General features: G+C 46.9%; 3 protein-coding genes across 5 annotated transcripts in view; 1 reads left to right on the top strand and 2 right to left on the bottom strand.

Moving 5' to 3' along the window:
* The window catches only part of c1qtnf13 (C1q and TNF related 13), a 10,944-nt gene extending 919 nt beyond the window's left edge, over positions 1–10,025 (bottom strand). The window contains exons 1-2 of the mRNA XM_041216420.1: positions 9,774–10,025; positions 1–164 (exon numbers count right to left, since the gene is read on the bottom strand). The exon at positions 1–164 is cut by the window's left edge and continues 336 nt beyond it. Of these exons, the coding sequence (XP_041072354.1) occupies positions 1–164; positions 9,774–10,025 (416 nt within the window). The remainder of the gene's footprint in view (positions 165–9,773) is intronic.
* The window catches only part of pwp1 (PWP1 homolog, endonuclein), a 44,136-nt gene extending 12,441 nt beyond the window's left edge, over positions 1–31,695 (top strand). For both annotated transcript variants that reach the window (XM_041216531.1, XM_041216532.1), the window contains 6 exons: positions 22,562–22,623; positions 23,696–23,807; positions 25,953–26,043; positions 28,294–28,415; positions 29,506–29,611; positions 31,381–31,695. In XM_041216531.1, the coding sequence (XP_041072465.1) occupies positions 22,562–22,623; positions 23,696–23,807; positions 25,953–26,043; positions 28,294–28,415; positions 29,506–29,611; positions 31,381–31,490 (603 nt within the window). In that variant the 3' untranslated portion in view covers positions 31,491–31,695. The remainder of the gene's footprint in view (positions 1–22,561; positions 22,624–23,695; positions 23,808–25,952; positions 26,044–28,293; positions 28,416–29,505; positions 29,612–31,380) is intronic.
* A 28,666-nt stretch (positions 31,696–60,361) lies between these two features.
* On the bottom strand, positions 60,362–286,131 carry tspan9a (tetraspanin 9a). Of its 2 annotated transcripts, XM_041215914.1 has the most exons (10): positions 286,005–286,131; positions 285,529–285,613; positions 259,010–259,065; positions 166,314–166,393; positions 92,548–92,739; positions 88,212–88,286; positions 76,550–76,651; positions 65,185–65,316; positions 65,006–65,089; positions 60,362–60,679 (listed from the first exon to the last, which is right to left on the bottom strand). In XM_041215914.1, the coding sequence occupies exons 4-10, from the start codon at positions 166,374–166,376 to the stop codon at positions 60,608–60,610; spliced, it is 720 nt and encodes a 239-aa protein (XP_041071848.1). In that variant the 5' UTR covers positions 166,377–166,393; positions 259,010–259,065; positions 285,529–285,613; positions 286,005–286,131; the 3' UTR covers positions 60,362–60,607. The 2 variants fall into 2 exon arrangements, with proteins under 2 accessions (XP_041071848.1, XP_041071847.1); XM_041215913.1 differs by lacking the exons at positions 259,010–259,065; positions 285,529–285,613; positions 286,005–286,131 and having other exon boundaries at positions 166,314–166,649.
* Between the last annotated feature and the right edge of the window lie 2,227 nt (positions 286,132–288,358).

Here is a 288,358-nt window from a genome sequence, read left to right as displayed (position 1 = left end):
TTGTCAAACGTAACTGCTTTCCGGGGACCTCCCAACATGCTGCTGGTCCTGGCAGCGGAGAATGCTGACTGATCATGGGGACCAGACGTTGCTGTAACTGACTGACGGGAGAGAGAGTCCACAACCCCTGTCAACAGCACGAGTCCCAGAAAGACCATTTTGCCCTGAAAAGAGAAACGGATTTGAGTTGACGAGGGTTGGGAGTAAGTGTTGGGCATATTGATTGTGTTTTCTCTAATCACTTTCATTTCACAAGTCTCTACTCTGCCCATCATTTAATTCATTCTAGTCAACGAACCAGAGCCACTGCATGTTTTGAAGGTACATTGCAAACTGTGCCTATTTCTAATTCTTAAATATCTTGAGAGATTTGTAATTGCGTAATGTTTTTTATATGGGGTAATAAGCACAGAAACAGGCCAGATAGCCCAAATGGTCAATGCTAGATTTATGCTCCACTCAAGCCTCCTCCTAATCTTTCTCATCTAAATCTATCAGCATAACCTTCTATTCCCTTCATGCTCATCTAGCCTCCCCTTAAATCCGTCTGTAGTATTCACCTCAATTACTCCCTGTGGTAGTGAGTTTCACATTCTTACTGGGCAAAGGAGCTTCTCCTGAATTCCTAATTATTTTCTGGGTGACTATTTTATATTCGTGGCAAACTCTGTGTCCACTAAAACCATTCATAATTTCAGAGACCTCTATTAAATCTACCACTCTCAAACTTCTCTTTTCAGGAGGAAAAGAGACCGAGCCTGTTCCTCCTTTCCTGATGGGTATAATTGGGGATGGTAGCAGAGTGGTAATGTTATTGGAATAGTAATCCAGAGGCCTGGACTAATGCATTAGGAATAAAAAGCAGCTCTTGGTAACAGTGCCGGATTGATGTCATTCAGTGAAGGAAATCTGCCATAATTATCCGGTTTGACTCACACCCATAACAATGTTGTTGATTCTTAACTGCTCTCTGAAGTGGTCCAGCAAATTGCTACAGTAAAGAGAATAAAACTGGACAGACACCTGACATTAAACTAGGTGCACCCAATTGCCTGAAAGAGTGCAACCTTCAACAACTCTCAAAGCTTGACACCATCCAGGACAAAACAGTCCACTTGATAGAGGGTAGTGATAAATGGTTGTTTTTCAGATTGGAGGAAGGTTTGTAGTGGAGTTCCTCACGGGTCAGTGTTGGGACGATTGCTCTTCTTGATATATATTAATGACCTAGACCGTGGTGTGCAGGGCATGATTTCAAAATTTGCAGATGATATGAAAATTGTAAATGTTGTCAACTGTGATGGGGATAGCCTTGAACTTCAAAAGAACATAAACATGTTGGTGGATTGGGCAGACAAGTGGCAGATGAAGTTCAACGCAGAGAAGTGTGAGGTGATTCATTTTGGCAGGAAAGATATGGTGAGACAGTATAAAATAAAGGGAGAGCCTCTAAAGGAGGTGCAGGAACAGAGGAACCTCAGTGTATTTGTACATAGGTCATTGAAGATGGCCGGGCATGGGGCATGTTGAGAGAGCAGTTAATAACGCATATAGTATCTTAGGCTTTATTAATAGGGCATTGAGTACAAGAGTAAAGAGGTCATGTTAAACTTGTATAAGACACTAGTTAGTCCTCAGCTGGAGTACTGTGTGCACTTCTGGGCGCCATACTTGAGGAAGGATGTGAAGGCATTGGAGAGAACACAGAGGAGATTCACAAGAATGATTCCAGGGATGAAGAACTGTAGCATTGAGGATAGATTGGAGAGGTTGGGACTTTTCCTTGGAGAAAAGAAGGCTGAGAGGAGACTTGATAGAGGTATTCAAGATCCCGAGGGGTATGGACAGAAATTGCTCCCACTCGAGAGAATCAAGAACGAGAGGGCATAGATTCAAAATAATTGGCAAAAGGAGTAAATGTGATGAGGAAAAAATTTTGTCACCCAGAGGGTGGTTGGGGCCTGGAGCAAACTTCCTGAAAGGTTGGTGGAGGCAGGCTCGATCGAGGCATTCAAAAGAGAATTGGATTGCTACCTGAAAAGAGTGTGTGTGTGCAAGGTTACGGGGATAAGACAGGGGAGTGGGACTAGGTGGAGTGCTCTTTCAGAGTCAGTGCAGACTCGATGGGCCAAATGAGTTCCTTCTGCACTGTAATGATACTGTGATCGGCATCCCATCAATCGCCTTAAACATTCATTCCCTCCACCACTGGCACAGGTGCAAGATGCAGTGCAGCAACTTGCCAAGGCTCCTCTAACAATTTCCAAATCTGTAACATCTACCACCTGGAAGAACAGGGGCAACACATGCATGGGAACTCCAAGTCACACAAAATCCTGACTTTGAACTGTATTGCTGTTTCTTCACTGTCACTTTGTAAAATTGTGGAACTCTCTCCCTAACAGCATTGTGGGTGTACCTATACTGCAGAGGTTCAAGAAGGCAGCTTACCACCACATTCTTGTGGGCAATTAGGGATAGGTAATAAATGCTGGCCTTGTCAGCAATGCTCACATTGCATGGATGGAAAAAAAGCCTTGCATTCCTGATGATATGCTTGTAAAACGTTTTTAAACCATCTCCAGTGTATCTATCCTTTTTGTAATACGGTGACCAGAACTGTACACGAGACTAACCAAGGTTCGGTACAAGTTTAACATAGCTTCTCTACTTTTCAATTCTATCCCTTTTAAAACTTGTTTTGCTTTTTGATGGCTTATTAACATGTCATTACGATTAGTGATTTGTGCTCCCAAATCCCTTCACTCCTTTACACAATTTGCAATCCTGTTTCCCAAGAAATCTGTGACCTCCTTATTTTTCTTGACAAAATGTAATACCCCACCTATTTTGAAATTTCATTGCCAATTATTTGCTCATTCTTCAGGTTTATTGTCTTCTGTAATTTGTTGCATTCTCCTTCTATTGACTGTTCCTCCCAATTTGGTGTCATCTACAAATTTAGAAATTGTTTTTGATTCCAAGTTCTAAGTACGAATTGTGAACAGCAATGGTCCCAGCACTGTTCCTTGTGGGATTCCACTTCCCACCTTCTGCCACTCTTTGTAGCTACCATTTGCCCCTATTCTCCACTCTCAGTTTTGCAGCCAGCTAACAGTACATTCTGCCACTTGTTGCTTAACAGATTAATGAATAAGGTCAGAGTGTGAAGTTATGTGGCACCTTATCAAATTTCTTTTGGAAATGTTAGATAAATTTCATTTCTTGCATTATTCCTATCTACGATGTTTAACAGAACAGAGTCCTATAGTTAACCCAGAATTTGTTTTTTGAAGTAATCTTGTTACTAATTTGGCACAGTATGTGTTTTATTCAAAGAGTAGGATTTTAAGTTGTGAAAATTACACCCAAAGTATGTTAGCATACCACCCATGGAGGGCACATTTGCACAGACCTTTGGTGTGAAATAAAGAGGGTGATTTTAACCCTGCCCACTCAGCAAGGACTGGATGTGTGGGCAGTTATACCACTAGCCACCACCCCCCCCACAAACACACACACACACACACACACACACACACACACACACACACTCTGCCCGAGTTACCCACCAGAAGTCTGTCAGATCTTGGAATTTTAATCTGCTCCACTGGACAGGCAACGTGGACTGAAACCAGCGGGGCCCTTCACAGATTCATGTCCATGTCCCGTGGTGCTGGCATGACCAGAACCCAACTGTGGGTTTAACTGGGGCCTCAGTGGATCACAAATCCTCCAGGCCTCACAAAGAGAGCTTGGGATTCCCGGGTCACATACCTATCCATCCGGAGCACAAATCTCTTGTGTGAGAATTGAATTGAGGTCCCAGGATTAGAGCAGCAAGTGAAGTTGCAGCTTGCCTCGCAACCCACGCAGAGTTAAAATTGGGGCCAGGCTTTAGAAACACCTCTGTTTTTCATAAAGCACCAAAGTATACGATGCTGTAAATGAAAGGGTCGGTCCATGCTGACACAGTCATCCCAAAGATAAAGGTTGAAGTCGGTCACTAGACTGTACCTGGGACAGGGCAACTGCTGCCTTCAGTAGCTCCTGTCACCCGATGCTGGCTTTGGCAGCAGATGGCACGAATCCGCTGGAAACACAGAAGGTTGTCCAGAATTACAGGTGGGCACACACAACAACTGTTTTGGGGCAGTGTGTTAAAGATGCTCAAACACAATCCTAGAAATAAATTTATGAACAGCGCTCGCTCTATTCACGAGGGGAATGTGAATCTTGTGGCAGTGTTAGAATGTGGTACCGCACTCCGTGGGAGTTACTGTACTTATGTCTTTAAGGACATTGAAGTTCTTTCTAATTTCTGGGGATGAAGAAGGGGGAGGAAGTAGTCCCTGTCTGTGGAATTGTTCCTCTGGACAAATTTGGGTACTAGGCTCTGGGAATACAAACCTTGAAAGTGAACTGAGAGCTTGCAGGCCTTATAGCTGGTCTAGTGATAATATTGGAGCATTTACAATGAGCAGTGTTTCTCACTCTCATTTTATGCATTACCTCCCTGCTCACTGATAAGAGCGTTTACACAGAACATTGATTCTCTGAAGATGAGTCATGGGCTCAAAACATTAACTCTGTTTCTCTCCACAGATGCTGCCAGACCTGCTGCTGAGTTTTTCCAGAATTTTCTGTTTTTAATATATATTGATTCTGAGAGACTCTGTATCTGTCACTGGGAAAATCTGTCAGCTATCTTTCTAAAGTGTATTTTGTGAAGGAAGATAAAGCAATTGAAAAGTTAATAAAGCTTCATTCCCGTAGCATCCTTCACCATCAGAATTGAATTCCCATCTGCCCGTCATTTTTGAAAATACTAAAGAGCATCAGCATAAGCTCCATGTGTGGTGCTGGTTGTGCTATTAAATCTGATTCCATTTACAGTTTACAAAGGAGAGAATGGAATTGTAGCAGACTCCACAGCCCCAATTGACTGATTCCAAAAAAATAAACCCCTCAGTCCCTCGCATATTTCTCTCATTCTCCCTTTAATGTGTCTCCACTGCTCCCTGGACAGTCCTTTCCACAAATTTTTTGAAGTAGGTACGCTTTAGCTTGTTTTAAACTCCAGCCCATGTTCTGCAGAGTCTGTGGCACCTACAGCATACTATTGGAGTTCTATTTGTCAGTTCTGTCAAGAATCTTGAATAATCTCCCCTGAGCCTTCTCTTCAGAAGCATCAACAGTCTCAGCCACTTCATGCTCTGGGTTTGCAATGTTAGGTGTGAATAATAGATGCCTTGTACCAGTTAGTGAAAAAAGAAAAACATCTTTTCTGGAATTCTTTGACCTACTTCAGTAAATGGGAAAATCATACAGGCAATTTTAACCTTGCAGTGATGTTCAACTGACAAAGAGAATACATCAATTGGTACTGTGGTTCTTTACACAAGTTCTGTGACCAAAACAGATTTAATCTATCTAGCCCCTACAAAACTCCTTCGGGAGTGTGTTCCATACAGTTTGATCACTTCACTGGAGTATTGTTTCCCTAGATTAGTTTTGAACACCACCTCCTCACCACCCTCAGCTTGAAGCACAGGCTGTGTCCTCTCCTACTTTTCTGGACAAGGTGGAACAGCTTGTCATGGTCAATATTATCCTCCCTTTAGAATCCTATACACAGCAATCTTATCATTTCTTGCCTCCCTGAATCAGTTCCCAGGTTTAGCTGTTCCTGGACTGAAATCCATTCAAGCCGTAATGTTGCAGATTTATTAGCTACTGAGTGCACTTGTGTGCCCTGTTTAAGTCTAGGACATTTGCCATGCTATAAACTGAGCTGTGACTCCACTCTGCAAATTTAAACAGTCCAGTATCTAATTATAAATATGGAGTAAATATTCATTCAGCAAATTAAACATAAATCCTGCAGTATTTAGAAAAAGTGTACTTACGAGACAAGGCAGTAGGATCTTGATGCTGTGGGGTAAAAATATTGAATAATTAAAATGCAGACCAGTCTGATTTAAGCTTTGTTGCTGCAGGGTCTGAGCATAAGTTCAGTGCAGTTCTGTAAATTTCTCATTGCTCTGCATTAGGTGCAGTTCTGTACATTCTAGTTAACATATTAACATTTAGTGCCAAGTGAATAAAAGGTGCCATGTACCATTAAGAATGGGGATCAGCAAACTAAATTCCCGGAAGCATTCGCTTTGTCCATCAGCATTCCAAAGGTTTGTCATCATTGCACCAGTACTGGAAGCTATTTCCAATATAAAATGAGAGTGTGGTCCTTACTCTGTGCTTAATATGACTCCAGTCCCACGCAAATGATTGACTCTTCGGAGGAGGTTCACTAGATTGATTCCAGAGATGCGGGGCTTGTCTTATGAGGAGAGATTGAGCAGTTTAGGCCAATACTCGCTAGAGTTTAGAAGGGTGAGAGGAGATCTAATTGAGGTATATAAGATACTAAAGGGGATAGACAAAATACACGTGGAGCGGATGTTTCCCCTTGTGGGACATTCTAGAACAAGAGGCCGTGGTTTTAGGCTAAGGGGCGGGAGATTTAAATCAGAGATGAGGAATTACTTTTCTCAAAGGGTGGTGAATCTGTGGAATTCACTACCTCAGAGTGCAGTGGTTGCCAGGATGCTGAATAAATTTAAGGAGGAGATAGACAGATTTTTAATTAGTAACGGGTTGAAAGGTTATGGGGAGAGGGCAGGAAATTGGAATTGAGGCCGAAATGAGATCAGCCATGATCGTATTGAATGGCGGGTCAGGCTCGAGGGGCTGAATTGCCTACTCCTGCTCCTAGTTCTTATGTTCTTAACTGCCCTCTGCAGTGGACTGGCAAGCCACTCAGTTTGTATCAAACCTACCACCAGTGCTTCAAGAAGACAGCTCACCGCTACCCACCTCAAGGCAACTCATGATGGGCAATAATTGCCAAAGGCACCCACATTCCAAGAATAATATTTTTAAAATTATTTACTGCCTTTATGTTTAGGCTGTGTGCTTTGATCTTGTGTGGCTCACCTGCTGTTGTCATTGGCTAGAAACAGTGGCTTGGATTGGTGAGAGATTTCATACAAGTCTGAAGAAACTCTGAGTGGTGGTAAAGGGTTACACCCAGTAAATAAACTCCTCTCTGGTAGTGAGCAGATCTGTTTGGGATTTCAGCTAATGGACCCAGGGCTGCAATGTAAACATCTTTAAAGTGTTTTTTCTGGTTGCGTGCACATGAGGAATCTGTTGTGCGTTTCAGTGAACTAATCGATTGTTAATACAAGATGTGAGGGAATTGCGATTTGATGTCGGAACAAATGAATCTGATCGACGGCTGTCATGCAGAGTTAACCATCTTCTATCTAACTTGATTACCTTGTTTTTCTCAGTACTGGGAAAATACAGAAAGATTAACTTATTCATTGTTTTTTTGACCAAAAACCTCAGCTGACTTTGTGGGTTTCGCAGCAGTCCCTTTCATTCGTGGTTGTCCGGTCTGATTCCCAGAAAGGGTAATTACTGGCTCTTGTGTGCCAACGTACAATTTGCCCATTAACCATCTGTGCCAATCTCCAGCTGGATCACCTATTAACTCCACATGTTACTTAGGTTTTGATATATCAAAAATGTTCAGACCTGCTCGATGAGGCTTTGTCGGTTGTCACTACCATTTGTTTCTCAGTCGAGCTAGCGAGCTGTGTTTTATCAGCGACATTTCAGCTCAGGAACAGTAAATGAGCAGCAGTAAGCCATTTTGTGTTAAGTGGACTGAACGGATTGTAGTTGGTGCCTTAAGATGTACAGCCTGTGGTGTACTAGGTCGTATATGAAGTGGGATGGAAAATTGTTTGAGCTCCTGTGTTGACACAGTCTGGAGACAGGGAATGATTCCAATGCACAAAAACAAAAATACCTGGAAAAGGTCAGCAGGTCTGACGGCATCTGCGGAGAGGAACACAGTCGACATTTCGTGTCCATATGACTCTTCATCAGAATTCGTGTGTATCCGTGGCGCCAATATTTGACCTCTGCCCTCGTTCTAAGCAGTGAACTGTGGCGATCTAGTGTGTATCTAGGCAGCTCGCCCACGATTTCCGGGACTATATGATTCTGCCACTGGCTTTCGGGTAGGTCCAAGGTGGGTGGCAATGGAGATTGGTGGGGGGGGGGGGTGGTGCAGATGAGCACTGCCTGATGGAATCCCACTGCATTTCTGCAAAGGCAATAAGAAGGGGAACCATGGGGTTTTTTTGGGGTGGAAAAAAGCTTACAAGTTTGAAAATTACCTGGTCTTTGCCAGCCTCCCTCTGAGGGCTGCTGGTTGGGCCCTTGTAGAACCTACATTAATCGGAGTGTGTGCGGCACAAGTTCCACCTGGAGTTTCACCATTCTGGTACAAATACTGTTATAGACATTAGTTCCCTTGGAAATACTGACTTCAGGGGTACAATTATAATGCATAAAGCCACAGTGTTAGATTTGTCTGCCACACACCACGGGAGGCTGGCCCCTAGCTGTCCCTTTGTGCCCTCTGAGTTTAGATTACTGCCCATGGATTGATGGGCACGTACTTTGGAACTAGTTAGTAGTAGGCACACAAAAGCCTAGGCACCCTCCCCAACCAAGAGTTGCTTTGAGATTAGGGACCTGGAGTTGTGATGTAGCCCAGTCCAGACTGGGATTATGTTCGACTGTGGCTTTGAAGATTAAGTATTAGCTTGTTTGATCTGGTTTCAGGTTGGTACTGTACCACATTGCACTTGTTCCCATCTAACAGCTGTTACAAGCTTGTAGTTAGTGAAAGATTCTGATGGAAGAAAATTTTTTTGCTTTGTTGCATTGGAAATGCTGTTTGAATCTATAGGATGCTCTTAGAAAATTTACAGTACAGAAGGTGGCAATTTGGCCCATTGGATACAAAAGATCCCGCGGTACTATTTGAAAAAGGACACAGGAGTTCTTCTGGTCAATATTTATCTCAACCAACATTCACTAAAACAGATTATTTGATCGTTCTCACATTTTCTGTTTATGAGAGTTTGCTGTGCTCAAATTGGCTGCCCTGGTTCATCCATTATAACAGTGACTACAATTCAGAAGCATTTAATTGTATTGAGATATCTGGGAACATGTTGAGACACCGTAAATACAAGATTTTTACTAGATTGGAGGGGCCTTGTGTGAATTCCCTGATTGTTTAAACAGGTAGAATAGTGTTTGTTTTATTTGTACCTAATGTTAATTTAAATGTGGCTTACCAACTATTCTCAAATCAGTTAGAACCTGGCCTTTAAAGGGGTACATCACTCCAGCAGAAGAACTTCCAACATAAAGTAATCCTTTAAAATAACTGGAGAGTAAGAGGGAAAATATTTTAACCAGTTGTTCAGAATAAGCGGACATGGCATTTCAGCTTGGTATTGAGGGCTGGTATTCTTTCCATTCTGAATGCTGCTCCCCAGTGCTTGCATCTAAATCGGAAAGATTCTGGTCTACTCAGGACTCCAAACACATGTTGCTGAAAGGGAACAGTTAGCCTTTTGTGTGGTGAAGGGAGGATAGGCTGTGTAAAAAAGCAAATTCCCAAAGTAAGGACATGTTCACGGACAGGTGTTTATGGCACTTGGATAGCTATTTAACAATAGACCATGCTAGTGCTAGTTAGAGCATGTGATGCCATCTTGGAACAGCACCAAGGTAGTCCAGGCAGCATTGTCATTTATTGATGTTCACGTATCTGCTTTTCAGCTCTCTTTTAAAGAATAATCATTGTCCGTGTGCGGCTTTGGAGGAAAGGTTCTTCTTGCCTGCACAGTTAGAAATGGGTATGGTAATGAGTGTGTGGTGAATCGTGGCGAGCCAGCAACGGTGCGGTGGTGAGGTAGCGGCAGTGTGGTGAATCGTGGCGAGGTAGCGGCAGTGTGGTGAATTGTGGCGAGGTAGCGGTGGGCCAGCAGCGGCACGGTGAATCGCGTCTCGTAATGCACAACTCTTCTGATCTTCCTCACTCCCAGAAAAGTGAACGTTCCTCTTGAATTTATGGCCCGTACAGTCCTCATTATTTGACAGTTAGTGTTTGCTGTAATTCAGCCTCTCTAAACGCTAATTATCCTTATTACTATGTTAAGTGCTGGTTTGAGCCTTCAATTAGCTGGACCCTTCCTGTGCTTCCCTTATTTGCAGCAGGCAGTGATTGTAACATTTTTTCCTGACAGCCCCTGCAGAGATATTGCACAGCAGGAGTGCAGATATTGCTATGTGCATCATAAGGGACTTCTGTATCATAACTGTTTCAATCAGCAGAAAAATAACTGGATTCTGGGTAGGTAATTAAGGATTCTGCAGTTGCTAGAGATTTAAAAACCCTGAGGGATCTTTGTTTAATGAGCATTTTTCTTTCTGTAAAATAAGGATCCTGCAGAATGAGTGTAGTAGGACTAGACCTCTGGCCCCAGCACCCATTAGTTAGAGAGGAGGAGGAATATCCAGGATCCTCGCTACTGATTGCTATCCAGTGATTCCACCCCCACTGTCCCAGAATGTGCATGCATCAGTAGAGAATGAGTATAGGTCCAGCTCTGTTCCTTTGCAGCCAAATAATCTGCAGATGCTCACCATCAACCCTTGCATGTGAATGATGGACGCTTGGGTAAAGTTCTGAAGAATGAACATTGACCATGGGATCATACTCCAACAGACAACAGTCTCAGGAAAGGGGACAAAATTGGCACTGAAAATTAACAGAAAAAGAACTCACTCAGCTAGCTCTGACACAACCTTCTAGCTCTTCCTGTACTGTCTCCAGGGCAGAGCTGGGCCCAGTGCTTTAAATAGAGGAGAGTGAGAGCAGCAGCAGAGTAGAACCAGTGTGGTTACTCCCATGCCATTTATATTCATCAGGCCGGATCAGTTTTCACAGTACAGATCAGTACTGTAGTGGTAACTTAGGGAAGGGAGACTGAGTATGAGAAAACAGGACCACAACATCTCTCCCATGTGCCCATGCTTTACTTTCCTGTATGAAAATAAAATTCAGCATAGTTTATAAAGAACATTGGCACCAAGCTAACACTTGGAAGTACTATCAAGTCTTCACTCTTTTGCATAACAATCATTACTCTTTTGTACAGGAAGACGCATATCAGGTAGTAATTAATAACCTACGTTTTTTCTTCTTGTTCAGAATTGGTTTTCAGCATTTGTTTCTCAGCCTCCTTTTAAGCTTTTGCCCCGTAATTTTTCCGTAATCAACATTCTGAGAAGAGTAATCCTGTTAATAGAGCTACGAGATTAAAGCCTTTGCGTGATAAAGCCGGTTCTCTGCTGTAAGTGGCAGTTTAGGACAAATGACTGGCCTTTGATCCACTTCCCACTGTGGAATGTTTCTCTCCTTCCTAAATACTACAGTGTCAAATGTTTAAAGCATTTCTTAGGTGAGAGGCAGGAATTCGGCGGCACTTCAATGCCCAGTAAAGAACCCAATCAAGCTGGGATCAGGGAAAATGGATAGCTGAATTCTAGAGGCAACATCTGTGTTTGTGTACTTTTGCACTATGGAAATCCAGTATCAAGAAACCTTGCTATCTGTATTGTCTCAACAGTTAACGTTACATGAAGTTTTAGTCAGATTGTTCTATAAATACGACGCAATGTACCTAGATGACTGAACCAATTCAGGGTGTGATTTTATACTCTCGAGACCAGTGTTGGCATCTGGCTTTTTAACCAGCCTCGTACTCCCAAACTTCTTCACAAAAGTTTTCAACTTGTGGCATTTATGCTATCAAGCTTTATGTTCTGCCTGCACTCCACTTTCGTGACCTCAGAAACTCCTCACTTTCTAGCACTCTACTTCTGACCATCCTTCATATGGACGTAGGCACTGAGTGTCAGCAGGAGCAGGCTCTAGGATTTCAGCACTAGCAGCGGTATTAGGCTTCACACTGCAGGGAGAGGAAATAATAACACTATATAAAACTGAAGAAAGGTCCTTGGCCTGAAATATCACTCCGTTTCTGTCTCCACAAATGCTGCCAAATCTGCTGAGTGTTTCCAACATTTTCTGTTATTTTAGATGTGTTCAGACCCAGCAGTTTGTAAAGCTGAGTTTTGCTTTTGTTTCTGTGCTTAATGAGACCACAGTCGGAGGACTGTGAGCAACGTCAGGCTCAACACTCTAGGGAGGATATAGAAGCTTTAGAGAGGGTACAGAGCAGGTTCACTGGAATGTAGCCTAGCATGAGGAAATACAAAGGAAGACTTGAAAATTGTCATTTTTCATCAGAACTGAGGGATTACAGTGGCTCAGGGGCCCCAGAACAAGGATCACAGATACCTTGGGTGGGCGAATATTAATGACGTCCATCCCATGTTGGAACTATTGGCCGACAACTGACTACACTCCACTGTATACCTGTCTGAAGTCTACACTGAGGGAAATTGGTCCCAGTGTCTTGTAACAACGCCCTCACACTGGGCCTAGCTTATGGGTTTAGGCATAATAATAATACCCAAATATGCTTACCATGCCTGGCAGTGTTTGACTGGTTCAGGTATTTATTGTGGAGCCAGATCCTGCTAACATTAGTAATGTTATTTTTGAATGTTGATGGGATTCTGAAATAAAGACTTGCATTTATATAGCCATTTTTATGATTGTGGGGCCTCACTAAGTGTTTTACAGCCATTGAAGTACTTTTTGAAGTAGCATTGTAAATGGCAGCTAATTTGTGTGCAGCAAGCTCCCACAAACAGCAAGGTGGTAATGATCAGGTCTGCTTTTTAGTGTTGTTGGCTCTGGGATGATCAGTGGCCAGGACACCAGGGAGAACTCCCCGGTTCTTCTTCGAAATAGTGCCATGGGATCTTTTACATTCACCCAAGAAGGCAGATGGGGCCTCACCTTAATCCCTCATCCAAAGGATGGCATCTCCGACAGTGCTACACTGCTTCGGTACAGCACTGTAATGTTAACTTTGATTTTTGTGCTCCAGTCCCAGAGTGGGAGTTGAACCCACAATCGTGTGATCAGAGGTAAAAGTGTTACCAACTGAGCCACAGCTGGCACAAATGCCTATGAGCCAAAGTATCTGGTGCTGACACTGTCTTCTCACTAACTAGCTCATTCTGTTAGAATGCAACTCCTGTCGATGAAGTTCCTGACAACAGAGAAAGTAGACTGTGAGCATTTAATTGATTCTCTCTTGAGCTTCTCTTACCCTTTTCAGTAAGAATGATGCTAGACTTTGGGTCAGATGCTGCTTTTGCACTAGGTTTCACCATGTGGCTGTGCTCTGGTCTGCAGCCAATTTCGGTCTTTACTTTCATCAGTCACGGTGAAGCCCATACTATTAATGTCACTGGTGAGACTGTTCAAAGAGCTAGTGAAGCAGCACCTGACTGACCCCAGTACATCGCTACAGTACCTGCATCTCAACACTCGACTGATCCCTGTTCATCACTGCAGAACCTGCATCTCAACACCCCACTGACCACCGTACATCACTACAGTACCTGCATCTCAACACTCAACTGATCCCTGTACATCGCTGCAGAACCTGCATTTCAACACTCGACTGACCCCCATACATCACTGCAGTACCTGCATCTCAACACTCGACTGACCCCGGTACATCGCTGCAGTACCTGCATCTCAACACTCGATTGATCCCTGTACATCACTGCAGTACCTGCATCTCAACGCTCGACTGACCCCGGTACATCACTGCAGTACCTGCATCTCAACACTCGACTGACCCCGATACATCACTGCAGTACCTGCATCTCAACACTCGACTGACCCCGGTACATCACTGCAGTACCTGCATCTCAACACTCGACTGACCCCGGTACATCACTGCAGTACCTGCATCTCAACACCCGACTGACCCCCATACATCACTACAGTACCTGCATCTCAACACCTGACTGACCCCAGTACATCACTGCAGTACCTGCACCTCAACACCCGACTGACCCCTGTACATCACTACAGTACCTGCATCTCAACACTCGACTGATCCCTGTACATCACTACAGTATCTGCATCTCAACACCTGACTGACCCCGGTACATCACTGCAGTACCTGCATCTCAACACCCGACTGACCCCGGTACATCACTGCAGTACCTGCATCTCAACACTCGACTGATCCCTGTACATCACTGCAGTACCTGCATCTCAACACTCGACTGACCCCGGTACATCACTGCATTACCTGCATCTCAACACTCGACTGATCCCTGTACATCGCTGCAGTACCTGCATCTCAACACCTGACTGACCCAGGTACATCGCTGCAGTACCTGCATCTCAACACTCGACTGACCCCGGTACATCACTACAGTACCTGCATCTCAACACTCGACTGATCCCTGTACATCACTACAGTACCTGCATCTCAACACCCGACTGACCCCGGTACATCACTACAGTACCTGCATCTCAACACTCGACTGATCCCTGTACATCACTACAGTACCTGCATCTCAACACCCGACTGACCCCGGTACATCACTACAGTACCTGCATCTCAACACTCGACTGACCTCGGTACATCACTACAGTACCTGCATCTCAACACCTGACTGATGCCGGTACATCACTGCAGTACCTGCATCTCAACACTCGACTGATCCCTGTACATCACTGCAGTACCTGCATCTCAACACCTGACTGACCCCGGTACATCACTACAGTACCTGCATCTCAACACTTGACTGACCTCGGTACATCACTACAGTACCTGCATCTCAACACCTGACTGATGCCGGTACATCACTGCAGTACCTGCATCTCAACACTCGACTGATCCCTGTACATCACTGCAGTACCTGCATCTCAACACCTGACTGACCCCGGTACATCACTACAGTACCTGCATCTCAACGCTCGACTGACCCCGGTACATCACTGCAGTACCTGCATCTCAACACTCGACTGACCCCGATACATCACTGCAGTACCTGCATCTCAACACTCGACTGACCCCGGTACATCACTGCAGTACCTGCATCTCAACACCCGACTGACCCCCATACATCACTACAGTACCTGCATCTCAACACCTGACTGACCCCAGTACCTCACTGCAGTACCTGCATCTCAACACCCGACTGACCCCTGTACATCACTACAGTACCTGCATCTCAACACTCGACTGATCCCTGTACATCACTACAGTATCTGCATCTCAACACCTGACTGACCCCGGTACATCACTGCAGTACCTGCATCTCAACACCCGACTGACCCCGGTACATCACTGCAGTACCTGCATCTCAACACTCGACTGATCCCTGTACATCACTGCAGTACCTGCATCTCAACACTCGACTGACCCCGGTACATCACTGCATAACCTGCATCTCAACACTCGACTGATCCCTGTACATCGCTGCAGTACCTGCATCTCAACACCTGACTGACCCAGGTACATCGCTGCAGAACCTGCATCTCAACACTCGACTGATCCCTGTACATCACTACAGTACCTGCATCTCAACACCCGACTGACCCCGGTACATCACTACAGTACCTGCATCTCAACACTCGACTGATCCCTGTACATCACTACAGTACCTGCATCTCAACACTCGACTGACCCCGGTACATCACTGCAGTACCTGCATCTCAACACTCGACTGATCCCTGTACATCACTACAGTACCTGCATCTCAACACCCGACTGACCCCGGTACATCACTACAGTACCTGCATCTCAACACTCGACTGACCTCGGTACATCACTACAGTACCTGCATCTCAACACCTGACTGATGCCGGTACATCACTGCAGTACCTGCATCTCAACACTCGACTGATCCCTGTACATCACTGCAGTACCTGCATCTCAACACCTGACTGACCCCGGTACATCACTACAGTACCTGCATCTCAACACTTGACTGACCTCGGTACATCACTACAGTACCTGCATCTCAACACCTGACTGATGCCGGTACATCACTGCAGTACCTGCATCTCAACACTCGACTGATCCCTGTACATCACTGCAGTACCTGCATCTCAACACCTGACTGACCCCGGTACATCACTACAGTACCTGCATCTCAGCACTCGACTGATCCCTGTACATCGCTGCAGTACCTGCATCTCAACACCGGACTGACCCCGGTACATCGCTGCAGTACCGGCATCTCAACACCTGACTGACCCCGTACATCGCTGCAGTACCTGCATCTCAACACCTGACTGACCCCGTACATCGCTGCAGTACCTGCATCTCAACACCTGACTGACCCCGGTACATCGCTGCAGTACCTGCATCTCAACACCTGACTGACCCAGGTACATCGCTGCAGTACCTGCATCTCAACACCTGACTGACCCCGTACATCGCTGCAGTACCTGCATCTCAGTCATACCTCTGATATCGTCTGCAAATTCTGAGATTTGTTACTGTGCTGCAGTGGCTCTGTCAGTTTTGTCCTGGTGCTTGAGAGATGATCATTCAAAATTGGCCTCTGCACAAAATAATAAACTCACTTCTGAATATGAAGACCAGCTGCAGATTCCACTCTGAGCCTTCAAAGTACTTGATCTTCAACTAGAACAAATGGCTGAACGATGCGCAAACTTTAAACTCTCAGATCGACCATAGCTAAAAAATAACAACTTAATACTATTTAGTCCCTTAAACATAGACCGAGGCAAGAGCTTTTCAAACAAATTGACACCGCGCCACATAGAAGTTATTAAGGCAAATGACCAAAAACTTGGTCAAAAAGATAGGTTTTAAGGAATGTCTTGTAGGAGGTAGAGAGGCTTAGGGAGGAAAGTCCAGAGTCTAGGTCCTTGTCTGCTGAGACCAATGTGATTTTAATTCTTTCACGGGATGTGAGCGTTGCTGGCTAGGCCAGCATTTATTGCCTATCCCTAATTGCCCTTGAGAAGTTGGTGGTGAGCTGCCTTCTTGAACGTTGCAGTCCATGTGGTGTAGGTACACCCACACAGTGCTGTTAGGGAGGGAGTTCCAGGATTTTAACTCAGCGACAGTGAAAGAATGACGTTATATTTCCAGGATGGTGTGTGTTTTGGAGGGGAACTTGCAGGTAGTGGTGTTCTCCTGTCTCCTATGTCTGCTGCCCTTGTCCTTCTGGGTGATGGAGGTTGCGAGTTTGGAAAGTGCTGTCAAAGGAACATTATCGAGTTTACTGCTATGCATGTTGTAGATGGTGCATACTGCTGCCACAGTACGCCAGTGGTGGATCAGGCGCCGATCAAGCAGAAGGCTTGACCTAAATTATTTTGAGCTTCTTGAATGTTGTTTGTGCTTCAGAAAGTGAGTATTCCATCGTATTCCTGACTTGTGCCTTGCAGATGATGGACAGGCTATGGGAACTCCCTGTTTAACAGCACTGTGGGTGTACCTGCAGTACATAGGCTGCAGCAGTTCAAAAGGCAGCTTACAACCACCACCTCAAGAGCAATTAGAGATGGGCAACGAATGCTGGCTCTCATCCCTCTGACCTGCTCCTGTAGCCCCAGTATTTACATGATTCACCCAGTTAAGTTTATTGTCAATGGTAACCCCCCACAGTGTTGATGAAGGATGTTCAGCGATGGTGATGCCATTGATTAGATCAGCATTTCCCAAACTTTTTCCTATTCTGACCCCATTTTGATTATCAAAATTGGCATGACCCTAGATTGAGAGTGGAAGAGCGAGGAGTTTAGTTACAAGAACATGTTTGTGATGGGGGTGGGGGGCATAGTATCCCTGTGCCACCATCCGTCCCTTTCTGTGTCACTGTGACACTGGAATCTCACCCATCTCTTGCTTTCACGTGTTCTTTTTCTTTCTTTCTCTCTCTCGCTACCTTTCTTTCTCTCTCGGTCTCGCTACCTTTCTTTCTCTCTCGGTCTCGCTACCTCTCTTTCTCTCTCGGTCTCGCTACCTCTCTTTCTCTCTCGGTCTCGCTACCTCTCTTTCTCTCTCGTTCTCGCTACCTCTCTTTCTCTCTCGGTCTCGCTACCTCTCTTTCTCTCTCGGTCTCGCTACCTCTCTTTCTCTCTCGGTCTCGCTACCTCTCTTTCTCTCTCGGTCTCGCTACCTCTCTTTCTCTCTCGGTCTCGCTACCTCTCTTTCTCTCTCGGTCTCGCTACCTCTCTTTCTCTCTCGGTCTCGCTACCTCTCTTTCTCTCTCGGTCTCGCTACCTCTCTTTCTCTCTCGGTTTCGCTACCTCTCTTTCCCTCTCGGTCTCGCTACCTCTCTTTCCCTCTCGGTCTCGCTACTTCCCTTTCTCTCTCGGTCTCGCTACCTCCCTTTCTCTCGGTCTCGCTACCTCTCTTTCTCTCTCGGTCTCGCTACCTCTCTTTCTCTCTCGGTCTCGCTACCTCTCTTTCTCTCTCGGTCTCGCTACCTCTCTTTCTCTCTCGGTCTCGCTACCTCTCTTTCTCTCTCGGTCTCGCTACCTCTCTTTCTCTCTCGGTCTCGCTACCTCTCTTTCTCTCTCGGTCTCGCTACCTCTCTTTCTCTCTCGGTCTCGCTACCTCTCTTTCTCTCTCGGTCTCGCTACCTCTCTTTCTCTCTCGGTCTCGCTACCTCTCTTTCTCTCTCGGTCTCGCTACCTCTCTTTCTCTCTCGGTCTCGCTACCTCTCTTTCTCTCTCGGTCTCGCTACCTCTCTTTCTCTCTCGGTCTCGCTACCTCTCTTTCTCTCTCGGTCTCGCTACCTCTCTTTCTCTCTCGGTCTCGCTACCTCTCTTTCTCTCTCGGTCTCGCTACCTCTCTTTCTCTCTCGGTCTCGCTACCTCTCTTTCTCTCTCGGTCTCGCTACCTCTCTTTCTCTCTCGGTCTCGCTACCTCTCTTTCTCTCTCGGTCTCGCTACCTCTCTTTCTCTCTCGGTCTCGCTACCTCTCTTTCTCTCTCGGTCTCGCTACCTCTCTTTCTCTCTCGGTCTCGCTACCTCTCTTTCTCTCTCGGTCTCGCTACCTCTCTTTCTCTCTCGGTCTCGCTACCTCTCTTTCTCTCTCGGTCTCGCTACCTCTCTTTCTCTCTCGGTCTCGCTACCTCTCTTTCTCTCTCGGTCTCGCTACCTCTCTTTCTCTCTCGGTCTCGCTACCTCTCTTTCTCTCTCGGTCTCGCTACCTCTCTTTCTCTCTCGGTCTCGCTACCTCTCTTTCTCTCTCGGTCTCGCTACCTCTCTTTCTCTCTCAGTCTCGCTACCTCTCTTTCTCTCTCGGTCGCGCTACCTCTCTTTCTCGCTACCTCTCTCTCGCGCTACCTCTTTCTCTCTCTCGCGCTACCTCTTTCTCTCTCTCTCTTGCGCTACCTCTTTCTCTCTCTCTCGCGCTACCTCTCTTTCTCTCTCGCGCTACCTCTCTTTCTCTCTCTCTCGCGCTACCTCTCTCTCTCTCGCGCTACCTCTCTTTCTCTCTCTCTCGCGCTACCTCTCTTTCTCTCTCTCTCGCGCTACCTCTCTTTCTCTCTCTCTCGCGCTACCTCTCTTTCTCTCTCTCGCGCTACCTCTCTTTCTCTCTCTCTCGCGCTACCTCTCTCTCTCTCTCGCGCTACCTCTCTTTCTCTCTCTCTCGCGCTACCTCTCTTTCTCTCTCTCTCGCGCTACCTCTCTTTCTCTCTCTCTCGCGCTACCTCTCTTTCTCTCTCTCTCGCGCTACCTCTCTTTCTCTCTCTCTCGCGCTACCTCTCTTTCTCTCTCTCGCGCTACCTCTCTTTCTCTCTCTCTCGCGCTACCTCTCTTTCTCGCTACCTCTCTCTCGCGCTACCTCTCTTTCTCTCTCTCTCGCGCTACCTCTCTTTCTCTCTCTCTCGCGCTACCTCTCTTTCTCGCTACCTCTCGCGCTACCTCTCTTTCTCTCTCTCTCGCGCTACCTCTCTTTCTCTCTCTCTCTTGCGCTACCTCTTTCTCTCTCTCTCTTGCGCTACCTCTCTTTCTCTCTCTCTCGCGCTACCTCTCTTTCTCTCTCTCTCGCGCTACCTCTCTCTCTCTCTCGCGCTACCTCTCTTTCTCTCTCTCTCGCGCTACCTCTCTCTCTCTCTCTCTCGCGCTACCTCTGTTTCTCTCTCTCTCGCGCTACCTCTCTTTCTCTCTCTCTCGCGCTACCTCTCTTTCTCTCTCTCTCACGCTACCTCTCTTTCTCTCTCTCTTGCGCTACCTCTCTTTCTCTCTCGCGCTACCTCTCTCTCTCTCGCGCTACCTCTCTTTCTCTCTCTCTCGCGCTACCTCTCTTTCTCTCTCGCGCTACCTCTCTTTCTCTCTCGCGCTACCTCTCTTTCTCTCTCGCGCTACCTCTCTTTCTCTCTCGCGCTACCTCTCTTTCTCTCTCGCGCTACCTCTCTTTCTCTCTCGCGCTACCTCTCTTTCTCTCTCGCGCTACCTCTCTTTCTCTCTCGCGCTACCTCTCTTTCTCTCTCGCGCTACCTCTCTTTCTCTCTCGCGCTATCTCTCTCTCTCTCTCGCGCAACCTCTCTTTCTCTCTCTCTCTCGCGCTACCTCTCTTTCTCTCTCTCTCTCGCGCTACCTCTCTCTCTCGCGCTACCTCTCTCTCTCTCTCGCGCAACCTCTCTTTCTCTCTCTCTCTCGCGCTACCTCTCTCTCTCGCGCTACCTCTCTTTCTCTCTCTCTCTCGCGCTACCTCTCTCTCTCGCGCTACCTCTCTTTCTCTCTCTCTCTCGCGCTACCTCTCTCTCTCGCGCTACCTCTCTTTCTCTCTCTCGCGCTACCTCTCTTTTTCTCTCTCTCTCGCGCTACCTCTCTTTCTCTCTCTCGCGCTACCTCTCTTTCTCTCTCTCGCGCTACCTCTCTTTCTCTCTCTCGCGCTACCTCTCTTTCTCTCTCTCTCGCGCTACCTCTCTCTCTCTCTCGCGCTACCTCTCTTTCTCTCTCTCTCTCGCGCTACCTCTCTTTCTCTCTCTCGCGCTACCTCTCTTTTTCTCTCTCTCGCGCTACCTCTCTTTTTCTCTCTCTCGCGCTACCTCTCTTTCTCTCTCTCGCGCTACCTCTCTTTTTCTCTCTCTCTCGCGCTACCTTTCTCTCTTGTGCTATCTCTCTCTCTCGCGCTACCTCTCTTTCTCTCTCTCGCGCTACCTCTCTTTCTCTCTCTCTCGCGCTACCTTTCTCTCTTGTGCTATCTCTCTCTCTCGCGCTACTTCTCTTTCTCTCTCTCGCGCTACCTCTCTTTCTCTCTCTCGCGCTACCTCTCTTTCTCTCTCTCTCTCGCGCTACCTCTCTTTCTCTCTCTCGCGCTACCTCTCTTTTTCTCTCTCTCGCGCTACCTCTCTTTCTCTCTCTCGCGCTACCTCTCTTTTTCTCTCTCTCTCGCGCTACCTTTCTCTCTTGTGCTATCTCTCTCTCTCGCGCTACCTCTCTCTCTCTCGCGCTACCTCTCTTTCTCTCTCTCTCGCGCTACCTCTCTCTCTCTCTCTCGCGCTACCTCTCTTTCTCTCTCTCTCTCGCGCTACCTCTCTTTCTCTCTCTCGCGCTACCTCTCTTTTTCTCTCTCTCGCGCTACCTCTCTTTCTCTCTCGCGCTACCTCTCTCTCTCTCTCGCTACCTCTCTCTCTCTCTCTCGCGCTACCTCTCTTTCTCTCTCTCGCGCTACCTCTCTTTCTCTCTCTCTCGCGCTACCTCTTTCTCTCTCTCTCGCGCTACCTCTCTCTCTCTCTCTCGCGCTACCTCTCTCTCTCTCTCTCGCGCTACCTCTCTTTCTCTCTCTCGCGCTACCTCTCTTTTTCTCTCTCTCTCGCGCTACCTCTCTTTCTCTCTCGCGCTACCTCTCTTTCTCTCTCGCGCTACCTCTCTCTCTCTCGCGCTACCTCTCTTTCTCTCTCTCTCTCGCGCTACCTCTCTTTTTCTCTCTCTCGTGCTACCTCTCTTTCTCTCTCTCTCGCGCTACCTCTTTTTCTCTCTCTCTCGCGCTACCTCTCTTTTTCTCTCTCTCGCGCTACCTCTCTCTATCTGTATCTGTGCCCTATACATTGCCCCTGTTAAGATGGCATCCATTAACCTGGGCCTATCATAGAGAGAAGGCCTGCGACTGCCACCCTGCTTAGTGATTTAATGACATGCCATTCAAATTGCACACACAGAAGAAGTGTGCATGCTAATCAAGGGGCCTCAGAGCCAGTCCCAGAACTGAGCTGGCAGAGCCTGCACTCCACGGTTACCATTGCTGCCTCGGAGCTCACAACCCCAATGGGGATCACAGCCCATGATTTGGGATCCGCTGCCTTTACAGGGTCTGTGCACACTATTCATCTTCAGGCTTACTGGGTCTTTGCACACTGTAATCATCTTCAGGTCTGTGCACACTGTAATCATTTGCAGGTTTATAGGGTCTGTGCACACTAATCTGGTGTAGGTTTACTGGGTCTGCATACTAACCATCTGCAGGTGTACAGGGTTAGTGCACACTGTATCTGGCATAGGTTTACAGGGTTAGTGCACAGTAATCATCTTCAGGTCTGTACACACTGTAATCATTTTCAGGTTTAGAGGGTCTGTGCACATTGTAATCATCAGGCTTACAGCGCCTGTGCACAGTGTAATCAGTTCAAGCTTGACTACGTTATTATGAATCTTTTGTTCACTCATTTTTTTCCCTTTCAGGTACAGACTCTCTGCTGGCATCCATTTGAAGCACAGACACTTCTCTCTGGATCATTTGATAAGTAAGATACAATTCTAGGCATTTGCTTCCATTTCCTAAATGTTTTCCTCCCCTCTTTGGGTGGATTAAGTTTTCCTACCAGACCACTAACAACTCACATTTACAAATCACATCCTCGTGTTCAACTCTTTTCATGGCTTCACCCTCTCTATAACTGTAACCTCCAGATCCTCTGAGACCTCTGCAGTCCTCCAACTCTGGGCTCCTCCATTTGTCTTGCCATTGGCGGCTGTGCATTCTACTGCCTTGGCCCTAAGCTCTGTTAATCCTCCCCTAAACCTCTCCGCCTCTTTCTTTTTCTTTATAGCAAGCTTGTTAGGCCAAGCTTTTAAAACACCTTGCTCTCCCCTGTGTCTCAGCCTGTATTTCTCTGATTATGCCCCTGTGAATTACCTCCGGACATTTTCCTACATTCAAGGTGCTATCTAAATACAAGATGCTGCTGTTGAACAGTTTCCAAGATGCTGTGTAACATGGCAATGTGTGACAGTAGATGGCATACTCCATTAACAAATGAAACAATTTCACAGGATGCATTGATCCAGGATTAGGGTTTTTATTTTAGTTTCTGGCTCTTTGTTTTTAACTTTTTTATTTCCTGCAGAAAACCTGAGCTCTTATTAGTGTTGCCCTGCAGTAAGACTTTAACTCGGTCTAAACCCTCACTGTGCAATGACTGCTGAGTGTCTGCCAGACTGCATGATTGCTGTACAGAATAAAAGAGACCACATGCTGTCTGTAAATCTCCAAAGTGAAGGCAAGAGACCATCTTGCTGTCTTATGCTGATTTTGCGCTTTGATCAGCTGCTACATGACTCAGTAGAGAAGCCTGCTCGATTACTCATTCCCCACATAGAGAAGCCTATGGTGAATGAGACCTGGATTTTGGTGTGTAAGGAATTACAAGTGTGCTTTCACACTGATGCCCTGAATGGTCTTGCATATAATCTGTACAAGCTTTAGGCTTATTGTTAGAATGTAAAACCAAGATCAAAGCCTGTCTTCGCGCTTTCCTACCACCATTTATTATGATTTTGACTGCAGCAGTTTGTGTGCACCCTGGTTATCTACAGGTCAGTTATACTTTACGACTGCCGGAGTCCAAAGGAAAACAGCCGCAGCTGGAGGTTCAGTGGGGAAGTCGAGCGAGTGACGTGGAATCATTTTTCACCATGTAACTTCCTGGTGAGCTTTATTCTGGTTGCAGGGTGGGATTTTAGCGGTAGGGCGTGAGGAACTACAGAAACTGATTCTATCCCGACAGGTATGATGTACTTGTCGCCTGTTAGGCTAAGGATATAAAGGCTGTCAGAAGCACAACCAAAATGCAGAGCATGGAGAAGGAGACTGTCTGAAGGGGCAGGAGGAGGAGGGGGGAAATGTAACCTGGTGGTTGTGGGGGACTCAATAATTAGGGGGACAGGCAGCATCCTGTGTAAGCAGGATCGAGAGTCCCATATGGTTCGTTGCTTCCCTGGTGCCAGGGTGAAGAATAGGAGAGGGAGGATCCAGTCATTGTGACTCACGTTGGGAACAACAGCATAGGGAAGAGCAGGCAAGCGATCCTGTTTACAGAGTATCAATAGCTGAATTAAAAAACAGGACAAAAGCATGACGAATCTGTTGGAATTTTTTGAATGAGTGACTAAAGTAATGGATGGGGGGGGGAATGCTTATGTATGTTATTTATACAGACTCCCAGAAGGCTTTTGATAAAGTGCCTCATAAGAGACTGTGAGCTAAAGCTGAAGATCATGGAATTGAAAACAAATTTTTGTGCTGGCTAGGCATTTGGCTGAGGAAAAGGAGAAGTTGGGTTAATGGGCAGTTACTCCAATTTCCAGGATGTAGCTAGTGGTATCCTGCAAGATTCTGATTTGAGGCCTCAACCATTCACTATATATTTACTGATGGTTTAGATGGAATAGAAAGCCGCATATCCAAATTTGCCAACTCCATAAAGATTGGCGTTATTGTGAGCAATCTAATTGGAAGCATAAAACTGAGATGTTGAAAGATCAAGTGAATGGGAAAATTTGTTGCAAATGTATTTCAATGTAGCCAAATTCCCTTCTAAAGGGGCAAGGGCAGCAAATAGATGGGAACACCACCACCTAGAAGTTCCCCTTCAAGCCACACACCATCTTGACTTGGAAATATATCGCCGTTCCTTCACTATCACTGGGCCAAAATCCTGGAACTCCCTCCCTAACAGCACTGTGGGTGTACCTACACCACATGGACTGCAGTGGTTCAAGAAGGCAGCTCACCACCACCTTCTCAAGGGCAACTAGGGATGGGCAATAAATGCCAGCCCAGACATTGAAGTCCACACCCCATGAACAAATATTTTAAAATTTGTGTGGTCATCCACTTTGGATTTCAAAAGGATAGAACAGGGAAAAGCTAGAAACAGTGGAGGCCCAAAGGGCCACAGGAGTCCAGGTTGATAGATCATTAAAATGTCATGAACAGGTACAGAAAATATCAAAAAGAATAAAGGAATGCTGGAATTAAAAACAGAACACGCTGAAAAAACTCAGCAGGCCTGGCAATATCTGTGGAGAGAGGAACAGTAAATGTTTCGAGCCAATTATGACCCTTCTTCAGAACTGAAGGGAGGTAGAAATGTGATGGGTTTCACACTGTGGAAAGTGGGGTTGGGGGAGAAGATGGGTTAGGAGGACAGATAAAGAAACAAAGCATTTGTCCAGAGCAGGTGTAACTATCAGAATAATGAACAGCTCTGTCTGAAAGCAAAAACATAAAAACAAGATATTCATTAATTTCAGAGCATGAATTCTTCATGGTGATTTGATTTGGTTTGTTTTGCCTGGGGCAGTCTGTATCTTGTTTTCAGGAATGAAATAAGCAAACACTTCTACACGTGAAGGGTGGTAGAAGTTTGGAACTCTCTTCCACAAATAGTAATTGATGCTAGATCGATTTGTTACTTTTAAACTTGAGATTGAGCGATTTTTTTGATATCCAAAGGTATTAAGGTTATATGGGGCAAAGACAGGTATATGGAGTTAGGCCACAGATCAGCCATGATTTCATTGAATGGTGGAACAGACTCGAGGGGCTAAATGGCCTCCCATTCCTATGTTCCAGCAACATGGCCCAATTTCTGAAGGAACGCAGCTATTGAAAGTAAAAGAATTATTGAGACTTTGCGGCTAAGAATTTGATAGTTTTATATATATATATATATATATATATATATGGTTACTGAGTTTGGTAGTGAATGCTAGACAGAGTATTTAAGGACCATCAATCTCCAGTTTTTATGGCTTAGTTGGAAGTTGATGCTTTGCCTTGCCCTTCCAGGCCAGCACGGAGGATGGTTTTGTGTATTGTTTGGATGCTCGATCGGAGAAACCACTTTTCACACTCAAAGCTCATGATGGAGAGATAACAGGTAAGCAACAGTTTATCGACAAATCCCAGTTCCGAAACCACGCAGTCTGTTTCTCATGCCCACTGGCTCCGACTTCCAAGCAGTGCGACAAAACTTGTTCTCGGCCAGTTTTTTTTTGTTGTTTTGGCCAGATCATTTTTTAATGAACTTCAGGAAACAGAAAGCTTTAGCTTTTTGATTGATGATGGTCAGTATAATTGGGTTTGTGAGGCAGGATTCCAGAGATCAATGTGAGCAGTGTTCAGCAAAACCACCTACACTTAACAGATGTATTATCTCATTGAAGTGATTATGGGAAATCCAGTCCAATCATTAATCAAGTGCGTCTCTATCTAGATTTTAAGAAATTATTTATATAAATCTGTCTCCTTTCATCACTGACCGTATATTCAATGGAAACAGTTTCTCTTTCTTTGCTATATAAAAACCCTTCATGAACACCTCAATGAAATCTCCCCTAAACCTTCTCTGTTCTAATATGAGCAACTTTGAAGTCAAATAGAGTTGCTGAATCTGGTTGCGAATTTTGAGCCCAGTGATCCAAAGAACAAGCAATGACTGGTGTTGGTCAAGGGAAGCTAGTTAAGACACTAAGAGAACTCTTTCTTTCTGCTTCTGTGCAACTTGACACCTTCACCTCAGTCATGGACAGGTACACAGGGTGTTTAGTGTCGCAACTGAAGGTTGACACTTGTAATCGCGCGGCAGTCTATCAGTACTGCCCTTTGACAGTGCAGCACTCCTGCAGACCTACCCCTCCCATCAGTGCAGTGCTCCCTCAGTACTGCCCCTCCCACAGTGCAGCGCTTCCTAGTGCTGCCCACCCAACAGCGCAGCACTCCCTCAGTACTGCCTCTCCCGACAGCGCAGCACTCCCTCAGTACTGCCCCTCCCGACAGCGCAGCACTCCCTCAGTACTGCCCCTCCCGACAGCGCAGCACTCCCTCAGTACTGCCCCTCCCGACAGCGCAGCACTCCCTCAGTACTGCCCCTCCCGACAGCGCAGCACTCCCTCAGTACTGCCCCTCCCGATAGCGCAGCACTCCCTCAGTACTGCCCCTCCCGACAGCGCAGCACTCCCTCAGTACTGCCCCACCCGACAGCGCAGCACTCCCTCAGTACTGCCCCACCCGACAGCGCAGCACTCCCTCAGTACTGCCCCACCCGACAGCGCAGCACTCCCTCAGTACTGCCCCACCCGACAGCACAGCACTCCCTCAGTACTGCCCCACCCAACAGCGCAGCAGTTCATCAGTGCTGCCCTCCCAACAGCGCAGCACTCCCTCAGTACTGCCTCTCCCAACAGCGCAGCGGTTCATCAGCGCTGCCCCTCCCGACAGCGCAGCATTGCCTAATGAAGAGGCAGCCCAATCCCTGATTCTGTCACACTGATGTAAATGGTTGAGAGTTGGTGCTAGTCTCCCCAGCATGTGACTCAGCTCATCACCATCGTTAATGCTGGCTCCAGGCACGGATTTAGATGAGCGATGGTAGTAGATGAAATTTAAAGGGATGAGTACAAGTAGAGGAAAGTGTAACCATTCACATGTTGTAATGGTTGTTCTTGGTTTGGTGGCCTGCCTCTCCCTTTGGCCCTCCTTCGGAGTGGGGACTTTTGGTGCCAATCACGGTGTTATGCCAATTGGCACAGCAGCTCAGGAGCTATGTAAACAGCACCAAAGAAAAGCAGTGATGAAATGGCTTCAACTTCTTGAATAAATCTTCTTGCAAAGTACTTGAGCCATAACCTGGCAGCCACTTCAATGCTGATGGATCCTATATGGACCCTACAGGACTGACACCGGACACTGACTCACCATGGAATGCTCCTGTGCCCAGCTCTCCAGGAATGAAGTGGTATTCTGTGACTCTAGGCTTTGCCCTTATTACCATGCAGAGGTCCCTTGGGATCTGATGAGGAGTTGGGAGAGCTAGCATTGAGGATAAAGCCTCCCACCAATTCTATTTGGTAAGGCATGTGTTTGAAATTTTCCTTAATCAGGAATTCTCCTTCACTCTTGTTTCTGTCACTGTTATTGTCGCTTTGCAAATTGTATTCCGTCCTCTGGAGCAAAGGTGGGGCAGTGAGTTTAAGATGCAGATCAGCCACGATCTAACTGAATGGCGCAAGGCCTGTTCCTGTGCATTCCATTTCCCTCGGTGTATGCTGTATAGTTTCTCCATTACCTGATTCTTGGAAGGAGCATTTGATAAGCCACCATGTGCTTAAAGTACAATTTGTTTCTTCAGGTTTAGAACTCAGTAGCCAAGTCCAAGGCTGCCTGGTAACATCATCATCTGATAAACATGTGAAGATTTGGGATATTTTGGGAAATAAACCCAGCTTGGTGCATTCCAGAGATATGAAAATGGTAAGTGACTGAAAAGCTGAGAGAAATAGACTGAAGGTAAGAATCAGAAGAATGTCTCAATGCCTTAGGAGGAGACGGTGGGGCAATTTTAATTTCACTGCATTAGTAATCCAGAGGCCTGAGCTAATGATCTGGAGACCAAAACAAAAATACCTGGAAAAACTCAGCAGGTCTGACAGCATCTGCAGAGAGTTGACTTTTCGAGTTCGTATGACCCTTCATCAGAACTGATGAACTCACAATGATCTGGAGACCCAGGTTCAAATCCCACCACCACAACTGGTGAAGTTTAAATTCAATTAATTAAAGAAACTCTGGAATGGAAAGCTAGTTTCAGTAATTGTGACCACCGATTGTCGGAAATACGCAGCTCAGTTCACTAATGTCCTTTAAGGAAGGAAATCTGCCAACCTTCTTCAACTCTGAAGAAGAGTTATACAGACTCGAAACGTTACCTCTGTTTCTCTCTCCACAAATACTGTCAGACCTACTGAATTTTTCCAGCATATTCTGTTTTTATTTCAGATTTCCAGCATGCGCAGTATTTTGCTTTAATCTGCCAACCTTACCCAGTCTGGTCTACATGTGACTCCAGACCCCAGCAATGTGGTTGACTCTTAACTGCCCTCTGGCTTGCTAAGCTATTCCATTCAGTTCAAGGGCAATTAGGGATGGGCAACAAATGCTGGCCTTGCCAGTGGCACCCACGTCCCAGGAAAGAATAAGTAAGTGCTGGCAGTGTCACTATTGTTTCAGCACATTAGCCCCTTGCACTTTGAGTGTGGCACAGTGACCACAGGTTAAAAGCTGTTAACCGGCTAGTGAATTGTACATGTATTTTGCAGTATCTTTACAGTTTGATATTAGTGTAACTGTCATTCCCTATACAATAAGCTTGCAATCTCTGTTCTTGGTGTGGCTTGTGATGAAGATGAAACACTAAATATTGCTTTTGCACTGGTTCGGGAATTAGTGCTGGGCTGGGCAGAAGTGCAGAGTGACTGGGGGAACTGGCTCTGTGTTTTAAGTCACTGAACTAACTTGAGCTATTGTTTCAGCTCTATGACCTTGCCTCTGTATCTGTTTGCAGGGCATTGTGTTCTGTGCAGCTTGTTGTCCAGACTCGCCATTTATCTACTCTTTTGGGGGACAGAAGGGAGGCCTACGCATGTGGGACATCAGCGCAGTCTCTGCAGGTAATTACAGGCACTGAGAACCTCTGGTTTCTAAATACTGGTAGCTCACTTAGTTAAAGTGAGAACATCAAATAACTGAAAAAGAATATTCTGTACAATAAATATGAAGATCATTTCTGCAGTTGGAAATCACTAACGATGAAGCATTATTTTAAAATTGTCACTTGAGTGAGTGAAGAGCGAGGTCAGGAGTAATTTAGTTATGTGGAGGGTTATTGGGACTCTAAATGCTTAGCCACAGGTTGTGATTGAGGCAAGAGATCATTGCATTTTTGAAGAGAAAATTGTATAAATATTTGAATCAGAGGAAGACCAGGAGTATGGAAGCGTGGTGAGGGTAGTTTTCAATTGTTCCAGCAGAGAGGCAGCACAGACATGATAGACCGAATGGTACTTTAAACTTTGGTTCTGTAGACCAAATTTTTAAGGAAACTGAATCAATAAATTAACAGATCTTAAGAGCCTAATAATGTTTTTGATGGTAATGGGTGAGGTAAGCCGCTGTAGGTAGGGCTGGGTGTTAGTGTTAAATAAGACAAAGCTATTCCCTGGGGAAGGATCAGTAACCAGAGGATTTAAGATTATTGGCAAAAGAACCAGAGACAATAAGTGGAAATATTTTGTTTTGCACAGTGTGTTGTGATCTGGAACACACTGTCTGGAAGTTTAGTGAAAGCAGATTTGATAGTAACTGTCAAAAAGGAATTTAATAAATACTTGTAGGGAAATATTGCAGGTTTGTGGAGAAAAGATAGGGAGTGGAATTAATTGGATCAGGCACAATGGGCTGAATGGCCTCCTCTACATATCATTCGATTATTCTGAGGCATTGAAGGAAGTGGCTGTTCAGTTGCCAGGTGATTGGAAAGCTGTGTTATGACTCTTCTGGAGAAAGTTTGCACTGTGAAGCTTTTCCTTCACAGTTTGATATCTTTGAAAACTTGTGTTTCAATTGCCACATGTAAGAGTTGGGATTTTATTCATATAGAATTCCTGCTCCCTCAGATTCTAGATTTCATGCATTGAACATGAAACTCTTGAGAGCACCTGACGCCGCTGACAAGCTCGGTGCTGAAGACTTCATTGTAACTTGTGTTGGAAGATGGTTTTGTTGAATTTGGCACAAAGGCCTTGTCCTGTCCTAGCGTTTGTTCCTGAGGAAGTAATATTTGAAAACATCCAGCCGAGTGTTATCCGTGGTTTAGTTGGTAGCATTCAGGCCTCTGAGTCACAAAGTTGAGTTCAAGTCCCTCTGCAGGATGAGAGTTTGAATGAGGCATTAAACCAAGGCCCAGTCTGCCCTCTGGAGTGGCTGTGAAAGGATCCCATGAAACTATTTCAAAGTAGAGCAGGGTAGTTCTCCCTGCTGTCCTGGCTAATATTTATCCTTCAATCAATATCACAAAAAACAGGTTATCTGGCCCTTGCTGAATGTGGGAGCTTGCTGCGTGCAAACTGGCTGCTGTATTTCCTACATTACAGCAGTGACTGCACTTCAAAAGTATTTCATTAGCTGTAAAGGTATTCTTGAAAGACATGATATAAACACAAGTCTTTTTTTAACATTAGCTGATGTTTAGAACTGCAAACGCTCTGGGACAGAAATTCTGTGATCTTACCACCTGCTGGCATGTTCTCTCCACTCGTTTCTTCTGTGCACAAAATCTGAATAAGGTTTACAAGCAAAGTGTTTGTTTATTCCAGAGTCTTCAGATGCTCTGAAGTTTAACTCCTCTTTTCCTTGTTTGTGCTACTGTGATGGTTTTTAGTGAACACGGCATTTGGATCTCGTGAAAAATTGCAGGTAACTGCGCCCTGGAATTCATCAGTTACTGACTCTGTGACAAGCAGCACAACAGAGGATACAATGGAATCCTAGTCTGAACGACACAGACACTTCCAGCATCAGCAGATAGCTACTCGCAACTTTTCAATTCCTCTTGTTAAGTTGTAGATGGCTGCAGAGGAAAGACAATACTGACTGATATTTTTTTTAAATCTTGTTACATTATATAAAATTACTGAGCAGGTATCCTGCCTCATATAATGCTCTATTATTTGTGAAATAAAGTTAGATGTGCTTATTCCTGTGCAAGTGATTTTTGACAAAGTTTAAGGGTAAGATTCTTGTGGAAACATTTGTAAGGAATCTCTCTGATCAGTGCCATCAGTAAGAACAAAGACAATTGACAGAGACAGGATGCTGAGATGTCCTAGCCCTACATATTGAGAGGAAGTACAATCGCAATTTGGATACAAACTTGGACAGTGTTTTGTTACTTCACACGTCACACCCACACTTTTAAGATCAAGTATTTTTATTAATTTTTCTTCTTGCTGAAAAAAGACATTTTGTTGAAGCTTCTCACTTGCACTCAGAACAATCGCAAGAATGCCAATGTCAGGAGAAGCAATAGCTTTATACTGTATGAGAAGAGAGTGCTGATTGGTGGGCGAGTGGACGCTGACAGGTAAGGGAGTTACCACAGAGAATGCATCAGTTAATGGTGAATGACATTTAACTACCAAGCATTGTTTGAAATTTAAACCGGGTAGCTCGACTCTGATTGATCAAGGCGTTACCAAGGCTGTCCCAAATTCCTTCATTTGCTGAGGAATGAGCCAGCGAATAGCTATCACTTATTTTGTTTGGGTGAAACTGGTGCAATGTGTGTACATGTTCTTTCTGTCTGTCGTGTTTTCATACATGTAGCTTCCTGTATACTCACTGTGAGCCCTGACTGACAATCTTAAATTGGTTGTCAGCATAATTCTTAGCACACTGAGCATTATTTGGCAAATTTATCCAATGGCAGAATCACATCTAATGTTGGAGACTGTGTTTTGAGTTTGCAAGCACGGGCTGGTTGGGTACAGCCTGTACCTTGCCCGTTGTGAACAGTGGCTGGGACATGCTGTTTGATACGATCCACCAGCCTTTGGGACACAGCCTGCATACCTACCATCACACTAATACTGAAATTGATATACCACATTACTCATTGTGTGATAGGTAGAATGTCTTTTTGGCTTGCTGGCAGCATCCTGTTAGCGATGAACACCACGCGTGTTGCTACTGCATAATGGCAGCGTGAAACAGCTAGCTTCACCCTTTGCTCAAAGTTTTGAGATACCTTGCCCTTCCAAAGTAATCCAAGGTAGACCGGGCACTTTTCGGAGCCAAAAGTGATGGCCTTAGGCCCGTCCATGAGTTTGCGTGATATACAGCACAAAATGATCTGATCAGGGTAGCCATTATCCCGCAGGATAGCTTTGATGCACCTTGTTCCAGCATCAAGCTTGCATGGTGGGCAAATGATTCAGGCCCTGTTTACGAGGTTGCCAATAAGACTAATCTTATAGTGTGTGGGACTAAGCGCGTATATTGACCATTGGAGATAGACCGCGATAGAGAACCCCCTGGCAGATTTCTCAACCAGTATATCAAGGAATGGGAGTTCATTTGCTCCATTTCAAAGGTGAATTTGAGAGCAGGATGAAGCCATTAAGATAAGCAAGAAAATTATTCATGCTGCTGCAGATTTAAATATAGCAAATGTATCATCCACGTAGCAGAAATATGAGGGGGTTAGGAGGTTGGGGGTTATTCCATCAAAAACACTTCTCATGGGACCCAACAAAGATGTTTGAGAGAGCTGGGCCTAGAGGGGGTCCCATAGCAACACCATATATTTGGGCATGCGTGGTGTTATTAAAACTGAACTCAATTGCACGTGTTGCCGAGTTCATAAGCTCAGTGAATATTGATTCATGCAATGGTGGCGGATCTAGATCACCATGATTTGGTGCTGCAGTGCAGATATTATGGCTTCTTTAAATGGAACATTGATGGATAGGCTAGCAATGTCAAATGAGCACATGGACACAGCATTGCTATCGATATGTAAGCCCTGTATGGCCTTCGCAAATATGATGGAATCCTTCGCTGTGTATCTTGAAAACTTCTTCAAATCTGGGTGTAACAATTCACCCAACCATTTGGCCAATTCATGTTGTGCAGAACCGGTCATAGGTAAGATTGTGCATAAAGGGACATCACATGCAGACACAGTGAGCCATGAGGACAAGCCCTGTCATGCATATCATGCGGTAGCTTGTGGCTCTTACGCAAGTCCAGCAAGCATTTTTTCGCTTACCTTTGAGCAAGGCTGTCCAGCCATGTTGAGCGGCAGGTCCAATGGATACGAATTTGGACCTGTCATTAAGAAGGGCATGCATTTTGTTGATATTGTCACGCTTGTTAAGGATGACAATTCCTGTCCCTTTGTCAGGTTTACTGACGTGTATGTCCAGGCTGGCCTGAAGGCCTGGCAACGCTGTGATTTGCGTTGGATCACATCAGACAGCATGTCCTGTTCGCAGTGGGCAAGGTACAGGCTGTACCCAACCAGTCCATGCTTGCAAAACTCCAAAACACTTCCAACATTAGATGTGATTCTGTGATTGGACAACATTTGCTAAATAATCCTCAATATGCTAACAGTTACGCTGACAACCAATTTAAGATTGTCAGTCGGCTCGCAGTGTGGCACATTTGCATGTACTGGAAGCCACATATATTAATACATAGGGCCCTGTTCTTTGCAGACAAAAGAACATGTACACACATTGTGCCTGTTTCAGCTAAACAAAGTAAGTGACAGCCATTTGCTGGTTCATTCCTCAATTCCTTGACCAATCAGAGTTAAGCTGCCTGGTTTAAATTTCAAACAATGCTTGACAGGTAACTGTCAGTCACCATTAACTGGTGCATTCTCCATGGCAATGCTTCTCCCCACCAATTGGCATTCTCTTCTCATACAGCATAAAGTTGTTGCTTCCCTTGACATTGGTAATCTTGCGATTGTCCTGATGAGTGCAAGACAAAAAACTTCAACAAAATGTCTATTTTCAGCAACGCTCAAGTTCTGTGCTGCCAAACAAGAGTTTTTCAAGAAAATAGACAACTCACCTGAGTAACTTAGGACAGCCTTTAGTAAACTGAAGATGTTGGAGACAATGGAGCCACGTGGATTGGAAGTTGATTGAAGAGCAGGAGGAATTATGCCTTAAAGGACAGAGTGGGGACGTTTTTGTGTGTGTGTGTATATAAGCACTCACTGATACACTTTCAATTCTCCAGTGTTGGGTGCCACACTTAAGGATGTCAAAGCCTTTGATCAAATTCAGAGGAGATTCATTAGATTGATACCAGGGATGAGGGACTTCAGTTTATTTGGAGAAGCGGGGGTTTTTCTTAGAATATGGAAGGTAATGAGGAAATTTAATAGAGGTGTTCAAAATTGAGAGGATTTGATAGAATGGATGAGGAGAAAGGAGGGCTGGTGACCAACCAGAGGTCACATTAAGGTAATTGGCAAAATATTCAGAGGGGAGATGAGTTTTCATTTAAGAGTGAGATGTGATCAGCAATGCACTGGTTGAAAGGGTGACAGAAGCAGATTCGATAGTAACTTCCAGAACGAAATGGTAAAACCCGTGTCTTTGACCAAGCCTGTTTGATAATGCTCCTGCAAAGAGCCTTAGGATGTTTTTAAATTAAAGCATTGTATAAACACTTATTGTTGACGAGAAATTTGCAGGGCTAAGTGCAAGAGGGTTGGGACTAATTGGAGAACTCTTTCAAAGAGCCAGCATAGGTGTGATGGACCGAATGGCCTCCTGTGCTGTATCATTCTATCCAAAAATACCCCAGATGTATAACAAAACAATGGAGCAGAGATTGCAGGAGGAGTAATGGGGAATAACCAAAAGCTTGGTCAAGAGGTGGGTTTTACTGAGAGTCTTAAAGGGAGGGAAGGAGGGATTTCAGAGTGAAGGGTATTGTGTACCTGAAGGCATTGGTGGTACATGTGGATAGCAGGTGTGGTAGATGTGCAATGGCAACTTGTATTTATATGGCACTTTTAACATCATAAAATGTCCCAAGGTGCCTCTCAGGAGCAATTATCAAACTAAAAGTTTGACACCGAGCCAAATGAGATATTGAGACAGCTGGCCAAAAGCTTGGTCAAAGAGTTGAGTTTTAAGGAGTATTTTCAAGGAAGAAAGAGAAGCGAGAGGACTACAGAGCTTAGGACCCAAACAGCTGAAAGCCTGACCATCAACGGTAGAGCAATTCGGAAACTGAAGAGACCAGAATAAAAGGAGCACGGTTAAGTGGCGGACCGGAGGAGATTGCAGACAGGGAGGGGCAGGGCTATTTGCAAAGTAGAAAACGTAGATGAGAATTCTAAATTTGAGGCATTGCTGAACCAAGAACCAATATAGATTAGCTAGCATAGGGGTGCTGGATGAACAGAACTTTGTGCGAGTTAGGACGTGAGCAGCTGAGTTTGGATGACCTCAAGTTTATGGTGGGTATAATAGGGAAGGCCGACCAGCAGTGTGTTGGAATTGTCGAGTGTGCTGTGAACAAAGGCATGAATGAAAGTTTTGGCATCAGATGAGCTGAAGTGTGGCATAATCAGGCAGCATCACTAAGGTGGAAATAGATGATTGCCCTACCTTGAGTGCCCTACCATCCATTCTTAATTAGCACATTCGTTTAGATAATATCACCAACTTTAACACTATGTGTTCTGTTGTTGGTGACATCTTTTGATGATCTGCTTCTATCACTGCTTGTTTGTCCCTACAACCACACCAACCCCCTCCATTTCTCTCTCTCTCTCTCTCTCTCTGGGCCCCCCCCACCCAACCACCCGCACACACACCTTAAACCAGCTTATATTTCAACTCTATCTTGGACTCGAACTCAAGTTATGTCGAAGGGTCATGAGGACTCGAAACGTCAACTCTTTTCTTCTCCGCCGATGCTGCCAGACCTGCTGAGTTTTTCCAGGTAATTCTGTTTTTGTTTTGGATTTCCAGCATCCGCAGTTTTTTTGTTTATATATATATATATATATATATATATATATATAAATGGAAATAGATGATCTTGGTGATGGTGCAGATGTGGTTGGAAGGTTATCTCAGGGTCAAATATGACTCCAAGGTTACAAATAGTCTGTTTCAACCTCAGGCATGTGCTAGGGAAAGAACAGAGTTGGAAATAGAGTTTGCGGCATGCCTTCAGTCTTCCCAATGTTTAGTATGTGGTAATCAGCAGGCTCCCTTGCTTATGGCATCAGGTCAAACATGGGTAAGGAAACCTCCTGCTGATAACCATGTACCGCCATCCCTCAGCTGATGAATCAGTACTCCTCCATATTGAACACGGCTTGGAGGAAGCACTGAGGGTGGCAAGGCCGCAGAAGGTACTCTGGGTGGGGGACTTCACTGTCCACCACTGAGTGGTTCGTTAGCACCACTACTGACCGAGTAGACCAAGTCCTAAATGACATAGCTGCTAGACTGGGTCTGCGATGGTTAGTGAGGGAACCAACAAGAGGGGAAAACATACTTGACCTCATCGTCCTCAACCTTGACCACCATACAGATGTTGCGGAGACAAAGCCCTGCCTTCACATTCATGCCTCCATCATGATGTGTGGCACTACCACTGTGCTAAATGGGATAAATTTTGAACAGGTCTAGCAACTCAAGACTGGGCATCCATGAGGCGCTGTGGGCCATCAGAAGCAGCAGTATTTACTCAAACACAATCTGTAACCTCATGGCCCAGCATATCCCCACTCTACCATTACCATCAAGGCAGGGGATCAACCCTGGTTCAATGAAGTGTGCAGGAGGGCATGCCAGGAGCAGCACCAGGCGTACCTAAAAATGAGATGAAGCTATAACATAGCACTTCTTGCATGCCAAACAGCATAAGCAGCAAGTGATAGACAGGGCTAAGCGATCCCACAACCAATGGATAAGATCTAAGCTCTGCAGTCCTGCCACATCCAGTTGTGAATGGTGGTGGACAATTGAACAACTCACTGGAGGAGGAGGCTCCACAAACATCCTCATCCTCAATGATGGAGGAGCCCAGCACATCAGTGCAAAAGATAAGGATGAAGCATTTGCTACAATCTTCAACCAGAAGTGCTGAGTGGATTATCCATCTCGGCCTCCTCCGGAGGTCCCCAGCATCATAGTTGCCAGTCTTCAGCCAATTCGTTTCACTCCACGTGATATCAAGAAACAGCTGAAGGCACTGGATACTGCAAAGGATACGGACCCTGAAAATATTCAGGCAATAGTACTGAAGACTTGTACTCCAGAACTTGCCATGCCCCTAGCCAAGCTGTTCCAGTACAGCTAAAACACTGGCATCCACCCGGCTATGTGGAAAATTGCCCAGGTATGTCTTGTACACAAAGGAGGACAAATGCAACCCGGCTGTTAGGGGGAGTACAGTAAGAATTTATTGAAAGGGAATTACTTAGAATCTCCAGGCAGCCCGTGCCATCAAGTACATTTAACAGTTCAGGGTTACCAGATGAGCTTTGCACACGCTGAGGGCCTGCAATCACCAGAAAGATCCTGGGAACTAGGCTGGAGACAGAGGATGAAAACAATATAGATTAAGTGTGCTCTTCAACAGATAAGGAAAAATCAGATGGTCCCAGCTTAGATGGGGGTAGAAGGCTCTGCCTGGGTGAAGTGGGGTGTATGTACCTAGAATGTAAACCTATATGCTGACAAGACTGGAATCTGGACAATGTTCTTGTACATGATCAGTGATATGTAAATAAACTGTATACTTGTAATTTGGCAGAGTGCTACCTCAAACTGCTTTGAGGTGGTTCTCTCCTTGCAATTGCTCGAATAAACGATTTACCTTGTACCTGAGCCTCCTGTGATTCATTTGTCAAAGATACCACAACCCAGCCAATTATCGCCCCATCAGCCTACTCTCCATCATCAGAAAAGTAATGGAAAGGGTCATCACTAGTGCTATCAAGCGGCACTTGGATTCCACCAGGACCACTCAGCTCCTGACCTCATTACAGCCTTGGTTCAAACATGGACAAAAGAGCTGTACACCCGAGATGAAGTGAGAGTGACTGCCCTTGACATCAATACAGCAATTGACAGTGTGTGACATCAAGGAGCTCGAGCAAAACTGGCATCAATGGGAATCAGCGGGAAAACTCTCCGCTGGCTGGAGTCATACCTAGTACAAAGGAAGATGGTTGTGGTTGTTGAAGGTCAGTCATCTCAGCTCCAGGACATCACTGCAGGAGTTCCTCAGGATAGTGTCCTCACCCCAGCCATTTCCAGCTGCTTCATCAATGACCTTCCTTCCAACATAAGGTCAAAAGTGGGGATGTTCTCCCTGATGATTGCACAATGTTCAGCACCATTTGTGACTCCTCAGATACTGAAGCAGTCTTATGTCCAAATACAACAAAATCTGAACAATATCCAGGCTTGGGCTGAAAAATGGCAAGCAACATCTGCACCACACAAGTGTCAGGCAATGTCCATCTCGAACAAGAGATAATCCAACCATTGCCCATTGATGTTCAATGGCATTACCATCACTGAATCACCCACAATTAACATTCTGGGGGTTACCATTGACCAGAAACTGAATAGCCATATAAATACTGTGGCTACAAGAGCAGGCCAGAGGCTAGAAATCGTGTGACAAGTAACCCACCTCCTGACTCCCCAAAGCCTGTCCACCATCTACAAGGCACAAGTCAGGAGTGTGATGGAATACTCCCCACTTGCCTGGATGAGTGCAGCTCCCACAACACTCAAGAAGCTTGACACCATACAGGACAAAGCAGTCTGCTTGATTGGTACCACATCCACAAACATTCACTCCCTCCACCACCGACGCACAATAGCAGCAGTGTGTGTACCATCTACAAGATGCACTGCAGGAATTCACCAAGGCTCCTTTGACAGCATCTTCCAAACCCACGACTACTACCATCTACAAGGTCAAGGGCAGCAGATAGCTGGGAACACCACCACCTACAAGTTCCCCTCCAAGTCACTCACCATCCTGACTTGGAAATATATTGCCATTCCTTCACTGGATCAAAATCCTGGAACCCCCTTCCTAACAGGACTGTGAGTGTACCCACACCACATGGACTCCAACAATTCAAGAAGGCAGCTCACCACCATCTTCTCAAGGGGAATTAGGGCTGGACAATAAATGCTGGCCCAGCCAAGAAAGCCCACATCCCATGAATAAATTTTTTTAAAAAGTTGGAGGAAATTTCTGCCCATCCTGTACTGGATGTCGAACAAGAAGTCTGTAAATTTAGAGACAATGGAGAGGTCAGGAGAGCTGGAGATGAGGTAGAGCTATGTGTCCTAAGTCCATATAAAAACTGATGCTGTGTTTTTGGATGGTGTCCGAGAGATGGGTTGTAGATGAGAAATAGGAGGGGGTCAAGGCTAGATCTTTGGGGACACCAGTTAACAGTGTGGAAGTGGGAAGAGAAGCTATGTGACTCTCTGGCTCGATTAGATAAGTGATAAAAGTGAGACTAGGTGAGTACATCCCACCCAGCTCAACGTTAGTGACAAGTCCATGTGTTTTTGCACCCTGTTGGGAGGTGAGGGTGGACGAGAGGGGGCAGAAGGGTTTAAGAATATGGTTTGCAGTAAAGAAACTGGTGGTTGTCTTTGAATCCTGGGATGATCCACGACTAGCAGATGTGGTACACGGAGAGGAACACAACTTGGATGTGGGTACAAGGTGTGGACAAATAGTGACCATGATTCATTGTGATGAGGACCGTAAGTGACTTCAGGAAAGCATCTGGGGTCTAGAGGGAGAACGAAGAGGTTCAAGATAATGCTCTGCATTGGTCCTTCCTGTAACACAGACACTGGTCTCTCCTGGAATAACTACATTCATTGATCCTTTCTGTAATAATTGCATTGGTACTTCCTGTAACGCTGCGCTCGTCCTTTGACACACTGATGAGACAGATGCACACATTATTTGTAAACAATGAATAAGTTACGTCTTAACTAATTCAAAATTTACCATCAAAGGTGGCCGATCATAAATAAGTCATGATTTGCTAACATTGCAGATTTATCATTGTGACTCTGGGAACTGTTCTTGGAGCAGTGAACTCAGATAAACCTACATTTCAAAGCCAAGAGTTGGGACCTGCAAACGCATGGAAATTTATAAGGTAAATGTGAGCTCCAGAGATTGGGAGCTGGTTACAATCATTGACTTCCACAATCAGATCATTGGCGCTCCGTGTCCAGGGACAGGGGTTTATTCCCAGCCGGAACAGGGGGATTTTGCCCAACAGGAAAAGGGGGTTTATTCCCAGCAGGGATTGAGCGTTTATTCCCAGCAGGACCCGGCGTTTATTCCCAGCAGGAATTGAGTGTTTATTCCCAGCAGGAACAGAGGGTTTATTCCCAGTAGAAATTGAGGGTTTATTCCGAGCAGGAATTGCGTGTTTATTCCCAGCAGGAACAGGGGTTTACTCCCAGCAGCAATAGTGTTAATTCCCAGCAGGGATGGTGTTTATTCCCAGCAGGAATAGTGTTTATTCAGTGGGTTTATTCTTAGCGGGAATCAAGGATTTATTCCCAGTAGGAACTGTGGTTTATTCCAGCAGAAATAGTGTTTATTCCCAGCAGGAACTGTTGGGGGAGGGGGGGTTACTCCAAGCAGGGACAGGGTTTATTCCCTGGAGGGACAAGGAATTTATTCCCAGCAGGAATACTTCCAGCATAAATCTGTGGGTTTATTCCTGGCAGGAATAATGCTTATTCCCTGCAGGAGCAAGGGATTATTCTGAGCAGGGATAGTGCTTATTCCCAACAGGAATGAAGTGTTTATCCCCAGAGCGAACAGGGGGGTTAAATTCCCAGAAATGTGTGGGTTTATTTCTAGCAGGAGCAGGGGGTTTATTCCCAGAAGGAAAAGTGAGCATATTCTCTTCAGCAACTATATTGTTAACTGATACAAGGCAAGGATTTGAGAAAATGCTCAGTAGTGTGTGTTGGGGTGGGATGGGGTGGGGTGGGGGGTGGAGTGGAGGCGGGGGTTGGTGGGAGGGGTGGGCATGGAGGGGTTTGTGGTGGTGTTCAGGGTGTTTTGGCTCAGGGTCTGTGATCTTACCACCCAGGAAACACTCAGTTAAAGTTTTAACCCAGTAATGCCTGTCTGCTAACATAAAGATCCCGCTGACAGCCCCAACTCAGTGTGCCGAAACTCTCAGGTGTCCCCAGGCTCTCCACTGTTTATACTCGAGTTTGTTTCCCAATTTACTGACCTCAGTTTGACCCTGAACCTCTTACCACTGAGTTCTGGAGAGACAATTCTCTCCCATCCCTTTCCCTGCTATTCCCCCGTTCTGTCCCCATAGCCCTCAACTTTAATTCCCTGAAGTGGCCATAAAATTTCCTTTTGAAATCATTGATTGTCTCTTTTTTCAGTATTGCTGAAAGACATTTTGTCAAAGTTTTTTGCCTTGCACTCAACAGGACAATCGCAAGAATACCAAATGTCAATCTAGAGATTGTCCTGATGAGTGTAAGACAAAAAGCTTTGACAAAATGTCTTTTTCCAGCAATATCCAAGTTCTGCACTCCAAAACAACTATTTTTTTCCCCTTTGGGACCAAGTCTGTGGGAATTTATGGGTTCCCCAGAAAATCCAATTCTCAACATCTGAACCCGGTGTCCTGGGATCTGATTCCTAAATTTACCATGTAGGATCTCACCTCCGCTCCTTGCTTTGTGGAACAGTCTATGGGAGACATTAAACAAATGATAGGGGTCATGGGTATAAAAACCAGCAATTTAAGCTCTACAGAGCTTAAAATAGGGGTCGAAAAGAACCCAGAAGTTGATCCATTTCATGGGCTCTATTTACCTACGAAACATGGATCAGTGTGTAAGGAGAGTCCTTGTCATAATGGGTTTGAAGTCTAGTCGCTCATATTTGGGGACAATCATTTGGGCACAGGGAGATCCCATAAACAGCAGAGATAAATGACTTACCTGTTGATTGAGTCATGGCACCCACCAGTCCCTGCCAGGTTTCTACAGCATTCCAGTGAGTCCGATTCCCCCGTTCTGTCCCTGTAACCCTGCAACTTTAATTCCCTGAAGTGGCCATCCAATTTCCTTTTGAAATCACTGATTGTCCCTGTTTCCACCACCCTCATAGGCAGTGAGTGCCAGGTCATTACCGCTCGCTGGGTCATGAAAAGTCTTCCTCACATCCCCCTGCATCTCTTGCCCACACCCTTGAATCTGTGTCCCCTAGTCCTTCAGCGAATAGGAACAGCTTTTCTTTTCTGCCTCATCCAAACCTATCATAATCTTGTACTCCTCTATCAGATTTTTCCCCTCAATCTCCTCTTACAGATGGTGGCCAGGGAAACATTGGACCTTTAGCATTCACCTAGCAGACAGTGAAACATCTCTGACAATGCAGAACTCCTTCTGGTACCGCACTGAATTGGCAGTTCAGGTTCTAGCATAAGCAGAAGCCACAACCTTCAAGTGTCTCCCCAGGGCCCAGTTACATGCTTCGGTAAGCCCCAGTATGACTAAATTACTCCTCGCCCCTCTACTCGTACTGTTGGCATTTGTAGCTCCTCCAATTCTGGCCCCTTGAACATCCCTGATTTTAATCACCCCACCATTGGTGGCCTTCAGCTGCCTAGGTCCTAAGCTCTGGAATTTCCTCCCTAAACTACTCTGCCTCACTCTCCTCCTCTAAGATGCCCCTTAAAACCCACCCCTTTGACTTTTGCCCACCAATTCTACTGTCCCCCGGGCTTCAGGATTTGATAATGCTCCTGTCCTACCACATTAGAAACATGGTTTAAATACAAGCTGTGGTTGATGATAATGCCTGGTCACTGACTCCCCACTCCCCAGCTACAGGAAATCATCTCCCATTCACCCTGTCAAACCCTTAATAATATAAAATCTTTATTAAATCTCCCCTCAGCCTCCCTGCTCTAGTACAAACAGTCCCCGTATCTTCAGTTTATCCTGATAACTTTAAATCCCCATTTCTGAATGACTCTACGCTGTCCTCTCTCCTGAACTTTAATGTCCTTTCTGTACTGAGTAATTAAAATTGCCTACGAGAGTGACTGAGAGACTGGAGGTGCACACCCAGAGCACAGAGTCGCTGAGAGCTCTGATGTCACTTAGTTGTGTTGTGGTATGCTGAGTTGTGGACTGAATGGTCTCCTGTCTGACTGCAGTTGCTGCTGCCCTTTGCCCTGGCCCTCATTTTGAGATACGAGTTCGGATTGCCAGAAAGACCCCCGAATCCGACGAAGGTGCTCTTAAAGATTTTGCCGATCATCGTCCTTATCGCCGTGATTCAGCAGAACCAGCGTAGGAACGAATACTCTGTCAGACTGACGACAGGATTGGGCTTCTCTGCTGCAGGTGAGGCACTGACACAGTCAAAAATGAACATTTCAGCCTGACTCCAACTCAAGAAGAACTTTGGCCAGTGGCCTGGAGAATTATTTCCAACATTCAAAGTGTGAGGGTACAGATTCATTATCCCCTCCTGCAATTTATGCTCCATTTCTCCTGTTCTACATCCCAATATCCCATTTGCTTTCCTCATCATCCATGTCCTGTGCCACTGGTTGAAGAAAGTCAGGTTCCACCCCTGTAGCCTTGATCAATGGGGGCAGAATTTTCACAAGGGTCAAAGAATCATGCAGCCCAAAAGGAGGCCATTTGGCCAATTGTACCCATGCCAGCTCTTTGAAAGAGATTAGTCCACCCCCACCCACTTCTTTACCACATCTTTGCCAGAGGATGAATTTAAAAGAACAGGTCACTGTGCCTGGTTTTTTTTTCCTTTATTCTCTCATGGGATGTGTGCATCGGTGACAAGGCCAGCATTTGTTGCCCATCCCTAATTGCCCTTGAACTGAGTGCCTTGCTTGGCCATTTCCCAGGGCAGTTAAGAATCAACCACATTGCTGTGGGTCTGGAGTCACATGTAGGCCAGACCAGGTAAGGACAGCAGATTTCCTTCCCTAAGGGGCATTAGTGAACCAGATGGGTCTTTACAGCAAATGACAATGGTTTCACGGTCACCATTACTGAAACCAGCCAAAGTTAGAGATATCAGGAGCTTCACCCCCCTTTCTATTCAAACTGTTTATTTCTCCAACACATTAAGTTTCATCAGCCCCATTCAATTTATCCAGAGTCTTTAGTGTTTGATTTGTCCTACATAATAATAAATCCCGTGATTAATTTTAATGAAAATATCCTTGAAGAGTCTGAGTTAAAATATGAATTCATACACATTCACTCAGAATAGCTCCGATCAGAGGGTCGTGGATTCAAGCACCATTTCAGAGACTTGAGTGTATAAACCAGGCTGGCATTGCCAGTGCCCATATTAAGGGAAAGCTGTTCTGTTGAAACAGTCACGCTGAGGGAACGCTGTACCTACAGGGGGTCAGTACTGAGGAGCCCTGCACTGTCAGAGGGTCAGTACTGAGGGAGTGCTGCACTGTCAAAGGGTCAGTACTGAGGGAGTGTTGCACTGTCAAAGGGTCAGTAAGACCATAAGACATAGGAGCAGAAATTAGGCTATTTGGCCCATCGAGTCTGCTCCACTATTCAATCATGGCTGATAAGTTTCTCAACCCCATTCTCCCACCTTCTCCCCATAACCTTTGATCCCCTTACCAATCAAGAACTGAGGGAGTGATGCATTGTCGAGTCAGTACTGAGGGAGCGCTGCACTGTCAAAGGGTCAGTACTGAGGGAGTGCTGCATTGTTGGAGGGTCAGTACTGAGGGAATGCTGCACTGTCGGAGGGTCAGTACTGAGGGAGTGCTGCATTGTTGGAGGGTCAGTACTGAGGGAATGCTGCACTGTCGGAGGGTCAGTACTGAGGGAATGCTGCACTGTCGGAGGGTCAGTACTGAGGGAGTGCTGCACTGTCGGATGGTCAGTACTGAAGCAGTGCTGCACTGTCAGAGGTGCTGTCTTTCAGATGAGATGTTAAACTGAGGCCGTGTGTGTCTGCTCTGCTTTGTGTAAACAATCCCATGGCACTATTTTGAAGAAGAGCAGGGGAGTTTTCCCTGGTGTACTGGTCCATATTTATTCCTCAATTAACATTACGGTAAATGGATTCTCTGTTAATTATCACATTGCCCTTGTGGGAGCCTGCTGGGTGCAAATTGGTTGCTGTGTTGCTTACATTGTAGCAGTGACTACACTTTAAAAGTACTTCATTTGCTGTAAAAGCACTTTGAGACGTCAGGTGGTTGTGAAAAGCACTATAAAACAGGACAGAGCAGCCCCACTTGATTGTCACCCCATCCACAAACATTCACTCCCTCCACCACCGACGCACAGTAGCAACAGTGTGTACAAGATGCACTGCAAGAGTTCACCAAGGCTCCTTCAAGAACACCTTCCAAACCCATGACCACTACCATCTAGAAGGAAAAGGGCAGCAGATAGATGGGAACACCATCACCTCCAAGTACCCTCCAGGCCCCTCACCAGATGACGTTCCTTCACTGTGGCTGAGTCAAAGTCCTGGAACTCCCTCCCTAACAGCACTGTGGGTGTAACTACACCACATGAACTGCAGCAGCTCAAGAAGGCAGCTCACCACCACCTTCTCAAGGGCAACTAGGGATGGGCAATAAATGCTGGTCCAGCCAGTGAAGCCCACATCCTGTATGAGAATTTTTTAAAAAGCTATAACTCAGTGTCCTTTTTTTTTTGTACCTTGCAGGTGACGTTTGCCAGCTCTACAAACAGGAATACTTCGTCCTGGATGTGATCTGTTTCGGGATTGCCTACTGTCTGTACGCTGCAGCCTTTGGGCTGAAGGACGATCACTTGCTCCTGGCGGGTTTAGTGTGCTTTGCGGCGCTGGCCCTCCACCACTTTGGGTCTCCCAAACTGCGTGGGCTGGGCGCTCCTGCTGCCATTGCCTACACCCTGACAATCCTCCTCATGCTCTGGCGAGCATTGGCTTGGTGGAGGACTTCCCAGAACAAAGCTCAGCTGGGGGCTGCCACACTTGTCGCCTCTAACACCGTCTTTTCAGCTCACATATTCCAGTTCCAAGCCCCTCACACGGAGTTACCCGTGAGTTCCTCCTATTACATGGGACAGTTACTCATCGCTATGTCTGCTATTTAGGCCCCTTCATATAACGGAGAGGGAGAAAGAGAGAGAGAGAGAGAGGAAAAAAAACACACATTTGCTCATTTTAAATGTTTTCTTAACGTAATCTTTCCCTCGTGTTCTTTTGCCCAGCACTCAGCCGTGACCACCCCACCCTCCCCACCCCTTTGCTCGCTCAAGGAACCTCGCCAAAGGTTAATCAGGCTGTTGACAGGTCTGTTGCTGAATGTTGTTCCCCCCCTAGCCAGTCACAAGTCAGTCTCAACTCGGAGGCTGCAACAGTTTGCGTGGGCTTTCCATCATTCACACACTCCCTGGCGATGTTGGCTGCTTTCGGTGCTGCATTGTTCCCCAAGCAACGATTTGAACCGGTAGCTGGAATCCACAAATGCGAGTGGACGGTAACCCTCCCAGTGACATAAAAATCCCAACCCTGTCCGTGCCCTGAAGCTAAAGATTTTATACTCTGCCTGCCCAAAGCTAGCGAAATGTTGAATTATATTTGGGAATAAATGCTGAGATGGAATAAAGTTTGGGAAGAATTTGTTAATTTATGCACGCCGCCGTTTAATTCATGATAATAATTTAAAGAAAAGTCCTTTGAGAATACTGTTTGTAGCCACATCCACACCCAAGTAATCCTGGACCCTCTGTCAGACCCTCACAACCTGCACCCTTAAGGCAATAGCCCCTTTCCCAACACTCTCTCCCTATAAACCTACGCAGGGTATTGAGAATAAAACCATCCCCGTGCTAACGAGAAACACACAATAACTTCGCTTGGTACTACAAAACTTGAATGCAGCTGCAAAGAGAGACGCGTTGCCCAAGTTTTTCGTCTTGCACTCATCAGGAAAAACACAAGAATGCCAAATTTCAGAGGATCTCTACAATTTACGCTGCAGGCGGAAAGAATTTTGATTGGTTGGCAAAGCTACTCTGAGTGGTTGAGGCCAAAAGCTTCAGCCAGCAATATGCCTTTCTGCTCAGCAATATTGATAATGTTCCAAAAGACAACAACTTTCTATAAAATAATCAGTGGAGGCAATGCATATTTCCCAGGGAGCTCTTAGGAAGGATCAGACTCTCTGAAGCTTTGAGAGTGCATTTCGCTGAGAATGGGGCTGGTAAGAAATGGGATGTTTACCCGTGCCCTAAATAGGGAAAGATTGAGAAAATTCTGGAGCAGGCAACACTTTCTGGAGTCTTCAGCACGTTACGGCTGTCCAGTGAATCAGCGAATAATTAGCCAAACACTCCAAATATCTAGAAAAATGCAGGGTTGCAAGTTATTCGAACATGGTCATTAGAACACGAGAAATAGGATCAGGAGTAGGCCATTCAGTAAAGGTCATGGCTGATCTGATATGGCCTCAGCTCCATTTTCCTGCCTGGTCTCTAGTAACCCTCAACCCCCTCATCAATCAAAAATCTATCTAACTCAGCCTTGAAGATATTCAATCAGCCAGCCTCCACTGCTCTCTGGGGAAGAGAATTCCACAAACTAACTGCCCTCCAAGCAAAGAAATTCCTCCTCATCTCAATCTTAAATGCGAGATCTCTTATTTTGAAACTAAAGGATAATTTTGTAAAGACAGATTTTTGGGGCATGTTTCAATTATCTGTCTGCAGGTGTGTGAGGCATTTCCCATTCTGCGGCTTTATAATGTTGGAAGACACTTACACCTGACACATTACAGCACCTTAACCTCCAATGTGCACAGTATCTGTGTATTTGGTATTGTCAAGTCGCATGGTGTATTTTCTGGTATGTCTGTGGACCATTTCAGATTGTGGTATACCATGTCCCACTCAGCTGTGCCTGCATACAGCATCTTCAGCACATCCCAAAACTGCATCCATCAAACTACCCTGCAGGCAGTCAGCCATAAACTAACTCGAATATACACTGAAACCACACAGGGACCTTTCCTGGAGATTGCTTTACATCAATTTGTGGTCGCACTGGCTGCAGTATAGCGTTAACCTAATTCAAAGATACGGTCACCCTGGCTCAATGGGTAGCACTGTCCCCTCAGAGTCAGAAGATTCATGCCCCACTACAGAGACTTGAGCCCATAATCCAGGTTAACACCGACAGTTCAGGACTAAGGAAGCAAAGAGAGAGTAGGAGAAGAAACTGGCAGCTAACTTAAAAGTGAGTCTCAAATTCTTCTACAGGCATATAAATAATAAAAGGGTGTTAAAAGGAGTTGGGCCGATCAGGGACCATAAAGGGGATTTACACATAGAGGCAGGGGGCATGCCTGAGATTACTTTGTATCTGTCTTTACCAAGGAAGAAGATGCTGCCTAGGCCATTGTAAAGAGGAGGTAATTGAGATACATGAAGGGTTTAAAATTGATAAGGAGTCATTGGATAGGCTGGCGTACTTGAAGTTGATAAGGCCAAGGCCAGATGTGATGCATCCAAAGACACTGAGGGAAGTGAGAGTGGAAATTGTGGAGGTACTGGCCATAATTTTTCAGTCTTCCTTAAGATTTGAGTGGTCCCAGAGGACTGGAGAATTGCAAATGTTACAACCTTGTTCAAAGAAAGGGTGTAAAGATAAGCCCAGCAACTATAGGCCAGTCAGTTTTACTTCGGTGGTGGGGAAGCTTCTAGAAATAATGGGCTGCAATTTATGTGCCAAAATTGGTGGTCCACCTACCATATTCGAATAGATAATCAAAGGTTTATTGGGCTTGTGACCAAGCCAATCAAATCCAATAATACATAAAACATTTGGTGTGGGCCATTGGGCAGGAATTGGGCCCCGTTTTTTAAAAAATATTCCTCAAAGGGTGGGAAGGTTGTATCGTTGTGGATCAGGGGCGGCCCCCACTAAAGTAGAAACCCTCCCCCACTTCTTCCTACCCACCTGCTTCCCACCCTGCACCCCACCCCCCACCCCCCCCACCCCCCCCCCCCCCAACCCGCCCAAACCCTCCCTTCCCAAGACCTTGCATTTAACTCTCTCTGGGATCTACTGGGCTGCCTTCCTCCTCCTCTTGTAGTTCAAGCTGTGCCCACCACTGTGCCCACGGTACTGCCAATTGGATTAGCCAACAGCTTCCAAAGGCAGACTTCCTCCCCAACGAGGGGCGGAATTTAGACCCCCCCTCCCAACAGCACGATAAGGCTGCAGGGCAGGGCTCGTGTGGTGTGGGTCTGCTCTGTGCCAACCTTACTTCCAGATGGGGGGGGGGGAGACAATGCGAGCCATCTGCTGTCCCTCCTCCCCATCCACCCCCCGATAGTATTCATCCCAATAATTCGGGACAAAGTTAATAGTCGCTTGGACAAATGTGGGTTAACTAAGGAGAGCCAGCATGGATTTCTTAAAGAAAATCAAGTTTGACTAACTTGGAGGTTTCTTTCATGCAGTAACAGGCTTGATTAGGGCAATGCTGTTGATGTGGTGTACATGGACTTCCAAAAGACATTTGGTACAGTGCCACACAACAAACTTGTGCACAAAGTTATAGCTCATGGAATAAAAGGGACGGTGACAACACAGATACAAAATTGGCTGAGTGACATGAAACAGTGGTGATTAATGGATGTGTTTCAGGCTGGAGGAAGGTTTGTAGTGGAGAGCCCCAGGGTTCAGTAGTGAGACCCTTGTTTTTTATGATATATATTAATCACCTAGACCTTGGCGTATATGGACCAATTTCAAAACTTGCAGATGATACCAAACTTGGGAGTATTGTGAACTTTGAGAAGGATAAAAAAAAACTGAAAAGAAAGGAGAGCCCAGGAGAGGCTATTAAAGTCTCCAGAACACAAAATAGGACAGAGTGTTCGGAAAGGGCTAGGAATCTGACTTCAAGCACATCAGATAAAGGGACAACAATGAGAAAGGGGATGGGAAATACAGGACTGAAGGTGTTGTATCTGAATGCACGCAGTATATGAAATAAGGTAAATGAGCTTGTGGCGCAGATTGAAATTGGCAGGTATGATGTGGTGGGCACTACACAGACATGGCTGCAAGGGGATCAGGACTGGGAGCTAAATATCCAAGGATATACATCCTATCGAAAAGATAGGCAGGTTGGCAAAGGGGGTGGGGTTGCTTTGTTAGTAAGAAATGAAACTAAATTGATAGCAAGAAATGATGTAGGGTCAGATGATGTAGAATCTGTGTGGGTAGAGTTGAGGAGCCGCAAAGGTAAAAAAACCATAATGGGAGTTATGTACAGGCCTCTGAACAGTAGGCAGGATGTGGGGCACAAGATACACCAGGAGATAGAAAAGGCATGCAAGAAAGGCAAGGTTACAGTGGTCATGGGGGATTTCAATATGCAGGTAGACTGGGAAATCGGGTTGGTAGTGGATCCCAAGAAAAGGAATTTGTGGAATGTCTACGAGATGGCTTTTTGGAGCAGCTTGTGGTGGAGCCACTAGGGAACAGGCAATTCTAGATTCAGTGATGTGTAATGAGGCAGATTTGATAAGGGAGCTTAAGGTGAAGGAACCCTTAGGAAGAAGTGACCATAATATGATAGAATTTAGTCTGCAATTTGAGACGAAAAAGCTGGAATCAGATGTAATGGTATTACAGTTGAATAAAGTCAACTACAGAGGCATGAGGGAGGAGCTGGCCAGAATTGACTGGGAGATGAGCCTAGCAGGAAAGACAGTGGAACAGCAATGGCAGGAGTTTCTGGGAATAATTTGGGAGACACAGCAAAAATTCATCCCTAGGAAGAAGAAGCATAGTAAAGGGAGGACGAGGCAACCATGGCTGACAAGGGAAGTCAGGGACAGCATAAAAGCTAAAGAGAAAGCATACAATGTGGCGAAGAGCAGTGGGAAACCTGGGGATTGGGAAGCCTACAAAGACCACCAGAGGACAACTAAAAAAGAAATAAGGAGGGAGAAGATTAAATATGAGGGTAAACTAGCCAGTAATATAAAAGAAGATTGCAAGAGTTTTTTTTTTAGATATATAAAGGGTAAGAGAGGGGAAAGAGTGGACATTGGGCCACTGGAAAATGACACTGGAGAAGTAGTAGTGGGGAACAAAGAAATGGCAGAGGAACTGAATAGGTACTTTGCATCAGTCTTCATGGTGGAAGACACAAGTGACATCCCCAAAGTTCAAGAGAGTCGGGGGGCAGAGGTGAGTATGGTGGCCATTACCAAGGAAAAGGTGCTAGGAAAACTGAAAGGTCTGAAGGTGGATAAATCACCAGGACCAGATGGATTACACCCCAGAGCTCTGAAGGAGATAGTGGAGGCATTAGTGGTGATCTTTCAGGAATCACTGGTGTCAGGGAGGGTCCCGGAGGACTGGAAAATCGCTAATGTAACCCCCCCCCCCCCCCCCCCCCCCCCGCTTAAGGAGGGAGTGAGGCAAATTACAGGCCAATTAGCCTGACCTCGGTCGTTGGTAAGATTTTAGAATCCATTATTAAGGATGAGATTTCAGAATACTTGGAAGTGCATGGTAAAATCGGGCGAAGTCAGCATGGTTTCATCAAGGGGAGGTCATGCCTGACAAATCTGTCAGAATTCTTTGAGGAGGTAATGAGTAGGTTAGACAAAGGAGAGCCAATGGATGTTATCTACTTGACAAGGTGCTGCACAGGAGGCTGCTCAGTAAGATAAGAACCCATGGTGTTAGAGGCAAGGTACTAGCATGAATAGAAGATTGGCTGTCTGGCAGGAGGCAGAGAGTGGGGATAAGGGGGTCCTTCTCAGGATGGCAGCTGGTGACAAGTGGAATTCTGCAAGGGTCAGTGTTGGGACCACAACTTTTCACTTTATACATTAATGATCTAGATGAAGGAACTGAGGGCATCCTGGCTAAGTTTGCAGATGATACAAAGATAGGTGGAGGGACAGGTAATATTGAGGAGGTGGGGAGGCTGCAGAAGGATTTGGACAGGTTAGGAGAATGGGCAAAGAAGTGGCAGATGGAATACAACGTGGGGAAGTGTGAGGTTGTGCACTTTGGTAGGAAGAATAGAGGCATAGACTGTTTTCTAAATGGGAAGAGAATTCAGAAATCTGGAGTGCAAAGGGACTTGGGAGTCCTAGTCCAGGATTCTCTTAAGGTTATCTTGCAGGTTGAGTCGATAGTTAAGAAGGCAAATGCAATGTTGGCATTTATTTCGAGGACTAGAATATAAAAGCAGGGATGTGCTGCTGAGGCTTTATAAGGCTCTGGTCAGACCACATTTAGAATATTGTGAGCAATTTTGGGCCCTGTATCTCAGGAAGGATGTGCTGGCCCTGGACAGGGTCCAGAGGAGGTTCACGAGAATGATCCCAGAAATGAAAGGCTTAACATATGAGAAACGTTTGAGGACTCTGGGTCTATACTCGATGGAGTTTAGAAGGATGAGGGGGGATCTGACTGAAACTTACAGAATACTGAAAGGCCGGGATAGAGTGGACGTGGGGAAGATGTTTCCATTAGTAGGAGTGACTAGGACCCGAGGGCACAGCCTCAGAATAAAGGGAAGACCTTTTAGAACAGAGATGAGGAGAAACTTCTTTAGCCAGAGAGTGGTGAATCTATGGAATTCATTGCCACAGAAGGCTGTGGAGGCCAGGTCTATGAGTGTATTTAAACCTGAGATAGATAGGTTCTTGATTGGTCAGGGGATCAAAGGTTATGGGGAGAAGGCAGGAGAATGGGGTTAAGAAACTTATCAGTCATGATTGAATGGTGGAGCAGTCTCGATGGGCCGAATGGCCTAATTTCTGCTCCTATGTCTTATGGTCTTACGATAGGAGAACTTCAAAAGGTCATAAACAAGTTGGTGAAATGAATGGACAAGTGGCAAATAAGTTCAAAGCAGAGAAATGTGAGGTGATTCATTTTGGTTGGAAGAACATGGAGACACAATATGAAGGGTACAACTCTATACGGAATGCGGGACCATTGGGGTCTTATATGCATAAATCATTGAAGGTGGCAGAACAGGTTGAGAGAGCAGTTAGTAAAGCATACAGTATCCTGGGCTTCATCAACAGGAGCATATTGTACAAGAGCAGAGAATATGGACACTGATTCAGCCTCAGCTAGAGTGTTTAGAAGATTTACCAGGCTAATGCCTGGAATGGATGGGTTGTCTTATGAGGAAAGGTTGGACAGACTAGGCTTGTATCTGCTGGAATTGAGAAGAGTAAGGGTAAGACTTGATTGAAACCTTTAAGATCCTGAGGGGTCTTGACAGGGTGGACGTGGAGTGGATGTTTCCTCTTGTGGGAGAACCTAGAACTAGGGTCACTGTTTAAAAATAAGGGGTCGCTTATTTAAGACAGAGATGAGGAGGAATATTTTCAATCAGAGTGTTGAGAGTCTTTGGAACTCTTCCTGCAAAGGCGTTGGAAGCAGAGCCTTTGAATATTTTTAAGGCAGAGGTGGATAGATTCTCAGTTAGCAAGGGGGTGATAGGTTACCAGGGGTAGGTGGGATGCAGATTTGTGGTTACTATCAGAACAGCCATGTTCTTATTGAATGGCAGAGCTGGCTCAAGGGGCTGAATGGCCTACTCCTGCTCTTCGTTCATATGTTCCTATTGCGTCCACTTCTGGGCGGTGCCCATCAGCAAAGATATGAAGACATTGGGTACAGTGCAGAAAAGATTCACTAGAATGGTTCCAGGGATGAGGAACTTCAGTTATGAAAATAGATTGGAAAAGTTTGGACTGTTTTCATTGGAGAACAGGAGGTTGACAGGAGGTTTGATAGAGATATTCAAAATCATGAAGGATCGAGAACGAGATGGCACAGATTGAATGGCCCCCTTCTGCACTAACAATTCTGTGTTTCTGTCAGAGGGGCAGTACTGAGGGGGCAGTAGACTATTGGAGAGGCAGTACTGAGGGAGCAGTAGACTATTGGAGAGGCAGTACTGAGGGAGCAGTACACTATTGGAAGGCTAGTACTGAGGGAGCAGTAGACTATTGAGAGGCAGTATTGAGGGAGCAGACTATTGGAAGGCTAGTACTGAGGGAGCAGTAGACTATTGGAAGGCTAGTACTGAGGGAGCAGTAAACTACTGGAGGGGCACTGAGGAGGCAGTAGGCTATTGGACGGTCAGTACTGAGGGAACAGTGGACTACTGGAGGGGCAGAGGGGACAGTAGGCTATTGAAAGGCAGTACTGAGGGGGCAATAGACTATTGAGAGGCAGTCCTCAGGGAGCAGTAGACTATGGGAGTAGTACTGAGGTAGCAGTAGACTATTGGAGGGGCAGTACTGAGGGAGCAATAGACTAGTGGAGGCACAGTAATGAAGGAGCAGTAGACGATTGGAGGGGCAGTACTGAGGGAGCAGTAGACTATTAAGAGGCAGTAGACTATTGAGAGGCAGTACTGAAGGAGCAGAAGACTCCTGGAGTGGCAGTACTGAGGGAGCAGTAGACTACGGGAGGGGCAGTACTAATAGCAGTAGACTATTGGAGGGACAGTACTGAGGGAACAGTAGACTATTGGAGGGGAATACAGAGGGAGCAGTAGACTATAGGAGGGGCAGTATTAAGGGAGCAGTAGACTATTGCAGGGGCAGTTCTGAGGGAGCAGTAGTCTAAAGGAGGGGCAGTACTGAGGGAGCAGTAGACTATTGAGTGGCAGTACTGAGGGAGCAGTAGTCTAAAGGAGGGGCAGTACTGAGGGAGCAGTAGACTACTGGAGTGGCAGTACTGAGGGAGCAGTAGACTATTGAGTGGCAGTACTAAGGGAGCAGTAGTCTAAAGGAGGGGCAGTACTGAGGGAGCAGTAGACTACTGGAGTGGCAGTACTGAGGGAGCAGTAGACTATTGAGTGGCAGTACTAAGGGAGCAGTAGACTATTGGCGGGTCAGTACTGAGGGAGTAGTGGACTACTGGAGGGGCAGTACTAAGAGCAGTAGACTATTGGAGGGGCAGTACTGAGGGAGCAGTAGACTTTTGGAGGGGCAGTAATGAAGGAGCAGTAGACTATTGGAGGGGCAGAAATGAAGGAGCAGTAGACTATTGGAGGGGCAGAAATGAAGGAGCAGTAGACTATTGGAGGGGCAGTAATGAAGGAGCAATAGACTATTGGAGGGGCAGTAATGAAGGAGCAATAGACTATTGGAGGGGCAGTACTGAGGGAGCGCTGCAGTGCCAGAGGTGCAGGTTGACTATGTGACTCCCGAACTTTAAAGGAATCTGGACTTTCCTGAATCAGTCAGTACATTTGTGTTAGACATACAGATTAAACAGCCAAAGACAACTAGGAGGAATTAATCTGAAGTCTGAGTGATTTTCTAATTTGAAAACTGTCAATGGAATGCTCTCTGCCGCGATATCAACAAGGTTTTACACAGATGGCTTGACAGAATCCACTGTTAGTGAGTACCACTGGCCACAAGAGCTTAAAAATCAATAGAATTATTAACGTAAAGCTGTAGGATTACAATCCAAGCTTGTTTGGAGAAATCATTTACAGATTGGTTCAAACATACACAGTCTAAATGCTTTTAATTAACTTTCAATCCTGACAATGATCACTTGTCTTTTACACACACGCACACACGCTTAATGATCACTGAGGGCTTTTGCATGGCCTTTGCTCAGAACGTGGATGATTTGATATTCTTTACTGTCAGTGAGTTGAAAGTTCTCAGCAGTTTTAAACCTGTAAATATTGAACAAACTTTTTTTTCCCCAAGCTCCAAGTTATAAAACAGGAAGTGTAAAATGCATTTAATAGCTTCAATATCTCGTATTTTAATACAATTGAAAAGATCGTTAATCTGTATCTAAATGCTATACATAAATAAATTTAGCATTTTCATCATTTCTTACAATGCTCATTAATGTTTCTAGATTATGAATAGATTCAAAGCAATGGCTGTAAAATAAATTCATTGATGTCAAAACCACATCATGTACAGGAAATGAAAGGAGACTTTTTTGTAAAGCGTGGGGTGAAAAGTGATTTTAAAAATCAGCTAATTTCACAATGGAAATGCTGCAGGGGGAAAGCACTGTGTGATCTTTGAAACTCAAAACTCCCCATTGGCGCCCGCCATCACACCAAACTCAGTAAACGTGTTTCGCACAGTCCAGTAAATTGTCAGAGAGTAAACAAACGGGCAGTTTATTAGAAACTGTTTGGTGTCTGTGAAACATTTACACTCTCGCTACCTTCCATGTGTGTTAAAACAACTCACGTAGCAGCAAACAGGGTTGGTGTTGGAATCCATCACCGACCCAATCAACTTCTCTCATCTAGAGCATTGTTTTGAACTCAGTTGCTGAAACACTTTATGGTCCCTTTCACCACAGCAAACACTGACCTCCATCCCTCTCTTTCTGGTTTAACTTGCATGATATATGAGCCCGAAGATAGCCAGGTAAAGTCCTATAAATGATTAAAAATTTCTGCGCTCCCTCTAAATTTTACATTGAAGGGATTCCAATTGAAGGCCTCACTCAGAAGGCTGCATTTGAGACAAGCAGCGTTAGCCCTGAACCTGTAACCAATGTGTAAAAGTACTACCAACTGTTACTGATCTGTAACCAACAGAGTGAGACACTGCCAACAGCCACTGACCTGTAACCAAATCACTATCAACTGCGACTGACCTGTAAACAACATGTAAAATCAGTGCCAACTGATACTGACCTGTAACCAACACATTGAGACACCATCAACTGCCACTGACCTGTAACCAACATGTAAAATCAGTGCCAACAGCTACTGACCTGTAACCAACATGTAAAATCAGTCCCAATTGCTACTGACCTGTAACCAACACATTGAGACACCATCAACTAATGACAACCTGTAACCTAAACACTAAAAACTGCTAAAAGCAAAATACTGCAGATGTTGGAAATCTGAAACAAAAGTAGCTGGAAAAACTCAGCAGGTCTGACAGCATCTGTGGAGAGGAAGACAGAGTTAACGTTTCGAGTCTGAATGACTCTTCATCAGTTTTGTCAGACCTGCTGGTTTTTTCCAGCTATTTTTGTTTTTGTTTCACACTACCAACTGTTACTGATCGGTAACATATGCACTGAGACAATGCCAACTGCTACTGACCTGTAACATATGCACTGAGACAATGCCAACTGCTACTGACCTGTAACTAATGCAGTGGGCCACTGCCAACTGCCACTAGTCTGTAACCAATGCATTGAAATACTGCTACTGACCTGTAACCAACACATAAAAGCACTACCAACTGCTTCTGATCTGTAACCAAGCAAGTTACTAAATTCAGAAGAGAACAATAAAGGGAGAGTGGGTAAGGGGTAAGAGAATAGGAGCGGATGAGAGGGGAAAATCTAACTCTGTATATAAAATTCCCATTTCCCTTAAACATCCTTTTCATTAAAATTCCCGTGTGTCTTTATCTTTGAGAAATTTCTTCTAACAGGAAATGTTCCAGCTCAGACACTTCTACAGTGTTACACTAATCTCATCCCAGCAAGCCCACATCCAAGGTCTGAAATCTTGCTCACCAGGGACACTTTTACTACTGGAGCGCACCTGGAATCATTTCAACTTAGGCAGCTGCCTCTCATTCCCTTTGGTTAAATATCTCCTGAGTTAAAGGTGTTGCTATATACATTCTGCTCCCGGCCTGTATTTTTACTTAATAAAGACAGGGATGGTTAAGGTCTGGAGTGTACTGAGTTACTTCCATACAGATTCCCCATGTGCTTAGGACAGCTCTCCCTCCAGCTACAACCCAACGTGTAGCGTTCAGCTCAACAGAGATGGATGGCAGTGTAATCAATTCTTCAATCACAACTTCAAAAGCTGATCCTTTAACGCATAGGTTTACTGTTACCCAGCCACGTTTAAAATTTGATTAAGAACATAGTAAGTCCACCTGAATCGTTGGATTCTGGAAATTATTTTCAGACCTTGAGCCTCTCCACACTCACTGCAGACAATTTTGTCCAATTTGGGAGCCTTACACACGCAACCATTAGCAACTCAACTTCTGATTGAGCGTAACCGTGGCAGCATCAGCACATTGCTGACGCCGAGTGGACAAAGCAAGAGGTTAGAAACAGAGAGCTTTATGCAAGTCAAGGCCACAGAATGTCATCATCTTCTGTAGCTTGTAGCACAAATAAGGGGGTTAACAAACTCTGCTGTCTAATTTTACTGCCACTTCAACGAGTTACAAATTGAGTGACCAATTGCTGAAATAGTCTGTTTTACTGCTTTCTAGAGGTTAGGCATTCAGATGTGAAACGGCTAAACTAGTCGACAACATGGCAGCTTTGTACCAATCCAGCCATTATCCTCAATCGCAATCTCCATTAAGTTGCCAAACAAGACCGACAGACAAGTTGGCCGTGATCTTCCATCAGAACCTGGAAAAAGGTAGAAATGTAATAGGTTTAAGGAAAAGGGGAGAAGGGGTGGGCACAGGAACAAAAGGGAAGGTTGGTGATAGGGTGGAAGACAGGAGGGATTGAAAGACAAAGGGATACCAAAGCCAAAAGGGAGTGGTAATGAGTCAAGTGATGAGAAACAAGACTGCCCCATTTACTTGCCCCAATCTACCCCCTTTCATTTGCTCAAAAATGATTAAATCTCTAACTTTTCCCCGTTCTGATGAAAGGTCACAGACTCGAAACGTGAACTCTGTTTCTCTCTCCACATACGCTGCCAGACCTGCTGCGTGTTCTCAGCATTTTGAATACTGCTCTTGTGTTGACTGTGATCTTGACCTGTTTGTCACTTCTGAATGACGTCAGAACAAACAAGTACCATCACCGAGCTGACAAGTACGGTACCCGAGTTTACCTGAACAGTTTGGCTTTTCAAGATCACACAGCAGTTTGTGCAGTGAAGTTAAAGCAGAAAAAGCCCATATAAAAAGTTCAAACAGTACAAAAAATGCTCCATTATTTAATTAAAAGATACAATTCCTAATCTACCTTTAAAAAAAAGTTCCATTTGTATTTGCAAAGAGTAAATGAATACATGCTGATGGTCAGACCCCATCTCTGGCTCTTCAAATAAAGCAGCATTGCCCTCAGAGCAGCTCCCTCTCTACAGCTCGTGTTGGATGAACAGTTCAGAGTGAATTGCAGCAACACAGGAAAAGGCCATTGTTTCTCTGTCGTACATCGGACAGGATGGTGAGGAATATTAGTCACTCAGATGGAACCAGTTGGTTACTAGTAAGCTGCACTAGGCAATTACTGATCTGGATCCCCTGACCTATAGGGTTCCCTTTTGTAATGTATCTGCATGAAAGCTTAAAACATTACATCTTTCTCGGACTAGTGATCTCCCACTGGGGAATGCCGTTTGCTGAGAGTACAGTTTGGAAAGTCAGGCAAAGTCCTGAGAAATCCTCCCTCCCTCGCAGAGTGGTTTAGACAAATGACCTTTGAATGCAACTCAAGGCAGACATCTGTAACACCTTCTACTGTGCAAAAAAAAAACTTAAAAAAAAACACGTTCCTGGTGTGGAGCCAGAGTTCAGGACACAGGCGCATTCTGCTCTGCGCTCCAAAGACACAGGAATAACTTCAGAATCCATTTCAAAAGGGAATATAAGTGGGATTCCCATGCCAACAAGGTTATGGACCTGTTTAACACTGCAAGCTTTACACGCATTTGTTAGGGCAGTCGTTTCTGGGTCAGTGCTGCAGTGAGTTCTACGTTTAGTGTAGGTGAGTCGGGGGTGGTGGGGGGGGTGGTGGGGGTGGGGGGGGGTGGTGTGTGTGGGCGGTGGGGGGGGTTGTGTGATTGGGTGAATGCAGAGTCGCCAGAGAGAAGCTGATGGTGGTTAGTGCTTTACATTTCTTTGGCAAAAGGTAAGGAATCATCACTCCTGAACTGTGCAAGGAGCAGGTTTCCAAGTGCAGAGGATGACTAGAATTGTGCCTGGCAGGCAAAGCTTTGAGCTTCTGAAGAACACTTTGCAATATTGGGAGGGCATCGACTCATCATCCAACCAAGATTATGCTTTGTACTTTTTGCCACTTCTGGAGATTTGATGAAACAAAATCATCGAGAAAGCCATACCGAGAATCTGGGAGAGAACGAAACAGAGCAAAATCAACCGGGAGAAGCCACACAAAGTCAAGATTATACAATTAGAACTTACGTTTCTGTTATCAACGCCCATTTCTAACCCTCTCCCAACATCCCGGCACCACTGGAAACAGCACAGAGCAAGGAGAAATCCCAATGCCAGGAATACTCGTCAAGAGACAGAAAATGGTGTCTGAGAAGCAGGGAACAATAGACGTTTGCGAAATAATGATCAGGGTCACTCAGTGTGCTGTCTGCAGGTTAACCAGAACATTTGGAATTTTCTACAATAGCATAGGCTTCAGGAGATTTAATGTTTATAAAGATGAAATGAATAGACTATGTCTGTGTGGACAGATCATTTGAGCCCAACAGGTTTGGGAACAGGCGGGGACATGTATCCAAGCAGACGACTAGGTTAGATGTCAGGAGGTTTCACCTTTACACGAAGAGCTGTCAAATCTTGGAATAAGTGTCATAGAATGATACATCATAGAAGGTGACTATTTGGCCCATTGTGCCCATCTTTGAGAGACTATCCCATTCCCTCAAACCCGATAGTTCTGCAAACTTTTGCTTTTCAGACAAGTACCCGATTCCCTTTTCAAAGTTACCATTGAATCCGCCATCTAAAAATGTTCACCTCCCACCTGGTTATTTTGCTGATCATTTTAAATTGGTGTCCCTTTGGTTATCAACCCTAACAAGGCTGGAAACACTTTTCTCCTGATTTACCTTATCAGAGCCCTTCATGATTTTGAACATGCCAATCAAATCTCCTCTTCAACCTCTCTGCTTCGAGAAGAACGCCAGCTTCTCCAGTCTCTGCACATTGTGGAAGCTTCACATCCTGCTTTTCTTTGATCTCCCCTCAACCCTCTTCCATGAGACCCACCACCTGCTCCCTTTACCCTATCCCTACGAAACTGCTGACATCCCAACTTCCCCTCCCAGCTCTTGTGTTAGCTGATATTGTTAACGATTCTCTCTCCTCAGGTACTCACCCTCTCCCTCTCCCCTTCAAAGCATCAACAACTCTCTCACCCAAAAAAACAAATCCTTGGCCCCCTTCATCCTTGCAAACTATGGCCCCATCGCCAGCCTCCCGTTCCTGATGTTGCTCCCTAAAATACACGGTCACACAGCGAGTGGTTGGGGTCTGGAATGCACTGCCTGGGAGTGTGGTGAAGGCAGGTTCAATCGAGGCATTCAAGAGGGCATTGGATGATTATTTAAATAGAAACAATGTGCAAAGGTACAGGGAAAATGCAGGAGAATGGCACCAAGGCAGAATGCTCAATTGGAGAGCAAGTGCAGACACGATGGGCTGAATGGCCTCCTCCGGCATTGTGACAATTCTGTGATCTTTCCCAAAAGTCCATTTTTAAAGCAGCTCCCCTCCCCCGCAAGCCCCCCCGATCTTGTCCTCACCCCTGCCAGAGCCTTTTCCAACCTCTCAAATGACCTCCTACATGTTTTACTTTAGTTTCTGTTGCTCTATTTAGATGTTGGAGGCCCTTCAATCCTAGACTCTCAGCCCCCTTTCCCTGCTCCTGCCCCCAGCCCCACCCAAAATCTCCACTTCTGTCTGTCTACATTACTCCGCCACTCATGTCAGAACTGCCCCCCTGTAGCACAGGCACCAGCTCAGGTAAACTTCCCCAGTCGATGTACTGATGTCAACTGTGGAGGCTACAAGTCAGGTGGAGATTACGGATGCCTCATGGAGGTGCACCTAGGGGGATCTAACAGCTAAACCTACACGGCCCTGAGCCAACGAGAGAGGGTCATTCTGGCTGTCTCTGGTCAGAGAGCAGGGCTGTGAGCTGCTGGTATTTACGGTTGTTATAAAAGTGGAAATTAAACCTCCCAATGGGCGCTTTGAAGCTTTGAAAAACCGGGGCCCGGATCAGTTTAAGCGATGTAAGAATCAGCAAAGCTGCTGCCTTGCAGATTCAATCAAAGTAACCAAGAAAATGCTTCGCAAAGAAGGAGGGGAGAGGCAAGGAGGGGAGGGGAAGGGAGGGGAGGGGAGGGGACAGGAGGGGAGAGGAAGGGAAGGGAGAAGAAGGGAGGGGGAAGAGGAGGGGAGGGGGAAGAGGAGGGGAGGGGGAAGAGGAGGGGAGGGGCAAGAGGGGAGAGGAGGGGAGAGGAGGGGAGAGGAGGGGAGAGGAGGGGAGAGGAGGGGAGAGGAGGGGAGGGGAGGGGAGAGGAGGGGAGGGGAGAGGAGAGGAGGGGAGAGGAGAGGAGGGGAGGGGAGGGAAGAGGAGGGGAAAGTAGAGGAGAGGAGAGGAGGGGAGGGGAGGGGAGGGGAGGGGAGAGGAGGGGAGAGGAGGGGAGAGGAGTGGGGAGGGGGAAGAGGAGTGGGGAGGGGGAAGAGGAGGGGGGAGGGGGAAGAGGAGGGGAGGAGAGAGGAGGGGAGAGGAGGGGAGAGAAGGGGGGAGGGGGAAGAGGAGGGGAGAGGAGGGGAGAGGAGTGGGGAGGGGGAAGAGGAGGGGAGAGGAGGGGAGAGGAGTGGGGAGGGGGAAGAGGAGGGGAGGGGAGGGGAGGGGAGGGGAGGGGAGGGGAGGGGAGGGGAGGGGGCGGGCGAGTGTCCGGGTTGATCAAAGAAGCTGTTCTCACACTGAGGAGGATGATGTGTGTGAAGGAGTCAAAGGCAGAAACTTCTCTGGTTAGAATTAAGGAAAAGTGGAAGAGTTATTGCTCTGGGTCTGTGATCCTGCTGCTGGACCCTCAGCTTCCTGATTGGCTTGTTGGCCGGCAGGCTTTCCCCAGGGGATGCAACGCTCCAGCGGCAGCCAAGACCCCCATCACCTCCACAAGATCCCACCCAAAATTCCTGGACAGAATTAATTGGCGCTTGGAAAGATAAATAAACGACGGGCGACATGAATTCATTGAAGGCAAATCATGTTTGTTACCTTGATTGAGCTATCTGATGGGCTAATGGGGAAAGTTGATGAAGTACCACATAATCGGTGCTTTGAAGGCATTGGGATTGAAAGGACATTATAAACGTGGATACAAAAATTGGCAAAGGGGTAGAAAGCAGGGAGTGGTGTTGGATAGCTGCATATCAGAATGGGAGAGAAGTCTGCAGATCATCATTCTCCTTGGTCCATGTTAACGGCCTGGACTGGGATCATTTCAAACTTTACAGATGACACAAAGCTTGGACCTGTCGTCAACAATATAAAACCTGAGAATCTGGACCCCTCTCCACACACAGGCCCCACCCCCACACAGGCCCCTCCCACACACTGCCCCACCCCCACACAGGCCCCACCCCCACAGCCCTCCCCACACACAGGCCCCTCTCCACACACAGGCCCCACCCCCACACAGGCCCCTCCCACACACTGCCCCACCCCCACAGCCCTCCCCACACACACGCCCCTCCCCACACACACGCCCCTCCCCACACACACGCCCCTCCCCACACACACGCCCCTCCCCACACACACGCCCCTCCCCACACACAGGCCCCACCCCCACACAGGCCCCTCCCACACACACGCCCCTCCCACACACACGCCCCTCCCCACACACAGGCCCCTCCCCACACACAGGCCCCTCCCCACACACACGCCCCTCCCCACACACAGGCCCCTCCCACACACTGCCCCACCCCCACAGCCCTCCCCACACACACGCCCCTCCCCACACACAGGCCCCTCCCCACACACAGGCCCCTCCCCACACACAGGCCCCTCCCCACACACAGGCCCCTCCCCACACACAGGCCCCTCCCCACACACAGGCCCCTCCCCACACACACGCCCCTCCCCCACACAGGCCGTTTCCCCCACAGCCCTCCCCACACACTGGCCCCTCCCCACACACACGCCCCTCCCCACACACAGGCCCCTCCCCCCCACACAGTCCGTTCCCCCACAGCCCTCCCCACACACAGGCCCCACCCCCACACAGGCCCCTCCCACACACTGCCCCACCCCCCTCCACACACACAGGCCCCTCCCCACACACAGGCCCCTCCCCACACACAGGCCCCTCCCCACACACAGGCCCCTCCCCACACACAGGCCCCTCCCCACACACAGGCCGTTCCCCCACAGCCCTCCCCACACACAGGCCGTTCCCCCACACCGGCCCCTCTCCGCACACAGGCCCCTCCCTGCAGCTGCCCCTCCCCCACACAGCCTACCCTACACAGACCCCTCCACCACACTGCCCCTTCCCCACACAACCCTCCCCACACCTGCCCCTCCCCAACACTGCACCCCACTCCCCCCCCGCCCCCACAGCCCTCGGGGTGGGTGGTGAGGGGTGTGTGGTTTGCAGCTGCCGGTTGCTGTAGCTTTACCTGTATCACTACGATGGATATCACAATGGAGCCAATGACGGCTGTCTGCTTCTCAAGCAACGTCTCAATCTTATTGTAGCAACCCTAAAACAGGGAGAGGTACTGTTAGCATCCCTGCCTCACAGAATAATGACTAAACTTCACTCAGGGTACAGCATACCGCAATAGCGAACACTTACCGGCGCAAACCACTTGCTGGGACTATGTTTTCCACATTCTTTGCTGTATTCCTGACAGCAGGAGTCAGGGACAATATTACTGCCCAGGACTGCATCCCAATCAGTGGAGTTATCAACGCCACAGCACTCATACTGCGGGAAGGAGAGAGAGAGAGAGACATCATTGTAACGGTACTGAACTCTGAGTGGGCAGAGAGAGAGAGAGAGAGACTGAGTGAGACAGAAAGAAAGAGAGAGAGAGAGAGAGGGGAGGTGCAGAGAGGGAAAGAGGGGGAGAGATGGGGGAGGCAGAGAGAAAAAGAGGGTGAGATAGAGAGAGAGAGAGAGAGAGAGAGAGAGAGAGATAAAAAGAGAAAGAGAGAAAGGAGGACAGAGCAAGAAGGAGAGAGGGGCAGAAAGGGAGACAGAGAGAGAGAGACAGGGGCAAACAGGGAGAGAGGTGGGGCAGACAGGGAGAAAGGACTGCATGGGCCCCAGCTATGCCTGTCTCTTTATGGGGTATGTGGAACATTCCTTGTTCCAGTCCTACTCTGGCCCCCTCGCACAACACTTTCTCCGGTACATCGATGATTACTTCGGTGCTGCTTCATGCTCTTGTCTGGACCTGGAAAAATTTATTAATTTTGCTTCCAATTTCCACCCCTCCATCATTTTCACATGGTCCATCACTGACACTTCCCTTCCCTTCCTTGACCTCTCTATCTCAATCTCTGGTGATAGACTGTCCACCAATATTCATTCCAAGTCTACCGACTCCCACACCTACCTCGACTACAGCTCCTCACACCCCGCTTCCTGAAAGGACTCCATCCCATTTTCTCAGTTCCTTTGCCTCCATCGCATCTGTTCTGATGATGCCACTTTCAAAAACAGTTCCTCTGACATGTCCTCCTTCTTCCTTAAGCGAGGTTTTCCACCCACGGTCGTTGACAGGGCCCTCAACCGTGTCCGGCCCATCTCCCGCGCATCCGCCCTCACACCTTCTCCTCCCTCCCAGAACCATGATAGGGTCCCCCTTGTCCTCACTTATCACCCCACCAGCATCCGCATTCAAAGGATCATCCTCCGCCATTTCCGCCAAATCCAGCATGATGCCACCACCAAACACATCTTCCCTTCACCCCCCCGGCAGCATTCCACAGGGATCGTTCCCTCCGAGACACCCTGGTCTACTTCTTCATCACCCCTTACACCTCAATCCCCTCCCACGGCACCTTCCCATGCAACTGCAGAAGATGCAACACCTGCCCCTTTACTTCCTCTCTCCTCACCGTCTAAGGGCCCAAACACTCCTTTCAAGTGAAGCAGCAGTTCACTTGCACTTCCCTCAATTTAGGCTACTGCATTCGTTGTTCCCAATGCGGTTTCCTCTACATTGGAGAGACCAAACGCAGACTGGGTGACCACTTTGCAGAACACCTTCAGTCTGTCCGCAAGCATGACCCAGACCTCCCTGTCACTTGCCATTTCAACACTCCACCCTGCTCTCTTGCCCACATGTCTGTCCTTGGCCTGCTGCATTGTTCCAGTGAAGCTCAACGCAAAGTGGAGGAACAACACCTCATCTTCCGACTAGGCACTTTACAGCCTTCCGGACTGAATATTGAGTTCAACAATTTTAGATCATGAACTCTCTCCTCCATCCCCAACTCTTTTCCGATCCCCCTTTTTTCCAATAATTTATATAGATTTTTCTTTTCCCACCTATTTCCATTATTTTATCTCTACCTTTTAGCCTATTTCAATCCCTTTCCCCCACCCCACCCCCACTAGGGCTATCTGTACCTTGCTCATCCTGCTTTCTAACCTTAATGTCCCCATTAGCACATTCCTTAGATAATATCACCACCGTCAGCACCTCTTTGTCCTTTTGTCTGTGACATCTTTTGGCAATCTTCACTTATCACTGGCCCTCTCTCCAGCTCTAGTTGTCCCACCGCACCCCCCCCTTAAACCAGCTTATATTTCACCCCTCTTCTATTTTTCCTTAGTTCTGTTGAAGAGTCATACGGACTCGAAACATTAACTGTATTCCTCTCCGCAGATGCTGCCAGTCCTGCTGAGTTTTTCCAGGTATTTTTATTTTTGTATTTGTTTAGGGAGAAAGGGACTGACAGAGAGAGAGAGAGAGACTGACAGAGTGACTGACAGAGAGAGAGAGAGACAAGCACAGAGAGACAGAGAGAGAGAGAGAGGTGGAAGACGGTGCGAGGGAAAGACAAAGAGAGAGAGCGGCAGACAGAGAGAGGGAGTGAGAGACAGTCAGGGAGAGAGAGAGGGGCAGGGAGAGAGAGCGGCAGACAGAGAGAGGGAGAGGCAGAACGAGAGAGGGAGAGGCAGAACGAGAGAGGGAGAGGCAGAACGAGAGAGGGAGAGGCAGAACGAGAGAGGGAGAGGCAGAACGAGAGAGGGAGAGGCAGAACGAGAGAGGGAGAGGCAGAACGAGAGAGGGAGAGGCAGAACGAGAGAGGGAGAGGCAGAACGAGAGAGGGAGAGGCAGAACGAGAGAGGGAGAGGCAGAACGAGAGAGGGAGAGGCAGAACGAGAGAGGGAGAGGCAGAACGAGAGAGGGAGAGGCAGAACGAGAGAGGGAGAGGCAGAACGAGAGAGGGAGAGGCAGAACGAGAGAGGGAGAGGCAGAACGAGAGAGGGAGAGGCAGAACGAGAGAGGGAGAGGCAGAACGAGAGAGGGAGAGGCAGAACGAGAGAGGGAGAGGCAGAACGAGAGAGGGAGAGGCAGAACGAGAGAGGGAGAGGCAGAACGAGAGAGGGAGAGGCAGAACGAGAGAGGGAGAGGCAGAACGAGAGAGGGAGAGGCAGAACGAGAGAGGGAGAGGCAGAACGAGAGAGGGAGAGGCAGAACGAGAGAGGGAGAGGCAGAACGAGAGAGGGAGAGGCAGAACGAGAGAGGGAGAGGCAGAACGAGAGAGGGAGAGGCAGAACGAGAGAGGGAGAGGCAGAACGAGAGAGGGAGAGGCAGAACGAGAGAGGGAGAGGCAGAACGAGAGAGGGAGAGGCAGAACGAGAGAGGGAGAGGCAGAACGAGAGAGGGAGAGGCAGAACGAGAGGGGGAGAGGCAGAACGAGAGAGGGAGAGGCAGAACGAGAGAGGGAGAGGCAGAACGAGAGAGGGAGAGGCAGAACGAGAGAGGGAGAGGCAGAACGAGAGAGGGAGAGGCAGAACGAGAGAGGGAGAGGCAGAACGAGAGAGGGAGAGGCAGAACGAGAGAGGGAGAGGCAGAACGAGAGAGGGAGAGGCAGAACGAGAGAGGGAGAGGCAGAACGAGAGAGGGAGAGGCAGAACGAGAGAGGGAGAGGCAGAACGAGAGAGGGAGAGGCAGAACGAGAGAGGGGAGAGGCAGAACGAGAGGGGAGAGGCAGAACGAGAGGGGGAGAGGCAGAACGAGAGGGGGAGAGGCAGAACGAGAGGGGGAGAGGCAGAACGAGAGGGGGAGAGGCAGAACGAGAGGGGGAGAGGCAGAACGAGAGGGGGAGAGGCAGAACGAGAGGGGGAGAGGCAGAACGAGAGGGGGAGAGGCAGAACGAGAGGGGGAGAGGCAGAACGAGAGGGGGAGAGGCAGAACGAGAGGGGGAGAGGCAGAACGAGAGGGGGAGAGGCAGAACGAGAGGGGGAGAGGCAGAACGAGAGGGGGAGAGGCAGAACGAGAGGGGGAGAGGCAGAACGAGAGGGGGAGAGGCAGAACGAGAGGGGGAGAGGCAGAACGAGAGGGGGAGAGGCAGAACGAGAGGGGGAGAGGCAGAACGAGAGGGGGGAGAGGCAGAACGAGAGGGGGGAGAGGCAGAACGAGAGGGGGAGAGGCAGAACGAGAGGGGGAGAGGCAGAACGAGAGGGGGAGAGGCAGAACGAGAGGGGGAGAGGCAGAACGAGAGGGGGAGAGGCAGAACGAGAGGGGGAGAGGCAGAACGAGAGGGGGAGAGGCAGAAACGAGAGGGGGAGAGGCAGAACGAGAGGGGGGAGAGGCAGAACGAGAGGGGGAGAGGCAGAACGAGAGGGGGAGAGCAGAACGAGAGGGGGAGAGGCAGAACGAGAGGGGGAGAGGCAGAACGAGAGGGGGAGAGGCAGAACGAGAGGGGGAGAGGCAGAACGAGAGGGGGAGAGGCAGAAACGAGAGGGGGAGAGGCAGAACGAGAGGGGGAGAGGCAGAACGAGAAGGGGGAGAGGCAGAACGAGAGGGGGGGAGGCAGAACGAGAGGGGGAGAGGCAGAACGAGAGGGGGAGAGGCAGAACGAGAGGGGGAGAGGCAGAACGAGAGGGGGAGAGGCAGAACGAGAGGGGGGAGAGGCAGAACGAGAGGGGGAGAGGCAGAACGAGAGGGGGAGAGGCAGAACGAGAGGGGGAGAGGCAGAACGAGAGGGGGAGAGGCAGAACGAGAGGGGGAGAGGCAGAACGAGAGGGGGAGAGGCAGAACGAGAGGGGGAGAGGCAGAACGAGAGGGGGAGAGGCAGAACGAGAGGGGGAGAGGCAGAACGAGAGGGGGAGAGGCAGAACGAGAGGGGGAGAGGCAGAACGAGAGGGGGAGAGGCAGAACGAGAGGGGGAGAGGCAGAACGAGAGGGGGAGAGGCAGAACGAGAGGGGGAGAGGCAGCAGAACGAGAGGGGGAGAGGCAGAACGAGAGGGGGAGAGGCAGAACGAGAGGGGGAGAGGCAGAACGAGAGGGGGAGAGGCAGAACCGAGAGGGGGAGAGGCAGAACGAGAGGGGGAGAGGCAGAACGAGAGGGGGAGAGGCAAGAACGAGAGGGGGAGAGGCAGAACGAGAGGGGGAGAGGCAGAACGAGAGGGGGAGAGGCAGAACGAGAGGGGAGAGGCAGAACGAGAGGGGGAGAGGCAGAACGAGAGGGGGAGAGGCAGAACGAGAGGGGGAGAGGCAGACGAGAGGGGAGAGGCAGAACGAGAGGGGGAGAGGCAGAACGAGAGGGGAGAGGCAGAACGAGAGGGGGAGAGGCAGAACGAGAGGGGGAGAGGCAGAACGAGAGGGGGAGAGGCAGAACGAGAGGGGGAGAGGCAGAACGAGAGGGGGAGAGGCCAGAACGAGAGGGGGAGAGGCAGAACGAGAGGGGGAGAGGCAGAACGAGAGGGGGAGAGGCAGAACGAGAGGGGAGAGGCAGAACGAGAGGGGGAGAGGCAGAACGAGAGGGGAGAGGCAGAACGAGAGGGGGAGAGGCAGAACGACGAGGGGGAGAGGCAGAACGAGAGGGGGAGAGGCAGAACGAGAGGGGGAGAGGCAGAACGAGAGGGGGAGAGGCAGAACGAGAGGGGGAGAGGCAGAACGAGAGGGGGAGAGGCAGAACGAGAGGGGGAGAGGCAGAACGAGAGGGGGAGAGGCAGAACGAGAGGGGGAGAGGCAGAACGAGAGGGGGAGAGGCAGAACGAGAGGGGGAGAGGCAGAACGAGAGGGGGAGAGGCAGAACGAGAGGGGGAGAGGCAGAACGAGAGGGGGAGAGGCAGAACGAGAGGGGGAGAGGCAGAACGAGAGGGGGAGAGGCAGAACGAGAGGGGGAGAGGCCAGAACGAGAGGGGGAGAGGCAGAACGAGAGGGGGAGAGGCAGAACGAGAGGGGAGAGGCAGAACGAGAGGGGGAGAGGCAGAACGAGAGGGGGAGAGGCAGAACGAGAGGGGGAGAGGCAGAACGAGAGGGGGAGAGGCAGAACGAGAGGGGGAGAGGCAGAACGAGAGGGGGAGAGGCAGAACGAGAGGGGGAGAGGCAGAACGAGAGGGGGAGAGGCCAGAACGAGAGGGGGAGAGGCAGAACGAGAGGGGGAGAGGCAGAACGAGAGGGGGAGAGGCAGAACGAGAGGGGAGAGGCAGAACGAGAGGGGGAGAGGAGAACGAGAGGGGAGAGGCAGAACGAGAGGGGGAGAGGCAGAACGAGAGGGGGAGAGGCAGACGAACGAGAGGGGGAGAGGCAGAACGAGAGGGGAGAGGCAGAACGAGAGGGGGAGAGGCAGAACGAGAGGGGAGAGGCAGAACGAGTGGGGGAGAGGCAGACAACGAGAGGGGGAGAGGCAGACGAGAGGGGGAGAGGCAGACGAGAGGGGCGGAGAGGCAGAACGAGAGGGGGAGAGGCAGAACGAGAGGGGGAGAGGCAGACGAGAGGGGGAGAGGCAGAACGAGAGGGGGAGAGGCAGAACGAGAGGGGGAGAGGCAGAACGAGAGGGGAGAGGCAGACGAGAGGGGGAGAGGCAGAACGAGAGGGGAGAGGCAGAACGAGAGGGGGAGAGGCAGAACGAGAGGGGGGAGAGGCAGAACGAGAGGGGGAGAGGCAGAACGAGAGGGGGAGAGGCAGAACGAGAGGGGGAGAGGCAGAACGAGAGGGGGAGAGAGGCAGAACGAGAGGGGGAGAGGCAGAACGAGAGGGGGAGAGGCAGAACGAGAGGGGGAGAGGCAGAACGAGAGGGGGAGAGGCAGAACGAGAGGGGGAGAGGCAGAACGAGAGGGGAGAGGCAGAACGAGAGGGGGAGAGGCAGAACGAGAGGGGGAGAGGCAGAACGAGAGGGGGAGAGGCAGAACGAGAGGGGGAGAGGCAGAACGAGAGGGGGAGAGGCAGAACGAGAGGGGGAGAGGCAGAACGAGAGGGGGAGAGGCAGAACGAGAGGGGGAGAGGCAGAACGAGAGGGGGAGAGGCAGAACGAGAGGGGAGAGGCAGAACGAGAGGGGGAGAGGCAGAACGAGAGGGGGAGAGGCAGAACGAGAGGGGGAGAGGCAGAACGGAGGAGGGAGAGGCAGCACGATGAGAGGGGAGAGGCAGAACGAGGAGAGGGGAGAGGCAGAACGCAGAGAGGGAGAGGCAGAACGAGAGAGGGAGAGGCAGAACGACGAGGGGGAGAGGCAGAACGAGAGGGGGAGAGGCAGAACGAGAGGGGGAGAGGCAGAACGACGAGGGGGAGAGGCAGAACGAGAGGGGGAGAGGCAGAACGAGAGGGGGAGAGGCAGAACGAGAGGGTGGAGACGGCAGAACGAGAGGGGGAGAGGCAGAACGAGAGGGGGAGAGGCAGAACGAAGAGGGGGAGAGGCAGAACGAGAGGGGGAGAGGCAGAACGAGAGGGGGCAGAGGCCAGAACGAGAGGGGGAGAGGCAGAACGAGAGGGGGAGAGGCAGAACGAGAGGGGGAGAGGCAGAACGAGAGGGGGAGAGGCAGAACGAGAGGGGGAGAGGCAGAACGAGAGGGGGAGAGGCAGAACGAGAGGGGGAGAGGCAGAACGAGAGGGGGAGAGGCAGAACGAGAGGGGGAGAGGCAGAACGAGAGGGGGAGAGGCAGAACGAGAGGGGGAGAGGCAGAACGAGAGGGGGAGAGGCAGAACGAGAGGGGGAGAGGCAGAACGAGAGGGGGAGAGGCAGAACGAGAGGGGGAGAGGCAGAACGAGAGGGGGAGAGGCAGAACGAGAGGGGGAGAGGCAGAACGAGAGGGGGAGAGGCAGAACGAGAGAGGGAGAGAGACAAGAGAGGGGGAGACAGAGGGAGAGAGAGAGGGAGACAGACAGAGAAAGAGAGGCAGAAAGAGTGAGGGAGCAGGCTGGGAGAGAGAAGGGGACAGAGGGAAAGAGAGAGGGGACAGAGAGAGAGGGGGCAGACAGAGAGAAAGGGAGCAGAAAGAGAGAGAGAGGCAGGTAGAGAGAGAGAGAGAGAGGCAGGCAGAAAGAGAGAGGCAGGCAAAGAGAGAGAGAGAGAGAGGCAGGTAGAGAGAGAGAGAGAGAGAGAGAGGCAGGCAAAGAGAGAGAGAGGGAGAGGCTGAGCCAGTCTCTCTGTCTCTGCCACTCTCCCTCTCTTTCTGTCAGTCTCTCTCTGGGCCTGTGTCTCTCTCCCTGTCAGAGAGAGACAGAGAGAGAGACTGACAGAGAGAGAGTGACTGGCAGACAGAGAGAGAGAGGCAGACAGGGGCAGAGACAGGCAGAGAGAGAGAGAGAGAGAGACGGGAAGACGGTGCGAGGGGAAGACAAAGAGAGAGAGAGAGCGGCAGACAGAGAGAGGCAGACAGCGGCAGAGAAAGAGAGGCAGATAGAGACAGAGAGAGCGTAAGACAGAGAGGGAGAGAGAGAGGTGGACAGAGATGGAGAGAGAGGCAGAGAGAGAGGGAGAGGCAGAGAGAGAGAGAAAGAGAGAGGCAGACTAGAAGAGATGGGCAGACCGAGAGGGAGGGAGATAGACAGTCAGAGAGAGAGATAGAGGTAGACGGAGAGAGGGGGACAGAGGGAGAAAGGGGGGCGGACAGAGAGACAAAGACCCAGCGGAAATATGTTGCCATTCCTTCACTGTCGTTGTGTCAAAATCCTGGAACTCCCTCCCTAACAGCACTGTGGGTGTACCTACACCACATGGACTGCAGCGGTTCAAGGAGGCAGCTCACCATCACCTTCTCAAGGGGCAATTAGGGATGGGCAATAAATGCTGGCCCAGCCAGCAAAGCCCCCATCCCATTAATGAAAAAAAGACAGGGAGAGGCAGACAAAGACCCAGCGGAAATATATCGCACAGAGAGACTGACAGAGAGGGAGACTGACAGAGAGAGAGAGACTGACACAGAGGGAGAGAGAGACTGACAGAGAGAGACAAGAGAGAGAGAGACTGACAGAGAGCGAGAGAGAGACTGACAGAGAGCGAGAGAGAGACTGACAGAGAGAGAGAGAGAGAGAGAGAAAGACTGGCCCAGAGAGAGACTGACAAAGAGAGAGAGACTGGCAGAGAGAGAGAGAGAGACTAGCAGAGAGAGAGAGAGAGACTGGGCCAGTCTCTCTCTCTCTCTCTCTGTCAGTCTCTCTCTCTCTCTTTTTGCCCGTTTTTCTCTCTCTCTGTCAGAGAGAGACTGCTCAGGAGAGACTGGCAGAGGGAGCGAGAGGCTGGCAGAGGGAGCGAGAGGCTGGCAGAGGGAGCGAGAGGCTGGCAGAGGGAGCGAGAGGCTGGCAGAGGGAGCGAGAGGCTGGCAGAGAGACAGAGAGAAAGAGATACAGAGTGAGAGACACAGAGACTTTACTGCAATGGTACTGAATAGTGGGAGGACAGAGGGGAGGGGGAGAGATGCTGAGAGAGAGTGGCCAAAATAGAGCAAGAGAGGTAAAGAGGTGAATGGGAGAGTATATGTATGTGGTTGTCTGTGTGCAGCATTTGTCATGAAACTGACATATTTTTCAATATGTTGTTTTTTATTGTAAAGTAGGTTTATGAATGTAGTGTAGATGGTTCTGTCTGTTTGATTTAATGGAATTAAAGTCAGATAGATGGCAAACTTGAAATTATCAAAAGAATTTTGGGGCAAAGGCATTTGAAATGCTAATGAGTAAACATGGATGATGGCAGCATGTAGGGTGTGAAGGGAATTTGCATTTTTAGATAAGTGAAGAGTTGTTTGGGTTTCAAAGGGATAATAGGATGTTTATAGCTAACAAGGTAAGCAAGGACAAGCAATGTGTTTATTTTTCCCAAAGGTACTGACCATATTGGCAACACAAAAGATTTTTATATTATGGGAAAAGTAAGTTTCCAAAGACATATAGAACATTGGAATTTATAGATTAAAGAAATAAACACATATAAAGCGAATGGAAAGCTATGTTGGGGGCCATGTAAGATCTAAGAGTTCCATGTAAAACAGCCTTGGGAAGCCTCCAGCCACGTTTGTGGAAGTCTGCTATGTCTAGTAACCAAGGGTGGAGGAAAGCCTTTGGAATTCCACTGTCGAGTAGGTGCTGTGGTAAACTTGCTGGCTTGATTGTTTAAATTTAAAATCTATTTTGGACTGTTGCCTTAAAAAAGGTAGGTAGTTGGGAGTCAGGTTAATTAGAAATTTTTGGACTTGTTATAGTATTAAATAACTGTAATCTTATGTATGTGCTTGAAATATTTTCTTTTATTAATAAGTGTCTTAATTTAGTTTTTGAAAATCTCTAAAGGTGTTAGTGGACTCATTACTTCTGAATTCAGTGCACAAATCTTCTCATAATAAATACAAATTGCAAAACCATTGTGATAGCGTGGCCAAGCTCCCCTTGTGGATTTGGTCTTCCTGCACTCATAACCTGCCACATCATAACACTGTGTGTGGGTCCGTGTGTGAGAGAGAGTGAAGGTGTATGTGTCTGTATGTGTGAGGGTATGTGTGTGTGTGTCAGAGGCTGGGTGAGGGTGTGTGTGTGTGGGTCCGTGTGTGAGAGAGAGTGAAGGTGTATGTGTCTGTATGTGTGAGGGTATGTGTGTGTGTGTCAGAGGCTGGGTGAGGGTGTGTGTGTGTGGGTCCGTGTGTGAGAGAGAGTGAAGGTGTATGTGTCTGTATGTGTGAGGGTATGTATGTGTGTGTCAGAGGCTGGGTGAGGGTGTGTGTGTGTGGGTCCGTGTGTGAGAGAGAGTGAAGGTGTATGTGTCTGTATGTGTGAGGGTATGTGTGTGTGTGTCAGAGGCTGGGTGAGGGTGTGTGTGTGCGTGGGTCCGTGTGTGAGAGAGAGTGAAGGCGTATGTGTCTGTATGTGTGAGGGTATGTGTGTGTGTGTCAGAGGCTGGGTGAGGGTGTGTGTGTGTGGGTCCGTGTGTGAGAGAGAGTGAAGGTGTATGTGTCTGTATGTGTGAGGGTATGTATGTGTGTGTCAGAGGCTGGGTGAGGGTGTGTGTGTGTGTGGGTCCGTGTGTGAGAGAGAGTGAAGGTATGTTGTCTATATGTGTGAGGGTATGTGTGTGTGTGTGTGTATGTGTGTCAGAGGCTGGGTGAGGGTATGTGTGTGTGTGTGTCAGAGGCTGGGTGAGGGTGTGTGTGTGTGTGTGAGAGAGAGTGTGAAGGTGTATGTGTCTGTATGTGTGAGGGTATGTGTGTGTGTGTGTGTATGTGTGTCAGAGGCTGGGTGAGGGGGTGTGTGTATGTGTGTGTGAGAGAGAGTGAAGGTGTATGTGTCTGTATGTGTGAGGGTATGTGTGTGTGTGTGTCAGAGGCTGGGTGAGGGTATGTGTGTGTGTGTCAGAGGCTGGGTGAGGGTGTGTGTGTGTGTGTGTGTGTGTGAGAGAGAGTGAGTGTGTGAGTGAGAGGGACAGAGGGAGGGAGGGGAGTGGATTTGGGCAGGCTTTGTAAAGTCACAGACTCAGCGGGGGGGACTGACTGCAGGAAGATGATAGTCTGGTTGTTCTGTTAAAATCTAAATGTCACTTTTTCTTTGACTAGATACAAAATCTATTAAATGTGAAATGTAAAACTGTTTAAAATGGATCAGAAACTGCACTTTAATGTAAAAATCTGACATTTTCTTGGGCATTATGCACCAGGTTAAGGAGTCAAGGTCAGGTATGGGCAAGGGTGTGTGAAGAGTCAGCAGGATGAAGATATTAGAGAGCCAGATCCAAGAAACTCTTTCACTGCAAACTGATACATACTTCTGTCTGAATGATGTTCCATGCATTAGTCAGGCCAACGTTCCCCTCTGATCCATATAATCTCAGTCCCATCTTTAGATCCTCCCGTGCATACTCTCCAACCTGTTAGAAAACAAGAGTCTGTATTTCAGACAGAAGCAAGGCAGAATTCATTCCTCCAGAATTAATACATTCACTTCCATGCACACACAGCCTTCCTCACTAACCAGGTTATCATTAGCATCTCATTATGGGAATCACTGCATTGAGTGCAATTCTCCAGAAACACGGAATTTGAAACAAAATCAAAATGAAATCTATGTAAATTAAATCTGCACCATTGTCATATCCAGACCCTTTGGGACTTTATTACGATTGGATTTACTGGGGTGGATGCCTCAGTGGAGATGGGATCTAGAACACTCTAGGCCCATTCTATATCCATACAGCTACTTAAAGATCTTCCTAATCTCAGGGTAGGAGCAAAGCTAAATGAATTTGTTCCAAATTGCGAGTGTTTCAAATTGCTATCAACATGAAATCTCATCACTGGTCTAGTCAACCTTTGCTTTTATTGCCAGCTGAATCCCTGATATCTCCACAAGAAATTTTGATACCACATAGCTGCATTATACAACAGACTGAATCAACTGGCCTACAATTAACTGATGGGACTGCAACAAAGGGGAGGGTGCCGTAATGAGGGGAGAGTGCTGTAATGAAAGGAAAGTACCGTAACAAAGAGAGAGTGCTGTAGCGAAGGGAGATTGTCATTAGGAGGTGGCTGTGTGGTAACGAGGGTAGATTTCCATAATGAAGGAAGAGTGCCATAATGTGGGGAGGGTGCAGTAATGAGGAGGGTGCAGTAATGAAGAGGGGGTGCCTTAATGTGGGGAGGATGCCATAATGAGGGGAAGGTGCCGTAATGAGGGGAGGGTGCCGTAATGAGGGGAGGGTGCCGTAATGAGGGGAGGGTGCCGTAATGAGGGGAGGGAGCCGTAATGAAGGGAGCATGCCGTAACGAAGGGAGGGTGCTGTAAAAGGGGAAGGTTCCGTAATAAGGGGAGAGTGCCATGTTGAGGGGAGGTTGTAATGAGATTAACTTTTTTAAATCTAGCACATTTGAGAGGTATTTCCTGGTATCGAATGCAATACACTTAAAGAATAATTTAAAATACAGCTATCGGTTTGTTGCCCAGTGTCTTAAGAAACAAGTGTGGGGCCAGGATCAAATGTTAATTGAACTTTCCTTTTCCCTTATGGCCAGACTTGCCATCAATTAGACTTGTCCCAAGAGTCTTTAGACAGCAACAAGCTTCAGGTCTGGTTTCCTTAGTGATCAATTATTGATCAGCAGTGTCAAAGTGTCACCGCTAAATGAGCTTTCCTTCGAATAACCTCTTTAATTTAGCCATACCTCTGATTCTTTGGTTTTAATTCAGGATGGAGAGATGTGTCCAGTCATGTGGTGAGAATCTGCCTGAGGCTGATTAATGATATGTGAGAGAAGATTGGAGCAGCACAGGCATGGGGAATTCAAAACAAAAACAAAAGCAAAAGTTGCTGGAAAAACTCAGCAGGTCTGACAGCATCTGTGGAGAGAAAGTCAGAGTTAACATTTTGAGTCCTTATGACATTTCTTCAGTGCACTCAACTGAAGAAGAGTCACAAGGACTCGAAATGTTAGCTCTGTCCTTCTCTCCACAGATGCTGTCAGAGCTGCTGAGATTTTCCAGCAATTTTTGTTCTTGTTTCAAATTTCCAGCATCTGCAGTATTTTGCTTTTACCGGGGAATTCAAGCCTGTTCAGTCAGGAAGATGTCTATGAGTCCATGTCACTATCTAGGTGGTAATGGTCGTGGGTTTGGAAGGTGCTGTCTAAGGAGCCTTGATGAATTCCTGCAGTGCATCTTGTAGATGGTACACACTGCTGCCACCGTGCATTGGTGGTGGAGGAAGTGAATGTTTGTGGATGTGGTGCCAATCAAGCGGGCTACTTTGTCCTCGATGGTATGAAGCTTTCTGAGTGTTGTGGGAGCTGCAATCAGCCAGGCAAGTAGGGAGTATTCCATCACACTCCTGACTTGTGCCTTGTAATTGGTGATCAGGCTTTGGGGAGTCAGGAGGTGAGTGACTCGCCGCAGGACTCCTAGCCTCTGACCTGCTCTTGTAGCCACAATATTTATATGGCCAGTCCAGTTCAGTTTCTGATCAATGGTAACGCCCAGGATGTTGATAGTGGGGATGCAGTGATGTCATTGAAAGTCAAGTGGTGGAGGTTGGATTCTCTCTTGCTGGAGGTGGTCATTGCTTGGCACTTGTGTGGTGTGAATGTTACTTGCCACTGTCCTGGTGCTGAGATGACTGACCTCCAACAACCACAACCATCTTCTTTTGTGCTAGGTGTTACTCCAACCAGTGCAAAGTTTCCCCTGATTCCCACTGACTCCAGTTTGGCTAGGGCTCCTTGATGCCACACTTGGTCAAGTGTGGCCTTGATAGACTCATATATGTCTACAGCACCGAAGGAGGCCATTCTGCCCATCATGTCTACACCGGTCAACAAAGATCTGACTGCACTAATCCCATTTTCCACTGCTTAGCCCATAGCCCTGGAGGTTATGGCAACGCAAGTGAATATCTAAATACTTCTTAAATGTTATGAGAATTTCTGACTCAACCACCCTTTCAGGCAGTGAGTTCTAGGCTCCCAACACCCTCTGGATGAAAAAAATTTCTCCTCAACTCCCCTCTTAGCCTTCTACCTCTTACCTTAAATCTATGCCCCCTGGTTATTAACCCCTCTACTAATAGAAAAAGTGCCTTCCTATCCACCCTATCAATGCACCTGTATCAGGCCCCCTCTCAACCTTCGTTGCTCCAAGGAAAACAACCCCAGCCTATCCAATCTTTTCTCGTAGCTCAGACCCTCCAGCCCAGGCAGCATCCTGGTAAATCTCCTCTGCACCCTCTCCAGTGCAATCACATCCTTCCTATAATGTGCTGACCAGAACTGCACACACTACTCCAGTTGTGGCCTAACTCGCACTTCATACAGTTCCAGCCTAACCTCCCTGCTCTTGTATTCTATGCCTCAGCTAATAAAGGCAAGTATCCCATATGCCTTCTTAACCACTTTATCTACCTGTCCTGGTACCTTCAGGGGTCTATGGATATGCACACCAAGGTCCCTCTGATCTTCAGTACTTTCCAGGGTCCTACCATCCATAGTGTAATCCCTTGCTTTGTTAGCCATCCCCAAGTGCACTTTTCCGGCTTGCATTTCATTTGCCACTGCTCTGCCCACCTGACCAGTCCATTGATATCCTCCTGCAGTTTACGGCTATCCTCCTCACTATTTACCACCCTACCAATTTTCGTATCATCCGTGAACTTCTTGATCATACCCCCTACATTTAAGTCCAAATCATTCATGTACACCACAAACAGCAAGGGCCCCAGCATTGAGCCCTGTGGAACCCCAATGAAAGCAGACTTCCAGTTACAAGAACATCCCTCTACCATCATCCTCTGCTTCCCGCCCCTCAGCCAATTTTGGATCCAACGTGCCACTTTGCCTTGGATCCCATGGGCTCTTACTTTCTTGACCAGTCTGCCATAAGGGACCTTATCAAAAGCCTTGCTAAAGTCCATGCAGATCACATCAAATGCATTACCCTCATCCTGGCTACCTCCTAAAAGAATTCGATCATATTTGTCAAACACGACCTTCCCTTAACAAATCCATGCTAACTATCTCTGATTAATCCGTGTCTCTCTAAGTGCAGATATATTCTGTCCCTCAGAATTCTTTCTAGCAACTTCTCCATCACCGAGGTTACACTGACTGGCCTATAATTTCCTGGTCTATCCCTTCCTCCCTTTTTTAATAATGGGACAATGTTAGCAGTCCTCCAGTCCTCTGGCACCTCACCTGTGGCCAGAGGGGATTTGAAAATTACTGCCAGGGCCCCTGATATCTCTTCCCTTGCCTCCCTCAACAGCCTGGGATATATCTCATCCATTTATCCACTTTTAAGGGCACTAAACCCCGTACCTCCTCTCTCTATGTTAGTTTCCTCTAATATCAGTCCTCCACCCTGATGTCTATAATTGCGTTGTCCTTTTCTATTGTGAAGACCAACACAAATTATTCATTGAGGGTTGCATCGATGTCTTCTGGGTCCACACACACATAACCTCTACAGTCCCTAGTTGACTCTACTCTTTCCCTGGTTATTCTCTTGCTCTCTATATATTTTAAAAACCCCTTTGGGTTTTCCTTTATTCTACCCACCAATGCTTTCTCATGCACTCTCTTAACTTTCCTAGTTTTCTTTTTAAGTCCCCCTCTGCACTTTATATACTCCTCTAAGGACTCTGCCGTGTTGAGCCCTTGGTATCTGCCATAAGCTTCCCTTTTTTTCTTAATCCCAACCTTTATGTCCCTTGACATCCAGGGTTCTCTGGACTTGGTCCCCCGTTTTGTCTTTATGGGAACGTATTTGCCCTGTACTCTTACTATTTCCTCCTTGAATGCCTGACACAGTTTTATCTGCAAGTAGCTGCTCCCAGTCCACTTCTGCCAAATCACATCTCATCTGAGTAAAATTAGCCTTTCCCCAGTTTAGAACTTTTATTCCTGGTGCAACCTTATCCTTTTCCATAACTATCCTAATTCTAACTGAGTTATGGTCACTATCTCCAAAATGCTCCCCTACTGATACGCCTTCCACCTGCCTGGGCTCATTTCCGAATATTAGGTCCAGAACTGCTCCCTCTCTTGTTGGGCTTCCTACATACTAGCTAAAATAGTTCTCCTGGATGCAATTTGGGGACCTATAGTACACACCCAACAGTGTGCTTGCCTCTGTTGAGTTTTTTACTTCTACCCAAATGGCTTCAGTTGATGATCCTTCCAAGATATCACCCTCCTCACTGCTATAATTGATTCCTTGATCAATATTGCAACTCCCCCTCCTCTATCTTGTCTGAATACCCTATAACCAGGAATGCTGAGCTGCCAATCCTGCCCTTCTTTTAACCAAGTTCGGCCATAGCTATGATATCATTCTCCCACAAAGCTATCTATGCCCGCAGCTCATCTGTTTTCTTCCTCAGGCTCCTTGCATTAAAATATATTCCATTTAGCCTTGCTAGACTCACTTCTTTCTTATCTGGCCTATGTTTTCTCTGCCTTCCAGACTCACTTACTAGCATTTTAACTTCTAATTCCATCTCAGCTTCTCTCCCCTCTGAACTACTTTTCAGGATCCCACCCCCCTTCCAATTTAGTTTAACTCCGCCCCAACAGCATTAGTAAACTTGAGGATGTTGGTCCCGTTCCAGGTCAGATGTAACCTGTCCAACTTGTACAGGTCCCACCTCCCCCAGAAACCGTCCCATTGCCCAGGAATCTAAAGCCCTCTCCCCTGCACCAGCTCTCCAGCCACGCATTAATCTGCTCTATCCTTCTGTTCCTATACTCACTACTGCGTGGCACTGGGAGTAATCTGGAGATTACTATCTTTGAAGTCCTGCTTTTCAATTTCCTACCTAACTCCCTAAAGTCTGCTTGCAGGACCTCATTTCTCTTTTCCCTATGTCATTGGTCCCAACATGGACCACAACCTCTGGCTGTTCACCCTCCCCCTTCAGGATGTCCTGCAGCCGTTCTGTAACATCCTTGACCCTGACACCCAGGAGACAACATATCATCCTGTAGTCACGTCTATGGCTGTAGAAGCACCTGTCTACTCCCTCACTAACGAGTCCCCTACCACTATTGCCCTTTCACACTTCTTCACCCCACTGAGTGGCCGGACCACCCACAGTGACAGGGCCTTGGCTCTGGCTGGCCTCCACAGAGAAACCATCACTCTCACCGTTTACCAAGGGCGAGAAACAAGTTTGCGAGCAAGCTCACTTGGGGGATTCCCTCACTACCTGCCTGGTCCCCTTCTTCTGTCTGGCAGTCACTCATTCCCTCTCTGCTTGCACTTGCTTAACCTGCAAGGGGTGACCACGTCCTGAAATGTGCTATCCACGAACCTGTCAGCCTCAAGCTCCCAAGTCCGGAGCTCGAGTTTCTCCAATCGGAGGTACTTCCTGCACACATGGTCATCCAGATGCCAGGAGCGTTTAGAGTTTCCCACATAACGCAGGATGTGCAAATTGCTGGACTGAGCTCCCCAGATATATCTTAACTAAATAAAATATGGACTTTTTATTTTATTTTATCCTTACTCTGACTTGAGTATAGACTAGATGCTAGATCCTCTAGGTGCTGCGGACTGCCTGCCTCAGGGCCCTCCTCTCACTCTCTCCTTCAGGTGCTGCTGACTGCCTGCCTCAGGGTCCTCCTCTCACTCTCTCCTTCAGGTGCTGCGGACTGCCTGTCCCAGGGGCCTGCTCTGATGTCAAAGGACAGTCACTCTCACCTCACCTCTGGAGTTCAGCTCTTTTGTCCATGTTTGAACCAAGGCTGTAATAAGGTCAGGAGCTGAGTGGCCCTGGCGGAACCCAAACTGGGCGTCAGTGAGCAGGTTATTGCTAAGCAAGTGCTGCTAAACAGCACTGTTGATGACCCCTTCCGTGACTTTACTGATGATCAAGAGTAGACTGATGGGGTGGTAACTGGCTGGGTTGGATTTGTCCTGCTTTTTGTGGATAGGACACACCTGGGCAATTTTCCACAGAGCCGTTTAGATGCCAGTGTTGTAGCTGTCCTGGAACAGCTTGGCTAGGGGTGCGGCAAGTTCTGGAGCACAAGGCTTCAGTACTACTGCCAGAACATTGTCAGGACCCATAGCCTTTGCAGTATCCAGTGCCTTCAGCCATTTCACATGGAGTGGATAGAGTTGGCTGAAGACTGGCATCTGTGCTGCTGGGGACCTCCGGAAGAGGCCAAGATGGATCATCCACTTGGCACTTCTGGCTGAAGATTGTGGCAAATGCTTCAGCCTTATTTTTTGCATTGATGTGCAGGGTAGGGGTATTTGTGGAGCCTCCTCCTCCAGTGAGTTGTTTAATTGTCCACCACCATTCACAACTGGATGTGGCAGGACTGCAGAGCTTAGATCTGATCCATTGGTTGTGGGATCACTTAGTTCTGTCTATCACTTGCTGCTTATACTGTTTGGCATGCAAGTGGTCCTGTGTTATAGCTTCACCAGGTTGACACCTCATTTTTAGGTATGCCTGGTGCTGCTCCTGGCATGCCCTCCTGCACTCTTCATTGAACAAGGGTTGATCCCTTGGCTTGATGTTAATGGTAAAGTGGGGGATATGCTGGGCCATGAGGTTACAGATTGTGTTTGAGTACAATTCTGCTGCTGCTGATGGCCCACAGCGCCTCATGGATACCCAGTCTTGAGTTGCTAGATCTGTTCAAAATCTATCCCATTTAGCAAGGAGCTAGTACCACACAATGTGATGGAGGGCATCCTCAATGTGAAGGCAGGACTTCGTCTCTACAATGACCGTGCGGTGATCATTCCTACCAATACTGTCATGGACAGATACATCTACAGCAGGCAGGTTGGTGAGGGTGAGGTTAAGTATGCTTTTCCCTCTTGTTCATTCCCTCACTACCTGCCGCTGACCCAGTCTAGCAGCTTTGTCCTTTAGGACTCGGCCAGCTCGATCAGTAGTGGTGCTACCGAGCCACTCTTGGCGATGGCCATTGAAGCCCCCCACCCAGAGCACATTCTGCACCCTTGCCACCCTCAGTGCTCCCTCTGTGTGGTGTTCAACAGAGCAGCACTGATTCATCAGCTGAGGGAGGGCGGTACGTGGTAATCAGCAGGAGGTTTCCCTGTCCATGTTTGACCTGATGCCATGAGACTTCGTGGGGTCCGGAGTTGATGTTGAGGACTCCCAGAGCAACTCCCACCCAACTGTATACCACCGTGCTACCACCTCTGCTGGGCCTGTCCTGCCGGTGGAACAGGACATACCCAGGGATGGTGTCTGGGACATTATCTGTAAGGTATGAATCTGCGAGGATGACTATATCAGGCTGTGGCTTGACTAGTCTGTGAGACAGCTCTCCAAATTTTGGCACTAGCCCCCAGATGTTGGTAACTCTTTCAGAGTCAAACAATTAAACTAAATTAACAAAATGAGGGATAAAGTAAACACAGCCCCTAAGTTAGGTTAGCTGTAAAACCAAAGACAAAGTTTAAAGGAAGCTTACAAACATCAAATCAAGATGTGATTAAGAGGGTCAAGAAAACACCCCAACCCCCGCACTGCCCACCGGGCATGGAAGGCCTCGACAGTGCTGGCAGACATCGCGTGCTCCCTCTCCAGGGATACCCAGCCGCGAACGTAGCCGTGGAAGAGGAGCAGACAGTCGGGTGGGACGACCTGCTCGATCGCCCGCTGCCTGGACCTGTTAATGGCTAACTTGGCCAAGCCCAGGAGCAGGTTCACGAGGAGGTCCTCCTCCTTCCCAGCACCCCCTCCGCACTGGGTGCCAGGTGTTGGTCAGGAGGACTTTGCAGGGTTGACAGGGCAGAGTTTTCTGTTATCGCTTCCGGTGCCTATGTCGATGCCAGGTGGTCCATCCGGTTTCATTCCTCTTTTTGAGATTTTGTAGTGGTTTTTTACAACTGAGTGGCTAATTAGGCCATTTCAGGGGACAGTTAAGAGTCCACCACTTTGCCGGAGTCACATGTAGGCCAGACCAGGTAAGGACGGCAGGTTTCCTTCCCTAAAGGACACTGGTGAACCAGATAGGTTTTTACAGCAGCCGAGGATGGTTTCATGGTCACCATTAGATTTTTAATTGCAGATTTCTATCAAATTCAAATTCCACCAATGCAGGATTCCAACCTGGGTCCCCAGAGCATTTCCCTGGGTCTCTGGATTACTAATACAGTGACAATACCACTTGCTTGGGTGAGTGCAGCTCCAATAACACTCAAGAAGCTCAACACCATCAGAGACAAATCAGCCCACTTAATTATCACCTCATCGACAAACATTCACTCCCTCCACCACCAACGCACAGTAGCAGCAGGGTGTTCCATCTACAAGATGCACTGCAGCAACTCACCAAGGCTCCTCAAGCAGCACTTTCCAAACCCATGACTCCTACCATCTAGAAGGACAAGGGCAGCAAATAGATGGGAACACCACCACCTGGAAATTCCCCTCCAAGTCACTCACCATCCTGACTTGGAAATATATCGCCGTTCCTTCACTGTCACTGGGTCAAAATCCTGGAACTCCCTCCCTAACAGCACTGTGGGTGTACCTACCCCACACGGACTGCAGCGGTTCAAAGCAGCAGTTCACCACCACCTTCTCAAGGGGAATTAGGGTTGGGCAATAAATGCTGGCCTAGCCAGTGACTCCCACATCCCGTGAATGAATAAAAAAAATTAAATTCCACCAACTGCCATCTCAGAGCATTAACCGGGGCCCCTGGATTACTCATCTAGGGATGTTACCACTACGTCACCATCTCCCCATATTTGCTCAAAGTTGCCTCTCCATTTTCAAACAAAGGAATCTTTGGGAATTAGACACGGAGGTTTATTCTAACAGTTAGGGCTGATCCCAGTGAAATCCTTGAACTAAAGTTCCAGCCAAATTTGTGTTTTGAAAGGCGCTGCAGGAAAGATCTTTCTCAACAGTTAAACAGTTGGTCAGCTTGTTCCAGCTGGTTTGTATGATTAGTAATAGCAGTGAGGAGAAGGTCAGAGGCTTTTAACAGGAGCGAGTGATCCTTCTTTAGAACCTGATTAGGCTCCACCATCTGCTGTATCAGATGGAATCAGTTCGAGCAAATCCAGATTACAGGGACAGATTGAAATAGCTTCAGTATGAACCCAACAACTGGCTCCTGCACAAACACATACTTTAAGGAAATGTTATAGCTATTTACATTTTGACAGGTATTTAAGTCGATGTGCTTTTCCGCCAGTTTTGACCGAACTGTTACAATCCAAGCTCGCAGGTAGGAGAGTCATATCGGACTCTGAACGTTAACTGTTTCTCTGCTGGGTTTTTCCCAGCACTCTTTTTTTTTGCAAATTATATGAATGGTTTGAATTTTTGTCCCAGCCAAAGTAAGACACTTGTTCGCCAATTCCACAGCCCCCTTACTCAAATGTTTACGTGGCTTGTAAATACTATGGGGTTCTTGCAGAAACCACGGTAACATCGTAGGCACAAATGCCTATCTGACTGGCTCACAGGTCACTCTGCATTGATTTCACACAAAACATTAGCCAATGGTAAGATACGTGATGACAGAAGCACAGACAAAACAACAGAGTTCCAGGGGTTGGTTACAGAAACATCTCCACTTGTCGACTATTGGCTGTCTGCAAAGGGAAGGGGGCACGGAGTTGGGACTATCTGCCAAATGGAATGACATTGCGAATTAAGCGAGAGTGGGAATTTAGAGTAGGGAGGAGAGGGAGGGTGGAGGTTCTTTAAACCAAGAGGGAAGCAGTAAATATGTAAATGACCAGAGTAATGAATTAGATATATCCACAACCCTTCTGGCTCAGAGATGAGAGTGCCACCTCCTGAGCCCCAGCTGACACTTCAACAGGTGATAGTAGAATGCTGGAAATATAAAGCACCTGAAGAGCCACTGGGTAACGTTTCCAGTGTTGGATCTTCACCAACACCATAAATTCAAAGGCACACACACAGCTGCCTCAATGAGGCAGGACACTTAGGAAAGTGATGGAGAGGGGAGAGCAGGCAGGTGCAGTAATGTCTTGGTACCCGTTGACTAGTGGCTAAAACTGTATATTTCACTCTTCAGTTAGTGCAACTAAGCCTGTTGGTTTACAAGATATGAGAAGTGGGTTTAGCCAACTGCTTCAGTTCATATAAACCTTGCAGTGTTTTTAAACTGGAACGGGTTTTATTTACACAACATTTCCATTGTAAACTGTTTACTTCAGAGGGATGAGGAGACAGTGGCACCTCTGCCAGGCCTGCTGTGTTTGACAGGCTTGTAGGTGACGGAGAAGTCTCCAAGATAATGGCCAGCCATTTCAGGCTTGATTTCAACCTGGCTAAAGGTTTTACCACACACCAACCATCTCAGGGAGCATAACCAAATCCCAAAGGTAAGTCTTGACAACCTCTGCTTTCTCCATTGTGGAGCTTCCTTTTTTGGCCTCTTCAGGAGGGACTGCTCTTTGTGGAACAGGCCTCTAGTGACACCTCTGTGCTGGCAACACAACTGCATCAGAAACTCTTTCAGTTAGCATGTCCAACATTTGTAGTTATAGACAATATACCAACACCTCTAGTTAGTGTATCTAGTGGGGAGTTCAGTTAATTCATTCCATTTTTGTAGTTAATACATTTTATGTAAGTATTTTTGAAAAAAGAGACATGTTAAAGCTTTTCGTCTTGCACTCATCAAGACATTGCAAGAATACCAATATAAGGGGAAAACAACAAATTTATACTGCACGTGAAGAGAGTGCGGTTAGCATAGTGTTCCACATATATTGGTATTACAGTTAGTACACCTGAGGTTCAGTTTTTACTTGCTGTATCCTAAATAGCAGCTCTTCTAATGAAGAGTCCACCGTAGAGTTAAGTTCCCTTTTCCTGTTAAACCTATGGCATATTTCCGTTTTGTGAACAGGATTCAAATTACTCCATGATCAGAAGGCAACAAGTCACAAGGCCAAACACTTACCTCTGTCCTGTACACAAAGAACAGGATGATGAGTATCAGCTCCATGAAGAAAATGACCAGCAGGACAATGAAAAACTGGAACAGAAAGGAGAGGGCCCTTTACTCAACCAGCCAGGAATTGGGAATTCTGTAAATCAAACACTTCCCAAAACACAAATCACCTTGCTGATATTTAGACAGATTAAGAACAAACAGCATCTGCATTCACACAGCATCTCATAGGCCGTCTCACAACACCCCACATCAATGGCATACTCATGAGGTGCAGTCAATGTCATTTCAGGGGCAAACTTCTGTGCACAGCAAGATCCCAGAAACAGCAATGAGATGCACGACTACTTATTTCCTTTTTGGCGGTACTGGAGCAGAATGCACTGCAGCAACTCACACCGGCACCTCCCACTGTGAAAGGCAAAAATGCTGAGGTCATCATCTCCCAAGTTTCCCTCCAAGTCACCATCCTGACCTGGAATGATATCTCCATTCCTTCATTGTTGCTGGGTTAAAAACACTGGAACCCCGCTCCGTACAGAAATGTGGGTGTAGCTACACCACATGGACCGCAGCGGTTCAAAATGGCAGCTCCACACCACCTTCAAAAGGGCAATTCGAGACGGACAATAAATGCTGGTCTTGCCAAGGGATGCCTACATTCCAAGAAGATAACCGTAGGGAGAGAGAAGCGTATTGTCCGTCCTCAGAAAGGGATAGTTTTACTGCGCATAGTGCTTCTGACTCTGGGTAGAGTCAGAAATAGAATAAGGGATGCGTTACCATATTGGGATCATGTTACAGATCGCTGAGTCATGGGGAAGAAACAGAGCAGGTTTAAAGGCAATGTAAGGGTTTCCAGTAGAGAAAAAAATAGCAAATAGACTCTAGGTTTTATAAATAGGGGCAGAGAGCACACAAGCAGAGAGATAACGCTAAGCATTAGTTAGGACACACTTAGGTTACTGTGTCCAGTTTTGGGGCCCCGCTACAGATTGTCAAGGCTTTGGTGAGGGTGCACAGAATCATTGAGATAATCCTGTTCTCTTGTAGTTGTGAGGACAGGCTAGTGGGACTGGGTTTCTTTTCAATATAACAGAGAAGGTCAATTATCACAGAAGCCTTCACTGAACATCGGTTAACCACTTTCTGTTTAAAAATTAACAGAATGTGGAAGGGAGTTGCAAAGTGTACAAAGTTGGAAGTTTCATTGAAGTCACAAATTACGTAACAGAAATAGAGGGTAAACGAGGTGTTGATAAATGTGAGGAAAGTAATTAATGCCTGCAGAGAAAAGGTATTGAAGAAACCTAAGGATCGAGAACGAGAGGGCACAGATTTAAACTAATTTGCGAAAGAAGCAAAAGCGATGTGAGGAAAAACACTTCTACGCAGCAAGTGGTTAGGGTTTGGAATGCATTGCCTGAGGGTGTGGCAGAGGCAGGTTCAATCAAAGAATTCAAAAAGGGAATTAGACTGTTACCTGAAAAGGAAGAATGTGGAGGGTTACAGGGAGAAGGAGGGAGAATGGCACTAAGTAAATTGCTCATTCGGAGAGCCAATGTAGACATGATGGGCTGAATGGCCTCCTTCTGCATTGTAACAATTCTGTGATTCTGTGACGGAAAGTTGACAAATCCCACAGGACTTGATGGCCTACAGCCTAGGGTTCTAACAGAGATAGTGGATGTGCTAGCTATGATTTTTCAAAATTTCTGGATTGTAGAGCAGTCCCAGTGGATTGAAAGTTAGCAAATGCTGTTTAAGAAAGGGGGAGCGGGAAAATAGGGACTACAGGTCAGTTAGCCTGGCAGTGAGAAAATGCTATAATCTGTTATTAAGGAATTCTTAAAACAATGAACTTAGAAAATCATAGCATGATCAAATTCAGCATGGTTTTACAAATTTTAACTAGTAGGGTAAGATGAAGGGGAAGCAGTATACCTGGATTTTCAAAAGGCATTTGATAAGGTGTCACACAAAAGGTTAATACGCAAGATGAGGGCTTATGGAATTGGGGATAATATATTAGCATGGATAGAGGATTGGTTAACTGACAGGGAGCAGAGAGTAGGGTTAAATGGGGCATTTTCAAGCTGGCAGACTGTAACTGGTGGAGCGCTGCAAGAATCAGTGCTGGGGCCTCAGCTATTTACAATCTATATTAATGACAAATGAAGAGACTGAGGGTAATGTATCTATGTTTGCTGATGATACAAGGTGGGTGGGAATGTAAGCTGTGAGGAGGACAGAGAGGACAAAGAGACATAGACAGGTTAAGTGAGTGGACAACAGGATGGCAGATGGAAGGAAGTCTGAGGTTATTCACTTTTCTCATAAGAATAGAAAAGCAGCATTTTTCTTAAAATGGTAAAAAAACTTGTAAATGTAGATCTTCAGGGGACCTTGGGTGTGTTTGTACAAGGAGCACAAAAAATTAGCATGCAGGTACAGCAAGTAATTCAGAAGTCACATGGCATGTCGGCCTTTATTGCAAAGGGATTGGAGTACAAGGATACTTATATTCTTGTTACAGTTTTACAGAGCTTTGCTGAGACCACATCTGGAATACTGTGTACAGTTTTGGTCTCCATATTTCAGAAAGGACACACTTGCATTGGAGGTGGTACAGAAAAGGTTCACTAAATTGGTCCCTGGGATGAGGGGATTGTCCTATGGCTAGATGCTGAGTAAATTGGGTCTATCTTCACTGGAGTTTAGAAGAATGAAAGGTGATCTCATTGAAACAGACAAGATTAAAAGGGGCTTGATAGGGTACCAGGATTCCCCTGGTCGGGGAATCTAGAACATAGGGGCAAAGTTTCAGGCTAAAGGGGCTGAACATTTAGGACTGAGATGAGGAGAAATTTCTTCACTCAAAGGATTGTGAATCTTTGGAATTCTCTACCCCAGAGGGTTGTGGATGCTCCATCACTGAATATATTTAAAGATGAGATAGACAGATTTCTGGTCTCTCAAGGGATAATGGGGAGCAGGTGGGAAAGTGGTGTTGAGGTAGATGATCAGCCATGATCATATTGATTGGCAGAGCAGGCATGAGGGGCAGTGTGATCTACTCCTGCTCCTGTTTCTTATGCTCTTAAAGTGAGACTACAGTTTTGTTCTAACCAACACTCTCTTTGGACCCTGCACACCAACATCAACATCCACTCCCTCCACTACCAACGCATAGTGGCAGCAGTATGTACCATCTACAAGATGCACTGCAGCAACTCATAGAAACATAGAAAATAGAAGCAACAGTAGGCCATTCAGCCCCTCAAGCCTGCTCTGCCATTCAATATGATCATTGCTGATCCTCTACCTCAACAACATACTCTCCTCATACCCCTTCACGCCTTTAGAGTCCAGAAATCTATTTCCTTCTTAAATATATTCAGTGACTTGGCCTCCACAGCGTCTGTAGTAGAGAATTCCACAGGTTCACCACCCCTTGAGTGAAGAAGTTTCTCCTCATCTCAGTCCTAAATGGCCAACCCCAGCCAGAGGAAACATCATCCCTACATTCAGTCTGTCCATGTCTGGTAGAATTTTATCTGTTTCAATGAGATCTCCTCTTATTCTTCTAAACTCCAGTGAATACAGGCCTAGTCGGCCCAATCTCTCCTCATACGACAATCCTGCCATCCCAGGGATCAGTTTGTGAACCTTCGCTGCACTCCCTCTATGGCAAGTATATCCTTTCTTAGGTAAGGAGACCAAAACTGCACACAATACTCCAGGTGTGGTCTCACCAAAGCCCTGTACAGCTGCAGTAAGACATCCTTGTTCCTGTACTCAAGTCCTCTCGCAATGAAAGTCAACATACCATTTGCCTTCCTAACTGCTTGCTGTACCTGCATGCTGGCTTTCAGTAATTGGTGTACAAGGACACCCAGGTCCCTTTGTACATCAACATTTCCCAATCTATCACCATTTAAATAATGCTCTGCCATTCTGTTTTTCCTACCAAAGTGGATAACTTCACACTTGCCCACATTTTTTGCCAAGGCTCCTTGGACAACACCTCCCAAACCCGCGACTTCTATCACCCGCTGTTCTTTCCAGGTTTATTGATGACAATTGTGATCACAGGTTTTCACAGATTAATATAATTCATAAAAGGTTTGCTCCACTTGTGTCGAGGAGGCATCACCTCTGTGAAAGGTCAGGTCCTTGGGAAAGGTGTGCAGGAGTGCGATGTCAAACAGCAAGAATGCTGTGCACAATCCTGCACTTGTACTTCCGCTACGAGTCAGCCACAATTCTATACACAATACACACATTACCAGTGGGTATGAAATATTGTCTCAGTCCCACGCACAGGATATTAATAGTCACTCACACTTAAAAGGAGGCACTTGCTTTCCTTGATGGCACCAAGGCATCCCAGAAATCCAACCACCATCACAATGGTCCCAATGGCAATGAGCAGGTTGGCAGCTGAGAGCGAAGGCAGGCTTGGCGCTAAGGTGGCGAAGCTGCCCTGTGTTGCTGACAGCCATATTCCCACTCCCAGGAGTCCACAGCCACAGAGCTAGAAGAAGAGAAGTCAGAATAAATCACATGCAGAAGGAATAATGTTGGATTGTTCAGCAAATACAAGAAAATAAAAAAAAATGTATGCAGCTTTTCATGACCACCCGAGCACCCAAACCATGTCCGGGGTCACTGTTACAATGTAGAAAACACAGCAGCCAAATGTGCACAGCAAGCTCCCACAAACGGTAATGTGATAATGACGAGATAACCTGTTTTTTTGTGATGTTGATTGAGGGATCAATATTGGCGTTGTCAGCAGGGGAAAGCTCCCTGCTATAGCCGTCGGGGACCTCTTTTATGTCTGCCTGAGGGGGCAGACGGAGCCTCGGTTTCACTCTAATAGTGCCGTGCTCCCTCAGCACTGGAGCATCAGCCGAGTTTGCTGTGCTCAGGTCCAGGTGTGGGACTCGAACCCCCTGACTCAGAGCCGCGGCTGGCGATAGTCGTCATAGCGGATCAGTTAATAATGGGAGAGCAAGTGTCGCAGAACGCTTAGCTAGCCTCAGAGGCAGCATCGCTCACAACACCTCCTGATGCTGGTGATCCAGTGGATGAATGTCAGGCAAACGACAACACACTATCATAAGCGAGGTAAAGAGATGAAACAGATTGATAGAGCAGGAATTTTTTAACTTCTTTCACGGGATATGGATGTCACTGGCTGGGTCTGCATTTGTTGCTTATCCCTAATTGCCCTCACAAAGGTGGTGGTGAGCCGCCTCCTTGAACCGCTGCAGTCCATGTGGTGTAGGTACACCCACAGTGCAGTTAGGGAGGGAGTTTCAGGATTTTGACCCAGTGACAGTGAAGGAATGGCGATATATTTCCAAGTCAGGCTGATGAGTGACTTGGAGGGGAACTTCCAGGTGGTGGTGTCCCCATGCATCTGATGCTCTTGTCCTTCTAGATGGTAGTGGTCTTGGATTTGCAAGGTGTTGTCGAAGGAGCCTTGCAAGTTGCTGCATCTCGTGGAGAGAGTGAATGTTCGTGGATGGGGTGCCAATCAAGTGGACTGCTTTGACCTGGATGGTGTCGAACTTATTCAGTATTGTTGGAGCTGTACTCATCCAGGCAAGTGGAGAGTATTCCATCACACTCCTTACTTATGCATTGTAAATAGTGGACTGGCTTTGGGGAGTCAGGAGGTGAGTTACTCATCGCAGAATTCCCAGCCTCTGATCTGCTCTTGTAGCCACAGTATTTATATGGCTAGTCCAGTTCTGTTTCTGGTCAATTGTAAACCCCAGGATGTTGATAGAGGGGGGATTGAGTGATGGTAATACCATTGAATGTCAAGGGGAGATGGTTGGATTCTCTCCTGTTGGAGGTGGTCATTCGCGGGCACCTGTGTGGCACGAATATTACTTGCCACTTATCAGCCCAAGCCTGGACATTGTCCAGGACCTGCTGCCTATGGACATGAACTGCTTAAGTATCTGAGGAGTTGCGAATGATGCTAAACATTGTGCAATCATCAGTGAACATTCCCGCTTCTGACCTTATGATGGAGGGAAGGTCATTGGTGAAGCAGCTAAAAATGATTGGGCCGAGGACACTATCCTGAGGAGCTCCTGCAGTGATGTCCTGGAGCTGAGATGACTGATCTCCAACAACCAGGACCATCTTTCTTTGTGCTAGGTATGACTCCAACCAGCAGAGAGTTTTCTCCCTGCTTCCCACTGACTCCAGTTTTGCTAGGGCTCCTTGATGCCACACTCGGTCAAATGCTGCCTTGATGTCAAGGGCAGTCACTCTCTCCCCAACTCTGCACTTCAACTCTTTTGACCGTGTTTGGACCAACACAGTAATGAAGTCAGGAATCTCTCCCCACAACAACATTCCAGCAAACCTCTGCAGAGTGAAACCTGTGTGCTATTTTCATTGAAACTTGGGTAAATGAAGATTTTAACACAAATTACATGACAGAATGGATTTTAGGCATGAATCGCTTTTCAAAAACTGAATTTGGGAAGATGGTGGCGTAGTGGTAATGTCAGTGGACTAGTAATCCAGAGGCTCAGGCCAATGCTCTGGGGATACTAGTTCAAATCCCATCACAGCAGCTGGTGGAATTTAAACTCACAAAATAAATCCGAAATTGAAATCTGGTAATGGTAACCAGGAACGCTCATTGATTGCTGTAAAAATCCACCTGGATCACTGATGTCCATTAAATGTTTTTAAAATGTTTGACCATTTTAACTAAAACTCATTAAATTAGCATTTACCTTTTCATCCTCCGCTCATTTCAGGTTATTAGTCCCAGTTAAATATTCACTATCTCGTTTATATATTTAGTGGCTGTAGGGCAATTGGAACAGTTGGAGCCCATTCAGACCCTCCAGCTATTCCACCGTTCAGTTAGCTCAGGATTGATCTGTATCCAACTCCGCTTATCCTTAACACGAAGCGACATCCTTACCCGGTCTGGCTACACGTGACTCCAGTGCCCACAGCAATGTGGTTGATTCTTGACTGTCCTCTGGAATGGCCTGTCAAGCCAGCTCAAGAGTAATTAGGGATGGGCCTTGCCAGCGATGCCCACGTCCCATGGAAGGATAAAGTAAAATTTGTTTGAACCATTTTGCCTTCAGTGACTATTTTCCACTGCTACGGAATATTTAAATTGTAATCATTTTTACCATTCCGACGAAGAGTTTGACAGCATCATTGCGATTTGCACATTCACTTCATTTTAACTTTTCCCAATATTAAATAAGTTTAATTTCAGGGTTATGTATCATCAAAGCACCCTAAAGGTTAAAGAACATTAGATTAGGCAGAGAATTCTAAGCATTTCTCTCAGGTTGGAAAACATAGAACTGGAACTGTCTCCCCCGACCAGAAATAAATGGTGCAGACTGTGGGTCGATTCCAAACTTCTGCACGGAGACACAGATTTCTGTTGGCTAAGCGTGTTAAGGATAAACGGAGTTGGAGACAGATCAAACCAGATCTAACTGAACGGTGGAATAGCTGAAGGGGCTGAATGGGCTCCAATTCTTCCAATGACCCTACAGCCACTGAATATATAAATGAGACAGTGAATATTTAACTGGGACCAATAACCTGAAGCGAGCAGAAAATGAAAAGATAAATGCTAATTTAATTAGTTTTAGTTAAAATGGTTGAACATTTTAAGCAATTTTGGAAACATTTAACATGTACCGCATGTTACATCATTACATTTAGTTACAGCACAGACACAAGCAGTTCTGCCCAACATTCATTCATGGAATATTAGCATCACTGGCCAGTGTTTATTGCCCATAGGAAACCCTGCCAGTCACTGTAAAACCAGCAAACAGGGTTAAATAAAAAGTGGTCTGCCTCATGGAAATATTTAAATTGCCAACCTGCCTCCTGTAGCGGGCGAGCTGCTGTCCCTCCGTCTTACCGAATCATAGGATGGTTACAGCACAGAAGGAGGCCATTCAGCCCATTGTGTACATTCCAGCTCCCTGCAAGAGCCACCAAGTTAATCTCACTCCCCTGCCTTTTCCCTGTAGCTCTCCAATTTTTTCTCCTTTAGCAAGCGATGGCTGTATCTGTCTCCGCTGCATGCTAAGGCAGTGCCTAATGCATCCTAGCAACTCGCTGCTTAAAAAAAAGTTTTACCTCATCGCTTTTGCTTCTCTTGCCAGTCACCTTAAACCTGTGACCTCTGGTTCTTGACCTCGCTACCAATGGGAGCAGTTTCTCCCTATCTACGCCGTCCAGCCCTCTCATGATTTTGAACACCTCTGTCAAATCTCCTCTCGGCCTTCTCTTCTCCAAAGAGGACAGCCTCAGCTTCTCCAATCTACCCGCCTCACTGACATCCCTCACCCGATACCATTCGTGGGAATCTTGTCTGCGCTCTTGCCTCCACTAAACCTGGAGAATGGACGGGTTGGGGTTGGAGTTGGGCCAAATGGGTTTTTTTTCTTAAATTTCAACAGCTCAACTGACCCCAAGGTCCCTGCCCTTTGTGGTCAAGATTCCCCCGTGTCTCTGGAGGTTTTTGAAAGGACAATCAGATTAGCTTTGAGAAATGGAAAATTCTGAGGGTACCCAGGTTGGCCAGAGTCAGGTCTCTAACCGGGGAATGCCCACATTCGTCAGCTACTTAAAATGTGGTGAAACCCTTCACCATTATTACAGATGGCAAGATTAATGATACAGTAACACATTAATTCACTTCCGGTAGAACTGGAGGGGTAAGTTACAAAGAAAGATCCCAGCAACAGGAAATGATGTCATCAGTGCTGGACTTGGGTCAGCAGCATTACCCACGCCCACTGAGTATATTATACAGCCACTGGATTGGTCATTGCATACACAGGTCCTCTCAACTGCTGTTTTGATTGGTTGGTATCAGAAGCGAATGGCAGGCTCTTGCTCCTTCCCCTGGCCTTTCAGACAAGGGTCGGCGTCTCGGGACTAATTCTATCCGCATGACGATTAAAAGAACATTCACTTGCATTCGTACAGCAACTTTTATGTAGTAAAGCATGCCAAGGTCCCTCACAGGAACATTACCAGACAAACATAGATACCGAACCGTGTACAGAGATATTAGGACAAGACGGAGGTAGATTTTAAGGTGAACATCTTAAAGGAGAAGAAAGAGAGAGGTAACGAGGCAAAGAGGATTCTACAGCTTAGGGCCCAGGCAGCTGGAGGCATGGCCAGGGGAAGGGGCAAGAGCCTGCCATTCGCTTCTGATGCCAACCAATCAAAACAGCAGTTGAGAGGACCTGTGTATGCAGTGACCAATCCAGTGGCTGTATAATATACTCAGTGCGATGGAAGTGAGGAGCGTGGGCAGTCCCAGAACTGGAGGAATGTAGGGTTCTCAGAGGGATCTAGGGCTGGAATATGAAGGACAATACTTCCCAATGCCTGGGACTGCCTCCTCACCGACAATCTGCTGACATAGTGAACTCTACAGCCACACCACGAGCAGAATCCAAATAAACATAGTTCAGACACTTAATCCCTATTACAGTTAGAATACAAAATCCAATGAGAATCTATGGAGACAGAGACATAGTCTCTGTTCTTGTGAATGGGAGTCTCCCACTGGCTTCCCCCCCCCCACCCCGGGTGGCAGCCTTCCACTGGCTCTCCCCTGGGTGGGAGTCTCCCACTGGCTCCCCCCCCCACCCCCCCCCCGGGGTGGCAGCCTTCCACTGGCTCTCCCCTGGGTGGGAGTCTCCCACTGGCTCCCCCCTGGGTGGGAGTCTCCCACTGGCTCCCCCTGGGTGGCAGCCTTCCACTGGCTCTCCCCTGGGTGGCAGCCTTCCACTGGCTCTCCCCTGGGTGGCAGCCTTCCACTGGCTCTCCCCTGGGTGGCAGCCTTCCACTGGCCCCCCCCCTGGATGGAAGTCTCCCACTGGCTCCCCCTTGGACAGGAGTCTCCCACTGGCTCCCCACCACCCCCCCCCCCACATGGCAGCCTTCCACTGGCTCTCCCCTGGGTGGCAGCCTTCCACTGGCTCTCCCCTGGGTGGGAGCCTCCCACTGGCTCTCCCCTGGATGGGAGTCTCCCACTGGCTCCCCCCTGGACAGGAATCTCCCACTGCCCCCCCCCCACCCCCTCCCCCCCGGGTGGCAGCCTTCCACTGGCTCCCCCCGGAAGGGAGTCTCCCACTGGCTCCCCCCTCCCCCCCGGGTGGCAGCCTTCCACTGGCTCTCCCCCCGCCCGGGTGGCAGCCTTCCACTGGCTCCCCCCTGGGTGGGAGTCTCCCACTGGCTTTCTCCCCCGGGTGACAGCCTTCCACTGGCTCCCCCCTGGATGGGAGTCTCCCATTGATTACTTACCAGGATAACAAACTCTCAGTGCAATGTTTATATTAAAATGAAATTCCCTCAAAATGTCACCTTTTCTTCTGTTCATGTTTGTTTATAATTCTTAAATTGGTACAGTGTTGAATTGATCTAAAAGGTAAATTTAGCATTGGGAACAGCTTGACTCAGTTGGGAGTACCGTCAGCTGTGAGCTACACTGCCCGGCCTGCGTCTCCGAGCTGTAGAGATCAGCCCAGGAGTTTTAAACTTCCAATGAGAGATTACTGACATTGCTTCTCCCTTCATCATTTTGAAAGATAACAAGGTTTTAGTAAAAGTTCGATTAAATGCTTGGTTAAATGAGTGAAAGATTTAACTGAACTCTGATTACAAGCCAAGCAATAACACACAAACTCCTGTGGGTGAAACAATGGCTAAGCACAGAGATAAATTTACTTCATTAAATTACATGTGGGAGGCCTTTCACCCCTTCATATTCCAGCTTCACCACAATCAACATCGAAGAAAGACTCGCATTGGCACAGCGCCGTTCAGAACCTCAGGGTGTTCCAAAACTCCTTTTAGCCAATGAAGTTTTGTTTTGAAATGTAGTCACTGCTGAAATGTAGGAGATAACATATCTCTAGTCAGCGAGCTCCTTGAGTGCTCCTGCAGTTTGCACTTTCACCCCTTCCTTAACGAGGATTCAGGGATCCGACCACATCCCTGTGCTAACTGATTAGAAAGGAGCACAGTATTTAAGGATTGGTCAAACCAGATTCTCCTGCAGCATTGAGACAGCCGTGGACACACACTCAATTGGCGAATGGCTCTGCTCAGTGCAGAGTCCATCACCAACACCTCCCTACCCCTCACCCCTCAGAAGGTCAACTGCCAGGGTTACGGGGATAGGGCGGGGAAGTATAGGGTGGAGGTGGAAGAACGAGAGTCATGATTTTATTGACTGGCGGAACAGGCGTGAGGGGTCGTATGGCCTAATCCTGCTCCAATGATCATAATATTCCCTGGGTCAGTGTAGAGTTTACCATCATTCCCATTATGATCAGTAAAGCATATATTAACACTCGGAGAGAACATGGACAGACTTACAGTTTCCATCAGCTGCACCTTTTTGTTTAATGCCTCTCTCCTTACTTTTGAGTGTGTTTCCCTGATTTTTTTCAGTGCTCAAGATCTCATTTTTCTAGTTAGAGTTGAATTTCTTTGGTCCTATCCAGTTGTGAGTTCTTTTTTATGCATTCATGGGATGTGGGCTTCGCTGGCTGGGCCAGCATTTATTGCCCATCCCTAATTGCCCTTGAGAAGGTGGTGGTGAGCTGCCTTCTTGAACCGCTGCAGTCCATGTGGTGTAGGTACACCCACAGTGCTGTTAGGGAGGGAGTTCCAAGATTTTGACCCAGCGACAGTGAAGGAACGGCGATATATTTCCAAGTCAGGATGGTGAATGGCTTGGAGGGAACTTCCAGGTGGTGGTGTTCCCATCTATCTGCTGCCCTTGTCCTTCTAGATGGTAGTGGTTGTGCATTTGGAAGGTGCTGTCTAAGGAGCCTTGGTGAATTCCTGCAGTTGGTACACACTGCTGCTACTGCACGTCAGTGGTGGAGGGAGTGAATGTTTGTAGATATGGTGCCAATCGAGCGGACTGCTTTGTCCTGGATGGTGTCCAGCTTGAGTGTTGTGGGAGTTGCACTCATCCAGGCAAGTGGAGAGTATCCCATCACACCCCTGACTTGTGCCTTGTAGATGGTGGACAGGTTTTGGGGAGTCAGGAGTTGGGTTACTCATTGTACGATTCCTAGCCTCTGACCTGCGTTAGGAGGTGGGTTACTCATTCTATGATTCCTAGCCTCTGACCTGCTCTTGTCGCCACAGTATTTATATGGCTAGTCTAGTTCAGTTTCTGGTCAATGGTAACCCCCAGGATGTTGATGGTGGGGGATTCAGTGATGGTAATGTCACTGAGCATCAAGGGCCGACTTTCCACTTGTCAGCCCAAGCCTGGATATTGTCACAGCAAAGGTAATGGACAAATATTAAAATGTATCAGTCGGACAGGCTGACTGCTCGAGGCTGAAAATTGGTGAATCTTTTGGTGACTGGAGATGTCAGGCATTAAATCCCTACCAACTGAGAACTGCTGTTTACCTGGCCGGTGCAGAGATTTCCAGCTCTTCATCAGCTTCCAGAAACAAAAGGTAGACCAGGCTGTGGAACCCTGTGGAATCACTCACTGACGTCAGCCACAGGTCCCCTGCTGAACCTTCGAGCAGACGAGCTCTTTGTCCCAGATTTGGACATGGGCTGCTTCAGTATCTGAGGAGTCATCAATGGTGCTGAACATTGTGCAATCATCAGCGAACATCCTCACTCCTGGCCTTATAATGGAAGAAAGGTCATTGATGAAGCAGCTGAAGATGGTTGGGCCGAGGACACTACCCTGAGGAACTCCTGCAGTGATGTCCTGGAGCTGAGATGATTGACCTCCAACAACCACAACCATCTTCCTTTGTGCTAGGTATGATTCCAACCAACGGAGAGTTTTCCCCTGATTCCCATTGACTCCAGTTTTGCTAGGGCTCCTTGATGTCACACTCGGTCAAATGCAGCCTTGATGTCAAGGGCAGTCACTCTCACCTCACCTCAGGAGTTCAGCTCTTTTGTCCATGTTTGAACCAAGGCTGTAATGAGGTCAGAAGCTGAGTGGCCCTGGCGGAACCCAAACTGAGCATCAGTAAGCAGGTTATTGCTAAGCACTTGATAGCACTGTTGATGACCCCTTCCATTACTTTACTGATGATGGAGAGTAGGCTGATGGGGCGGTAATTGGCCTGGTTGGATTTGTCCTGCTTTTTGTGTACAGGACATACCTGGGCAATTTTCCACACGGCTGAGTAGATGCCAGTGTTGTAGCTGTACTGGAACAGCTTGGTTAGGGGCGCGGCAAGTTCTGGAGCACAAGTCTCCAGTACTATTGCCGGAACATTGTCAGGGCCCATAGCGTTTGCAGTATCCAGTGACTTCAGCCGTTTCTTGAAATCACGTGGAGTGAATCGAATTGGATGAAGACTGGCATCTCTGATGCTGGGGACCTCCGGAGCAGGCCAAGATGGATCATCCACTCGGCACTTCTGGCTGAAGATTGTAGCAAATGCTACTAGGGTGACTATAGTTCTGTTACTGCTTCATCAGATTCAAGCTCTCGCTCTGTCCCAAGATTTAGCCATTAGCTGGTAGTACAAATCACAGAGCATTCCCACCAGTTCCACAACAGATTGCCGAGGTCGACTAGTCAGGAATTGTCCCTCTGAATCCAAGTCTGTATGTGTTCAGGGTTTGCACAGATGTGCCCACATTGCCAGTTACATTAAGATGAAAGATGATATCACTTGTAAAGCACAGCAGGATTTTTCAACATTGCTTAAAAAACAAAGACACCAGATGTGGTGACATGAGTGGAACACTCGCACCTTAAACCTGACTGGATTGTTCTATCTGGGACTAGAACATGGAGATCATCTATTGCAAGTTTCGGAACTTTCAACAGTCCGCATGTTGAACTCTGTGACTATCAGTAGAACCAGAAACAGAACACAGGTTTCACCTGGCAAAACCACAATACTTATCAATACTGTAATACATGCATAGGCTTCCAGTCAGTTCTCTCTGCTATAACTTGTTCTGTTGAATGTTATAACAGGAAGCACCTTCATAAAACAGGTCACTGTTGAGGTGTAAACTGCCACGGGACACATTAACACAGGCACTTTAATTATAAACACCTACAATGGAATATAAAAATAAAAACAGGGTATCTAACTTTAAAATGAGGCATCAATTACCTTTGCATGCTCAGGTCTAGTTACCCCTGCCCACACTTAACCTGAGGACTACACTTAGATTTAACTTCTTGTGCATGGCCACAGGAGGTCAACTATTGTTCTCATTAAGGTTATAAAACCCTATGATTTTGGGTTGGGGTGGGTGGCATTCACAGTCAAATATCTGTTCTTATTTTTATGTTTCACTATAGCTGTTTATAATTAAAGTGCTTGTATCAATTGTCCCACTGCAGTTTACACCCTCTCAACAGTGAGGTGCTTCCGATTATAACTTTGAACAACGCAGGGTGGGGGTGGGGGGTCGCGGTTAGGGGTGGGTGTGCCATGAGCTGCAGTCGATGTGAAGGCTTCACGATTGGGTATCATAACAGATCGTCTCTCTCTCTCTCTCTCTCCTCTCCACGACCCCTTCAATCCATTAATCCAGAAAAACAATGGTTCCCTCCAGTATAATAGAAAGACTGAGAGGAAAATGAACACACACATACTCGCCTCCTGCTCTGTCCAAGCAGCCGGATTGGGAGGGGGGTGGGGTGGGGAAAGAGTATAGCGTTCAGGAAGAAAAAAGAGAAACACAACATAAATATTTTAGACTAGCCGAGTGGCTTACATAGACACTGCACCAATCCCAAATTACCTCTCTGTTAATGGTGGTTGATCCTCTTTCATTATGTTTATAGAAATAGAGAAAGCAGAATGATATCCAATTTAGAACATGAAACTGGTAATATTCCTTTAACTGCTACTGTTACTCCAGAAAGGACAATTACACTGGCATCCCAATACCCATCAGGAGCAGGATCAGCATTCAGTGCCCAACACTTTCTGTTTTCTAAGGGTAATTTAACTCCACAGCAGCACATTGCTGAGGCTCGTTCAACAAGGCATAAAAAACCCCAGCACCTTTCGCTCAGTTGCGAGCTCCCACCGCTGGGTCACAAGGTTCCAGGTTCAAGACCCACTCCAGGGCTTGAACACAAAAATCCAGGCGGACACTCCACTGCAGTACCGGGGGAGTGCTGCAGTGGCGGAGGTGCAGGGGGTTGAGATGTTAACCTGAGGCCCCCATGTGCCTGCTCAGGCGGATGTAAAAGATCCCAAGGCACTATTTCTAAGAAGAGCAGGGGAGTTCTCCCTGGTGTCCTGGCAAATATTGATCCTTCAATCAACATTCACAAAAAGATTATCTGGTCATTATGATGCTGCTGTTTGTGGGAGCTTTCTGTGCACAAATCAACTGCAATGTTTCCTACATTACAGCAGTGACCGCACTTCCACTTTCATTGGCTGTAAAGTGTTTTGAAGCATCCAGTGGACGTGAAAGATGCTATATAAATGCAGGTTTTACTTTTTATATGGAGTCATCCCCTGATTTGCAATGAAATAACCAACAGAAGCTGGGCTGTACCATCGGCAGACTGATCGATAGATGAACAAAGGTCAAAAGCCAGTGAGAACAGGACAGTGGGAGTAACAAGTGTGACTCCCGGAGGTAAATTCTCATTAATACAGTATGGAAAACTGAGGAAGCTCCTGGGAACCTGCCCAGAAACAAAGAATGAACCCCAAGATTTGGAGATGAGGGTAATTTGCTCCTTTGTCAAAGGTCTTCACTTTCAGATCCAATAGTGGAGATGGAATGTGGAGAGTGAGAGTGTACTGTGTCTCTACACAGCAAGAACCCAATCACAACCGTGCAGGTTTGGAGAGGGGCATCTTTAGAGGGTGGATATTGACACATGACGGGACTGGCATTAGTCAATCTAGCAGTGCTCTTATCAACAACTTATATTGATAAAGCACTTTTAATGTAATGGAGAGTCCCCAAGTGCCTCACAGGAGCATTATAAAACAAAGCATGAAGCTGAATCCCAGAAGGAGACATTAGATCAGATGACCAAAAGCAAAGGGGTAAGTTTCAAGGAGGAAAGGGAGGTAGAGAGGCGGAGAGGTGTAGGGAGGGAATTCCAGAGCCCAGGGCCCTGGTAACTGAAGGTCATAGAGTCACAAAGTCATAGAGTCTACAGCACAGACAAAGGCCCTTCGGTCCATCGAGTCTGCGCCGATCAAACAAGTGCCTAAATATTCTAATCCCATTTTCCTGCACTAGGCCCATGGCCTTGTATGCCATGGCATCGCAAGTGCACATCCAAATACTTCTTAAATGTTATGAGGGTTTCTGCCTCTATCACACTTTCAGGCAGTGAGCTCCAGATTCCCACCACCCTCTGGGTGAAAAAATTGATATAGCAAATTTTGATATAGGTGTGGCCGTCAATGGTGAAGTGATTCAAATCAGGAAATCACAAGAGGCCCAGAATTAGAGGAATGAAGATATCTTGGAGGGTTGTGGGGCTAGAGGAGATTACAGAGATAGGGACAAAACTGAGAGGAAATTCAGAGGGAGATTGGGAAGATTACTATCAGGAGAAGGCAGATGTGTATACGGAATCATGTGATGAAAGTATAATTTTGATGAATTGCCATCCATCTAGTTAAACTTTTATGTCAAAAAGTTAATTTATAGTTTCAGGTGGACATGCAAGGCTGAAATAGATCTCTCCAGAGGACAAAGAGCTTGTCTGCTCGAAGGTTCAGCAGGGGACCTGTGGCTGACGTCAGTGAGTGATTCCACAGGGTTCCACAGCCTGGTCTACCTTCTGTTTCTGGAAGCTGATGAAGAGCTGGAAATCTCTGCACCGGCCAGGTAGACAGCAGTTCTCAGTTGGTAGGGATTTAATGCCTGACATCTCCAGTCACCAAAAGATTCACCAACTTTCAGCCTCGAGCAGTCAGCCTGTCCGACTGATACATTTTAATATTTGTCCATTACCTTTGCTGTGACAAAATCCTAAGAAATTATGACTAAAATGATATTTAAAATGATATTATAATTAAAATTGCCAAGGTGAAGACACATGCAACCCAACCGGTGCGAGTTGTTGCTGTCCCCAGGTGCTATATGCTGTTCCACTTCAACGAGCTTTCCTACTGATGTTGGCAACACGCCTGATCAAGGGGTTTGTAACGTATGGGACATTCCATCTGCTTGATCCGTGTGCAAAGTGCATCAGGACTGGGGTAGCCAATTTCCACCCCCCCACCCCCCCCCCAATCCCTCTGCCAGTGTCACGCACGTGACTAAATGGTTCTTGGCATCATAGCGAGTGCAGGCCTTGTGTGGCCAGACACAGCAGAGCTGGATGGCACAGGAGTCACTTTATCAACTTCAGGCTATTTTTATTGCCACCTCCTCAATGTGGGCGCCACAATCTCAAACGACAGCTAGAAAACAGGATACTTGGAAACGCTTTCTTTGATGCAGTGATTTGATAAACAAAGCATTGCCTGTGTGCCTACAATAAAAGATTGAAGGGCTTGGCAATTCCATTCTTTGAGGGCTATGGGGTCATGAACAATTAGCAAGCTCTAACCACAGACCAAAACACATTTTCCAGATTCCCACACTCGACCCCCTCCTCATATTGTTCTCTCTCTATTCTGTTCTTGCTATTTAACACATTGAAGAGAAAACGTCTTGAAATGAACGCTGACTCTCCCACCCCCCAGTCTCTGTGAGAATGATCCTCGAGTTGTGAACGGTGATGAGATTTGATTGACCTTTTAATGGAAGGGCTTAGAAGGCTGCAGAATATTCATCCAGATGTCAGCCCAATGAATGACCTTCCCCCTCCCAGGGATCAGCCCACTTGATTGTACTTGGACAGCTGGTCACTGATACTCTAACACAGACAACGTGTCGACACCAGTTACAAATAATCAGAGATCTATACTTGGAAACCAAGTGTCAGGACATCTGTGTTGAGTTCCATGTTGATAAGCTGCAGATACAATTTGGGGGCAGCTTCATCAACTTGTCCAGTCACCTTCAATGATTCATGTATGTGAACCCCTCGCTCCCTCTGTCCACATTACTCCTTCAAAATCACACCACTTAACATGCTGATTGAACAGAACTCAAGGGAATGCAAGCATAGTCCATGAAACCTGCCCTCATAATATAACCCTTGCTACTCAACTTGTCTGACCACCTTCCTTGGTCATCAAGTCCTGGAGTGGGACTTGAACCTGGGGCTTCTGACTCAGAGAGACAGGGACAATACCCACTGCGCCTCCTTACTATGCCTCCTAACCTAGTGCAAATGTGGCTATGCAGGTAATGGGCCAGAACAGGTACTGGACCAAGACGAAACCGCATAGAGCTTGGTCCGATTTTAAAGCCAAATGGTACAGCCACATGGTGCAAAAGTGGAACACACGTGCACCCACACACACGTACACACACACACACACGTACACACACACACACACGTACACACACACACGTACACACACACACACACACGTACACACACACACATCAGAACGCAGAACCTGCCAATTTCTCAACCCGTTTCATGATTCAGAAGCGAAAAGGCTTTTAGTTTGTTTATCCCATGGCACCTGGCAGGTTGGCAGGGGCACACCAGTTTCACAGAATGCGATCGGTGCCAATTGCTCCAACCCATTACTGGTGGCCAGGGAGTGCACTCGAGTGGAGGTGCAAGTGATGTTGACAGCATGAATCTGCCGATTGGCAGCTTGTTCTGCGCGCAGCAGCTGAAACCCTGTTGTGGGGGACACACATTGTCACCTTTTCTTCTCAGAGCAATAGGACTGTACCTGTGTCACAGAATGCCCCAGTATACAAAGAACACAGAGAGCGGACCAGGATGGGGAACTGTGGCTACAAAGGCACTGGAGGTGTTTCCACTGGAGAAAGGAAAGTTAAGAGGTGATTTAACAGAGGGGTTTTAAAATTATAAAGAATTATGGTAAAGTGAATTTGGAAAGACTGTTTCCTCTGATTGAGGAAGTCATTGATTTAAAATAGTCACTGGGACTGTGAGGAGGAGGGTGAGGAATTTCTTTACACAGAGGGTTATTGGAGTACAGAGTGTTTCACCACAGGGAGTGGTCGAGGCAGAGACAATTATATCACTTAAGGGAAATTTAGGCAAAAATTTATAGTGGGGAAGATACAAGAGCTATGGGGAGAGACCATGGGGTAATCGATTATTTTTGAGTTGCTCTATCAAAGAGCTTGGCACAGACACCATAGGTAAAAGGACTCCTTTGGTCCTGTACTCACTATTGATTTAAAGCCATCATAGCCATAGAGAGCTTTGACAAAGGCACAACAGGACCAAGGGGAGAATGGTATTGTTCCCAATGGCACTGTTCCCAATGTCACACCCATCCTGAGCAGGGCGGATTTCTGCAGTCGCTGATTTAGGTTTCTAGCGTTGTGAAAAACCTCACCAATTCCAGCAACAACGGTCAAAAGGCTCTCTTCAGTGACTTTGCGGGTAAGTGTGCTGCTGAACTGTACACAAATTAAATCAAAGGTGCTATAAAAATGTAATAAACCAGCTCAAGGGGATTCACAGGAGTGTTGTAAAACAAAACATGACAAGGAGATGGTTAGATCAGGTGACCAAAAGCTTGGTCAAAGCTCTGTCTCCTTTGAGACAGAGAGGAGAGGTTTAGGAAGGGTATTTCAGAGCTTAGGGCCAATGCCTACACATACCAACCTCTGAAACACTGCTCTCAACGTGCCACCTTTCACCATCTGCGCTGCTGACCGCTGACTCCAACAGCCAATCTGGCCAAGCACCCAGAAACCAGACCCCAACGCCAGACCCTGCCAGACCCCAACGCTAGGCCGCCCCAGACCCCAACGTTGGACCCTCCCAGACCCCAATGCTGGACCCTCCCAGGCCCCAGCGCCAGACCCTGCCAGACCCCAATGCCAGACCCTGCCAGACCCCAACGCCAGGCCGCCCCAGACCCCACGCCTGACCCTCCCAGGCCCCAGCACCAGACCCCCCAGGCCCCAGCACCGGGCCCTCCCAGGCCCCAACGCCAAACCCTCCCAGGCCCCAACGCTGAGCCCTCCCAGGCCCCAACGCCGAGCCCTCCCAGGCCCCAATACCGGGCTTGCCCAGGCCCCAACACTGGGCTTTCCCAGGCCCAACACTGGACCCTCTCAGACTCCAACGTTGGACCCTCCCGGACTCCAACACCAGACCCATATTGTGGTCAAACAGCAGCACGATTGGAGAATCCTACCCTGCTGACCCCTCCACTCAGCACAGGAGCTGGTTCAGTGGTTGGGGCTGCTCAGGAACTGTCCCCAGCGATGAGGCAAACGCTTGAGGGATGAAATTATCAGCAGCTCCAGAGAAAGGGGAAGATTCTGCTCCTCCATGTACCCACTCTATCCAGGTCAGTAAGCCAAAGCATACGCAGCGAGCAGTATATTTACAGGAATATGTATGCACAAAAAGATACCACAATCAATAAACTGATATTGGTCAGGAGGAACGCCCTTCTGTTGCTCCTTCTCCCAGGTCCCCGACCCCTGTGGGACAGAATCTCTGCAATAAACTGTGATGTGTGTCCAGCCAACACTCTCAGCCATTCACACCTAAGCTGGGCAGGGGAGGGGGTAAAGCGAGGTGATCAGAGCGAGTGGGACAGAAATCCTGGAAGTGTCAACAAGGGGGTAAAAGTCCACAACCAGCAGGAACCCACCATGGAATGCACTGCATACCCACCACTGGAATGCACTGCATCAGACAGATGTTTCAATTCTGCAATTTTCATGATGAGCAAGTCTTCAGACTGCACAATAGAAAGAAACGATCTGCTTCCAGTTAAAGGTGGCTGCACTCAAAATGTGTTACACAGAACCACAGCTGACCTGAATTACTGTCCCGGCCAGCACACATCATCCAGGCAGCTCATAAAGAGAGATTTTACACAGTCTTCCCTGGATCAGGGGCCAGACAGCTGGTGGCAAACTGCTGAATGGACCATCCCACTGATCCTGCCAACAAGGCTGAGCATCGATTGCTGTCATTTACTCCAAATGAATGCTTAAACTGATTCCATTCGATTAGTACCCAAAATCTCAAGTAATTACAGTATTTATGGAAAAATTATCCTGTTCTTAACTCAATACAGATGTTCCAAATCTTTCCCTTTGGCAGTTTAGAAAAGAGTGCAATTTCATCTTCATTCTACGGCTTGATTTATAAACACAATGAATACAATCTTCAACGTTAATATTCATAAAACCAGCTGATAATGTCTACCACTTACACGCATGACATTGGTCAAGGTGAGAGAATCAGCATGAGCCGAAAAATCAGGGTAACAGTAAACGGAAGAAGCATTTTAATGAATGGGGTCCATCAAAATGCTGCATTACATCATGGGCAGAATTTGCTGCCGGCCGGACTTGACTCAATCCCCGGTGGGCGGGGAGCTGATCCCCGCCGGAGAAGTGGGCCCCGCCACCATTTTATGTGGGCGGGCCAATTAAGGCCCACCCAGCGTGACGTCCAGTGGGAAGCGCTATGAGCTCCCTGTGTGGGGGGCGGATTCCCCTAAAGCGAGAGTGCGGTCTTTCACGCATGCACACAAAAGAGCGCACATCTCCCTGAGGCTAAGTGCTGCCTCAGGGAGATCACTTACACTCTTAAAACTATGAAAGATAGAAGAAAAAAAATTCCCTAACATGCCCCCTCCTCATGTGACAATGAGACGGGACATGTTCATAATTTACAGAATAACTTAATTAAACTTTTTAAATCCCTACATGAAACCTCACCCCGCCTCTGGATGAGGTTTCCTGTTTCCTCTATTTGCCACTGGGGTTCCTGGCCAACCCGCCAGCTTTAAGGTTGGACGGGCAGGTCCTTTAATTGTATAATTGATCCTGTCAATAGCCTCAATTGGCCACTGACAGGTCGGCGGGCCCACAGCTGATTTTGCTGCACCCCCGCCTTCCTGAACATTTAAATGGGGCAGGATGAGGTCGGGGGTCATTTTATGCGTCGGCGAGCAGGCCCCGCCCCCACTCGCTAACGGCAAAATTCTGCCCCATGGGTTATAACGGATAACGGCTGTTCTTTCTCACCACATGGAGGGGACAACTTAGCTGTTTCTTTTTCGCTCAAGGTGGTGGTGAGCAGTCTTCTTGAGCCGCTGCAGTCCCTGTGGTGTAGGTACACCCACCGTGCTGTTAGGGAGGGAGTTCCAGGGTTTTGACCCAGCGACAGTGAAGGAACGGTGATATATTTCCAAGTCAGGATGGTGAGTGGCTTGGAGGGGAACTTCCAGTTGGTGGTGTTCCCATCTATCTGCTGCCCTTGTCCTTCTGGATGGTAGTGGTCGTGGGTTTAGAAGGTGTTGTCTAAGGAGCCTTGGTGAATTCCTGCGGTGCATCTTGTCGATGGTACACACACTGCTGCTACTGTGTGCTGGTAATGGAAGGAGTGGGTGTTTAGGGTGGTGGAGGGAGTGGGTGGTGGAGGGAGTGGGTGGTGGAGGGAGTGGGTGGTGGAGGGAGTGGGTGGTGGAGGGAGTGGGTGGTGGAGGGAGTGGGTGGTGGAGGGAGTGGGTGGTGGAGGGAGTGGGTGTTTAGGGTGGTGGAGGGAGTGGGTGGTGGAGGGAGTGGGTGTTTAGGGTGGTGGAGGGAGTGGGTGGTGGAGGGAGTGGGTGGTGGAGGGAGTGGGTGGTGGAGGGAGTGGGTGGTGGAGGGAGTGGGTGGTGGAGGGAGTGGGTGGTGGAGGGAGTGGGTGGTGGAGGGAGTGGGTGGTGGAGGGAGTGGGTGGTGGAGGGAGTGGGTGGTGGAGGGAGTGGGTGGTGGAGGGAGTGGGTGGTGGAGGGAGTGGGTGGTGGAGGGAGTGGGTGGTGGAGGGAGTGGGTGGTGGAGGGAGTGGGTGGTGGAGGGAGTGGGTGGTGGAGGGAGTGGGTGGTGGAGGGAGTGGGTGTTTAGGGTGGTGGAGGGAGTGGGTGTTTAGGGTGGTGGAGGGAGTGGGTGTTTAGGGTGGTGGAAGGAGTGGGTGTTTAGGGTGGTGGAGGGAGTGGGTGTTTAGAGTGGTGGAGGGAGTGGGTGGTGGAGGGAGTGGGTGTTTAGGGTGGTGGAGGGAGTGGGTGGTGGAGGGAGTGGGTGTTTAGGGTGGTGGAGGGAGTGGGTGTTTAGGGTGGTGGAGGGAGTGGGTGTTTAGGGTGGTGGAGGGAGTGGGTGTTTAGGGTGGTGGAAGGAGTGGGTGTTTAGGGTGGTGGAGGGAGTGGGTGTTTAGAGTGGTGGAGGGAGTGGGTGTTTAGAGTGGTGGAGGGAGTGGGTGTTTAGAGTGGTGGAGGGAGTGGGTGTTTAGAATGGTGGAGGGAGTGGGTGTTTACAGCGGGATTTTACGGAGGGGCTTACCCCACTCTCGGCGGGTAGAAAGGTCGATCAGCTCAAAGGCTGCCCGGCCATGGTATTACCCTGCGGGTGGTCTTAGGGAGCAGAGAGCAGGACCTCTGCCTCTCAGGGGAAGGACGCCCTACCCTGGAGAGCTTCCGGCCAATCAGGTTGACTGGACCCTCTTGCAGTCTCGGCAGCACCAGAACTCAGCTCTGGGCGCGGCTGGGACTGCAAACAGTCTCGTGGAGATCGAAGTTGGACACCGGACCCAGGTACCTCCTGGGTTTTTTGGGTGGGGAGGGATCAGACACCCTAGGGAGGGAGGTGAGTGGGGGAATGGTGGGGAGGGGGCAGGTCTTGGAGGCCAGGCCCAGGGAGGAACAAAAGAGAGGGTACGATCTTGGTGGGGGTGGGGGGGGGGGGAATGCCCCAATGCACACAGGGCAACCCCCAAAGGATGTACACCCCACCCTTCCTTCCTGCCTTTTCACCAACTTTGCTGAAAAAACAGCCTTCCCACTCTGACCCACCTTCCGCCGCCCAGGGTATTATGGCAATGGAGGAGGACTGAGGTCCTTAATTGCCCCTTAATTGGGCAGTTAAGGGCCTCAATAGGCCTAAGGGTGGGTGGTCTGGTGGGCACCTTACCCACCCCCATATCACAGATACAATTGGGGATGGGAGGGAAGGTGATGGGCTACCCCCCCCCCCGCCCCCGTCATATTTAGTGAGGGGCCGCAAAATCCAGCCCTTAGGGGTGGTGGAGGGACTGGGTGCTTAGGGTGTCTGGGTGTTTGAGTGGTGGATGGGCTGTCGATCAAGCGAACATAATGAAAGTTTCCATCTGGATTCAATATGAAGAGAAAGATGTAACTCAGCTCACTTCCTTAAAAGAGTGAGATCTCAAACTGTGCTTCATCTCTGGTGTCTGGTTTTAATCTGCTCTCCACCGGCTATAATGGGGATGTGAAATGAGTTGGGCAGTCTTAACTCAGGCCCAAGTGGGCGCTATGCGAAGTTCCAAAATCCCCCTCATTAAACATACGTTGACAAACTCTCTGGTCATAGAATTGAGAGTGAACAGGTGATTGTTACACTTTAACTGGAGAAACATCAAACAGGATAACTTAGCTGTGAAGGAGGGACCGAAGGCACCCGGGCCCACAATTCCCTACGACTGGTGAGTGGACTGGCATCCCACCACGCTCCCAACTTCGGGCAATTTTCATGGAAGCAGGTTTGGCGGAGATGGCGATGGTTATTTGGCACCTGCTATGACTACTCTGCAGATGGCCATCCTTCTGAGGCTGAGTAGGAACTGAGGGTTGGAAGAGGCCCTCCAGTGGTGGACCGGAGTGGGTGGGGTAGGGCAGCCTCCATCCACCACCATCCATCATGGCTGTAGGGCCATAGCTGTGGCTGGCTGACCAGTTGAGGGGTACCCCCCCTTCAGAATGATGGCCTGGCAGCTGGGGCCTTCTTGATTTTAAACCTTTGTCTAACCCCCATCTTGAGGCATTCCCTCTCTGTACTCTCTGACCTACATCGGCAGCTCCTACCTCAGGAGCCATCCCTAGTTGGACAATGCTAACAAGGCCGGTTAATTGGCTGCCTCCTCAAAAATCGCCCTTTGGGTCCTGGTGCTGGTCTGTCCCAAAGCACATCTCCCCTTCTCCAATGGCTGGATTGGGAACCTTGTACAAAAATCCAGCCCCAGCTCTCACATTCTCACTAATTATGATGATGCTCGTTCCACTTCCTGTTATCCTATTTATTACAAATTGTTTGAAGTGATTCTGAGAAAACCTGTTTAGAAATGTATTTGGGTCATATTTGCATTTAATATTTATTGAGCTCGAGACCATCTAAAAATGACAAACAGCAGATCTCAATGCATCCGATGACTCTGGTCCACAAGAAATTTTCTACAAATTAAACATGCGATTAATGCTTAAACCATGATTTTCTGGGAGATCAGCCAGCCAACTCTGGAAAACTGCACTTTCAAAACTAAAACCGATCTGAGGGATCTTGGCCAACTTTAATTTAGTAATTTTATTTGACCCTTTTCTGAAACTGACCAGGCATCAATGCTTAAGATCATTATCAGTCCCTGAGTGATGATTGAACCAATAACTGTGAGGAGCGGTTAATCCTCTCCCCAGCTAACAATGCCCTTCATTGACATTTTAGGAACGTATACATTGTTCCTACTTCAATTGTTCATTTAGATCAAACCCAAGATCAGCATGACGGTGGATTAAAATTTTAATTGTAGCCAAAAAAAGGGTAAAATAGAGCTTGTCTGAAACTTTCATTGTAAAAGAGAGAGCAAAACAGAGACAAAGGAAAAACAGAATAACAGCAGAGTATAAAACAGTGAGGAAAGCTAACAGAAAGCACAACAGGTGGTGAGAGAGAGCGCAGAACAGTAAATAGAACAGCATGAATGTAAAATAGTAAGATGAAAAAAATGTGGGAGAGAGAATTGGAGGCAGAAAATAAAAAATATGTAGGGTTAAAATAGTAAAGCCTAAATTTTCAACAGAGTTGAAAAACAGCAACCAGAACCAGACTTCAGGATCACCACCCCCATTCCTGTGGTATTAGGGTCTGACATTGAAAGGGTTAATGTGAGACTCGGTACAGTACCGCCTCCAGGGTGATGTAAAGAACACATGACCCGAGTCTAGAGGATAGTCCTGTACTGGACAGAGACATGTGTAGAGGCAAGCATGGAGACAGCTCCTGGCTTAGACCTTATACTGTATATATAGTTACTATAATTAATGAACACTTATTGTTAAACTATACAAGACTAAGAACCACTTTGTGAGACCTACCAAACGACATGCAACATCTCACAGCAATTCCCGTTTCTGGCAATTTTTGCCAGTGCAAGATAAGGGTACAGGTAACACACCCACACGTGACACCGCCCGAACCCCATCCACACAACTCTAGTAGAGTCAAGCCCTTTCAGTAAGAATGAATGGTCCATGGCACCTCAGAGTCATGGGCCACAGGGGAACCCCAGTCCCAAGTGGGGAACCAGAGAAAAAAAATCACCTGTTCTTTGCAATTCTTTCATTGACAGGCTTTGAAATACAAAAAAAAAGTATTCTTTCAGTTTGAATGGTAAGATGCTGTATTGTAAGATTGTATGTTTTTACTGTAGTGATTGGTTATAGGGTTCCATCTTGCAAAGGTAATTTAACCATTATATTTACCAGCATTGTGTAAGTGTTCAGATGCATAACAAGTACCAGTCCCACTTCAAAACTGAAGGAAACACTGCTTGAGAATTCTAAGTGTCATGACCTGAAGTAAATAAAAGTGAAATAAAAAACTTTAGCAGCTTTCAGTCAGAGAAAAAAGAGAGACCTGCTCCTGGAGTGTATTGATTGACAGGCCATCTGGTGTAGCTTAGTAAAAAACCATAGCCATCTGTCTTTTGCAATTTCAATAGGCTTCACCAACTGTGAGCTGGAAGGGTTTGCTATGAAGCTGAGCTCATTTGAAAGCTTGACTGAGTTTCAAAAGCTTGAGAACCACTTATCTCAGCAAGGGGTGGTATAAATAGCTTGACTGACAGTTTTAAAAGATTATTAAAAGGTTAGCTGTCTTTGATGTGGTTAGTGAAATAGATGTTTGTTTATTTTTGCAACAGATTCACTACTTGATATTTAAATTATTTTGAATGGCTTTGTGCTTTTTGTACTGTGGTGTTTGAGTGGCAGCCGTATTTGATGGTTAGAAGTTATCCTTTTTTAATGTTCACTTCAAAAGGTCTGCCCATTGTGGATAGTGGGTGACTGGCTATGGAGGACACATAGGGGACATGAATGAGACATGGGAAATATAAGGGGGCATGGGCTGTGGTAGGGGTGATGGTGAAGTGGGAGGGTTTGAGGGCCCGACATTCATCATTAAAACTGGGCTGATGTCCAAGTAGACAGAGGTGGGTGTTCTACCCTGCTAGCCCCATCAGCTGCCCACCTCCTTTGCTGCCTTGGAGATGCAAGGCCTGACTCCATCCCGTCCCCTCCTCATAAAGGAGGGGGATCTGCCGGGTCAGGAGTTAAACTGACGCAAACTACTTGCCTCCCCCATGAAAATCTGGACCTACGAATCAGTAAACGAGAGAGCAAAGGATCAATAATAAATGATAGATCTACTACTCTTATTTAAACTAAGCCACTCTTCATAAGTTAGACACTATGGTACTTCACCCTTGCAATCCCAAACTTATTCTCAAAAACATTTTAACATCAACACATGTGAACACCACCACCTGGAAGTTCCCCTCCAAGCCACATGCCATCTGGACTTGGAAATATATTGGCCGTTCCCTCACTGCCGCTGGGTCAAAATCCTGGAACTCTCTCCCTAACAGCACTGTGGATGTACCTACACCACATGGACAGCTAGTCAGAGGTCCAGGCTAATGCTTTGGAAATACGATTTCAAATCCCACTAATAGTGACCGTGAAACTAATCGGACTGCAGTAGAAACCCAAGTGTTTCACTAATGCCGGTTAGGGAAGGACTCTGTTGTCCTTACCCAGTCTACGTCTATGCGTGACTCCACATCCACAGCACCGCGGTTGGCTCTTAACTGCCCTCTGAAACGGCCTAGCAAACAACTCGGTGGTACGAAATCGCTACAGAAACATAGACTGCGGCGGCTCACCACCACCCTTCTCAAGGGCAACTAGGGATGGGCAATAAACGCTGGCCTAGCCTGTGACACCCGCATCCCATAAAAGAATAAAATGAACACAGCTGGTGCAAGGCACGAGCTGTGCTGTTGCCATGGGTCAGGCACATGCCTTTCACTCCACTCGGGTATTTTGATAAAATAGCAAATGGAAAGGATAATCCGGAAGAAATATCGTTGGCCTCTTAAAGAAATGGCAAATCCCTGGTGAGTGATAAGCAGAGATATGGCAGCAATTGCCTCCATCAATAACACAAACTTTTAATCTGTGTCAGAAAACATTGCGTTAAAACAGAAAAGCACAATATAAAACTAAAAATAATGCAAGCATATGGCAAATGTTTTGCAAGGAGGTCTCACAGTTTCAGCACCTGACCTGCATTGCAAGCTGAAAGGCTTTAACTTCAATTCGACTGCATGGTTAAAAAAAAAGCACCTGGATGAATGACAAAATTAATCAACTTTGTGACCACACAGCCAGGGGTTTAAGTTGACTTAGGTAGCAGCAGATGAACACAGATGAACAGGATTTATAGAAAGAGTTACATACAGTACTCCACATGGGAAAACAAGGAAATCGCCACCCATGGGAACTACAGGCCTGACTACAGTTAGCCTGACATCAGTCATCGGAAAAATGCTGGAACTCATTATGGCGCAAATGGTCACTGGGCACTTCGAAAAGCTGAATATAATTAGGCAGAGTCAACATGGTTTTATGAAAAAAAAATCATATTTGGCAAATCAATTAAGAGTTTTTGATAGATAGATAAAGGGGAACCAGTAGATGTAATGTATTTGAATTTTCAAAAGACGTTCAATGATGTGCCATACAAGAGATTACTACGAAAGGGCTCATGGGATTGGGGTAATGTATTGGCATGGACAGAGGATTGGTTAAAAGGCAGAAAACAGAGAGGAGGAATAAGTGAATCGTTTTCAGGACAAGGGTAATTAAGGATGGGCAATGAATGCTGGCCTAGCCAGCAATGCCCACATCCCATGAAAGAATATAAAACAAAATTGAAGTTACGTATGCCTGGCAATGAGCGATCCTCCCCTGCAAGTCCACAAGCAATCCCGGTAGTGTTTGCTTTTCAGGCTTCCTGTTTGGCAGGTTCCCCGACCAGCGCTGGATGAATACCAGTGGCAGCAGAATGAGGCCCATACGTGATAATAAGGACTTCAATTAGCGGCTATCCACAAGCCTTCCCACCACGGTCTTAACTGGGGTAGAGGTGGGGAGGCAGAGAGGTCCCCGCCCAGTAACATGGCCCCCACACTATCAAACTCGTCTCGGGAGACGGCATTAAATTCCAACCAAAGAGCCTGCGAAGAGATTACAGAAAGGTTAAGTGCGTGGGCAAGAATATGGCAGACAGGGTGTAATGTGGGGATTTGAGAAACAGAATATTTTTGAAATGGTGAGAATCTTTTAAATGTTGGTGTTCAAAGGGGTTTGGATGTCACTGTACAGGAAACACAGGCAGTTAACAAGCGGGTACAGGAGGACAATGAGGAAGCCCAATGGGTTGTTAACGTTCACTGCAAGGGGGCTGTACAGGAGGGAGGGAAACTTGTTGCAATTGTTCAGGCCTTTGGTGAGACCACACCTGGAGTATTTTTTTTTACAGTTTGCTTCTGTACCTGAGCAAAAATATACTTGCCATAGAGGGGATGGAATAAAGGTTCGCTAGATTAGTTACTGCGGTGAGGGGATTGTCCTATGATGAGAGGCTGAGTAAAGTGAGTCTAACCTCTGGAGCTTGGAAGAACGAGAGGTGACCTCATTGCAACATTCAGGATTCCGAGAGAGCTCGACATTGCTGACGGGCTGCTTCTTCTGGCTGGAGAGACTAGAACTCTCGGTCATAGTCTCAGGGCTGAGATAGGCGAGGCCAGCATTTATTGTCCATCCCCAATTAGGTGAGCCACCTTCTTGAACCGCTGTGGTCCATGTGGTGTAAGGAGGTTGTTTGGGGCTGCTAGGGAGGGAGTTTCAGGGTTTTGACTCAGTGACAGTGAAGGAACGGCGATAGATTTCCAAGTCAGAATGGCATGTGACTTGGTGGTGCTGTTCCCATGTGTCCATTGCCCTTGTCCCTCCAGGTAGTAGAGGTTGCAGGTTTGGAATGGTGCTGTTGAAGAAGCCCTGGCGAGTTGCTGCACTGCATCGTGTATATAATTTGGCATCCCATGTCTTAGTCTTAATACTCCCTCAGCACTGACTCTCTGACACTGCATTGCTCCCTCAACGACTCTCCGACAATATAGCATTCCCTCAGTGCTGACCCTCTGACAGTGCAGCACTCCCTTCAATGCTGACCCTCTGACAGCGCAGCACTCCCTTCAGTACTGATCCTTGGGCAGTGCGGCACTCCCTCAGCACTGATCCTCGGACAGTGCGGCACTCCCTCAGCACTGATCCTCGGACAGTGCGGCACTCCCTCAGTACTGATCCTCGGACAGTGCGGCACTCCCTCAGTACTGATCCTCGGACAGTGCGGCACTCCCTCAGTACTGATCCTCGGACAGTGCGGCACACCCTCAGTACTGATCCTCGGACAGTGCGGCACTCCCTCAGTACTGATCCTCGGACAGTGCGGCACACCCTCAGTACTGATCCTCGGACAGTGCGGCACTCCCTCAGTACTGATCCTCGGACAGTGCGGCACTCCCTCAGTACTGATCCTCGGACAGTGCGGCACTCCCTCAGTACTGATCCTCGGACAGTGCGGCACTCCCTCAGTACTGATCCTCGGACAGTGCGGCACTCCCTCAGTACTGATCCTCGGACAGTGCGGCACTCCCTCAGTACTGATCCTCGGACAGTGCGGCACTCCCTCAGTACTGATCCGCGGACAGTGTGGCACTCCCTCAGTACTGATCCTCGGACAGTGCAGCACTCCCTCAGCACTGACCCTCCAATAGTGCGGCACTCCCTCAACGACCCTCCGACAATACAGCATTCCCTCAGTGCTGACCCTTTGACAGTGCAGCAGTCCCTTCAGTACTGATTCTTGGGCAGTGCAGCACTCCCTCAGTAGTGATCCCTGGGCAGTGCGGCACTCCCTCAGTAGCGATCCCTGGGCAGTGCGACACTCCCTCAGTACGGATCTTCGGACAGTGAGGCATTCCCTCAGTGCTGATCCTTGAGCAGTGCGGCACTCCCTCAGTACTGATCCTCGGACAGTGCGGCACTCCCTCAGTGCTGATCCTCGGGCAGTGCGACACTCCCTCAGTGCTGATCTTCGGACAGTGCGACACTCCCTCAGTACTGATCCTCGGACAGTGCGACACTCCCTCAGTACTGATCCTCGGACAGTGCGACACTTTCTCAGTGCTGATCCTCCGGTAGTGCGGCACTCCCTCAGTGCTGATCCTCGGGCAGTGCAGCACTCCCTCAGTACTGATCCTCGGACAGTGCGACACTTTCTCAGTGCTGATCCTCGGACAGTGCGGCAATCCCTCAGTACTGTACTGAGTGTGTCAACCTGGATTTCCTTTTTCTGGGTCTCGAACCCAGACGTTTCTGACGCAGCGGCGAAGGAGCTATCTACTGAACCATGCCTGACAACAAATCAGATGCCCCGAGTTCTCGGCTTTTAAAGCGAAGAGATTGATACTAGACTTCTGCTGATGTCAGCTTAGCTGCTTCTGACACAAAAGTATCACCTTTCCGTGACCTGGAAGTTCATTAATGAGTGGATGTGGAACCAACATTTCGGATACTGCATCTCAAAAACCTTGTAGCAACTCTGTACACTGAAGTAATTGGAAGGGGAGGCTTAATATACAGTCCCAGCAGTAAACTAATGCATCGATTTATACTCAACCACAAACTTAATAAAGATGCAGCATCATTTTGTCATCCTGCAAGGTCATCTCCCATTCCATCTCCCCGCAGAGAATACAACAGCAGCAGGAATCAGTGTAAACTAAGCAAAAGGCCAGAGAGCAAGCAGCAGCTTGTATTTACATCACATTTTAACGTAGAAAATTGACATGAGGGAAATGGATAGCATGTAATGAGGAACTTGGTTACCGAGGTGGGTTATTTTGTTAATTCTTTCACGGGATGGGGTTAGGGTTGCCAACCCTCCTGGATTGGCCTGCAGTCTCCAGGAATGGAAGGTCAGTCTCCAGAACACTGCTGTGTGCAAACCCTGGAGAAAAGTCATCGGGGGCATTATAAAATATTTATTTTTTTTTTTGTTATTTTCTTTGCACATTTCTCTTTACCAGATATAAAACCATTGAAAATTTGCCTGACAGTCAAGCATCATCCAGTTGGGTAATGAGTCTTTTTGCTTTCCAATTGGCGTAGGAAGGTAGTACCTCACAAGGGTGGATGTGTTGGCCGACTGATGGCTGGAGCGTGGGGGGCAAGACATGTGATGAAACCTCCAGGAATACATTTAATCGCAGTTGGCAACCCTGATGCAAGCCTCACTGGCAAGACCAGCATTTGTTTCCCGTCCCTAATTGCCCTTGAACTGAATGGCTTGCTAGGCCATTTCAGAGGGTAGTTCACATTGCTGTGGATCTGGAGTCACACAGCAACCAGACCAGGTAAGGATGGCAGATTTTGGTGAACCAGATTGGTTTTTTGGACAATTTTTGATAGTTTCATGGTCACCATTACCGAGGCTGGCTTTCAATTCTTAATTTGTATTAATTGACTAAATTTAAATCTCACCAGTGGCCGAGTTGGGATTTGAACTCGTGTCCCCAGGGCATTAGCCTTGGGCTCTGGATTGCTACACATTACAACTATGCCATTATCTCTCCACTTGAAGGAGAGGGAGATGAATGCTATAAGATGGGAAACACCAAGTCATCAGTGACGGGTGAGAGGAAGGGGGTGACACAAAAGGCACAGGAGTCAGAGGAACAGCAAACACTGGCAAGGTTGTGGGGTTGGAGAGGAATCCGGAGATAGGGAAGGATGAGGCCACAGGGGGACTTGAACATGAGGATGAGAATTTTAAAATTGAGGGAGAGCGGATGGAGGTCAGCGGGCACAGAGGGTGGTGGGCAAACGAGAATTAGGATACCGCAGCAGAGTTTAGCATGAGCTGAAGTCAGAGTCAAGGGCGTGGAGTTGGAGTCAAGCGCCTCAGATCTTTTGTCCTGAGGTGTTCAACTGAATTATTGCATTTAATGTGTTTGGAGAGCAAGAAACAATCCTGAAAAGCAGCTTCACATCTGCATATTGTGTTGAAGAGGATTAAGGGAATAGTCAAGCTAATTTGGACCCATTAAATCAGTTGGTCTGTGTGCCTAAGGCACGAGGACCTTGAAAATGATTAAAAGGAAGAACAGCATTGCCTATAAAACATATTAAACAGGGCTGGGAAGATCAGAAAAGCCAGCCCGAGAGGGATCGGAACTCAGCAGAGGGCCAAAGGGTCTTCAGTTTGAACCGTAGCTAATTGAAAGTGGGTGGGGCATGTGGGGGAGGTGTGTGTGTGTGTGTGTGTGTTGGGGGGGGGGGGGGGGTTGTAATGTGTACTAATTAATATCTGAACATCATACACCCCAGGAATCAGCACTCTGGACACAAGCACTGCACTACATGTGCACACGTACACATAAACACACACACGTGTGTGCGCACACATATAAACACACACGTGTGCGCACACATATAAACACACACGTGCACACAAGCACGCACACACAAACACATGTGTGCGCGCACAAACACGTACACACACAAGCACTTAGCTGAATCGCAAGAATGCAGCAATTATTTTCCCGGTGTTGCAGGTGGGAAATTCATTCAGCGTGACAGAAACAGAAGAGAAAAAGTTCTCTGGGACTCCACAGAAACAATCGGTGAGCAGAAACCTGCCATCCCTCTTACCATGTTCCTTGTTGCACGAGCTGATATAAGAGCTCTCTGCTGTCACAGCTGTGCCACATCAGAAGACTGATAAAACACAGCAACTGCTCTGCAAAACCTCTTCAAATAGAGGAAATTAAAATAGTGAAATATTTGAAGCATTCAGGGGAAACTCTACTCCCAGCAGCTGCGTCCAAATAACACAGAAAGGAATCAGATTGTTACATTTTTGAAGCTTTCAATTCTGACCTTAGGGGAGAGGGTGCAGAGCAGATTCCTCAGAATGACATTGGGATTAAATGGGTTAAATTAGAAACTTGGCTTCTATTCCCGTGAGTTTACAGGATTAAGGGGTGATCTAATCGAGGCATTTAATATGATTAAAGGATTTAACAGGGGAGATACAGGGAAACTGTTTTCTCTGGTGGGGGCAAGTCCAGAACAAGGGGACAACTTGGCCGTTCACATTAAAGACATAAGAAATAGGGGTGGGGGGAGTAGGCCAATCGGCCCCACGAGCCTGCTCTGCCATTCAATATGATCCTCACGTGCGTATAACGCTGCATTTGTATCCAGGGTGTGGATTCCTGGGGTGTATGATGCTCAGATATTAATTTGCACACGAGCCACCCCACCACCCCCCCACCAAATGCTCCCTCACCCCCACCCACCCCCGACATTCAATTCAAACTGAAGACCCTTTGGCCCTGTGCTGAATTCAGACCCCTCTCGGGCTCAGGAATTTGTCGGTCCAGTGTCATGGAGGTCAGGCAGGGAAGTGGAGTTAAGGCCACATTAAGATCATGGCTCATCTGCTGACTGATGGAGCAGGCCTGATGGGCTGAATGGCCTGCTCCTGGCTGCTAGCCCTTACCTTCACTGTCACTTTCCTGCCCATTCCCCGTATCCCTCGATTCTCCGAGACACCAAAAAAAAACCTCACAAAGGCTGCGGAAATTTGAAACTCTCTCCCCTGAAAAAGCCCCTGATGCTGGGGAGTGGGGGGGGGGGCGCAGGGGTGGGGGTGTGGTGGTCAATTGACGTTTTCAAGAATGAGATTGGTAGATTGTTGGGTCATCAAGGGATATGGAGCAAAGTGGGTCAAAGTTAAGGCACAGATCAGCCATGATCGGATTGCATGGCGAACAGGCTCAACGAGGCACTAAATGGCCTGGCCTCCTCCTGGTCTTCATCCTCCCTGTACTGAGCCAGTTTTATATCATTTATTCTCGGGATGTGGCTGCATTGATTGGCCCTCCCTTGTCGAGTGCTAGGAGAGCCAAGTACAGAAGTTCTATTTATAAAGCTTCAGCACTGCAGCTAGGAAATCAATTCAAAAGCGACCCACGGGAGAGAGGAAGCAGACCAACACAAAGCGGAGAAAGCAGACTGAGCAATCCTGTCAGAGCCTGCCAGCGGGGGAGAGGCGGGGCGGGGGGGGGTGGTGAAGGTGACAGTGTTGGGGGTCGGGGTAGAAGAGTGAAGTGACAGAGTTGGAGCCAGTAGTGGGGGGTGGGGGGGTTGATTGTGAAACACATTAACACTCCGAGCTCCCTGTACTCTAATTCTGGCCTTTTGAGCATCCCCGATTTTAACCGCTCCGCCGTTGGTGGCCGTACCTTCATCTGCCCAGCCCCGAAACTTGGAATTCCCTCCACTGAAACCCCTCGGTCTCTCTCCTGCTCCTTCTTCTTTCGGACACACCTGAAAACTGACCACTTTGGCCGAACCTTTGGCCAACTGCCCCAATATCGCCTTATGTGGCTCGGTGTCAAATTTTGCTTTACGCCGTGAAGCACCTTGGGACATTTTATGATGATAAAGGCGCCATTTAGATATAAGTTGTGACTATATTTGTCCCCTGCGCTGGTTCAAGTTTAAGAACCTAACACTTTGTTAGAACTGGATAATGTACAATCCAGGTCGAAACTGGAACGCGGCTGATCTTTCAGCTCCTCGAGCCTTTGTCTTTGGTGGACGTGCTATCATTAGGCACATGTTGCGTGACGCTGCAGCTCTGGCCTCTTAAGTATTGCTGACAGCAGTGAATGAACGGTGAGAGGGGCACAGAAACACGGAGCTCCCAGAGAGGCTCAGCTCGGCTCAGCTCTGCACTGCTAGTGAGGCTCTGACAGTAACAAACCAGGAAGGAGGAAAACCCATGCCTGGAGACAAAAATAAAACCAACGAGATTTCATTAGGTTGATTTTTTTTTTAAAAAAAATACCCAACCCTCAGAAGTAGTGTGCACAGGGCAAGGGTCACATCACAGCCACAGGCCAATCAGATCTCTCCTGGTAAAAGTAGGTCATTTGCTGGAAGGTAATTATTCCGGACGGTGACCTTATTTTATCCGCATCGCTGAAATCCATCTTAAGCTGCCAACTAAGTTCCTTAAAAGGTGTTTAGGGGAAAAAAAAATCAGATAGAAGCAGCAATAGCTCAATTGGGGGTTCAAAGTGTGCACTTGGCGCAGAGGAATCAGCAAATATCGCCCAACATTTTTTTTAAAAAAAATCACAATTCAGTGAATCTCACTGTTATAAGTGCAGCTGGGAGACTGAATAAAAATCTGACTTATAAATAATCAAGTGTGACCCTCCTGGAACTATGCCATCAGTTCAGCAAATTAGCAGAGGAACCGTACACCTCTGACAGCAGGTTCAATCCCACTGTCCTGTTTGGACAAGGGTGTTAATTGTTTATTAATTGTGTTTTAATTGTAAGCAGGTGGTGGGCATTCATTTGTTGAACAGACCCTGAGCGAAACTGTGGTCTTTGGGTTAGGAGGTACCTGCTTGTAATGTGTATTTCTGCAAATAAATTGTTATAAGCACGTGGAAAGGTTGGCTCCACAGTCCTATTCTTCACCAGCTGACTTTCTGGAGTATAACAAAGGATGTAACATTTTATGGAGCTTTTCAATCTACAGGGAAGACCCAAATGTACCTAACTGCAGCCTCGAATCAACCCTTCCTGGCAGGGCTGGTGTGCAAAACAAGAAATCAGGCTGTGGCTGAGGCAGGACAGGAGGCTCCCTCGAGTTATGGGTTAGATGCAGTGTTGGAACAGGTGGATGGAGTCATACTCACACTCGCAAAAGCTGCAGCAGGTGCAGCACTATGTGAAATAGCTCCTTCCAAGTGCTGGCGGGATCATCTTTTAATGACCCTCAGTAATCATCGACTGAAATACAAATCTGCAAACTTCAGATTTTAGCTGAAGTCGTCAATCCAGCTGCATGATTTAAGGGGATCATTTGTTATAAACTCAAGATCTTTAATGCTCTTTGTTTTCTTTTGTTTGGATAGCTCCTTCTCTGCCCCTTTTAAGTTTCCCGTCTCACACAGCTAGTAACTTGTCAGCTTGGCTCGCTTGGGGCAGTTTCCCCGAGACCCCTCTTGAATTTTCCCCTTATTCTTTGTTCTGGGAAATCCTGGATTGGGAATGGGACAGAGAAGAAATCGCAGCCACACACATACCTGCTAACATTTGATGACCAGACCAAGATTCATGTGCCAAAGCCTCCTCTTTGTGTGCAAATCCTGACTTTACCAGAGCAATTCCTCATGCAGCTGTAAGAGTGTCACGGCACGCAGAGAAATCAAGTCTGGGAAGAGGGGGGTTGGTGGTAATGAGTAGAGAGAATAAGAGTTGGGTCAAAGAGATGGGCTTTGAGGAGATTTTTGAAGGAGAAAGGGGTGGAGTTTATGAAGGGAACAGGACTAAGGTATCCAGGCAGCTGATGGTGGAGGGGGGGTGGTTGGGGCAGTGGGGTGGGGGTGAAGGGGTCTAAAGTCTCGTGCAGCAACCGAGTACTCTGGAGAAGGGATTTAGGGCTGGAGGAGAAGGGTTAGATAGGGTAGGGTAAAACCATTGAGCGGTTTATAGATAAGGTCCAGATTTTAAAGTTAATGCACGGGGAGACAGAAACTAGTGTAGGTCAAGGAAGACTGGACTGACAAGCAAGTGAGACTTGGTGTGGGGAAAGACGGGTGCTGAAGGGTTCTGTTTACTTTCTGCAGGGTGAATGTGTGAGGTAGTGAGATCTCTAAAAACTGTCACTCTGTCAGACGAAGGTGATGAGTTTAATTAGTGTCATTTCGTTCATCCACCTGTCAGATTTCTACTGGTCTTTCAGGGGATTCTCTTATTCATTCTTGGGATGTGGGCGTCACTGACAAGGCCAGCATTTGCTGCCCATTCCTAATTGGCTCTGAAACTAAGTGGCTGGCTAGGCCATTTCAGAGGACATTTAGCAGGTAATCACATTGCTGTGGGTCTGGAGTTACATGTAGGCCAGACCAGGCAAGGATGGCAGATTTCCTTCCCTGAAGGATGTTAGTGAACCCGATGATTTTTGAGACAATCTGGTAGTTTTATGATCATTATTAATGAGACTAGTATTTCATTCCAGATTTATTAATTAATTGAATCAAAATTGGGATCTGAACTCATGTCTCTTGTCCATTAGTCCAGGCCCTGGATTACTAATGACATTACCACTATGCTACTGTCCCCTCTTTGATACAGATTATAGTAAGAATTATCTTGAATGTTGCTGAAGCTTTTTGTCCTGCACTCATCAGGACAAACACAAGAATGCCAAATTTCAAATGATCACAACAATTTAAACTACAAGAGAAAAGGGTGCTGATTGGTTGGCAAGTCAACTCTGATTTGCCCATTGCAATGTCTCAGCCAAACAACAGGGAACTATAGGCTCCCCAAACTCCAGAGAAGTTCAAAAAAGGCACAAGGCTTGAATATATCCCTGTTATTTGCAGAGAACGAGCCCCTGTGTATAAATATATGTTGCTTCTAGCAAGTGCAAATAAGCCATTTTATGAGCTTGACTTATTATCTTAAGTAGGTCATTAGTGTATCTATCAACGCACTCAGGGTTGTTTGAAATCACATTTAAAATTTGGCATTCTTGTTTTTGTCCTGATGAGTGCAGGAAGAAAAGCTTCAGTAACATGTCTCCCGTTTAAGCAACATTTAGGTTCTGTACTACCAAACAATTGTAGGAATTATTTATGTTATTAAATTAATAAAACGAGAATCTAAACATTGCAGAGAGGAAGAACAAAAACAGTCAGAAAATATTTCAGCTGATTTAAATGACTCATTTGAACATGAACAGCGATGGAGTGAAGATGCTTGAAATGAGCAGTGTCTAGTTGTGACGTGCATGCCTCTTGCCCACCACCAGGTGACAGGACAAAAACATCACCACGCAAGTGACAATCAAGGACACACAAAATATCTGCAAATGACAGGACTACAACAGACAAAATTCAATATGGAGAAGAGTGAGGCCCTGTATATTGGAAATGAAAATGGAACGACATTTACTGAATGGTGCAGAGCCAGCTTGGAGAAACGTGGGCACAGTGGGGTCAGTCAACGCACAATGACTCTCCCAGGGGCAGGGAAAGGTTGGAACAAAAACTGAGCCTCTCTTAAGAGTATTTCAAGATTCCTGTGGGGAACAATGAGTGTCCTTGCACAGGCCCATCCCCCAAATATCAACATCATCAATAAACAAGGAGTGGCTCAAGCAGGGAGGTTTTTGAGACCGTAATAAGGATGCCTAATTCAACCGTTAAAGAGTTCAGGCATGCTCTCTTGCAGTTCCATCCCAGACACTTTGCTGCCTCGCTGGTGCTGGGCTAAGGGACATACCACTTTGATAATGAAGACTGCGCCAAGGGAGGGAGAACAATCAGCTAAATGGGAACCAGTGATATAAGTACAGGATTTACGGGGTTAGATAACAAAAAAAAGACTTGCATTTACATAGCGCCCTTTCATGACCACAAAGCAATTTACAGCCAATGACGTACTTCTGAAGTGCAGTCACTATTGCAATGTTAGGAAACACGGCAGCTAATTTGTGCACAGCAAGCTCCCACAAACAGCAATGTGATAATTGCCAGGTCATCTATTTCTGTGATGTCGACTGAGGTTCCATAGATTGGCCAGGCCACCAGGGAGAATCCCCTCGCTCTGCTTCAATCTCGGGCATACGTTCCCAACCGCAATAGAATCGGGGAAGATTAAGAAAATCACTGCCTGGTTTAAAGAAGAAGAAGAGTGATCACAGGGAGGGCACTGGAAGCGGTTCTGGGACAGATTGAAGCTATTCCACATGGATGAGCTGCATCTGAAGAGAGAGGATGCTGACATACTGGGAACCCAATTGAATATGGAAGTGACAAGGTTTCTGCACAAGGGGGTAAGAAAATGAAACCAAGCATGATGGAGAACGGAGAAAATAGATGAGAATAATATTCACGAAGAAAACAATTTACCAAGAGAGAGATGTGGAGGAGTGGAACAAGATCAATTGAGATTATCATAAACAGAGAAAAATATGAGGTGGCATAGAGGTAATGTCACTGGCCTAGTAATCCAGAGGCCCAGGTTAATGCTTTGGGTACATGGGTTCAAATCCCTCCATGCTAGCTGGTAGAATTTAAATTCAACTAATAAGTCTGGAATTGAAAGCTAGTCTCAGTAATGGTGACCATGAAACTATTATCAATTGTCGTAAAAACCCATCTGGTTCACTAATGTCCTTCAGGGAAGGAAATCTACTGTCCTTACCCAGTCTGGCCCACTCAGTTCAAGGGCAATTAGGGATGGGCAACAAATGCCAGTGACACCCACATCCCACGAAAGAATAAAGAAAAAGGCAAAAAAAGAGGCAAAGGAGCAGTGTTTAAAAAGCAAAGTGAAACAGTTAAAACACAAGTATTGTAATTACACAGAGGAGGGGAGGTTAAACTAGGCAACTCAGAACAACTATTTGATAGAAAGATGCAGACATCATATCATAACTGAGTGAGAAAAGGAAGTAAATTGGTTATATTCAGGAGAGGCACAAAGATAAGAAAGGGTGAAAGTGACAATATTAGTTAAAGAGATAATTCTTACTGTGGAAACGATGATGTGGGCAGGAAGGGCACAGTCCACTAGCCCATACTGACAGGGTTCCCGATATTTTCTCAGTTTTAATAAAAGGAAGACAGAGTTAATCCAGTTACTGGGTGGATTATCTTCCGTGTGGTAGTAAACACCAACTGGGCCAAATAGCCTGATGTATTTCTATCTATTTCATGAGATATTCTGCAGACAGTTTCAACACACCAAAATAATAAGTTGGACGGAAGTGACAGAGTACAGGGCATGTGATGGAACAGTAGCGCTGAGCTAACCCCCACCAGTGTGAGCACAAATCAGTCAGGAGGGCAATGAGCAAGACCAGAACAAAGCAGCCTGCTTGATCAGCACCCCATCCATCACCTTCAACATTCACTCCCTCCATCACCGATGCACAGTAGCAGCAGTGCGTACCATCCACAAGATGCACTGCAGGAATTCACCAAGGCTCCTTCAACAGCACCTTCCAAACCCATGACATCTAACATCTAGAAGGACAAGGGCAGCAGATAGATGGGAACACCACCACCTGGAAGTTCCCCTCTAAGTCACTCACCATCCTGACTTGGAAATATATCGCCGTTCCTTCACTGTCGCTGGGTCAAAACCCTGGAACTCCCTTCCAAACAGCACTGTGGATGTACCAACACCAAATGGACTGCAGCGGCTCAATAAGGCAGCTCACCACCACCTTCTCAAAGGCAATTAGGGATGGGAAATAAATGCCTTGCCAGGTATACCCACATTCCAAGAATGAAGAAAACTGCTCTCCCTTTAGGATAACAAATTGGAACAAAAGGAACTGAGTATTGACATTAGATTGACCTCCCTGTGTGAGAGGAGAACAGCAGGACGTGTCCTCTCTATTAGGAATCTTATTTGAAACCAAGATTTAGAATTCTGTGTCATTAAATCATTTAAAATACTTAGAGGAGGTTTATCAATTCATTCGCTGCGCATTCCAAATGTGAAATGGTATTATAGCCTTCAGTGATTCTGGAGGCAACAATGCAGTAATCATGATGCTGATAGCTACCTTTGAGTGAGCGAAGTTACATCTTTGCTTTACCTCGCCTCACAGCTGGTCTCTGCCTTCAGTGGGGGATTAGAGCTGGGTGAATATTGGGCCACAGATGTTCAATATTCACTGGCCACGGGCAATAGTCCAGGAGAGTTTTGCGCCTCCTGTCCCTTTTATGCTAAGCTGTTGGAAGAGGAACAAACTGAAATCACAGTCCTGTCGAGTGCAGATAAACCGTTCTGAATAAGTGGTGTTATTCCTGAGCTCTGTGCCCAAAGGCAGTTGATCTGACCCACAGTACTGCACGCTCCACCGTGGGTAAGACAAAGAGGCAGGTGCCAAATCCACTCCATCCAGAATGGAGATCGAACACCGTTCTGTAGGCACCAATCTGATCCATACTGGCTATCCAACCAACTAAGCCATCCAGCAGCCCCCAAGGAGCAACATATACTTTTACACACATGTTGTAGTCTGGAGCTATGGAAAGTGATGGTAGAGACTCCAAACTTCTTTCCATCACACGGCTGACCAGGAATCTCTCCGCTCTTACCACATGTCATTGGCGTGCGTTGGAAGGACTTACAGGCTGATACTCAACCTGTTTGGCTGTGTTATGAACGCACCTTCCTTGGCCATCAAGCCCTGAAGTGGCACTTGAACCTGGAGCGGCAGGGACACTACCCAGCACACCACAAGTGGAGCATTACTGCGATCAGAACCAGGACTGCAATCAGTATATTGTGGAGCTCTGGGGTGCTTTCCCATTTGTCAATGGGCAGCGGTGGGGGAAGGATGGGGCTGAATGACGAGTGAGGGACAGCAATTGGCATGGCGGGAGGAAAATTTGGGAATGTGCACAGTGGGGCAGAGGGAGGGGAGCAATGGGGATGTGGCTGCAATGGGGGTGGGGAGCAGCGGCGATGACTCGCTTGCTTTCAGCTGCTGTGCCCTGTGGAGTGCTTTCTGCTTTCAGTAGCAGATTCTTACAACTCAGATCTCATCACACCTCTAAACATCATGTTTGCAACAGCCTCAAGGCTCCAACATAAACAGAGACAGCCAAGGGTAAGGGCGTGAAAGGAAATATATAATTATGGAAGTCTCTACTCTAACCACAACATTCGGCATTGTATAATTAAGTGGTACGAAACCAGTTACTCCCTAACATGTAACCACACCATTTCACTTGAGAGAATATTTCCTCATTGTGTTGTTCATTTAAAATGCTGAACTTCATTAGTCTGACTTTTGATTCAAATAAGATTCTGTCCTTTAAATAGAGGAAGGCGAGATTGAAGGTCACACAGAGACAAAGCTCTTTTAAGAAATCTGCAATGTGGTTTCACCAGTTCAGTCATAGCTTCATCCCCCCCCAACCCCCCCCGTTCAGTTGGTTTCTAACTCTCCAGCTCTCATCTGCAGTCAACATAGCCATGGCGTATGTGCATGCATTCTCAGCATGACCCCCCTCCACCCCTGCCAGCGCATCTGATGATGGGGGAAGCACAGAAAAATAACGCAGGTGGCCAGCCCCCTGCCTTCCTGCCCACCCCTGCCCTGCCCACCCCTGCCCTGTCCACCATATGACGGAGGGAGGTGAGTTAGGTGTCAGGTAGCCTGCCCCTCGATTCCTTCCCCCACTCCACCCCCACTAGGGCTATCTGTACCTTGCTCGTCCTGCTTTCTACCCTTAATTAGCACATTCCTTTAGATAATATCAGCACCTTCAACACCTCTTTGTCCTTTTGTCTGTGACATCTTTTGGTTATCTCCACCTATCACTGGCCCTCTATCCAGCTCTACATGTCCCACCCCTCCCTTAAACCAGCTTATATTTCACCCCTTCTCTATTTTTAATTAGTTCTGTTGAAGAGTCATCCGGACTCGAAACGTCAACTGTGCTGTCCTCCGCCGATGCTGCCAGACCTGCTGAGTTTTTCAAGGTATTTTTGTTTTTGTTTTGCCCACCCTCAAGTCTACCGAGGCCCTTAAGTGGACAATTAGCTGCTACCAGGGCCTCATTCCAGCTCCGCTACAATTTTTGGGCCTGCGGGGGCAGGTGGAAGGAAGATAAAAAGCCAGCGGACTTGACAACATGAGCTGTTGTTGGGCAGGAACCTCCTTAGAAGGGGGCGGGTCCCCATGCCCACTGCCTTTATGCCTCCCCCCCCACTGTGTCTATAACATGACCCTCCCCTGCCCCCTCTCCATGTTCCCCCCCCCACCCCCCCTCCCCGCCCACCGCCGCCCCTCACTGGGGCTTTTGCAGCGATGCCTACCAAAAATCCCCAGACTTACCTTAAGTCAGCGGTACACCTTCACTTCTCCTTTAGGCCTGGTTGCAGTCCCATCAGTGGCCACTACAATCTTCTGGCGCTGCTGGGTCTACAGAGCTGCTGGCCAATCAGCTTGGCCAGCAGCTCTGTAGGGGGGAGGGGGCCGTCCCACTCTGATCCAATTAGGGCTGCCCCCTCTATGTGGGGCAGCCAGGTTTCACATCGGCAAACTGACAACGGACTTTTAGCGGCGGTGGGGGGGGGGGGGGGGGGGGGGGGGGGGGCGGGGGGTGAATCCGTCCACCCCAATCCTTTAAAATCCACCCATAGGCACTTAACTCCTCATTCAAAAACCTAGGGTGCATCCCCTTGGTCTCTGGCACTTCAGCCTGACTAAATTGTCTACAATTTTCCTTTTATCCATTCTTCAATCCACTCTCAACCATTTCAGAATTCATCTGCTAATTCACCACACATGTGGCTGCATTCACCTCTTGACCAAACCCACAACTCCTACCCAAGCCCACAGTGAGCTGCTTTTGATGTGAATAACTTAATCCAGTGAGGGCCCTTCCATCAAACTTGTGTTTAACTCCTTTGTCCATTCCCCATTTGGACTTCACGTCCCACGGTGTCAGGAATGTAACTCTATATAAAAGCTGGGGGCAAGACCCAGTCACTTTCGCAGGACACACTCTTGTTGGGATCCGGAGCATGCACATGATCCCAGGTGGAACTGTAGAGACAGGCTACAAAAATATCAAAATGATCTGCAGATGTCACACCATCCATCCCATGGTGCATGGGTATTTAAACAGCTTTGCTCTGCTTCTTTGCAATGAGCCATTTGTAAATTGCTAATTCCACTAGAATTATATGGCATTAAAATACAAAATTAACACCTTGGTAACTGAACAGTAATTAAATAGAGATAAAAACAAAAAAACTGCGGATGCTGGAAATCCAAAACAAAAACAGAATTACCTGGAAAAACTCAGCAGGTCTGGCAGCATCGGCGGAGAAGAAAAGAGTTGACGTTTCGAGTCCTCATGACCCTTCGACAGAACTTGAGTTCGAGTCCAGGAAAGAGCTGAAATATAAGCTGGTTTAAGGTGTGTGTGTGGGGGGCGGAGAGATAGAGAGACAGAGAGGTGGAGGGGGTTGGTGTGGTTGTAGCGACAAACAAGCAGTGATAGAAGCAGATCATCAAAAGATGTCAACAACAATACTACAATAGAACACATAGGTGTTAAAGTTAAAGTTGGTGATATTATCTAAACGAATGTGCTAATTAAGAATGGATGGTAGGGCACTCAAGGTATAGCTCTAGTGGGTTTTTTTTTTTATATTTTTTTTTTATTTTATATAATGGAAATAGGTGGGAAAAGGAAAATCTTTATAATTTATTGGGAAAAAAAAAAAGAAGGGGGAAACAGAAAGGGGGTGGGGATGGGGGAGGGGACTCACGACCTAAAGTTGTTGAATTCAATATTCAGTCCGGAAGGCTGTAAAGTCCCTAGTCGGAAGATGAGGTGTTGTTCCTCCAGTTTGCGTTGGGCTTCACTGGAACAATGCAGCAAGCCAAGGACAGACATGTGGGCAAGAGAGCAGGGTGGAGTGTTAAAATGGCAAGCGACAGGGAGGTTTGGGTCATTCTTGCGGACAGACCGCAGGTGTTCTGAAAAGCGGTCGCCCAGTTTACGTTTGGTCTCTCCAATGTAGAGGAGACCACATTGGGAGCAACGAATGCAGTAGACTAAGTTGGGGGAAATGCAAGTGAAATGCTGCTTCACTTGAAAGGAGTGTTTGGGTCCTTGGACGGTGAGGAGAGAGGAAGTGAAGGGGCAGGTGTTGCATCTTTTGCGTGGGCAAGGGGTTGTGACATAGGAGGGAGTTGAGGAGTAGGGGGTGATGGAGGAGTGGACCAGGGTGTCCCGGAGGGAGCGATCCCTACGGAATGCCGATAAGGGGGGTGAAGGGAAGATGTGTTTGGTAGTGGCATCATGCTGGAGTTGGCGGAAATGGCGGAGGATGATCCTTTGAATGCGGAGGCTGGTGGGGTGATAAGTGAGGACAAGGGGGACCCTATCATGTTTCTGGGAGGGAGGAGAAGGAGTGAGGGCGGATGCGCGGGAGATGGGCCGGACACGGTTGAGGGCCCTGTCAACGACCGTGGGTGGAAAACCTCGGTTAAGGAAGAAGGAGGACATGTCAGAGGAACTGTTTTTGAATGTAGCATCATCGGAACAGATGCGACGGAGGCGAAGGAACTGAGAGAATGGGATGGAGTCCTTACAGGAAGTGGGGTGTGAGGAGCTGTAGTCGAGATAGCTGTGGGTGTCGGTGGGTTTGTAATGGATATTGGTGGACAGTCTATCACCAGAGATTGAGACAGAGAGGTCAAGGAAGGGAAGGGAAGTGTCAGAGATGGACCACGTGAAAATGATGGAGGGGTGGAGATTGGAAGCAAAATTAATAAATTTTTCCAAGTCCTGACGAGAGCATGAAGCAGCACCGAAATAATCATCGATGTACCGGAGAAAGAGTTGTGGAAGGGGGCCGGAGTAGGACTGCAACAAGGAATGTTCCACATACCCCATAAAGAGACAGGCATAGCTGGGGCCCCAGCTATGCCTGTCTCTTTATGGGGTATGTGGAACATTCCTTGTTGCAGTCCTACTCCGGCCCCCTTCCACAACTCTTTCTCCGGTACATCGATGATTATTTCGGTGCTGCTTCATGCTCTCGTCAGGACTTGGAAAAATTTATTAATTTTGCTTCCAATCTCCACCCCTCCATCATTTTCACGTGGTCCATCTCTGACACTTCCCTTCCCTTCCTTGACCTCTCTGTCTCAATCTCTGGTGATAGACTGTCCACCAATATCCATTACAAACCCACCGACACCCACAGCTATCTCGACTACAGCTCCTCACACCCCACTTCCTGTAAGGACTCCATCCCATTCTCTCAGTTCCTTCGCCTCCGTCGCATCTGTTCCGATGATGCTACATTCAAAAACAGTTCCTCTGACATGTCCTCCTTCTTCCTTAACCGAGGTTTTCCACCCACGGTCGTTGACAGGGCCCTCAACCGTGTCCGGCCCATCTCCCGCGCATCCGCCCTCACTCCTTCTCCTCCCTCCCAGAAACATGATAGGGTCCCCCTTGTCCTCACTTATCACCCCACCAGCCTCCGCATTCAAAGGATCATCCTCCGCCATTTCCGCCAACTCCAGCATGATGCCACTACCAAACACATCTTCCCTTCACCCCCCTTATCGGCATTCCGTAGGGATCGCTCCCTCCGGGACACCCTGGTCCACTCCTCCATCACCCCCTACTCCTCAACTCCCTCCTATGGCACAACCCCTTGCCCACGCAAAAGATGCAACACCTGCCCCTTCACTTCCTCTCTCCTCACCGTCCAAGGACCCAAACACTCCTTTCAAGTGAAGCAGCATTTCACTTGCATTTCCCCCAACTTAGTCTACTGCATTCGTTGCTCCCAATGTGGTCTCCTCTACATTGGAGAGACCAAACGTAAACTGGGCGACCGCTTTTCAGAACACCTGCGGTCTGTCCGCAAGAATGACCCAAACCTCCCTGTCGCTTGCCATTTTAACACTCCACCCTGCTCTCTTGCCCACATGTCTGTCCTTGGCTTGCTGCATTGTTCCAGTGAAGCCCAACGCAAACTGGAGGAACAACACCTCATCTTCCGACTAGGGACTTTACAGCCTTCCGGACTGAATATTGAATTCAACAACTTTAGGTCGTGAGTCCCCTCCCCCATCCCCACCCCCTTTCTGTTTCCCCCTTCTTTTTTTTTCCCAATAAATTATAAAGATTTTCCTTTTCCCACCTATTTCCATTATATAAAATAAAAAAAAAAAAATAAAAAAAAAAAAAAAAAAACCCACTAGAGCTATACCTTGAGTGCCCTACCATCCATTCTTAATTAGCACATTCGTTTAGATAATATCACCAACTTTAACTTTAACACCTATGTGTTCTATTGTAGTATTGTTGTTGACATCTTTTGATGATCTGCTTCTATCACTGCTTGTTTGTCGCTACAACCACACCAACCCCCTCCACCTCTCTGTCTCTCTATCTCTCCGCCCCCCACACACACACCTTAAACCAGCTTATATTTCAGCTCTTTCCTGGACTCGAACTCAAGTTCTGTCGAAGGGTCATGAGGACTCGAAACGTCAACTCTTTTCTTCTCCGCCGATGCTGCCAGACCTGCTGAGTTTTTCCAGGTAATTCTGTTTTTGTTTTAGTAATTAAATAGGTTAACCCTCAGAAATGCAGCTTAGACAACCATACGAACATACAAACTAGGAGCAGGAGTAGGCCATTCAGCCCCTCGAGCCTGCTCCGCCATTCAATAAGATCTGATTTTAATTTAAGGCTGATTTTATTGTGGCCTCAACTCCACATTCCGATTACCCCAGACAGCCTTTGACTCCCTTGATAGTCAAGAATTTACCTACCTCTGCCTTAAAATTATTCAATGACCCCGCCCCGCTCTCTGGAGAAGGGAGTTCCAAAGATTCACGGCCCGCAAAAGAAAAAAATTCTTCTCCCCTCCATCTTAAACGGGAGACCCCTTATCTTTTTCAACTGTGTGCCCTAGTTCTGGTCTCTCCCACAAGGGAAAACATCCTTTCAGCATCCGCCCTGTCAAGTCCCCTCAGGGTTTTATATGTTTCAATGAGATCACCTCTCACTCTTCTAAACTCCGATGAAAACAGGCCCAACCTTGGCCAACCTTCCCTCATAAGGTAGACCCCCCCATCCCCCACCCCCAACCCAGGTATCAGTCGTAACAATGTAAAAGTATTAAATAAATCTTTACACAACAGCATTCTGTCATGACGACATAAGAAGTAGGAGCAGGAGTGGACCACATAGTCCCTCAAGCCTGCTCCACCTTTCAGGAAGATTGTGGCTGAATTTCTACCTCAGCTTCACTTTCTGGACTTACCCCCAATATCCCTGAGCACCCAAAAATCTACTGATCCCAATTTTGAATATATTCATCAAAAAAGCATCCATCTCTCTAGGGCGGAGAATTCCAAACCTCTGAGAATTCCACAGCCCTTTGGGTGAAGAAGGTTTTCTTCGCCTCAGTCACAAATGACCGATCCATTGCCCTGAGGCTAGTTTGGTACTGTCAACTCGGAGAAAACAGCTTTTCATCATCTACCCTGTTTAAGTCCTCTTAGAATTTTATATATTTAACTGTGGAATGTTTCAACAGTGTAGTGGCAATGTCAGCAGACTAGTAATCCAGAGGCCCAGTCTAATACCCAGGGGATATGGGTTCAAATCCCACCACCGCAGCTGGTGGAATTTATCTTTGTATTGTCACCAAACTTGGATATATTACACTTGGTGCCTTTATCTAAATAACTGATACATGTGGAAGAAGTGTATCCTAAAAGATCAAGGCAGTTCTCCTGGATTTGTACAAGCTGTTGTGTTGGGAGTTAAAGGCATGTGAAGCACACTAAAGGCTAAGATTTTCAGATATATAGCAAAAGATTGTTTCAATGGATAGTGAATCAGCAACAAGGGGCACAGACTGAGGATTAGCGCTGGGAGAATGCAAGGGAAAGGTCAGAAAGTGATTTCACACACTTATTAAAAGAGTTTTTTTTTTAAAAAACAAAAACAAAAATACCTGGAAAAACTCAGCAAGTCTGGCAGCATCGGCGGAGAGCAACACAGTCAACGTTTCGAGTCCGAATGACCCTTCAACAGAACTAAGGAAAAATAGAAGAGAGGTGAAATATAAGCTGGTTTAAGGGGGGGTGGGACAAGTAGAGCCAGTGATAGGTGGAGATAGCCAAAAGATGTCACAGACAAAAGGACAAAGAGGTGTCGAAGGTGGTGATATTATCTAAGGAATGTGCCAATTAAGGGTAGAAAGCAGGACAAGCAAGGTACAGATAGCCCTAGTGGGGGTGGGGTGGGGTGAAGGAATCGAAAAGGTAGAGATAAAACAATGGATGGAAATACATGTAAAAATAACGGAAATAGATGGGAAAAGAAAAATCTATATAAATTATAGGGAAAAGGGGGGGGGGTGCGGAAATCGGAAAGGGGGTGGTGAAGGAGGAGAGAGTTCATGGTCTAAAATTGTTGAACTCAATATTCAGTCCAGAAGGCTGTAAAGTGCATTCATGGGATGTGGGTGTTACTGGCTGGGCTGGCATTTATTGCCCATCCCTAATTGCCCTTGAGAAGGTGGTGCTGAGCTGCCTTCTTAAACCACTGCAGTCCATATGGTGTAGGTACACCCACGGTGCTGTTAGAGAGGGAATTCCAGTATTTTAACCCAGTGACAGTGAAGGAACGGCGATATATTTCCAAGTCAGGATGGCGAGTGGCTGGGAGGGGAACTTCCAGGTGGTGGTGTTCCTATGTGTCTGCTGCTGTTGTTCTTCTAGGTGGTAGTGGTCATGGGTTTGGAAGGTGATTCACCTTGAGGGGGCTAGAGAAGTCTGGAACATCATCCAAAGAGCATTGGAGAAGGATTTGAAAAGGAAAGAATATAGAAAGCAACAGGGCAGGTAAAAAGGAGTGGAGTAGAGAACTCTAGCTGAAGAATTAGTACAGACACTGTGGGCCAAATGGCGCCCTCATGTGCTGTGGCTTCTATGATTCGGTGATTAAATGAACTGGTTGCTCATTCAGGAGTATAAGCTTGTTTAATTATTCTGGAAACGTGGGTCAGGCAATTGAAACATTAACATTTGGTTCCTAAGCAATGTTGCTACCCTTCCCACCCTGACTACAGTTTCCCTCTCCCCCTCCCACAAGCCCTCACTGCACCCCTGGATCAGAATCTCCCTCCCCCAACACCCCCAACTCTCCCTTCCCTAAACTAGGCTCCAGGTGTTAGCGAATGAAGCAGAGACTAAAGCCTGAATTTCCACCACAACGAAAGTGACAGAAATTGCATTTATGATGGAGCAGGAATGGGGATGGGTCAGGGTTTGCACATGTGTGGCTTATGGAGGCAGATGGCCATTTAAATCATCAGCTGTCTCCACACAATTCTGAATTTTGCATCTCTGTGGTGTGAAACTCGGTGTGTACGGGTTAGACCAAGCAAGAACAGCCTCAACTTTGTGGATTCATTTAGATAGCCAGGGTATCCCTTTGGAGAGGTAAAGTACCTCTTTGGATCTGTCCCAGTACACCTTTGGGGGCTAGGTAAGGTGCCCTTTGGTGTAGGTCATGGTCCCTTTGGGATAGGTCAGGTAGCCTTAGGAATTGTTAAAAGGAGGCACAGATGTATGTAAAAAGTGCATAGACTCATTACTGTCTAAGCTCATTGGAACTATCAACAGACCTGTCAAGGTCAATTGTCAAAACTGCCAGAAGCACCTGTCAAAGGGAGTTGTCAAAACTGTCAAGGGGACCTGCCAAGACCAGCTGTCAAAGGGAGTTAAGGCACTTAAAAGTCCTGCCCTTTAAATTTTTGGAAAAAAAGATGCCTGGAGTATTAAAAAAAACATTGCTTGCTATGGGTACAGGGACTTAGGTTGGCATAGAAGGCATTGGGGGGTCCATTGGGGGTGGATACAGGAGCATAGATTGGCTTGGATGGGGCACAGAGTGTGTGTGTGTGGGGTGGTGGGGGAGGGGGTGGGGGAGGAGAGGGATGTTTTCTGTTTTACAGTCTTTTCTCGAACTCGAACTAAGTGCTGGAGGACAGAGGCTGACCTTCTGCCCAACCCATCTCTGCACCCGGCAGCCTCCGCACTTGTCCTGGCCCAACTCCTGTTTCTCCCCCACCAGCCTGCACACTCCCCCCCCACCCCCTCCCCAATCACCACCACCCACCCCGACCAAACAACCCCTAGAGCGAAAATTCCAACTTCCGTGCCATTTTTTCCAAGGTTAGGTTCTGAAAACGTCCAAAATCCACACTCCCAACCTGGGAGTGAAAATCCAGGCCCAAGTCACATTGAGGAAGAGGTTAGAGAGGGTGTAGAAGGGAAGTGGATAAAGTTTTGAGAGCAACACAGGTACTTGGAATTCGGATAGACCCCAGCACAGGCTACATGGGCCAAGAGGCCAATTTTCCGTTTTGCAACTTCTACATATTTTAATGAGTTTGTCCATTTCAACATTACAGGTTTGAACCATTCTTGCAGTTAGAGTCGTACAGTTATACAGCACAGAAACAGGCCCAGTGGCCCATTGCTTTACAGCAGCTGCTCATACTTGGGTAAATAACCAAACTAGCAAAAAAAGTACCTCAATCCTGTTGCCTGCAGGTCTTTCATCAAACGTTTTCAATTTTAATTGTTTTATTCCTTCCACACCTGTAGTAAGCTCCATCACCTCTGCCTCCCTCCCCCTGAACCCAAAAACTGATCCAAATCTCCAAATTTTATTTATTCTTTGAAGGAATGTTGGTATCACTGGCAAGGCCAGCATTTGTTGGCCATCGCTAATTGCCCTTGAGCTGAGTGGCTTGCTCGGCCATTTCAAAGGGAAGTTAAAAGTCAACCACATTGCGGTGGGTCTGGAGTCACATGTAGGCCAGACCAGGTAAGGATGGCAGACTTCCTTCTCTAAAGGACATTAATGACCCAGATGGGTTTTTATGACAATCAATGAGGGTTTCAAGGTCACCGTTACTGAGACCAGCTTTCAATTCCAAATTTATTAACTGAATTCAAATTCCACCAGCTGCCATGGTGGGATTTGAACCCATATCCCCAGAGTATTAGCCTGAGCCCCTGGATTGCTAGGACAGCGATCATACCACTATGCCACCACCTCCCCCTGCGCCATATTAAATGGCCTATGTCTGTCTAATGCACAGTAGTTACAAGGATACAGGGAGGGGAGGCCAGAGGTTGTGGGACTAAAATTAAATTCAGATAAACTGCTCCTGCTGATTATATAACAATATGCACAGCTGAACACAACACAGTTGATTCCGGAACCGAGTTTCTGTGGTAAGTCATGGGGTTTGGAGGTGCAAGCAGTGGCTTGGCAGCTCACACAATTCAAGGAATTACTCAGACACATCAGTCAACCTGCGGCTGCTGCTTTTGCCAAACCCCAAAGAGGCTGCCAAGTCTCCAGAATTGTCCTGGAGGAATTATAGACTCAACTCCAAAGCATATGGGATCTTGGGCTTCACAAACAGAGGCATCAAGTCCAAAAGCAGGGGAGTTATGCTGAAGCTTTATGAAGCTCTGGTTAGGCCCCAACTAGAGTATTGTGTCCAGTTCTGGTCACCACGCTTTAGGAAGAATGTGAGTGTCTTTGAGAGGATGCAGAGGAGATTTATCCAGAACAGTTCTGAGGATGTGGGATTTTAGCTACAAGGTCAGGTTGGAGAAACTGTGGTTGTTCTCCTTGGAGCAAAGGAGATTGAGCGGGGATTTGACAGAGGCGTACAAGGTTATGACAGGTTTAGATACAGCAGACAAGAAAAAGCTGTTCCCATTAGCTGATCGCATAGGGACTAGGGGATTCAGATTTAAGGTTTTGGGCAAGAGATGTGGGGGGTGGAGGTTGGCGGGGGGGGGGGGGGTGGTGGTGTTGAGATTAAAAGCTTTTTCACACAACAAGTGCTAATGACCTGGAACTCACTGCCCACGAGGCTGGTGGAATCCATGATAATCAATAATTTTAAAATGAAATTGGACGGGCACTTGAGGGGAAATAAACTTGCTGGGATTAGGGGACAGAGCAGGGGAATAGGACTGACTGGATTGCTCTAGAGAGCTGGCATGGACTCAATGAGCCGAATGGCCTTCTTCTGGGCCATAATGACTTTATGACTCTTGGACACTGCTGGGAACAATGCCTCAAGAGTAAAGCACAGGAACAGTTGACAAAATTGTGTGTATTATTTTCTGTCTTTTTTGTACATTATTATTTATTGAAGATTGTAAAAAACAATTATTTGAATGGGTGGAGTGGCTGGTGGTCAAGCGATAAACCCTCAGTAATGCATCCAAAGTTGCCAACCCCAATTCTCGCTCTAAAACCCATATTTTTGAAATGTACCAGCTGTGGGAGAAATGACCACCTGGTCCGAAATAACAAACATTACGGAGCATTCACGCTGGGAGTGTGTTCTCTCCCAGATTCTGGTAATTAAATACTCTTCAATGTGTGAGCTGGAAATGGCTGTGTTCCCCCTGAGGGTCACTCAGAGATCAAGGCAGCAGAACTCAAACTGAATGCAACGCCACTGCAAGTGTAAATGAGCCTAAGGTGACCTTGTTCAATTCCGCACTGCGTTGTCACTAGTGACTCATTGCAAACAGCACACACCATAAAACGCGCAAAAAGCACATGCCAGGCACACACAGGCAGCATTGCCCAGGCGCACGCCAGACAGCACACACCAGTTACACGCAGACGGCACACACCAGATAGCACATGCCAAGCCACACACACCAGGCAGCACACGCCAGTTACACGCAGACGGCACACACCAGGCAGCACACGCCAGCAGATACATGCAAAAAAAATGGCAACAATGGCCCCAAAATTCATGCTTTGGGAAATCTCGTGACAAATGCCAAGAATTGGATTTCTCCCCCCACAACCCCGGGTTGTAACTTGGGGCATGTCGGAGCTGATAACAACATGGTGAGGGCAACAGGGACCTCCTGAGCATTGCGTCCAAAGGTCTATTAACCAATTATAGTTAGCAAGAGAGAAAGAACAAATTCACAGAGAAGGCAACCAGGTAAATTAGAGTCAAATTAGAAACAGAACGAAAAATGAGAAAGAAAGAGAGGGGAAGAGAAAGAATTAGAAAATTAACAAGATAAATTATTTCTAAGAACAATTTCTTACTTATGGGACGGAGAGCCCACGTTTCTATCATTCCCTTTCTGATCCCTTAAGGTTGACTTTCATGTCAAGGCCAATCACAACATTAACAGGGTCCTCATGACATGTAATACCAGCCCTAATTGTCTTCTTGCCATAAATTGCCAGGTTTTTGAAGCAGTCATAATGGTGAACACCATAAACTCACGGTGAAAACAGTACTTTCACTTGCATCCTCAGACCACTCCCCATCAGCCCAGCCTCCGCACCCCCCCACCACCCCCCCACCACCAATATTCAATAGAATAGACATTGCAGAACCCTATAGCATCAACATCCTGGAGGTCACCATTGACCAGAAAATGAACTGGGGCAGCCACAGAAACACTTGCGGCAACAAGAGCATGTTGGGAATTCTGTGGCGAGTGACTCACCTCCTGACTCCCCAAAGCCTGTCCACCACCTACAAGGCACAAGTCAGGAGTGTGATGGAATACTTCCCACTTGCCTGAATGAATGCAGCTCCTACAACACTCAAGAAGCTTGACACCATCCAGGACAAAGCAACCTGCTTGACTGGTACCCCATCCACCACCTCCAACATTCACTCCTTCCACCACTGACGCACAACGGCAACAGTGTGTACCATCTACAAGATGCACTGCTACAACTCACCAAGGTTCTTTTGACAGCACCTTCCAAACCTGCGACCTCTAACACCTAGAAGGACAAGGCCAGCAGATAGATGGGAACACCACCACCTGCAAGCTTCCCTCCAAGTCACTCACCACCCTGACTTGGAACTATATCACCGTTCCTTCACTGTCGCTGGGTCAACACCCTGGAACTCCCTCCCTAATAGCACTGTGCGGGTGCACCTACACCACATGGGACTGCAATGGTTCAAGAAGGTGGCTCACCACCACCTTCCCAAGGGCAATTAGGGATGGGCAACAAATGCAAGGGCAAAAGACTGTCTGGACGTCCTGTTTGAGACACTGTCTGGCGGTCATGTTTAAAAGACTGTCTGGGAGGGGTGAAAGACTGTCCCGGGGCTGTTTAAATATGGTGCCGGGACCTTCGACAAGGGCCATGAGGCAACAGCGGGGTGAGTGACTTCCCGTCCGCCTCGCCACGAGGTTCGCAGAGTCCCCCATGGATCATTAACTAGCTGAACAGCAGAAAATCGCAGGTCTTCATTCAGCCGGCCCATCGCACTGTGGGAGTGACTCCGACTTTTCCACCCGCCACCAGGGGTTTGTCTCCAGAACAGGAGCTTCCGCCCTCTGACTCTGAGGGAGAACTCTGTCCCTTTCAGGCTTCAAAGCTTTAAATTCTCAAGTGAAGATGGGCTGGAGCTGAGAGTTTTTAAATTGTTGTTTGCTTAAGGAACCGGTGATTGCTTGGTATGCACTGGTCAGTTGCAGGTCAGTCCTATTTTAAAGTGGCTCCAGGATGTAGGTCTAGGTGCCAGGATCAAATGTCTGGGTTCCCTCTGGGTTTTGTTTTTTTTAAAACACGTGATTGCTGAGGTTATTTTTACAGTTGAAGGGTACAGACACGGTGACTCCTGCGTTGATAAATTATCCATATTGGAGGAGGCTAAAGCTTGATGGAGGCAATTTGCATATTAGCCTGCAACTCCTTTGAAGTTTACTCATACACACACAAAGAAAACTCAACTCTTCCAAGTAGATCTCCTGAGACATAATGCAATAATATTCAAATTTCTCTAAAACTAAACGTAGAGGAGTATTTCTGCAGCTGGAAGGTGGATCTCTGTTTACTCAATGAACAAAACAATGATCTCACAATTTTCATACCTGGAATGTTAATTTTAAGGTGATACCTCCCAGAAGTATGGGAAAAGACACATGATGTCTAACAGCATTGAGTTAATGTTACATGATTTAACATGTCTGTGCTGTCTCATCTAACAGTGTTTGCCAATCCATCATTTAGTGTCTGGTACTAAGAATAATCTTGTATTAAAATCTAGGAGGGAACAATGCTGATAACTCTAATGATTTGCCTGTGTTACATAATAAATCATTAAGATTAAAAAGCAGATTAACACCGAGACGAATCAGCCCAAAGTCAGCTGGATGATCATTTATCTGGAAGGGCGCAAAATGTTACTTTTCATTTGGTGCCTCTAAACTCTTCTAATTTTGAAAGCGTGGTAAAACATTTTGATCCAACTCGTGGATATTTCAAAACGCTGACAGGGTGAGATGGGGTAAAGCGGGGTGAAGAGTTTCAGGAGCATAAACACCAGCACTAACCAGTGGGGTCAAGTGACCGGCTCCCTGCCTCCCGTTTCCTGGCCCCCAGGTCTCACAGCACAGTGTGGCACCAGCGATCCCCCTTCACTTTAATCCGGAAGAGGATGGACTTGGAGGCATTGCCCGTTCCCTGGCGCTGGTCGTTCATCAGCCTCCTGAGTTTAGGAATTTTAAGGACATGGCGTGCGAACTATAAATCTGACGGCCCTAAATTGTGCACAGAGTTTCGACAGCAGAAATGGGAAGACTACACATGGTTAGCACTGAACACAGTCTCCCGCACTCCTCTCTGAGCCTGCGAGGGAGCTACAGTAAGATTAGTCCAATGGGCATTCTACTCCAGGGGCACTAATGGGCCTCTGCACCCAATAAATATGGCCAATTGTGGTCAATATTTTCACCAAATCAGTTACTGTCATGCGCTAAACATCCATAAGGACATCCTCTTCCGTCTGACAGCTGCCTGTGCATAAATGTTCAAATTAATATTTCTCAGAAACATATTTCCAAGCCTGGGCCCTAACCCAGTGAGCAATAATTTGAGGTGGTGGGGGGATTCGCTACAGGGAGCACCAGTGCACGTTGACATTATTACACAGATTTATTTGCTTCAACGCCACAAATGAATTTGTGGAGTGAAATGGGATGCACAAAGACATCCAAAACGATCCCACACCACAGGGACCTGCTTACTGAGAATAATGTGACAGTAAGCCTTGTGTGCCTGTGCCTGGATTGACTTTTAAAAGCTCACGGAGGAGCAGGACCCTTGTTAAGCCAAAGGCAACAGTGTCGAGAGATTCTAAAATAAAAGCAAAGTACAGCGCATGCTGGAAATCTGAAATAAAAAAACAGGAATTGCTGGAAATGCTCAGCAGGTCTGGCAACACCTGTGGAGCCAGAAACAGAGTTAACGTTTCGTGTCTGCGTGAAGAGGAATTAGAGAGCCGGCTGGTCAAACAGACTTCAGCTTCAGCCGTCACACCTTAGGAATGATTCAGAGAGCCGAGATAAAGCTCAGCGACCACTCGCTGAGATGTTACCTGGGATGAATGAAAAAAAAAGGTGGGGAAAAAGATTGGGTAAAATTTAGGTTATAGTCCCTGGAGAGAAGCAGGTTAGGAGCGTTCAGCACATCGCAATAAATGATTTGGCGAAAATATTGCCCACAATCAGCTCGTGTTCTGAAGAAGAGCCTTAGGGACTCAAAACGTCAATTCTGTTTCTCTCTCCACGGACGCTGCCAGACGTGCTGAGTTTTTCCGGCACTTTCTGCTTTTATTCCTGCTGACAAGTTGATGGATTGCAGTGGGGGTTTCAGTGTGCAGTGACTCATGCTACTTTCACCTTTCCATCCGTTTCTTTATCTGTGGCTCCTACTCAATCTATAGTCAGCTGTTTGGCAGCTATTTTTGTATCGTGGTGTCATAAGATGTCATTAGAATACAATTAGCAGACCTACAGGCAGCCATAAAACCTGACCATGCAACCCTGTCTAATCCAGGATTGCAGCCAATTCTCTGATACCACCAACCAGAAAAGCAGAACGTTAATCACACTTGAGTAAAAGTCCCACCCAGCAACAAATTAAAAATGCATTTCAGAGCACAAGAGCAGAAAACATTCATCACTATTGAAATATCAAAATAACGCTGAAAGGAAATTAAGGGATTAATACAGCATTCTCACAAACGAGGAGCTAACAAGTTGGTGCTTCTATAGTGCCTTTTTCTGACCTCGACATCCCCAAAGTGCTTTGCCGCCAATGAAGTACTTTTTTGAAGCGTGGTCGCCATTGAAATGCAGGAAGATGCAGTGGCCTGTTTACGCAAAGCAAGATCCCATAATCAGCAAGTAGATTTTTCAGTGTGGGTGATCTTGCCATTGAACACACGAGGGAGACACAGGTGCGAGTCTCTCCGTCCGCCCGACAACAATTAGCACCAAACTGATGTGAATTCATCACAGCGGCTCTCACTGAGCTGGTGGCCAATCAGGAATGGCACAGCCAGCAGCCAATTAGGGTGTAGTTTTGGTGATGAGGACCAATGACATTCATCTTCATGCAGATTCACTATCGACACCTGACGGCTTTGTGCAATTAAACCAGGATCGCTGGACTCATTACAATTTGATCCAATTCTTCACCTGGTTCAGCCTATTTTAAAAAGAGCCACTTTTTAAAATTGCTATTTTTTATTAAGCTGCTTCATCTTGAGGCTCCAGCTGCACTTTATTATTTGCTCCATTTCAATCAAGTCTCATTCGATCTGCAAATCTTAGTTTTAAAAAATAATTGTGAGCTTGCAAAGCGGTCACTTAAGCAATATTGCCCGAAGCTAGTTATAGCTGCACCTCTGAACGGCTGACATTCCCACCCCAGTGGGATGAATCAGGCTCTCTGCTGTTTTATGGATGTTTATTTTTATACAGAACAATCCTAGTGCTTGAGTTTCAGGTTGTCAATTGCAGGTTAAAGTTAGATTCGGTGAATGCTTTAGTCGATCTCACCCTGCTAATAGGCACCAGTTCCAATGTGTTTCAGTTTACTTGGAACTTGGCAACTGCCATGGATTTCAATGATGATGGACTTATGGTAATAACCAACTCACTGAATTCAACGAGCGAAACTCCTCAGAAAATACGAAGCAGCATTTCTTTTCTTTATTCTTTCACAGGATGTGGGCATTGCTGGCAAGGCCAGCATTTGTTACCCACCCCTAATTGCCCTTGAGCTGAGTGGCTTGCCCCACCATTTCAGAGGGCACTTAAGAGTCGACTACATTGCCCTGGGTCTGGAGTCACATGTAGGCCAGACCAGGTAAGAACGGCAGATTTCCTTTCCGAAAGGACATCAGTGAACTAGACGGGTTTTTACAACAATCAATTACTGAAGTTACCATTACTGAAGCTAGCTTTGTATTGCAGGTTTTGTTAATTGAATTTAAATTCCACCAGCTGCTGCGGTGGAATTTAAACCCATGTACCCAGAGCATTAGCTTGGACCTCTGGCTTACTAGTCCAGTGTCATTACCACTATGCCACTGTCTCCCCATCATTCAATGGAGTAAGCTACCTAATTCTTAATTTCATCTTTTCTTTTGCACCATTCATGAATCCATACACCAGAGATACACCGTCACAGTTCGACAGGGAAATCTGGGTGTTGAACGAGGGATAATTATTGACTAGGGGTTGGTAAATGCTTCTGACTGAGAGATATGGTGACTGGGATTGGATATGCCTGGGAATGGGAGAGTATCTGATGTGAATGTTCAGCAGCCCTTCAGCTGAAAATCCGCTTCGTTTGCCTTCAATTAATTTGGGGTGGCTTCGCTTCGCTGAGTAAGGTCACTGATTTCACTGGCTGCTGCATCACAAACAAAAACACAAATGAATAAATTTCCCCTCAAAAGTGAAAGTTAGGAAACAATTGGTTAAATAGAACAAGCCAAGGCCCCCTCCCTGGATGAATGGGCTAAGTTCTGTTGACCCTCAAATCTCCTCCTTGTGATTCATTCCATCAAATGGATATTGTTTGAAGCAGGTCAGTGCTATAAAAGAAGCTGTTTAAAAGGACTAAATTCAAGAAAACATAGCTTCAACACATCTACCACTGTTTTCACATTCTCAAAATCATCCAAGCAGTTTAAAATAATGATTAGAATTGTAAGATAATGCACCTTCCATTATATTTCATTTGCTCGATGCTCTTTGAGGCAGAAGCTGCAGATCTTGTTTTCAAAATTACAGGGAGAATGTTAAAGTGGCATCAAATCACTGAACTGCAAACCTCAAAGATGCCTCGCTTTGATTAATACTCACAATGTAAATTAATTGTGTGGATTACATCAAAAAAATCAAATCAATCAGACAGCACTGAGCTAAAATGAATATTCTCTTCGACCTGTATTAATCAGCTCGACAAGCTGTCACTGAGCATCGGGTGCCTCAGCAAGCAATCTTCCAGAATGGCAGCGAGACGCAGAAAAAGGAAGCGTACTGTACGGTAGGAAAAAACCCCAAAAAATCCCTATCCCCAGGGCATGTGCCACGCTGCATCATACCCAACCTGAACACTTGACCTGTCAAAGCTGTCCTGTCGTACATCTTCCTAAAGCTTCACCAGAGAAAACACTTTCGATTAGACAAACACTGTCTACGTGACCAGCAGGCAAAATAAGGGGTTTGAAGGAAAATAACAGGTATTTCTTGACTACGTACTGTTCATCCTTAAAATTAAACATTCTAAAGAGAAGCAGATATCACAAACAGGCTGCAGATAAACTGGACATGGGAAACGCACGCATAGTGGATACGTTAAAGATCCAGGGGTCAGGTTTAATGATCCAGAGACAGCAGTTTCAAATCCCACCACAGCAGAGGTAGTTAACTTGCATTAATAAGTCTGGAATAAAAATTATAAAATCGTAACCATGTAGCTCTTTTAAAGAGCCAATGAAGATGATCCACACATCCAGGGCAAGCTTAACCAATGCCCTTCACTAATGCCCTCTCAGGGTATGGTACCTGAAGAGAGAGAGAGAGAACCATGTAGCTGCCAAATTGTTGTTAAAACCCATCCTGTGCACTAATGTCCTTTTGGGAAGGAAATCTGCCGTCCTTCTCCAATCTGGCCCACAGTAATGTGGTTGACTCTTCACTGCCCTTTGAAGTGGCCTCACTTAGTTAATGGCATTAAGAATGGGCAATATGAACACTGGCCTTGCCAGTGGTGCCCACATCCTGTGAATGAATAAAAAGCATTTATGCTGAACAGTGAGCTGCTTGTGGGGTAGTAACAGCCAATGGGAGGTTGTGGGCTGGAATCACATACACGGGGAGCAGGAATCCTTTCCTATCTGTAACACACTGAGGGTTCATGTCGATTTTGGGCTATTGTGGACCAGCTGCTAGTTTATTTGTCTTGTGATTTTCATTTCCATTTACTGTCAGTGTTGGGTGACTGCATTGGCTGCTTTAAATCATCACCCGACATGAAAAATTAATGAACCAGTTAGACTTTTATAACAAGCTGACAGCTTTCAAGGTAATTTTCCTGGTGTTGACCCACAAGTTACGAGATTTATTGATTTTAATTTCACAATTTGTCACAATGGGATTTGAACATTTGGGCTGCTCAGCCAGTCCCAGAACCAGTCTAGGCTGCCTTACCCTTCAAATACACAAATCCAAACCCTTGCATTCATCAAGTAGGAGAAAACTTGCAAACGCACTGTGATTGGATGTTCCTTTGCCCTATGAATAATTAAACATTACAAATGATTGGTCTTGAATGCAGCTGAAAAGAGAGAAACGTTGCTGAAGTTTTTCATCTTGCACTCATCAGGACAAACACAAGAATGCTAGACTTCAAACAATCGCAACGATTTATACTCCAGGAGAAAGGGTGCTGATTGGATGGCAAGTCGACTCTGATTGGCTGAGGTGTTGCCACGGAGAAAGCAGCAGGGAGCTATAGACTCCCCAAGCTCCCAGATAATTCAAAACGGTTGAAAAGTTTGAATAGATTCATTTTGTTTGCAGAGGGTCCCTGCGTACGAACGGTAAAAGTTACTGCAGGAATGATGAGGTTGGGGACCAGTAGTCTTTATTATTTTTCAAAAACTCGCTAGATGCAACGCGCTAACCGATTATCACAACAGAGTTTGGAGGTGACAGACTGACTCTGAAATCCTGAAAGCCATGATCCAGAAAGTAACTGTATAGCATATTTAAAGCAATGAAAATGTTGGGAGGTCCAGCTAGGAGAATGAGTGACAAGTAGGGGGAGGAAATGTTTAAGTTGGATCTGGTCTCATGGGACCACATTTGGATCACTCCATGTTACAGAAAGGACGGAAGATTATTGGAGGGAGTCCTGAGGAGGCCCGAGGTTGGTTCCTGATAGAGGGGTGGGTTATGAAGGAAGATTGCTTAACCAGAAAGTGTGTGAGTGAGAGGCTGATAAAAGGCATTAAAATGTTGAGGGACTAGGAGAGTTTGTGTCCAGGAACAGGCTGGATTAAGGATTTAGGACACAGATTAACATTATACAGGTCAAAGGAAAATCAGGGCCAGGATTTTCCGGTCAGCGAGAGGGGGAGGAGGGGCGGGGCCCGCTTGCTGATGTGTAAAATGACCCGGGATGACATCAGCGCGCCCGATTTAAATTTTCAGGTAGGCAGGGGCTCAGCAGAATCAGCTGTGCGCCCGCCGACCTGTCAATGGCCAATTGAAGCCATTAACAGAGTCATTAAACTAATTAATGGACCTGCCCGTCCAACCTTAAGGTTGTCGGGCGGGCCAGGAGCCCTGATGGGCATTAGAAGAAGCATGAAACCCTCATCCAAGGGTGGGATGAGGTTTCATGTAGGTTTTTAAGAATTTAATTAAAGTGTATTTAAAAGTTATGGACATGTCCCAACGCATGTGACAGTTGTAGGGGTTGACCACCAGGGAGGGCATGTGGGGTAGTGGGTAGCGTCCCTACCCCTCACCCAGAAGCTCCAGGTTCAAATCCCACTCTTGGACTTGACGCATGGAAGGTGTGTTCATAACGTGGCCAAACAGGTTGTTTATCAGCCTGTAAATCCTTCCAATAGGCCTGATGACAGGCAGTAAGAATGGGGAGTTTCCTATTCAGCCATACTGCAGAAGGCAATGGCAAACCACTGCAGTATTTTACCAAGCAGAATCATGGACCAGTCCAATGGAGGTCCATAGTCACCAATGCCCACTTAGGGCATCGTACATGGAGGATGAGGAAAACTGACCTTGGGTGGAATTTGAAATCTCTGTAGTAATTATGGTTTTGTTTAAGAATACCTTTAAGAATAGTCCCGTGATGTAAGATCATGCGATCTGTGTAAACCAATGCATTGGTAGCGTGGGCTCCCTCCACACTCAGTGTAGAGATAGAGATGGAGCTGAAAGCACACGTGTAGTTGCTGGTGGCTGTATTGTAAATAAACCTAATGGTTCCACTTAGAAAGTTGTCTGCAGATCAACTCTACTATAAACAGGTGACTCGGCCACACTACACTAATCTCCAACAACGGAGGTCAGGAAAGATTTGAGATTGTTTGCTGGTGCGACCTTCCCCGAGAAACAATACAGACCAATTAGAAATGCTCCAGAGAAGAATGGGCAGAATGACTCCAGGCCCCAGGGGCAGGAAACATTGTGACTGCTTTTTCTAGAGAAAAGATTGAGAGAGAGGCAAAAACTACACCCTGTGGCACTGGGTGCAGGGGGTGAGTTGAGGGGAGGTGCAGGGAGCATAACCTTAAAATTAGAGCTCAGTTGATCAGGAACAAAATCAGGAAGCACTTTTTCCACGCGGAGGGAGAGAGAAATTTAGAATTCTCCTTCCGCACTCATGGCCACCCCTCAAAAAGAACTGTAAATCACAGAATCACTCAGTGAAGAAGACGCCCTTCGGCCCATTGAGTCTGCACCGACACATGAGAAACACCTGACCTACCTACCTACCTAATCCCATTTACCAGCACTTGGCCCATAGCCTTGAATGTTATGACGTGCCAAGCGCTCATCCAGGTACTTTTTAAAGGATGTGAGGCAACCCGCCTCCACCACCCTCCCAGGCAGTGCATTCCAGACCGTCACCACCCTCTGGGTAAAAAAGTTTTTCCTCACATCCCCCCTAAACCTCCTGCCCCTCACCTTGAACTTATGTCCCCTCGTAACTGACTCTTCAATTAAGAGGAACAGCTACTCCCTATCTACCCTGTCCATGCCCCTCATAATCTTGTACACCTCGATCAGGTCGCCCCTCAGTCTTCTCTGCTCCAACGAAAACAACCGAAGTCTATCCAACCTCTCTTCGTAACTTAAGTGTTTCATCCCAGGCAACATCCTGGTGAATCTCCTCTGCACCCCCTCCAGTGCAATCACATCCTTCCTATAATATGGCGACCAGAACTGCTCAGGGTCAAATGAAATTGTCAAAACTAAGATTGATAGGTAACTGTTGAGGAAGGGTATGGAGGGATATAGTGAAAAAGTAGGTAAATAGAGTTGAGGTGCAGCTTGGTGATCTAATTGAATGGTGCAATAGGCTCAAGGGATTGAATGGATTCCCCCTGTTCCTAAATGAAGGGAAATAAACAAGTCGTTTATCTTGATCAATGAGCCAGGACAACAAGGCAAAATATGAGATGCACAAATCTTGAATAAGGTTACAGTTCTGAAAAGACATCCCTTCACTGGGTAGCAGGTATCAAACAGCCCCAGAGACTGTAGACAACTGTACCTTCAAAATGGACTAGGTCACTATCCGGTGAGGACTTACTGAGCGTTACAGAGACTGTCAGTGCCGTTTGATTATTCTCTAGGACCGTATGAAAGGAAATTTAGCGTTTCTTGAAATAAGGAATCACTGGGCAGTGCAGGAGGGAGCCCACATGTCAGAGTTTTAGGCTTGCATGTTAGTTTCCCATCAATAGAATGAATGGACTGAAAATTCCAGGCAGATGAATACAGACATCACAGGCACGATCATCACATGCAGTGAGAATGATAGTTCTGAATGTCCTTACGTTGAGCTGAAGTTTGTTATGTTCAGTCAACCTCAATGGGCAACTTCTCAGCTGTTAATTGACACAAGTACCCTCATCTCTCTCTCACTCTCAACTCAATCGACAGGGTCTCTAACCCCACGCTGCTCAATACCCTGGGGTCTCTAACCCCACACTGCTCAAAACCCAAGGTCTGTCACCCGACATGGCTCAATCAACGTAAGTCTTCTCGCCTGACATCAACTGTAATTTCACATCTCTCATTTATGATATCTGTAACCTCATAGCTCTCATTTTCAACAGTTGAAGATTATGCGTAGCATTCAACATACTGCTTTTTTCAAGTGAAGCAGTCACTTTATCAGCTGGTTATCCCCGTTCCAGCAGATGGGACAAATTAACTTTATGTTGGGGCCTCAGGTTTTGGGAATGTAGCAAGCGGCTGCCCTCCTGCTTTCATCACATCAAAAGGCTCCAGATTAAAGCTATTTGCTTCTTGTCCAACTTACACCCATGCTGCTTGCATTGTCTGCGAAGTTTAAGTTTGTGATGCTACCATCTGCATTGCACTCAGTGCCTTATTTTCTCTCATACCACACTTCAAGTGACTGACAGCAGTCAGTAAATACTTCAGTGAATTCACTTCATTGCCATTTAGTTGAACAGCCAATGCTGAACGGGGATACATATTTTCACTGTGTAGATCCAGATATATATGCTGCACGAGTTTGTGACAGGATTGGATTATGGGCATTTTATGGGGAGCCATTGCTCCCAGATTATTTGTTGCAGACTCTAACTTTTCAAAGCTGCATTCCCTTATTTTTCACACCACAGGCAGCTCTCGTCCAGAAGCTGTAACACTGTCCAAATATAGGGAGAGCAAATCGTTGTATATGGAATTCAATGGATTGTGGAGCAGTTCACATGCAAAGCTATTTAGGACAACTGCAGTACACATGCCAAGTGATGAAAATGCTCTCAGACCTCACAGAATCACGGAATTGTAATAGTACAGAAGGAGGCCATTTGGCCCATCGTGTCTGCACTGGTTCTACAAATGAGCATGATGACCCTAATGCCATTGCCCTGCCTTTTTCCCCATACCCCCGCACATTGTTTCTATTCAAATAATCATCTAATTCCCTCTTGAATGCCTCGATTGAACCTGCCTCCACCACACTTCCAGACAGTGCATTCCAGACCCGAACCACTCGCTGTGTGAAAAGGTTTCTTCTCACATCACATTTGCTTCTTTTGAAAATCCCTCTTGTTTTTGATCCTTTTATGAGTGGGAACAGCTTCTCCCTATCTATTCTATCCAGCGCCCTCATCAAATCTCTATCAAATCTCCTCGTAGCCTTCTCCTCTCCAAGGAAAACAGTCCCAACCTCTCCAACCTAACCTCATAGCTGAAGTTTCTTAGCCCTGGAACCATTCTTGTAAATCTCTTCTGCACTCTCTCCAATGTGTTCACATTCTTCCTATAGTGTGGTGCCCAGAACTGTACACAATACTCCAGCTGAGGTCTAGCACGAGTCTTATATAAATCAAGCATAAGCTCCCTTCTCTTGTACCCTGCATCCCTATTAATAAAGCCCAGGATACTATGTGCTTTTTTAATTGCTCTCTCCACCTGACCTGCCACCATCAATGATCTATGTACATATACACCCAGATCTTTCTGCTCCTGCACCCCCTTCAAAATTTTACCCCTTATTTTATATTGTCTGTTCATGTTCTTCCTACCAAAATGCATCACCTCACACTTCTCTGCATTGAACTTCATCAGCCACCTACCTGACCACTCCACCAACTTGTCTATGTCCTCTTGAAGTTCCACACTGTCCTCCTCATAGTTCACAACACTCCCAAGCTTTGTATCATCCACAAACTTTGAAATTGTCCCCTGCACACCAAGACCTAGATCATCAATATATATCAGGAAAAGCAAGGGTCCCAATACTGACCCCTGGGGAACTCCACTGCAAACCTTCCTCCAGCCCGAAAAATATCCATTGACCATTACTCTCTGCTTCCTATCTTGCAGCCAATTTTGCATCCACGTTGCTACTGTCCCTTTTATTCCATGAGCAATAACATATCTCACTCTTGTGTGGCACTGTCTCAAATGCCTTTTGAAAGTCCATGTACACCACATCAACATCATTACCCTCATCGACCTTTTCTGTTACCTCTTCAAAAAACTCCAGTAAGTTAGTTAAACATGATTTTCCCCTTTAGAAATCCATGCTGGCTCTTCCTTATCAACCCATATTTTTCCATGTGACTACTAAATCTATCCTGAATAATTGTTTCTAAAATCTTGCTCACCACTGAAGTTAAACTGACTGGTCTGTACTTGCTGGGCAATTCTACAAAACTAGTAATTCTTTGCTGAAAGACTATAAGCTTTTCATTTTGGTTAAGTTCTGGATTTTCTAATTCACAAAGTGCAGTTTTCTGGACCATTCAGCCCACCTAACTGATGCTTCAATGAAACTTGCAATTGCCCCATTGCAGAGTCTAGCTTCTGAATGATATCAGAGTCATGGGGCTCAATAACCTACTTAGAAGCTGCCCTTTCTGTGACAGAGTGCTTCCCGATATCCAAGGAACATTGGAACATGGGAGCTGGAATCGGCCACTTGACCCATTGAGCCTACTCTGCCCTTCAATTAGCTCATGGCTGATCACCTACCTCAATGCCACTTTCCCACACAGCCCAATCACCGGGGCCTCCAACCCAACACAGCTCCATGGGGTCTCTCACTCCACACCTCTCAATACCCTTTGATGTCATTAGTATCCAGAAATCTATCGGCTTCTGCCTTGAACATGCTCAAAGATTGAGCTCCGACAGCTCTCTGGGGTAAAGAATTCCAAAAATTCACCACTCTGAATGAAGAAATTCCTCCTCATCTCAGTCCTAAATGGCCCACTTCTTATTCTGAGATTATGTCTCCTGGTTTTTGACTCACCAGCCAGGGGAAACCATCCTATCCACATCCACCCTGTTGAGTCCTGTAAGAATTTTGTAAATTACAATCAGTTCGCCTCTCATTCTCCAAAACACTAGAGAATACAGGCCTAGTTTCCTCAATCTCTCCTCACAAGACAATCCCGCCATCCCAGGGATTAGACTGGTGAACCTCTGTCGCATTCCCTCCATAGCCAGTATATCCACTCTGAGCTTGCCTTTTGCCAGAGTGTAGCTATGCCCTGGTTTAACTTCAAATAGTGCTCATAAATAGTCCTTCTATTCCACTTGTTTTAAACCACTATAAAGGTCCACACTCATTTGCCTCCTTTCCTCTGGCATGAACACCATGGGCCAAATGGCCTCCATACGTCTCTCAAAATTTTTATGAATTTCAAACTGAAGGAGTCACTGGGGATCTGCCTCACGTCTGTTCTACGTGTTCATATACAGAGTCTGGGTGGAACAGCGAGAATGTGGCACAGGATTTCTCGTGAAAAAAAGTCGGAAAGCATCTGATGTGGCAAGGACTTAACGGGCAGGATCCAAAGGCAAATTAGGAAGGGAGTGAAGCGATTTGGCTGCGCCATCGGTGAGATATGTTTATGAAGGCAGGAGGCAGGCTCGCGGGGAGGGTTCAGAGAACTATAGAGTTCTCAGAGGAGCTGGTTGAAGGAGGATGAACGAGAGGGAGCACTGCAAAGTAAACTAGAGTCAAAACAGTGGTCCTGAGAGGCAGCTGAAGCCATCAAAGTATTGGAAAACTGAGATGAGGCCTTTGAAGTTACAAACTAGGGACAGAAAGCAAGACAGGATGTGACAGATAAGAGTTCGAGACAGTTAGAACTAGAGGAGAAAGAGCAGATAACGTTTGTCAGCTATCCATGGGCGCCTTAACCTGGGTGTAAAAGATGGGGATGGGGGAAGTAGGCTGGGAGACTACAGGCAGTCTGCAGCACAGAGGAGGAAGTTGGAGCTCTTTAGGATATTACTGGACTTGGCTGCAGGCGCATGCTTGACATGGTCAAGTAAAGCCCCTACAATAAAGCCATACGGCTCATAAAAGGACCATTCGGCTCATTGAGTCTGTGCCAGCCCTTTGTCAGGGAAATCCAAAACCAATGGCATTGTCAGGCTCTCTCCCCCTGACCATAAATCCAAAACACTTGGTCCTTGGCACCAGACCTCAGGAAGGATATATCGGCCTTAAGAGGGGCTGCAGTACAAATTCATCAGGATGACAATGGGGCTAAAAGGGTAAAATTATGAGAATAGGTTGCATAAACTAGATTTGTCTTTCATTGCATATAGAAGATTAAGTAGTGATATAATTGAGGTGCTCGTGATGAATAAGCATTCTATAGGGTAGTTGGACTAAAACTATTTCCTCTAGCTGGTCAGGGAGCCCAGAACAAGGGGGCAAAACTTTAAAATTAGACCGAGGCACTGCATGGGTGAGGTCAGGAAACACTCCTTCCACACATGGTTGGTTGAAATTTGGAACTAATTCCTCAAAGAGCTCTCGGGGGTGGGGGTGGTGGGTCAACTGAAAATGCATTGATGGTGGGAAAACAACATTAATTGTCATTTGGAAAAATATGGCTTAATAAGTGAAAGCTAGGGCAAATTTGTTAAATGTAAATCATGCTAATTTCACTGAGTTCACGGAAGAAGCAATGGATGAGGGTAGTGCGGTTGGTGCTCAGATGGACTTCCAAAAGGCGTTAAATAAAGTACCACATAATAAACTAGTCAGCAAATTTGAAGCCCATGGGATTAAGGGGAAGAAGTGGCTGTGTGGATATTAGGTTGACTAAGGGCCAGAGAGCAGGACAGTAGTGGTGACCAGTTGTTTTTCAGACAGTGGTGCCCCCTCCCCAGGGATAACATTAGGACCACTGCTCTTTTAGATATATTAGTGAGCTGGACTTGGAGATACAGGGCATCATTTCAAAGGTCGGAAATAAGACAAAATTCTAAAACGTAGTAAAGAGTGAGGAGGATGGTAACAGTCTTCAGGAGGACACGGACAGGCACATGACAGATGAAATTTAATACAGGGAAGGACGAAGTGATACATTTGGTAGGAAGAATGAGGGGAGGTAATACAAACCAAATGGTATAATTTTAAAGGGTGGGCAGGAACAAAGAGCTAAGGTTGTAAGTACACAAATCTACAAAGGTGGCAGAACAATAGGAACATAGAACAAGAGGAGGCCATTTAGCCCACTGAGGCTTCATCATTGAATCAACTAAAATGATACACAGGAGGAGGCCATTCAGCCCATCATTTCTGTCCAATTGAAAAAGAGCTATCCAGTCTAATCCCACTTTGCAGCTCCTGATCTGTAGGTCTCCAGGTTATCGTACTTTAAGTGCCTATCCAAGTGTTGTTTTTAAATGTGACGAGGGTTTCTGCTTCTACCACTTTTTCAGACAGTGAGTTCTAGACCCCAACTACCCTCTGGGTGAAAAAATTTCCCCTCAACTCCCTTCTAATCTTTCCACCAATTACTTTAAATCTACATCCCCTGGTTAATGATCTCCCTGCTAAGGGAAGTCCTTCCTATCCACTCTATCAATTTTATACACCTCAGTTAAACCAGCCCCAGTCTTCTCTGTCCTTCTGCTTTAGAAGATTAAGAGGCGACTTGATTGAAACATATAAGATCCTGAGGGGACTTGACAGGGTGGATGTGGAAAGGATGTTTCCTCTTGTGGGAGAATCCAGAACCAGGGCTCGCTGTTTAAAAATAAGGGGTCACTCATTTAAGATAAAGACGAGGAGAAATATTTTCTCCCAAAGGATCGTGAGTCTTTGGAACCCTCTCCCTCAAAGGGCAGTTGAAGCAGAGTCTTTGAATATTTTATGGCAGAGGTTGATAAACAAGGGGCTGAAAAGTTATCGAGGGTAGGCGGGAATGTGGAGTTGAGGTTACAATCAGATCAGCCATGATCTTATTGAATGGCAGAGCAGGCTCGAGGGGCCGAGTGGCCTACACCTGCTCTTAATCTTTATGTTCCAAAGAGAACAATCCCAGCCTATCCATTCATAACCAAAATTCTCCATTCCTGGCAATATCCTCGTAAATATCCTCTGTATCTTCTCTGGAGCAATCACATCCTTGCTATCACATAGTGACCAGAACCATATGCAGAACACTAGCTGTGGCCTAGCTGGGTTTTTTTTGCACAGTTCTGGCATAACCTCCCTCCTGTTTTATTCTGTGTTTTGGCTAATAAAAGAATGCATCCATCCACCTACCCTCAACCACCTCATCTACCTCCCCTGCTCCCTTCAGGGATCTGTGGACTTGCACTCTAAGGTCCCTCAGTTGCTCTATACTTCTCAGTATCCTCCCATTCATTGTGCATTCCCTGCCCTTGTTTGCTCTCAAATACATTACCTCACACCTCTCTAGTGTGAATTCCATTTGTCTCTTTTCTGCCCATCTGACCAGTCCATTGATAGCTTCCTGCAGTCTACAGCTTTCTTTCTCACCGTCAACCACACGTCCAATTTTTGTATCATCTGCAAACTCCTTGATCATGCCCCTAAGTTTAAGTGTAAACCATTGACTTATACCCACAAAAAAAGCGAGGGGGCCTAGTACTGAGCCCTGCAGAACCCCATTGGAAACAGCCTTCCAGTCACAAAAAACACAACCCATACTCTTTGCTTCCTGCCCCTGAGCTGGTGAAGGCCCAGCGGGAGTGTTACGTTCAGTTCTGTGCACCACACTTTAGGAAGGATGTCAAGTTTTAGAGAGGGTAGGGGAGATGTACTAGAACGGTACCAAAGATGAAGAATTTCAATCACATGAACATGCAAATTAGGAGCAGGAGTAGGCCACTCAGCACCCCCAGCCTGCTCTGCCATCCAATAAGATCATGACTGATCTGACTGCAGCCTCCCACCTACCCCGATAACCTTTCACCCCCTTGTTTATCAAGAACCTATCTACCTCTGCCTTAAAGAAACTGGGGTTGTTTTTATTAGAGCAGAGAAGCTTAAGGGGAGATTTAATAGAGGCGTTCAAAATCTTGATTGGCACTGATATACAGGGAAAAACTGTTTCCAGTTCACAGAATCAAAAAAGGAGGCCATTCGGCCCATTGTGTCTGCACTGGCCCTCCAAACGAGCATTATGACCTAGTGCCATTGCTCTGCCTTTTCCCTGTGACCCTGTATATCGTTTCTATTCAAATAATCATCTAATGTCCTCCTGAATGCCTCGATTGAACCTGCCTCCACCACTGTTGCAGAAGGGTTGGTCACCATGGACACACATTTAAATTAACTGGCTAAAGAACCAGAGGCGATATGAGAAAAAAGAATTTTTAAACAAAGAGTTGCCACAAATATTCTAATTCATATCAAGTCCCATTCGCCCATCACCCCTGTGTTTTTGCCGACCTGCACAGGCTCCTGGTTAAGCAACGCACACTTTTACAATTCTTATCCTTGTTTTCAAATCCCTCCATGGCCTCGCCTCTCCCCATCTCTAATCACATCCAGCCCTACAACTCTCTGAGATCTCTGCGCTCCACTAACTCTGGCCTCTTGGAGAATCCCTGCTTTTAATCACTTCGTCATTGGTGTCCATGCCATCAGCTGCTCGAGTCCTAAGCTCTGGAATTCCCTCCCTGAACCTCTCCGCCACTCTATCTCCCTTTAATCTGTTTCTTGAAACCCACCTTTCAACAAGCTTTTGGTCCACCTGCCCCAATATCACCTCCGGTAGCTCGGTGTCAAATTTTGTTTGATAACACACCTGTGAAGTGCCTTGGGAGGTTAGAATATGTTAAAAGGCTCTCTATAAATATAAATTGTTGTTGTTAAGACCTGGAAAACACAGCCTGAAAGGCCAGTGGAAGCAGATTCAATAATAAGTTTCAAAAGAGAATTGGATAAATACTAGAAAGGAAAACTTGCAGGGGAGTGGGACTAATTGGATAGCTCTTTCAAATAGCCAGAATAGGCAAAATTGACTGAATGGGCTCTTGCTGAACTAGATAATATTACAATTCTATGATAAATTATAGTTCAGTAATGGCATTAAGTCATATAGAACCAGTACAGTAAATGGAGTTAAGACACAGATCAGCCATAGTATGGTGGAATAGTCTTGGATGGGTTCAATGGCTTCTTCCTGCTCCTAAGGCACATGCCACTCTCTCCCTATAGCTCTGTGTCAATTCTAAACCAATCCCACTCTCTCCCCATACCCCTGTATCAATCCCAAACTGATCCCGCTGCCCCACTCTCTCCACAGCCCTGTATAAATTCCAAACCAATTCCACTGTCCTGCTCTCTCCATGGCTCTGTATCAATCCCAAACTAATCCCACTGCCCCACTCTCTCCCCATAGCCCTGCATCAATCCCAAACTAATCCCATTGCCCCACTCTCTCCCCATAGCCCTGCGTCAATCCCAAACTAATCCCACTGCTCCACTCTCTCCTCACATCCCTGTATCAATCCCAAACTAATCCCATTGCCCTGCTCTCGCCCATAGCCCTGTATTAATCCCAAACCAATTCCATTGCCCGTTCTTCCCATAGCCCTGTATCAATTCCAAATTAATCCCACTGTTCTGCTCTCTCCCTATAGCCCTGCATCAATCCCCAAACTGATCCCACTGCTCTCTGGCCATAGCCCTGCATTAATCCCTAAACTGATCCCACCGCTCCGCTCTCTCCCCATAGCCCTGCATCAATCCCCAAACTGATCCCACTGCTCTCTGCCCATAGCCCCGCATTAATCCCCAAACTGATCCCACCGCTCCGCTCTCTCCCCATAGCCCTGCATCAATCCCCAAACTGATCCCACTGCTCTCTGCCCATAGCCCTGCATTAATCCCCAAACTGATCCCACCACTCCGCTCTCTCCCCATAGCCCTGCATCAATCCCCAAACGGATCCCACTGCTCTCTGCCCATAGCCCTGCCTGGGGCTCTGTCTCAACCAGTCCCCATGGCAAAGTGTTCCCTGCTCCAAAGAAAGTTTCTGCTCATCTCTCTCCTCACTCCCATACTGAAAATTTTGAATTGGTGGCCATTCATCAGTGAGTTCTCAGTACCAGGAAACACTCTCTCCCTGTTCACTCAAACAATACTCTTCATCATTTTATAAGGCTCTACTGAGTCTTCCCTCAGCCCCTGTGGTCTCAGCCAGGATTTCAATCAGATCCGGAGTTACCCGCTCAGGTGTCTCAGTCACAAAATATGCCCTAAACCTTCCACAGGTTGTGAAAGGTAATTAGGATTCAGTAGTTAGAGATAAGGTCAAATGGAAATCTGTACTGAAACTTAACCACTGCTGAGTAAAGCGAGCAAGGCAATTGTGTGAATGAGCTTCTGAGATTGCATAGCCAATCGTTCATTATGGAATACAAAATGTTCAGTCACAGTGATGTCTGAAATCCTGTCCACTGCGGTCATAGAATGAAAAAAAATCAGCAAAATTCATAAAATTATATAAAACGGCAGAAACATTGGATGAAGCAGCATTAGGAAGAGACAGATTGACAACAACTACTGTAAAAATATTCGCTAGACTAAAGAATATTAAGATATAAACTCAGGCTTAAACAGACTAACTGCAGTCTGGAATAAGTCACATGCTCTAGTGGTATAAACTACAGAGAGATATTTCTCTGTTACCTGATTAATTATTCTGTCCTTGCTAACAATGCCTGTGCCCCCATTAACAATGCCATTTTGCAATCTGAGACTATCTCCTTTTTCTAAACACTATACAGCAGCTGACCTCTCCTCTAATTACCATATATCCAGTTAAATGTCCGTTTTACAGGGAACCTGATAGACAGATTAGGGCAAAGTGACCAAGACACAGCCCTGACTGAGGACTCAGGATGCGGAGAGCTGCTGTGACAGGGAGCTCAAAGACACTTAACCTTCAGGAGGATAAATACGCATCTGATGAATAACAGACGATTCTGTGCAAGAAATTCTAAAAGAAAAAATATACACCCAGTGCACCAACATAGTGACACCAAATCCTAACAGTACACTGCACTGTATCCCACATTACAACACCGACGACCAATTGATTACCAAAAGGACATGGGAATACTGCTACCTCTTAGTTCTCCAGAGGTAAATGGACCAATCAGCATGGGAATACACAAGAACCAGGAGGAGAGGGCTATTCAGCCCCTCAAGCCTGCTCTGCCATTCAATAAGATCACGGTTGATCTGACTGTGTCCACTTTCCTGTCTGAACAACCGCCCCCCCCCCCCCACCAACACAATAACCCTTGGCTTCCTTGTCAATCAAAAATCTATCTAACTCAGCCTCGAATATGTTCCAGCCTCCACTGCTCTCTAGGGAAGAGAATGCCACAAATTAACAACCCTCAGAGATAAAAAAAAAATCTCCTCATCTCAAGTCTTAAATGGGAGACCCCTTATTCTTAAACTGGGTGCCCCTAGTTCTAGTCTTCCACACAAGGGGAAACGCCCTCTCGATATCCATCCTTTCAAGTCCCCTCAAGATTTTATACGTTTCACAGGACTGGACATGAGAATTGCAAGTGTTCTGAAAGTGGGCGCATTGGCAAGCTGGGAAAGAAGGAAGTCGAATATCTAACTTATGTCACACTCTCGAGCAGCCATGTGAATAACTGTCACAGGCTTTTTTCATCCTCATAGCCAGAGTGATGTGTAATTACAGTAAAGTTGGAGCGTGCTATTATACTACTGCCTACTGAGCCCAGGCCAAGTGACTACACAACGGAATGCACAGCTGACTGTGCATCTCCACAGGTTACACTGAGTGTAGTGATGAGGCAGTACTGTCCGGCTGTACGCTGACTGATGTAACAAGCACTGACGTTCAAAGGACTCATATGACATGCTGAGGACGACGGCTGGGCAGAAACTCCGCACTAACGTTCACCCCACGGTTTACATCCCCGGAGCATTTTGTGGGTTATTAAATGGGGGCTTTTTGCCACGTAAATGCTCCCCAGCTGCAAGTACTCCTGACGAGAGACTGTGACAACCCCTCAGCTCCTGCTACTCAGGATTCCGGCTGCTGGGAGCTGTACGTGCTGTTTTCAATGCAGCGCAGACCCAGAACTTCACTGCACTACTGTCAAAGGGCAGAGAATAACAGCCTTAGGTGATGGGGCTGAACATAATGCATCCAAGTTTGCTGACAATGCAAAGTTAAAGTGGGACAGTAAGCAGAGAGCTATGGACAGGTTGTGAATGGGCACGAGCATAGCAGGTAGAACACAACGTGGAGGAATAAGAGATTATCCACTCTGGAAGGTAAAGTCGAAAAGCAGAATATTTTTTAAATGGCGAGAGGATGAGAAATGTTGATATTCAGAGAGACCTGGGTGCCCTTGTACTCGAGTCACGAAAAGTTAACATGCAGGTAAGAATTAAGGAAGCAAATGGCATGCTTGGCATTATTGCAAAGAAATTGGAGTGTATGGGTAAAGAAATCTGAATAAAATTACATACTGCTTTGTGGGGGGGGGGGGGACAATCTGGAGAATTGTGCAGAGTTTTGGTCTCTTTACCTAAAGGAGGGTATATTTGCCTTAGACGGAGTGCATTACAGGGGGCTGTCCTATGACAGATCAGGCTACATTCCTTGGAGTTTAGAAGAATGAGAGGTGATCGCCTATAAACATATAAAGCCCTTAAGGGGCTTGACAGGGTAGAGAGAATGTTCCCCTGGCCGGAAAGTCTAGAACATGGGGTCACAAGGGGGCAATCATTTGGGACTGAGACAAGGAGATATTTCATCACTCAAAGGGCTGTGAATCTTTGGAATTATCTACCCCAGAGAGCTGCCATTGAGTATGCTCATAGATTTCTAAACACTAAAGGAATCAAAGGATATGGAAATGGGGCAGGAACGTAGGTAGGAGGTAAAAGATAAGCCATGATCTTATTGAATGGAGAAGCAGGTTCAAGGGGCTGAATGGCCTCCTCCTGCTCCTGTTTCTTATGTTTCTATGTAAGTAAGGAGGCCTCTCTGTGCCAAATACGAGACTTAAATTACACTCAACTTTGGAGCATGACTAATGTCAGCTAACTTTAATACCAGGGATAAGGGAACAACCGAGGTAATCGCACCATCTCCAGCCACTTTCAGTGATTTGTGTGTTGGTCTTTGCATTCATTGGTGACACATTCAACTCTCCACATGCAGTCAACCCCCGAGAGAAAAATCGATCACTTACCCAAAATATTAGGTTGAAAAGAAACATCAAGTACTTCAGACAACACAAACAGCCTCTTGCCATGCTGCACTTCTGGAATTCTAGAAGGAAAACAAATGACAGGTCGAGGTAAAACACCACATATTTGCTGCCTTTAGGTGCCGTATATTTGTCACTCTTTACACCAGCTCCTGCCGGGCCTTTCGTACGGGCACCGGAGTTGCCATAAAAAGCCCCAGCTGTAAATCCACGGCCAAACTGCTGGCCAGAGGTGGACGCTCTACCAAAGTCCGAGTCTCTGCTCTCCACTGATGGGCTCCGACGGATTGAAGATTCCTCACTGCTTGATTTCTCCATATTCTCCCTCTTCACAGTTCTCACATTCAATGTCAAACATGTCTCAGTATTTGGGACAGGATGAAGAATGGCAGGTGACAGACAGACTGGGGGGGGATGGGTCACTCAGAGCTGCGAGCTCCGCAGTGGGTATCCCTCCTGAAGCGCTCTCCCTCCATTTAAAGAGACGTACCGGGGTAGCAATCCGCTCACACAGCCCAACTGCAACAATCAGCAGCTCATGCAACACATGATCAAGCAATTCTCCTTCTGCTGAGCTATGTGAAGCACAGCTGCTCTCATAGGTCCTGGAATTCCTGTCCGGGCAGTTAAACTCTACAGTGGTTCATCTTCTCCATGTTCCCAGGGCTATGTACAGTGCATTTCAGGCACTGCAGCTTTTCAGACTCTCTGCACCGCTCACATGCTCCTTCTACCTCTAGTCAGCAATCAGCTGTTCAATTTCTCTCTCTCTCTCTCTCTCCCCCGATCCTGCTGCACTGCTGTTAAATAACCGGCAGCTGCTCCTGGAGCTCGGATATTCACAGAGCTACCACTGACCCAACCACAAGGACTAACCCCCTAATCCCCCTATCAGGGACACACCCACTTTCTGGCAGGTCATCCAATCAGAAAAAGACCCCCCCCCCTTCTCAAGGGACGAACGGTTTAATCTCTTCTCCGTGGCTGTACAAGTGCAGCCCTGCTGCTACCAAATAGCACTCAGCTAGGAGGGAGAATAAGGATTACATGGATACAATAATATGAGGGAAGAGAGTGTGTGCACGTGAGTACTCCTGGCATCCAAACTCAGACCATTCCTCAGGTCGATCTAATCCAACACTGACTGACAGGTTGTTCAGGGTTAACGGAGAAGTGAATCCATTGGCAGAATATTAAAATTCCAACCTGCTCGATTTTAATAAATTCAGGCAAAGTATACGTAGATGACCAGGGAATTACTGAAGATTTCCGAAGAGTATCAGGGCTTTTTAAAAATGCTCAATTGCTCGAGTTGGAACAGCCAACGTGAGAAGGAATTCCCAGAGGTTTGGGTGACCTTCAATATATTAAGCTTTTTTGGGTTTTTTTTTTACAAATTCTTCACTAACTTTGGGAAACTTTAGCCAGTTTCACTTTTGTGATCTTAAACAAGGAACAAAATTCTGACCATTCACAAATTTGCTGGTAGCGCTTGTCCTCACATCAAGAGGAACGGACTGAGGAAAGGTGGAGGTGCCTGCCAGACAGTTTTCCCATTATTCTATCCACCCCCCCCACCCCACCCAAACAATCCCAGCCTGGGAACAGGAAACTGGATGTCTCACTGGTGCACTTCAGGAGTGAAAACATCAAAACAGAGCTCGGCACATGCATCCAGGGCAGAAAAAATCATTCTGAGAGCCACATTCTCAGCCCAAACATATTCAGAAATGTTCCGCTACACCTCTTTGAAACCTCCATTTATAAGTTCTGCAACAGTACAGGACAGCACCCTTTTTTAAAGTGTGGGCAATACACCACGTTCATCCATGCTGTCATTTGTTGAAAGGAGTTTGATTCAGCCTTATCAATAAAAATAGAAACTGAGAATATCCGGTTTTATTGTGCTTATTAACAATGTTCTCTTTTAGCGCAACAATCTCAAACTCCAATGCTGCAGAGAATAAGCACTGAAACAGGGCCCGTAGAGCAAAGCCCGGGTTAACATCTGTGAGGCTGACAGAGGCATCTTCAAACCAATGATTCAAAGGCACTGTGTCAATGGGGCAAAGAACTGTATGGTGCTTTCATCATTCACACCTTACACTCCTCTATCCTGGTAAGTTTAGATCAGTATAGCTCAGTATGGTCGCTATCCTAGTGACGTTAGACCAGTATAGCTCAGTATGGTCTCTATCTCGGTAACTTTAGACCAATACAGCTCAGTATAGTCGCTATCCCAGTGACTTTAGACCTGTATGGCTCAGTATGGTCTCTATCTCAGTAACTTTAGACCTGGATAGCTCAGTACGGTCTCTATCTCAGTAACTTTAGACCTGTATAGCTCAGTACGGTCTCTATCCCAGTAAACTTAGACCAATATAGCTCAGTATAGTCTCTATCCCAGTAACTTTAGACCAGTATAGCTCAGTACAGTCTCTATCCCAGTAAACTTAGACCAGTATAGCTCAGTATAGTCTCTATCCCAGTGACTTTAGACCTGTATAGCTCAGTACGGTCTCTATCCCAGTAAACTTAGACCAATATAGCTCAGTATAGTCTCTATCCCAGTAACTTTAGACCAGTATAGCTCAGTATGGTCTCTATCCCAGTAAACTTAGACCAGTATAGCTCAGTATAGTCTCTATCCCAGTAACTTTAGACCAGTATAGCTCAGTACAGTCTCTATCCCAGTAACCTTAGATCAGCATAGCTCAGTATGGTCTCTATCCCAGTAACCTTAAGCCAATGTAGTTTAGTGCTGCTTTCATATTTACAGTCACTTGGTTGTACAGAACTTAAATATCACTGAAAAGAGAGAAACGTTACTGAAGTTTTTCATCTTCCACTCATCAGGACAGACACAGGAATACCAAATTTCAAACAATCACAGCAATTTATACTACAGGAGATTGGTTGGCAAGTCAACTCTGATTGGCCAAGGCACTTCCATGGAGAAAGCAATGAGGAACAAGAGGCTCTCCAACCTCCTGGGTAATTCAAAAAAGGTGCAAGGCTTGGACATATTCCTTTTGTTTGCAGAGAACGGGTCCCTGCGTATCCATGTATTTCACTTTCTCCATGGTAGCAAATAATGCTGCCAGCAATGCCCAGGTCCCAAGAATGAATAAAAAAAATACATCGGCAAATCCCACCAGGGCAGTTTAAGAATTTGAAGTGAGTTTAAATAAAAAGGTGGTCTCAGCATAAAAGCGACCACGAAGCTGTTGAATTGCTGCAAAAATCCAACTAACCTGCGAATGCCTTTTTGGGAAGGAAATCTGCCGAGCTCAGCCAACATGGGTCTATATGTGACTCCAGTCCCTCCCATGTGGTTAACTTTTAATAGTCCACTGAAGTAGCCTAGCATGCTCCCACCACCTTCTCAAGGGCAAATAGGGATGGGCAATAAATGCTGGCCCAGCCAGCGACACCCACGACCCGAGAATGGATCAAAAAAGTAATTAGTCAGAATTAATTAACAGACTAAGTGAACATCTGGTTGAGCAGTGAGCACAATACGATTGAATTTGATAACAGATTTGAAAGTTGAGGGGCGAGGAGGAGCTGTGGTCACACACCAGGATTTCAAATTTAAGTGAGACAAGCTTCAAAGGGCTGAGAAATGAATGAACTGCAATAAATTGGGGTGAGCTGTTAATGAGCAAGCCTAAAGAGAAAGGGTGGGAACCCTTCAAAAGAATATTTGGTTCAGCACAAAAACAGCACATCCTTAAGAGGCAAAAAGTTCCACTTGTGCAGGGAAGTGGCCTGGGCCAATAAATAAAGTAATGAGGTAAAAGTGGTAACCCCGCAGATTGTGAGAGCAATAACACACAGCAAAGAGAAGGGAAAAGGTGTATGAACTAAAATTCACAGGCTTAGATGCGTGCGCGCGCATGCGTACATGTACACACACATCATTTCACATATTATATACTTTATATAAATTATATATTTAAAAAAAAGAAAAGCAGGGGCTACATTAGATAGCTCTGAAATAGGTAGAGGGGTGCTGATGCACAATTAATCTGATAATTGCAATACACACAGCATGTCCTGCTCATTAGACTGATGGCTGTCTGCAGACAGCGATAACTGCACTTTTCATTGGTCGGACACATCAACAGGAAACTAATATCACGAGCAGCCAGCCCCACGTAAAGCTAATCCTGCACCTCTTAACATTGCAGCAAGAAGGGGCGCTGGGAGTCACGATTTATGAGAACCTTTCCTGGGAAGCAGTGAGGCATCACACAGCCGAAGAAAGAGCAAGCTGCAAGGTTTTTGGATGCTGGGCTGGAGGCCTTTGTGGTAGGGGTGGAAAGAAGGAGAGATGTCCTGTATCAGAGAGGCAGTAGGTCTTCTAGGGGCATACTCAGCAGCCAGTGGAAGCAGATAACCGTGGAGGTCAGGAATCAAGCCCCAAGGACCTGAATGCAGTGGCACAAGAACTTGCCCCCTAACAGAAGTGTGGGTGTACCTACGCCACATGGACTGCAGCGGTTTAAGAAGGCAGCTCACCACCACCTTCTCAAGAGTAATACTGGTCTATCCAGCAACACTCACATCTCATGAAAGAAAAAAAAAACTTTTTTTTTTAATGTTCAATGCCTCACATGAGCCTCCAAGGTCAATGAATGCATTTTCAAATGCCGCGTTCCACCAACTGCACCATTAGGATCAGCCATTGCCCAGATCACCACACCCCTAGATGTCAGCTGTCCCTCGATTCGAGGATGATGTCTATTCAGGGTCACGAGCTCCTGCCATGGGTCTTCATGTGACTGCGCAGGCTGATTCTTGACTCACAGATGTTTTGGGCACAGGGGGACAGGACATCCTGCAAGATAGCGAGATCCTGGTTGCAGGGTTTACTTCCTTTTCTTTCCTTCTCTGTCGCCGCTCTGCCTCATGATTAAGGTGTTGCGTTGTGACTCAAAGCATGATGCAGCTTGATGGACAAGTTGTCGCTTTTCTGAATGAATGGTAGCAAGCTCCTCCCAGTCATTAATGTCAAAGCTGCCACACTTGAAGGAGAGCTTCAGAGTGTCTTGGAAGCATTTTCTTTGTCCTCCGCTGCAGCATTGGCCATTTGAGAGTTGAGGAAACAGAGCCTGGCAGTGGAAATGGGTTTTTTTTGGCATCTGGACAGCATTCAGTCCATCGGAGTTAATTCTGCAGCAGTTTTGCCTGAACGCTCGTGAAGCTGACTTCAAGGAGGACACTAGTGTTTGTTCGATGGTCCGCCCATCGAATCCAGAGGATGCGGAGGAGACTTGCTGATGGAATCTCTCTAGCGCTATTACGTGTTGTTGATTCACAGTGCAGGTCTCACTGCAGTGCAGGCGTGTAGCGACAACAGCCGCTCTGTACACGAGGGGCAGAATTTTTCGCTGAGCGGGCAGGCATGACATCCCGACATCATCGCGCACTCGCACGATATTTCGGTCGGCGGGCGCACGCAGGAGTTGGCAGCCCGCCCGCCGACAATTAAAAGGCCTATAAGGCCATTAACAATCCAATCAATTTAAATTTTTCGCTTCCCGTCCGGTTGTCGGGCAGGCAAAAAGGCCAGGCGGCCTTTGCGTTTTTTGCGAAACCTCATCCATGGGCGGGATGGGGTTTCGATCCGTCATGAAGAAAAATTCATCTTAATTCTTAACACGTCCCTGCTCATGTGACACAGTCGCCTGAGGGGACACGTTTGTTAACATTTTAAAAATCTTTTATTTTTTTATTTTCAAAACTGTTCGTCTCCCTGAGGTAGCTCTGTGCCTCAGGGAGCTTCCCCAGCGGGTACCCACACGCATGTGCGAAGTTCGCCCTTGCCCTCCTCCCCCCACACAGGCAGCGCTTAACCACGCGTTTCATGCTGTGGTGGGTGGGGGGGGGGGGGTAGGCCTTAATTGGCCGGCCAGTGTGAAATCACGCTCCGGCCCTGAGTGCAGGCGGCGGTGGACTTCCCGATTTTCGTTGACTTGCAGAGGTCTTTGTTGTCCATCACGCGCTGGACTGGTGCAGCACGTTCGGTGTTGAATCTCCTCGTCAATAGTGATCTTTTGACAGAGTTGGCTGCCGAGGGATGGGAAGTGGTCATCATTTCCAGGGTATCTCCTTCAACATATACGGGAGGTGGAATATTTGGCTGACCAGGTGTGGGTTGATACATAAAGTTTGTTTTGCCAACATTTCAGGATTGGCCAAGTTTCCCATATGCAGAACCAGCCCATCTGGTTCACTCCTGTCCCTTTAGGGAAGGAAATCTGCCAACCTTACCTGGCCTGGCCTACATGTGACTCAGCAATGTGGTTGGCTCTTAAATGCCTTCTGAACAAGGGCAATTAAGGAGGGGCAATAAATGCTGGCCTAGCCAGCAATGCTAACACCCCATGAACAAATTTTTTAAAATTGAAGAGATCGAAGGCAACATTCCAGCAGCTCAAGGCTGACGCCGAAAGATAATTCCGGAAGATAAAGGGCATGTGTGGAAGAGAGAAAGCTCAAGAGATGCAACAACATACTGACCACCATGACATGCAAAGCTTTGTTGAAGCCACCAGGGGTGCTATGTATAGATCAAGGTCAAATAGACAAAACCCCCTCCGTTCCTAGGATGGTATTTCACTTCTTAAGGATGGCAATGCCATTATAACAATACTGGGATGAGCCTTTGAACAGCTCCTCAACCAGGAATCCACATGAGTAGCTAATACTCTCCATGCTATCCCCATTTTGCTGTGGTAGAACCCATGGGTGAACCACCATCACTCATCTAACAACAATCTCTCTCAATCAGGCTCATACTTGACAGTCGTATGCTTCACCTCATACTCACACACTTAACCTCACACTCTCATCTCACAGCTGGCACACACTGCCAGCTATTCAACCATGACAGCCATGTCACTCAGGCTGTATGACACTCTGACACATTGCATATTCAAAACCCCATGGGGGTGGACAGTGTTGGTCATCAGGAGAATGGCCATTGCTGTGGCAAAGCTGAAACCTTCGATGATGTCCTCATTCTTAACCCCCCTCCTCACATCTCACTCACTCCTCATTCCACACACTCTTCTGATTTACAAGGTGCAGATGATGTAAGCAGACACCACGTACTTTCCCTCACTCGCGGAACCAGGACCTCACCCTTGCGTCTTTCTCCCTTCAGATATCCAAGTGTTACCAACTGGCCAGGCAGCGGAAGAACAGCAAGGAGACAATGATGATGAAGATATCCCACCACTCCACTTAACACACTCGGCCAGCAGCTCAGTTACAGGCACTGCACATATCTTAGAGGATGGGTTAGAGGCAGGATCTGTACCCACTGAGACACTGGGCACAAGTGCACTGCAGCCAGGGCAGAGGGCATGGATTGTGTGGGTGCCAGCTCACCGGAGGGCAAGGTCACACACGGGCATAGGGCTTAGATATGAACTTTGATGGGGTGACCTGCAGAAGAATGCTGATGGGGATACACAATGAAGTGCTGGGTGCATTGGGAAACCTGCCAGTAAACCTATAACCAAGGTCAAAAAGCACAGAGGAATCCAGGCCTAGCAACAATGCTAGTGAGGCTGCGTGCTCACACTATCTGCTTACCTCGGGCCATCAGAATGAAACGCATTTAACTCTCAATGAGTTGAGAGCCTCACTGAATCCCTGACACATCAGCGGGCAGTAAACTGTGAGATGTTGTAAATATCTCCAGCTCCAGCCTGGAAGGGATTAGACACTAAGTTCATCACCATAGCTACCTTCACAACCGCTGGCAATGCCATCCTCGCCCTGCTCGGAGGTTGCAGTTGTGACTTCAGCAGGTGGCAGATTTCAGTGAGGGTGTCCTTTCTGGAGTGCAAAGGGACTTGGGAGTCCTAGTCCAGGATTCTCTTAAAGTTAACTTGCAGGTTGAGTCGCTAGTTAGGAAGGCAAATGCAATGTTGGCATTTATTTCGAGAGGACTAGAATAGCAGGGATGTACTGCTGAGGCTTTATAAGGTTCTGGTCAGACCATATTTAGAATATTGTGAGCAATTTTGGGTCCCGTATCTCAGGAAGGATGTGCTGGCCCTGGAGAGGGTCCAGAGGAGGTTCACGAGAACGATTCCAGGACTTAAAGGCTTAACATATGAGGAACGTTTGAGGACTCTGGGTCTGTACTCGATGGAGTTTAGAAGGATGAGGGGGGATCTGATTGAAACTTACAGAATACTGAAAGGCCTGGATAGAGTGGAAGTGGGGAAGATGTTTCCATTAGTAGGAGAGACTAGGACCCGAGGGCACAGCCTCAGAGTAAAGGGAAGACCTTTTAGAACAGAGATGAGGAGAAACTTCTTTAGCCAGAGAGTGGTGAATCTATGGAATTCATTGCCACAGAAGGCTGTGGAGGCCAGGTCATTGAGTGTATTTAAGACCGAGATAGATAGGTTCTTGATTGGTAAGGGGATCAAAGGTTACAGGGAGAAGGTGGGAGAATGGGGTTGAGAAACTTATCAGCCATGATTGAATGACGGAGCAGACTCGATGGGCTGAATGGCCTAATTTCTGTTCCTATATCTTATGGTCTTACTGAGGCACAGATGTCTCACACATTGTTCCTTGCTGAGGTTCAAGTAGGAGAATTGTTCCTTCAGCACCTTCGATATGGGCTCCTGATGAGAGCCCTTCTCCCCCTCCTCCCTCTTCCAGCAGCTTATCCAGCTCTGTGCGACCTCTATTCATTCCCCAAGTTAGGCTGTATTCCAAGGGGAATGCTTATTATTGCACCCATGTCTAGGAGCAACTGGATTGTACAGAAGCCTTGAAATCATCAAAAGCTCCTTCAGCTCCTGCCACACCGCTCCCTGTGAGCCTCAGCAACTTGATAGCACCAAACACTGGAAGAATGGAAGCAACAGCCAGAAGAAGTCATAGCAACTAACCTGTAATTAGTTAAACATCCATTTAAATAGCGCTGGGACCCCTGGGGGTCCTTCCTGCCGCTGAATGTGCGTTCAGCTGTGTGACATTAGAGTGTTGAGCTCTAAAATGGCAGAACTGGAATTAAATCAGTGTTGTACCCTGACTGATGTCTTGATCAACTCACTCTGCATATTTTCAGTGGGTTCCCACTGCCCTCACCGATATGGCATTTGGCATGATTCACCACGGATACCACTCTGGAGCTCTTAGGGCACTTGCAGTGTCCAAAACATGGGAACCAATGAGCCCAATTTCTCTCACACAAGAGTGGTATGGGGTAACGTGAATCAATTAAAGTCAGATGCAGACGAGGCTATTATGGATAATAAAAGAAATAACAACCTTGTTAAATAAATACTTTCTATCCATTGTCATTATAAATACAGAGGACAGGATAACAGTAGCACAAAGAAGCCAAAGATGAGTCAAGAGGAGAAAGCTATTAAATTCAATATGCTTAAAAATGGTAATGGGACTTAAGATAGGCAAATTTCTACAATGTTATGGTTTCCACCCAGAATTTTAAAGGGTGAGGGGATGGTTAGCCATAATTTTGTAAAACTCTGTACTTTCAGTAATTGTGTTCTTAGCCCAGAAAATTGCAAACGTCACTTCATTATTTAAAAAAGGGAGGAATGATGGGAGAAGCCGGGAAAATAGAGAGCCATAGGTTTAGCGTCAGTTACGGGGAATCTATCACCAGGGACACAGTTACTGGAAACCTTGTATAAGGTCATGAAAGCATGGATTTCTGAAGAATAGGTATTGTCTGACTAATCTAGTCCAAAATGTTTGAGGAGGTCACTGACACGATGGTTCGGGGGGGAGAGTATCCATGTATTGTGTCTACACGGACTTCCAGGAAACACAGGATGAGGTTCCACACAAGAGAATATTGGCAAAAATAAAAGCACATGGAATTGAAGCTAGCCTTGTGACAGGGGTTAATCATTGGTTGGTATGTAGAAGATAGCAAATAGAGATGGGGAACATAAGAATGTAAGAAATAATAAATAGGTCATTTGGTTCCTCGAGCCTGCTCTGCCAGTCAATAGGAACATGGCCAATCTGATTTGGCCTTAACTCCACTTTCCTACCTGTCTTCCATAACCCTTGACTCACTTGTCGACCAAAAATCTGTCTAACTCAGTCTTGAATACATTCAATGACCCAGCCTCCACACTTGCTGGGAATCTGAGGAGAATTCCAAAGACTAATGGCCAATTGGCAGGATGTAACTAGTGGTGTTCCCCAAGGGGTCTGTATTATTTTTATTCTTTCATGGGTGTCACTGGCAAGGCCAGCATTTGTTGCCCATCCCTAATTGCCTTTGAACTGAGTGGCTTGTGGAGGCCATTTCAGAGGGCAGTTAAGAGTCAACCACATTGTTGTGGTTCCAGAGTCACATGTAGGCCAGACCGGGTAAGGATGGCAGATTTCCTTCCCAAAGGGCATTAGTGAACCAGATGGGTTTTTATGACAATTGATGATAGTTTCATGGTCACCATTACTGAGATTACCTTTCATTTCCCGGTTTATTACCTGAATTCCACCAGTTACCATGATGGGATTTGAACCCATGTCCCCAAAGCCTGGACCGCTGGATTACTAGTCCAGTGACATTACCACTAGGCCAACTTCCTGATGGGGGCCACAGCTTTCCTTCCCCACATGTATTAACGATTTGAATCAAGGAGTGGAGAGTTACTTATCCAATGTTGCAGAAGACATTAAGTTAGAGGGCACAGTATGTTGTGTGGAAGTTGCAAAGGGACACTGATAGATTGAATGAGTGGGCAAAACTGGGGCAGAAAGAATTCAATGTGGGGAAGTGTAACCTAATCCTCTTTAGATCTGAGAAAGATAAATTGGAATATTGAGAGAGACTTGGCTCTGTGGAAGAGAGATGGGATTTAGAAGTCCATGTGGTCAAATCACCAAAATCTAGTGCACAGATACACAATGTCAGCAAAATGCTCATGGAATGTTGTCTTTTGTCTCAAGGGGGCTGGGGAACAAAGGGGAGAAAAAGTGATGCTACACTTTGGTCAGACCCCACCTGGAGTAATTGTGTTCAGTTCTGGGTGCTGTGCTTGAGGAATGATGTATTGGTCTTGAAAGAGGTGCCAACATAGGTTCACGAGTTTGGTACCAGGGTTACGTTATGAGAGGTTGCATAAACTTGGCTTGTATTCCATGGAGCTAAGATTAAGGGGTGACTGATCGAGGTGTTTAAAATGATGAAGGGGTTTGATAGGATAGATGAAGCAAAATTAGTTCCTCTGCTGGGAGGAGCCCAGGCAAGGGGGCATAAATTTTAAAATTAGAGCTGGACCATTTTGAGGTGATGTCAGGAAGCACTTCTTCTTGCAAAGGGGAGTGAAAATGTGCTCCCTCAAAAAGCTGTAGACGCTGGGGGACTGAGACTGAAAGATTTTTGTTGGGTATGGGTATCGTCGTTTGGTGCAGTGGGTGGTGTCCCAGCCTCTGAACCAGAAGCTCTGGGTTCAAGTTTCACTCCAGGGCTTGAGGGCCAAGGAAGGTGTGTTCAAAACATGGCCAAACAGGTTGAGTATCAGCCTGTAAATCCTTCCAACATATGCCTGTGGCAGGCAGTAAGATCAGGAGAGATTCCTGGTCAGCCATGTGGTGAAAGAAGTTGGAGCCTCTACCATCACTTTCCATAGTTCCAGACTCCAGCATGCTGTAAAAGTGTACATTACCACAGCAACTCAGACTCTGAGTGAACTGTAACCCACCAAGGGTACTTAGGGTTCCAGTACAAAGGTGGGTAAATCGAGTTGAGGTACAAGATCAACCACCGATTGACTAAGGGAACAGGTTTGAGGGGCTGAATGGCCTCTATCCATTATTTTCTTTGTAAATAGTGAGAGATTATTTGCATCGGTTGCTGAGACAGGTTAAGGAAGAGGTCACATATTTCCACAGTCACAAGGAGAGGACAAAAAATTTGTTTGCACAGAGGGTGGTTAGAATTGAAGTAGAGTTTGTAAAATTACTTAAAACTAGATAGCTGTTTTTGATAGAGGGCTAATAAAGAACATAGGAGTGATGGGGAGAATGAGAGTAAACAGGGTGCCTGAAGCAGAGAAATGCACCAGCACAAATTGGATGGGTTGAATGGCCTGTTTCCATGTTAATTGTTTGAAGCAGATAGCGATGAGAAGGGATGAGCAACTTCAGTTATGAAGATAGATTGGGGGAGTTGGGACTGTTCTCCTTGGAGAGGAGAACGTTAAGAGGAAATTTGATGGAGGTGTTCAAAATCATGAGGGGGCTGGATAGAGTAGATAGGGGGAAACTGTTCATGTTTGTAAAAGGATCGAGAATGAGAGGGCACAGATTTAAAGTGATTTGCAAAAGAAGCAAATGTGATGAGAGAAAAAAACTCTTTCACACAGGGAGTGGTTTGGGTCTGGAATGCACAGCCTGGAAGTGTGGTGGAGGCAGGTTCAATCAAGGCATTCAAGAGGGCATTGGATGATTATTTGAATAGAAACAACGTGCAGGGTCACAGGGAAAAGGCAGGAGAATGGCACTAGGTCATAATGCCCATTCGGAGAGCGAGCGCAGACACGATGGGCCGAAGGAGCATTAGAACATATAAGATCCTGAGGGTTCTTGACAGGGCAGATGTGGACAGGATGTTTCAGCTTGTGAGAGAATCGAGAACCAGGGGTCGCTGTTTAAAAATAAGGAGTCACCCATTTAAAACAGAGGTGAGGTGAAACGTTTTCACTCATGAATCTTTGGAACTCTCTTTCTGAGAAGGCAGTGGAAGCAGAGTCTTTGAATATTTTTAAGGCAGAGGTGGATAGGTTCTTGGTAAGCAAGGGGGTAATAGGTTATCATGGGTAGGCGGGATGCAGATTTGAGGTTACTATCGGATTAGCAGAGCAGGCTCGAGGGGCTGAATGGCCTCCTCCTGGCTCCTTGCTCTTATGGCTTCTTTCTGAGCCGTAATATTTCTGTGATTCCGAACACTGAGCAAATAAGTGACCAGGGGAGAGAAAATGCAACAGTGACATGGGCAAAGCGATTAGCGTGAAGGAATCAAAGCATTCGTGCGTAGTTAGGATGAATGCGCGGTGGGTCAGTGAGATGGGTAAAGCTGAGGCCTAACATGAGCCTGATTTCCACTACATTGCGCAAATCGTTTATTATAACCAACTACCCCTTCAGCAAAACGACCACTTTAAAAGAAAGCTTAAAGATGGAGCCGCAATTCAGATAACACAGGTCGACAATTCCCTCAGCTGAACTTCCAGCTTATGTCGGTAAGGGAGGAGATAATTAAGTCCCATATGGAGGGGATAATTTAAAGACTCTTTATCGCAATCACTGCTCATAATTTCTTCAGGATGTGTAAACAGGTCATGAGTTGTCACAGGGTCACAGTGAGCCACGATGGTAGAGATGTTCAATACACCCAGTACAATCACAGAATGCATTTTGCTTCAGTAACTTGAAGTACTGCTAGTTAAGAGTAATTAGAAGCAATAAATCAAAGAGCATATTTCACATCCTCAGGATGTCGCTAACTTCACTGCAAATGAAATATTCTTGAAATGTAGTCTCCGCTGTTTAGTTAATCTCGTTAGTGATGTTGATGAGGGATAAACACTAGCTTAGGACAGCAGGAAACCCACAGCTTTCCTTCAAATCCCAAAGGCACCTCAGAATGCAGTGTTCCCTCAGCCCTGACCCTCCAACAGTGCAGCGCTCCCTCAGTAATGACCCTCTGACAGTGCAGCATTCCCTCGGTACTGACCCTCTGACAGTGCAGCACTCCCTCGGTACTGACCCTCTGACAGTGCGGCATTCCCTCGGTACTGACCCTCTGACAGTGCAGCATTCCCTCGGTACTGACCCTCTGACAGTGCGGCGCTCCCTTAGCACTGACCCTCTGAGAGTACAGCACTCCCTTGGTACTGACCCTGACAGTGTGGTGCTCCCTCAAAATTGACCCCCTGACAGTGCAGCATCCTGTCAGTACTGACCCTCTGACAGTGCAGCATTCTGTCAGTACTGACCATCTGACAATGCAGCAGTGTCTCAGTACTGACTCTCTGACAGTGCAGCATTCCCTTGGTACTGACCCTCTGACAGTGCGGCGCTCCCTCAGCACTGACCCTCTGACAATACAGCACTCCCTCGGTACTGACCCTCTGACAATACAGCACTCCCTCGGTATGACCCTCTGACAGTGCAGCGTGCTCTCAGTACTGGGGGCAGGATAGGGTTCATGGTAATGGGGGTCACGTGGAATTGGGGGGGGGGGGGGGTGGCGTTGGGGTTTGGAGGGTCCTGATTTTCAGTGCCACCCTCCTTTCCTGATGTTGGTACCTTGATCAGGCACGAAGTGTCTGCCTCTGAGGAACTCTGCCCCCCCTTGAAGACACTGACAAACCTGCTGGGCAGCCTCTTGAGCGGCGCGGCCCCTCAGACACCACTGAATTATGGCGAGATCATGGGTGTCGATTGGCTCCTTAAAGAGCCTAATTGACAACTGACCGCTGCGGCCTGGAAAGCTGCACCAGTTCCTTCCGCTCTCCGACTTAACTGGGGGAGGTTTTGCTGACACCGGGAGGCTGAGGGAGGGTCTCTCCCACAATTAGGTGGGCATGGCCGCCATCTTAGCTAGCGCAACAGGCTGGAATATGCCTGCACCCTATTTGAAGATGCTCCAACTACATTCGTACATGATAGTAACAGCATTATAAATAGCCACGCTCTATCCCACTGTTTAAGTTGCTGCAGTGCTATCATGTACAGTGCTCAGGGTATACATTCTGAGCATTCAAGCTCAAATATAGCCACAGCCTGCTGAGAACGCAGCACTGAACTGCTCTCCAAAAAGACAGACATACAGCCGTCACTTGACAGCCAGGAGATGCCAGTTTGTCGTAACCCTCCCAAACCTGTTGAGAGTTAAGAAAATGAACCAGAGAACCGGCTCTTCTCCCACCCAGTTCCAATTACTCAGATCTCTCTTTGAATCCACACATCCGATCTCAGGATAAACTAAGAAATTTGCTTCTTGTGTGGTGTGAAAGCTGTCATTAACACACTACAGCTGCAGCTTGGGAGCTCTGCAGACTGTTGGAATATCAGCAGCATGTAGCGCAAGTGAAACTGTCAAGCATGGTCATTTTATGACTTAGTAAATAGGCATGTATAACCGGCGAGTGTTACGTGCAGTTAATCATGACCCCGCAAAGATGGATTGCAGTTTCTGAAAGCATTTGAACCCCCATCACCAGCACATCACAGATTTTACTTCAAACTAGTTTAACTGAGCATCGCTGAAATAAAAAGCCAATTGCAAACTGCAAATAAGGCGCAGAGCAACACAAGTACTGCAGATGAAGTCGAATCATAGAATGGTTACGGCACAGGAGGCCATTCAGCCCATCGTGTCCATGCTGGCCCTCTGCAAGAGCAATTTGGTCAGTGCCACTCCACCTCTCCAGGTTTTATCCAATTCCCTTGTGAAAGCCACAATTGATCCTGCCTCCACCACACTCTCAGGCAGTACATTCCTGATCCTAACCACTCGCTGCGTGAAAAAAATGTTTTTCCTCATGTTGCCCTCTGGTTCTCAACCCTTCCACCAATGAGAACAACTTCCCTCTATCTACTTTGTCTAGACCCCCACATTATTTTGAGCACCTCTATCAATTCTTCCCGCAACCTTCTCTTCGCCAGTGAGAGCAGGCCCAGCTTCATCAATCTACCCACGTTACTCAAGTCCCTCATTCCTGGAGCCATCCACATGAATCCTTTCTTCACCCTCCCTAAAGCCTCCACGTCTTCATTAAAGCACGGTGCCCAGAATTGGACAGAACAGCTACACTGAAGCTGAACTGGAGTTTCACACAGGTTCATCATGTTTTTGAATGCTTGTAAGTTGTATCACAGTCGGACACATGTTGATGTACATAGCCACAATACAAAGCAATATTTAACTGTTAATAAAATAAACTACCTATATCTCTGAACTGACAAATTATTGACATTGCTTCCTAATGCCTTCTCTACGCAGCAATCCCAGATTTGGGAATCAATAACTGATGTGAAAAATCCTTCCAGTTCAGTTTAAATATTGTTTTTGAGATTGATCCTTACCTTTCATGGGCTCACTAAAGTTTTTTTGAATTATTTTATAGGATGTGGGCGTCCCTGGCTGGGCCAGCATTTATTGCCCATCCCTAATTGCCCTTGAGAAGGTGGTGGTGAGCTGCCTTGAATCGCTGCAGTCCATGTAGTGTAGGTACACCCACAGTGCTGTTAGGGAGGGAGTTCCAGCATTTTGACCCAGCGACAGTGAAGGAACAGCGATATATTTCCAAGTCAGGATGGTGGGTGGCTTGGAGAGGAACTTGCAGATGGTGGTGTTCCCATCTATCTGCTGCCCTTGTCCTACTAGATGGTAGGAATCTCAGGTTTGGAAGGTGCCGTTGAAGGAGACTTGGTGAGTTGCTACAGTGCATCTTGTAGATGGTACACACTGCTGCTACTGTGCGTCAGTGGTGGAGGGAGTGAATGTTTGTGGATGTGGTACCAATCAAGCGGGCTGCTTTGTCCTGGATGACGTCCAGCTTCTTGAGTGTTGTGGGAGCTGCACTCATCCAGGCAAGTGGAGAGTATTCCATCACACTCCTGACGTGTGCCTTGTAGTTGGTGGACAGGCTTTGGAGAGACAGGAGGTGAGTTACTTGCTGCAGGATTCCTAGCCTCTGACTTGCTCTTGTAGCCACAGTATTTATATGGCTAGTCCAGTTCAGTTTCTGGTCAACGGTAACCTCCAGGTTGTGGATAGTGGGAATTCAGTAATGGTAATGCCATTGAACATCGAGGGAAGATGGTTACATTCTCTCTTGTCGCAGATGGTTATTGCCTGGCACTTGTGTGGCACAAATGTTACTTGCTGCTTATCCGCTCAAGTCTGAATGTTACCAGAGATAAAAACAGAAAATGCTGGAAAAACTCAGCAGGTCTGACAGCATCTGTGGAGAGAGAAACACCGTTAACGTTTCGATTCCAAATGACTCTTCGTCAGAGTGTTGCCAGGTCTTGCTGCATGGATACAGATTGCTTCAGTATCTGAGGACTCGCAAATGTTACTGAACATTGTGCAATCAACAGCAAACATCCACATCTCTGATCTTATGGTGGAGGGAACGTCATTGATGAAAAATCTGAACGTGTTGGGCCTAGGACACTACCCTGAGGAATGCCTGCAGCTAAAGATTCACATCTGGGTTTGAATTAAGGGTGGAATGATCTACAGATTATTTTAAGTTCAGCCAAGAGGGCAGATGGAACCCCAGTTTAGCACCTCATCTGAAAAACAGCACCTCCAACAGTTCAGCATCCCCCCAGCTCTGCACCGGAAGTATCAGCCTGGATTTTAGGGCTTAAGCCTGAGTAGGGTTTGAACCCACAACCTTCTGATTCAAGGAGGGAGTATTACCCACCGAGCCACAGCTGACTGCGTTAGCACTGGAGGTCCATGAATGCATGAATCTAATTACACAAAACTGTAGGAGATTCAGGTACTTCTATCATCACTAACTTTTAGCAAGATAGAACTCAAGTTCTGTCGAAGGGTCACGAGGACTCGAAACGTCAACTCTTTTCTTCTCCGCCGATGCTGCCAGACCTGCTGAGTTTTTCCAGGTAATTCTGTTTTTGTTTTGGATTTCCAGCATCCGCAGTTTGTTTGTTTTTATTACATTGGTCATGTGTCAGCCATGGCTCAGATGGTTGTGCTCTCTCATCAAGATCTCCAAAGGCGAGTTCCTGTTTGCCAATGACTCTGCACTAACTGCCAGTTCAGAGCTGGACAGGCAATGGAGCTTGGATTTGTTCTCCAACACATATGACAACTTCAGCCTGATGATTGGCACGAAGAAAACTGAAGTAATGCACCAGCCTGCTCCAGGAAAGCCCTATCTCAAGTTCAAGGTTTCAGTCCATGAGCAGAACCTGTCAGCAGCAGATAAGTTTACTTATCTCTGCAGCACATTCTCTCAAGCTGTCTACATTCACAATGAGACAAATGCAACAATTGCCAAAGCAAGTGTAGCCTTCAGCAGGACTATCAGTCTGGGAATGAAGAAGATTAAGTCTGTCTACCAAACTGAAAGTCTATAAGAGCAATAATCCTGCCCACTCTGCTCAATCCTTGTGAGATTTCGACTGTGTACCAGGGTCATGCCAAGGGGCTCAACCACTGTCTTTGGAAGCTTTCGAAGATCAGCTGGCAGGACAAAATACCAAATGCTGCGGTGGTCACCCGAGCTGGCAAGCCAAGCATCCACACCATACTGAGAGAGTCACAACTGAGCTGGGCTGGTCATGTAGCCAGAATGTCCGACACTCACTCACCAAAGTGAATGTTCTGTGGAAAGCTCGAGTCTGGGGTGCACTCTCATGGTGGTCAAAGGAAGCACCACAAGGACACTCAATGCTTCACTTAGGAATTTTGATATCGACTTCAAGTCCTGGGAGAGGCTCACCAGGATCTCTGCACCTGGCGCTGCCAAATAAAAAAGTGTGCCCCCCGTCCCCCAACCTTGGAAAGCTAGCGCTGATCAGAGGCGGAGAGAAAACACAAGGAGAGGAAATCCTGAGCCAAAACCCAATCGTCTGCTGTGTCCTGTCTTATTTGCAGCAGAACCTTCCAGGTGCAGTTCAGCCTTAGCAGTCACCGAGGTACCCACCAGACCTATCAAACACCCCAGATGATGAAAATGGTCATCTTCACCTCAAAGAACGAGCAAGACTCCCCCGTCTTTGAGTCAGAAGGCTGTGGGTTCAGGGACTTGAGCACACAATCTCGCCTGACACTCCAGGGTAGCGCTGAGGGAGTGCTGCACCGTCAGTGTGCAGTGCCATCTTTCAGATATGACATTAAACGGAGGCCCCTTTTTCCCCCTCACATGAATGTAAAAGATCCCATGACACTATTTTGAAGAAGAGCAGGTGTTCTCGTTCTCCCCAATGACCTCAATCAATGGGTTGAATTTTACGTGGGGGGGGGGGGGGGGGGGGGGGGGGGCGGTAGTTAGTATGCTCGCACCCCTCACCCCCTCCCCCGCCCCCCCCCCATTATAAAAGTCAATCACGAAACAACCGACTTAGGAAAAGAAGCAGCCCTGCAGTGATAAGACGCTGCTGGCAGCCTTAATGAGCAGAGAGTAGGACTTTACCTTTCAGTAGGAAGAAGTCCCGCCCTTGTGAGCTACCGGCCAAATAAGCGGTCCCCGGGTAGAAGAGCAATGGATCCCGGACTAAGGTAAGGTAAGGCGCCCCCAAAAGGTGTAACCCCACCCCCACTTCCTTCCTGCTTCTTCACCTCAGATAGTGAAAAAACAGACCCCTCACTCTCACCCGCCTGCCTACACCAACCGCATTTTGGAGTGGGCAGCGTAATATTTGGGTCAACTGACTCATTAGTAGGCTCAAATGCCCGTTAATGACTTCTTCAAAATGGCGGGTGGGCAGGCTTCCGACTTCAGCCCCCGCCGACCCCCTGCATTATGGGGACTGGGTCGGGGGTGGGCAGGGAGCCCGTGGGGGGGCTAGCGTTGCCCATCATACTTTATGTGCCCACCAACTTTCCGAAAAAATACATGGCGGTGGCCGGTGTGGTGGGGGGGGGGGGGGGGGGCGGGGGGGCATAAAATCTGGCTCAACATCTCAAAAAAGCTAAACAGATTTCTTGGTCATTATCATTTTGCTGTTTGTGGGCTCTTGCTCTACACAAATCAGCTGCTGTGTTTTCCTACGTTACAACAGTGACCACGCTTCAGAAATACTACATTGGTGATAAAGCACTTTGGGATGTCCGATGGTGATGGAAAGTGCAACATGGATGCAAATCTTTCTTCCTTTCTGCCCTTTTGCACCAGTTTTCAATAATAGTGCAATAAAAACCAAAAATGCTGGAAATACTCAGCAGATCGGACAGCATCTGTGGAGAGGAAGCCTGTGGCCTAACATCCAAATCTACAATACTGTGCTTTTAACAATGTGAAATCTCAAAGCTAGAGCCTTCCAGTAACATACAGGAAGGATTCTTGTATCCTTGTGTTGGTTATCATCTTCCTGGAGCCTTTTGAGCAAGAAAATGGCCCAAGTGCCAATTCTCTTTCTGCAGCCAGAGTGCATTACAACAAGGAGAGAGATGGTGGGGGGGCGGGGGGGCACACACAGAGACAGCAGGTTTCCACACAGAATCGTGCTATCCATAAGGAACGTAGGGACAGGAGGAGGCTATTCAGCCCCTCAAGCCTGCTGTCCATCTACCCGATTTGTTCCGTAACAATTAATACACCTGCCAACAAAATCTCAGTTTTGAAACTTTCAACTGGCCCCCAACTTCAACAGATTTCTTTTACAGAGGCCGCCCCAGATTTCCATTACTCTTTGCATGAAGAAATGTTTTCACATGGGGAGGTATTATAGTGGTATCGTTGCTGGGCTAGTAATCCAGAGACCCAGGGTAATGATCTGGGGACCTGGGTTCGAATCCCGCCATGGCAGATGGTGAAATCTGAATTCAATAAAATCTGGAACTAAAAGTCTAACGATGACCATTGTTGATTGTCGTAAAAGCCTATCTGGGTCACTAATGTCCTTTAGGGAAGGAAATCTGTCGTCCTTACCTGGTCTGGCCTACATGTGACTCCAGACCCACAGCAATGTGGTTAACTCTTAAATACTCTCTGAAACAGCCTAACAATCCACTACAAAAAAGGAATGAAACAGAACAGATCGCCTGGCATTGACCTAGGCACCGGAAACAACGACGGCAAGCTCAGTTCTGTCGACCGTGCAATGCCCTCCTTACTAATATCTGGGGGCCAGTGCCAAAATTGGGAGAGCTGTCTCACAGACTAGTCAAGCAACAGCCTGACATAGTCATCCTCACAGAATCATATCTTACAGATAATGTCCCAGACTCCACCATCACCATCCCTGGGAATGTCCTGTCCCACCAACAGGACAGACCCAGGAGAGGTGGTGGCACAGTGGTATACAGTCAGGAGGGAGTTGCCCTGGGAGTTCTCAACATTGACTCTGGACCCCATGAAGTCTCATAGCATCAGATCAAATATGGGCAAGGAAACTTCCTGCTGATTACCACGTACCGCCCTTCCTCAGCTGATGAATCAGTGCTGCTCTATGTTGAACACCACTTGGAGGAAGCACTGAGGGTGGCAAGGGCGCAGAATGTACTCTGGGTGGGGGACTTCAGTGTCCATCACCAAGAGTGGCTCGGTAGCCACTACTGACAGAGCTGGCCAAGTCTTAGATGACATAGCTGCTATACTGGGTGAGGGGACCAACAAGAGGGAAAAACATACTTGACCTCAACCTCACAAACCTGCCTGCCGCAGATGTATCTGTCCATGACAGCATCAGTAGGAGTGACCACCGCACAGTCATTGTGGAGATGAAGTACTGCCTTCACATTGAGGATACCCTCCATCGTGTTGTGTGGCACTACCACCGTGCTAAATGGGATAGATTTCAAACAGATCTAGCAACTCAAGACTGGGTATCCATGAGACGCTGTGGGCCATCAGCAGCAGCAGAATTGTACTCAAACACAATCTGTAACCTCATGGCCCGGCATATCCCCCACTCTACCATTACCATCAAGGCAGGGGATCAACCCTGGTTCAATGAAGAGTGCAGGAGCGCATGCCAGGAGCAGCACCAGGCATACCTAAAAATGAGGTGTCAACCTGGTGAAGCTACAACAAGGACTACTTGTGTGCCAAACAGCACAAGCAGCAAGAGATAGACAGGGCTGAGTGATCCCACAACCAACGGATCAGATCTAAGCTCTGCAGTCCTGCCATATCCACTCGTGAATGGTGGTGGACAATTAAACAACTCACTGGAGGAGGAGGCTCCATAAATATCCCCATCCTCAATGATGGGAGAGCCCAGCACATCAGTGTAAAAGATAAGGCTGAAGCATTTTCTACAACCTTCAGCCAGAAATGCCGAGTGGATGATCCATCTCAGCCTCTTCCGGACGTCCCCAGCATCACAGATGCCAGTCCTCAGCCAATTTGATTCACTCCACATGATATCAAGAAACGGCTAAAGGAACTGGATACTGCAAATGCTGTGGACCCTGAGAATATTCCGGCAATAATACTGAAGACTTGTGCTCCAGAACTTGCCGCGCCCCTAGCCAAGCTGTTGCTGTACAGCTACAACACCGGCTTTGTGGAAAATTGCCCAGGTATGTCCTGTACACAAAAAGCAGGACAAGTCCAACCCGGCCAATTACTGCCCCATCAGTCTACTCTCGATCATCAGTAAAGTAATGGAAGGGGTCATCAACAGTGCTATCAAGCGGCACTTGCTTAGCAATAACCTGCTCACTGACGCACAGTTTGTATTCCGCCAGGATCACTCAGCTCCTGATCTCATTACAGCCTTGGTTCAAACATGGACAAGGGAGCTGAACTCTAGAGATGAGGTGAGAGTGACTGCCCTTGGCATCAAGGCAGCATTGGACCCAGTGTGGCATCAAGGAGCCCTAGCAAACCTGGAGTCAATGGGAATCCGGGGGGAAGCTCTCCACTGTTTGGAGTCATACCTAACACAAAGGAAGGTGGTTGTGGTGTTGGAGGTCAGTCATCTCAGCTCCAGGACATCACTGCAGGAGCTCCTCAGGATAGTGTCCTCGGCCCAGCCATCTTCAGCTGCTTCATCAGTGGCCTCCCCTCCATCGAAGTGGGGATGTTCACTGATCGTTCCACGCGGCTCAGTACCATTCGTGACTCCTCAGATATTGAAACAGTCCATGTCCAAATGCAGCAAGACCTGGACAATATCCAGACTTGGGCTGAGAAGTGGCAAATAACATTCACACCACACAAGTGTCAGGCAATGACCATCTTCAACAAGAGAGAATCCAACCATCACCCCTTGATGTTCAATGGTATTACCATCACTGAATCCCCCACTATCAACATCCTGAAGGGTTACCATTGACCAGAAACTGAACTGGACTAGCCACATAAAGACTGTGGCTACAACAGCAGGTCAGAGGCTAGGAATCCTGCGACAAGTAGCCCACCTCCTGACTCCCCAAAGCCTGTCCACCATCTACAAGGCACAAGTCAGGAGTGTGATGGAATACTCCCCACTTGCCTGGATGAGTGCAGCTCCCACAACACTCAAGAAGTCTGACACCGTACAGGACAAAGCAGCCCGCTTGATTGGCACCACATCCACTTCCTCCATCACCGACACATAGTGGAAGCAGTGTCCGCCATCTACAATGTGCACTGTGGGAATTCACCAAGGCTCCTTTGACAGCATCTTCCAAACCCACGACCACTGCCAACCAGAAGGACAAAGGCAGCAGATAGCTGTGAACACCACCACCTGGAAGTTCCTCTCCAAGTCACTCACCATCCTGACTTGGAAATGTATCACCGTTCCTTCACTGTCGCTGGGTCAAAATCCTGGAACTCCCTCCCTAACAGCACTGTGGATGTACCTACACCACATGGACTGCTGCGGTTCAAGGCAGCAGTTCACCGCCACCTTCTCAAGGGCAGCTAGGGATGGGCAATAAATGCTGGCCCAGCCAGCGAAACCCACATCCCATGAATGAATAAAAAAATTGCAGCAATATTATCTTTTGATTCAACCTCCTATTGCATGTACCAATGATTACTGAAGATTCCGTGCCAGTAATAACTCAGCTGGTAACAGTGCAAACTAACCTTACTGATGCTCTCATCTCATCAGTTATGCACTGTCTAAGAATTCTCTTACAGCATTGTACTACGAGAGATACAGACTTAAGAAAATCTTAATTTATATTGTCACCGTGTTCAGGGCCTGGGTGCTGGTTGTAAACTTCCTTGGGGTAATGAGAATGGATGGGATTTTAACTGGTACAGCACAGTGACACTTGAGTTAACAACGGTTTTGCCAATTACAGAGTTATAAATCACAGCCGCAGCACTGGGTAATCACTTTCCCCGAAGGACGTTAACATGTGAAATAGGCTCATCCAATTGTCTGAAACTAAAATTGCCTCATAACTCAAGCTGTTTGTGATTATTGCTTTCAAAGTCTCGAAATACAATAAAGTTAGGGTGATTTCTTGTAATGGAGAAGGCATGTCAGAAGAAATGTCATTTACATCTCAATTAGTTCAGTAGCAATTAATATCCACACTGGCTCCTTTGAAAAGAACAGCTTAAGCTACAGCACAGCAACTCATCAAGGCTCCTTCTCAGCACCTTCTAAACCCACAACCACTACCACCTGGAAGGCCAAGGGCAGCAGACACATGGGAACACCACCACCTGGAAGTTCCCCTCCAAGCCACACACCATTCTGACTTGGAAATATATCGCCGTTCCTTCACTGTCGCTGATTCAAAATCCTGGAACTCCCTCCCTAACAGCACTGTGCGGGTGTACCTACACCTCATGGGCTGCAGCAGTTCAAGAAGGCAGCTCACCACCACCTTCTCAAGGGCAATTAGGGATGGGCAACAAATGCTGGCCCAACTAGTGACAGTCAGGTTCCAAGAATCAATTTAAAACAAAGGTTAGACTGTGGCTTAATAATGTTGAGAACTGGCTGCTTGATATACAAGGATGTAAAGAAAAGATAGAGTGGCGGTACTGATCAGGGAAGACATTGTAGTACTGGAAAGAGGGGATGGCCTTGAGGGGGCAAGGACAAAGTCCATTTTGTTAGGGCTGAGGAGCAAAAAAGGTAACATTATGCTACTGGGGATATTCTATAGGTCTCCAAATCATGAGAGAGATGTAGAGGAGCAAATCTGCAGGAAAATCACAGAGATGTGCAAGAACCAAACAGTGGCGATACCAAATATTGATTAGGATGATGATAGAGAAACGGGGAAGGAGGGGCAGGGATCGTTGAAATATGGTCAGGAAAGCTTCATTGATCAGTATGTTCCTGGCTGAACTAGAAAGGTGGTGTTGCTGGATCTGGTGCTGGGGAACAAGTTGGCGCAGTGGCAATCCAGAGGCCCAGGGTAATGCTCTGGGGACCTGAGTTCAGATCCCACCAGCACAGATGGTGGAATTTGAATTCATTAAAAGTCAAATGGTGACCATAAAACCATTGTCAATTGTCATAAAAAACTAATTGATTCACTGATGCTTTTTAGTGAAGAAAATCTGCTGACCTCACCTGGTCTGCCCTAGGTGTGACTCTTAAATGCCCTCTGAACAGAGCGATAGGGATTGGCAATAAATGCTGGCCTAGCCAGCAATGCCCACATCTCATGAACGATGAGATTACATCACAGTTACTGAGGAAAGTGTGGGTGGAGACAGTGGAAGGGCTTACCTTCATCTTCCAATCTTCCTGAGGTATGGGGGAGGTGCCAGAGGATTGGAGTGTGGCAAATATGACACCCTTATTCAAGAAAGGATACAAGAACAGTCTTAGTGGCTACAGGCCAGTTAGTTTAGTATCAGTGGTGGGTGAGGTTTTGGAATCCTTAATCAGGGAAAAAAAAATCAACAGGCGCTTGGAGAGGTCTGAGTTAATTAAGGAGAGCCAGCACAGATTTGTAAATGGCAGGCTGTATATGACTAATCTAATTTAATTTTTTGATGAAGTAACAGAGAAGGTTGATGAAGGCAAAACAAAAACAGAATTACCTGGAAAAACTCAGCAGGTCTGGCAGCATCGGTGGAGAAGAAAAGAGTTGACGTTTCGAGTCCTCATGCCCCTTCAACAAAACTGCTGAAGGGTCATGAGGACTTGAAACATCAACTCTTTTCTTCTCCGCCGATGCGGCCAGACCTGTTGAGTGTTTCCAGGTATTTCTGCTTTTGTTTTGGATTTCTAGCATCCGCAGTTTTTTGTTTTTATCTCAAGGTTGATGAAGGGATTGCGGTGGACTTTGTCGATATGGATTTGAAGAAAACATTCAGCGAAATACCACACTGAAATCTGGTTAACAAAATTGAGGCTCATGGACTAGGAGTGTCAGCATCCAACTGGATAAAACAAATTGGCTTAAGAGCAGAAAGAGGCCAATAGATGGTTGTTTTTCAAACTGGAGGGTGGTAGAGAGTGGGTGTTCCGAGGGTCAGTGGTAGGGTTCCTGCTTTTTACATATATATAAATAAATGATTTGGAATACAGAGTAAAATTTCAAAATTTGCCAATGATACCAAACTTGGAGGAATGGCAAACAGTGAGGATAACACAAATTAACTGTAACAGGATATAGATAGACTAACAAGACAGGCAGACAAAGTGACAGATGGAAGTTAATACAGAGAAGTGCGAGGTGATGCACTTTTGCAGAAGGGATAGGGGGAGGCAATACATGGCACAGCCCTAAAGAGTGTGCAGGCAGGGACAGAGGGGCCTGCGGGTGTGCACTGATCTTTCAAGATCGATGAGCAACTTCCCATCACTTACACCAGTGTTTGAGAGCATTATAACGTGGAACACACAAGAAATCAGAGGGCTGATACAGCTCCAAGGAGTGAGTTCCTCACAACAACAACAACAACTGAGAAGGTCGCTTGGTGTGGTCTGCCACAACAGGATGGGCTGAATAGCCTCCCACAGCACTGTAAATCCTTTCATGTTTCTAAAGCGAGTCATGAGTCAGGCACCATCTGCTTCCAAATACAGCTGCAGCTCTCGTCATTCAAAATGCCTTTGCTCTGTTGCGTTTTAATATCAGTTTCCAATTATTTAATGTGCAGAAATCAACCCGAGTGTTAATGAGGAAACTATAACCTGTTCTATCAAACCTGGCTAAAGTTGTAGGAATCAAACCCAACTTACATACCACAGATGGTTTCGGTCTGGAGCCAGGAATATACAGAAAAGTGCCCCCAATGATTAAAAAAAACCTAATGACCCACAGTCCTCCCTCCAAGGAGTCAGGAGGGTTTGGATTGTTTGGATGCTGAAAGGATGCTTTTTTTCCATTGGCAACTCTAATTTGTTTGTCCTTGCGTTCTCTCTCTTGTTCTCTCTTTCTCTGGCTGCGTCTCTCCCCGAATACCTTTCCCTCCGATATACCCTTCTCTCTGTCTCTCTGATAAACTCTCCCTCTATCAGTCTCCGATAGATGTCATATTCCCTCTTTCGCTTTGACATTTCTTTGGCTGGAGGGAGAGAGAGGCCTCAGGGTATACGCAGACCAATCTCTGAAGGCTGCATGATTAAGTCGAGAAGGTTGTTAACGGACTGAATTGGACCCTTGGTTTTGCAAACAAAAGCGTACAGTACAAAAGAAAGAAAATTGTGCTTAACCCTCTTAAAACACTGGTTTGGCCTCAGATAGAGCATTGTGTCTAGTTCCAGGCACTGGAACTTTAGGAAAGATGGAGCGGGTACAGAGGGGATTTACTATAATGATACCAGGGATGAGGGACTTCAGTTATGTGGAGGGATTGGAGAAGCTGGGATTGTTCTCTTTAGATCAACAACAACTATTTGAATTTATACAGCACTTTCAATGCAATAGCAACGTCACAGAAATGTTATAAAGCAAGATTTCACACCCAGTCACAAAGTGATATTGGGTCAGCTTGGTCAAAGTGGCAGGTTCTAAGGAGCATCTTAAAGGAGGAAGGCAAAGTAGAGAAGCCGAGTTGTGTTGGGAGGGAATTCCAGAATTAAGGCTTAGGTAGCTGAAGGAACCTAATGGTGAAGACAGAATTAGAGGGGCGCGGATATCTCAGAGCGACGTGAGGCTGGAGGAGATTGTAGATAGTGAGGGGCAAGGCCATGGAAGGGTTTGAAAACAAGCACGAGAGTTTTAAAGTCAATGAAGGTGTTGCTTGACTGGGAGCCAACGTAGGTCAGTGCGCACAGTGGGGTGATAGGAGAATGGGACTTGGTGTGAATTAAGACACGGGCAACAGTTTTTGATGAACCTCAAGTTTACGGAGGGTAGAACGTGGGAGGTTGGCCAAAAGCACATTGGAACTGTCGAGGCTACCAGTAAGAAAGACAGGAATGAGGGTTTCAGCCTCACATAAGCTGAGGCAGGGGGTTGGAGGGGGATGGGTGAGTCAAGCAACGTTTTCAAGGTGTTACTAGATAATCTGGCACAGATATATGTTTGGAAGCTCACCTCTGGATCAAATACAACATCAAACATGACACCAAGGTGCAAAGCAGAGAAGGCTATGGAGGAGATTTAAAGAGGTGCTCAGTGAGGGATTTTGATAGCGTACATGAGGACAAAGTGTTTCCAGTGGCAGGGAGGTTGGTAACCAGAGGACACAGGTTTAAGATAATTACCAAAGAATCAGAGGGGGAGGTGAGGGGGATTTTTTTTAAACGCAGCAAGTTGCTGTAATCTGGAAGGCGCTGCCTGAAAGGTTGGTGGGAGCAAATTCAATGGTAACTCTCAAAAGGGAATTGGATACATACCTGAGGGGGAAGGTTTTCCAGAGGCTATGGGGCAAGTGCAGGGGAGCGCGATTAATTGGGCATCTCTTTCAAAGAGCTGGCACAGGCACAATGGGCCGAACGACCTCCTTCTGTGCTGTAAGATTCTATGAATCTGTTCGATCAGTGACTGTATTATGAATCTTACATCTACCATTTCCTCTCTTTCCCTTTGAACTCAATTTCTTCAGTCACCCAAAGAGCTCTAGCTTTGAATCTCCTCCCTTTGCTCGCCAAGGTCCGTTGGCCAGCTGGGTGGGGCTGCACTCACCTGGTTCTATTCTTATCTATTCAGCCCCATCCAGAGATCCTGCAAAGGCTTCTCTTGCTGCTAGCGCACCTTTAACTCCGGTGTTGCCCAACGATCTATCCTTGGCCCTCTTCTATTTTTCAGCGACATGCAGCCCCTTGGTGACATCATCCAAAAGCAGAGTATCAGTTTCCACATGTACACTAACAACACCCAGCTCTACATCACCACCACCTCTCTCGGCTCCTCCACTGTCTCTAAACCATCAAAGACATCTTGTCCGACATTCAGCGCTGGATGAGCAGAAATTTCCCCCCAACTAAACACTGGAAAGATCAAAGCCAACACCTCAAACCTCCTTCCCTGGCTGCTGACTCCATCCCTCTCTCCGGCTGAGAATGAATCAGGCCATTCACAGCCTTGGTGTCGTATCTAACCCCAAAATGAGCTTCCGACCACCTACTGCCAACAACTGCCGAGACTACTGGTTGCCCCGAAACTTGCAGGAAATTACAGCCATTATCGAAGCTTTTAACAAAACCGGCTTTGGCTGAATTTGGAGTGTTTGAAGTCGTCCCGAACAGTAGGAAATTACTGAAGTCAGAAATCACACGTAGACTTTTGATTTGGGCTGCGAGTAACTCAACTTGAGAATTTCTGGTGCCAAACCTTTAGTCTGACTTGTAAAACAAATTTTTTAACGGGTTGTGATCAATGTGAATCTTTCTCACACCAGCTGCTGTGGGGAAGGAGATGCAAAGTCTGCACAAGTGTCATTGAAACTAGTAAAAGAATTCTGGGCCCCCATTGCTAGAGTGTTTGGCATTACAGGAAATTCGCCATGTCATCTGAATAATTCTTCCCAATCCTCAGTAATTAAATAACAGGTGTTCCCAGTGAGGCCCACCACTCTCCAACAGCTCTTAATCTTCAGTACGCCCTCCAGGGAAGTGGAAAACAATACCGTATACATTAATATGTCCCATGCCCCACATCTGGCTCCGAGTAACTGTCAGCCCCACAGAACATTGTTCCCATGAACATATCATTGCCTCAGAATCTCATCTTCAAAATATTACTTTACCATCCACAGAAGTACAAACTGAATTAAAATACTAAGTGAAAATGTTAAATTGCCCAGGCTGCATAAATTTCTTCAACGTGTCTTTTTTGTAAATCCCTGTGCACGAATACAAAGGCCACAAGCATGCAGTTATACACGCACACACCACGCCTCAGTCACACACACACCATGCCTCAGTCACACACACGCACACACCATGCCTCAGTCACACACACACACACACCACGCCTCAGTCACACACACGCACACACCACGCCTCAGTCACACACACGCACACACCACGCCTCAGTCACACATACGCACACACCACGCCTCAGTCACACACACACAAACCGCGCCTCAGGCACACACACACACACCGCGCCTCAGTCACACACACACACACCGCGCCTCAGTCACACACACACACCGCGCCTCAGTCACACACACACACACAATGCTTCAGTCACACACACACACACACACCACGCTTCAGTCACACACACACACACCACGCCTCAGTCACACACACACACACCACGCCTCAGTCACACACACACACACCACGCCTCAGTCACACACACACACACCACGTCTCAGTCACACACACACACACCACGTCTCAGTCACACACACACACACACCACGCCTCAGTCACACACACACACACACACCATGCCTCAGTCACACACACGCACACACCAGGCCTCAGTCACACACACACACCACGCCTCAGTCACACACACGCACACACCACACCTCAGTCACACACACACCACGCCTCAGTCACACACGCACACACCACGCTTCAGTCACACACACACACACCACGCCTCAGTCACACACACACACACTACGCCTCAGTCACACACACACACACTACGCCTCAGTCACACACACACACACCACGCCTCAGTCACACACACACACACCACGTCTCAGTCACACACACACACACACCACGCCTCAGTCACACACACACACACACACACCATGCCTCAGTCACACACACGCACACACCAGGCCTCAGTCACACACACACACCACGCCTCAGTCACACACACGCACACACCACGCCTCAGTCTCACACACGCACACACCACGCCTCAGTCACACACACGCACACACCACGCCTCAGTCACACACACACCACGCCTCAGTCACACACGCACACACCACGCCTCAGTCACACACACACACACCACGCCTCAGTCACACACACACACACCACGCCTCAGTCACACACACACACACCACGTCTCAGTCACACACACACACACACCACGCCTCAGTCACACACACACACACACCACGCCTCAGTCACACACACACCACGCCTCAGTCACACACACACCACGCCTCAGTCACACACACACCACGCCTCAGTCACACACACACCACGCCTCAGTCACACACACACACACCACGCCTCAGTCACACACACACCACGCCTCAGTCACACACACACCACGCCTCAGTCACACACACACCACGCCTCAGTCACACACACACCACGCCTCAGTCACACACACACCAAGCCTCAGTCACACACACACCAAGCCTCAGTCACACACACACCAAGCCTCAGTCACACACACACACAACGCCTCAGTCACACACACACACAACGCCTCAGTCACACACACACACACCACGCCTCAGTCACACACACACACACACCACGTCTCAGTCACACACACACACACCACGCCTCAGTCACACACACACACACCACGCCTCAGTCACACACACACACACCAAGCCTCAGTCACACACACACACACCAAGCCTCAGTCACACACACACACTCCACACCTCAGTAACACACACACCACGTCTCAGTCACACACACACCACGTCTCAGTCACACACACCACGCCTCAGTCACACACACACACACCACGCCTCAGTCACACACACACACAACGCCTCAGTCACACACACTCCACGTCTCAGTCACACACACACACACACACCACGCCTCAGTCACACACACACACACGCACCACGTCTCAGTCACACACACACACACGCACCACGTCTCAGTCACACACACACACAGACCACGCCTCAGTCACACACACACACAGACCACGCCTCAGTCACACACACACACACACCACGCCTCAGTCACACACACACACACCACGTCTCAGTCACACACACACACACCACGTCTCAGTCACACACACACACACCACGTCTCAGTCACACACACACCACGCCTCAGTCACACACATACCACGCCTCAGTCACACACACACACACCACGCCTCAGTCACACACACACACCACGTCTCAGTCACACACACACACACACCACGCCTCAGTCACACACACACACACCACGCCTCAGTCACACACACACACACACACACCATGCCTCAGTCACACACACACACACCACGCCTCAGTCACACACACACACACCACGCCTCAGTCACACACACACACCACGCCTCAGTCACACACACACACCACGCCTCAGTCACACACACACACACCACGCCTCAGTCACACACACCACGACTCAGTCACACACACACACCACGCCTCAGTCACACACACACACACCACGCCTCAGTCACACACACACACACCACGCCTCAGTCACACACACTCCACGTCTCAGTCACACACACACACACACACACCACGCCTCAGTCACACACACACACACGCACCACGTCTCAGTCACACACACACACACGCACCACGTCTCAGTCACACACACCACGTCTCAGTCACACACACCACGCCTCAGTCACACACACACACACCACGCCTCAGTCACACACACACACAACGCCTCAGTCACACACACACACAACGCCTCAGTCACACACACTCCACGTCTCAGTCACACACACACACACGCACCACGCCTCAGTCACACACACACACACGCACCACGTCTCAGTCACACACACACACACGCACCACGTCTCAGTCACACACACACACAGACCACGCCTCAGTCACACACACACACAGACCACGCCTCAGTCACACACACACACACACCACGCCTCAGTCACACACACACACACCACGCCTCAGTCACACACACACACACCACGCCTCAGTCACACACACACACACCACGTCTCAGTCACACACACACACACCACGTCTCAGTCACACACACACACCACGCCTCAGTCACACACATACCACGCCTCAGTCACACACACACACCACGCCTCAGTCACACACACACACACCACGCCTCAGTCACACACACACACACCACGCCTCAGTCACACACACACACACACCACGCCTCAGTCACACACACACACACCACGCCTCAGTCACACACACACACACACACCACGCCTCAGTCACACACACACACACCACGCCTCAGTCACACACACACACACCACGCCTCAGTCACACACACACACCACGCCTCAGTCACACACACACACCACGCCTCAGTCACACACACACACACCACGCCTCAGTCACACACACCACGCCTCAGTCACACACACACCACGCCTCAGTCACACACACACACACCACGCCTCAGTCACACACACACACACCACGCCTCAGTCACACACACACACACCACGCCTCAGTCACACACACACACACCACGCCTCAGTCACACACACACACCACGCCTCAGTCACACACACACACCACGCCTCAGTCACACACACACACCACGCCTCAGTCACACACACACACCACGCCTCAGTCACACACACACACACCACGCCTCAGTCACACACACACACACCACGCCACAGTCACACACACACACACACCACGCCTCAGTCACACACACACACACACACCACGCCTCAGTCACACACACACACACCACGCCTCAGTCACACACACACACACACACCACGCCTCAGTCACACACACACACACCACGCCTCAGTCACACACACACACCACGCTCAGTCACACACACACCACGCCTCAGTCCACACACACACCACGCCTCAGTCACACACACACACACCACGCCTCAGTCACACACACACACACACGCCCTCAGTCACACACACACACACCACGCCTCAGTCACACACACACACACCACGCCTCAGTCACACACACACACACCACGCCCTCAGTCACACACACACACACCAGCCTCAGTCACACACCACCACACAACCACGCCTCAGTCACACACCCAACACACCACGCCTCAGTCACACACACACACACACGCCTCAGTCACACACACACACACCACGCCTCAGTCACACACACACACACCACGCCTCAGTCACACACACACACACCACGCCTCAGTCACACACACACACATCACGCCTCAGTCACACACACCACACACCACGCCTCAGTCACACACACACACACCACGCCTCAGTCACACCACACACACACCACGCCTCAGTCACACACACACACCCACGCCTCAGTCACACACACACACACCACGCCTCAGTCACACACACACACACCACGCCTCAGTCACACACACACACACCACGCCTCAGTCACACACACACACACCACGCCTCAGTCACACACACACACACCACGCCTCAGTCACACACACACACACCACGCCTCAGTCACACACACACACACCACGCCTCAGTCACACACACACACACCACGCCTCAGTCACACACACACACACCACGCCTCAGTCACACACACACACACCACGCCTCAGTCACACACACACACACCACGCCTCAGTCACACACACACACACCACGCCTCAGTCACACACACACACACCACGCCTCAGTCACACACACACACACCACGCCTCAGTCACACACACACACCACGCCTCAGTCACACACACACACACCACGCCTCAGTCACACACACACACACCACGCCTCAGTCACACACCACACACACCACGCCTCAGTCCACACACACACACCACGCCTCAGTCACACACACACACACCACGCCTCAGTCACACCACACACACACCACGCCTCAGTCCACACACACACACCACGCCTCAGTCACACACACACACCAACGCCTCAGTCACCACACACACACACCACGCCTCAGTCACACACACACACACCACGCCTCAGTCACACACACACACCACGCCTCAGTCACACACACACACACCACGCCTCAGTCACACACACACACACCACGCCTCAGTCACACACACACACACACACGCCTCAGTCACACACACACACCACGCCTCAGTCACACACAACACACACGCCTCAGTCACACACACACACACCACGCCTCAGTCACACACACACACACCACGCCTCAGTCACACACACACACACCACGCCTCAGTCCCACACACACACACCACGCCCTCAGTCACACACACACACTACGCCTCAGTCACACACACACACACAGCCTCAGTCACACACACACACACCACGCCTCAGTCACACACACACACGCCTCAGTCACACACACACACACCACGCCTCAGTCACACCACACACACACCACGCCTCAGTCACACACACACACCACGCCTCAGTCACACACACACACACCACGCCTCAGTCCACACACACCACCACGCCTCAGTCACACACACACACACAAAAACACGCCTCAGTCACACACCACACACCACGCCTCAGTCACACACACACACACCACGCCTCAGTCACACACACACACACCACGCCTCAGTCACACAACAACACACCACGCTCAGTCACACACACACCACGTCTCAGTCACACACACACACACCACGCCTCAGTCACACACACACACACAACGCCTCAGTCACACACACACACCACGCCTCAGTCACACACACACACACACACACACACACCACGCCTCAGTCACACACACACACACACACCACGCCTCAATCACACACACACACACCACGCCTCAGTCTCACACACACACACACACCACGCCTCAGTCACATAAACACACACACACAAAACGCCTCAGTCACACACACACACACCACGCCTCAGTCACACACACACACACACACACACAACGCCTCAGTCACACACACACACACCACGTCTCAGTCACACACACACACACACCACGCCTCAGTCACACACACACACACCACGCCTCAGTCACACACACACACACCACGCCTCAGTCACACACACACACACCACGCCTCAGTCACACACACACACACCACGCCTCAGTCACACACACACACACCACGCCTCAGTCACACACACACACACCACGCCTCAGTCACACACACACACACCACGCCTCAGTCACACACACACACACCACGCCTCAGTCACACACACACACACCACGCCTCAGTCACACACACACACACCACGCCTCAGTCACACACACACACACCACGCCTCAGTCACACACACACACACCACGCCTCAGTCACACACACACACCACGCCTCAGTCACACACACACACACCACGCCTCAGTCACACACACACACACCACGCCTCAGTCACACACACACACACCACAGTCACACACCTCACACCACAGTCACACACACACCACGCCTCAGTCACACACACACACACCACGCCTCAGTCACACACACACTCACCACGCCTCAGTCACACACACACTCACCACGCCTCAGTCACACACACACACACCACGCCTCAGTCACACACACACACAACGCCTCAGTCACACACACACACACCACGCCTCAGTCACACACACACACCACGTCTCAGTCACACACAAACACACACCACGCCTCAGTCACACACACACTCACACGCCTCAAGTCCACACACACACCACCACCACGCCTCAGTCACCCACACACACCCCACGCCTCAGTCACACACACACACAACCACGCCTCAGTCACACACACACACCCACGCCTCAGTCACACACACACACACACCACGCCTCAGTCACACACACACACACCACGCCTCAGTCACACACACACACCACGCCTCAGTCACACACACACACCACGCCTCAGTCACACACACACACACAACGCCTCAGTCACACACACACACACCAGCGCCTCAGTCCACCACACACAACACCCACGCTCAGTCACACACACACACCACGCCTCAGTCACACACACACACACCACGCCTCAGTCACACACACACACCCACGCCTCAGCACACACACACACCACGCCATCAGTCACACACACACACCACGCCTCAGTCACCACACAACACACCACGCCTCAGTCACACAACACACCACGCCTCAGTCACACACACACACCACGCCTCAGTCACCACACACACACCACGCCACAGTCACACACACACACACCCACGCTCAGTCACACACAACACCGCACAAGTCACACACAACACACACACGCCTCATGTCACACACACACACACCACGCTCAGTCACCACCACACAGCCTCATCACACACACAGCCTCAGTCACACACACGCACACCACGCCTCAGTCACACACCACACACACCACGCCTCAGTCACACACACACACAACACGCTCAGTCACACACACACCACGCCTCAGTCACACACACCACAACCACGCCTCAGTCACACCACACACACACACCACGCCTCAGTCACAACCACACACACCCACGCCTCAGTACACACACACACACCACGCCTCAGTCACACAACACCACGCCACAGTCACACAACACACGCCTCAGTCACACACACACACACCACGCCACAGTCACACACACACACACCACGCCTCAGTCACACACACACACACCACGCCTCAGTCACACACACACACACCACGCCTCAGTCACACACACACACACCACGCCTCCACACACACACACACCACGCCTCAGTCACACACACACACACCACGCCTCAGTCACACACACACACACCACGCCTCAGTCACACACACACACCACGCCTCAGTCACACACACACACACCACGCCTCAGTCACACCACACCACACACCACGCCTCAGTCACACACACACACACCCGCCTCAGTCACACACACACCCACCACGCCTCAGTCACACACACACACACCACGCCTCAGTCACACACACACACACCACGCCTCAGTCACCACACACACACACCCACGCCTCAGTCACACACACACACACCACGCCTCAGTCACACACACACACCCCACGCCTCAGTCACACACACACACCCACGCCTCAGTCACACACACACACCACGCCTCAGTCACACACACACACACGCCCTCAGTACACACACACACACCACGCCTCAGTCACACACACACACACGCCACCAGTCACACACACACACACCACGCCTCAGTCACACACACGACAACACTCCACGCCTCAGTCACACACACACACCACGCCTCAGTCACAACACACACACCACGCCTCAGTCACACACACACACACCACGCCTCAGTCACACACACACACTCCACACCTCAGTAACACACACACCACGTCTCAGTCACACACACACCACGTCTCAGTCACACACACCACGCCTCAGTCACACACACACACACACGCCTCAGTCACACACACACACAACGCCTCAGTCACACACACTCCACGTCTCAGTCACACACACACACACTCACCACGCCTCAGTCACACACACACACACGCACCACGTCTCAGTCACACACACACACACGCACCACGTCTCAGTCACACACACACACAGACCACGCCTCAGTCACACACACACACAGACCACGCCTCAGTCACACACACACACACACCACGCCTCAGTCACACACACACACACCACGTCTCAGTCACACACACACACACCACGTCTCAGTCACACACACACACACCACGTCTCAGTCACACACACACCACGCCTCAGTCACACACATACCACGCCTCAGTCACACACACACACACCACGCCTCAGTCACACACACACACCACGTCTCAGTCACACACACACACACACCACGCCTCAGTCACACACACACACACCACGCCTCAGTCACACACACACACACACACACCATGCCTCAGTCACACACACACACACCACGCCTCAGTCACACACACACACACCACGCCTCAGTCACACACACACACCACGCCTCAGTCACACACACACACCACGCCTCAGTCACACACACACACACCACGCCTCAGTCACACACACCACGCCTCAGTCACACACACACACCACGCCTCAGTCACACACACACACACCACGCCTCAGTCACACACACACACACCACGCCTCAGTCACACACACTCCACGTCTCAGTCACACACACACACACACACACCACGCCTCAGTCACACACACACACACGCACCACGTCTCAGTCACACACACACACACGCACCACGTCTCAGTCACACACACCACGTCTCAGTCACACACACCACGCCTCAGTCACACACACACACACCACGCCTCAGTCACACACACACACTCACGCCTCAGTCACAACACACACACACCATCGCCTCAGTCACACACTCTCAACTCCAAAGACCACGCCACAGTCACACACTACACACTCCACGCTCAAGACACACACACCACACCACGCCTCGTCACACACACACCACCCCACACAACAGACATCCCAGCCACACACACACACACACCACCCCAGCACACCCACACACTCAGTCACACACACACACACAAAACACGCCTCATGGCACACACACACACACACCACGCCTCAGTGCACACTACACTACACACACCACGGCCGCAGGCACACACCCACACACACCACGCCTCTCAGGACACACACACACACACCACGCCTCAGTCCACACACACACCACGTCAGCTCTAGGCACCACACCCACACCACGCCTCAAGTCACACACACACTACAACGCCTCAGGTCACACTCACACGCCTCAGTCACACTCACTCTCTCCACGCCTCCGTCACACACCCACACTCACCCTACGCCTCATGGCAGACTAAACCACACACCACGCCTCAGACACACAGCCCACACCACGCCTCAGGTCACACACCCCTCACACCACTGCCGCAGGCACACAACACACCACGCCTCAGTCACACACTACACACGACACCACGCCTCAGTCACACACACAGCTCACACAGTCCGCCTCAAGTCACACACACACACACCACGCCTCATTCACACACACACCACACCGACAGCCTCAGTCAAACACACACACACCACGGCCTCAGTCACACACACACACACCACGCCTCAGTCACACACAGACACACCACCAGGCTCAGTCACACACACACCACACCACGCCTCAGTCACACAACACACACACACCACGTGCCTCAGTCACACACACACTCACCACGCGCCTCAGCCACACACACACACACCACGCCTCAGTCACACACCTACACACACACACGCTCATTCATACACACACACACACCACGCCTCAGTCAGCACACACCACACACCACGCCTCAGGCACACACACGACACCTGCACCACGCCTCAGTCACACACACACACACCACCCTCAGTCACACGACACACACACCGACGCCTCAGTCACACACACATCACACACACACACACGCTCAGCACACACACACACCACCCAGGCCTCAGTCACACCACACACACACAAGCCCACGTCCTCAGTCACACACACACACACCACGCCTCAGTCACACACACACACCACGCCTCAGTCACACACACACACACCACGCCTCAGTCACACACACACACACACACACACCACGCCTCAGTCACACACACACACACCACGCCTCAGTCACACACACACACACCACGCCTCAGTCACAAACACACACACCACGCCTCAGTCACAAACACACACACCACGCCTCAGTCACACACACACACACCACGCCTCTGTCACACACACACACACCACGCCTCAGTCACACACACACACGCCACGCCTCAGTCACACACACACACGCCACGCCTCAGTCACACACACACACACCACGCCTCAGTCACACACACACACACCACGCCTCAGTCACACACACACACACCACGCCTCAGTCACACACACACACGCCACGCCTCAGTCACACACACACACGCCACGCCTCAGTCACACACACACACGCCACGCCTCAGTCACACACACACCACGCCTCAGTCACACACACACCACGCCTCAGTCACACACACACCACGCCTCAGTCACACACACACCACGCCTCAGTCACACACACACCACGCCTCAGTCACACACACACCACGCCTCAGTCACACACACACCACGCCTCAGTCACACACACACCACGCCTCAGTCACACACACACCACGCCTCAGTCACACACACACCACGCCTCAGTCACACACACACACACCACGCCTCAGTCACACACACACACACACCACGCCTCAGTCACACACACACACAATACGCCTCAGTAACACACACACACACACACACTCACACCACGACTCAGTCACACACACACACCACGCCTCAGTCACACACACACACCACGCCTCAGTCACACACACACACCACGCCTCAGTCACACACACACACCACGCCTCAGTCACACACACACACACACACCACGTCTCAGTCACACACACACACACACACCACGTCTCAGTCACACACACACACACCACGCCTCAGTCACACACACACACACAACGCCTCAGTCACACACACACACCACGCCTCAGTCACACACACACACACACACACACACACCACGCCTCAGTCACACACACACACACACACCACGCCTCAGTCACACACACACACACCACGCCTCAGTCACACACACACACACACACCACGCCTCAGTCACATAAACACACACACACAAAACGCCTCAGTCACACACACACACACCACGCCTCAGTCACACACACACACACACACACACAACGCCTCAGTCACACACACACACACCACAGTCTCAGTCACACACACACACACACCACGCCTCAGTCACACACACACACACCACGCCTCAGTCACACACACACACACCACGCCTCAGTCACACACACACACACCACGCCTCAGTCACACACACACACACCACGCCTCAGTCACACACACACACACACACCACGCCTCAGTCACACACACACACACCACGCCTCAGTCACACACACACACACCACGCCTCAGTCACACACACACACACCACGCCTCAGTCACACACACACACACCACGCCTCAGTCACACACACACACACCACGCCTCAGTCACACACACACACACCACGCCTCAGTCACACACACACACACCACGCCTCAGTCACACACACACACACCACGCCTCAGTCACACACACACACACCACGCCTCAGTCACACACACACACACCACGCCTCAGTCACACACACACACACCACGCCTCAGTCACACACACACACACCACGCCTCAGTCACACACACACACACCACGCCTCAGTCACACACACACACACACACCACGCCTCAGTCACACACACACACACCACGCCTCAGTCACACACACACACACCACGCCTCAGTCACACACACACACACACACACACACACAACGCCTCAGTCACACACACACACACCACGCCTCAGTCACACACACACACACCACGCCTCAGTCACACACACACACACCACGCCTCAGTCACACACACACACACCCGCCCAGTCACACACACACTCACCACGCCTCAGTCACACACACACACCACACCACGCCTCAGTCACACACAACACACCACGCCTCAGTCACCACACACACACACCACGCCTCAGTCACACACACACACACACCACGCCTCAGTCCCACACACACACACCACGCCTCAGTCACACACACACACACCACGCCTCTGTCACACACACACACACCACGCCTCAGTCACACACACACACCACACGCCTCAGTCACACACACACACAACCAGCCTCAGTCAAACACACACACACGCCTCAGTCACACACACTCACACCACGCCTCAGTCACCACACACACACACCACGCCTCAGTCACACACACACACACCACGTCCTCAGTCACACACACACACTCCACCACGCCTCAGTCACACACACACACAGCCACGCCTCAGTCACACACACACACACCACGCCTCAGTCACACACACACACACCACGCCTCAGTCACACACAGACACACCACGCCTCAGTCACACACACACCACGCCTCAGTCACACACACACACGCCTCAGTCACACACACACACACACCACGCCTCAGTCACACACACACGTCTCAGTCACACACACACACACAAAACACGCCTCAGTCACACACACACACACACCACGTCTCAGTCACACACACACACACACCACGCCTCAGTCACACACACACACACACCACGCCTCAGTCACACACACACACACCACGCCTCAGTCACACACACACCACGCCTCAGTCACACACACACACCACGCCTCAGTCACACACACACACAACGCCTCAGTCACACACACACGTCTCAGTCACACACACACACGCCACGCCTCAGTCACACACACACACACCACGCCTCAGTCAGACACGCACACACCACGCCTCAGTCACACATGCACACACCACGCCTCAGTCACACACACACACACCACGCCTCAGTCACACACACACACCACGCCTCAGTCACACACACACACACCACGCCTCAGTCACACACACACACACCACGCCTCAGTCACACACACACACACCACGCCTCAGTCACACACACACACACCACGCCTCAGTCACACACACACACACCACGCCTCAGTCACACACACACACACCACGCCTCAGTCACACACACACACACCACGCCCTCAGTCACACACACACACACCACGCCTCAGTCACACACACACACACCACGCCTCAGTCACACCCACACCTCCACGTCTCAGTCACACACAACCACGCTCAGTCACACACCACTCCCTCACAGTCACACACACACACACCCACGACTCAGTCACACACACACCACACGGCCTCAGTCACACACACACACACCACGCCTCAGTCACCACACCACACACGCCCTCAGTCACACACACACACAACACGCCTCAGTCACACACACACACCACGGCCTCAGTCACACACACACACACACGCCTCAGTCACACACACACCACGTCTCAGTCACACACACACACGGCCTCAGTCACACACACACACACACGACCACGTCACACACACCACGCCTCAGTCACACACACACACACCACGCCTCAGTCACACCACACACACACCCACGCCTCAGTCACACACACACACACCACGCCTCAGTCACACACACTCACCACCCACGCCTCAGTCACACACACACACACCACGCCTCAGTCACACACACACACACCACGCCTCAGTCACACACACACCACCACGCCTCAGTCACACACACACACCCACGCCTCAGTCACCACACACACACCACGCCTCAGTCACACACACACACACACGCCTCAGTCACACACACACACACACCACGCCTCAGTCACACCACACACACACCACGCCTCAGTCACACACACACACACCACGCCTCAGTCACACACACACACACACCACGCCTCAGTCACACACCACACACCACGCCTCAGTCACACACACACTCACCACGCCTCAGTCACACACACACACACACGCCTCAGTCACACACACCACACCACGCCCCTCAGTCACACACACACACACCACGCCTCAGTCCAACACACACACCACGCCTCAGTCACACACACACACACCACGCCTCAGTCACACACACACACACCACGCCTCAGTCACACACACACACACCACGCCTCAGTCACACACACACACACCACGCCTCAGTCACACACACACACACCACGCCTCAGTCACACACACACACACCACGCCTCAGTCACACACACACACACCACGCCTCAGTCACACACACACACACCACGCCTCAGTCACACACACACACACCACGCCTCAGTCACACACACACACACCACGCCTCAGTCACACACACACACACCACGCCTCGGTCACACACACACACCACGCCTCGGTCACACACACATCACGCCTCAGTCACACACACACACACCACGCCTCAGTCACACACACACACACCACGCCTCAGTCACACACACACACACCACGCCTCAGTCACACACACACACACCACGCCTCAGTCACACACACACCACGCCTCAGTCACACACACACCACGCCTCAGTCACACACACACCACGCCTCAGTCACACACACACACGCCTCAGTCACACACACACACACACCACGTCTCAGTCACACACACACACACCACGCCTCAGTCACACACACACGTCTCAGTCACACACACACACACACACACACAAAACACGCCTCAGTCACACACACACACACCACGCCTCAGTCACACACGCACACACACCACGCCTCAATCACACACGCACACACACCACGCCTCAATCACACACGCACACACACCACGCCTCAGTCACACACACACACACCACGCCTCAGTCACACACACACACACCACGCCTCAGTCACACACACACACACCACGCCTCAGTCACACACGCACACACCACGCCTCAGTCACACACGCACACACCACGCCTCAGTCACACACGCACACACCACGCCTCAGTCACACACGCACACACCACGCCTCAGTCACACACGCACACACCACGCCTCAGTCACACACGCACACACCACGCCTCAGTCACACACACACACACCACGCCTCAGTCACACACACACACACACCACGCCTCAGTCACACACACACACACCACGCCTCAGTCACACACACACACACCACGCCTCAGTCACACACACACACACCACGCCTCAGTCACACACACACACACCACGCCTCAGTCACACACACACACACCACGCCTCAGTCACACACACACACACCACGCCTCAGTCACACACACACACACCACGCCTCAGTCACACACACACACACCACGCCTCAGTCACACACACACACACCACGCCTCAGTCACACACACACACACCACGCCTCAGTCACACACACACACACCACGCCTCAGTCACACACACACACACCACGCCTCAGTCACACACACACACACCACGCCTCAGTCACACACACACACACCACGCCTCAGTCACACACACACACCACGCCTCAGTCACACACACACACACCACGCCTCAGTCACACACACACACACCACGCCTCAGTCACACACACCACCAACACCACGCCTCAGTCACACACCACACACCACGCCTCAGTCACACACACACAACACCACGCCTCAGTCACACACACACAACACACACACACACCACGCCTCAGTCACACACACACACCACGCCTCAGTCACACACACACACCACGCCTCAGTCACACACACACACACCACGCCTCAGTCACACACACACACACCACGCCTCAGTCACTCACACACCACGCCTCCGTCAACACACCACCACGCCGCCGTCACACACTACACACACCACGCCTCAGTCACACTCTACACACATCCACAGCCTCAGTCAACACACTACACACCACGTCTCAGTCACACACACACACACCACACCTCAGTCACTACACACTCTCACGCCTTCAGTCACACACACTAACACACGATCACAACGCCATCAGTTCACATCACACACACACCACGCCTCAGTCACTCACACTCACACACACACCACGCCTCAGTCACACACACACACACACACCACGCGCGCAGTCAAACACATCACACACCTTGTCCTCATCACACACACACACAACACCACGCCTCAGTCACACACTCACACACTCTACCACACACACAACGCCTCAGTCACACTCAAACACACCACGCCTCAGTCACACACACACACGACCACGCCTCAGTCACACACACACACCACGTCTCAGTCAGTCACACACACACCACGCCTCAGTCACACACACACCACGCCTCAGTCACACACACACCACGCCTCAGTCACACACACACACACACACACACAACGCCTCAGTCACACACACACACACACAACGCCTCAGTCACACACACACACACCACGCCTCAGTCACACACACACACACCACGCCTCAGTCACACACACACACACCACGCCTCAGTCACACACACACACACCACGCCTCAGTCACACACACACACACCACGCCTCAGTCACACACACACACACCACGCCTCAGTCACACACACACACACACCACGCCTCAGTCACACACACACACACACCACGCCTCAGTCACACACACACACACCACGCCTCAGTCACACACACACACACCACGCCTCAGTCACACACACACACACACACCTCAGTCACACACACACACCACGCCTCAGTCACACACACACACACCACGCCTCAGTCACACACACACACACCACGCCTCAGTCACACACACACACACCACGCCTCAGTCACACACACACACACACCACGCCTCAGTCACACACACACACACCACGCCTCAGTCACACACACACCACGCCTCAGTCGCACACGCACACACCATGCCTCAGTCGCACACGCACACTCCACGCCTCAGTCGCACACGCACACACCACGCCTCAGTCGCACTCGCACACACCACGCCTCAGTCGCACACGCACACACCACGCCTCAGTCGCACACACACACACCACGCCTCAGTCGCACACACACACACCACGCCTCAGTCGCACACACACACACCACGCCTCAGTCGCACACACACCACGCCTCAGTCGCACACACACACACCACGCCTCAGTCGCACACACACACACCACGCCTCAGTCACACACACACACACCACGCCTCAGTCACACACACACACACCACGCCTCAGTCACACACACACACACCACGCCTCAGTCACACACACACACACCACGCCTCAGTCACACACACACACACCACAACTCAGTCACACACACACACACCACGCCTCAGTCACACACACACACACCACGCCTCAGTCACACACACACACACCACGCCTCAGTCACACACACACCACGCCTCAGTCACACACACACACCACGCCTCAGTCACACACACACACAACGCCTCAGTCACACACACACGTCTCAGTCACACACACACACACACACACAACACGCCTCAGTCACACACACACACACACCAGGCCTCAGTCACACACACACACACACCACGCCTCAGTCAGACACGCACACACCACGCCTCAGTCAGACACGCACACACCACGCCTCAGTCACACATGCACACACCACGCCTCAGTCACACACGCACACACCACGCCTCAGTCACACACACACCACGCCTCAGTCACACACACACACACCACGCCTCAGTCACACACACACACACCACGCCTCAGTCACACACACACACACCACGCCTCAGTCACACACACACACACCACGCCTCAGTCACACACACACACACCACGCCTCAGTCACACACACACACACCACGCCTCAGTCACACACACACACACCACGCCTCAGTCACAAACACACACGCCACGCCTCAGTCACACACACACACGCCACCCCTCAGTCACACACACACACGCCACGCCTCAGTCACACACACACACGCCACGCCTCAGTCACACACACACACGCCACGCCTCAGTCACACACACACACGCCACGCCTCAGTCACACACACACACGCCACGCCTCAGTCACACACACACACGCCACGCCTCAGTCACACACACACACGCCACGCCTCAGTCACACACACACACACCACGCCTCAGTTACACACACACACACCACGCCTCAGTCACACACACACACACACCACGCCTCAGTCACACACACACACCACGCCTCAGTCACACACACACACCGCGCCTCAGTCACACACACCACGCCTCAGTCACACACACCACGCCTCAGTCACACACACACACACCACGCCTCAGTTACACACACACACACCACGCCTCAGTCACACACACACACACCACGCCTCAGTCACACACACACACACACCACGCCTCAGTCACACACACACACACCACGCCTCAGTCACACACACACACACCACGCCTCAGTCACACACACACACACCACGCCTCAGTCACACACACACACACCACGCCTCAGTCACACACACACACACACCACGCCTCAGTCACACACACACACACACCACAAAGCTGTAGCTAATGCAGGTGATGAGGACCTAGACCACTGAGCGGAGAGCTGGTGAAAGCCCCACTTCTTACCCTCTCGGAAGATCTGCCACGTGATGTTCCAAACGGGCATTTACCTGGCCCGTGGTGGGCCTTCCCGAGAGGCTGGCCAGAGACCCTGAGGGCGGAAAAAACCCACCGCCGAGAACCGCCAGCGTTGTTAGCAACGACATGGGCGGACGTGCTGGCTGCTACTGGCAATGTGTCTACCTGAGGCCCAGGATGGGCAAGAGACCCAGGCCACAAGTGAGTAAGGGCAGGAGGGGAGAGTGGGGTCGTGGGTGAGTGGGGTCGGCAGGAAGTACAGGGCGTGGTTTTCAGCAGCCCACCCCACCTTCCTGAGGCTGGGCCCCTTGATTAGATACCGGGTGCCTGACAACGAGGCCCCCCCCACCGCCCCCCCACCGCCCCCCCAACTGGCCCCGAGCCCCAGAGCAACCCAATAGGTTTTGCTTTCTGAGCTTCCCACGTAGCAGGACCCCGGCCCCTGCTGGGACGGTGGGGCAAAGGACCCTAATTGCCCACTTTGGGGCCTCAATTGGTGGAGGGACAGGAGGGGCCATCCACAAGCCTTCACGCCCCGGACTTAATCAAGGCAGAAGTGGGAAGCCAGTGCGCTGCCCATCGCCACCAAACCCGCCTCGGGGGAGGGCGTTGTGTAACCCATGAAGTGCTTTTGAAGTGTACTCATTATTGTAACGTAGGAAACACAGTAGGCAATCTGTGCACAGCAGGATCCCACAAACAGCGCTAACTGGATAATCACTAAGTGATGCTGGTTGAGAGCTTAGCTTGGTAATGGGTCCTTTCATTCAGCCACCATACGACGGGATTAAAAAAAACAACTGCACTCAGAAATGGGCATGGTTCAGATTTAATAGTTGGGGGGTGGGGGGAGGGGGTTATCACAGATTTGTTATTGCACAGGAGGCGGCCATTTGGCCCATCATGTCGGCACCAGCTCTCCGAACTGAGCAATTCGCCTACTGCCATTCTCCTGCCTTCTCCCCATAACCCTGCACATTCTTCCTTTTCAGATGATAACCTAACTGCCCCTTGAATGCCTCGATTGACCCTGCCTCCATCACACTCTCAGGCAGTGCATTCCAATCCCTAACCACCTCCTGCATTAAAGATTCTCTTCATGACGCTTTTCCTTCTTTTACCAATTACCTTAAATCTGTGCCCTCTCGTTCTCGATCCTTTGACGAGTGGGAACAGTTTCTCCCTATCTATCCCGGCCCCTCAAGGTTTTGAATACCTCTATCAAATCTCCTCTTGGCCTTCTCTTCTCCAAGGAAAACAGTCCCAACTTCCCCAATCTATTTTCATAACTGAAGTTCCTCATCCCTGGAACCATGCTCATGAATCTTTTCTTCACCCTCTCCAAAGCCTTCACATCTTTCCAAAAGTGTGGGGCTCAGAGCTGGACACAATACTCCAGCTGAAGCTGATTTCTTAGGGGGTTGTATAGATTCAAGAGGGAGAGACCGTTTCCTGTGGCAGATGGGTTGGTAACCAAGCACACAGAGTTAACCAAGTTAACTGTGCACAAAGCACACGGCGTTAACCAAGTTAACTGTGTACCAAGCACACAGCGTTAATCAAGTTAACTGTACACCAAGCACACAGCGTTAACCAAGTTAACTGTACACCAAGCACACAACGTTAACCAAGTTAACTGTACACCAAGCACACAGCGTTAATCAAGTTAACTGTACACCAAGCACACAGCGCTAATCAAGTTAACTGTACACCAAGCACACAGCGTTAATCAAGTTAACTGTACACCAAGCACACAGCGTTAACCAAGTTAACTCTGCACCAAGCACACAGCGTTAATCAAGTTTACTGTACACCAAGCACACAGCGTTAACCAAGTTAACTGTACACCAAGCACACAGCGTTAACCAAGTTAACTGTGCACCAAGCACACAGCGTTAATCAAGTTTACTGTACACCAAGCACACAGCGTTAACCAAGTTAACTGTGCACCAAGCACACAGCGTTAATCAAGTTAACTGTACACCAAGCACACAACGTTAACCAAGTTAACTGTACATCAAGCACAAGGTTAATGTGATTGGCAAAAGAACCAGAGCATTTTTTTATACATCATGCGTTACTGTGATCTCAAACATACTGCCTTGGTGGTGGAGGCTGTTTCAGTTGTAACTTTCAAAAGGGAACTGGCTAAATATCTTGAAAAGGAAAGTAAAGACTGGCATTTATATAGCACCTTTCACCACCACCTGACATCTCAAAGCGCTTTACAACAAATGAAACATTTTTGAAGTACTGTCACTGTTGTAATGTAGGAAATGCAGCAGCCAATTTGCGCACAGCAAGCTCCCACCCCCACAAACACCAGCGTGATAATGACCAGGTGATCTGTTGTTATGATGTTGACTGAGGGATAAATATTGGCTTGTAACCGGGGATAACTCCCCCGCTCATCTTCGAAATAGTGCTATGGGATCATTTATATCCACCCAAGCAGGCAGTTGGGGTCCTCAGTTTAACTTCTCATATAAAGGGCAGCGCATCCAACAGTGTAGCACTCCCTCAGTACTGCATTGGAGTGTCACCCTGAATTTTTATACTCAAATCCTGGAGTGAGACTTAAACCTTGAACCTTGTGATTCAGAGGTGAGAGTGCTACTCACTGAGCCACAGCTGAGACTTGGAGGGAATTTGCAGGATTATGAGGAATGAGTATTGCTAAAAAAAGAGACATGTTGAAGCTTTTCATCTTGCACACATCAGGACACTTTGCAAGAATACCAATATAAGGGGAAAACAACAATTTATACCGTATGTGAAGAGGGTGCCGATTGGTTGGCAAGTGGGCTCTGATTGGTAGAGGCAATGCCATGGAGAATGTACCAGTGATGGTGACTGACAGTTAACTGCCAAGCATTCTTTAAATTTTAAACCAGGCAGCTTGACCCTGATTGGTTAAGGCATTGCCTTGAGAAATGAGTCAGCGAATGTCTGTCACTTATTTTGTTTCGCTGATTCAGCCGCGATGTGTGTACATGTTCTTTCTGTCTGCAAAGATCAGGGCCCTGTGTATTACTATATGTAGCTTGACCAATGCTTAGCAGCTAACTGTCAGTTACCATCGCTGGTGCATTGTTCATGACAATGCTTCTACCAATCAGAGTCCACTTTCTAACTAATCAACACACTCTTCACATACAGTATAAATCGTTGTTTTCTCCTTATATTGGTATTCTGCAAAGTGCCCTGCTGAGTGCAAAATGAAAAGCTTCGACATGTCTCTTTTTTCAGCAATATTCAAGTTCTGTACTACCAAATGACTATATGGGGAATGAGCTGGGGTGGCGGGGGGGGGGGGGAAACCACTGGACTGCTCTTTCAAAGAGTCATCACAGGTGTGATGGGCTGAATGGCCTCCTTCTGCACTGTATGATTCCATATTGTATTATGAATGTAGAGAAGAAACGGGTGTTTTAGATTAGGGGGAGGGCAGGCAACACAGGCAATTCCTATTTCCACTTTGATAATTCGGTCCATTTTCTCATCAACTGAGAGCAATTACTGAAATCCTCGAAGGCTGTGTGTACTTGTCACAGGTTTTATTATATTGTATCATGTTTTCATTCCCACAGGAGGAATAATTGAATGCTCCTCTACTCCTACTACCTTCCTTACACATTTCATTAAAGAGAATTCATATTTCAATAGCAGACAGAAGTGGTATTTAAGGATTTACTGATTTTTCACAGATATTTTGCACTGATATGGGACAGTCACATTGCAATTACTGCACTGCCTAGGGTCTGGATATGATAGCGGAAATCTTTTAAAGCATAGTTGTTCAAAAAGGGTGGGAGAAAAAAAACTGGGAGCTACAGGCCAGTTAGCCTGACATCAGTCATAGGGAGAATGCTGGAATGTGGAGAATGTGGAGAATGTGGAGAATGTGGTAACAGGGCATTTAGAAAATCATAGTATTTTAGGCAGAATCAACATGGATTTATGAAAAGGAAACCCTGTTTGGGAAATCTATTAGAGTCTTTTGAGGATGTAACTAGCAGGGTAGTTAAGGGTGAACCAGTAGATGTAGTATATTTGGATTTTCAGAAGCCACTTGATAAGGTGAAGTTACAAGATTAGGGATCATGAGGCTGGGAATAATATATTAAGATGGGGTAAGGATTAGTTAATGGATATAAAGCAAACAGTAGAGTTAAATAGGCCATTTTGAGGAGGCAGGGTGCAACTAGTGGCGTGCCACAAAGTAAAATGTTTAGAGCTCAGCCTTTTACAATCTATATTAATGGATGAGGGAATCTAAGTGTAACAGATACAGGTTTGTTGGTGATACAAAGCTAGGTGGGAATGTAAGCTGTGAGGAGGACACAGAGTCGGCAAAGGGATTTAGGCAGGTTAGGTGATGGGCAAGAAGGTGGCAGATGGAGTATAATGTGGGAATGTGTGAAATGATCCACTTTAGTGGGTAGAATGGAAAAGCAAAATATTCTTTAAGAGACGAGGGACCAGTGAATGTTGGAATTCAATGGATTGGATCTCCTTGTAGACAAAATACAGAAAATTAGCGCACAGATGCAGCAAGCAATTAAGAAGGCATATGTATGTTAGCATTTATTACAAGGCTTGTAGGAGTGTAAGGAAGTCTTGCTGCAATTATATTCAGCTTTGGCGAGAGCACACCTGGAGCAGTGTGTCCAGTTTTCTCCTTATCTAAGAGGGCTATCCTATAAAGAGAGATTGAGTAAAATGGGCCAATATTCTCTGAAGATTCAGAGGTGATCTCATTGAAACATAAGCTTCTGACAGGGTAGGTGATGAGAGGATGTTTCCTCTGGATGGACAGTCCAGAACTAAGAGGACAGTCTCAGGATATGGGATAAGCCATTTAGGACTGAGATGAGGAGAAATTTCGCTCAAAAATCCACTCAAAGGCTTGTGAATCTTTGGGACTGTCTACCCTGGAGGGCTGTAGTCGCTCAGTTAATTAGTTAATTAGATTAGTTAATTAGATCAGTTAATTAGATTATTCAAAACTGAGAACGGTAGATCTTTGGGCACTCGGGGAATCAAGATTTGAGGATAGTGCGTGAAAGTAGAATTGCTGTAGAAATTCAGCCATGATCGGACTGAGTGGTGGAGCAGACTGGATGCGGCTGAATGGCCTACTCTTGCTCCTATTTCTTAAGTTAAGTACTTTCTACAAAATGTGGAGTTTCTGATTCTAATTCTATCCAGGACCAACAGGTTATTAGAGAATTATAGAATCTTACAGCGCAGAAGGAAGCCATTCAGCCCATCATGCCTGTGCCAGCTCTTTGAAAGAGCTTTCCTATTAATCCCACTCCCTCACTCCTTCCCCTTCAAGTATTTATCCAATTCTCTTTTGAAAGTTATTATTGGATCTGCTTCAACCGCTACTCATAGTCCTATTCCTGTCTGGATAGCATTTAGTGGAAACGTAACCAGTGAACCAGCAGTGGTTGGCTGATGATGCTGATTCAAGCAGTTTTGAGCTGTCAAAGACTCCATGCACTAACTGGAAGGAGGCAGCTTGCTGTTTCAGGGTAAGACAACTGCAAAAGCCATGGGTGAACACAAGCATCAGTATCAATTGCTCTGGTAAAGGCAGCTCACCAGGCAGGAAGCTAAACCAAGATAAATCACCCACACAACCAAGGATATTCGGACATGCTGTTCCCCACACGTCCTCTAAAAATCTGCCATGGCGAACTTTGCGCAGATCTTTACCTGGTCGCATACCATTTCTTCATCCAAGTAGGCATTGTCTGTTTAGAGAAATGCTCAAAACAGATGAGAGGTACAGGGCCATGACGAGAGAGCAAGGCAGAATGATGAACCTTCGATTGCCCTAACAGAGAACTGGCACAGAAAAGATGGGCTGAATGGCCTCCTTTTGTGCAGGATTGTTCTCCCACTGGAGTCAGGTGAACATTTGACTGCCCTTGAGGCCTCAAGGACGTGTTGCTTTCTCCCAAACAGTGTCAGGAGAGCAGTGAGTTTGGCTACACATCTAACGAGGCTAGTAACATTGAGCAAGCTGCAGTATTCCTGTACAAAGGACATCAAAAGGGTCAGGAGTCCTAATCTTGTCCGCAAAAGGCAGCTAATCCATTGCAGATGTATAGGAATTCTCCGTCACCTCCTGAAATGAACACTCAGAGGAACTCTTTCTGGATTGGCACAGGGTTTTCCAGGCTGGGGCCTGGGTTTACACTCACCCCAGCCTGTGCCTCCTCTCCATTGCCTGTAATGGTGCTATTCGTGGGTAGTGGGGGCAGGAAGACACTTTAATTCTAGACCCAAGTTAGCAGGGGTCCCTGCTGTTGAGATCTGCTGTTTAATGGATAAACTCGGTGGCTGGAGAGAAAGCTTTACTCTGGATCTGGATCCCTCATAGCTGATCCGTGAGCACTTGATTCTGGGCCTGTGTGCATTCCCCTCACACTTCAATGAGCCTGAAATCTCTACGTGCAGTTAGTGTCAACATTTTCAATGCGTGTGGCTAACCCCCACCCCCCCAGCCCCCCCATGCAGATGTTTCTTAAATTGAACTTTACGATGCATGTCCCTGAACAGCTGCCAATAGCCATGAGAGAGTCACTCAGCTCCTGGGCTTTACAAAGAGAGGCGTAGAATTCCTTCTCAAAGGCAATTAGGGATGGGCAATAAATGCCAGCAAAGCCAATGAAGCCCACGTCCCATGAGCGAATGGAAAAAAAGCAAGGACCTTATGCAAAAACACAGACTAGGCCTCAGCCCAAGGTATTGTATCCAATTCTGGGCACTGCACTTTCAGAAGGATGTCAAGTCATGGAGCAGAGGAGATTTACGGGAATGGTAACAGGGATGAGGGACTTGGTTCGTGTGGAGAGACTAGAGAAGCTGGGACTGTTCTCCTAAGTGAAAATAAGCTTATGAGGAAAATTCATTGAGGTGCTCAAAATCATGCAGGGTTTTGATAAAGTAACTAAAGAGAAATTGTTTCCAGTGGTAGGAAGACCAGTAAGCAGACGACAGAGATTTAAAGTGGACCAGAGGTGAGAAAAAGAAACTTTTTTTTTAAAAACACAGTGGAATTGTTATGAATTCACCACCTGTAAGGGCAGTGGAAGCAGATTCAATAATCAAACTTGAGTATTGCTGAGAAAAAGAGACACATCAAAGCTTTTCGTCTTGCACTCAGAAGGACACTTTGCTAGAATACCAATATAGAGGGAAAACAATAATTTATGCTGAACGTGAAGAGAACATGTACACATATTGTGCCTGTTTCAGCTAAACAAAATAAGTGACAGCTATTTGTTGACTTGTTCCTCAGGGCAATACCTTGACCAATTAGGGTCAAGCTGCCTGGTTTAAAATTCAAAGAATGCTTTGCAGTTAACTGTCAGTTGGCATCACTGGTGCATTCTCCATGGCAATGCCTCTATCAATCAGAGCCCGCTTGCCAGCCAATCAGCACTCTCTTCACATACAATATAAATTGTTGTTTTCCCCTTAAATAGGTATTCTTGAGAAGTATCCTGGTGAGTGCAAGACATAACGCAATACTCAAGGCCTGTACTCCCAAACGACTTCTCAATAATAACTTTAAAAAGGGAATTGCAGAAATACTAGAAGGGCAGAAGACTGCCGGGCAATGGGGAAAGAGCAGGGGGAGTAGGAACTCCTCCTCTCTCACAGGAATATAAAACGGATGTCAAAATCGTGAAGGGGCCAAGGGATTTCATAAGAATCACATCATCGACCACTACACTGCATGGTCAAACTAACAAAAGAATCAATATCAGAAAGATGCACAGAATGGAATTCCAAACAGAATCACGGAGACTCTAACCCAGGAATTAATTAAGAAACAGTTGCATGTTTGGTTGGAGCTGTGGTTGTGGCTGTCTCAGGATGGAAGAGTCGAAAGGCTTTCCTCATTAATTACTCAGTAATCTGACGATGACCACTTGAAAGGAGCAATTGAAAGAAATAAGCAGTTCTTGAGCGGTGGCAAGTCATGGGCTGTCTGCTCCAATGTGGTTTGTATTTCCCCCATCTTAGTCAAATAGAAAAGGGCAAACACTTACTTTTAAAAATCTTTAAAATGTGTACAGTCTGCAAAGCTTGCAAATAATTAACAGGACATCAAGGCTGATGAGGTGATGGACTTCATCAAAAGTAGTCGGAGGTAAAATGCAAGACGACCCGACAGGAATTAGAGATATAAAGCAAAATACTGCGGATGCTGGAAATCTGAAATAAAAACAGAAAATGCTACAAAACCTCAGCAGGTCTGGCAGCATCTGTGGAGAGAGTAAGAGTTAACGTTTTGAGTCCGTACGACCCTTCTTCAGAGTCTGAAGAGGAATTAGAGAGCCAGCTGGTCAAACCTCACTCAGAATATAGACTTCAGCTCCAGACATCGCACCTTAGAGATGATTCAGAGAGCCGAGATAAAGCTCAGCAACCACTCACTAAGATGTTACCTGGGATGAATGAAAAATGTTATGGGAAGAGATTGGATTAGGTTATAGTCCCGGGAGAGAAACAGGTTAGGAGAGATCTGATTAATCTTTGTTATCCTAAGGTATTAACAGGTATAGGGCAAAGGTGGGTATATAGAGTTAGGTCACGGGTCAGCCTTGATCTCAGTGATTGGTGGGACAAGCTCAAGTAAATACATGTTTTTTAAAATGGCTTCTTCCTGATCAAACTCAGGGGAACTTATAGAGAATATCATCAGAGACAAAATTAATTGACACTTAGAAAAGCATGAGCTAATAAATGGAAATCAGCACTTACTTATTAAAGGCAAATGGCGTTTGACAAACTTAGATTGAGGTCATTGATGAAGTAACAGAGAGGGATGATGAGGGTAGTGAGGTTGATGTCTGTATGGACTTCTAAAAAGCATTTGATAAATTTCCACAGAATAGACTGGTGAGCAAAATTGATGCCCGTGGGATTAAGGCAGCAATGGGATGAAGTTGGCTAATTGACAGAAAAGAGAGAGTAGTGATTAACTGCTGTTTTTCCAGTGTGGAGGATCACAGTGGTGTCCCTCAGGGATCTATATCAGGATCATTGCACTTTTTTGATGTACATAATGACCTGGAACTGGGTATACAGAACATCATTTGTTTGCAGCTGACATAAAACTCAGAATTGTAGTAAACAGTCAGGAGGATAGTAACAGACTTCAGGAGGACAGAGACAGTCTGGTGAAAAGAACAGACACACCGCGGTTGAAATGTGACATGATGCATCGGATCATAAGATCATAAAAGATTGCAACAGGAGTAGACTATTTTGCCCCTCAAGCCTGTTCTGCAATTCACTAAGGCCATGGCTAATCTGATCGTGGCCTCAACTCCACTTTCCTGTCTGCCCCTCATAAACGTCAACTCTCTTGCAGATCAAAAATCTATCCAAATTGGCCTCGAATATATTCAATAACCCAACCTCAACTGGTCTCTCTGGTAGAGAATTCTAGGGATTAACGGCCCTCGGAGAAAAGAAATTCACCACCTCCATCTTAAATGGGAGACCCTTTATTTTGAAACTGTGCTCCCAGATCTAGATTCCCCCTGGGGGAAGGGGGAAACATCCTCTCAGCATTCACCCTTTCAAACCCCCTCAGAATCTTACATTTCAAAAACATCACACTCATTCTTCTAAACTCCAGTGAGCATAGGCCCAACCTGTTCAACCTTTCCTTATAAGACAACTCCCACATTTCAGGAATCAGCCCGTTAACCTTCTCTGAACTGCTTCCAATGCAAGTATATCCCTCCATGGAGGAAAGATAGGGAGGTGGTGAGGTGATGGGAGAGAGGCTGGAGCACAGAGACTGAAGGAACGATCGCCAATGGTGGCAGGATTAAAATCGGGGATGCTCACATGACCAGAATTAGAGAAGCGCAGAGATCTCGGAGGGTTGTGGGGCTGGAGGAGATTACAGAGATAGAAAGAAGCATGGCCATGGGCGGATTTGAAAACAAGTATCGTAATTTTAAAATGGACGTGCTGCTTCACTGGTAGGCAAAATCAGTCATCCAGTACTGGGGCGATGGGTGCAAGTCAGGACAGTGAGAGCAGAGCTTTGGATGACCTCAAGACTTCAAAGGGTAGGACATGGGAGGCTGACCAGGAGAGCATTGAAATAACGAAGTCTAGAACTAACAAAGACATGGATAAGGGTTCCAATAGGGGCAGAGTCAGGCGATGCTGTGAAGGTGAAAATAGGCACTCTTAGTGATGGTACAGCTATGGAGTTAGTAGCTCACCACACAGTCCAATATCTTCTTCTCCTACTTGGGCAGTCCCTTGGGATCGAGGATAACTTGTTAGCACTCCAGTTTGACAGGTTCTGAGATGTCCAATCAATCCAATGCACGAAATGCAGATTCTGCCACATGTGCAACATGTGGTGATGGAAGGGTTGGGTAGATGGTTTATTTGGAGATTTGTGTGCTTCCGCAGTCGCCTCGACTTCACCTCTGCATGTTGCCAAGAAAGCCTCTCAACGTGCTCAGTGTCTTCCACAATGAACCTTCTCCAAAACCAGGGTCTCCCAGGAGTCGGCCGAGATGTGTGAACTCTTCAGTGATGCTCCGAGGACATTCCCAAGTCTTTCCACTGTCCACCTGGGAATCTCCTGCTGTGGCTGAGTTCCGAGTGGAGCAGTTGCTTCGCGAGTCTGGTGTCAGGCATGAGAACGACATGTCCCACCCAGCGGAGCTGGTTGTTAGTGATTAAGCATGACACAGGTTGAGAACAGTCTGGTTGAGCCTCAAGCAGTTGCCAGTAAGAGGGATGGAGTCAATGACAGTGAACAGAGTTTGTAGCAGGGATCGAAAACAATGGCTTCCGTCTTCCCAATATCTAATTGGAGTACATTTCTGCGCCTGTACTGGATGTTGGACAAGCAACCTTGATAATTTAACACCAATGGAGTCGTCGAGAGAGAAGGTAAGTTAGTTAGAGCTGCGCACATGCCGGAACTGATGTGTTTTCAGATGATGTCATCAAGGGGCAGCATGTAGATGAGAAAAAAAAGAGGGCGAGGATAGATCCCCGGGAGACACCAGAAGTAACGGTATAAAAACAAAAAAATGCGGATGCTGGAAATCCAAAACAAAAACAGAATTACCTGGAAAAACTCAGCAGGTCTGGCAGCATCGGCGGAGAAGAAAAGAGTTGACGTTTCGAGTCCTCGTGACCCTTCGACAGAACTTGAGAAGTAACGGTGTGGGAGCAGGAAGAAAAGTCATTACAGGCAATTTTCTGGCTACGGCTGAACAGATAAAAATGTAACCAGGCGAGTGTAGGCCCATTCAGCTAGACAACAGCAGAGAGGCATTGGGAGACAATGATGTGGTCAACTGTGTCAGGGCTGCAGACTGATCGAAAAGGATGAGCAGGAATAGTTTACCTTTATCACAGTCATGTAGGATGTCACTTGATTTTTTTATATTCACTCATGGGATGTGGGTGTCGCACTCTCTTCACATACAATATAAATTGTTGTTTTCCCCTTAAATAGGTATTCTTGAGAAGTACCCTGAGTGCAAGACATAACACAATACTCAAGGCCTGTACTCCCAAACGACTTCTCAATAATAACTTTAAAAAGGGAATTGCAGAAATACTAGAAGGGCAGAAGACTGCCGGGCAATGGGGAAAGAGCAGGGGGAGTAGGAACTCCTCCTCTCTCACAGGAATATAAAACGGATGTCAAAATCGTGAAGGGGCCAAGGGATTTCATAAGAATCACATCATCGACCACTACACTGCATGGCAAACTAACAAAAGAATCAATATCAGAAAGATGCACAGAATGGAATTCCAAACAGAATCACGGATACTCTAACCCAGGAATTAATTAAGAAACAGTTGCATGTTTGGTTGGAGCTGTGGTTGTGGCTGTCTCAGGATGGAAGAGTCGAAAGGCTTTCCTCATTAATTACTCAGTAATCTGACGATGACCACTTGAAAGGAGCAATTGAAAGAAATAAGCAGTTCTTGAGCGGTGGCAAGTCATGGGCTGTCTGCTCCAATGTGGTTTGTATTTCCCCCATCTTAGTCAAATAGAAAAGGGCAAACACTTACTTTTAAAAATCTTTAAAATGTGTACAGTCTGCAAAGCTTGCAAATAATTAACAGGACATCAAGGCTGATGAGGTGATGGACTTCATCAAAAGCAGTTGGAGGTAAAATGCAAGACGACCCGACAGGAATTAGAGATATAAAGCAAAATACTGCGGATTCTGGAAATCTGAAATAAAAACAGAAAATGCTGCAAAACCTCAGCAGGTCTGGCAGCATCTGTGGAGAGAGTAAGAGAGTTAACGTTTTGAGTCCGTACGACCCTTCTTCAGAGTCTGAAGAGGAATTAGAGAGCCAGCTGGTCAAACTTCACTCAGAATATAGACTTCAGCTCCAGACATCGCACCTTAGAGATGATTCAGAGAGCCGAGATAAAGCTCAGCAACCACTCACTAAGATGTTACCTGGGATGAATGAAAAATGTTATGGGAAGAGATTGGATTAGGTTATAGTCCCGGGAGAGAAACAGGTTAGGAGAGATCTGATTAATCTTTGTTATCCTAAGGTATTAACAGGTATAGGGCAAAGGTGGGTATATAGAGTTAGGTCACGGGTCAGCCTTGATCTCAGTGATTGGTGGGACAAGCTCAAGTAAATACATGTTTTTTAAAATGACTTCTTCCTGATCAAACTCAGGGGAACTTATAGAGAATATCATCAGAGACAAAATTAATTGACACTTAGAAAAGCATGAGCTAATAAATGGAAATCAGCACTTACTTATTAAAGGCAAATGGCGTTTGACAAACTTAGATTGAGGTCATTGATGAAGTAACAGAGAGGGATGATGAGGGTAGTGAGGTTGATGTCTGTATGGACTTCTAAAAAGCATTTGATAAATTTCCACAGAATAGACTGGTGAGCAAAATTGATGCCCGTGGGATTAAGGCAGCAATGGGATGAAGTTGGCTAATTGACAGAAAAGAGAGAGTAGTGATTAACTGCTGTTTTTCCAGTGTGGAGGATCACAGTGGTGTCCCTCAGGGATCTATATCAGGATCATTGCACTTTTTTGATGTACATAATGACCTGGAACTGGGTATACAGAACATCATTTGTTTGCAGCTGACATAAAACTCAGAATTGTAGTAAACAGTCAGGAGGATAGTAACAGACTTCAGGAGGACAGAGACAGTCTGGTGAAAAGCACAGACACACCGCGGTTGAAATGTGACATGATGCATCGGATCATAAGATCATAAAAGATTGCAGCAGGAGTAGACTATTTTGCCCCTCAAGCCTGTTCTGCAATTCACTAAGGCCATGGCTAATCTGATCGTGGCCTCAACTCCACTTTCCTGTCTGCCCCTCATAAACGTCAACTCTCTTGCAGATCAAAAATCTATCCAAATTGGCCTCGAATATATTCAATGACCCAAGCTCCACTGGTCTCTCTGGTAGAGAATTCTAGGGATTAACGGCCCTCGGAGAAAAGAAATTCACCACCTCCATCTTAAATGGGAGACCCTTTATTTTGAAACTGTGCTCCCAGATCTAGATTCCCCCTGGGGGAAGGGGGAAACATCCTCTCAGCATTCACCCTTTCAAACCCCCTCAGAATCTTACATTTCAAAAACATCACTCTCATTCTTCTAAACTCCAGTGAGCATAGGCCCAACCTGCTCAACCTTTCCTTATAAGACAACTCCCACATCTCAGGAATCAGCCCAGTGAACCCTCTCTGAACTGCTTCCAATGCAAGTATATCCCTCCTTAAGTTAGGAGACCAAAACTGGACACTAGTGCAGGTGCAGTCTCACCAATACTTTGTAGAGCTGTAGCAAGACTCTCCTACTTTTATACTCCATCCCCCTTGCAATAAAGGCCAACATTCCATTTGACTTCCTATTTAATTGCTATACATTTGGGCCTTGCTAGGCTAGCAATAGTTGCCCATCCTTAATTGCCTTCGAGGTGGCAGTGGTGGGCCATTCTTGAATCATTGTAGTTTACATGGTATAGATACATCCACAGTGCTGTTAGAGAGAGAGTGCCAATATTTTGACTCAGCGACAGTTAAGGAACGCCGATATAGTTGCAAATGAGGATGGTGAGTGGCTTGGAGGGGAACTTGCAGGTGATGATGTTCCCCATGCATCTGCTGCCCTTGTCCTTCTAGGTGACAGAGCTCGCAGTTTGAAGGTGTTGTCAAAGGAGCCTTGGTGAGTTGCTGCAGTGCATCTTGTAGATGGTACACACTGCTGCCGCTGTGCGTCAGGGGTGGAGAGGGGAAATGTTGAAGATGGTGGATGGGGTGCCAATCAAGTGTACTGCTTTGTCCAGCATGCTAACAATTTGTGATTCATGTACAAGGACGTCCTTGTCTCTCTGTACCACAGCTTTCTGCAGTCTCTATCCATTTAAATAATATTCTGCTTTTCTATTCACCTTGCCAAAGTGGCAACCTCACATTTTCCCACATTATGATCCATCTGCCAAATTTTTGCCCAGTCACTTAACCTATGCATATCCCTTTGCAGACACTTTAAATCCTCCTCACAACTTACTTTCCTACCTTTTTTTTGTATCATCAGCAAATTTGACAATACAGTTGGTCCCTTCATCCAAATCATTAACATAGATTGTAAATAGTTGAGGCCTCAACATTGATCCTTGTGACACTCTACTGGTTAATTTGCCAACCTGAAAATAACCCATTTATCCCGACTCTGTTTCTCGTTAGTAAGTCAGTCCTCAATCCATGTTAACATATCATCCCTAACATCATGAGCTCCTATTGTCTACAGTAACCTTGTATGTGGCACCTTATCAAATGCCTTTTGGAAAATCCAAATACACTACATCTAGTGGTTCCCCCTATCTACCCTGCTTGTTATATACTCAAAAAACTCTAATAAATTTGTCAAACACGATTTCCCTTTCACAAAACCATGTTGACTCTGCCTGATTGTATTATGATTTTCTAAATGTTCTGCTATTACCTCCTTAATAATGGATTCGAGCATTTTCCCAATGACAGGTGTTAAGACTAACTGGCCTATAGCTTCTTGCTTTCACTCTCACTCCTTTCTTGAATAGAGGTGTTAAATTTGCCATTTTTCAATCTGCTGGGATCTTTCCAGAATCTATGGAATTTCAGAAAATTACAACCAATGCATCTGTTATCTCTGCAGCCACTTCCCTTAAGACCCTAGAATGCAGGCCATCAGGCCCAGGGGACTTATCAGACATTAGCTTTCCCAGTGCTTTTTCTCTAGTGATTGTTTCAACTTCCTCCCTCCCTTTTGCCTCTTGATTTTCTACTATTCTTGAGATGTTTTCCGTGTATTCTACTGTGAAAACAGATGCAAAATGCTTGTTCAAAGTCCCTGTCATTTCCTTGCTTCCCATTATTAATTCCCCAGCCTTATCCTCCAAGGGACAAACCCTCATTTTAGCTACTCTCTTCCTTTTTACCTATTTGTAGAAGCTTTTTCCGTTTGTTTTTATACGTCTTGATAGTTCTTGCTCCCTCCATGCCCTCTCATATGCCAATTCCCCCTTATATCCCTAATGCTCCCCCCCACTCCCCACCCCCTTCCATTACCTAAGCCCCTCCTGTAACACCATGCATCCTCCATACCCACTCTCCCAGTATCCACTATGCACAGAACCAAGGTGCCATTGCCAAGTCTAGCAAGACTTTGAAATTCTCCTGAAACTGGCACAATAAGCAAATAGGCTTTGAAAATTCCCTGTGGAAAAAGCTGGTCATCTTACAACTTCATAAAAGTCTCAATAAAATGCAACCATTCATAGTATCAATGGCAAAAGCTTTAATCCAGTTCACACCTCTTAGCCTTGTCCAAACAAACAAACAGGCACTGAAAAACCACAAAGAAAGAACAACTTACTACAAGTAATAAAGATGGCAATCAAACAAAGCTAGCACTCCTCCTCAAACTGGGCAAACAGGACCCTGCTGAGCTAAGTCCATTAGCCATTCTTGGAACTCGGCAAAGCATTCATAATGAGGCTGTCTGGCAACTGTATCCACAGAAGCAGTTTTGAATACATGCTTTGACATCTGTTTTTCCTGTCGGCCTCATTATGAATGCTCAGGGAGGTAGCAGACTCAAACATTGCCTGCCCATGTCTCACGGAGCTGAAAATACCATGGGAGTGGGGGGGGGGGGGGGCGGGATATGTGACAAGGTTGAGATCGCGCAGTTCCTGGCACTGAGGGGCAGATCTGGCTCATGCAGCATAAAAGCAAGAAAGTTATTCTAAACCTTTATAAAACACTGGTTTTTCCCCGGCTGGAAATGCGCCCAGTTTGGGCACCTCACTTTAGGAAGATGTTAAAACTTTGGAGAGTGTGCAGAGGAGATTTACTGAAAAATAACGAGAGATCAGGGGACAGACTGGAGAGAATTGGGCCTTTCTCATTAGAATTGAAAAGGTTATGAGGAGATCTGATGGAGAGGTTCAAAATCATAAAGGGTTTTAATAAGGTTAAGATGTTAAAAGGTCATTAAAATAAACAATGAATCACTAATTAATGTGAATCAGTAATTAACAGGGAATAAATTTAAGATCACCCAAAGACCAAAGGGAGAAGATGGAGGATTTTTAAAAAAAATATACACAGAGGTTTGTAGGGATATGGAAATATCCAACTGGAAACACATACTATGCAGCAGAAAAACAAGCCATTCAGTCCAACTTCTCTGCCTTGGTGTTTAAACACCACATGTCCTCTCCCAAAGCACTTAATTCACCTCAGCCTTTCAATATCTCTTTCTATCTCCTTTTCTCTCATGTACGTTACGACAACAACAACAACTTGTATTTATATAGCAATCTTAATATAGCAAAACATCCCAAAGAGCTTCACAGGAATGATTCTCCAACAAAATATGACAATGAGTCACATCAACTGGGTCAAATAACCAACAACTGGGTCAAAGAGGTAGCTTTTAAGCCACGGAGGAAAGATAGGGAGGTGGTGAGGTGATGGGAGAGAGGCTGGAGCACAGAGACTGAAGGAACGATCGCCAATGGTGGCAGGATTAAAATCGGGGATGCTCACATGACCAGAATTAGAGAAGCGCAGAGATCTCGGAGGGTTGTGGGGCTGGAGGAGATTACAGAGATAGGGAGGAGCAAGGCCATGGGCAGATTTGAAAACAAGTATCGTAATTTTAAAATGGACGTGCTGCTTCACTGGTAGGCAAAATCAGTCATCCAGTACTGGGGCGATGGGTGCAAGTCAGGACAGTGAGAGCAGAGTTTTGGATGACCTCAAGACTTCAGAGAGTAGGACATGGGAGGCTGGCCAGGAGAGCATTGAAATAACGAAGTCTAGAACTAACAAAGACATGGATAAGGGTTCCAATAGGGGCAGAGTCAGGCGATGCTGTGAAGGTGAAAATAGGCACTCTTAGTGATGGTACAGCTATGGAGTTAGTAGCTCACCACACAGTCCAATATCTCTTCTTCTCCTACTTGGGCAGTCCCTTGGGATCGAGGATAACTTGTTAGCACTCCAGTTTGACGGGTTCTGAGATGTCCAATCAATCCAATGCACGAAATGCAGATTCTGCCACATGTGCAACATGTGGTGATGGAAGGGTTGGGTAGATGGGTTATTTGGAGATTTGTGCGCTTCCGCAGTCGCCTCGACTTCACCTCTGCATGTTGCCAAGAAAGCCTCTCAACGTGCTCAGTGTCTTCCACAATGAACCTTCTCCAAAACCAGGGTCTCCCAGGAGTCGGCTGAGATGTGTGACCTCTTCAGTGATGCACCGAGGACATTCCCAAGTCTTTCCACTGTCCACCTGGGAATCTCCTGCTGTGACTGAGTTCCGAGTGGAGCAGTTGCTTCGCGAGTCTGGTGTCAGGCATGAGAACGACATGTCCCACCCAGCGGAGCTGGTTGTTAGTGATTAAGCATGACACAGGTTGAGAACAGTCTGGTTGAGCCTCAGGCAGTTGCCAGTAATAGGGATGGAGTCAATGACCAGTGAACAGAGTTTGTAGCAGCCATCGAAAACAATGGCTTCAGTCTTCCCAATATCTAATTGGAGTACGTTTCTGCGCCTGTACTGGATGTTGGACAAGCAACCTTGATAATTTAACACCAATGGAGTCGTCGAGAGAGAAGGTAAGTTAGTTAGAGGTGCGCACATGCCGGAACTGATGTGTTTTCAGATGATGTCATCAAGGGGCAGCATGTAGATGAGAAAAAAAAAGAGGGGGAGGATAGATCCCTGGGAGACACCAGAAGTAACGGTGTGAGAGCAGGAAGAAAAGTCATTGCAGGCGATTCTCTAGCTACAGCTGAACAGATAAAAAGTAACCAGGCAGGTGTAGGCCCATTCAGCTGGACAACAGCAGAGAGGCATTGGGAGACGATGGGTGTGGTCAACTGTGTCAGGGCTGCAGACTGATCGAAAAGAATGAGAAGGAATAGTTTACCTTTATCACAGTCACGTGGGATGTCACTTATTTTTTAATTCACTCATGGGATGTGGGTGTTGCTGGCAGGACCAGTATTTATTGCCCATCTCTAATTGCTCTTGAGATGTTGGTGATGAGCTTTCATTAAGAGCTGTTTTGTTTCTGTGATTAATAACTCTCTTGTATTTATGGTTAATGGCTTTAGATTCTCCCACAGGTGGAAACATTCACTCCACATCTGCCCTGGCCAACCCATTCAGAATTTTAAAGGCCTCTACTAGGTCATCAATAAAGTGCAAAGCTCTAACCTGTTCAATCTCTCCCGATAGCTGCAATCAGTGCTGGAAGCAGGGTCCGGGATAACTTACAGAAACAAATGGAGTCAGGACAGGGATAAGGCATAGCAAGGGGAGGATTAAGGGGCCAATTCTTTCAGAGAGGTGGCACAGGCACGATGGGCCAAATGGCCTCCAGTGCTGTAAAACGTGCTGATTGCATCTTAAATGTCCCATTTTGGTGCGTTGTCACAAATGTCACCTACCGACATATTCACTGCTGTCACTCTGTCAGCAGCACACTCAGGCTAAAATATTTTTAAGATCTGATTAATGAACTGAGCAGCGTAGAAGGAAATTCAGTATTTACCACGGGCCCAAAACTAAAAGAATAAAATCCTCAGAGCTCTGAAATCTCGTCTTATCTTAATTATCTTATCCTAAATATATTCATACAAAAAGAATTCTGACCTTGAGAGTGTTGAGACTCGAATGGTTCTGGAAGGGCTGGAGGAATACGCCAGGCCTGAGTTAGTATAAAGGCACCCATTCATTCTCAGTGAGCTTACTGTCATCAAACCCATGATCCGAGTGAGAGGTTACTGGACACTGCCTGCCATCTGGTGGCTATTGGCTTAAACCTCAGACAGAAACCGATCGAACAATCCTAAGGGATTGCATCAGCCCAGCAAGGACTTGATGGCGAGCACCTCATACACCAATCCAAAAGCATCAGGATGGTATAACTCCAATCAGCAAAGCACATGCAGACCCTAAGAGCACACCTTAAGAGTGGATAACAAAGATCTTGTTTGGAAACATATAAGATTCTTAGGGGGCTTGACAGGGTAGATGCTGAGAGGTTGTTTCCCCTTGTGGGAGAGTCTAGGACCAGAGGGCATAATCTCAGAGTAAGGGGTCACTCATTTAAAACAGAGATGAGGAGGAATTTCTTCTCTCAGAGGGTAGTGAATCAGTGGAATTCTTTACCACAGAGGGCTGTGGATGCTGGGTCGTTAAGTATATTCAAGGCTGAGATAGACAGATTTTTAATCAGTAAGGGAATCAAGGGTTATGGGGAAAAGGCAGGAAAATAGAGTTGAGGATTATCAGATCAGCCATGATCTCATTGAATGGTGGAGCAGACTCGATGGGCCGAATAGCCTACCTCTGCTCCTACGTCTTATGGTCAATGATCTGCTTCTTAAGGAGCTTTAAACATTAAAGAAATGTCAACAGGAATAGAAATCTAAATACCAAACACCACAGGCTGTGGGCACCACTGGGAAGGCCAGTATTTTTTGGCGCTCCCTAATTGCCCTTGAACTGAGTGGCTTGCTAGGCCATTTCAGAAGGCATTTAAGAGTCAACCACATTGCTGTGGGTCTGGAGTCACATGTAGGACAGAGCAGGTACAGACGGCAGATTTCCTTCCCTAAAGGACATTAGTGAACCAGATGGGTTTTGACAGCAATCCCACAGCTGCATGGTCACTTTTACTGAGACCAGGTTTTTAATTAGAAATGTGGCAGTATGATGTCATAGCTTTACAGAAACATGGCTTGAGGAGGGACAGAAATGTTCCTGGTTACAGGGTTTGCTGGTGAGATAGAGGGGGATAAAAAAGGGAGGAGGATGGAAATGTTGGTTAATCAATGATTACAGCTATGAGGAGGGACGATAAGATAGAACGATCAACCTGTGAGGCCACATGGATTGATCTAAGGAGCCAAAAAGAGGCAGCCACGCCACTGGGAGTGTACTACAAGCCTCCAAACAGTCAGAGAGAGATAGAAACATAGAAACTAGGAGCAGGAGTAGGCCATTCGGCCCTTCGAGCCTGTTCCACCATTCATTATGATCACGGCTGATCACCCAACTCAATAGCCTGCTCCCACTTTCTCCCCATATCCTTTGATCCCTTTCACCCCAAGAGCTATATCTAACTCCTTCTTGAAAACATACAATGTTTTGGTCTCAACTACTTTCTGTGGTAGCTAATTCCACAGGCTCACCACTCTCTGGGTGAAGAAATTTCTCCTCATCTCAGTCCTAAATGGTCTACCCCATATCTTCAGACTGTGACCCCTGGTTCTGGACTCCCCCACCATCGAGAACATCCTTCCTGCATCTACCCTGTCTAGTCCTGTTAGAATTTTATAGGTTTCTATGAGATTCCCCCTCATTCTTCTGAACTCCAGCGAATATAATCCTAATCGACTCAATCTCTCCTCATATGGCAGTCCCTCCATCCCAGGAATCAGTCGGGTAAACCTTCGCTGCACTCCCTCTATAGCAAGAACATCCTTCCTCAGATAAGGAGACCAAAACAGCACACAATGTACCAGGTGTGGTCTCACCAAGGCCCTGTACAATTGCAGCAAGACATCCCTGCTCCTGTACTCGAATCCTCTGGCTATGAAGGCAACATACCATTTGCCTTCTTTACCGCCTGCTGCACCTGCATGCTTACCTTCAGCGACTGGTGTACAAGGACACCCAGTTCTCATTGCACATTCCCCTCTCTCAATTTATAGCCATTCAGATAATAATCTGCCTTCCTGTTTTTGCTACCAAAATGGATAATTTCACATTTATCCACATTCTACTGCATCTGTCGTGCATTTGCCCACTCACTCAGCTTGTCCAAATCACACTGAAGCATCTCTGCATCCTCCTCACAGCTCACCCTCCCACCCAGCTTTGTGTCATCTGCAAATTTGGAGATATTACATTTAATTCTCTCATCTAAATTATTAATATATATTGTGAATAGCTGGGGTCCCAACACCAATCCCTGCGGTACCCCACTAGTCACTGCCTGCCAATCGGAAAAAGACCCGTTTATTCCTACTCTTTGTTTCCTGTCTGCCAACCAGTTTTCTATTCATCTCAATACATTACCCCCAATCCCATGCACTTTAATTTTACAAGCCAATCTCTTATGTGGGACTTTGTCAAAAGCCTTCTGAAAGCCCAAATAAACCACAACCACTGGCTCCCCCTCATCAACTCTACTAGTTACATCCTCGAAAAATTCCAGTAGATTTGTCAAGCATGATTTCCCTTTTGTAAATCCATGCTGACTCTGTCCGATTCTGCCACTGTTTTCCATGGGCTCAGCTATTAAATCTTTTATAATGGAGACTCTAGAATTTTCCCCACTGCCTATATCAGGATGACTGGTCTATAATTCCCTGTTTTCTCTCTGCCTCTCTTTTTAAATAGTGGGGTTACATTAGTTACCCTCCAATCTGTAGGAACTGTTCCAGAGTCTATAGAATCTCGGAAGATGACCACCAATGCATCCACTATTTCTAGGGCCACTTCCTTAAGTACTCTGGGATGTAGATTATCAGATCCTGGGGATTTATCGGCCTTCAATCCCATCAATTTCCCCAACACCATTTCCCTACTAATACTGATTTATTTCAGTCCCTCCCTCTCACTAAACCCTGTGTTCCCCAACATTTCTGGTATGTTATTAGTGTCCTCCTTTGTGAAGACAGAACCAAAGTATGTATTTAGTTGGTCAGCCATTTCTTTGTTCCCCATTATAAATTCCCCTGTTTCTGACTGCAAGGGACCTACATTTGTCTTCACCAATCTTTTTCTCTTCACATACCTATAGAAACTTTTACAATCAGTTTTTATGTTCCCTGCAAGCTTACTCTCGTACTCTATTTTCCCCTTCTTAATCAATCCCTTGGTGCTCCTTTGCTGAATTCTAAACTGCTCCCAATCTTCAGGTCTGTTGTTTTTTCTGACCAAGTTGTATGCCTCTTCCTTGCAACTAATACTATCTCTAATTTCCCTTGTAAGCCATGGTTTTACCACCTTTCCTGTTTTACTTTTGCACCAGACAGGAATAAACAATTGTTGCAGCTCACTCATGTGCTCTTTGAATGTTTGCCATTGCCTATCCACCATCATCCCTTTAAGTAACGTTTCCCATTTCATCACAGCCAACTCGCACCTCATACCATCATATTTTCCTTTATTAAGATTCAGAACCCAGGTCTCAGAATCAACTACATCACTCTCCATCTTGATGAAGAATTCTATCATATTATGGTCACTCATCCCCAAGGGGCCTCGCACAACTAGATTGCCAATTAATCCTTTCTCATTACACAATACCCAGTTGAGGATGGCCTGTTCTCTTGTTGGTTCCTCAATGTATTGGTTCAGAAAAACATCCTGTATACACTCCAGGAGAGCAAACATATAGGCAAATCTCTGAGAAGTGAAAAAACAATAGGGCAGTAATAGTAGGGGATTTTAACTACCCCAATATTAACTGGAATAGTTTCAGTTGAATGGAATTGAGGGAGCAGAATTCTTGAGGTGCATTCAGAACTTTTTTGGCCACTATGTAGAAGTCCAACAAGACAGGGCACGGTTCCAGACTTAGTTTTAGGAACTAAAGCTGGGCAGGCGGAAGGAACAATAGTGGGGGAACATTTTGGTGGTAGTGATCATAATTCAGGTAGTTCTAACAGAATTATGGAAAATGACAAAGATAGAACAGGAGTTAAAGATCAAAACTGGGGCAAGACCAATTTTACTAAGCTGAAGAATGGTTTAGCAAAAGTGGACTGGAAACTGCTACTCGAAGGTAAATCAGCGTTAGAGCAGTGGGAGGCATTCAAAGGGAAGAATCAAGGGGTTCGGAGTAAACATGGTCCCACAAAGAAAAAGAGACAGCCAAATCTAGAGCCCCCTGGATGTCAAGGAGTTTACAGGGCAAGATGAGGCAAAAAAGGAGAACTTATGTTAGAGTCAGGCACCGAGAACTCAATACTACAGGAAGCCTAGAGCAGTATAGAAAGTGGAGGGGTGAAATCAAAAAGGAAATTAGGAAAGCATAGAGAGGGCATGAAGGAATATTGGCAAACAAAATCAAGGAGAACCTAAAGATGTTTTATCAATACATTCAGAGTAAGAGGATAACGAAGGAGAGAGTAGAGCCCATAAAAGACCAAAAAGATAACCTACGTGTTGAAGTGGAGGAAGTGGGTATGGTTCTTAACGAATACTTTGTGTCTGTCGTCACAAAAGAGGGGTCAATACAGACATTGTAGTTAAGGAGGAGGATGTGATTGGAGGTGATGAACAGAGAGAGAGAGAAAGTATTAAAGGGATTAATATTCTGGAAAGTGGATAAATTACCAGGGCTGGATGAAATGTACTCTAGGCTGTGAAAGAAGCCAAGGAGGAAATAGCGGAGAGACTAACTTTCATTTTCCGATCCTCACTGGATACAGGTGTGATGCCAAAGGATTGGAGGTCTGTGATCAGTGTACCTTTGTTTAAAAGGTGAGCGAGGGATAGACTGAATAATTACAGGTCAGTCAGTCTAACCTCAGTTACTGGGCAAATTATTGGAATTAATTCTGAGACAGGATAAACTGTCACTTGGAAAGTCATGGATTAATCAGGGACAGTCAGCATGGATTTGTTAAGGCAAGATCGTGTCTAACTTGATTGAAATTTTTGAGGAAGTAACAAGGAAGATTGATGAGGGTAATGCAGTTGATGTGGTCTATGTGGATTTTAGCAAGGCTTTTGACAAGGTCCAACATGGTAGGCTGGTTTAAAAAAAAAAGCCCATGAGATCCAGGGGAATGTAGCAAGCTCGATACAAAATTGGCTCAGTGGCAGGAAATGAAGGATAATTGTTGATGGGTGTTTTGGAACTGAAAGGCTGTTTCCAGTGGGGTTCTGCAGGGTTCAGTACTAGGTCCCCTGCTTTTTGCGGTACGTTTTAATGATTTAGGTTTAAATGTAGGGAAAATGATCAATAAGTTTGCAGACAACACAAAAATTGGCCATGTGGTACATAGCGAGAAGGATAGCTGTAGACTGCAAGAAGATATCAATGGACTGGTCAGGTGGGCAGAAAAGTGGCAATTGAATTCAATCCAGAGAAGTGTGAGGTGATGCATTTGGGCAGGTCAACCAAGAGGTGTAGAGGAAGTGAGAGACCTTTGAGTGAATGGCATATGGAATCCTTTCCTTCATTAGCTGATGCAAAGAATACAAGAGCAGGGAGGTTATGCTGGAACTGTATAAATCATTAGTTAGGCCACAACTTGAGTACTGTGTGCAGTTCTGCTCAACCCACTACAGAAAGATGTAATTGCACTGTGAGGGTAAACAGGAGATTTAGGAGGATGTTGCCAGGACTGCTGTAGATTGCATGATCTCATTGATTGGCGGATCCTAGATGGGCCAAATGGCCTACTTTTGCTTTTATGTCTTATGGCCTGGAAAATCGCAGCTATGTGGAAAGATTAGATAGGCTGGGGCTGTTCTCCTTGGAACAGAGGAGGCTGAGGGGAGATTTGATTGAGATGTACAAAGTTGTAAGGGGCCTGCATAGAGTGGATGGGAAGGGCCTAATATACCTTAGCAGAGAGGTCAGTGACTAGGGGGCACAGATGTAAAGTGATTGGTGGAAAGATTAGAAGGGAGATGAGGGAAAGGTTTTTCACCAAGAGGGTTGCGGGGGTCTGGAACTCACTGCCTGAAAAGATAGTAGAGGCAGAAACCCTCAACTCATTTAATAGGTGTCTGGATATGCACCTCAAGTGCCGTAACCTGCAGGGCCACAGGCCAAACGTCGGAAAGCGGAATTAGGCTGGGAGGATCATTTATCAGCGGGCACAGACACGATGGGCCGAGTGGCCTCTTTCTATGCCGGAAACTTTCTAACGATTCTGTAGTTGAACAGGAATTTAATGCTGCCAATTTAACCATACCCTGCCCCCACTCCTCAGCGCCACGTGAGATGAGCAATAAGTGCTGGCCTTGCCAGCAATGGCACACCCTGATAAAGAAGAAGAGCTGGAGAGAACCTTTATGTGAATTAACCAGTGCTTCACTCAACCTTGGGCACGGAATAGAACAGAGTTTGCCCCAGGTTCAGATCCCTTGGTATGATAGCTCAAGTTAAACTTTAACATTGAAAACACCACACAGCAACAGAGAAAAGCAGCAACGTCGATTCTTAATCGGCTATGCAGCTGATCCAAACATATTTCAATAAACAAAGTCCCAGCCAATTCATTCCCACTGTACACAATTTCCAATCCAAACAACATGAGAATATAAATTCCTGATTCCAAGGCTCATTTATTTAACTACAAATTCCTTCTAGAACCCAAAAATAGCACAAGTCAGAAGCCGGTCACAGAGGCGTATTTAAATAGTTCTTGTTGCAAATAATTTGCTGCCTGAATGAGACTGGAAACCAGATCTGCTGTTTGATGATTTTTAAATGAGTTGTGCCAACAACCTCTGATTCAAACACAACATCCTTTCAGATTTCCATCATCGGCAGTGTTTTGCTTTTATCCTTTCACTACACTGTGATCATTCAAGGGGTTTGAGTGTGTGGCTGTGGATCCATTCAGTTCGGGAGATTTTTATCCCGTCCTCTCTTAAAAAGAGACTGGGTTTAGTGAGTCTAACTTCCTGGCGCTGTTGTACCCAGAGGACCGGGGCATCGTCCTTACACAGGGGAGCGCTGAGCGCTGACCCCTCCCCCCACCCCCCCCTCCCCCAAACTCCACCCTACCCCACAACATCCCCCCCCCACCCCCCCCAAACATCTGTAAACAGCGGAGTGGCCCTCCCTGTGTGCTTATGACAGATGTCAGGTAGAAAATACGATTGAAAACCAGACTGAATATAGAAGGAACAGAGACGGGGCAGGGTGGAAAAGCAAAGAAGAGAAGCAAAGGGCGAGTACGAAAAGAGACTGGCAGCTAACGTAACAGGGGTTTCCAAATTCTTCTATAGGCACAAAAATGGTAAAAGGGTGGTAAAAGGAGGAGTAAAACTGATCAAGAACCTAAAAAGGGATTTACCCATGGCGGCAGGAGGAATAGCTGAGGTATTAAACGAATGCTTTGTATCTGTCTTTACCAAGGAAGGAGGTGCAACACAGGTCATGGTGAAAGGTGAGGTAACTCAGACACTGGAAGGGTTTAAGATTGATGCGGAGGAGGTATTAGATAGACTGCCTGTGCTTAAAGCTGATGAAGCACCAGGATCGGATGAGATACACCCACGGAAACTGAGAGTGGATATTGCAGGGACACTGGCCATAATCTTTCAGTCGTCCTTAGACTCAGGAGTGGTCCCAGAGGACTGGAGAATTGTAAACGTTACACCCTAGTCCAAAACAGAGTGCAAGGATAAGTCCAGCAGTTACGGGCCAGTCAGTTTTACTTTAGTGGTGGGGAAACTTCCATGGAGTCAGCTGCAGGCGGTGGTGGTGGTGGTGGTTGTGGGGGGTTGGGGGGGCCGGGGGGGGTTGCGGTTTAAAAGGACAGAAAGAAGGAGGCAGTGAAGGTGGAAAGGAATTTTGGAAAATTGTGCTGTGACCAACCTGTAAATACCATTAAAGATAGAAGCCTCCTTACCTACATAAGATAGAAGCCTCCTTACCTACATAAGATAGAAGCCTCCTTACCTACATAAGATAGAAGCCTCCTTACCTACATAAGACAGAAGCCTCCTTACCTACATAAGACAGAAGCCTCCTTACCTACATAAGATATGAGCAATATGGTTCACAGAGGCCACAAGAGTCCAGACTTACACAAGGAATGTAAACTCCGACATCCACAATCTTCGCTTCATCCTCAGCCTTGTATCCAGTCCTGGGATTTAGAAAGTACAAATTGCGGGTTCCCTGCCCATTCAGCCCGTACGCTGGCCGTAAAAACGCACAAGCCTCTTAAAATTGCCACCCTCTGCCTACTTAACTTCCTGAACCAGCCCTTTAATTGACGTCGGGCGGGCTGCCAACATTCGGGCAGCTCCACCCAGGGAAATACTGCGATACAGCGCGATGACATCGGGAACACCACCCCCAACAACATCATCATGCTGTCTTTCACAGGAAGTCAGGAGCGCCGGGCACCCACACACACTTTGTGAAATTCAGGCCATGGATATGAAACTGGCTGAATGACAGGAAACAATGAGTCGTGGTTAACGGTTGTTTTTCAGGCTGGAGGAAGGCTTGTAGTGGAGTTCCCCAGGATTCAGTGTTGGGGCTCTTACTTTTCCTGATACATATTAATGACCTAGACCTTGGTGTACAGGACACAATTTCAAAATTTGTGGATGATACAAAACTTGGAAGCATTGTTAACCGTGAGGAGGATAGTGTAGAACTTCAAAAAGACCTGGACAAGTTGGGGGAATGGACAGACAGGTGACAGATGAAGTTCAACCCGAGAAGTGTGAAGTAGTTCTTTTTGGTAGGAAGAACATGGACAGACAATATAAAATAAAGGGTACAACTCTAAAGGGGGTGCAGGAGCAGCGGGATCCGGGTATATATGTGTATAAATCATTGAAGGTGACAGGACAGCTGGAGAGTTAATAAAACATGCAGTATCCTGGGCTATATTAATAGGGGCATAGAGTGCAGAGCAAGGAGGTTATGTTGAATTTGCGTAAGACACTAGTTTGGCCTCAGCTAGAGTATTGCATCCAGTTCTGGGCACTGCTCTATAAGAAGGATGTGAAAGCATTGGAGAGAGTACAGAAAAGATTTGCATAAATGGTTCTAAGGATGAGAAACTTCAGTTATGAAGATAGATTGGAAAAGTTTAAAATAGATTAAGCTAAGGAAAGGTAAAGGTTATTGTTTTTGTTTAATGTACACAAATAATTTAACTTTTTTTTTTACTGTATTTAACTTAAAGTAAGGGTTTTTTTCCAATGAGAGACATGGCAGGGCAGCTCAGTCCACATTTTGCAGGCGTTACACAACAAGGGACTGAGATGCTCCTTGCGCTCTGACCAACCACGTATGCAGGAAGTGCCACCAGCTGAAGCTACTCCGAGTTTAGGAGCTTGAACGGCAGCTGCGGGCACTGAGGTGCATCCACGAGGCTGAGAGTTTCGTGGATAGCACGTTTTTAGACGTGGTCACCCCACAGCTTACAGAAGTGCAGACAGAGAGGGAATGGGTGACCATCAGTTAGAAGAAAGGTGTCAGGCAGGTAGTCAGGAAATCCCCAGGGTGCATCTCGCTCGAGAACCGTTTTTCTATGTTGGAAAACGGTGAGAGTGACAGTTCCTCTGGGAAGTGCAGCCACGCTCATGGCACTGTGAGTGGCTCAGCTGCAAGGGCGAGTGGGGGAGGAAAAAGAGGGGAAAATAGTGGTAGGAGACTCAATAGTTAGGGAAACAGACAGGTGTTTCTGCAGCCGTAAATGTGACTCCAGGATGGTATGTTGCCTCCTGGTGCCAGGGTCAGGGATGTCACTGAACAGCTACAGGGTATTCCAAAAGGGGAGGGCAAACAGACAGAGATCCTGGTACATATTGGTACCAACGACATACGAGAAAGAGGGATGAGGCCCTGCAAGCAGAATTTAGGGAGCTAGGAAGCAGATTAAAAAACAGGACCTCAAAGGTAGTAATCTCTGCGCTAGTAAGTATAGATATCGGAGGTTAGTCCAGATAAATGCATGGCTGGAGAGATGGTGCGGGAGGGAAGGTTGTAGATTTCTGGGACATTGGGACTGTTTCTGAGGGGGGTGGGACAAGGCAGACGGGTTGCGCCTGAAACAGAATGGGACCAACATTCTTGCAGGGAGGTTTGCTAGTGTTGTTGGGGAGGGTTTAAACTAACTTGACAGGGGGATGGGATTCTGAGAGGAGGTTCAGCAGGGGGAGATGCACAGCCAAAATTAGAAGAGAGAGCAAGTAAGATTGAAAAGCATAGGAATTATAGGCCAGTTAAGGCACCAGGGAGTTTGGCAAGGTTGGATGGTATTTATTTTAATGCAAGGAGTTTGATGAATAAGGCAAATGATTTGAGGGCACAAATTAACACATGGAAATATGACATCATTGCTGTCACAGAGACATGGTTGAGAGAGGGGCAGGATTGACAGCTCTATATTCCAGGATATAAGGTCTTCAGGCAAGACAGGGAAGGAGGTAAAAGAGGAGGGGGTATCGCAATATTGATCAAGGAATCAATTACAGCAGTAAGGAGGGGTGACATCTTAGAAGGCTCCTCAAATGAAGCTATATGGATAAAACTTAAAAACAAAAAAGGAGCAATCACATTGCTGGGAGTGTACTATAGATCCCCAAACAGTCAGAGAGAAATAGAAGAGCAGATATGTAGGCAAATTTCAGAGAAGTATAAAAATAATAGGGTAGTAATAGTGGGGGATTTCAACTTCCCCAACATTAACTGGGTTAGTCATAGTGTGATAGGTTTAGAGGGAGTGGAATTCTTAAAATGCATCTAGGAGAGCTTTTTAAGCCGGTACGTAGAAGGTCCTACAAGAGAGGGAGCGGTCCTGGACTTAATTTTAGGGAATGAAGCCAGGCAAGTGGTAGAGGTATCAGTGGGGGAGCAATTTGCAGATAGTGATCATAACTCCGTTAGATTCAAGGTTTTTATGGACCATAGCGGTATTTTGTGTGTGGAGCCGGAAGATGTAAGTTGGGTTCTAAATGAATATTTTGTGTCGGTGTTCACAAATGAGAGGGATGACGTGGGTATAGAAATCAGGGAGAAGGACTGTGATATAATTAAAGAAATTATCATAGAAAGGGAGGAGGTTCTAAGTGGTCTGGCAGGCTTAAAAGTAGATAAATCTCTAGGCTCAGATGAAACATATCCCAGGCTGTTGAGTGAAGCAAGGGAAGAGATAGCAGGGGCACTGACAATAATTTTCAATACCTCTCTGGCCACAGGAGAGGTGCCAGAGGACTGGAGGACAGCCAATGTGGTACCGTTATTCAAGAAGGGAAGAAGGGATAAACCAGGGAACTACAGGTCAGTCAGTCTAACCTCGGTGGTGGGGAAACTATTGGAAACAATTCTGAGGGACAGAATTAATCTACATTTGGAGAGGCAGGGATTAATCAAGGACAATCAGCGTGGTTTTGTTAAGGGGAGGTCAAGTCTGATCAATTTGATTGAATTTTTCGAAGAGGTGACCAGGTGTGTAGATGAGGGCAATGCATTTGATGTAGTCTATTTGGACTTCAGCAAAGCCTTTGATAAGGTCCCGCATGAGAGACTGATAACGAAGGTAAAAGCCCATGGGATCCAAGGCAATTTAGCAAATCGGATCCAGAACTGGCTGGGTGGCAGGAAGCAGAGGGTGATGGTTGAGGAGTGTTTTTGTGACTGGATGCCTGTGTCCAGTGGGGTTCCACAGGGATTGGTGTTGGGTCCTTTGCTGTTTGTGGTATATATAAACGATTTAGACTTGAATGTAGAAGGGTTAACAGTAAGTTCGCGGGTGACACGAAAATTGGTGGGGTGTTAAATAGTGAGGTTATTCAAAAAGTTGGGGGGGGAGGGGAGAGGCAGAAAGTAGGAAACTATAGACCAGTTAGTTTAACATCTGTCATTGGGAAATAGTTGGAATCCATTATTAAGGAAGTAGTAATGGGGCATTTGGAAAGTCAAAATGCAATCCATCAGAGTCAGCATGGTTTTATGAAAGAGTAAATTGTGTTTGCCTAATTTGCTAGAGTTCTTTGAAGATATGACAAGCAAAGTGGATAATGGGGATCCTGTAATGTAGTATATCTGGACTTCCAGAAGGTCTTTGATAAGGTGCCGCACAGAAGATTAATACACAAGATAAGATCACATGGAGTTAGGGGTAATATACTAGCCTGGATGGAGGATTGGCTAACCAACAGAAAGCAGAGAGTCAGGATAAATGGGTCTTTTTCCGGATGGCAAGATGTAACTAGTGGGGTGCCACAGGGTTCAGTCCTTGGGCCCCAACTATTTACAATCTATATTAATGACTTGGATTCAGGGATAGAAGGTACGACAGCTAAATTTGCAGATGACACCAAAATAGGTGGGAAAGTAAGTTGCAATAAAGAAATAATAAATTTAGAAATGGATATGGACAGGTTATGTGAATGGGCCAAAATCTGGCAGATAAGAGTTTAACGTGGATAAGTGTGAGGTTATCCATTTTGATTGGAAGAATAAAAAGGTGACTTATTATTTAAATGGGAGAGAAACTTCAGAATGCTTCAGTACAGAGGGATCTGGGTGTCCTCGTGCATGAATCACTGAAAGCTAGTATGCAGGTACAACAGGTAATAAAGAAGGCAAATGGAATTTTGGCATTTATTGCCAAAGAAATAGAGTATAAAAATAGGGAAGTGTTGTTGCAACTGTACAAGGCATTGGTGAGACCGCACCTGGAGTACTGTGCACAGTTTTGGTCCCCTTGCTTGAGGAAGGATGTAGTTGCATTGGAGGCGGTTCAGAGGAGGTTCATTAGATTGATTCCAGAGATGCAGGTCTTGTTTTATGAGGAGAGATTGAGCAGTTTAGGCCTATACTCGCTACAGTTTAGAAGGATGAGAGGAGATCTAATTGAGGTATATAAGATGCTAAAGGGGATAGACAAAATAGACATGGAGCAGATGTTTCCCCTTGTGGGGCATTCTAGAATGAGAGGCCATAGTTTTAGGCTAAGGGGTGGTAGATTTAAATCAGAGATGAGGAGGAATTACTTTTCTCAAAGGGTTGTGAATCTGTGGAATTCACTACCTCAGAGTGCAGTGGATGCCAGGACACTGAATAAATTTAACGAGGAGATGGACAGATTTTTTATTAGTAATGGGTGGAAAGGTTATGGGGAGAGGGCAGGAAATTGGAGTTGAGGCTGAGATGAGATCAGCCATGATCGTATTGAATGGTGGGGCAGGCTCGAGGGGCTGAATTGCCTACTCCTGCTCCTAGTTCTTATGTTCTTACATTCTTATGATAGCCTTAGATTAGAGGAGGATATGGACGGGCTGGTCAAATGGGCTGAACAGTGGCAAATGGAATTTAATCCGGATAAGTGTGAGGTGATGCACTTGGGCAGGACAAACAAGGCACGGGAATACACAATGAATGGTAGGACCCTGGGAAGTACCAAGGGTCAGAGGGATCTTGTTGTGCATGTCCACCGGTCCCTTAAGGTAGCGGGATAGGTAGATAAGGTAGTTAAGAAGGCATATGGGATAACTTGCCTTTATTAGCCGAGGCACAGAATATAAGAGCAGGGAGGTTATGCTGGAACTGTATAAAACGCTGGTTAGGCCACAGCTAGAGTATTGTGTGCTATTCTGGAATCCACATTAAAGGAAGGATGTAATTGTACTAGAGAGAGTGTAGAGGAGATTTACCAGGATGTTGCCTGGACTGGAGAGCTGAAGTTATGAGGAGAGATCGAATAGACTGGGGTTATTTTCCCTGGAGCAGAGGAGATTGAAGGAGGACATGATTGAGGTGTATAAAATTATGAGGGGCATAGATAGGGTAGACAGGAAGGAACTTTTCCCCTTGGTGGAGGGATCAATAACCAGGGGCATAAATTTAAGGTAAGGGGCAGGAGGTTTAGAGGGGATGTGAGGAAGAATTTTTTCACCCAGAGAGTGGTGGGAATCTGGAACTCACTGCCTGAAAGGGTGATGGAAGCAGGAACCCTCATAACATTTATGAAGTATCTGGATGTGTACTTGCGATGCCATGACATACAGGGCTATAGGCCTAGTGCTGGAAAATGGGATTAGAATAGTTAGGTACTTGTTTGGCTGGCGCAGACTCGATGGTCCAAAGGGCCTTTTTCTGTGCTGTAGACTTCTATGGCTATGACTCTATAAGTTAGGACTGTTTTCATTAAAGAGAAGGCCGAGAAGAGATTTGGTAGAGGTGTCCAAAGTCATGGGGGGTCTGGACAGAGTAGATAGAGAGAAACTGTTCCCATTCATGAAAGGATCGACAGTGAGTGGGAACAGATTTAAAGTAATTGGCAAAAGAAGCAGAAGTGATATGAGGAGAAACTGTTTCACCCAGCGAGTGTTTGAGGTCTGGAATGCACTGCCTGAGAGCGTGGTGGAGGCAAGGTCAATCGAGGCATTGAGAAGGGAATTGGATTGTTAGCCGCAAAGGAAGAATGTGCTGGGCTACTGGGTGAAGGTGGGGAATGGTACCAGGTGAATTGCTCATTGGGAGAACCAGTGCAGACACGATGGGCCAAACAGCCTCCTTCTGCTTCGTAACAATTGTGAGATTCACAGCCGAGTGCCATCACCCCCTCTCCCACTCCCCCCAACCAAGTCTGCACACAGGGAAGCACCCCCCCCACCAACCACCCCCAGTCTGTACACAAGGGGGTAACCCCCACCATGCGTGCATAGAGGAACATCCCCCACCAAACCCCTGAAATCTGTTAACAGCAGAGCAACCACCTGCGCCCCCCACCCCACCCCAACCACTTGTACATAGGGGACTACCCCACATCCCCTCCTGCCCCACAGTGTATACACAGGGGTGCAGTAACCCCCAACCCCTTTTCCATATAGAGCACAGCAGGCCAGAAACTGAACTGGACTAGCCATATAAATACTGTGGCTACAAGAGCAGGTCAGAGGCTTGGAATCGTGCAATGAGTAACTCATCTCCTGAATCCCCAAAGCCTGTCCACCATCTATAACGCACAAGTTAGGACTGTGATGGAATACTCCCCACTTGCCTGGATGAGTGCAGCTCCCACTATACTGAAGAAGCTAGACACTGTCCAGGACAAAGCAGCCCACTTGATTGACACCACATCCACAAACATTCACTCCCTCCACCACCGATGCACAGTGGCAGCAGTGTGTACCATCTACAAGATGCACTGCAGCCAAGCCTCCTTCAACAGAGAGCACCATCACCTAGTAGTTCCCCTCGAAGCCACTCACCATCCTGACTTGGGAAAATATCACCGTTCCTTCACTGTCACTGGGTCAAAATCCTGGAACTCCCTCCCTAACAGCACTGTGGGTGTACCTACACCACATGGACTGCAGCGGTTCAAGAAGGCAGCTCACCACCACCTTCTCAAGGGCAATTAGGGATGGGCAATAAATGCTGGCCCAGCCAGCAACGCCCACATCCCATGAATGACTAAGAAAAAATTGTGAGTTTTCCCAATACTCCTCGAGCAAATGCTGCCTTGATGTAATTACATCTCTGCACTGCTTTCCTCTCTTATGCCAATGCAACGAGCTTGGTATTGCTGACTGAATGTCAGAGGAATTAGACTCTTGAACCATCAGGAACCATTAATCCCAGTTTAATTAAATTGTGCAGATCAGATTTCCATTCTTTCTCTTTCTGCAAAGTTAGCCCAACCCCTCAATGCTCAAAACATAGTCCTTTAAAGATCAATGCAAAAGCCATAAATCTCCTGATAAAACAATGGGCTAACAGGATCCTTGGCACAGTGAGTCGGAATCTTTATGCTCCCTCAGGGATCTAGGCTTGGATCAAGGCAAGGGAAGCAAATGGGAGGGTGTTCCTCTACAGCAGCTGGCTTAGACAGAGGTGAATTATTTTTCGGTGGTTTTTAAAATCAAGTTTTCCCAACAAGCTCCGCAAAGCAGGACAATAACCATGACCTGCCACTGCCCCACAGAAGAACCAACATTCTCTTCCAATCCTGTGTAGTCCTGCGTATCAGAGGGTTTGGAGACATATTGGGGAAGTACAGGAGGTATAAACACACCCATTAGTGAAACACTGGCAACCGCTGACTCTTATTGCATTAGAAAGGAATTTGACTTTTTTTTTAAGATGACACTATTGACAATTGGAGCGGGTTTCATCGAGTCTCATCCTGTGTATGGATGTATGAGGTCATTGTAAATATGACAAATCATGGTAATAAAATTAAAGGGATAGGTGGGGACCTTGAGTGCCCTACCATCCATTCTTAATTAGCACATTCGTTTAGATAATATCACCAACTTTAACTTTAACACCTATGTGTTCTATTGTACTATTGTGGTTGACATCTTTTGATGATCTGCTTCTATCACTGCTTGTTTGTCCCTACAACCACACCCCCACCTCTCTCTCTCTCTATCGCTCCGCCCCCCACACACACACACCTTAAACCAGCTTATATTTCAGCTCTTTCCTGGACTCGAACTCAAGTTCTGTCGAAGGGTCATGAGGACTCGAAACGTCAACTCTTTTCTTCTCCGCCGATGCTGCCAGACCTGCTGAGTTTTTCCAGGTAATTCTGTTTTTGTTAAGGTAAATTAATGGTTATAAATTGTCATAGGGCGCGGATGTTGCCACGGGTTGGTGGCTGAGGTCGCTACGGGGTCAGAGGCAGGGTTGCTATGGGGATCAAAGGGAGGGTTGCTATGGAGGTCAATGGGAGGGTTGCTATGGGGTCAATGGGAGGGTTTGCTATGGTGTCAATGGGAGGGTTGCTATGGGGTCAATGGGAGGGTTGCTATGGGGTCAATGGGAGGGTTGCTATGGGGTCAATGGGAGGGTTGCTATGGGGTCAATGGGAGGGTTGCTATGGGGTCAATGGGAGGGTTGCTATGGGGTCAATGGGAGGGTTGCTATGGGGTCAATGGGAGGGTTGCTATGGGGTCAATGGGAGGGTTGCTATGGGGTCAATGGGAGGGTTTGCTATGGGGTCAATGGGAGGGTTGCTATGGGGTCAATGGGAGGGTTGCTATGGGGTCAATGGGAGGGTTGCTATGGGGTCAATGGGAGGGCTGCTATGGGGTCAATGGGAGGGTTGCTATGGGGTCAATGGGAGGGTTGCTATGGGGTCAATGGGAGGGTTGCTATGGGGTCAATGGGAGGGTTGCTATGGGGTCAATGGGAGGGTTGCTATGGGGTCAATGGGAGGGTTGCTTTGAGGTCAATGGGAGGGTTGCTTTGGGGTAAATGGGAGGGTTGCTATGGGGTCAATGGGAGGGTTGCTATGGGGTCAATGGGAGGGTTGCTATGGGGTCAATGGGAGGGTTGCTTTGGGGTCAATGGGAGGGTTGCTTTGGGGTCAATGGGAGGGTTGCTTTGGGGTCAATGGGAGGGTTGCTTTGGGGTCAATGGGAGGGTTGCTATGGGGTCAATGGGAGGGTTGCTATGGGGTCAATGGGAGGGTTGCTATGGGGTCAATGGGAGGGTTGCTATGGGGTCAATGGGAGGGTTGCTTTGAGGTCAATGGGAGGGTTGCTTTGAGGTCAATGGGAGGGTTGCTTTGGGGTCAATGGGAGGGTTGCTATGGGGTCAATGGGAGGGTTGCTATGGGGTCAATGGGAGGGTTGCTATGGGGTCAATGGGAGGGTTGCTATGGGGTCAATGGGAGGGTTGCTATGGGGTCAATGGGAGGGTTGCTATGTGTCGGTTGGTGGGAGAGTTGCTATGGGGTGGGGGGAGGTCAGGATGTTTGCTATGGGATTGGTGAGAGGGCTGGTAAGGGGTTGGTCGAAGGGTTGCTATGTGGTCAGCAGAGGGATGCAATGGGATTGGCAGGAGTTATATGTACATTCCTACACTGTGATATCTCACCATATCCAGGATACAGATAGAGGCTGGGTACAATATTTTTTATTCTTTCACAGGAGTCGGGTATCACTGGCAGGTACGTCCCTAATTGCCTTTGAGAAGGTGGTGGTGAGCCGCCTTCTTGAACCGCTGCAGTCCATGTGGTGTAGGTACACCCACAGTGCTGTCAGGGAGGGATCAGATTAGAGCTTGGGTCTTGGGCATCAGAGAAACCAATGCTCACAGACTGTAAACTATGGGGGAATAGGACATGAATCATTCGCGCTCACAAGCCCAAATGGCTACAGGTGCTGCTCAGGTACAGGTTTTAGGGAACTTGATAAATACTCAAAGAACTTGTATTCTGTTCAAAAACTTCAAAACCCCATTCATACAAAATATAGAAAGGAGACTTCAGCATCTTCCTTACATCCTAAACATCATTTCCAAAATACCCAGTGGCTCTTGTCTCATTTTGTACTCTGTCCCTGAACAGCACTTTCTCCTCATTCACCAATGCTGTTAACCTGCAGAGCTGGAACTAGTCTCCCTGACACAGATGCAAACACAGAACCAAATTAAGGGCAAGATCTTGTGTTTTTTCTAATCTGAAGTTTGTGTACAGCAATTCAGACAGGGTATCAGTTGTATCAGATTAGAATAGGTATTGAACACTACATCACCTGTGAAGTCACAGGGAGAAACGATTATACTTCCAAAGAGTGAGAAGAGAGTGTGGGGGCATCAAACTAGCACAGGCCAAACTGGTTCATTTTAAAATCAGCCCTCAACTTTTTTTTTCACTCATTATTCAGTTAACTTTAGGGAATCTAGACACAGGGAATAGAAATATTCGCTCTGTAGAACAGAATTTCAATATTGCTGCAAGAGAGGCATGTTGCTGAAGCTTTTCATTTTGCACTCATCAGGACAAATGCAAGAATGCCAAATTTCAAATGCAATTTCAAACAATCCTGAGTGCGCTAATAGCTACACTAACAACCAACTTAAGAAAATCAGACGATCTCATGACGATGTTCATTTATGCTTGCTAGAAGTGACATACATTCATATGCAGAGACCTGTTCTCTGCAAACAAAAGGAATATAGTCAAGCTTTGTTCCTTTTTTGAATTTCCTGGGAGCTTGGGGAGCCTATTGTTCCCCATTGCTTTCTCCTTGGCAGTGCCTTGGCCAATCAGAGTTGATTTGCCAATCAATCAGCACCCTTTTCTCTTGTAGTATAAATTGCTGTGATCGTTTGAAATCTGGTATTCTTGCATTTGTCCTCATGAGTGCAAGTTGAAAAATTTTGGCAACGTCTCTCTTTTCACCAATATTCAAATGGATAAATACTCAATCTACAACTTCCTTGGGAATTTGGAGGTTTACAGGGTTTGGGAATATCCTGTAGTATTCCAGGATTCTTCCCTATAAAAGTGGATTTGTGGTGTTGATTTCCACCACTGCCTGTGACCTCTTCATTTTGACGAAAGGCCATTGACCTCAAACGTTAACCCTGTTTCTCTCTCCACAGATGCTGCCAGATCTGCTGAATATTTCCAACAATTTCTGTTTTTGCTTCAATTTCCAGCATCGGCGGTATTTTGCCACTGGAAATGTGCTTTTTCCAATTTCAATTTTCCATCCAAGAAATGAGGATGCCTTTGAGGAGAGTCCACCACGAGGTTCCAGGGTGAAATGATCCCCTACAGGTGGACCAACGTGAATCAGAAACACTGACACGTGCAGAGTTAAGTTTTCCTCTCCTCATTCTTCCTACCTCTCCGCACAGTTCTGCCTATTCCAATAGTCTATGTGCTCCCGAAATTCCTCTGTGCTCTTTAATGCCTTCCCAAGCATCTGCAAACTTTGAAATTAAGGCCACAGCTCAGGTGGTTAATATATATTAAAAAGAGCGTGTCCCCCCAACTGGGGAACATGACTGTCTACCTGTCCCTCTCCAATCTGAGGGGCGGCCGCTCACCACAGCTCACTGCTTTCTGCCTCAGCCAATTTCCTATCTTTGCAGCCAGTGCCCCTTTAACCCCATGAGCTTTAACTTTGTGCAACAGTCTATTATGTGGCATTTCATCAAACGTCAAGAATTATCAAACCCTCAAGTCAGGAATCTGTGTTGACTGGGCTTGGGCGTCAGATGATTAAAAAGGCTTTGAAGCAGCAAAAAGGGGAAAACCAGAGGCAGTACTTTCCCCATTTCCTCCCACATCAAAAACAATGAGAAACAGACAGGAGGGAAGTGGCAGCAGAAGGTAGTGATTAACCCTCTTATTCTGCAAACAAATGTCTATACTCGATGGAGTTTAGAAGGATGAGGGGGGATCTGATTGAAACTTACAGAATACTGAAAGGTCTGGATAGAGTGGACGTGGGGAAGATGTTTCCATTAGTAGGACAGACTAGGACCCGAGGGCACAGCCTCAGAGTGAAGGGAAGACCTTTTAGAACAGAGATGAGGAGAAACGTCTTTAGCCAGAGAGTGGTGAATCTATGGAATTCATTGCCACAGAAGGCTGTGGAGGCCAGGTCATTGAGTGTATTTAAGACCGAGATAGATAGGTTCTTGATTGGTAAGGGGATCAAAGGTTACGGGGAGAAGGCGGGGAATGGGGTTGAGAAACTTATCAGCCATGATTGAATGGCGGAGCAGACTTGATGGGCTGAATGGCCTAATTTCTGCTCCTATGTCTTATGGTCTTATGACCAGAGTTACTTTGAGAAAGGGAAAGAGATCAGAGTCAGAAGCGAACAAATTGGGTGTCTATGTTTAGGCAGTGATCCCTATATTGTGGCGTGTTACAGTTCACTCAGGGAGTCCGTGTTACTGTGGTAACATGCACTTTTACGTGCATGTTGTAGTCTGGAACTATGGTTAGTGATGATAAAGGTTAGTATGCAAGCACAGGAAGTAATTTGGAAAGCTAATCGAATGTCATCGTTTATTAGGGGAACTGAATACAAACGAAGGGAGGTTATGCTTCAGGTGTACAGGCACTGCTGAGACCACATCTGGAGTACTGTGTACGGTATTGGTCTCCTTATTTAAGGAAAGATGTAAGTGCGTTAGAAGCCGTTCACAGAAGGTTTACTAGACTAATACCAGGTTTGGGTGGGTTGTCTTATGAGGAAAGGTTGGACAGGATAGGCTTGTATCCACTGGAGTTTAGAAGAGTAAGGGGAGACTTGATCAAAACCTTTAAGACCCTGAGGGTGGATTTGGAAAGGATGTTTCCTCTTGTAGGAGAATCTAGAACTAGGGGTCACTGTTTAAAAATAAAGGGTCGCTCATTTAAGACAGAGATGTGGAGAAATGCTTTTCTCTCAGAGGGTTGAGAGTCTTTGGAACTCTCTTCCTGAAAAGGTGGTGGAAGCAGAGTCTTTGAATATTTTTAAGGCAGAGGTAGATAGATTCTTGATTAACAAGGGGGTGAAAGGTTATGGGGGCGTAGGCAGGAGATTACGACCAGATCAGCCATGATCTTATTCAATGGCAGAGCTGGCTTGAAGAACTGAGTGGCCTCCTCCTGCTCCTAGTTTGCATGTAGAGGCACCAACATTCTTTCCGCCATATAGCTGGCCAGGAATCTCTCCTGCTCTTATCGCCTGCTATTGGCATGTGTTGGAGAGATTTTCAAGTTAATACTTGATCTGTTTGGCCTCGTTCTGAAGGCAACTTCCCTGGTCATCAGGTCCTAGAGTGGGACTCAAGCCCAGGACTTCTGGCTCAGAGGCAGGGATGGTGTCCACTGCGCCACGAGACCTTTTCTATATTGGAGGAGTATTCAAAACAAGAATCTCACAGATCACAGAATCACGCAGTGTAGAAGAGGCCCTTCGGCCCATCGAGTCTGCACTGACACATGAGATAGGGCATAAAAACAGAAAACACTGGAAATACTCAGCAGATCCAGCAGCATCTGTGGCAAGGGAAACAGAGTTAACGTTCCAAGTCTGTGACCCTTCATCAGTACTGGAAAGAGTTAGAGATGTGACTGGAATTAAACACGTACGGCAAAGTGGGAGGGAAAGATGAGCAAAGAGAGAAGGTCAGTGATGGGGTGGAAGGCAGAAAAGATTAAGTGACAAAAGGGGCGATGATGCAAGGCAAAAGGAGATGGTAACAGGAGTAGAGAAGAAACAAACAACGAGTATGGAGGAGGTGTCAAAGGGAAAAACAGAAGCGTTACCAACATCTGACGTCCAAAATAACATAGGAGCAGTGGTGATGGTCTCCAACTGTTAAATTCAATGTCGAGTCCAGGAGGCTGTAAACTGTCTAACTGAGAGACGAGGTGTTGTTCCTTGCGTTTACACTGGAACCGTATAGGAGGCTGAGGTTAGAGGGGATCAGAGTGGAAGTGGGACAAGGAATTAAAACTACATGCAACCAGGAGCTCAGGGTCACGCTTGCCAACTGAATGAAGCAGTCCAGCGGCCTGTCATTTTAATTCCCTACCTTGCTCCCACTCCGATCTCTCAGTCCTCACCCTCCTGCACTGTTCCAATGAAACTCAACAAAAGCGCGATAAATAGCATCTCATCTCTCAATTACGCACTTTACAGCTTTACAGACTCAAGTTCAACAAGTTCAGACCATAAGATGTAGGAGCAGAAGTAGGCCATTCGGCCCATCGAGTTCAATGAGATCATGGCTGATCTGATAATCCTCAACTCCACTTTCCTGCCTTTTCCCCATAACCCCTGATTCCCTTACTAATTAAAAATCTGTCTATCTCAGCCTTGAATATACTTAATGACCCAGCCTCTACGGTAAAGAATTCCACAGATTCACTACCCTCTGAGAGAATAAATTCCTCCTCATCTCTGTCTTAAATAGGCGACTCCTTACTCTGAGATTATGCCCTCTGGTTCTAGACTCTCCCACAAGGGAGACAACCTCTCATCATCTGCACTGTCAAACCCCTTAAGAATCTTATATGTCTCTCATTCTTCTAAATTCCAATGAGTACAGGCCCAACCTACTCAACTTCTCCTCATAAGAAAATCCCTCCATACCTGGGATCAAACTAGTGAACCTTCTCTGGACTGCCTCCAATGCCAGTATATCTTTCCTTAGATAAGGGGACCAAAATTGCTTACAGTGTTCTAGGTGTTGTCTAACATAACCTCTGCAGCCAATTTTTTTCTGATGGCAGCTGCTGGTGAAGATTCAGCATTTCCCCATTCACATCTTCCTCAAGATACATCTTTAGTTCCTTCACTTGTCTCATTATCATCTCCTTTTGTCTTGCACCATCATCCTTTATGTCATTTAATCCCTCTTGTCCTCCATCCCATCATGGGCTTTCCCTTTTGTTCTTTATTGCTGCCCTGCGCCCGGCCCTCTTCCCTCCCTCTGTACTTGCTTAAAACCTATAACATCTCAACTTTTTTCAGTTCTGAGGAAAGGTCACAGACCTGAAATGTTAACTTTGTTTCTCTCTCTGCAGATGCTGCCTGACCTGCTGAATATTTCTAGAAAATTTGATTTTATTTCCAGCAACTGCAGTATTTTGCTTTGATCCCACAGATAGGGACATGCATTGTGTTCTGTTTCCCAAGATCTTTTGATTGGAAAAGGACACATTGGGATTCTAGGTGCACATTACACAGTCAGGTACAAGATACAAACACTTAAGATCAAACTAGGAGGTATACAAACGGACACTTAATATCATATGATGGGATATGCAGCAACTCACCAAGCCTCCTTCAATAGCACCTTCCAAACCCACGACCGCTACCATCTAGAAGGACAAGGGCAGTAGACAGATGGGAACACCATCACCTGGTGGTTCTCCTCCAAGTCACTCACCATCCTGACTTGAAAATATGTCGCCGTTCCTTCACTGTCACTGGGTCAAAATCCTGGAACTCCCTCCCTAACAGCACTGTGGGTGTACCTACACTACAGGGACTACAGCGGTTCAAGAAGGCAGCTTAACACCACCTTCTCAAAGGCAATTAGGGATGGGCAATAAATGCTGGCCCAGCCAGCGACGCCCACGTCCTGTAAATGAATTTTTTCTCTATCTCTCCGCCCCCCACACACACACCTTAAACCAGCTTATATTTCAACTCTTTCTTGGACTCGAACTCAAGTTCTGTCGAAGGGTCATGAGGACTCGAAACGTCAACTCTTTTCTTCTCCGCCGATGCTGCCAGACCTGCTGAGTTTTTCCAGGTAATTCTGTTTTTGTTTTTTTTTAAATGAGGTGCTTAATATCTCACAATGCGATACAAGCAAGAAACACTTAATGAGTTCATCTGAAATTTTCTTGACAGAAACCTCAGGTGGTTTAACTGAGCATGCGGAGAGAATACACCCACTTATGCTGAATGTTTGCAGTCGTGTGTAATGGTGGGGTGTCAAGTATCATCTCTCCCAGGCAGCTCCTTCTAAAATCAAGTTTCCTTTCATGTGACACTGAATGATGTTTTCTTAGAGACAAGCTATTAACACGATAGCCAGAAAAAGAAATGAGGTGTTCACCTGCATGAACATGGGTCTCATTTTCCATGGAGTTTGACCTTTGAGAAAAAAAGTATTTCTTGCTCTCAAATCAACCACATTCAAAGAACAGAAACCCCCTAAAGTTTTGTACAAGTGGTTATCACAGCAATATCTGTCGGTAGCATTCGAATTGAAACAGAATAATGTCAATCCTTACCAAGTCCAAGTCGATTTTTAACGTGCCCTCAGCCTTGTTACAACCAGGCTTGATTTCTGAAATAAAGGAAGGACAGCTCATAAATATGATTTAAACATTTTAATATTAATTGAGCATCATGAGGTTCACGGAAGTCCTAAAACAGATGATACAGTTTACGTAGCCTGTGATTATCTAAAATTAAAGCTTTGTAATCTGCAAACTTTTATGTCAGCACTTAGAATATCCTTTAATTTTCTACTCCCACGTGATAGAATATCAAACCACTTCAGATATCATACACCAGCTGCTTTTATCGATTCTTGTACAGTGATCTGCTGGAGCAGGGGTGGAGTTAAACCTTAGAACCATTAGCTGTACATTAAACTCAACATAGAGAAATCTGTAGAAAAGATAAGGGGCGGACTTCTTGTCAAAAGCCAGGGAATTAAAACTGGTGCAGCAAATAGAAGTAGGGCAGACAGCTGCCCTGTGTCTGAGTGTTCATTGTTGATAATCGTCAATCTGTGGTCTCAGAGTAATTCAAAACAGGAATAAGGTATTGCTCCTGGTTATCAGCCAGCATTTAAGAGAGTGCAACAATGTGCTAGCAGACTGCAGCCACATAAAAGCCCTGCAGCACACTTCATAAGTACAGTTCTGCTCCATAGGTAGGTACATTTGCATTAAGTAACTGGATCACCCTGCAATTATTTTATAAATACTGAAATTAAGTTTAACTTCTTTCCCAGTGGCCAAGTAGGACTGCACATGGCAGTGCACCAATACCCTCCTGATACTTAGGGGAGGCAGTGGCGACGATGTCAGTCGACTGGTAATCAACAGGGCCACAGGTTCACATCCCACCATTGCAACCGGTAAAATTTAAATTCAATTAATAAATCTGGAATTTAAAAAAACTTGTCCCAATAATTGTGACCGTGAAATGATTGTCACAAAAAAAAAACAAATGGTTTTCTAATGCCCTTGAGGGAAGGAAATCTGCTGTCCTTACATGTCTCCAGATCCACAGCAATGTGGTTGCCCCTCAACTGTCCCTATGAAGTCTAAAAGGGATGAAAATGGAAGGACCACCCAGCATCTATCCAGGCCTAACAACACTGTGGGTGTACTTACACCCATATGGACTGCGGCCATTCTCAAGGGCAATTAGGGATGGGCAATAAATGCTGGCCTTGCCAGTGACACCCACATCCCATAGAAGAAAAGAGATGAGCCAAATCCAGGGAGCTCTGCTTACAACTGCTTCCTCTCACTTGTTTACTTTGCTTTGCAGAGTTTAAAATTATAATGTTATCTGGGAATTTTTTTAAACCTAACTTTTAAATTAGACAACCACAACATCACTTCACGTTCACAAACGCCCACAGCCCTGCCAAATTGCAGACACACTGATCCCTTGGTCTCGCGTCACCTTTGTTTCAACATGTTGGGCAATGTTTCTCATCAGGATTATTTTTTTCCCTGTGAGTCCAAAGGGTACACGAATCAGGTTGAATGTTTCTGCATTTTGAGGAAAGCCCTGAACAGTCAAAATGGGGGAAGACTCAAGATAAACCCATTGGGGCGGACAGACAGGCACTGGCTTCACTCAGGCCAGTTCAAAGTTCAATCCTGTCTCCCTCTAGATCAGAGAATCGATAATGAGCTCATCCAGCAAAGAGGAAAGACATACCTAGAGCGAACAACCAGGGCAGTTTGCAAAGTCCAAGGAAGAGTGCTAGAAAAATAACAAGGGCACCACACAAGATGTAAGAACAGAAGGAGGCCATTCAGCCCTTTGAGCCTGCTCCACCATTCAATGGGATCATGGCTGATTTGCGACACAACTTATATGCCCGCCATTGTCCACATTCCTTGATACCTCTGGCTAACAAAAGTTTATCAATCTTAATTTTAAAACTAACTAATCTAGCATCACTGACACTTATGGAAGAGACTTCCAAACTTCTATCACTCTGTGTGTGGAGAAATGTTCCCTAAGTTTACACCTGAAAGGTCTGGGTCTAAGTTCTAGACTATACCCTCTTGTGCTAAATTCCCCAACTAGGGGAAAAAGTCTTTCTCTATCTCCCCTCTCTGCTCCCCTTAATATCTTGAAAACATTGACCCAAATCACCACTTAATCTTCTAAATTCCAGGGAATACTACCCAATTTGGTTAATCTCCCTCTCGTAGCTAAACTCGTGGAATCCAAGTGTCATTCTGGTAAATCTACACTGCATTACCTCCAAGGCCGATGCTTCCTTCCTAAGATGTGGTGCCCAGAACTGCTCACAGTAATCCTAGGTGAGGTCTAAGCGGGGCTTTGTATAGCTGAAGCATGACTTCTACCCTCCTTGGATTCTAGTCCTCGCGATATAAAAGCCGACATTCCATTATCCTTTTTGATTATTTTCTGTACCTGTTCATGAAAAGATAATGATCTTGGTTCCTGACTCCCAAGTCTCTTTGGACCTCCACTGTTTCTAGCTTTTCAACATTTAGAAAGCCCCCTGTTCTATTCTTTTCAGGTCCAAAGTGGATGATCTCATATTTGCCGACATTGAAATCCATTTGCTAGAAGGCTCGATTTTCCGGCCCTGCCCACCGCTGGGATCGTCCACTCCCACCGAAAGTCAATGGGCCGGGCCACCGAATTTCCCAGGGCAGGTCCCACCATGGGGGGGCCAGAAAGTCCCGGCTACAGTTTTGTTCATTCACTTAATCTATCAATACCTCTTTGCGATATTATGCTTCCATCTACACTGCTTACAACGCCGCCATTCTTAGTGTCATTGGCAAACTTGGATACAAGGCTTTCGATTCCATCCTCTAAGTCATTAATGAATGGTGGTGAGTAGTTGAGGCCCAAAAACAGATCATTACTAGTCACATTCTGCTAGGTAACGTACCTGCTCATTATCCCTACTCGCTGTCTCTTTCCACTCAGCCATTTCCTAACCAGGTCAATAATTTGCCCTCAATTCCATGATCTTCAGCTTCAGCTAACAGCCTCCTATGAGGAACTTTGTCAAATGCTTTCTGCAAGCCATATAAATAATATCCATAGAGATTCCCTTGTCCACTACTTTAGTCATCTGTTCAAAAAATTCAATAAGGTTCGTCAGCATGAATTACCCTTTACAAATCCACACTGGCTCCTTCTGATCAGCTGAAAAATTGCAAGGAGTTCAATCACTCTGTCCTTAATTAGACACTCGTAAGTCCCTGACAACAGATGTTTGACCAACTGGTCTTTAATTCCTCGATTTCCTGCTCTTGGCTCTTATAAATAGCGCAGTGACATGCAGAATTTTCCCATTTAAAAGGAGCAATTCCTGAAGCGAGAGAAATTTGGAACATTATAGGTAGGGCAATTTTTAAAATATTCTTTCATGGGATGTGGGAATTTGTTATCCATCCCTCATTGCCCTTGAACTGAGGGCAGTTAAGAGTCAACCACATTGCTGTGGGCCTGGAGTCACATGTAAGGATGGCAGATTTCCTTCCCTGAAGGACGTTAGTGAAGATTAGTTATCACCTCAACAAAAACAAAAATACCTGGAAAAACTCAGCAGGTCTGACAGCATCTGCGGAGAGGAACACAGTTAACGTTTCGAGTCCGTTTCAAACCCTGGAATGGACGCTGTCTGGTCCTGGGGATTTGCCACTCTTTAGTGCCATCAATTTCCCCATTTAAGTTATCTTAAGTTAATTTTGTTAAGTCCCTGATTCAATAATAGTTACTTAGGGATATCTGGCAAACTGACCACTTCATCTACTGTAAATACTGATGCAAGGCAGTTCTCCAGCACATCCTCCATTTCCTTATTTTCACTGGCAACATCCGCATTATCAGGTTCCAAGGGTTTAGTTTACATTGCTCGCGATCACTGACTTTCCTATTGCGACATGGCTTTGCTGCCTTTGCAAGCTTCTTTTCACACTCATTTTTGTAGCTCTTACCGTCAACACCTCTTTGTCCTTTTGTCTGACATCTTTTGACAATCTCCACCTATCACTGGCCCTCTATCCAGCTCTACCTGTCCCATTCCCCTTAAACCAGCTTATATTTCACCTCTCTTCTGTTTTTCCTTAGTTCTGTTGAAGAATCATACGGACTCGAAACGTTAACTGTATTCCTCTCCGCAGATGCTGTCAGACCTGCTGAGTTTTTCCAGCTATTTTATTTTTGTTTTTGTTTTGTAGCTCTTACTGGCTGACTTGTCACTCCTTGTTGCTCTTATTATCTTTCTCATCAGCCATATTGTCTCAATCTTATGCGATCTCAATTTACAGGGAGATGGTGGCTTAGTGGTAATGTCACTGGACTAGTAATCCAGGGGCCCAGGCTAATGCTGTGTGGACGTAGGTTCAAATCCCACCATGGCAGCTGGTGGAATTTAAATTTGATTAATAAATTTGGATTTGCAAGGTAGTCTCAGTAATGGTGACCATGAAGCTACCACTGATTACCGTAAAAACCCCATCTGGTCCATGAGTGGCCTTTAGGGAAGGAAATCTGCCACCCTTACCCGGCCTGGCCTACATGTGACTCCAGACTCACTGGAATGTAGTTGATCTTTAACTGCCCCTCTGAAATGACCTAGCAAGCCACTCAGCTGTACCAAACTGTTACAGGTACCAGGTGGACTGCAGCAGTTCAAGGTGGCAGCTTGCCACCATTTTCTCAAGGGTAATTAGGGATGGGCAACAATTGCTGGCCTTGCCAGCAATATCCACATCCCATGAATGATTAGAAAAAAACCTACATGAAAGTTAAAATCTTCCGTTAAAAATGCCCTGCTTTTACTCCATGCTTGTTTAATCTCTGTATTTCTACAAGCTACCACTTCACAGTTACCAGCAGGGGGCCTATACACAATTCCCACTGCAGTCTTAATTCCACCCATAAAGTCTCCATTACCACCTTCCTCCCATTATATCCTCTCTTATCATTGAAATGGTTTCATCTTTAATCACCAAGGCTACTCTTCCCCCTCTACTATTTTCCTTACCCTTCCTGTAGACCTTATAACCTGGGATATTTAGTTCTGGTCCTGACTATCTTGTAGCCCTGTTTCCATAATGGTTATCATGTCATGTCCTGCAAGTTGAATTTGCGTTTGTAATCCATTCAATTTGCTCTTTTTACTGATTGTATAAGGAACACTTCCTTGGGGCACTCACCCAAACCTGTCTTTCTGCTGTAATGTTTAAATAACATTATTTCCTATTTCTGTCTCCTGGTTTAATTGCTTCACACCTCATGGCCGTCAATTTAAGAGCTTGGATTAAGTATTGCTGGAGAAAAAAAGGGACACGTTGAAGCTTTTTGTCTTGCACTCTTCAGGACACTTTGCAAGAATACCAATATAAGGGGGAAACAACAATTTAAAGCATTATGCGAAGAGATTGCTGATTGATTGGCAAGTGGACCTTGATTGGTAGAGGCGCTGCCATGGAAAATGTACCAGTAATGGTGACTGACCAATCAGAACTCTCTTCGCATACACTTTAAATTGTTGTTTTCCCCTTATATTGGTATTCTTGCAAAGTGTCCTGAGGAGTGCAAAATGAAAAGCTTTGACATGTCTCTTCTCAGCAAAACTCAAGTTTGGATTAGTTTATAGAAAATACTTTTTTGGAGATGGTCTTTAATCAAACTAATCCAACTGCCTGCAAATAGCTCCAACCCCCTACAGGGACAAAACAAAGATAAGACACCAACTTCAAAATGCAATTAAATGTATAAATTAAAATAATTCTGCCCGATTCCTTTGAAGCAAATGCTGTTGACATGATCTGAAACCCATCTGTATGAGGCCGGGGGAAGCTGCAAAGTCCATCTCCACAGAGGCTGCACTCAGAACCTGATCCTGCAAAAAACAAGTTCTAGTTTGGAACTTGACACAGAAAAGTCCGGCAACAGTCTCATCCCCAGGTAACTAACACATTATTGGGTTCAATAGCGAAGAATTAAGAGAATCTACAACTCTTCAGTTGGGATATTAACCTACATCACTGAATGAGCTAACAAAGCAGTGAAAACTGATCCCAGTTTTCCAATGCTACTTTGTCAAAGAATTTGGTTCACTCCAACAGATGTTTAGATTTTATATTACAGAAAGGAAACTTCAGCTGAAATGCACTCTAGCTCCAGCCACTGACTTGGCGTAAAGCAGTGCGCTATATTTCTTTATTTTATTCTTTCATGGGATGTGGGTGTCGTTGGCAAGGCCAGCGTTTGTTGCCCATCCTTAACTGCCCCTGAATTGAGTGGCTTGCTAGGCCATTTCAGTGGGCAGTTAACAGTCAGGCACATTACTGTGGGTCTGAAGTCACACGTAGGCCAGGCCAGGTAAAGGTGACAGATTTCCTTCCCTAAAGGACATTCATGAACCAGATGGGTTTTACAACTATCGATGATCTTTTCATGGTCACCATTACTGAGACTTGCTTTCACTAAATTGATTTTAAATTCCACCGGCTGCCATACTCATGCCCCCAGTGCATTAACTTGGGACTCTGCATCACTAACCCAGGGACATTAACCACAATGCCACTGTCCTCCCCAATATGTTAACACAGTGCCTGGAATAAAGGTGTTCAAATAAAATTACAGCACTTCCTATTGGTATGTTCAGCTCTGTTGGAGGAAATCAAAGTATGAAAATTATTAGTGACAGAGAGGAAAGCGCAGGAGGATAAAGTGCCACTGGGATTGCAAGCAGTCCCAAACAGGGCCTCCCGAATTGCACCAATACCATAGATCACAAGTTCAGCTATTCTCCCTTCCTGTAATAAACTGGGCTGTTTGCCCATGAAGGTTTGATAGAATTAAACAGCAGAATATAGTGTTTGGTTTCAGGAATAATTGTGAGCAGTCCACACCTCCAGCTACATGCAGTCTTTCACAATCCCAACTACTTGAGATTGCTCGAGATTCTAACCAGTCATCACGACTTTATATAGAATAAAGATTTGCACGTATGTAGCACTTTTCATGCCCGAAAGGATATTCCAAAGTGCCTTACAGCCAGTGGAGTACCTTTGAAGTCTTGTCATTGTTACAATGTAGGAAAGAAGGCAGCCAAGCTGTGCACAGCAAGATCCCAAAACAGCATTGAGAAGAATGGCCAGAAATTTGTTTCTTTAAGTGATTTTGGTGAGAGTGATAAATATTGGCCATCTTGTGATCCCAGCTGAGGTTACTCCTAGGCAAGCCTGATCCCAGGGTGGAACCCGACTTGATAGATCCTAACTTTTTTTGTTTGTTTAGATGCGTGGAGAGTAGATACTGAACAGAGTCACAGGAATCAACTGATGAACTTTTAACAAAAGAATAAAACATTTATTAAAGAAGAAAAGATGAACAATATTACAATAGTCCTACACCCACAGCTATACCTGTATAGATATATACAGATTTGTAAGGATAGCACAAGTTAGAAAAACTATCTTGTACTCTAGTGTCCACAGTAAGCAGTCTATGTAAACCAAAAGGTGACCTGTGGTCCGGCACACCACATCTGAAACCAAGTGACAGTTGCCACCCTAAACAGATGCTATGGATCTCTCATCAACTCCCCCCTGACGCTTGGCTCACCATGAGCCAACTGGTCTCACTGAATTCCGTCCTTCACATGAGGGTCACACGTCCTTCTCCACTCTCTAAGACTTCGCCCTGGAAGCTTCTCCCAAACACCTTCTGCAAGGGTTCACCTCCAGTGTTTCAAACTCTCCTTCTGACATTCCTCTTCCCTGGGTCACCACATGCAGTCAAGCTGTCTTCCACGCTCTCTCTCTCTCTCCAATTCAGCTGTCAACAGTACACCACGGCTTCACACGCCCACAGCAAAGAGCTACAGACCTTCCGCCGTCTCTCTGGGCCTCCTGGCCTCTTGCAAGCTGTTCTCACTTTAAATCTGCTTTCCGCTGCTTTTGTCTCTTTAAATCTGAAGCTTGGAGCCTCTCTGCCTCACTCTTAACTTCACTCAACAGGACCTTTTCCAGGTTCCTGTCCTTCCTTTGGCTAGAGGGTCTTCTTTGGACTTTCCCCTCTTCTACTCCCCAGGATTTTTGAGGTTATTCCTTAACTTGAGAGTGACTTTCTGTCCCTCTTGCTCCGGTCTCTCTCTGGCAGCTTTCAACCAATTTTAGCTTGGGACTGACTATCTGCCACTATTAGATAGATCAAAACCAGCTGAACTCCAACAGCTTCCAAAACAAACTGCTGTGTCTAACTTCTGTGTGTGTGTGTCTGTGGGAGGGACCTGCCTCTCTGGATCCCTGTTGCTAGGCAACAGCCCAATTCTCCTACTCTTATTTGCTTAACTTCTTAAGTCATAAACTCTCATTAAAAATGCAAGCGCATCTTTAAAGTGAAGCTAAAACTCAATTTGACCTTTCTTAGTACAGAGATACAAAAATACAAATCAAACTTAAACTTTAAAGCTAATACCCATTCCTAAAACCTACAAATACTAATATAATTTCCTTAAACTATCTCTATTTCCTAACAGCCAAGACACTGGAGAACACTCCTCTGCTGTCCTTCAGATCATTTCCATAAGATCATTTCCACCCACCTAGGATGACAGATGGGCCCTCGGTTTAGCTTTTTCTATGAAATATGATATCTTTGATAATGCAGCATTCCCTTTGTACCACCACTGATACTGTGAGTCTCTCTCAGTAGTACCCCTACAACAGTGCAGCATTCTCTCAGAACTGTCCTTCCAACAGCACACTCCTTCAGTACTGGCCCCCCCAACAGTGCAGTGCTCTCTCAATACTGACCCTCCAAAAGTGCAGCACTCCCTCAGTACTGGCCCTCTGACAACGCGGTGTTCCCTCAACACTGACCCTCCGACAGTGCGGCATTCCCTCAGTGCTATCCTCGGACAGTGCAGCACTCCCTCAGTACTGACCCTCTGACAGTGCAGCGCTCCTTCAGTACTGGCTCTCTGACAATGCGCTGTTCCCTCAACACTGACCCTCCGACTGTACAGCAATCCCTCAGTACTGACCCTCCAACAGTGCAGTGCTCTCTCAGTACTGGCTCTCTGACAACGTGGTGTTCCCTCAACACTGACCCTCCGACTGTGCAGCGTTTTCTTATTATTCCACTGGGAGTGCAACCTAGATTTTTTTCTCACATCTCTGACTCAGAGGTGAGTGTGTTGCCAATTAAGCCACTGCTGCCATCTTATACAATATTACATTGGCCAACCTTACATCATAGCAACAAGAAAATACCCAGCCACATCCAAGTAATTCAATCATTAATGACTCAGGCATATTTATTGCACTAAACATGCTTAAACAACTCCCAGCATTGAACTGAAATAAAGCAGCTCAAAATACACTCAAATAAATAGTTAAAATCTCACCAAATATTCTTACTGAGGCTAAACTCCCAATTCTCCTGAACTTTGACCCTCCATTTGCATCTGCAGATTCTCCCTGTTCTGTCACAACTTGTCACGTCGCTCAGGTATCAACACATTCCACACAAAATTACTGGGCTGTACAGTGAGTGTTTGCACAAAGGGACGCACAGGTGAGAGGCGCCACTTAGCCCATTGAGTCCGACCTTCCATTGAAACCAATGATTCCCAGTTACAGCCTCCTGCTGTTAACTTGCTGACTCCAGGTCCAGCCTTCATCTTCCATCCCAGGTGTTAATGAATGACTGTGTGAACAACCACTTCCTGGTACCAGTTGCGAAGTCACCTATTCCCAGTTTATACTATGCACAGTTGTGGGTTAACTTGTAACTGTGCTCAGCGTGGACCTTTTTACTTCCAGCTCATCTCCTGTATCCCGTTGCAGGCTCCACATGAACAGAAAAGCGTAGCATCAAAGGGGACCATTCAGCCCATCGTGCTATGTTAGCTTTCATTTGCCACCTTTCAAAGGTTGAAAAATCCATTTTTGAGCCTTTTCTCATATCACAGACCCCTCCATGACCCTGCCCCAAATGTTTCTTTTCAGCTACAAGGATCAAGTCGAACAATCCAGAGCAAATACAGGTTATGAGGGTTTCTGCCTCTAACACACTTTCAGGCAGTGAGTTCCAGGTTCCCACCATCCTCGGTGAAAAAATTCTTCCTCACATCCCCTTTTAAACCTCCTGCCCCTTACCTTAAATCTATGCCCCCTGATCCCTCCACCAAGGGGAAAAGTTCCTTTCTGTCTACCTTATCTATGTCCCTCATAATTTTATACACTTCAATCATGTCCCTCCTCAATCTCCTCTGCTCCAGGGAAAATAAGCCCAATCTCTCCTCAAAACTAAAGCTCTCCAGCCTAGGCAACATCCTGGTAAATCTCCTCTACGCTCTCCCTTGTGCAATCACATCCTTCCTATAATGTGGATTTCAGGACTGCACGCTGTACTCTAGCTGTGGCCTAACCAGCATTTTATACAGTTCCAGCATAACCTCCCTGCTCTTATATTCTATGCCTCGGCTAATAAAGGCAAGTATCCCATATGCCTTCTTAACCACCTTATCTACCAGTCCCGATATTGCCCCTCTTCACAAAATGTATCTCTTCATACTTCTGTGTATTAAATCTCGTCTGCCATATGTCTATTTCACTAGCTTGTCTGTTACTTTCCTCCTTACAGTTTACTCCATTTGTCAGTTTCATCTCATCTGCAAATTATGCCCTGTATACTCTAGTCCAGGTCATCATTATTTATCCCGGCGAACGAACACCCTGTATGTCAGTCCAAAAAACAATCAATCATTCACCACACTCTCTGCCTTTGCATCTTAGCCAAAATATGATACAAAATTATATACAATATACATTAGACAATTCTATCTTAACACAAGTATCAAAATATTGGAGATATATGTGGAGAACGTTGACATAAACGTAGTTAGTTTAATATGCCTGGCAGTGCAAATTTAATCAAGATTAGTGGACTAATCAATTAGTGCCTAACAAACACCCAAAGTGACAAGAGCTGCAATACCAAGGATTGGACATCTTCACACAGACCAACACAAAAAGAAAATGGCATTGGTTTTCTTACAAGATATTGCACAGGAGATCAGGAAATAGAAACATTCATTTTGTTCAACTCCTTCTACGCAACCCTCGCGCTTCACAGCACAAATGCTTCATCAGATCAGGTTGGCACGACTTAACTCTGCCACATTTGCTGGCTCCGTTTGGGAGCAGAATCACAAATGAACACAGCTATTGTTCAGATATCTGAGTGTGTTCCTGTGTTTATCAAAAGGAATAGTCACAAAAAGGCAAAGAGACTGTTAACTCCAGCCTTTCACTTAAAATTTAAAAAACTAGAGGGGTTTAATAGACCATCAATATCAGCAACCATTTGTGTGATTCCCACTCAAATAATGAAAAGACAAAAAAGGAATAGGGAATAGAAACAGGTTTGATTTACTTGATTTAAACAAATGTTGGTTAAAAACAAAATATGTACAGCTAGCTTAAAATCACTGCCAATGGGGCTGAATGTTGATGCTCACATCTTATACAGACACCAATTTAATTGGGAAGATCGAGGCCAACAATCAGCTCGAGGGCACTGCATCAGCAACAGATTCAGACTTTGCTAGGCACTTGAGCTACCAACTGAACAAGTCGGATCAAACACCTCAAACTGTTTTGCGCTGCTGGTGTTTCACAATGTATTCTGGAGTTTATAACCAAACAAAGGGGCTTCCTCAACACAGTTAGTGAAGATAATAAGCTGTTCACACATTGTCCAATTTTGTAGAATTGATCAAGAATCTCTTCAGTTTGATACAGTAAAGAAAAATGAACAAAAATACTCAATAATGATACATTCAAGAACAACTTTTAGATACATTATTCCATGATTGTTACACTGAACTTTACTTACAGATAAACAAGTCTTTCCACAAAACTAGTTTTCTGAACAAAGTTGGAATTGGCAATGCACTGTAATTAACTTTGTAACTAAATTCTAACTAGCTATACAATGTAAATAAACATTTTAACTAGCTATACAAACCACTGTAACCAGCTATATGGTATAGCTAAACATATAACTAGTTACGCAAAACTAGTTATACAATGTAATTGAACATTGTAACTGTATATAATGCAGCTTTTTAAAAATGTAATTCCAGAAGCGAGACACTTAGAAAGACTCAAATAACATGCACAGCGAAATACACAACAGACGCTCTGACATTCTCAACTAATGAACTGGGGACAGGACCAAAATCATTCACAATTTCAAACACTGGCTCACAACCTGTTGAAAGCTGCTGGAACTTTCACTGAGTTGGGATCATTGGTGCTTCCCATTGCAGCTCACTCCCCTCTGTTCCTGAATTCCTAAGGTCAATGGATGTCGGTCAGCGCGAGGCAACATTGGGTTTTATGGAATAAGCAGCTCTTTATCCAGCATCCAATGTCTTTGCGATTAAATGCTTGCACAGCTTGATTCCAGAGATAGAGCAGTCTCCCTAGTACCTATGGACGCTGCATGAAAATAACTGCCCACTGAGAACTTTTATAATACCCTTCTGAAAATAAGTGTATTGTGTCCATAATTTATTGCTTTCAAGATATTTCACTAATGATGTGCCAAACTTTGCCGATTCATCATGTGCCTCATCTTTCTCTACTGGGTTTAGCAATGGACCCTTTGCTATTTCTTAACTTCTGTTTTACAAATAGTAGCGCCAGAGGCAACAGTTACAGTTTGAGATATAGAAAGACACCCCGTTACACTATGGTATGTTTTCGAACACTCACCACAGCAGTCCCAACATCACACACAAATAGAAAGGCTTTTCTCACCGGTGCTACTGATCGTAAACAGTTGGCCAATCCTTACTTTTCTCAGTTCCAATTATGCCAACATCTTTCTCATTGTGTTGAAGTTAATGCCTTGAATTCAACACACCATCTGTTTCTCAAAGTTAGTCTATCCCAGCAAAAAGAAAGATTTGCATTTATTTCGGGCTTTACACAACCACCAGACATCTCAAAACACTTTACAGCCAATGAAATAGCTTTGAATTGTAGTCACTGTTATACTGTAGGTGATATGATGGCCTATTTGTGCACAGCAAGCTCCCACAAACAGCAATGTGATAATGACCAGATAATCTGTTTTTGTGGTAGTGAATGAGGGATAAATATTGGCCAGGACACTGGGGAAAAATCCCCTGCTCTTCATCAAAACACTGCCATGGGATCTTTTACCCCCATCTGAGGAGGCAGACAGGGCCTTGGTTTAACATCATATCCAAAGAGCAGCACCTCTGACAGTGCATCATTCCCTCAGTCCTGTACTGGAGTGTCAGCCTTGATTGTTGTGCTCAATACCTGGAGGATGGGACTTGAACCCTAAATCTTGAGAGTCAGAGGGTGAGAGTGTTACCAACTGAGCCACAGATGAGACTTAAATCTAGGCACTCCTTCCCTCCCTGAGCTTTCACCTTTCCTTTAAATGCAGAGCATCACTGAACAACTCATTGTTCATTCATTCGACTTCCTCTCCCGCTCTTTTTCACTTTGGTGATGTGTCATGCTGTAACTAATTCTGTTCAGCCGCCTTTTCCTCCTTTTAATTAATTTTTTAAAAATGTGAACCTTTTCGCTTACATAGAAAAGATGAGACATCCATTCTCACTTCTGATCTCTTATTTTATAAGGAAGCATATTAAGGGGTATAGCAGTGTCGTGATTATGTCATCATACAAATATTTATACAAATATTTTTGATGTTTAAGATAAAACAATGAAGTCTACAGCAACTGGCAAGACTAAGGCAGGTTTTCCTCATAACCATTTAGCAGGAATTGAAGATAATTGGAGCATTAGTCAGCACAGATCTTATCTAACTTTTGTAACCCATGAGAAAGCTCAAATCCATCCTGTGATAAACATAACTCTATTTAGCGGAAGTACTGCACATAGTTCCCAGCTCAGGGCAATATGATGACAGATTTCACGAGAGAACGTCACGCTCTGTGGAGCCAGGAACTTCCCCAGAAGTTATTCAACTACCTGTTAGATGTGGATGAGTGAATAACACCACGGGCCTGGGCATATTTTGGACAAGGTCTGCTGGTTTGCTGCACTTCACCTGGAACTGTACAACACTGACCAGATCAGAGTAATTCTGCTGCCCACACAGCCAGGTCTGTCCTGGTACCTCAGAAAGTGAAGATCAAATTGCAGGAAGCAGACACATATCAGAGGGCTGATTACCCACAACGTTTTCATCGTTCTTTCACAATTGCTCTGGTTTTGGCTGTCTCGCCTCACACTCTTTAATTAAGGAAATTTGTTTATCTTCCAATTGTCAACTGCAGCTGCGTATATTATACAATGCAGCCTCGCCCTCTTCAACAGAGGGAGCAGATACCAATCAGTCACTGCACTCTCCCCAACACAGCGGAGTCATTTTTACATTATTCATTCATGAGATGCAGGCATCACTGGCTAGGCCATCATTTGATACCCATCCCTAACTGCCCTTGAAAAGGTGGTGGTGAGCTGCCTTCTTGAACTGCTGCAGTCCATGTGGTGTAAGCGCACCCAAAGTGCTTTTAGAGAGAGGGAGTTTCAGGATTTTTAACCCAGTGATAGTGAAGGAACAGCGATATATTTCCAAGTCAGGATGGTGAGTGACTTGGTGCAAAACTTCCAGGTGATGGTGTTTCCATCTATCTGCTGCCTTTGTCCTTCAAATTGTAGTGGTCATGGGTTTGGAAGTTGCTGTCTAAGTAGCCTTGGTGAATTCCTGCAGTGCATCTTGGAGATGGTACACACTGCTGCTACTGTGCATCAGTGGTGGAGGGAGTGAATGTTTGTGGACTGGGTGCCAATCAAGCAGGCTGCTTTGTCCTGGATGGTGTCAAGCTTCTTGAGTGTTGTGGGAGCTGCACTCATCCAGGCAAGTGGAGAGTATTCTATCACACTCCTGATTGGTGCCTTGTGGATGGTGAACATCTCCACTTCTGACCTTATGATGGAAAGAAGGCCACTGATGAAGCAGCTGAAGATGGTTGGGCCTGAGACACTACCCTGAGGAACTCCTGCAGTGATATCCTGGAGCTGAGATGACTGACCTCCAACAACCACAACCATCTTCCTTCGTGCTAGGTATGACTCCAACCAGCAGAGAGTTTTCCCCCTAATTCCCATTGACTCCAGGTTTGCTAGGGCTCCTTGATGCCACACTTGGTCAAATGCTGCCTTGATGTCAAGGGCAGTCACTCTCACCTCACCTCTGGAGTTCAGCTCTTTAGTTCATGTTTGAAACCAAGGCTGTAATGAGGTCAGGAGCGGAGTGCCCCTGGCAGAATCCAAACTGGGCATCAGCGAGCAGGTTATTGCTGAGCAGGTGCCACTTGATAGCACTGTTGATGACCTCTTCCATCGCTTTACTGATGATTGAGAGCTGGCTGATGGGGTGCTAATTGGCCAGGTTGGATTCGTCCTGCTTTTTGTGTACAGGACATACCTGGGCAATTTCCCACATAGCAGGGTAAATGCCAATGTTGTAGCTGTACAGCAACAGCTTGGCTAGGGGCATGGCAAGTTCTGGAGCACAAGTCTTCAGTGCTGTTGCCGGAACATTGTCAGGGCCCAGAGCCTTTGCAGTATTCAGTGATATCAATCAACCACTGCCCTCTTCCTGACAGAGTGGAACAGACAATAATCTTAATGCTGCTAGCTTGGTTGATATCAGCACACAGAGCTCCAGTTTGGAATTCTCTAAAACCCATGATTTAGTTAAGCACCTTCTCACACACTGACCGTTTTAAAACAAAGATAACAGCAATATACTGCGGGTGATGGAAATCTGGAAAAGCAAACAGAAAATGCTGGAAAAGCTCAGCAGGTCTGGCAGCATCAGTGGAGAGAGAAACAAGAGTTAACGTTTTGAGTCCATATGACTCTTCTTCAGAGCTGAGGGGTAGGAATGTGATGGGTTTTATACTGTTTACGAAGAGGTGGAGTCGATGAAGCAAAATGGAGGGTCAGGGATGTTTGACACAGAAATTATCCCTGGAAGGGGGCTGGGGAAAGACAGGTAGAAAGCTTTCACACAGATAGTTATTCGAAGGAGAGATCTTGAGGTGCCTCTGAGCCAGAAGCTTTGGGTTGGAATTCCTCTCTGGGATAGCCACAGAAAGAACATTCATAACGTCGCTTAACATGTTGATTATCAAAATAAAAACAAAAAAACTGCGGATGCTGGAAATCCAAAACAAAAACAGAATTACCTGGAAAAACTCAGCAGGTCTGGCAGCATCGGCGGAGAAGAAAAGAGTTGACGTTTCGAGTCCTCATGACCCTTCAACAGAACTGCTCTGTTGAAGGGTCATGAGGACTCGAAACGTCAACTCTTTTCTTCTCCGCCGATGCTGCCAGACCTGCTGAGTTTTTCCAGGTAATTCTGTTTTTATGTTGATTATCAATCTGCCAATCGTTCCAATGCACCTACAGCAGAAATTAAGAGCAGGAGAGACACCTGGTGCCCCTCAGGCTACAGCTCCAGACTAGCAACCTGGCCCAGGAAAACCAAACTACAGAAAACATGCAGTTCTAGATGTGGGAAGCCTTCTAAGTTATTAGAACAGGGAATGATTCACCACAAGGGAACAGGGACAAGGACATCATTTAAAAGCGGGATTGGAGAAGGATTTGAAATCCAAAAATGTAGAAAGGGGACAGAATATGAGAATCAGGAGCCAGCAGCGACACGGGTATGATGGGCTGGACAAGCTCTTTTTGCACTATCGCACTTATGATTCTAGAGAACAGATTGTGCAGAGTGATCAACAACACACGTGCGTGTGTTCAGGCAGAACATACACATCATCTTAGTCACTTATTTCTCCAGATGCCATCACCTTGCCTCCCAACTTCAAAAAAAAATTAGGACCCTGATTTGTGAGTTGTTCCTCATTTCAACTGGCTTAAGTCATAGAGTCATACAGCACAGAAACAGGCCCTTCGGCCCATTGTGTCCATGCCGGCCATCAAGCACCTGTCTATAATAAAAGCAAAAAACTGCGGATGCTGGAAATCCAAAAGAAAAACACAAATAAAAATACCTGGAAAAAACCCAGCAGGTCTGACAGCATCTGCGGAGAGGAACACAGCTAACGTCTCGAGTCCATATGACTCTTCAACAGAACGCAGCTATCTATTCTAATCCCATTTTCCAGCACTTGGCCCATAGCCCTATATGCTCTGGCGCTTCAAGTGCTGCTCTAAATATGTGAGAGTTCCTGCCTCTACCACCCCCTCAGGCAGCGTGTCCCAGAGTCCAACCCCCGCCCCCCAGCTGGTGAAAATATTTTTCCTAAAATCCCCTTTAAACCTCCTGCCCCTTTTCTTAAATCTATGCCCCCTGGTTATTGACACCTCCGCTAAGGGGAAAGCTTTCTTCCTATCTACCCTATCTATGCCCCTCATAATTTTGTATACCTCAATCAGCTTTCTCTGCTCTAAGGAAAACAACCCTAGCCTATCCAGCCTCTCTTCATAGCTGAAACGCTCCAGCCCAGGCATCCTGGTGAATCTCCTCTGCACCCCCTCCAGTGCGATCACATCCTTCCTATAATGCACACAGTACACCAGCTGTGGCCGAACTAACGATTTATACAGCTCCAACATAACCTCCCTGCTCTTGCCAGCAGAAAACAAAGGACTTGCATTTATATAGCTTCTTTCACATCCTCAGGACATCCCAAAGCTCTTTCACTTTCAAGGTGTGATCAACATTGTAAACACAGCAGTCAACATGACACAACACAATCCCACAAATAGCAAGGACATTAAAGAGTAGATAATCTACTTTGTTTAGTGATGTGATTGAAGGATAATTATTGGCCAGAAAACTAAGGAGAACTTCACAACTTTTCTTTGAATAATACCCTGGGATCATTTACATCCATCTGATGGGGTAGATGGGCCCTCAGTTTAATGGCTCATTCAAAAGATGACAGCTCTGACAGTGCAGCTCTCTCTCAGCGCTGCCTCTAAGCACTGGCCTTCTGAAAGTGTGTCAACATCCTGGAAATACCCACGTAACAGCACCATGGGAGCACCTCTACCTCAGGGACTGCAACAGTTCAAAATGAAGACTCACCAACACCTTCTCAAAGGGTAACGCGAGGGGGTTGATAACTAGGTCCTGGTTAAAATGTAGCCTTCAGTGTCATAAACACTGAAATACATTCACCTGATGGGCAGTGAACACAGGTTGACTGCATGTGTTGCAGCAAAGTCGTATTCCCAAAATAGATCCAACTTGCAATCATCACTGGCTGCACCATTTATCCTCTTGTAAATATACCACCTCCATTAAATAAGCAAAGAAAAGCAAACACTGTAAAAATGGGGAATAAAATTCCAACTTGTGTTATGAAAGGACTCGTGTTTGTGTACACAAGGTACTGAAGGAGACAGGAAGAATACAGCCAATTTCATCCTGGTTACACAGTCACTGCAGATTCCATGACCCTTCATCTAAGACATTCAGATATATCAGTCGCCATACTAAACTCTTGATACTTTGTGCATTCCCTCTATCATCACCAATCATAATGGTCAAATGGAACACAGGGGAGGAGGCCATTTAGCACAGAACACTATTCCACCATTCAATAGGGTCATTAATGATCTGTGACCTAATTCCATAAACCTGCCTTTGCCCATATCTCTTAATACCTTTAACTAACAAAAATCTATCAAACACTAATTTTAAAACTAGCAATTGATCTAACATCAGTTGCCATTTGCAAAAGAGTACTCCAAACTCCCACCACCCTTTGTGTGAAAAGGTATTTCCTAAATTCACTCCTGAACAATCTGGCTCAAATTTTTAGACTGCACCCTTGGAATCCAGGTCACATTCTTCTAAATCTACACTGCAGTCTCTCCGAGGCCGATATATCCTTCCTAAGATGTGGTGCCCAGGGCTGCTCACAGTAACTCCAGGTGTGGTCTCACCAGGGCTTTGTGTAGCTGAAGCATGACTTCTAACCCCTTGGATTCTAATCCTCTCAATATAAAGACCAGCATTCCAATACCCTTTTTGATTATTTTCTGTACCTGTTCATGACATTTTAAATGATCTCTGTATCTGGGCCCTCACATCTCTTAGCACCTCCAATGTTTCTAGCTTTAGACCATTTAGAAAGCCCCCTATTCTATTCTTTTTAGGTGCAAAGTGGGTGGCCTCACATTTGCCAACACTGAAATTCATTTGCCACAGTTTTGCCCATTCACTCAATCTGTTACCATCTGTCTTTAATTTTATGCTTCCATCTACATTTCTTACAATGCCGCCTATCCATATGTCATCGTCAAACTTGGATATATGGCTTTTCATCCCATCATCCAAGATATTAATGAATACCGTGAATAGTTGAGACCCAACACAGATCCTGGTGGGACACTACTAGTTATTATCTACAAATTAGAGTACCTGCCCATTATCTGTATTGTCACTCTGCCAGGTTTTTAACCAGCTCAATAATTTGTTTTAAACTGTATGAGCATCAGCTTTAGCTAACAGTCACTGCGTCAAGGGCAATTTTAAGGTGTTACCTTTTATTTCTCATGATCAAATATATTTGTATGTGGATGTGTGTATTTTCTTACTCTCAGAGGGACTGAGTTAATGTAAATGTAAATAACTCAGCAGCAAGCTTTTACTCATTAAAAAAATGAACTTCTCTCACACTTGCCCTGAAGGTTAAACGATAGCCTGATGTCTTATCACACGAATTGCATCCAACAATGTGAATCACCCACACACACACACAAAAACTAGATACAATTGAAGGGAAAACAGCAATTATAAAAATGGAAATAAATGCACAATACTGCGGGTGCTGGAAATCTGAAATAAAAACAGAAAATGCTGGAAAAACTCAGCAGGTCCGACAGCATCTGTGGAGAGAGAAACAGAGTTAACGTTTCGAGTCCGTAGAGTTTCCGACTGTGTTTCGGCTTGTTGGGTGAGGCAACGCCACATGGCGTGGGTTTACAGCAAGTTCTTCCCATGCCCTGATGTCAATTCGTCCCCTTTTCAATGAGGCCTTCAGAGTGTCCTTAAAACAGATTCTCTGTCCTCCTTGATGTTGGAGGAATTGGTGTTGAAGGAGTTTGTTCACCTGTCTTCCTACTTGGTTTTGAGTATCCTGTGGAGACACTGCTGGTGGAAACTGTTCAGCAACTGGAGGTGCCTTGGGAGGTGATACTGCCATATAGAATGGTGGTAGCAACAGCAATGTTGTAGACTAAATCCTTTGTCCTCTTATGGAGATCTCTGCTGTTGACCCAGTTGTGCAATATTTGGGAGGCTGTGCTAGCTGATTCTGTGCTGGATCGCCACTTTGATAGTGACCTTTTGAGAAAGGTAGCTACTGAGATATGAGAAGTGCTCAATGGCTTCTAAAGTCTCCCCATCAATAACAATGGCTGGAGATGTGGGTGCTTGCCTGGGGGAGGATTTTGGTCCTGATGTTGAGTGAGAGACCAATCCTTTTGTATGGGGAGTTGAAGACATTGAGGCCAAGGCTCATTGAGATCCAAAAGGTTGTCCAACTTATGAAGAGCAACAAGGGGTGTGATCTGGACAACATTCCTGCAGGAATCGATAAAGCCAGTGATCATTAACTCTTCCTCAAACTCTCGGACCTCTTTATAAAAATCTGGGAAGAAGAGGTGCTACCTCCTGACTTTCACAATGCCATCATCACTTCAGGTTTCAAGACTGGTGATAAATCAATTTGTCAGAGAGGCAAATCCCTTCTGTCCACTGTGAGGATGATTCACACATGAATCCTCCCGAACAGCCTCCTACCCCATCAGTGAAGACTTCTTTCTGGAGACCCAGTGTGGTATCCGGCCATCCAGGAGAACCACAGATATGATCCATGTTGCTCAACAAATACAGCCAAGTGCCTGGAACAACACAAAGAGCCCTACAGGACCTTTACTGATCTGTCAAAAAACTTTTGACCAACCATAAAGCCCTTTGGAAAGTCCTCCAGAGACTTGGACATCAAGCAAAATTTGTAACTAATCTGCAACTGCTGGATGCTGGTATAACAGCAACTGTCCTTTGCAAAGGCTTTTAGGCCAAGCCCTTTCGTATCTGGACAACCATCAAGCAAAGCTGTGTGATTGCACCAACTCTTCACTATCTACCTCAGCCTGGTCCTGGAACTCACCGTGACCAACAAGGGGTCATGATTGACTTTCGACTTGACAGGAAGCTTTTCAGCCTCAATAGACCAAGAGCCAAGACTAAGTTGACCGTCCAGCATGTCCATGAGTTACAATATGCCGGCAACTGTGGCCCGCACTGCAAGCAATATTGACGCCATTCTCAATCTCTTCAACTCTGTATGATTGCTATTAGATAAATGCTCCTGAACCATTGCACTGTGAATTAATCTGGCTCACTACTAAATCAAAAATGACATGCCCCCTTGCTTCAGAAATCTATCCCAGACACACTGCAAGAAATCCAGTACTTTTCTGACATGCTGGCCTGCTATCGCAATCTAGGTGAAAGTTAAAATCCTCCATTAAAATCACACTGCCTTTACTTCATGCTTGTCTAATCTCTACATTCATACAGGCTACCACTTTACAACTACCAGCAAGGGGCCTATAAGCAACTCTCACTACAATATTAAATCTTTTGAAATTTGTTAACTCTACCCATAATGCCAACACTATCTACTTATCCCTAGTTGTATCCTCTCGTATCATTGAAGTAATTTCATCCTTAATCACTAAGGCTACTCCTCACCCTCTACCATTTTTCCCACCTTTCTGTAGACCTTACAATCTGGGATATTTACTTCTGGTCCTGCCTTGTAACCATGTCTCATTAACGGTTACCATGTCCTACCCGACAAGTTGAATTTGCGCCTATAATTTATTCAGCTTGCTCCTTTTAGCCAGTGTGTTTGCATAAAGAATGGTTATTTGGGCTACAGATACTAAGCTGTCCTCCTGCTGTAATGTTTTATTCACAGGTCTCCTATCTCTCTCTCCTGATTTAATTCTTTTACATCTTTTAATTTTCCCTTGATGAGTGGTGCCCAGAGCACAATTTCTGACTGTCACTCTACTCTCTTCCCTTCCATTTGCTTTTCAACTATTGTTGGTACTGTCTTATCCACCTGAACCCTCCCCCCACTCACTAGTTTAAAGTCCTTGCGATTGGTCTTTTTATCCTTTCCATTAGCAGCCCAGACTCAGCCCAGCTCTGCTCAGGTGGCACCTGTTTCAGTGGTACAGCTCCTTTCTGTTCCCAAACTGATGGCAGTGTCCCATGAAATAGAACTCCTCTTTCCTACCCCACTCTTTCAGCCGCGTGTTCACTCCCTAATCTGCTTCTCCCTACACCAATGTGCATGTGGCTCAGGTTATAACCCTTGGAGGTCCAGTTCTTTCATTTAACCCCTAGCTCCTCATACCCTCCAAAAAGGACCTCTTGTCTACTCTTTCCTATGTCGTTGGTTCCAAGACCTTCCCTGGCTAGAGGTAAGGAAGGAAAAAGGTGCAATCACATTGATTGGTGTAGTATATGGGCCACCAACTAGTGGAAGGGATGTAGCAAAACAAATTTGCAAAGAAATTACAGAGAAGTGCAAGAATTATAGAGTAATTATAATGGGGGGACTTCAATTATCCAAATATAGGCTGGGATAGGAATAGTACAAAGAAATAACAGGGGCGAGAGTCTCTGAAATGTGTTCAAGATAATTTTCTGCAGCAATATGCTTCCAGTCCAACAAGAGGTCAGGCACTGTTGGACCTGATTCTGGAGAATGAGTTGGCCCAAGTGATCAAATATCAGTGGGAGAGCATTTAGGGGACAGTGACCATTGTATCATAAGGTTTAGATTGACCATTGAAAAGGACAAGGAGCAATCCAGAGCAGGGATAATTAATTGGGGGAAAGCCAACTTGGATGGGATGAGAATGCACCTAAGTCACGTGAGTTGGAATCAAATGTTGGCAGAAAAGACAGTGGCTGAACAATGGGCCACCTTCAACGAAAAAGTATTGCAGGCAATGTCAAGGTATAATCCCGTGAGGAGGAAAAGTCGGACAAATAAATCCAGAGCATGCTGGATGACAAGGGAGATAGAGATGGGGATGAAAAGGAAGAAGTGTGTGTACAACAGATGTCAGGTAGAAAAAGTAATGGAGAATCAGGCTGAATACAGAAGGACAAGAGAGGAAATGAAAAAAACTAGTAAGAAAAGCAAGGAGAGAAAAGAAGAAAAGAGTTTGGCAACTAACATAAAAGGGTGGTCTTCTATAAGCATATAAATAAAAAAAAGGTGGTAAAAGAAAAGGTAGGGCCAATTAGGGATAAAAGAGGAGACTTGTATGTGGAGGCAGGAGAAATAGAAGAGGTATTAAACAAGTATCTGTCTTTACAAAGGAAGATGATGCTACCCAGGCCGATATGAGAGAGGAGGTAACTGGTACACTAGAAGAATTTAAAATTGAGGAGGACGAGGTGTTAGAGAGGCTATCTTTACTTAAAATAGATAAGGTACCAGGACCGGATGAGATACATCCAAGAATATTGAGGGAGGTGAAAGTGGAAATTTCAGAGGCACTAGTGATAATCTTCCAGTCTTCCTTAGACACAGGGGAGGTGCCAGAGGACTGGAGAACTTTGAATGTTACACCCTTGTTCAAAAAGGGTGCAAGGATAAAATACAGCAAATACAGACCAATCAGTTTGACTTCAGTAGTAAGGAAACTTCTGGAAACTACAGTTTGAGACAAAATCAATAGTCACTTAGACAAGTGCAGGATAATTAAGAAAAGCCAGCATGGATTCATTAAGAGAAAATCAAGTTTAACTAACTTGCTGGAGTTTTTTGAGGAGGGAACAGAGAAGTTGATAAGGGCAATGCTGTTGATGTGGTTTATATGGATTTTCAAAAGGCATTTGATACAGTGCCACACAACAGACTTGTAAGCAAAATTCTAGCTCATGGAATATAAGGAAAAGTAGGCACTTGGATGAGAAATTGGCTGAGTGACAGGATGCAGAGAGTAGTGATAAATGGATGTTTTTCAGATTGGAGGAAGGTTTGTAGTGGAGGTCCCCAGGGGTCAGTGTTGGGACCCTTGTTCTTCCTGATATAAAATGACCTAGACTGTGGTGTGCAGGGCATGATTTCAAAGTTTGCAGATGATATGAAGATTGGAAACATTCTCAACTGTGATGAGGATAATCTTGAATTTCCAAAACGACATAGACATGTTGGTGGATTGGACAGAGAAGTGGTAGATGAAGTTCAATGTAGAGAAGTGTGAGGTGATTCATTTTGGCAGGAAGAATATGGTGAGACAGTATAAAATAAAGAGAGAAACTCTAAAGGAGGTGCAGGAACAGAGGGACATTGGTGTATATGTACATAAGTTATTGAAGATGGCAGGGCATGTTGAGAGAGCAGCTAATAAAGCATATAGCATCTGAGGCTTTATTAATAGGGGCATTGAGTACAAGAGTAAGGATATCATGTTGAACTTGCATAAGACACTAGTTAGTCCTCATCTGGAGCACTGCATCCAGTTCTGGGCACCATACTCGAGGAAGGATGTGAATGCATTGGACAGAGTACAGAGAAGATTCACAAGAATGATTCCAGGGATGAAGAACTGTAGCCAAAAGGATAGATTGAAGAGGTTAGGACTGTTTTCCTTGGAGAAAAGAAGTCTGAGAGGAGACTTGATAGAGGTATTCAAGATCCCGAAGGGTATGGACAGGGTAAATAGTGAGAAATTGCAGTGGCATCTAATGTATCAAAATAATTGGCAAAAGGAGTAAAAATGAAGCAAGGAAAAATTTTTTCACCTAGAGGGTGGTCAGAGTCTGGAATGAACTTCCTGAGAGGGTGGTGGAGGCAGGTTTGATTGAGATATTCAAAACGGATTGCTATCTGAAGGGATATGCAAGGTTACGGGGATAAGTCAGGGGAATGGGACTAGGGTGGAGTGCTCTTTCAGAGAGCCAGTACAGACTAGATGGGCTAAATGGCCTTCTCCTGCACTGTCAAGATTCTGTGAACATGGATCAGTGATTTGATCCTCACCTTTCCTCTCCAATATTCTTTCAAGCCAGTTTATAATGTTCTTCACCCTGGTACCAGGCAGGCAACAGACTGTCCAGGGCTCTCCATCCTGTTTATAGAGGATACTATCTGAACCCTTAACTATTGAGTCCTCTACAATTTCACATTCTGCTTCCCTCCCGCCATTGGCCGTCCTCCTGCTCCAAGCTGCCCCGGTCAGCATTCTGGCTGCCCTTCACTCTGTATCCTTGCCCTCACAGATAGCAACTACAAAGTGCATGTTGGATAGGATCAGGTCCTATGGTTCCTGGTTTTCTATCGCACCCGAGCTCCACTTCCTCTGCGCACTATCGGTCACACCAGCCCTGCTCACCTCTCTACGAGGTGGGACTGAGCTGTCCAAATATGGATTCTCCACCCCCCCCACCCCTGATTCTCTCACGTGTTAGAATGTCTCCAACAGCTCAATGACCCTGAGGTAGAGACACCTACCACACATGTCTATTCAGGACAGGCACAAACTCGCTATACTCCAGCCCAGACACATAACCTGCTCTGTCATATCTTCGCCTAAATCATTTATAACCAGGTTTTGATTCGTTGCAAGATTATTTTTCTGCACACTATGTTGTACTAAGGAGTGGACAAAACTACTAAATACTTACTCCCTCAAGCTTCCAATACAAATATTGGAGGTTTATCAAAAAACAGCTCCTTCCCTCTCTGCACTGAATTCTCCCTTTTTCCTGATTTTAGCAGCACAGTTTTCACCATCTATTCTGTGCACCACAGAAACTGTTTCCATAAGTATGAGTCACACCCAATTAACAATTGCTAACTCAGCCTCCTGTCCCAAGGCATCAGCACCTACAGCTCCTAGTGGATTAACAGACACTGTCAGTAGTGGTTAGCTGTTAACGAGATAACTTGACTAGATTCTCTCTCCACAGATGCTACCTACCTGTTGGGTACTTCCAGCATTTTCAATTTTTATCAAGCAGGCTAGTGAAGTTATCTCATTAACAGGCACTACCTGGCAGTAGGAGTTAACTGAGTAATGCTCTGTACCACTGAAGAAGAGTCATACAGGACTCGAAACGTTAACTCTGTTTCTCTCTCCACAGATGCTGCCAGACCTGCTGGGCTTTTCCAGCGTTTTCTGTTTTTGTTTCAGGTTTCCAGCATCCGCTGTGTTTTGCTTTTATGGTAACAGAGTCATGTTTCCCCCTCCCCTCAATTCTCTCTCCACAGATGCTGCCAGACCTGCAGAGTATGTCCAACATTCTCGGTTTATATTTCAGACTTCCAGCATCCACAGTATTTTGCTATAACCAGCCCTGTTGCTTCATTTGCCATTTTTAAAGCTGCAAAAGTCAGATTCTAAATATCAAACCGGACTGGGGCAGCTTGAGAAACGCTTACCAGAGAATTCCCACTTGCATCAAATTCCAGACTTTAGCACTTTGTCAATCCTGCAGCCTTTTCACAACCACTCTCGTGTGATCCACTAATAAAATCAAATAAAAAATATGAACATTATTTAAAATTGTGCAAAAAACAGTCACGGCAAAGTTGACAATAGCCTGAAGAATCCACAACGAGCAGTTTATGTAATAACTTCGTTTTCGGTTTCTGAGGTTTTAATAAGACTCCATTTTGCAATAATCGATCTTGTGAATAATTTGTAACTTAAAACTGTGCCGAACCAGAATGAAACGTGGAATTCCTCTCCCTCCCGGTCACTCACCCTCTCTCCTCCTCGTTCACACACTCACGCTTTCATTCTGACTCTCTCTCTCTCTCTATCACACACACACTTTCTGCTTCTCTCTCTCTCTCTCTCTCTCTCTGTGTCACACACCCTCTCTCCATTCCGCATCCAGTGAATCTGAATTTACCCGGAGCAGGTTTTTTTCCCCCTGGGCTGGGAGCCCCTGTTTCCACGGGAGAAGTTGCTGACTTTCGGCTCCTGGCTCCGGGTTCCGGCCGCTGCTTCCACCCGCTCCGCTCCCCTCCCCTCCTCTCCTCTCGTAGCAACGGAAATGGGAAAGAAAAGGAGGCGGCCGGAGCCGAACCAAGATCCGCTCCAGATCGCAGGAAAATCCCAGCCACAGAGCAGGATCCCAGTAAAATTCCAGCGACAGAGCAGGATCCCAGTAAAATCCCAAAGACAGGGCAGGATCCCAGTAAAATTCCAGCGACAGGGCAGGATCCCAGTAAAATTCCAGCGACAGAACAGGATCCCAGTAAAATCCCAGCAACAGGTCCTAATCCCACTAAAATTCCAGCAGCAGATTCGGATTCTAGTAAAATCCCAGCAACAGGGCAGGATCCCAGTAAAATCCCAGCTACAGAACAGGATCCCAGTAAAATCTCAGCAACAGTTTCTAACCCCAGTAAAATCCCAGCCACAGAGCAGGATCCCAGTAAAATCCCAGCAACAGGTCCTAATCCCACTAAAATCCCAGTAACAGGTCCTAATCCCACTAAAATTCCAGCAACAGTTTCTAACCCCAGTAAAATCCCAGCCACAGAGCAGGATCCCAGTAAAATCCCAGCAGAACAGGATCCCAGTAAAATTCCAGCAACAGGTTCTAACCCCAGTAAAATCCCAGCTACAGAGCAGGATCCCAGTAAAATCCCAGCAGAACAGGATCCCAGTAAAATTCCAGCAACAGTTTCTAATCGCAGTAAAATCCCAGCTACAGAGCAGGATCCCAGTAAAATTCCAGCAACAGGTTCTAGTCGCAGTAAAATCCCAGCAGCTGAGCCAGACCCCAGTAAAATCCCAGCAACAAAGCAGGATCTCAGTAAAATTCCAGCAATAAGTCCCAATCCCAATGCAGTCTCAGTAACTGCCCTATCCCAGCAACAAGCACCAATTCCCAGTAGGGTGACAGCAACATCGTTTGATCCCAGCAGAAACCAGGCTCCAATCCCTAATACAGTCCAAGCAGCAGGATCTGTTCCCAACACAATCCCCTTAACAGTTCCTGACCACAAGCACACTGAAAAAAACAGGAGGAGGCCACTCAGCCCCTCATACCTGTTCCACCGTTTCAAGACCTGTGTCTGAACTTGCATCCATCCACTTTATTTCCATAACCTCTAATACTTAGCCTAACAAAAATCGATCTCATTTTGTAAAATTTTGAATTGACCCCAGTCTTTACAGCTTTTGACGTGGGTGGGGGGGAGAGTACAGAATCCCTCTAACCTTTGTGTGAAGGGAAGTTTTCATCGTGTCGTCTCCCCCACTAGAGGAAATAGTTGTTCTCTTTTTTCCCTATCAAAATCATCAATCATCTTAAAAACCTTAATTATATCATCCCTCATGATTTAACCATGTTAGCCCCATTACCATCTGGTAAATCTGCCCTCCAAAGTCAATTTATAGTTCCTGAGGTGCAGTATGGAGGACTGAATACAGTTAATTCCAGATGGAGCCTGACAGGGTTTTATACAACTGCAACATATTTCCTACCTCTTTGTATTCCAGCATCCTCACGATAAAGGTTAACATTTCATTAGTTTTTAAATTATCTTTTTGCATGTTAGTGGGGTGGTGAAAGAGGCATATGGGACACTTGCCTTTATCAGTCGAGGCACAGATTATGAAAATAGGGAGGTCATGTTGGAGTTAGAACCTTGGTGAGGCCAAGGTGAGCTGGAGTACTGTGTGCAGCTCTGGTCGCCACATTATAGGAAGGATGTGATTGCACTGGAGGGGGTGCAGAGGAGATTCACCAGGATGTTGCCTGGGATGAAACATTTAAGTTATGAAGACAGGTTGGATAGACTTGGGTTATTTTCGTTGGAGCAGAGAAGTCTGAGGAGTGATCTGATCGAGGTGTACAAGATTATGAGGGGCATGGACAGGGTGGATAGAGAACAGCTGTTCCCCTTAGTTGAAGGGTCAGTCACAAGGGGACATAAGTTCAAGGTAAGGGGCAGTTGGTTTAGGGGGGATGTGAGGAAAAGCTTTTTTACCCAGAGGGTGGTGACGGTGTGGAATGCGCTACCTGGGAGGGTGGTGGAGGCGAGTTGCCACACATCCTTTGAAAAGTACCTGGATGAGCACTTGGCATATCATAATATTCAAGGCTATGGGCCAAGTGCTGGTAAATGGGATTGGGTAGGTAGGTCAGGTGTTTCTCACGTGTTGGTGCAGACTCGGTGGGTGATTCTGTGATACCTATTCACTAGCTTTTAGTGACTCCTGTACATGGACTCTTTCCAAAATACCCTAGAT

Source organism: Carcharodon carcharias, chromosome 21 (genome assembly GCF_017639515.1).
Source record: "Carcharodon carcharias isolate sCarCar2 chromosome 21, sCarCar2.pri, whole genome shotgun sequence".
NCBI lineage: Eukaryota > Metazoa > Chordata > Chondrichthyes > Lamniformes > Lamnidae > Carcharodon > Carcharodon carcharias.
This window is presented reverse-complemented; position numbering and strand designations above follow the sequence as displayed.

Coding starts and splice junctions, on each gene's coding strand:
- tspan9a (XM_041215913.1), bottom strand. CDS start 166,649: ATGGAGAAATCAAGCAGTGAGGAATCTTCAATCCGTCGGAGCCCATCA. Junction 88,287..92,547: donor GCAAGTGCCTCCTTTTAAGT/GTGAGTGACTAT, acceptor TTTCTGTTCCAG/TTTTTCATTGTCCTGCTGGT. Junction 65,090..65,184: donor CCAGCAAGTGGTTTGCGCCG/GTAAGTGTTCGC, acceptor TCCCTGTTTTAG/GGTTGCTACAATAAGATTGA.